The sequence below is a fragment of the Microtus pennsylvanicus genome, chromosome 1, assembly GCF_037038515.1.
Source record: "Microtus pennsylvanicus isolate mMicPen1 chromosome 1, mMicPen1.hap1, whole genome shotgun sequence".
NCBI lineage: Eukaryota > Metazoa > Chordata > Mammalia > Rodentia > Cricetidae > Microtus > Microtus pennsylvanicus.
The window spans coordinates 101,803,300-102,087,734 of record NC_134579.1 but is presented as its reverse complement, the minus strand read 5'-3'; the positions used below and the strand labels follow the sequence as shown (position 1 = coordinate 102,087,734).

At 48.4% G+C, this 284,435-nt stretch overlaps 7 protein-coding genes and 1 long non-coding RNA gene across 18 annotated transcripts in view; 3 read left to right on the top strand and 5 right to left on the bottom strand.

Moving 5' to 3' along the window:
• LOC142840672 (uncharacterized) overlaps positions 1-3,678 on the top strand; it is an 18,574-nt gene extending 14,896 nt beyond the window's left edge. Inside the window, exon 3 of the long non-coding RNA XR_012908948.1 lies at positions 3,258-3,678. This is a non-coding gene — a long non-coding RNA (uncharacterized LOC142840672). The remainder of the gene's footprint in view (positions 1-3,257) is intronic.
• A 34,362-nt stretch (positions 3,679-38,040) lies between these two features.
• Positions 38,041-52,052, bottom strand: Fkbp6 (FKBP prolyl isomerase family member 6 (inactive)). 3 transcript variants are annotated; one of them, XM_075957207.1, is made up of 8 exons: positions 51,996-52,052; positions 51,678-51,795; positions 49,264-49,353; positions 46,686-46,888; positions 45,462-45,581; positions 40,710-40,904; positions 40,208-40,317; positions 38,041-38,131 (listed from the first exon to the last, which is right to left on the bottom strand). In XM_075957207.1, the coding sequence occupies exons 1-8, from the start codon at positions 52,050-52,052 to the stop codon at positions 38,041-38,043; spliced, it is 984 nt and encodes a 327-aa protein (XP_075813322.1). The 3 variants fall into 3 exon arrangements, with proteins under 3 accessions (XP_075813322.1, XP_075813332.1, XP_075813340.1); XM_075957217.1 differs by lacking the exon at positions 51,996-52,052 and adding an exon at positions 51,880-51,936; XM_075957225.1 differs by lacking the exon at positions 45,462-45,581.
• Positions 52,053-55,725: 3,673 nt separating this feature from the next.
• Trim50 (tripartite motif containing 50) lies at positions 55,726-73,074 on the top strand. Of its 2 annotated transcripts, none has more exons than XM_075957197.1 (6): positions 55,726-56,124; positions 61,799-61,894; positions 68,132-68,362; positions 68,460-68,479; positions 71,068-71,192; positions 71,588-73,074. In XM_075957197.1, exons 1-6 carry the CDS (start codon positions 55,726-55,728, stop codon positions 72,166-72,168), a joined length of 1,452 nt encoding a protein of 483 aa, XP_075813312.1. In that variant the 3' UTR covers positions 72,169-73,074. The 2 variants fall into 2 exon arrangements, with proteins under 2 accessions (XP_075813312.1, XP_075813303.1); XM_075957188.1 differs by having other exon boundaries at positions 68,457-68,479.
• Positions 73,075-73,984: 910 nt separating this feature from the next.
• On the top strand, positions 73,985-79,373 carry Nsun5 (NOP2/Sun RNA methyltransferase 5). Of its 2 annotated transcripts, none has more exons than XM_075976924.1 (10): positions 73,985-74,121; positions 74,231-74,353; positions 75,203-75,377; positions 75,454-75,562; positions 76,971-77,109; positions 77,207-77,322; positions 78,152-78,330; positions 78,501-78,711; positions 78,785-78,920; positions 79,093-79,371. In XM_075976924.1, the coding sequence occupies exons 1-10, from the start codon at positions 74,029-74,031 to the stop codon at positions 79,261-79,263; spliced, it is 1,452 nt and encodes a 483-aa protein (XP_075833039.1). In that variant the 5' UTR covers positions 73,985-74,028; the 3' UTR covers positions 79,264-79,371. The 2 variants fall into 2 exon arrangements, with proteins under 2 accessions (XP_075833039.1, XP_075833032.1); XM_075976917.1 differs by having other exon boundaries at positions 73,986-74,121; positions 78,785-78,928; positions 79,093-79,373.
• On the bottom strand, positions 79,367-96,383 carry Pom121c (POM121 transmembrane nucleoporin C). Of its 2 annotated transcripts, XM_075976896.1 has the most exons (13): positions 95,781-96,383; positions 94,074-94,289; positions 93,405-93,563; positions 91,924-92,004; positions 90,019-90,190; positions 88,617-88,711; positions 87,879-87,952; positions 87,399-87,523; positions 87,193-87,295; positions 86,444-86,617; positions 84,156-85,772; positions 81,736-81,858; positions 79,367-81,357 (listed from the first exon to the last, which is right to left on the bottom strand). In XM_075976896.1, the coding sequence occupies exons 1-13, from the start codon at positions 96,347-96,349 to the stop codon at positions 81,260-81,262; spliced, it is 3,606 nt and encodes a 1,201-aa protein (XP_075833011.1). In that variant the 5' UTR covers positions 96,350-96,383; the 3' UTR covers positions 79,367-81,259. The 2 variants fall into 2 exon arrangements, with proteins under 2 accessions (XP_075833011.1, XP_075833020.1); XM_075976905.1 differs by lacking the exon at positions 81,736-81,858 and having other exon boundaries at positions 81,126-81,357.
• A 12,477-nt stretch (positions 96,384-108,860) lies between these two features.
• Positions 108,861-235,856, bottom strand: Hip1 (huntingtin interacting protein 1). 6 transcript variants are annotated; one of them, XM_075976856.1, is made up of 32 exons: positions 235,664-235,856; positions 158,822-158,885; positions 156,553-156,695; positions 155,327-155,383; positions 152,215-152,295; positions 149,635-149,711; positions 148,948-149,009; positions 145,224-145,364; positions 140,169-140,226; positions 137,275-137,350; positions 137,053-137,193; positions 136,005-136,102; positions 133,432-133,504; positions 132,625-132,808; positions 131,427-131,515; positions 130,377-130,493; positions 129,334-129,435; positions 128,969-129,112; positions 128,044-128,179; positions 126,791-126,877; positions 126,361-126,468; positions 126,144-126,280; positions 124,357-124,467; positions 122,687-122,745; positions 122,362-122,455; positions 120,673-120,773; positions 119,716-119,821; positions 117,565-117,688; positions 115,503-115,564; positions 114,218-114,326; positions 113,223-113,304; positions 108,861-112,894 (listed from the first exon to the last, which is right to left on the bottom strand). In XM_075976856.1, exons 1-31 carry the CDS (start codon positions 235,781-235,783, stop codon positions 113,252-113,254), a joined length of 3,114 nt encoding a protein of 1,037 aa, XP_075832971.1. In that variant the 5' UTR covers positions 235,784-235,856; the 3' UTR covers positions 108,861-112,894; positions 113,223-113,251. The 6 variants fall into 6 exon arrangements, with proteins under 6 accessions (XP_075832971.1, XP_075832999.1, XP_075832990.1 ...); XM_075976884.1 differs by lacking the exon at positions 235,664-235,856 and adding an exon at positions 182,500-182,851; XM_075976875.1 differs by lacking the exon at positions 235,664-235,856 and adding an exon at positions 162,801-162,951.
• A 14,909-nt stretch (positions 235,857-250,765) lies between these two features.
• On the bottom strand, positions 250,766-253,341 carry Ccl26 (C-C motif chemokine ligand 26). Its single transcript, XM_075957177.1, has 3 exons — positions 253,269-253,341; positions 253,065-253,179; positions 250,766-250,862 (listed from the first exon to the last, which is right to left on the bottom strand). The coding sequence occupies exons 1-3, from the start codon at positions 253,339-253,341 to the stop codon at positions 250,766-250,768; spliced, it is 285 nt and encodes a 94-aa protein (XP_075813292.1).
• A 10,632-nt stretch (positions 253,342-263,973) lies between these two features.
• On the bottom strand, positions 263,974-283,963 carry Ccl24 (C-C motif chemokine ligand 24). The gene is made up of 4 exons (XM_075957167.1): positions 283,869-283,963; positions 266,705-266,814; positions 266,387-266,504; positions 263,974-264,610 (listed from the first exon to the last, which is right to left on the bottom strand). Exons 2-4 carry the CDS (start codon positions 266,775-266,777, stop codon positions 264,442-264,444), a joined length of 360 nt encoding a protein of 119 aa, XP_075813282.1. The 5' UTR covers positions 266,778-266,814; positions 283,869-283,963; the 3' UTR covers positions 263,974-264,441.
• Between the last annotated feature and the right edge of the window lie 472 nt (positions 283,964-284,435).

The window sequence follows — 284,435 nt, the reverse complement described above, 5'->3', positions numbered from 1 at the left end:
TGTGCCCGGATGGGGTCAGGCCCCTCCAGGCGCCAGCCTTTCTCTCTAAATGCTTAGCTGGGTAGGGTAGACTCCTCTGAGTAGCAGGCCATGTGGGTTTGTGTGTATGTGAGGCCAGGATGGGAGTGCATAGCCCAGGAGACACAGAGAGTTAGTGGGTCCTTCTTCAAACCAGGCCATGGGAGTCTTGCCATCTGGGAGTGAGAACTTCCGTTGGCTGGGGCTGTAGAAGGGTCCACAATGCCTGTATTTCCAGCCAACCCCATACTTACTCTGCCTCCCCACAGCCCGCTCCCTGACAGTGTCTGGCAAGGTGCAGGCGGGACCTGAGAATGTCACCAGGTTTGATGTTCACAGCCAGAGGGGAGGGAGGTTCCCATGTGTTGTGGTCAAGAGTTATTGAACTGGGCTGCTCTCTGAGCACTTCCTGGATGGGGGCTGTGCTCAGGAATTACAGCTTACAGACCTGCCCAGGCTTCTGGTCCAGCTTCCTTCCTGTTGCTGAGATTAAACACTCTAGCCAAAAGCAACTGAGGGAGGAAAAGGCTTATTTGGGTCACACTTGCAGGTCGCAATCCATCATCGAGCGAAGTCAGGGCAGGAATGTAAGGCAGGAACCTGAAGGCTAGCTTACTATTCTAAGCAGCGTTACCTCCAACACACACAGCCAGCAGGAACTATGGATGGAGGCTGCTTGTTAGTAGTGCATGCAGGTTCGTGCTTAGCTGGCTTTCTCACAAAGCCAGCCCAGGACTACCTGTCTAGGGTATGGTGCTGTCCACAGTGGGCTGGGCCCTTCTACATCAATTAATAATCTTGACAATCCCCCCCCCATAGGCACACCCACGGGCCAATCAGATCTGGGTGATTCCTCAACTGAGACTCCCTTCTCAGGTGACTCTAGGCTGTGTCAAGTGGGCAGGTAGAGCTGACCAGGAAAAGGTTTATGGGAGGGGAGTGACTTTGCCAGAATCCAGAATTCACAAGACCTGGGTGGGATCCTGTCTCCGGTCCGTGCTGCCCTTCACTCTCCTCCCTGTACGAACCTCATCTCTCTCCTCCCTGTACAGACCTCATCTCTCTCCTCCCTGTACGGACCTCATCACTCTCCTCCCTTTATGGACCTCATCTCTCTCCTCCCTGTACGGACCTCATCTCTCTCCTCCCTGTGTGGACCTCATCTCTCTCCTCCCTGTACGGACCTCATCTCTCTCCTCCCTGTACGGACCTCATCTCTCTCCTCCCTGAAGGACCTCATCTCTCTCCTCCCTGTACGGACCTCATCACTCTCCTCCCTGTATGGACCTCATCTCTCTCCTCCCTGAAGGACCTCATCTCTCTCCTCCCTGAAGGACCTCATCTCTCTCCTCCCTGTACGGACCTCATCTCTCTCCTCCCTGAAGGACCTCATCACTCTCCTCCCTGTACGGACCTCATCTCTCTCCTCCCTGAAGGACCTCATCTCTCTCCTCCCTGTGTGGACCTCATCACTCTCCCGTATTAATGTCATTTGCCTTTTCAAGGGCTCGTCACTTAGGTTTCCTCAACAGGCCACACCAGTGCAGACCTCAGTCCAGGCCACCTGCTCTGTACTGTCACTCCATCTCGTCCATGTGGCAGATTATTATTAATATTATTAATATTCCTTTAATAATTATCACTGAAGGGGCTGGAGAGGTGTCTCAGCAGTGAGCAGCACCACCTGCTCTCCCAGGGGACCAAGGTTCAGTTCCCAGCACTCACATGAGATCTGTAATTCCCATTCCTGTAGATCCAGTACCCTCGTCAGCCCTCCGTGCTCACACACATGGGGCACACATAACGTAGACAAAACACTCATAGACATAAAACATTAAATCTTTTTTAAAAGTATCATCAAAGTCCCAGGTGGTGGTGGCGCACACCTTTAATCCCAGGATTCGGGAAGCAGGCAGATCTCTTTGAGTTCGAGGCCATCCTGGTCTAAAGAGTGAGTTCCAGTATAGCCAAGTTACACAGAGAAGCCCTGTCTTGAAAAACAACAACAACAACAACAAAAACCACTAAAAATAAAAAGAAAGAAAATATCATCGTAGCCAGATGCCTTTAATAGCAGCACTTGGGAGGCATAGGCAGATGGAGCTCTGACTTCAAGGCCAAGTTGGTCTACAGAGTGAGTTCCAGGCCAGCTGAGGCTACATAGGGAGACCTTGTCTCATTGTTATTGCTGCTTTGGTGGTACTGAAGATTGAGCCCAGGGCCTCCCACATGCTAGACTCTGCCACTGCGCATGCCCCCAGCTCTTCACGGGGAATCCCTGGATTCTGAGCCAGCACTCTGCCACCAAGCTGCGCATCCGTCACTTCTCTCTTTTCTCTGAGACAGGGTCTACATCCGTTACTCAGGCTAGCCTTGAGCTTGCTCTCATGCCCAGGCAGGTCTTGAACTTGAGGCCCTCCTGTTTTAGCCTCCCTAACAGCTATGCTTACAGGCCCACACCACCAGGCCCATCCCACAGAGGGTTCACAGTGGTCAGAAGCTTTTCTGAGACCCAGGCTGAGGGTGGAAATTCAAAGTCAAACCTCCAGGGGACCACGCTGAATCCAGCGAGGGATGAAAACGAGGAAGCTAGGTATCTGAGAGGACATTCATGTGGCTGTTCTGAGCTTGATTAGGATGTCTAAGCTCAATCACGCAGAGCTCTGGAATGACTGAAGACCGTGCAGCTGGGGTGAGACAGGCCTGCAGTAGGGAGGGAGGCGGGGTACAGCGATTGCATGGAGCAGCCAAGGCAGGGGATAGCCATATAGCTCTCCCAAGGCTATGGGTAGGGACGAGCATGGAGGACAAGGCTGAGCTCTATTCCCTCTTACCAGACACTTAGCTACTGCCTGTGCCAAAAAGCCAAGAGTGGTGGCATAGGCCTGTAATCCTAACTCTTGAGAGGTAGATGGAGGCAGGAAGATGAGGAGTTCAAGGCCAGCCTTAGCTACCAAGTGAGTTAGCAGCTAACATGTGCTACATAAGACCCGGTCTCAAAAAATAAGACGAGCAACTGCTTTTGCTGTGGATTGGAGAGATGGTTCCTTGGTTGAGAGTACTTGCTGCTCTTGCAGAAGGCCTAAGGGTGGCTCACAGTACCCAGAGGCTCAAGACCCAGTGCAGAGCTCTGGTTCCCTCATCTATGGGAAACTGCACATGACATACACAGATGCACACACGTAAGTAAAAACAAAACGCCAAACTTCTATTTCTTAAAGGACTGCTTCTGTTAAAAGGTACAGACTCCTCACCTAGGCCCGGAAGGTGACAAAGACTGAGGTCAGCCTGGCATCTCCATCCATCTCTACTTCGCCTGTTTCCTCGACTGTGAGGCAGCCGCCGGCTCTGCAGACAGGCGTGTCAATCACTCCAGTGTGTCCCTCTGAAGACTGCGGATACTGCCCTTCAAGGCTGAAGGTATGGGGTGAGGAGGCACCGAGGCTCCTTCTTGGTGGCTTTCACAATGCCATTCCAGAATCCCCAAAGACATCTCCAGTTACTGTCCAAGTCTGCCATCTCCTTGGATTCCAGAGACAGCAGAGCTTTAAAGATGAGCTCACCTTTGAAGCAGAGGCAGTCACCTGAACCAGTGTGTCCCTCAAACACTAAAGGTTTCTCTGGATCACTTCACCTTGCAGACCTGAGGCAGCCATCAGCCGGACTGTGCTTGGATCAGGTCTGTGTAATCACACATGTGTGTTACCCCCCCCATTCTTTCTCTGCTTAAACCTAAAGTTCATGTCAGTACCCTAAGGATGGTCTGGGGGTCATGAAGACACACAGAGAGGCCCTTTCTCTGTCTCTCTCAGACATAAACACTGGTTAAATCTCTGCTGTCCCCATCCTTCTTCCCTTCAATTGTGCTGGGAAGGAGGCCAAGGCTCGTTTGCTGGGACTTTTCAAGCCAGAGTTTTAACACAGGTCTTATGAGCGACAAGGGGCTTTTCCTAGAAAGAGGCTCAGTTTGCACAGTGCTTTTTGTCACACAATCGTGAGGACCTGAGTTTGAGTCCCAGAACCTATGCAAAAATGCTGGCCACAGTGGCTTGTTGTGCCTGTAGCCCCAGCACTGGGGAGGCAGAGAGAGGTCAATCCCAGGAGTGTACTGGCCAGCCAGTCTACCCAAAGCCATGAATTTTAGGCTCAGTGAGAGACTCTATCTCAAGAATAAAATAGGGCCAGGTGTGGTGGCAGACACCTTTAGTGCCGGAATTCTGCAGGCAGAGGCAGGTGGATCTCTGAGTTCGAGGCCAGCCTGGTCTACAGAGTGAGTTCTAGGACAGCCATGGGTTATGTCGTGAGACCCTGTATCAGAAATAGAATGCTGGAGGAATGAGCCCGTCTGGTTTTGGCTGGAGAAGGGGGATTCACTGTCTGTGGAGGGAGGGGTCCACTGGAGTCAGGTTACACTGTGCCTTGTGTCCCGCTAGCCTCTGTTGCCATCTTCAGATCCCCTGGATTACACCACTCCTCGGATCCCCTCCCTGCCCCTGTAGCTGTGTGCTGAGGACCTGTCCTGCTGACTGCAGGGCTCTAATGTCAGCAATTTACCTCCTGTGATGTAATATCCCAGTGGCCACTGGCTGGAGCAGATGGCATGAAGTGGGCTATGTCGCCCCCTATCGCTTGATGCGCTCAGCATGAGTCAATTAGGTCCAGGGAACTCAAGTCCTCCCCCCCCCCTCTCTCTCTGTGTGTGTGTGTGTGTGTGTGTGTGTGTGTGTGTGTGTGTGTGTGTGTGAGTGAGTGCCTGCATGGCCTTGTATTCCATGTTGGGGGGCAGAGAACAACTCACAGGAGCTGCTCCTTCCCCATGCTGATCCTGTGGCTGGAACTCGGGTGAGCAGGCTTGACCACATACAGGTGCTTTTACCCTCTTGCTAGCTCATAGCCCCTCAAATCCTGTTTTTGAAAGAGACGATTGAGACTGGGGTGGGAGGCAGAAAGTTTGAGGCTAATCTGGGCACGTGAGACTTACAAAAAGGGAAGAGGGCTGGACATGGAGCTTACCTGTAGGTGTTTCCTAACATGCAAAGGCCCTGGCTTCAGTGCCCAGCACTAAACAAAACCCAGCAACTGGCTTTATATGTGGAGTTTAGGATCCTTGTTCAATTAGAAGCTGGGATCTGATTCAGTATAAAATGTTGGGAGAGTGTGTTCAAAATTAACCCTTTGCACTTACCTCAGGCCCAGTGTCACCTGACACAAGTCCTTCCTTCACTGGGACTCACGGACTAATTTCGGTTGCGAGTCTAGCCCTTAATGTCTGAGCCATCTCTCCAGCATGCAGGGACTAATTTTGAAGAAACCCTGAGGATTCATTCCACTGTGGGTAGAGCAGGCTCCAAGAGGGGATCATGCTACTGTGTCTGACTAGGAAGATGGTTCTGGAAGTGTCTGGTTATCTCTAAGCCGGGCTTTTCCATCCTGTCAGTGGCCCCACAGTGGTGGCGGGCTGAGCTGAAGGAGCACAGCCGAGCCCAGGGCTCAGGCTGCTCATAGGTGGCAAGGGCCATCATTTGTTCCCACACTACCCATCAGGGAGTCCGGCTATGTGGCATTCACATGGGCATGATTTGTAAGAACACAAAGAACACGTGAGGCATGGGGCCAGCTGCCCACAGGAAGGGACAGGTGACCGGAGACAGCATGCTGAGACAGATGGGTGAAGTATCTCGGTCATCAGTGCTGGGAGTTAGAAAGGAGAGAGCAAAGCCCTGGAACCCACCTGAACCGAGGAGCACAGCAGGAGATGGTGGGTACACCTGTTAACCCTGCTCCGGGACGCCTGAGACAGGAGGCTCTTAAGTTAAGGCCTATCTTGGCTACAGAGTGAGTTCTAGGCCAGCCTGGGCAACTCAGTGAGACCCTGCCTAACAACATGAAGTATAAAGAGGGCTAAGATATAACTTAGTCATAGAAAAGTTGCCTAGAATCCCCCAGTGAGGGGCTGGGGTGTGGCTCAGTGGTAGAGCCCCTGCCTAGAATTCAGGAGTTCAAGGCCTATTGCATAGCAAGATCCTGTCTCAAATAATAAACAGCCAACAAAACAAGGAAATAAAAGAGAGAAAACACCATTAGTTCATGAACTGTAACAAAACTACCTTGATTGTGCTGGACAGCCTTGATGCTCAGCTATTCAGACATCAGAGGGGTAGCTCATGTCAGGGTAGCATGACACGCGGGGCCTCGCAGGGCTTATTGAAGTGCTTCTCTGGGGGCATCTGCTGTGGACCACCCTGCTGAATTCAGGAAGAAAATCACGAGGTCACCTATAGCAGGTGCTACACACGCTTCTTTAACAGCGGCAAAATGCTCTCGGGGGTGGCCCTGCTGTAATTTCTTTTCCCAGTTCCTCTGAAGGACTTCAGTTCTTTTCTGTTTTATCGCTCCATCAGTCATGGCTGAGCTGGCCTTTCATCACTGTGACAAAATGCCCGACAGAAACACAAAGACAAAAGGGTGACCTCTGCTCAGATCCCAGAGGTCTCTGCATGGTCAGGTGGGCCTGGGGGAGGCAAAATGTCATGACAGCTGGATGGCAGGATGCAACAAAGCTGCTATCACTGGTGACCAGAGAGAAGAGGAGGAAGAGGCAGGGCAAGATATTCCTGCAGTGACCTCTTCCTGGCCCCACCTCCTGCAGCTCACTATCTGAGGGCATCAGTGTGTTAGCATGGATGAATCGGTGCCCTCATGATCAATTCCCTCTCAGCGGTGCGTAAGCTGGGGACCAAGACCTCAACACAGAGGCCTTTTCATCAAAAAGACACATTCCAACAGTAACAACGGTATAGCATGAACACCCTTTTAGTCCGTGTCACTGTTTTAGGGAACCCTAGAAATGGCAATGCTGGGCTGCAGAGTGTGTATTCTTACTATTTTTAAACCTTACTTTATGTGTCTGTGTGCGCATGTGAGTGCAAGGTGCCTGCAGATGCCTCAAGAGGGTGGTGGATCCCTGGGAGCTAGATGGAGTCACAGGCGGCTGTGAGGTACTTGACATGGGTGATGGGAAGGGAACTTGGGGTCCTCTGCAAGAGCAGTACTCCCTCTTAACTGAGCCATTGCTCTGGCCCCAACTCCTTTGGAAACAGGGTCTCATGGTATAACCCTGGCTGGCCTGGAACTCCCTATGTAGACCAGGTTGGCCTCAAACCCAGAGACCTGCCTGCCTCTGCTTTGGAAGCACTAGGATTAAAGGTGTGTACTGCTATAGCTGCATCCCCCATTTTTAAACATTTATTTTGTGTGTACATGTAGGCTCCTAGGTGATTGTAAATGCAGGCAAATTGCCAATCAGGATAGGAAGACAGAGGTTTGGGGTGTTGGCCAGGTTCTCAGGGCCTCTTGTAGCTCTGTCCTGAGGCTGATGGCAGCATCAGGAATATCTAGGAATGAACTTCTGAGAAGCCCTCTTGTCCCAGTTCTCAGCATGTACCGTCTTCTCTAGGCAGAGGCCAGCCTGGTTCTAGAGAATGAGCTGCTGGCAGATGGGGGGGCATAGCCCCCATCTTTTGTTTGCATCAGGGAGGACACTAGCCCTCCAGTGGGTATGTGGCCTCCACGGGTCCTTACCTTGGAGTGTCTTCAGGACAGGAATGCCCTTGGGTGGCTTTTCAGTGGTAGGAGGTTAGGAGAAGGTGAAAGGGAGGCTCTTCCTGAGAACCCAGGGAGACCTAGCTAGGTGGCAGGTCACATAAATCTAGCTGAGGCATCAAAGTTTGCTTCCAAGCTGCAAAGTGGAGGCCGGTCACTCAGGTTAAGAGTGAGTGCAGTCTACATGCATGGCCTCTGAGAGGGAGGGGCACCTACGTTTCACCCCAGGAGGAAGCACAGGACATGGGGGAAGACTCTAGGGGTCCAGCAGAAGACTAAAACTGGCTTCCGGTTTCCAATGGACTTGTCCGCCCACACTCCCCACAGAGGTCCCAGGAGCTCCTCGGTAAGGTGACTGGAGAACCTGTGGCTCTAGTCAACAGATCTAATTCCTTCTCACTACTGCCTGCAAATGGCTTCCCTTTGCCTCATCACAGACTTAGGAGTTGAGTGCAATTCACACAATGAATCTGCACTTCATACTGCTAGGACAACAATGTGTTTTATTTACAACAAAAAACTGTAACATAATTTTCTTCAAAATAACCCCAACAGAATACACAAAGCCATTTCTATCTGTACTGACCCCCTGACATCAGCAGCTGGAAAGGAGACACACACTACAGAGCAGTCTGTGTTACTATGTATGAACCTGGACAGACAGTCTGGCAGGGCTGGCAGGGGTGCTACTGTCTTCCAGGGGGCAGCTGGAGCAGTGTGCACTAGGGAGCTCCGTCCATTCCGGCTGCAGTATGATGGAGGAGTCCACTGGCCCTGTTCTTGCAGTGGCTGACAAACCTAGGAACGGAACAGAGTATGAGGCACATGTCAGGACCTGCAGTCCCAGTAGAAAGCAGCTACCACAGGGCACCAGAGTTTGGTGTCACACACAAGGACAGAGGAAGTTAGTGAATCTGTGGTCCAGGAAACAGGCCTAGTTCCCTAGTGGGTGCAGAAGCTAATGCTGTTAAGTATGGCCTCCTTTATGGCTTCAGAAAATCAGAACCAATGAACATGGTTGCTCAAAAAAAAAAAAAAACCAACATACCACAACAACAAAATATAGAGGCCTCAACCTCACATTGTCAGGTCAAAAAAGGACCAAGCTTCATTTTCCAGATGAGGCTCTCAGAGGTTCAGTTTTTCTTCCTTTTTTTAAAAATTATTTTTATTTTAGGTATAAGGTGTTTCACATGCATGCAGTGCCTGCAGAATCTCTGGAATTGGAGTTACAGACAGTTGTAAGCTGCCATATGGGTGCTGGGAACTGAAACCAGGTCCTTTGGAAGAGCAGCCAGTGTTCTTAACAGCTGAGCCACTTTTCCAGGCCCCAACTATTTTTCCAAAGAGCACTTAATCTTTAAACCATCCCAAGATGGGATGATACCCCTTAAGCCACCCATGGGAACTGTTTCTCAGTGGATACTGCAACCCACTGGCATGGTCTGGGCACCTGACGATGTCAACATCCACACTAGAGGTACGGGACAACCTCTCTGTGTTCACTATCTTCCTCTACACAGTGTGGAGAGAATGGAGCTGGCGGACAGACACACATGGGAGCTGCTGCACACTGGGGCCTTTCATTAACAAGTGTCCCAGCAAGCAGTTGCTTAGGGAAAGCAGGACTGTACTCAGGGAGGCTGCTGCCAGCTTCAGAGGGACCACACATTTATTCCTGCCACACAAGAATCAACTACATAAACCATAATCAGTCAAGTGGGAAGGAGGGGAGAAATGGGTCTTTGTACAAGAAGGCATTTGGTAATCCTTTTGATAAATGTCCTTAGGAAAATCAATTATTTAAACTGATATTGAAAAAGAATGTGTAAACTCAAAGCCAGCACCATGGCCAATGGTGGAAGTGATCTCAGATCAGCATGCAAATGCTCAATGCATCCTACAAAGTTGCTGGCATAACACAGTTGGCTGACAACTCTCAGGTGGCTAAAGCAGAGAGAGGTGGATTAGTGGATAGTACTTGCCCCATAAACATAAGGCCCTGTGTTTGATCCTTAGACAAAAACAAAAAACCCAACTACTACAGTGCAGTGGTACACACACATCTGTAATCCCAGAGCTGGGAGGTGGAGATGGGTGAGTTCCCTGAGGCTCACTGGTCAGCCTACCCAAACTGGCAACTCTAGGGTCAGTGACTTGTCTCAAAAATAATAAGGTAGATGTGAGGTACAGTAGCACATACCTTTAAATCTAAGATTTGGGAGACAGAGATGGGTGGATCTCTGAGCTCTAAGCTAGTCTGGGCTAACTAATCAAACACTGTTTCAAAAATGAAACTGTGATGGTTTGAATGAGAATGTCCCCACTAGGCTCAGAGAATGGAATATTTGGTCCCTAGTTGGCAGCACTCTTTGGCAAGTTTAGGAGGTGTGGTGTTGCTGGAGAAAGTATGCTACTGGGGGTGAGCCTTGAGGTTTCAAAGCCATGTGCCATTCCAGCTCACTCTCTCTGTTTCTTGCTTGCAGTTCCAGAGGTGAGCTCTCAGCTGTTCCTGTCACCACTCACTGGCTAGCACATTCCCCGCTGCGATGGTGAAGGACTCTTACCCCTCAGGAGATGTAAGCCCAAATAAACCCTTCCTTCTGTAAGCTGCCTTGAGCATGGTTTTTATCACAGCAACAGAATACAAACTAATAAACAAGTGGCAAAGGTTGCAGGGGTAAACACTGCAGAAGACAGCCATAGAACAGACTCTCTTGACAGTGACAAAGAGACTAGGAAGGCCAAATGGGAAAGCAGGAGAGATGGCTCAGGGATTAGTGACATTCCATGCTGTGCAATCATGATGACAAGAGTATGGGTTCCAGTACAGATTAAAAAAAATCAAAACCCAAATACTTCCCATGTATCTATTCTCCAGTCAGTAAACATCCTATATGTAAGGCATACATCAGACATGGTGGGAGTCATGTCTCTTTCCGCAGCTGCTGCTTCTCACTCCTTTTATCGAGAAGTCAAAGCTCTATCAAACAATTCCAATTAGCACAGATACAAGCTCAACCACTGTCAACTCCTGTGGTCTTCATTCTGATGACCTCTGGCAAATGTATCTAACCCACATATATACCTTTGGTTGTTTTACATCTGTTCCTGTTTTGTGCCTCTTCAGACTTTATCTCTTCTATGGCTCAGACACACACATCTGCTTCAGCTGTTTGCAGACACTGCTTTCTCTGTAATGGATAGTCCCAAAATGGATGGAAATCGACAGTGGTCCTGCTTACATATCTAAAACTTTTATCTCCTTTTGCCAACTTTGGGAAATTCATGTCTCTCATGGCACTCGTATAGCCCTCAGCACAAGCCATAACTAGTGCCCCATTTATTACTCAAAAATCAAATACATAAACAAGGGAAAATAAGGGATCAACTGCTCAGGAGTAACTTGCTAAACCAACTTAAAATTTTTACACATTGGGGCTGGAGAGCTGGCTCAGAGGTTAAGAGCATTGCCTGCTCTACCAAAGGTCCTGAGTTCAATTCCCAGCAACCACATGGTGCCTCACAACCATCTGTAATGAGGTCTGGTGCCCTCCTCTGGTCTGCAAGCATACACACAGACAGAATATTGTATACATAATAAATAAATAAATATTAAAAAAAATTTTTTACACATTGTTCCTCCCAGTTTCCCTAACGTCTGCAGAAAAACATAATAAATAAAAAGCTTAACCAAAACCAATGATTTTATGTAAACTCCCTCAAGGGCCCAACCAATGGTTGGGCTCTGTTCTACCTATTAATCAGAGCTGAGGCCCTGCATCTGTGCTTTCTTCTTCAGGCCCTCTCTCGATCTCAGCACGACTGGTAATGGCATAGGAGCTGGTACCAGAAGACAAAAAGGAATCATCTTTCAGCTTGTGCATTAACATGATAGATGAGCAAGAGCCAGCAAATACTACCAACACCTTCAACCTCCAACCACCATCCAACCTGGGGAGACATCACACACCCAAGCAATGCAACTCAATGTATCCTTGGGAACACAGAGTCTGGAAAACAAAACAAAACAAACCTGAAAACCATTCCTACATCAACAAGCTGGGTGACCTGTGCATATCTAGGACCCCAGCTCTGAGTGGGGTGGAGATAGGAGGGTCCCTAGGGCTTGCTAGTTTCCAGGTTCACTGACAAAAATGAGAGCCCTGGGCTCAGGGAAAGACAATACCTTGAAACCAATGGGCAGAGAAAGATGGAGAAGGACTCTCCTTCTGCTTACTCATGTGCACACACCCACACAGAGACATATATATACATCTGTCTCTTTTTTGTTGTTTTCCTTTTTCAACAATAATTATTTAAAACCCCACAAAAGAATATTATAATACGGAAAGCATAAAATATGAGGTAGTTCTTCATGTGTTGAGTTAGAAATACCCAAAACACATTTTACAAATACTCTAGTATGTGATATATAACTCTACCTGTGGAAAAAATAAATGCAGAACATTCCTTTACACTGTGTGAATACATGTTGCTGTGATTGGGTTAACAAGGAAGCTGACTTGAAAATAGCTGGATGGGATAAGGCTAGGAAGGAAAACCACACTAAGGACACTGGGAAGAAGGGAGGAGTCTAGGAGTCACCAGGGGACATAGGGAGGATAGTAATACATAGATTAACAGAAATGGGTTAATTTAAGTTGTAAGAGCTAGTTAGTAATAAGCCTGAGCTATTGGCTGGATATCTAAATTAAGTCTCCCTGTTATTTGGGAACTTGGTGGGAAAGAAAACTCTACCTACAAATAGATACATACATAACATTAAAAAATTTTTTGTTTTTCAAGACAGGGTTTCTCTGTGTAGCTTTGGTGCCTGTCTTAGAACTCACTCTGTAGACCAGACGGGACTCAAACTCCCTCTGCCTCTGCCTCCCGAGTGCTGGGATTAAAGGTGTACACCGCCACTGCCTGGCATATTTAAAAATTTTAAACAAGGGGCCTAGAGAGATGGCTCAGTGGTTAAGAGCACTGACTCCTCTTCCAGAGGACCTGGGTTCAAATCCCAGCACCCACATGGTGGCTCACAATTGTCTGTACCCCAGTTTCAAGGATCTGACACCCTCACACAGACATACATGCAGGCAAATCACCAATGTACGTGCAATTAAAAAAAGAGAGACTATTAATTTTTTTCGACAAAAGTTTCAACAAAAGACACAGGGAATATCAGTGCTAGTTGCCTCTGCAGAGCAGTCTTAGGGTCTGGGGAGACTTACTGTCCCTTTTTAGATAGTTGGTTTAAAATATTAAGCACGGACTGTTTTCCCAGAAACCAGGCAGCCAGCCATTGTCAGACCCTCGTGGGTGCACTATGCAGCCATGCCAGCCCTTTACCTTTGGGTAGAAGGCATGGAGAAAGGTCTAGTGATCCCCGAGAGGAGGGAAACTGCTCTGTGTCAGATGCCAGAGATTCAGTGTGCTCTGAGTACGGAGGTGGCAAGGTCCCTGTAGACACCAGGCCTTTTGTGTGGCTCAATGAGTTGAATTTACAAATAGGAACAAATAAAAATGAACATCTTAGCCTGAGAAGGAGTCAGAAGAGAACTGCTCTCCTGTTTCACTGTGAAAACTCAGTGTGCACAGCACAGAGGTGAATGTGAGAGAAAAAACCAAGGACAGTGACACCAGAGACCCATAAAGACAATGGGAGTGACACAGCCTGGTCCAAGGGCAGACTCCAGCTGAAGCTATGAATACGAAGTAGGCTGTTTCCCACGGCCTCAGGAAAAGGCACACAGGCTAGCATGAAATAGAAACTTGGGGGTGATACCATCGGTGTCCACAGTTGTCACCCAACACAATGAGCAGTAATCAAAGAAGAGTGTGAACATGTAACAGAGACAGGATGGAGAAGCCATGTAATCCTGTCACCTCCAGCTGCAGGTTGCAGATCCAGGATGTTTTCAGCACATGGAATCTGAGGACAAAGAGCTGGGGATCAGGGCTGGGAAGTGGCATTTAGTTCCCACGGAGGTAGGGCCTCCAAGACTTCCCTGTGGTTCTGTAACAGCCACTCAGTCCTCAGCCAGGCAGATGTGAACATCACTAGTGAGAAGCCTCTGGAACTATTAGGGGTCACAGTCTTTTGAGAATGTGAGTGATGCTGGATGCAGGCTAAGGCAGGAGGATCTCAAGTTTATGGCCAACCTGGACTATATGGCAAGACACTGTTTCAAAAACCAAACTCCACAGATGAATCAATGGCTCCCACTCCAAAGCCCTCGTGGAGATACAGGGTGTGGGGTGGGAAAGCATCTGCCATTAAGCTTATGACATCTTAGTTTGACTCCCAAGCAACCACATAAAAATTTAGGCATGGATCTAATCTACATGGGAAGTAGAAGTAGAAAAAGACCAAATCTCCTGAGTAAATTGGGAGCATGGGGACCTTGGGGGAGGGTTGAAGGAGGAGGGGAGAGGCAGGGAGGAGAGCAGAGAAAAATGTAGAGCTCAATAAATATCAATAAAAAAATTTAAAAAATTTAGGCATGGTGAGAGACCTCAGTACTGGAGTCCAGAAATAGGCAGATCCCTGGGGCTCAAAGTCAGCCAGTTTAGTCAGTCAGGGAGCTCCAGCTTGAGAAACACTGTCTCAAAAAATAAGGTGAAGGGTCACTGAGAAAAATACTGCATCTCAATCTCTGACGGACAAATATGGATAGATGCATGTGTGGATGCATGCAGGTGTGCACATGCACACACACACACGGTGGAGATGGATAGATGCATGTGTGGATGCATGCAGGTGTGCACATGCGCGCGCGCACACACACACGGTGGAGATGGATAGATGCATGTGTGGATGCATGCAGGTGTGCACATGCGCACGCGCACACGCATGCACGCACACGCACACACACACACGGTGGAGATCCAGACCTTCCCCACTGAAGGAGATGGAACCCATCACTGATGCTGTGCTCTGGCCTCTCTGGGCAGCTGTGTCCCTGACCAGAAGGTCCTGAAGCTGACTCTCCTACCTTGCCAGGTCTCCTCTACTTGCTTCCTCAGCATGGTCTGGGGTTCTCTGGTGTCACTTCTGCACCTCATTTCCTGTTGAAGTTCCTAAAACCTTGCTGACCCTCTGGGTCAGCCCTCTCTCTTCCCTTGGTGCTATGACTCAGCAAGGGGTGCCAAGACCTCAGTCTCTTCCTTTCAGTTGGGTGGAACAGTTCAACCTCACAAGCAAGTACTTCCTAGTCCCTCTCATAGCACTGTCCTACAACACTTCCCCCAACAGCAGCAGCTTAGGGCCCAGCTACCATACATTTCATTTTTTTTAAATATTTATTTATTTATTTATTTATTATGTATACAATATTCTGTCTGTGTGTATGCCTGCAGGCCAGAAGAGGGCACCAGACCCCATTACAGATGGTTGTGAGGCACCATGTGGTTGCTGGAAATTGAACTCAGGACGTTTGGAAGAGCAGGCAATGCTCTTAACCTCTGAGCCATCTCTCCAGCCCCTACCATACATTTCAAAACAAGGGTCACGTCATCTAATTATGTTGCTAGCTACCATCTTGATGTTCTCATGGTTATATCTTGAGGAAGATAACGAATGCTGGGACCCAGCTGTAATCATAAGGTGACCTACCCTGGGGTCAGAAACAACAATCCCAAAGCCGTTAGATCTCTGGGTCAACATCTCTGGGAGGGGCATTGGACTGTGCTTTGCCACCAGGTTAAGGTCCCAGCAGTGCCAGCTCAAGCATCCTGCATTGTCTCTCCACGCCAGGCAGTCTGGCCTCTGTTCCCATCATGCTGCCATTATCACCTTGGTCCTTTGTAGTAAATTTGAATTCAATCCTCCCTCAAGGACGTCCAACCTCAGGTTACAGCATTTAATTGAAGATCGCTATGGATATGGCTTGTGAAGTTACCTATAACACTGAACTTTAAATATTGTCATTCAGTGCGGTTCTCATCATGAACTCTGCTGGCAATGCTGCATTATGATGCAGAAAGTCTGCCAGCCCCGCAGACGCTGCTCCCTGTTCCTAGTGAGAGCTCACTGGAGGCTGATGCCCACTGTGGAGATGGTGGTGCATCTAGACTTGTTTCTGAAGCCTTTGAATGTTCTGGGGCCCACTCTGCAAGAGCCCATGCAAGTCCAGCTCTCTTTTCCAGGTTTTCTGATAAAAGTTTCATTTCTACATTTACTTATTTTGTGTAGGTGTGTATTATGTGGGTGGGTATGTATGTGTCACAGTGTACATCTGGAGGTCAGAGGACAACTTTCAGGACTGGTTCTGTCTACTATGTGTATCCTGGTATTTTCCTGGTTTGGATAACAGCTCCTCCCTGTTCTCCCCAGTACTGCACCTGCATGAGCTCTGGCCCTCCTTTTCTCTCCAATCTGGCTTCCTCTCTGACTCTTCTCCAATTTTCTGCTGGTCACTTCTACCTTCATATCCTGCTGCGGTATCTCAAATTCTAAAGCTACAAACTAAACACAGTAGTCCTGAGCTGGGAGGGACCAGCTGCAAAGTTGGGGTCTGGGATCCTCCTCTGTTCCTTCCCTCAACTGGCTCTGCCCAACAGCAATGGTGAAATTCGGTGTCTGGCTATCCATCCCTTCTCACTATACCACTTTTTTCCTTTTTGTGAATGGCACGGATTCCTGGTTCCAGTCTATCTCTTCCCCATCCCTCCTTTCAGTCACCAGGAAGAGTCTATACATTAGAGCCGGGCGGTGGTGGCGCACGCCTTTAATCCCAGCACTTGGGAGGCAGAGGCAGGCGGATCTTTGTGAGTTCAAGACTAATCCGGTCTACAAGAGCTAGCTCCAGGACAGAAAAACCCTGACTCGAAAAACCAACAAAACAAAACAAAACAAAAACAAAAAACAGACAGTCCTCCAGGCACCTCTCTTTTTCTCTTATGCACAATAAAACTTCCTCCTTAACAACGGGGCAGCCATGTCAACAGCTCTTACTGTGCTCCCTCACGTGTGTCTGGCGCTAAAGCATGGGAAGTGCACAATGGGCCCTTCCCAAGGGGTCTGCCCTCTCTTAATGGAATCAAGCTGCTGATTTGACTCTTCTAAAACACAGACCATTTGTTTCTGCTGGCTTCTGCCACCCACCATATTTGACTTTAAATTCTAGAGTCTGCCTCTTCAAGTGCTTTCTTCCCCTATCTAGCCATTCATCTCTCCTCACCCACTCATAAGAGTCCTCTCCATTTCTCTGGCTCCTGGAGTCTGTCATGCTCTCCTGAGTGCCCATCCCATGGAAAGGCTCTATCTCTGCTGTAGGCTTCTGCTGTGACTCAGGGCACCTATCTGCTAAGACACTTACCCCTCCCCTCTACTGAACACTCCCTCTGCTGCACCCCTAAGCCTCTCATCTCTTTGTTCTGCTTCTCAAGGGTGACTTCTTTTCTGCTTGCTCTCTTTCTCAGCTCTCACCTGTCTCTAACTATCAGCTCTTCCCATTCAGAATTAGACCCCTCACCTGTCTTCTCTAATCTCTTTTCTTCCTCAGACTCGGGGATTTCATTAAACCTTTGCTGTCTTACTGCAAATGGCTTGACCAGAAAACGGCATACTCAATTTTCAAACTATCAAAGATTGTAACAACCTCTTCCACTGCACAAGTAAATGATCCCCTGAATCTCTTTGTCTCTATGCTATCTTTGCCTTCTGCTCTCAAAAAATGAAATTCCGTAAGACTGTGGTTTAAATAAATTCTCAGTCTCAAAATCTGTAAACTTATTGGGTATGGTTAAAAAATAATCTGTAAAATCTGTAACAAAAAGTTAGCTTAATGGATAGAAGGTAGAGAGAATGGGAGGAGAAGAGGGAGGGGAAACTGTGGTTGGTACGTAAAAATCTTGGAACAAGCTGGGTGTGGAGGCACAGCATTAATTCCAGCACTCGGGAGGCAGAGGCAGGTGAATCTCTGTGAGTTTGAGGCCAGCCCGGTCTATAGAGTGAGTTCCAAGACAGCCAGGGTTACACAGAAAACTGTTTCCAATAACAAAAATCATGTAATAAAAAGAGTTGATAGATTTGCTACAGAATACTGTAACTTGGATGTAACTTGAATCCAATTCTTGTTTATAAAACCTAGGGCTTACTAACAACGTATTCTTGATGATTAAGGTTTGTAAATTCCTACAGTGTAAAGGTCTCTTCAGGCTAGCAGAAACTGATGTGAAGATGCGTGTCTAGCCTCTTCTGTCTTTGCTAACTTTAAGTTTTAGCTATTCAGATAAACTGAGTTGTACAAGAAACTGTAAGATTCTGTAAAGTTACACTATGAAGGGATCCAAAAATTAAGGTTCCCAGACTCTCTATGGGGTGTATTTAGGGCTTAAAGTTTTATTTTGATGTTAAAACATCTTCAAATAAGGCCGGGCGGTGGTGGCGCACGCCTTTAATCCCAGCACTTGGGAGGCAGAGGCAGGTGGATCTCTGAGTTCGAGGCCAGCCTGGTCTACAAGAGCTAGTTCCAGGACAGGCTCCAAAACCACAGAGAAACCCTGTCTCGAAAAACAAAACAAAAAAAATCTTCAAATAAATCCTAAATTCAAATTTTTAAGGTTTAAACTTAATAGGGATAAAACTGTAAAATTCTATTCTTATAAAAGCTACTTCTTTTAAACTGTTACAGATAATTAAGGCATGAAAGTTAACGGTCAGTCAACTTATAAATGATAATATTTTTAATGTGCTCATAACTACGCTTATAGTCATACTAAGTACAAATGTAATTCATTTACAGGCACACACTTTAGCCTTTTGTATATGGTGTCAAGGTTAGGCCTAAAGCAAGAAACCAAAAAAAAAAAAAAAGTAAAGTATGTTTAAAATCAGGTATACTTAGGCAGTGGTGGTACACGCCTTTAATCCAAGCCACTCAGGAGGCAGAAGCAGGCGGATCTCTGAGTTCTACAGAGTGAGTTCCAGGACAGCTAGGGCTATACAGAGAAAACCTGTCTTACAAAACCAAACCAAACAAAAAACCCAAACAAAGCCAAAACCCAAAAAACCTAAAATGCTTACTGAAAGAGCTTTCCTCTGATTGATTGAAGTATCAACTTCTGGTACTAGCAGCTGAGGCTTTCTCTGAAGAAGATGGGCAGCAATGAACTGGCTTTGAGTGTAGTAATGCTGACCACTGGGCAAGGAACTGCCCCATGCCTCACCCACTGGCAGAATCCTGCCTAAACTGTAGATATTGTTGGGTTTGCTGCCCCACTCTGCCTCTGAAAGGTAGGTCAGTTCCCCAAAGTTCCTCCTCCACAGAAAACTTTCTCAGATCTTCTGGATCTGACAGTCGAAGGCTGAAGCTGTGCTGTGTGGCAGCCAGACATTTAACACTGCCTTGTGACAGATGAAGACTAATGACCTCTGCACACAACAAAGTCGCTGAGATCACCATGAAGGATCCTAGGATGGCTGTCCAGGGAAGTATCATTTTAACTGATACAGAGCCTACTCAAATCTTCACATCTCTGATATGGCACTGCTCTGGCTTTAGTTTTATACAGCTAAGCACCTGTTGGTGCTGACCTTAGGCTGCTGGGTCAATTCATTTCATATGTAAAAACCTTTCATACCTTGCTTCAAATTTAAAGACAAACTCACAGACAGGTTTCACTGAAAGACAAACACAAACTACCATACTGCTGTTACTAAAAAAATTTGATTTTAACCATTTCTTTATTTAAAAGAACTTACTAAAGACGTTTAAAAAATAAAACTTAATGATGATACACAGTGTTAAGATTTCAAAGTTCAAAGTTTAACACATTCATTAAAGGAGTTCTGGTGAGATGTTAATCTAACCTTGGTAAAGCAATGGCTACTACTGCCATAGTCACAGGCTCAAATTTTTAAATTTCCTTTGGTAGTTTTCTGAATAAGACTTGAATGCTTCTCACTGTTCTGAAAACATCTCTGTCCAATCTATTTATATTCAGGCCTCTGGACAGAGGAAAGTGTTCATGCTTTTATCTGAAAACCAACTTTAGGGTCCCTACTTCCCCTTGGTTATCTTTCCTGCCATGGCATTTCTGTCTTATTACAGATAACCTTTTAGGCTTTATTTTTGTTGCTTTATGTTTGCTATGGCTCAAAGGTATGGGTCTATTCCAGATGTGTACAGATACTTGTTAACTGTGATTTCTACAATGAGGTTTTCAGGGCACACTACAGACAGAGGTTGTGCTAAAACAAGAGGTTGTGCTAAAACTTTCATCACTGTAAATTAAAAAAATTCATGTAAGCTTCAGTGAGTTGAGACTTGGATCTATCTGTTACAGGTCACACAAGCACTTCTGTCAGTCAACGGTTTAAGCACCCCCTCCACACACACACACACATACATACACTGCCTATCCTGAGGGTGGGCTCCTTCCTTCCCCTTGGCTTTGGGACTCCTTTCTGCTACCAAGCACCAGTTCAAGTTCCAAGTGTACACTCACAATAAAGATTTCCCCTAGGCTCCGTAATTTTACCTTGTCCTGCTGTGGGACATTGGTCTTTTATCCTATCACTTGTATTACTTTTAACAAAACGTTCATTGGCCAGTAGCCAGGCAGGAAGTAGAGGCGGGGTGATGAGAACAGGAAAGACACAGTCTGCAGTCATCACCCAGTCACAGAGGAAGCAATGCTCGCTGATGCTTTCATGGCTAAAACAGACAAGAATTATGGGCTAATATAAGTTATAAGGAGCCTGAGCTAATAGGCCAACCAGTTTATAATTAATGTAGACCTCTGTGTGATTCTTTGGAGGCTAAACGGCTGTGGGACTGGGCAGGACAGAAATCTTGGTCAACATTTTCCCAGGAGATTTCCACTCCGCTGATAGACACCATCCAGGAACCAACTACAGCCCTTGTAAACTGCTCCAAAATAGCCTGCACTTGGAGAGCCACAGGCCAGCCCTGGACTTGCTGAAAGCTGAACCAGTCTGCCCAATGACTGCTCCCTGTCTCTTCAGGCTTCTTTGGAGAACCAGATGCTTCTGAAAAAATTTCCACTCCTCCCCATCCCTACTTTTAACTTGCATTCCAGCCTTTCTGGGTCCATGACAACCTTCCCGGCGTTGAAGCAGTCAGATTACATTATATTGCTCCTTATCAACAAAAGGCTGGGATGTTAGATCTCAGGCAGTCCAAGATGGACTGCCAAGCACTCCTTTGGGTCTGCCAAAAGGAGCCATTTCTCTTACCTCTGGCAGAAGTGACATATGGCTCTACTGACATATACCTGTAGTTGCACATCAAAGTCCATGCTGGCCTCCAGGTTCCCTTAGTCCCTACTCACACGTACTTGTTATACATTTCAAAGTCCATGCTAGCCTCCTCAGGCTTCCCTCCTCCCAGATACCCTTTTGTTCTTTTTATAATGGCAAGGTTTCTCCCCCTGCCCCTGATAGTCTCTCTTCTTTCAGATAGCCCTGGCCATGTCTAGTCTACTTCTTTTTCTCTCTGCTCTGGACTCCAGCTGCCTCTGGATATTTTCTTTCTCTTATGTACAATAAAAACCTTCCCCCTAATAGGGGAAAGTTTCTTTACAGTGCCATGTCTACACTTTCTATACTGCAATCCTTCTCATTGCAGAGGGAGATATATCAGAGAAAAAGAAAAGGCAGGTGTACAGGAGCATAGAGGAGCAGAAAGGAGCAGGGAGGGCGGGAGAGAGGCTGACTGCTCAGACAGAGATATCAAGAGGCTATCCTGTTTGTGTCTGAAGCTAGAGGAATACCAGGAGTTCAGAGTCGTGGTGGTGTGGAGGCCGGGGCTAGCAGGAGTGGCTGGAAGCCTACATGGAACTTCTTCCATTCACATAGTCACAGGAGTTCCTCCAAAGAGATGAGTTGCCAGTGTTAGGACACCAGCATCTCCTGTTCAGGCTGCAACACTGACCACAACTATTGAGTGCTGTCACCGCAGCAGGGCTGATACCTCCCTTCTACTCTGTGCACGCACAGCCACCTGCTGTATTGAGGACCCTTCTGCTCCCAGCTTTCTGCCACCTCTATCATCTATCTATCTATCTATCTATCTATCTATCTATCTATCTATCTATCCATCTATCTATCTATCTGGTCTGAAACCCTTAGGCTCACTTCCAGTTCACCTCATCTTCTTCCTGAGTCCATGGCAGCTCTGGGGTTAAGGAAAGCAACAAAGATCAAAATCAGGGGTTGGAGCTGAGGATGCACCCAGAAGGTAGAGGCAGGAGGATCTCTGAGCTCAAGGACAACCTGGTCTACAGAGTTCCAGCATATGCAGGACTACACAGAGAACCCCATCTCAAAGGACAAACAACAACAAAATCAGGGCTTGGATGTGCTCAGTAGGTAGAATACTGGTCTAGCATGCAGGTTCCAATCCCGGCACCACATAAACTGGTTTAGTGGTGTACTCCTGTAATGCTAGCACTCAGGAAGTAGAGACAGAAGTATCAGAAGCGCAATTGGAGCTCCTGGAAACTTGAGGTCATCCTCAGCTATACAGTAAGTTTAAGGTCAACCTAGGACTACACAGGACCATTTTTCTTTTTTTTTTAAATATTTATTTATTTATTCATTTATTTATTATGTATACAATATTCTGTCTGTGTGTATGTCTGCAGGCCAGAAGAGGGCACTAGACCTCATTCCAGATGGTTGTGAGCCACCATGTGGTTGCCGGGAATTGAACTCAGGACCTTTGGAAGAGCAGGCAATGCTCTTAACCTCTGAGCCATCTCTCCAGCCCCCCCATTTTTCAAAACAACAGCAAAATACCCAACACCCACATACACAAAGAAGTCAAACTCGGGGATATCATGTAGCTCAGTGGTAAAGTACTTGCTTAGCATATGGGAGGCCCTGAGTTCGATCTTCAGTACAGCCATTTTTTTTTAAAAAAAGGATTTATTCTATATGTGAATGTTTTTTCTGCACATATGTCTGCACACTGTACAGACAGACACCAGAAGAGGGTGTTAGATTCCTTTGAACTGGCATTACAGATAGTTGTGAGATACCATGTGGGTGCTGTGAATTGAACCCAGAACTTCTACAAGGGCAAGTGCTTTTAACCACCGAGTTATCATTCCAGCCCCTACTGCCAAATATTTTAAATGACTTTATCATATTTGTTTCTTTGTTGAATGTGTATGATATATACATACTACATGAGGTCAAAGAACCAGAGTTGGTTCTCTCCTTCCACCATGTAGGTTCCTCCTAGGGATCAAAGTCAGGTCATTAGGCTTGGTGGCAAGTGGCTTTACTGGCTAAGCTATCTCATTGCCACCTGCCCCCCTTTGAGAAAAATCAATATACTGTAACCTGAAGTCATATGGGCACTGCACATGGCCACAGAGTAGCAGGTAAACTCTGGGAATGGGGAGGGGCTTATCATCATCCCACTCAGATGGCAAGATAGTGATTCTCTTTGCTTGGGCCCAGTCTTTCATTTTCCTAGATGCTTTTTTTTTTAAAATCCAACCAGGTGTTCTGGATCACATGTGCTCAATGGCAGGGCATATGCAATTACAAACAAATCCAAGATATTAAAAACAGGCGAAGCTGAGGGTGTTGCTCAGTTGACTGTTTGCCTAGCATGCATAAAGCCCTGGGTTCCATCCTCAGCACCACAGGAGCCAGGCATACCTGTAATCTCAGAATTTGGGAGATGGGAGCAGGAGGATCAGGAGTTCAAGGTCATTCCTGGCTAAACAAGTATGAAGCCAACCTGAGCTAATAAAAGCAGGGTAAGCAAACATATGAAGACCTCAATGAAGTACAACCTAATGACACACATACAAGACAATCCCACTGAAGCCTAGAAGGGCTGAAATAACTTGGCTAACCTCACAGCCAGAGCACTACAATTGACAATCTGCTTTTCATTTCTTGACCCTGGAATGAACGGAGGGCATCTCTGCGCTTGCTCACTCTATAGATCAGAAAGGGAGCCTGACTAGCTCCCAAGATAATAATAGCCTAATTGATCCCTCATCCACAAAGAGCATGGAATCCACTAAAGCACATCTCAGCGGGAAGCAAGCTGCTGGCCCATGACCACTGCCAAGAGAGGATGTGGAGGAGGTGAAGGGCCAAAGACACCCTACAGGGGAAATGCCTTCCCAGGAAGGGGTTATCATGAAACAGGAGCTACCTGAGCAGAGGTATTTATAGTCAAACAACAAAGGGGTGACTTCAGTGGCACCTCCTGAGCAGGCAGAAAGGCATCTCACAGCGGTCCAGAAGATCAAGAGCTGTGTTTAACAGCCTAAGCTGAACAGCTCTCACCCAGCAACAGGAGGAGGACAGGATAGCTTGACACCCTGGGGAAATGAGACTCCACAGTCATCAAAAAAACACAATGTGGAGAGAGGAAGTTAGAAGAATGAATCTCATATTAAGTTTCAAAAGCACATTTAAACAAGGTATCTGTCTGGGATGCCAGTGTCTAATTGGATGCACAGATCATCTTCATAGACTGCAAGCTGGGTTTGAGGGCTTCCACTTTATCTCTTCAGGAAAGAGAGGAAGAGAGGATAGAGGATCAAACAGATTTCCAAGATAGATTTGATCACACACTATAAGCAACAAACAATGCTAATCACCTCAGGGTTTTCTTGGCAATGGGCCTGGAGCCTGGGCACTGGGACACTGTTCTGAAACAACACATTCCCAAGACTACTGGAGCCAGTTTCTACAGGTCCACTGCTCCTGTGCTACTTCAGCTAACTCTTGAACCAGGACCAAATTCCTCCATCTTAGCTTCTAATGCCTTCTCCACAGCCTGCGCATTTCCACAGAGGCCTCCTGGGACTTCCCAGGAAACGTGCTTTTCAAAAATCCCATTAAGATATTCTTTTCCCTGGAGTTGTAGAGATAACTCAAAGTACCCAGTCTTCACGTCAAAGCCAGGCACAGGACTGGGCATGGTGGTACACACCTTAATCCCAGCACTCAGAAGGATCTCTGTGAGTTCCAGGCTAGCCAGGGCTACACAGTAAGGCCTGTCTCGGAAAAAAACACAAACAAACAACAACAAAACAACACCCCCCCCCCGAAACAGAACAGCAAAATGTTAATCCATTCATAGAGGGCAAAGTGTGCTATGATCTCAGTGCTGGAGATGTGAAGCCAGAAAGATCCCTGAGGCTTGCTGAGTAGCCAGCCTAACTGAATTGGCAAATTTCAAGTTCAGGAAGATCTTACTCAAAGAAGGTGAAGGGACATGTTCGAGAACGACACTTGATAGTGACCCCTATCTCGTGTGTATATACAGACAAGATACTCTTTTTATCAGGACGAGCAGGTCACATAGCTCAATCCTTAAAAAAACTGTTTTTGTTTATATATGGAGTGTGTGTAGGCATGTGTGTCACTGTACATGTGTTAGTCAGAGGACAACCTATGGGTGTCAGTTCTCTCCTTCCACCATGTGCCATCTGGGGACTGAACTCAGGTCATTAGGATTGATGTGCAAGGGTCTTTACCCACTAAGTCACCTTATCAGCCCCTGACTCAATCCTCTTAATTCTATGGCCCAAAGGCTTTGGCTTCCTGTAAAAATGGAAAGAGGGCTGGAGAGATGGCTCAGTGGTTAGGAGCACTGGCTGCTCTTCCAGAAGTCCTGAGTTCAATTCCCAGCAACCACATGGTGGCTCACAAACATCTGTAATGAGATCTGGTACCCTCTTCTGGCCTGCAGGCATACAGACAGACAGAACACTGTATACATAATATAGCTTAAAAAAATGGAAAGCAGAGAAGGAAATTCCTTCACATTTAAGAGGGGCCACCATGGCCTGATTCCAACTTACGTTAAGCCCAACAAAAACAGTCACAGTGCTCACACCAAGACCCCCACAAGGGAAAGGTCTGGATCTGGGAGTTCCATCCTTACCCAGCCTGTGAAACAGAAATGTTCATCTCTTTCCTATACCAATGCTGGGTAAGTTATGTGGGTCTCCAGACACCATGGAGGTCTGCAGACATGGAATGATGCCTGGATCCAGGAAGAGCTGTGGCAGAGACCTTTATTCTTACTCCTGCCACAACCACAGACCTCTGCTCTCTCCTAACCATCAGCACAGCCTCAGTCCCTGGAACCACACTTAAAGTAGGAGAAATTATCTGACCTTTCTTAATTGGTATTTAGCTGAGGTAGTTCACACAGAAACTATTTCAGATATCAACAAACAAAACAACCCTAGGAGGGCAAAGGGCACTGGTAGGCAATTTGTATAAAGCAGATATAATAGGGCAGGTCACAACTGTGTATAACTCCAATCCCAGAGGATCCGACCCCCTCTTCTGGCTTCTGAGGATACTGTATGCACATGGTACAAACATACATTAAGGCAAAACATCTACACTGGGGGGGGCAATATGGTTCAGTGGGTAAAGGCACTTGCCACCAAGCCTTATGACCTGAGTTCTATCCCCCAAACCCACACAGTCAAAGAGAGAACTGACTTCCACACACATGCCATGACAGCCACATATCCTCACACACACAAATAAATATGAAAAAATAATATGTATGTATAGGCCAGAGAGATGGTTCAGTCAATAAAGCACATGCTGTGCAAGCATAAAGATAGGAAGTTGATCCCCAGCACCCAAAGTCATGGGAAAGCAGACATAGAGATCCACCAGCCTCTGCCTCCCGAGTGCTAGGATTAAGAGCGTGTGCCACCACCGCTTGGCTCAGAAATATTTCTTTACTTAAAATAATAGTTATATGTGAGCCATGCCATATGAAACTACAGAATTAAAGAAGAATAAGCCATGTGACTGGAGTGGTGTAACTCAGTAGTGGAGAGCATGCTAGGCAGGTGTGAGGACATCTCAGCATGAGAGAAAGGAAGGAAGGAAGGAAGGAAGGAAGGAAGGAAGGAAGGAAGGAAGGAAGGAAGGAAGGAAGGAAGGAAGGGGCCGATGCAGGGTCAGAGTGAAGATATGGCCTTGCTAAGTAACCCAAAGGAACTAGTCAGTCAGCTGGGGGAATTACTGTGTGAGTACACAGGAGGGGCATAGTGAGAGTAGATTGTCTGTTGGGTGTCTTGTTTTACATTTACTATTTGCAGAGGTCTGAAGTGTGTCGTTCCTTCAGTGACATCAGTGTCCAAGTGGTTCTCCCATATTCCTGTTTGCCTGTATTGCAAGGTGTGAGGAAACATGAGTGTGTTGGCTTCCTGGTATTGTCTCTGACCAACTGCACTTTTAAGCACCCAAAGCTTGTTTGTGAGGTGCTGCTGGGAAGTCATTTTCTTTGCCCTTTTTCTGATTTCATTAGTTGCACGGAAAAGTAGGTTAGAATGGAGGTACAGTTGAGCTAGCAAAAACTGGGTCAACAAAAAGGATTAGAAATCCTGGGAATGCGCAGAAGGGTACCATGTTACCACCTTTCCAGTTATTCTGCAGCCAGTGAGTAGGGTCTTCCTTTGGCTAATTATTCACTTCATGTCCTGTCCTAGTTGTGAGGCAGAATGAATATTGTATGAATGACCAACTGTGTCCACCATACAATAACCTCTTCCTTTACTCCACTTCATCCCCAAATTCCTATGTGCAGTTTGGATATACCCATCCCACCTCCAGGCCTTTGGACTGGAGGAAGTTATTGGCTTACACAGGGTCATGCTGACGAAGGATAACACAGAGTGAGTCACAGTGGAGTCTTTTCCCTTGGGACTGAATGAACTGCTCAGAAGGACTCCCGAGACAAAGGGTCATCTCTTGTAGGACCAATTACAGGAAGGTGAACAGATAACATCCTGTTTCAAGTTGCCCAAGGTACTAGACAAACAAACGAGAAAAGGGATTCAGGAAATAGTGGATTTGGCCCAGGGGATAAAAGACGCCGTGATGCCAGCTGGGCCTCAGTTTATAGAACCAACCATCTGTACAGACTGTTAGAAAATCTAAAGTTTCCAGGAAGGAAGTTATAGTGGTATATTATTTGTGTTTTCAAAAAAGCTTGCCTGAAGATTAGTGCAAAACAGCCACACTAGTCAGCCATAGAGGCCAGGCAGTGGTTTCACACACCTTTAATCCCAGGAGCCACACTAGTTAATCACAGAGTCAGGGTAGTGGTGGTGCACACCTCTAATCCTAGTACTAGAGAAGAATATAAGACAGGAGGAGACATGTCTCATTCTCAGTCTCAATCTGAGGATTTGTGGAGGCAGGATCACCCATTTTCAGTCTGAGGTTGAGGTAAGAGCCAGTGGCTGACTGTTTTGCTTTTCTGATCTTCAGATTGAACCCCAGTATCTGTCTCTGGGTTTTTATTATTTGTGCTACAATTGGTGCTCAACATTTGGGGTAATGCCAGGGACCCTTGTCCCAAAGATGATAGCAGGGACCATTGTCCTAAGGATGTTTGCAGAAAGCCCCACTACCTTGAGAGCTGTTTGCTAACGGAACCTGCCTCACATCCCAACTATCTTGATAGCAGGGACCATTGTCCTAAGAATGTTTGCAGGGAGCCCCCACATCCCAATCACCTTGAGAGCTGTTTGACCAGGTGTGCTGACTTTTGCTACCCTGGCAAAACCCCCACCCCAACCCAGATTCCTCATTCAAGGGCTATATAAGCCACTGCCATTATGCTAATAAACTGAGACCTTTACAAGAATTTTGCTTGGTCTCCATTTCTCTCTCGCGCCCATATTCTTTCAGATAGTGCCTCTTCAGGACTCTGGAATAACTGGACCTGCTTGGCGGGTGCAGGGTAAGAAAAAGCTGTTAGTCTATGGCTTTACAGGCACTGGCATAGGCCGGAACTATACATGATTGAGGTCACTGCCCTACCAGCTAGGTTTTCCTTCTCTCCTAGCAGGGCTCTCCCTGAGCCCCTTTCTTGGGTTACTGCCAAATTAAGTAGCTGTCTTGAAATTAAGCCAGGCCTTTACTGTATTACGCAGCAGCAAAAAGCCTCACATCTTCAGCAGTAGCAGATTTGGAAAGACAATTGGGAATTCTTAAAGGGAGGAATTATTTAAAAGAATTTTTCCCACATTAAAAAATGAGAAAACCATTACAATGGAGGGATTTGGGTCTTTGAATGAAAATATGCTTGAAAGTTTGAAATTAGAAGGATTAAATGAGAGGATAACCAATTTAGATGGGATTTATGTAATGTCAATTGTGTTATCAGATTATCATTTTTGTTTTATCACTAAAAATTGGTTAATCTGAGTGCTATTAGAAATTGTCTTGAAATTAAGCCAGGCCTTTACTGTATTACGCAGCAGCAAAAAGCTTCACATCTTCAGCAGTAGCAGATTTGGAAAGACAATTGGGAATTCTTATTAGAAAAATCTAATAAAACAGGTCACAGAGACACTCAAATCCAGACAGAGGAATTTAATGGAGAACAAATTTCAATGTTGCATTTTAAGAATAGAGAGGCCGGGCGGTGGTGGCTCACGCCTTTAATCCCAGCACTCGGGAGGCAGAGGCAGGCGGATCTCTGTGAGTTCGAGACCAGCCTGGTCTACAAGAGCTAGTTCCAGGACAGGCTCCAAAACCACAGAGAAACCCTGTCTCGAAAAACCAAAAAAAAAAAAAAACCACAAAAAAAGAATAGAGAGGAACAGCCCTATCCAGTAACCATACAGGAATTGTCAAATGATAGAGTAAGAGCTGATTGGACTCCTGTGCCAATGTTAGATTTAAGGAGATTCAGGAAAGCAATAGTCTCATATGGCTTGCACTCACCTTTTGTGAAGCAAATGTTAAAAACTCTGTCAGTTTGTGATAGAATTATCACTAACTTAGTAGAATTGGTTAAAGCTGTTTTAGAGCCTGGTCCACAATTACAATGGAGTATCTGGTTCAGAGAATAGGCTAAGACTATTGAATAATGGAGTAAAGCCAGAGGTAGGGAAATCTCCCAAGATCAAATTCTTGGAAAAGGAAATTGTGCTACTATAGGAAGGCAATCTTTATATGATGGCCACATCCTGGCTTTATGCTGAGCAGCTGCTTTGAATGCTTGGGACAGAACTGATGAAGTAGGGAAGAAGGTTGTATAATTTACTAAAGTCATACAGGGTCCAAAAGAAACATTCACTGATTTCTAATAAAGATTGACATCGGCAGTAAATAGAATGATAGATACCAAATTCAGATGCTAGACAAATAATAATTAAATATCTGGCTTTTGAAAATACAAATTCTCTATGCAAAAGGATAATTAGGCCTTTAAAGACAAGGTCAGCACCTTTGGGAAGGGGATTCAAGATACAATTAATAATGAATCTCATGACCATGATGGTGTATGAATAGGAGAGGTGATTTCCAGAGGTTTAAGGAAAAATTGAAATGTCAAGTGTTATAACTGTGGCAAACAAGGTCACCTTAAAAGGGATTGTCAACAAGACGTTCCAGACATAAGGTTTTTTCTAAAAATAATCCATTCATAATGCCCCTCCCTTCTAGATATGTAGAAGGTGTGGCAAAGCAGATATTGGACTAATGAATGTAGGTCAACAAGGGATATACAAGGTAGTCCTTTGCTGTTGGGAGAAACTCTGTGAGGGGCCTCTTACGATGCCAAATTTGGTTCAGCCATTTCCTGCCATTGTAGAGGAAACTCCTTCCCAGAGCAATTAAAGAAACTAATGCCTATTGTAAGAAACCATACTACTCTGGATAATAGAACAGTTATAAAAGAGAGAGCAAAAAATTCAGAAGAAACCATAAAGCAAGTATTTTGGCAAACTTCTATAAATAAACAAAGAACAAAATTAAAAATATGAATAAATGATGTCATTGAAGGTCTAGTAGATACAGGTGTGTATATAACAATAATTTCATCAGAATCTTGGCATCCAAATTGGCAAACGTTCAATTTTTAGGGACTGGAACTTTATCTCAGGTAAAGCAGAGCATGAGATGGATGGAATGTATAGGGACAGAAGGAGAGAGAGGAAAAAAAGAGAATAAAGAAAAAAAGAGAGAGAGAGAGGAATATAAAACCTTATTGGATAATACAGCAATGGATTTGTGGGGACATGATTGGAATGGAATTACAATCATTACAGTAATGGAATACTCAGACTAACATTCCCCCAATCTTAGAAACAAACCATAAATTAACATATGTTTCCAGGAAAAAAATTATAAAGTTTTATAAAGAACAGTCACTGACCATTCAGGTTGTACAAGAACAGGGCACAACAGCTGCTGATCTTCCAAAGGCACCAACAGCCCTACCTATAAAATGGTTGATAGACAGACCTGTGTGGGTTGCACAATAGCCTTTAACAACAGAGAAACTGCAGGATTTAGAACAGTTGGTACAGGAGCAACTAAATGCTCAGCATATTGAAGAATCAACCAGCCCTTGGAATTCTCCTATATTTGTTGTGAAAAAGAAATCTCGAAAATGAAGAATGGTAATAGCTCTAAGAGCTGTTAATAAGGTGATTCAGCCCATAGGCTCTCTACAGTTTGAAATGCCTTTGCCGTCCCTATTGCCTAAAGGAAAGTTTCTTATAGTTATTGATTTAAAAGACTGTTTCTTCATTATTCCTTTACAAGAAAAAGACAGAAAAATTTGCCTTGACAGTGCCTACTTATAATAATACTCAGCATGCTAAGAGATGTTAATGGAAGATTATCCCACAGGGAACATTAAATAGCCCCTCCCTGTGCCAATATTTTGTGAAGTCAGAGATTGGAAATGATATCTAAGCAATTTTCTGAATCTCTATTTCACAATTAAATAGATGGCATTTTACTTATTCAAATGTAGATACTTTAGGAAGAATGTTTGAAGAATTAAAGAAAATTTTGCCTTGTTGAGAATTACAAATTGCTCCCTAGAAAATTTTATTATTTAGATTATAAAATAGGTTTATAAAAAAATTAGACCCCAAAAGGTACAAATTAGGAAAGATTGATTGCAGACTCTTAATGACTTACAAAGATTGGTAGGAGACATTTCTTATCTACAGTGCACTATTGGGATAGGCCCTGCTGATCTGATTAATTTAAACAAAACCTTAGATAAGTGACAAGGACTTAAATAGTCTCAGGGAATTATCAGCTGAAGCTGAGAGAGAACTGACTTTAATTGAAGAGGAATTACAGAAGGCACAGATGGATGGATCATGTGGATCCAAATTTCAACTGCATTTTGGTCATATTATCCTCCAAATATTCCCCTACATGAATTTTAATGCAGAGGGAAGATATTATCTTAGAATGAATCTTTTTACCAGGTAAACCAGGTTAAAAAATTAAATATGTATGTGGAAAAGATCCCTAAGTTAATTCTAAAAGGAAAGTTGAGACTTTGTCAATTAGTAGGAATAGACCCAGCAGAAATTATAGTATCTTTTAATAATGATGAAATTGATTAAAAAATGGGAAAAAAGTGAACCCTGGCAAAGAGCTTGTAGTATTTTTGGGGGGAGAGATTAACAACAACTATCCCAAAAGTAACAGAATTCAACTTATAAAGAGAACTAAACTGGATCTTTCCTCACATTGTATGGGATACACCAATAACTGGAAACCCAACATTCTATCCTGATGCAAATAAGTTAGGAAAGGCAGGTTACAAACCAGAAAATTTAAGTGGAAAAAGCCTTTATAATTCTGCTCAAAAGTCAGAATTATATTCTATTCTCATGGTACTAACGGATTTTAAAGAACTTCTCAACATAGTTACTGATTTACAATATGCAGAGAGTTGTTTTGCATATTGAAACCACTGAATTTATACCAGAATTGGCTTAATTATTTATTCAGTTACAAGATCAATCAGGAAGAGTAATCATTCCATATACATAACACACATATGATCCCCTACAGGTCTGCCAGGTCCTCTAGCACAAGGTAATGCAGAAATCGATCAATTATTGATTGGAAATGTGCTGATGGCCTCAGAATTTTATAGAAAACATCATGTCAATGGCAAAGGTTAAAAAAAAGACTTATCACATGACAACAAGCTAAGGAAATTATAAGGAAATGTGCTACTTATTCTTTATACAACTAAACACCACTACCTGCAGGAAGTAACCCAAAGGGTACTCTAAGGAATGAAATCTGCCAGATGATGTATTCCATATCTGTTATAGAAAGATCAAATCAAACTCTAAAGGGTATTTTAAATAAACAGATATGGATGATAAATACCCCCAGAAATAGATTGCATAATGCTTTATTAGCTTTGACTTTTCTAAATGCTAAAGAGAAAGAAATAACAGTTGTAAAAAGACATTGGATAGTAGAAAACTATAGAATTAAATCAGCTGATATACTTTAAAGATATACTAACCTCAGAATGGAAACCAGGACATGTGTTACACTGGGGAAGGAGTTTTGCTTTCTTTGTTTTCACAGAAGAAAAGCTATGGATTCCATCAAAATTGACAAAGATTCGATTTGAACAAGAGACACCTTTTAATTAGAAGAGATGATGATAGTTCATCAAACAGCATGGCCATTTAATCTGAAATAACCTATAAAACTAACAAATGCTTTTCATTTGATCAGATGTAACTTGCCAAAAGAAAATCTCCCCAAAATTAGGGTTGAGGAAGGGTTTTGTTTCTGTCTTTTCAAGAGAATAAAGGTATCCATTCAGCTAAGGAATCTGAAGACCACCAAACAAATGAGACCATCTGAAGAAAAAGGACAAATCATCTAGAAAAAAGTCACAAGAGTAAAATGGCCTATTGGTGTATCACATTTACAATAGGATAAAATTTTATAAATCTTCCCAAATGTTTGTTTTTGCTACACTCTACAGACATATAATGCAAATGGTCTTTTGTAGTCCCAGTCCAGTTAAAGATTAAACTGGCTTTGAAGGTGGAGTGTGGCTCTCTCCTCCTCTCAACCCAAGCATGCTTATTTTAAAGAAAAATCCAAAATCTCTGTCTCATGTCAGAAGAGCCAACTGATATGACAGAAGAAAAACAAAAATTTAAGGACTATTTTATTGTTACTAATCTCACAATCCTTTGATTTTACATTAACTCTTTAAACAGCATTTCAAAGTTTAAGATTAATATATATATTTAAAACTTTTTGTCACAATATCAGTGGTCATATAGAGTACTATTTAATTCTAGAAAACGGTTTCCTCTACCTTTCTGCACATGATTTCTGGTTTGAGTCTCTACTAGTTTTCTGCAGTGAACCAGGAGCATGCCTAACAGCGACCTTTACAGTCTCCAAAAGGAGAATGGGCCCACAATGACTCCTCCAGGACTATGATAACACTGTTAAGCTGAAAAACACCACCTAAATATCAGCCTTTGAACTACAAACTGCTCAGAACAATTTAAAGGTGGCTAACTGAGAGGATCCATCCTAACATCCTACCCTAGCCAGGACCTGAGATGAGCCCTGCACTTTCCAATTACAGAGACTGGACAACAAATGGTACAGCTAGCTAGCTCTCCCAGGACTTGACAATTAATATAAAATTTTTCTTAGGGTTCCCTAAAGATACTGTTGCCCCCAGACAGCAGAAAGTAAATTTAAGAATACGATGCCCATATTCCCAAGAGGTGAGGTTGGATGGTTTTGGTTGTTCAATGGGTTATGGATATTTGTCATTGTTTAGAAGGTCTGGTTATAAGTTGTTATTGGTTATGGTCAGGAGAAAAGTTGAACAAGGGAGATTAGATTCAGATTTTTTGTTTTGAAAAGAAAAAAAGGGGGATATAGATGACAGGATAAAAGGGTAGATTATTGAATCTAATCTGAAAAAAAGGACACAGATATGACAGGATAAAAGGGTAGATTATTGATTCTACTCTGGAAAGAAAAAAGGAAGGTATAGATATAAGATAAAAAGGCAGATTATTGAATCTACTTTTAAAAATCAACTACTAGTTTTATATTGGATTGGATTTTTGTATACTGCAATGCAAATTTTGTATATTGATACAAATTTGAGATTAATTTTGTTAGAACATACTGTACATACATTTCTACTCTTGTTCAAGGTATTGTACCTATACAACTCATTTAACAATGTAATGCAAATTTCTAGTCATTGAAAATTATTATTACTAACATTGAGGATAAGAATACAGGTTAGCAGTTAATCACTTATTATAATCAAACTTGTAGTCACATTAGGGATGTTTTTAGGGTCAATCAAAGATATATTTTAGATAGACAGGTCATCTTCAAGCACTTCAGAGATCTACAGAATATGGCTTTTAAGATGTTTTAATAACATAGATTCTTGTTTTTTAAATGACAACGAGACATATGTGCTCCTAGCTGCACCAATCTACTTCAGAGAACATAATGGGCATAGAAGAAAACTCCACAATGGAGTTTACTTTGTGGCAAAAGTAAGCCATTGGGCAAGAAAATGTCCTTGCCTCAACTACTGACAGTATGATGTCCTAATTGGACAAACAGGAACAAAAGAAAGTGACTGACAGACATTGTCAAGACAAGAAGGGACAGCCCTTCAAGATATTCTGCTTTACAGAAAAGTCTGTCCGATATGCTAGGCCTGTAGGCTGAAGATGGATGTCCCAATGTTGCAGAAGACTATGGGTGACTGTTTCTGTCATTTCTCACATTTTTTGGAAGTCGCTTACTTACACTTACTACTTACTTAGTTAATATTATTTCCTTCTTGGGTCTCTGAGGGTGTTGAAGATTAGATAGTTATAGTTTTCCTTGTTTACCAGAAGCAGAAAGCAGGTTATGGTAGAAAGTAAATTAGGTACTAGACTTTGGACTCACCAAGAAAGGACAGATAATGGAATATTTTCTCTGAATTTGTCAAATGCAAATGGACTAGACATTAATGTATTTATTGTTTGTATTTATTGTATATAGTTACTGTACTTACTGTATAGTTTTTCTTATATTAGATATAGCCTTTTATTTTAGACAAAAAGGAGAAATATAGTAGTATATATTATTTGGGTTTTGAAGACCAGTGCAAAGTAGCCACATTAGTCAGTCATACAGGCCAGGCAGTGGTTGTATACACCTTTAATCTCAGCAGCCACACTCGTTAGCCAGGCTGTGGAAGGAGAGTTACAAGCCCCAAAACTTGTCCTTTAACCTCTGCACATGACTCTGTACTCTCTCACACATGAAAATAATCAATATGTGAGTAACTGGTCAGGCCACACTTATGGAAGAACAGGGCCAGAGGAACATGACAAGAACTAAGCAGGCTGTGATGCTAATAAGAGTGGGAATATGCCACTGTCATGTGAGATTCCAACACTGTCACTGATGACTAAAGGATGAACACTCAAGAGCTGGGGCTGTTCAGGGAACACAGCAGCCACAGAAAATGGAAGGCAATCCAATGGCCTAGCTGGGATTCCCAAGACTGGTTCCAAGCTGAGCATGTCAGATCAAAGTTCTACAGAGAGTCTAGGAAAGCACCCGGGAAACAGTCTAGAAGTAAAGTGCTACGTAAGACTCAAGTTTAATGCCCAGAACTCACATTAAAATCCGGGCATGGTGGTGCATACTTATAATCCCAGTCATGACAAGACAGGTGGAGGAAACAAGCAGACTTCTAGAAGCTTGGTGGCCTGCTAGCCTATCCTACTTGGCAAAGCTAGGTCAATGCACACAAAACACACACAGGGAGAAACAGAGAAGGAGGGAGGGAGAAAGGAAGGCAAAGAAAGAGAGGAAGGGATAGAGAGAACAGCGGTACATACACATGCAGCCACACAGATCCACATACCCACAGGTCTGGGAAAACAGATGTCTATGTCTCTACTGAATGTGACAAGAGCCAAAGAGGAGAGATCCCTGACTCTCAGCTTAGTTCCCAAGTTCTCTAAAGACCCAGAGGATGGGGTCAAAAAGTCATACCCACAAAGGAACTGACTGGTAGCATCTGCCAAGCAGACAGCAGTGCTTCAGAGATGGTATGAGCGCATGGATGAATGAGCCTTTCATGGCCCCTCCTCTGAAGCCACTTTTGTAGACAGAGGGGCATCAAAGGGCAGATTTTACTGCAGGAGCCCGCTCAGCAGCTGCTTCCTTCTTCTTCCTTGTTTAACTTCTCTCAGGAGAGCAGGGCTCTGAACCTGGCTGAACAGGTGTTTAAGGCAGGCAATTTTGTTCCCATTAATTGTCTTAAGTAATAGCAGAGCAGACTGGAAGGTTATCTTGTGTACTTGAGGGGACACTCTGTCCTGCACATACTCAATCACAAGCTGACACTGCCTGACAGCAATGTCAAGTTCTGCTTTTTTCAGGTTTCGGCATCTTCAAATTTTGAATTCTGGTAGCTAGTGAACTGAAAAACCTCAGCACCACAAATACAGCCTACAGCCAGGCATAATGGTGTACCCCTGTGATTCTAGTACTCCTTTATTTGTTTGTTTTGTTTTCTTGTTTTTGTTTTTGGAGACAAGGTTTCACACTATGTAACTCTGGCTGTCCTGGAACTCACTCTATAGACCAAGCTGGCCTTGATCTCAGAGATCTGCCTGCTTCTGCCTCCTGCATGCTAGGACTAAGGTTGTGTGTCCATGCCTAGTTTACCACTGCCCAAATTAATCCTACTACTCTTGAGGCTGAAACGGAAGAATTGTGAGTTCCAGGTCAACCTGGGTTACACAAGGAAATCCTATCTCCAAAAACAAAAAGGAGGACTGGATATCTGGCTCAGTCTGTAAAAGCACATATTGCTCATGCAGAGGACCAGAGTTCAGGTCCCTGCCCTACACCAGAAGGCTTACAACTGCCTACAACTCCAACTTTAGAGGATGTAACATCCTCTTCAGATTTCACAGGCATCTGCGTTCATGTGAATACACCAATAGATACATGAACACAAACATAATTCAAACATACAAACACATCTACAGCAGGCTGGGACTGTGGCTCAGTTGGTACAGTGCTCGTCTAGTTTGTATACACTAGCACACAAAAGGTCCAGGGTCCCATCCCCAGTACTACACTATTCAGACTGTGGTGGCACAGTCCTGTAATTTTAGCAGTTAGTAGAGGCAGGAGGATCAGGAGGAGTCCAAGGTCATTCTCAGCTATATAGTGAGTTTCAGACCAGTCTAGCCTATTTGAAATTATCTCTAAACACAGTAACAAAAAGAGAAACTCAGTTCTTCTCTTTTAAGTCCAGCTAAACTGTCACACTAATGACCTCATCCATTGTTTCAGTTCTAAGGAACTTTAAAGAGAGTTTAATTTTACAAACCATGAAAAAAGTCATTTGAACGGGAAGTTTCAGGACATGTCAAATATGACTGTAACCTCCACGTCTTCTTCCCTCAGTGACCCACTCTGTGGAAAGGCCCCAACAGTGTTATTTTGTGGCATGCTGTCCTCAGTGGAGATAACCACTGGTCACCAAGACTAGCTGAGGAGGACATCTTCCCCAATGGACAAAACCCTGAATTCCCTCATGCATGCTCAGTCCTGTACCTTCAGTTTCCTCCCACTGAGGAGCCGCCCCCACAGGGAGCAAACATGCGGTGACACATCTCTTTCTCTCTGTCCACGTAGTTCCTGTAGTGGCTGTGGAAAGAAAGACAAGCTTTGTAGGTTTGCAGGAGGTGACATCTGGTGGCTGGAATTCTCTGGTAACAGAGACACTTAAAGTCTGCATTGGAGGTCAGGTGGTAGTGGTGTATGCCTTTAATCCCAAAGCTACAGAGAAACCCTGTCTCAAAAAAATTTTTTTAAGAAAAGTCAACTTTGGACAGCAGCCAATGGGGATGACACTGTGGACAGGCAGGGACAGGCAAGGCTAAACTCACTAAGGATGGTCCTAGACATGAGGCCCTCATTTGGAAAGACAACAGCTGGGAAGGCAGAAGTCACTGTCAGTGGGCTCAAGCCAAGTCTTGCCAAATTATTTCTTGCACTAAGTGACTTCTGAGTCATTTTGAGATGTTCTTGCTAAGGAAAGGTCAGCTTCCCCCCATAATTCAGTATCTAACCTGAGAGGAGTCTTTTCCATACCAGACAGGAGCTCCTGGGAAACCCAAAGAGAACAGCAGCATAGTGGCTGCATTCAAATAAAAATGATACACACGGAGCTGGAGAGATAGCTCAGAGGTTATGAGCACTGATTGCTCTTCCAGAGGTCCTGAGTTCAATTCCCAGCAACCACATGGTGGCTCACAACCATCTGTAATGCGATCTGATGCCCTCTTCAGGCCTGCAGGAATACATGCAGGAAGAACACTATATACATAATAAATATATCTTAAGAAGAAAAAAAAATGATGCATAAACCTTAAAAACTTCAGCAATGCCGGGCGGTGGTGGCGCACGCCTTTAATCCCAGCACTCGGGAGGCAGAGGCAGGCGGATCTCTGTGAGTTCGAGACCAGCCTGGTCTACAGAGCTAGTTCCAGGACAGTCTCCAAAGCCACAGAGAAACCCTGTCTCGAAAAACCAAAAAAAAAAAAAAAAAAAAAAACAAAAACAAAAAAAAAAAAAAACTTCAGCAATGGTGATCAAATGTTTAAGGTTAAGGAGAGACCCTCAGCAAGGCAGAAAATACATGTTAAAAATGGTGGCTGTCTGCTGGGCAAGGTGGCGCATGCCTTTAACTGCAGCACATGGGAGGCCAGTCACACAGACTGGCCTTGAACTCGAAGAGATCCACCTGCCTCTGTCTCCCAAGTGCTGGGATTAAAGGCATGCACCACCACCATTTGGCCTTAAGTATAGTTTTTTAAAATATTAATTTTTTTGTGGCAAAGTTTGTAAAGCTCTAGCTGTCCTGGAACTCACTCTGTAGACAGGGTAGTCTTAAACTCAGAGACCCACCTGTCTGGTTCCTGAGTGCTGATTTCAAGACTTTATCGTGGGAGATCTTTTTGTACATTTATTTAGCGTGTACATGTACAAACCATGTATGGAGGTCAGAGGATAACTTGTAGTCAATTCTTTCCTTCTACTATGTAGGTCCTAGGATCAGAATGCCAAGAGCTCTTAACTGCTGAGTCTCCTCACCAGTCCTTTGGTTTTTGAGTGACTTATTTTATATTCTAGAAGGTCTGCATTTGAGATCTTCTTGCCTCAGGAACTCAAGTTCTAGGACTACTAGAGTGGACCACCATACTTGGTTTGTACAACACCCTTTTAAGGTCACATGGGGGACTACAGAAATAGCTCAGTTGGTAAAGTGCTCAGCACCATGTTAAGAAATCAGACCCAGTGAGTAGAGCGTGTCTGTAATTCCAGCATGGGGTGTCAGTGGGGGTGGGGGCAGGGTCAGACAGGAGGATCTTTGAGACTAGCCACCAGTCCAGTCTAACTGCTGGACCCCAGCACAACACTCAAGGTTGCTTTCTGGCCTATACATATAAATATACACAAAGGGGTTGTGAAGACTCACTTCTCTAGGAAGGGCTCATCTGCAGGGTGGTACAACAGGAAGGAGGGAAATGCTCAGAAGTGAAGCTTCTTCCCCGCTAAGGAACAGCCAGTACAGATCAATGAGCATGCAGGTGGGGTGGCTGCCTCTGAGCCAGTTTGGGACAACATTCTTAGCCTGTCCTCTATCCAGATGGTTGGACTAGAATTCTTACAGCTACCTCTCACTGTACCTCTGGTCACACTCCTGCCCCCGGCTCTCACCTGGACAGTTTCTTCAGCTCATTATTGATGTCATGGTTACAGGGCTGCTCCTTCTGAGCTCGCACTAGAAAATCCCGGGCCTGCTCGTACTCAGTTAGAAGGAGGCAAGCCTGTGAGGAAGGAACAGGGCATTAGATTAAGAGATTAGCATTTGTGGTAGTGGCCCAAGTGAGACTGACTGCTCTGTGTAGGAGTGCGTAAGTGCACATGTGGATGGAGACCACAGGTCAACCTGGCTTCTTTCTAGGGAGCAGCACATGTTATTTTCAAGATAAGGTCTTCCTCTGGGATCCAGGACTCCCAATTCATCTAGGCTGACTAGCCAGAAAACTCTAGGGACCTACCTGTCTCTGCCTCCCCAGTGAGGGGATCTAGCCCCCTGGGCTCTGGGGAATGAACTCAGGCTCCCAGGCTGGCATACCTGGCAAGTCCTTTATTGACTGAGTTATTACTCCAGCCCCTCTCCCCGCTTCCTTCTCTCGGGCACTTACTCTCAACTCACCTGTCCACACCGGAAGAGAGCCTTGGCGTTCCTTTGATCAATGAGCAGAGCCTGCTCCCCATAGCGCAGGGCCATGGCAGGTCGGTCTAGCTTCAGATACACAAAGGACAGGTTAAGGAGGACCAGAAGCTCAGCAGGCTCCACTAGGTGCTGCTCCTCACAGATTGCCAAGCGTCGGTGAAGCAGCCGCAAGGCCTGAGGAGAGGAGGGAAGACAAAGGGTAAGGAAGGACAGTCCTATGTCCTTACAAATCACACAGAACTATGACCTAAGGAAGAAATTCATCTAGCTGTCAGGAAACAAGGTTATTATATTAAAGTCAGGAGGCTTCTTTTTATATGTGTGGAATAGGATGTGTGCATGTGAATACAGTGCCTGTGGAGAAGAGGGTGTTAGATCTTCCTGGAGCTGGAGTTACATGTAATCCTGTGCTTCCTAATGTGGATGCTGGGAACTGAACTCAGGTCCTCTGCAAGAGCAATACATGCTCCTGACCACTGAACCAGCTCTCTAGTCCAGTTTGAAGGTTTCTAACAAAAGGCATGTAAACCTGAGTGAGGCAGACAACATGTGTCCTCTATTCTTTTGCCTCAAAAGTAATAAGGACAGTATATCCAACATGAGCCAAGGACTAGCTAGATTCCTGGCACCCACATCAGGTGGCTCACAACTGTGTGTAAGCCCAGCTCCGTTAGCCACAGCACTTTTACATGCACACATTCCCCACACAGAAACATAAACACAGTTAAAAAACAGACATAGTTTTGAGAAAGTATCTCTCTCTATAGCCCTGGCTGTCTTGGAACTCACTCTGTAGACTAGGCTGGCCTCAAACTCACAGAGATCTGCCTGATTCTGCCTTATGTCTACTGGGTTAAAGGTGTGCGTCACCACCCCTGGTTTCTTTTTTATGCAATTTTTTTATTTTATGTATGGATATTTTGCTGTATGTATGTGCGTTACATGTGTGCCTGGTACCCAGAGATCAGGAGAAGACATCATATTCCCTGGAGTTTTATTTATGAGTTACAGATGGTAGTGAGTCACTATATAGGTGCCATGACTTGGGTCCTCTGTAAGAGCAGAAGTGCTCTAATTTGCTGAACCATCCTTCAGCACCCCACCCCTGCTTTTTGAGACAGGTTTTTTTTTTTTAAGTCAGGGTTTCTCTGTGGCTTTGGAGCCTGTCTCTGGAACTAGCTCTTGTAGATCAGGCTGGCCTTGAACTCACAGAGATCTGCCTGTCTCTCCCTGCCTCTTGAGTGCTGGGATTAAAGGCATGTGCCACCACCGCCCAGCTTGAGACCGTTTTTTTTTTTTTTATATAGCCCTGGTAGTCATGGAACTCAACCTGTAGACCAGGCTTGCCTTGACCTCACAGAAATCTGCCTGTTTCTGTCTTCTAAATACTGGGACTAAGGTATGTACAACCATGCTAGCCCCCCCTTTTTTTAATTTTTGAGATAAAGGTCTCATATAGTCCACGCTGGGTCTCAAACGCACTACGTAGCAAAGGATGACCTTCAATTTCTTGTTTTTAATTACGTGTATGCATGTGTATCTGTGTGTTGTCTGTGGGTATATGCACATGGATGCAGGTGGTAGTGAAGACATTTAACATATCCTTTGGAGCTGCCAAATGGGAATGCTGGGAACAGAATCCAAGTCTTCTGCACTCTTAATTGCTGAGCCATGTCTCCAGACCTAGCTTCAACTTCTCATCCTCCTGTCTCCAACCAGGGATTATACATGGTTTATGCAATTCTGAAGTTGACACCCAGGGTTTCATGAATGTCGATTCACTAACTGAGCTGAATCCCCAGCCCAGGAGGTCTGTCGTCTGGAGAAATGGAACAACAAAGACTACTGACTCTGGAATGGGCAAATGGGAGTGCTGCTAATGGGTGTGTGGACTAGTACTGTTTCCACAGCAGAGAGCCAGGCCTCTGTCCCACTTCTGCTTATCACACAGCTCGCAAGGTAGCCTGAAACCTAAACAGCCACAGAGTGACACCAGTCTGTATGGTAAGAGGGACAGAAAATCCTGTAGATGGCAAACACGATGGAAAAAAATCAGCTACAACTGGTGGTGGTAGTGATGCTGGGATGAGGATTTTTTAAAATAAACTTTTTTTGGAGCAGTAATAGGGATTTTTTATACTTATATGTATGCATGTTTATGTGCACAAGTGCACACATACCTATGGGCGTATGTACATGCAAGTGCATGTGGAGACCGGAAGATAACCTCAGGTACACGCCTCAGGAGCCATTCACCTTGTTTTTTCAGACAGTCTCTCACTGGCCTGAACCTTGCCTAGTGGATCAGACTAGTTGGCCAGGGAGTCCCAGGAATTGCTGCCTCTGTCTTCCCCATTCTGGGATTACAAGTAGGCACTACCAAACCTGGCTTTTTTCTTTATTTTTAAGTATGGGTTCTCAGGACAAAGATTGTAATGCTTGCTTTCAGCACTTTACTGAGCTATTTTCCCACCTCCCCAGGAAGGTACTTCTTGAAATACCAAATTAAAATACATAAACACATGGGTAAGAAAAAAGTTCACAGCTTAATGAACTTTCATAATTCAAATATACCCAGGAAAACATCATGATCAACACACAGGCCAGACATGGAGTGCATACCTTTCATCCCAGCACTTGGAAGGCAGAGGCAGGTGTATCTCTGTGAGTTCAAGGACAACCTAGTCTACAAAACAAGTTCTGTCCAGCCAAGAGTGCACAGTGAGACTCTTTCTCAAACAGACATACAAACAAACAAAGAATCAACATACAGAGCCAAGTTTGTATCTTATACCTATAACTCCAGCACTTGGGAGGCTGAGTTAGGATTACCATAAATTTGAGATCAGTTTGGGCTAGACAGTGACCTTGTCTTGGAAAACAAAAGGAAAAAAGATCAACATAGAGAACATCACCTCACATCACCCAGTCCCTACTCCCCCTCAGTCATATTCTTCTAGCACAAGAATTTTCTCTGTGTATAATGTATATGGTGTATGTACATGTGTGGGTACGTTGGTGTGGCCATTAGGAGGCCACAGGACAATGTCAAGTGTCCTGCTATATCACTCTACCTCAACAGTTCTCAACCTGTGGGTTGAGACCCCTTTGGGGGTGGGGGTCGAAGGACCCTTTGACAGCAGTCAAAAGCACAGATATTTACATTATGATTCATAACAGTACAAAATTGCAGTTATGAAGTTGCAACAAAAATAATTTTATGGTTGGAGGGGTCACCACAACATAAATAACTGTATTAAGGGTCATAGCTTTAGGCATATGGAGAACCACTACTCTAGCTTATTCCTTTAGACAAGATCTCTCACTGAACTTGGAGCTAGGTTTCAGGTCTCAGTAATCTTCTTGTCTTTGCCTCCCTCAATACTGGGATTGCAGTACACATGTGGCCATACTTGGCTTTAAAAATATCCTTTATGTGTAAGTATGCAAACCCATGTAAACTTACATATATCATGTGGGTGAAGAAACCCACGGAGGTCAGAAGGGGGTATGGGATTCCCTGAACTAGAGTTACAAGCAGCTGTGAGCCATATGGATGCTGGAAACCAAACTCTGGTCTTCTGTAAGAGCAGTAAATACTCTTCTCTGTTACACCATCTTTCCAGCATCCATGCCGAGCATTTTATATAGCTACTGGGATTTCAACACAGATCTTCATGCTTATAAAGCAAACACTCTTACTCATTGAACTATCTCCCAAGCCCCTTTTTTAGTTTGTTGAGACAGGGTTTAGCTAATAAACCAGGTTTGCCTGGAATTTATAATCCTCTTGCCTTAGCTTCCTGGGTGCTGGGATTACAGGAATGAACAACCAGGCCCATCTTAATGTGATCTTTTTTTTTTTAAACTGAGACAAGAGTTTCTCTGTGTAGCCCTGGCTGTCCTGGAAATCACTCTGTAGACCAGGCTGGTCTCTGATGGAGGAGTTAATTTCATTGGTTAATAAAGAAACTGCCTTGGCCCATTTGATAGGTCAGCCCTTAGGTGGGTGGAGTAGACAGAACAGAATGCTGGGTAGAAGGAAGTGAGGTAAGACGCCTCAGACAGACGCAATGAAGCTCCAGCCCAAGATGGACCTACACTAGAATCTTTCCCGGTAAGACACCACCTTGTGGTGCTATACAGATTATTAGAAATGGGTTAGTCAAGATATGAGAGTTAGCCAAGAAGAGGCTAGATATAATGGGCCAGGCAGTGTTTAAATGAATACAGTTTGTGTGTTGTTATTTCAGGGCATAAGCTAGCCAGGCAGCTGGGAGCTGGGTGACAGGAACGCCAACCTGCTGCTCATACTACAGGTCTCATAATCAGGGATCCACCTGCCTCTGCCTCCTGAGTGCTGGGATTAAAGGCATGCACCAACACTGCCTGGCTTACTGTGATTTTATTAGCAGATGCCCATGAAGAATAGCAAAGAGATGAAGATTATGCTCTTAAGTTTCCTGGAGCTGGAGAGACGGCTCAGAGGTTAGGAATATTGGCTGCTCTTCCAGAAGATTTAGGTTAGATTCCCAGCACCACATGGTGGCTCAAACTGTCTGCAACTCCAGTTCCTAAAATCAATTCTTAGGGATCAGATGTCCTCTTCTGGCCCTGTAGTCAGCAGGCATGCATGTAGTGGACAGACAGACATGCAGATTGCACACCCATCCACGTAAAATTTTTAAAGATGAAAGTTTTCCGGATCATACACTTCCAGAGGATTCTTACCCGCTTGTATCTCACTTTGGCATCACAGAAGCGGTTCTGGCGGAAAAGATAGTTGCCAAACTCCCTCTCAGTTGCTGCTACCTTGAGGACCTTCTGAAGTGGAAACTGTTCTTGCTGCTCCTGAAGACCAAAGACAAGAGCAGTGACATGGAGCAAGAAGCCCCAGTGGCACAACGGCAGTCGTGCTACATTCATCAAAATTTCCCTCTGTTTAGTCCCCTGTGTGTGCAGAGGCCACACATGTGGATGCTGGAACAGGCCCACCTACAGAGCAGTGCGGGTGTCAGTGGCTGCTGTGATCCTCCTCAGATTCCCCTAGAAGCAGAAGCATCCATAGAACCTGAGGGAGTCTGCCAAGCTCAGAAAACTTTGGCACTTCCTGGTTGGTTCAGGTCCCTGTGGTTCTATATGCTCATGCTGCTATCCTGGATTCCTATCAGAACCTCCTGCAAAATCCTATCCAGAGTCCCAAATTAGGACCCAGGTTAAGTACAGGACCATTTACTCTGTGGAAAGATGTGGGCAAGGTGAGACACTCAAACTGAGGTACTGACAGCTTTAATGTAGTGTAGAAGACCCAATCATATGGAGAAGCAAAATCTGGAATGAATGCACAGATACCACCACACATGCAGTCGGTAGATGACAACATCATAGAGACACGCATGTGATTGTTGATGGGATTATACACTGTGCTTCTATGGGCTGGGAGTGAAGGACTGCATAGGCACCAAGACTTGGGTTGTAAGGATTGTGACTCTATACTCAGTATCCTGAGATTGTCTTAGTTTGCACCTCATGTCGTAATTATCTAGTAAAAGCCTCTTTCAGTTCTCAAGGAGGCACCAATTCTCTAGCTTGTTTTTATGGTCCTGGCAATGAAACCAAGGGTTTGTTAATGTTGTCACTCTAGGCAAGAACTCTATCACTGAATTATATCTCCAAGCCTCAATCACCTTCATTAAAGCTACCAGGACCTAACTTCCTGAAAGGCAGTTACCACCTTATAGTGAGAACTAAGCAAAGGGCCACTAAAATAGCAAACAGCTAATACAGAACCAATCTATACCTTACAGTCTATGTTTTACCTTGGACAGACTTCAGAAGATACTGTGTGGGAGGCATGGGGAGAACCTGGGACAGGCAATCTGACAGAAATATCCAAATACAATCTGATCCCTCCCCCTTTAGAAAGTACTGGAAAATCTGAGGTATTGAACTTACAGCTGAGAGTGCACAAAACTTGTCTGACTCAGCAGAATCAAGGAAGTCAATCAGCTCAATCTCAAACAGGACAGTGGCATTTGGAGGGATGAGGGGCGGGCACCCCAAGGTGCCATAAGCATAGGTTGGCTTGAACAGGAACCTGGCCAGCTCCCCTCTGCGCATGCTTAGAAGGCCCAGCTCCATGCCCCAGAGTGTAATATCTGGAAGAAAGGACAGAAAACTCAATGACGCTCACCCGGCATCCCATTCAAAGTCACCAGTTTCTCCCTACTCCAAGTGTATGTGCCAATCCAAGTCTTTTGCATAGGTACCCCAACTCAATGCCTGGTCTTGTTTCTGCTGTCCTGCTTTCTCCAAATGCCATCTTTCACAGGCTCCGTCTCTATCATATACTCTGTTCTTTCTTCGAAGCTCTCTTCCCTCAATGTCTGTGGTCTACTTTAACTGAAATTCTTCAAGATTTTTTCCTTTATATTTATGTATGTTTTGCCTATATGTACCACATTCATGTAATGCCCTCAGAGACCAGAAGAGGGCATCAGATCTCCAAGAACTGGAGTTACAGATGGTTGTAAGCCATCATGTGGGTGCTGTAAATTGAACCTAGTCGGCTGGAAAAGCAGTCAGTACTCTTAACTTTAGAGGCATCTATCTCTCCACTCCCCTAGTTGAGATCTTATTCAAACCTCAGGACTCTCATCTCAAGCCTTCTTTTCTATGTAGTGCATGTGGCCCTGCCAGAAGGAAAGTAATTATAATTTCATTAAGCAGACCCAGAACATTCTCCAAAGCTCCATATTTCATTCAATTCTATGAAGTTAGTTTCTGCATTAAAGGCCAACCTCCCCCACCCTAGTAACATGCACAAGGACAGGGTTCTCATCATCTGGGAATGGCCTGAGATCTGTGTTTGTTGTTGTGTATTACACGTGTGTGCATGTGGATGCTAGAGGACAATCCTAGGTCACACTCCTCAGGTAGCATCCACCTTGCCAGGATCTCTCATTGTCCTGGAGTCTAGTACATAGGCTAGGCTGATTGGCCAGAGAGCCCCAGGATCCATCTGTTTCTGCCTGCCTCTCTGCACTGAGATTATAAGCATACTCTATCACATTTGGTCTTTTTTTTTTTTTTTTTGGTTTCTCGAGACAGGGTTTCTCTGTAGCTTTGGTGCCTGTCCTGGAACTAGTTCTTGTAGACCAGGCTGGCCTTGAACTCCCAGAGATCCGCCTGCCTCTGCCTGCCGAGTGCTGGGATTAAAGGCACGCACCACCACCGCCCGGCTTGTTTTGTTTTTTTAAATGTGGGTTCTGTGGGATGGAAAACAGGTCCTCATGCTTGTACGGCAAGCACTTCACTGACTGAGCCATCTTCCCAGATCCTACAATTTCGCCACACATGCTGGGGAGTTAAGTATTCACTACATTTATTTGATAAAAGCACAAGGAAAAGTGCCCAGTGGATCCAGGTGCATGTTTATCATTTCCTCACTCAGCGCTGGGGCAAGAGGCTTCTGAATTCAAGGTCAGTGTGGGCTGTGCAGTGAGATTCTGTCTTAAAAGATGTCCTGTTGCCGGGCGGTGGTGGCACACGCCTTTAATCCCAGCACTCGGGAGGCAGAGGCAGGCGGATCTCTGTGAGTTCGAGACCAGCCTGGTCTACAAGAGCTAGTTCCAGGACAGGCTCCAAAACCACAGAGAAACCCTGTCTCAAAAAACCACACAAAAAAAAAGATGCCCTGTAGCTGGAGAGGTGCCTAAGCAGTTAGAGCACTTACTTATTGGTTCCAAGTAACTACATGGTGGCTCAAAACCACCTAACTCCAGTTCCAGTTCTAGCAGACTTGGCACCCTCTTCTGGCCTCTGCAGGCACTGGGTACATACACACATGTGGACAACATATGCATAAAATTTAAAAAATCAAGACTAGAAAAAAATTCCCAATGGGTAACTTAGATGCCAAGATAGATAACTTTGCCATGTAGGCTATCACTCAAAAATAAAGTCCCAAGAAGAAGTGACATATAACTTGGGTGCCTCCCTGAAAACTAACATCAGCTACCAACTGTAAGAACCTGTTCTTAAAGGAGTCAAGACCATGATGGGGAAACCCACACAATCAGCTGACCTGAGCTGAGCTAGTAGGAGCTCACTGACTCTGGACTGACAACTGGGGAACCTGCGTAGGACTGAACTAGGTTCTCTGAATGCAGGTGACAATGGTGTGGCCTGGGCAGTATGAAGAGCCACTGGCAGTGGGACCAGGATCTAACCATAATGTATGAACTAACTGTGGAGCCCATTCTCTATAGAGAGATACCTAACTCAGCCTAGGCATAGTGGATGAGGGGAGGGCCTTGATCCTGCCTCAGTGAGGTGATGGGACAAACTTAGTTGACTTCTCAGGGGAGACCTTACCCTCTGAGGAGCGGGTGGGGTGGGGGAAGATGGGAGGAGCAGAGTGGGAACAGAGGGGAACTGGATTGGTTTGTAAAAAAATAAAAACCCCTGAATATTGTGACAATCCTAAAACACGCCATGTCTTCGTTTGCCTAGAGGCCCCAGATGACCTTACCTTCCCCGAGTTTCATCAGTCGAGGTGCTTTCCTAAAGTAGTTAGAATCGAAAGGCTTGTCCATGTGCTCCAGGTACCCAGAATATTTCACTAGGGCAGAGGGGGAAAAGCACAAGTGCGAGGAAAACATTACAAAGACATCCCCAGAACCATCGCGTCAATACCACAGGGAAACACAGCAATTAGCAGGGTTATGTCTATAACCCCAGCACTTGGGAAGCAGAGATAGGAGCACCCGACACAGGAGTCCTTGTCTAGGATAAAAGAAGAATTAAATGAGTTTCAACTGCCCGGCGCCCAGATCCACAGGAAAGCTCTTGTGGTATTCTGAATCTCTCTCAGTCCTGAGGTTCAAGGGCTCTCCTGATGAATCTCAGCTCACTGTTCACAGTGGCATAAAGGGGAGATCAGGAACATGCTTTACTTTTTTTTTTTTTTGATTTTCGAGACAGGGTCTCTCCGTAGCTTTTTGGTTCCTGTCCTGGAACTAGCTCTTGTAGACCAGGCTGGCCTTGAACTCGCAGAGATCCGCCCGCCTCTGCCTCCTGAGTGCTGAGATTAAAGTGCACCACCACCGCCTGGCCTCATGCTTTACTTCTTAAAACCCTGAGACAGGTAAGGGTAGCAGCCATTTGTCATCCCAGATCTGCAGAAGCTAAGGCAGGCAGAGTGCCAGTTTAAGGCTGGCCTGGAATATAGATCCTATATTTGAAAAAAAAAAAGAAAGAAAGACTGGGCTTGGTGGCACATGCCTTTAACCCCAGCGATGAGGCAGAGACAGGTGGATTTCTGAGTTTAAACTTAGCCTGGTCTATATATGTCCTGGTCTACATATGGAGCTACAGGCCAGCCAGGGCTACAGAGTGAGACCCTGTCTCAAAAACAAACTAACAAAAAACAAAACAAAGGCTGGGTGATAGTGGCACAGGCCTAATAATCCAAGCACTCGGGAGGCAGAGGCAGGTGGATCTCTGTGAGTTCAAAGCCAGTCTGGTCTACAGAGTGAGTTCTAGTACAGGTTCCAAAGCTACTTAGAGAAACCCTGTCTCCACAAACCAAAAACAAACAAACAAACAATAAAACAAAGGCTGTGGGTGTAGCTCAGTTGGTAGAATGTTTGACTAGCATGTATAAGGCCCAGAGTTCCATCCCCAGCACCATATAGACCAGGCATGGTGGCATAAATGAACAATCTCAACAGTTGGGGGGTAGAGGCAGGAGGATCAGAAGTTCTAGTCATCTTTGGCTACATAGGATTTTGAGACTGTTTCTCAAAGAGCAAACCTTCTCCATTCAAGAGAAGCACATCCAGTCCTTTAAAATGCCGTATTTTGGAAAGATGCGACCAATTACCTGAAGACACCTAGGTTCTAGGTTCAGTCCCCAGCACCTTGAAACAAGGTGTCATGAAGTCCATTTGGAACCAACACAACTCACACACCAAGTCAATGCAGAAAACAGAAATGTATTGTAATCAAGCCACTGCTGAGCAGTCAGGACCGTAGAACAGACTGCAGCTGACCCGCGGCTCCCAGCCAGAATGTTAGAGCTTTTAAGCCTGAAGAACACAAACATCTGTGCCAAATTACAGCTGCGATTGTCTACCAATCAGGATCCATGGATAGGGGTCTGTCCTAGGAACATCTGTTCTGTGGCACACTGACCGTATTCTCATTGGCGGGTTTACTCAAGTGCAGCGGGGTGGCCTGCCCACCACTCATGTCTCACCTTGCCAACCAGGACGTCAGTTACCCAGCCAGGTCTGGAGAGATCTTGGCAACTTAAATTTTATTTAACCCTTACTCAAAACGGAAGTTCAATCCACAGTGGCTTCAGTTTGGTTCCTTGTTACAAGTGAATGCTCTAAACCAACCAGGAAGGCAGGTGTACACGGTTGTGATGCCAAAACCTGGGATGTAGGGGAAGGATCGGAACTTCAGGGTCATCCTCTGCTACACAGGAGGTTGGGATTCGGTCTGCGCTATTTTTGTGCCCTTGTTTCAGGAACAAAACAAAACAACATAGGTAAACAGCAGGGCTGGGGATGGAACTCAGCTGGTGGTGGTTTGCCTAGCATGCGCAAGGCCCTGGGCTCTGTCTCTGGCACCACATAAAATGAAGTCCTGCCCACCCATAATTTCAACACAGACAAGTGTCAGGAATGCCGGGCGGTGGTGGCGCAGGCCTTTAATCCCAGCACTCGGGAGGCAGAGGCAGGCGGATCTCTGTGAGTTTGAGGCCAGCCTGGTGACAGACTGAGTTCCAGGACAGGCTCCCCCCAAGATAAATGAATGAATGAAAGGTGTGAGGCGTTCAAGGTCATCCTCAGCCTACACAAGACCCTTAGGAGGCCAGTCGGGGTTGCATAAACCGTAGTTTCCCAGGGACGAAACGCGGCCTAGTGGTCTCTGTACCCAGCACGGAAGCATCGGGCGTCACGGGATCGCCGGCGCCCTCGCGGATGATGTCCTTCAGCACACCCCGGTCCCCAGAAATGTCCAGCATCCGCTGGCTCAGCCGCTCGTAGGGAGACTGGAAAAGAGAAAGCCACAGGCCTCAGGCGCGGCAGCCACGGGCTCGCCTCCCCGGCCGGCGGCGTCCCACTCCCGCCCTCACCTGGCCCGGGACTTCGCCTCCTTCCGGGGCTCCCGGGCCGCGGGTGCTGCCACCCATGGCCGCGCTCCGATTGCTCCCCAGCTCGTGCCCCCAGGTCCCTGACTCCTGCTCCGTACCCGGCAGTCGTCGCGCGACGGCGGGATTCCGTTCCTGAGGCGCGAGAAGACGCTCATCTTGCCGCTCAACGGTCACCAGACGCCTCGCCGGAAACAAGCCCGGAAGTGAGGCGCGGGCGCGTGCCGTGCACGAGAAACACACGTGATTGACGCCGCGGGCATGCGCCGAGGCGTCTCCCAGCATGCACCACACACGGAGCAGCGGGAGCAAAGCCTGATGGGGGCTCCAAGGCTAGGCTCAGAGCCTTTCTTTAGGTTTCTGTCTTGTCACAGGTAGAACAGATCGCCACATTAGTGACTTACAGCAACACCGGCCTTTTAGCCTCTGGGGCGAATAGTTAGCTGTTAATAACTTATTTTTGTGTGATACTGAGGATTGCATGTGGTCAGTAATAACAAGTGTCCCAATGCTGGACAGCATCCACGTAGATGCCCGTCTCTGAACAACGCGTCCAGCCCTTCACTGAGGAGTCTAGGCAGGCTCTCTGCTGCTGAGCTATGTCCTCGACCCAAACCTTCACCTTTTCTTTAAAAACTTATTTATTCATTTGGTTTTTCAAGACAGGGTTTCTCTGTGTAGCCCTGGCTGTCCTGGAACTCACTGTAGACCAGGCTGGCCTCTTCTGGCTGCCTCCGCCTCCGGAGTGCTAGGATTCAAGGTGTGTGCGCCACCACAATTGGCTCCAAGACTTCAGACTTTGAAAGTTCGTAATTTAGTGACATTTATGGAAAGGAGCTTTGAGTCAAAGAGTACAATGCCTCAAATTCCCAAACAGTGGACTGAGTTAGGGGTGTAATTTGGTGATAGAGAGCTTTTGCAGCATGCTCGCGACCCTAGTTCTAGCTCCCAACAAGACAAGAAACAAATGAGGCCAGGCAAGATGGCCAAGTGGGCAAGGTGCTTGCCACCAACCCTGATAACCAAGACCTGCAGGCAGAAGGAGAGAACAGACTATTGTGGGTTGTCTTTTGCCCTCCCCATGTATAAGGGGGCCCGTGCCTGCAAGCACACACAGCAGATGTTAAATAAATAAAGGCAGCTAGGCAGCTAATGTCCCATTCCCACGCTCACCCGGCCCAGGATTTCATCCCCTTCCAGAACAGTCACCATCTTGATTGGGAGCCTGGCCTGGCAGGGGACAAGGGACTGACACTGGAAATGCTCTACAATTTGATCCGTTTTGTTTTGCTTTTGAGTCAGTCTCATGAAGCCCAGGATGGCTTTGAACTTTTGTACCTGAGGATGAATTTGAACCTCTGGCCTACTGTCAGCACTTCCCAAGTTCCAGGATTACAGGTGTTCACTACCTGTTCAGTTTACACACTTGAGAGTGAACATACACAGGTAAGATATACATCACTACATCACACTGTGAGGTTAAATCTGTTTATGTCAGGGGCTGGGGAGATGGCTTGTAGCGAGCTACATGGAATCACACCTGATGGAGATGTATAATCAACTCCTGAGATGGCTAAAGTCTGACTTATGCCTAATCACGCAATGATCATCAGCTGCTTGCATATGCGTGGACCTATGGGCAGTGCCCACCTAGCAATCCGGGATTGGCAGTCCATGCCTACTTAAGGGCTGGGAGAGGTTTGCCCAGGGAGAGAGGGGAAGAGAGAGAGAAAGTGTATAAAGTCCTGGAATAAACTGCAGTGAGAAGAGCTCTGGTGTGTCGCGCGTCATCCTTGCGGGTCGAGGGTGGCCGTGACAATGGCTCAGAGGTTAAGAGCACTGGCTGCTCTTCCAAGGACCTGAGTTCAGTTCCCAGCAACCACATGGTGGCTCACCACCATCTACAATGAGATATGGTGCCCTCTTCTGGCATGCAGAACACTGTACTAATAAGCAAAACTGTTTATATTACACCTCAAATGAAAATAAAATCAGAATAAGCAGTGTGTTTTTTCATTGTTTTGCATACACACACACACACACACACCTCATCCTAACCTACAAAACGAGAAAATCTAATAAATAAAATACCTTTAAAATTCTCTGTGTGTGTGTGGAGGGGGGTAATTCAGAAACATGCCTGTCATAGCACATACCTGCTCTGATTTGGAGTTCTTAAGTACAGAAGGCATGCTTGCTTGCCCCTCCCCCATACTGGGCAAGGCCACTATCTGCCTGTCTAGGTTATCAGCAAGGACCCAGCAGAGGCTGCCGCCTCAGTCTCGTGGTGTGACCCACTTTCCACCTGATTCTGGATGACCTTGGGGACACAGGTATTGCTGGGAAAGGGGAGGGGAGAGGAGAAGGGGCGGACACCAGGCAGTGGAAGCTGTGTCCAGCTGGGCGCCCCGGGTCTGTGTGTCAGCTGTCCCATTCTGGGAGGAAGAAAAGGCTTGCGTGAGCAGACCGAGCTGCTGGTTGAGACCCCTGTGGGAGGCCTAGTGGACCACACGAGATCAGGTAATGCAATAGTGGCAGTGGGGACAGGGTTGCTATCGTGGTCAGTGGAGACTTCATTTCTGTTTCCATAGGGAGCAGATGGGAGATGAGTACCAAAGCCTCCCCATCCCAGACTCTCGGTGGATAACGTTCTGGGACAAGGGACTTGGCCCTTGGTGCTGGGGATGTAGCTAGTGACTAGGTACTGACTTGCCAAATATGCTTGAGGCCCAGGGTTTTATACCCAACACTGTATAAAGCAGGTGTAGTGGGGCATACCTATGTTCCCAGCATTCCCTGTGTTCTATACCCAGCACTGTATAAACCAGGTGTAGTGGGGCATACCTATGTTCCCAGCATTCCCTGTGTTCTATACCCAGCACTGTATAAACCAGGTGTAGTGGGGCATACCTATGTTCCCAGCATTCCTAGTCCTCCAATCCCAGGTGGAGGAGGCGGCTCAGGGGTTCAGTTTCATCCACGGCTACATACAACATTCAATTCTGTAACCACTTACATGAACCTTGTCTCTAAAGAAAAAAATCAACAATCTTGCTTTAAGATTGCCTGGGTGGGCTGGGCGGTGATGGCACACACCTTTAATCCCTGCACTTGGGAGGGATGGGCAGGTGGATTTCTATTAACTCAAGACCAGCTGGGTCTACAGTGAGTTCCAGAATAGTCAGGTCTACACAGAGATGCTGTCTTGAAAAATGAAAGAGAGAGAGAGAGAGAGAGAGAGAGAGAGAGAGAGAGAGAGAGAGGAGACTCCTTCTTAAAGTAGAATCTTGCTTAAAGTAAGACTCCTTCTTAAAGTAGAATCCTTGAAGCTGGGACTATGGAATCTCTATGACAGTTTAGTGAAACCCCGTCTCAAAATAAAAAGGGGAGGGGCACTAAAAAAGGAGAAGGTAAAGAGAAAGCTGAGTGAGGCTTTACTTTATCAGTAGAGTGCTTGCCTGGTGTGTGAAGGGCCCTGTGTTCAATCCCCGATGCTGGGAGAGGGTGGGGGTCATATCTCCATGTGACTTTTGTGGTGCTGGGGATGGAACCCAGGACCTCGTGTGTGCTGGGAAAATGGCTGTACCTCTCTGAGTTACCCTCCCAGTTGAGTGTATCCAGACCCATAGTGACCATTTTTTCCATTTAAGTCCTTTTTATTTTCTGGATGGGGAAACTGAGGCTGAAGGTCATAGTGGGTCGAGGTCGCAATCCAGGGCTGGCATCCTCCCTAAGCTTCCAGCATCTCTTGGATTGGGGGCAAAAAAGGACAAGGGGAGGGAGTGGCAGGATAGAAGTAGCCGCCACCTGTGTTGCAGCTGAACTGTGTGCATGGCGTGGCGAGTGACTGTGCCCGAGCTACAGGACCAGCTGCAGTGTCCCATTTGCCTGGAGGTCTTCAAGGAGCCCCTGATGCTACAATGCGGTCATTCCTACTGCAAAGACTGCCTGGACTCCTTGTCCCAACACCTGGACTCCGAGCTGCGCTGTCCCGTGTGTCGTCAGTGGGTAGACTGCAGCAGCTCCCCGCCTAATGTTTCCTTGGCGCGGGTGATCGATGCCCTGAGGCTCCCGGGAGACACGGAACCCACCGTCTGCGTGCACCACCGAAACCCTCTCAGCCTCTTCTGCGAGAAAGACCAGGAGTTCATCTGTGGTCTCTGCGGCTTGCTGGGCTCTCACCAACACCACCGAGTCACACCTGTCTCCACCGTCTACAGTCGCATGAAGGTGCGAGGGGAGGGCGGGCCGCTGGGCGGGGGAGGAGAGGAGCAAGGGGCAGCTCTCCTGAGCTCTCTTGCGCCGCCACTCGGTTATAGAAGTCTACTGTACCAAGGCTCCATCACACACACCCAACTCCTCCTTGGGAGCCTATGCCCAACAAATACAAGCATGAATTCATTCATTGGGTTTTAACGTTGATTTGTTTACTGACTGTGCGCACCGTGTACCATGGCATGCAGAATCAAAAGACAACTTGTGGGGGTCAGTTCTCTCCTTCCATGCGGGGCCTCATTCATTGATTTGGAGCAGCTGCTTATGCCAGGTGCTGGGGATCACGGCTGCAGGAATGAAGGGGAGTCCCTCCGCCAGACCTTTCACCCTCTTTTTCTTTGCATATCTGGCTTATTTTATTTTGTTTTGCTGGCTGTGCTAGAGACGGAACTCAAGGCTCAGTGTATAGCTTAAGCAGCACTCTACCCCAAAGCAACACCACCAGATCTCCTTCGGTTCAGTGGGATGTTTGTTTCGAGTGGTTCATCTGTGGCAGGGTTTTAGTATGGCAGCTCAGGCTGGCCTTGAACTCACTGTGCAGCCCAGATTGGCCTTTGGCTCTAAATCTTCTTGTCTCATTCTTCACAGAGCTGAGATCACAGGCATGCACCGGCATTGATTTTTTTTTCTTTTTACAGTTTTTATTCATTTCTGTGTGGACACACGTGTGCATGTGTGTGGAGGTCAGGGGACAACTTCCAGGAATCAGTTCTCTTCTTCCACCACGTAGGTCCCAGGCTGCATATGCTGAGCCCTATCATTGGCCTGGCTTCTTGAGAGCTCCTAAGTCTGTCTATTCACCAGCACGAGGGCGGGACCTTTGTTCCCTGCTGTGTTTCAGGGGCTACAGCAGTGGTTCTCTACCACTGTGGGTCATGATCCCTTAGGGTTAACCTGCCCTTTCACAGGGCTTGCCTATTAGATATCCTGCATAGCAGATATTTCTATTATGATTCTACGAGTAGCAAAATTACAGTTATGAAGTAGCAAAAAATGTCTTGTGGTTGGGAGTCACCACAGCATGAGGAACTGTATTAAAGGGCCACAGCATTAGGAAGGCTGAGAACCACTGATCTACAGCTATAGCTGGCAAGTGGTGAGTATTCAAAATAAATATGTTAAATTGAATCCCTCAGTTCGTGGACTTCAGGTGAACAGATCAACATCTATTCTTTAAAAAAAATTCAAATGTAATATACGTAACGCTTAAGAGTCACATGTATAAGGCTGGGAGCATGGCTCAGTGGTAGAGCCCCTGCCTAGAATCCTCCAGTGAGGGGCTGGGGTGTGGCTCAGTGGTAGAGCCCCTGCCTAGAATCCCCCAGTGAGGGGCTGGGGTGTGGCTCAGTGGTAAAGCCCCTGCCTAGAATCCCCCAGTGAGGGGCTGGGGTGTGGCTCAGTGGTAGAGCCCCTGCCTAGAATCCCCCAGTGAGGGGCTGGGGTGTGGCTCAGTGGTAGAGCCCCTGCCTAGAATCCCCCAGAGAGGGGCTGGGGTGTGACTCAGTGGTAGAGCCCCTGCCTAGAATCCCCCAGTGAGGGGCTGGGGTGTGGCTCAGTGGTAGAGCACCTGCCTAGAATCCCCCAGTGAGGGGCTGGGGTGTGACTTAGAGGCAGAGAGCTTGCCTAACAGGTGCAAGGCCCTGGATTTCCCCAGCACCAGAAGGAAAGACAGAATATTATATGTATAAATTTGTAAGTGGGACTGAAAGAGGTTAGTTTTATTGTTCTTTTTTGACCTGGAAAGACAGGTAGGACACCAGGGCTGGGCAGTGCCCGTGCCTTTGACCGACATGTACACACTGGGTGTCTGATATGTGCGGCCCTGTGCCTATGTCTGCTACAGCAAACAGTGGGGCAGAAGTCCCACAGGCCTGGAAGCTGCATCACTCGGGATCTGAGAGTCCTGGGTGTCAGATGCCCAGGTTAGATACTTACTTCTGACAAGAAGCAACTTAAGGAAGGAAGGGTTTATTGTGGCTCATGATTTGAGGGTGCAGCCCATCATGGTGGAGAAGGCGTGGTGGCAGGAGCAGGAGGCGCTGGCCACACCCACAGCAGGAAAGCAGAGAGAGACGGAAGCTGGTGCTCAGCTCACTTTCTCCTTTTCTCTCAGTCCTGGACCCATGGCCTGGTGCCTCCCACACTCAGGTTAGGTTTGTCTTCTGGACTAAACCACTGTAGATACACCTTCACAGCCATTCCAGAGATGCATACCCATGCTCTTTATTAATCTAGTCAATTTAGATTAACCACCACAGTGATCATGCACACTGCAAAGTCATAAGTAGTCAGGGAAGGCTTCCTGGAGGAAGTGGGCTTCCAACCTGAGATCCGAATCACAAGGACGATAAGGGGAAAAAAGAGAAGGAGAGGAGGAGGAAGAGGAAGCAGCACCTGCAAAGGAGCCGGAGGCATGTGGGAGCCATTCCAGCACTGGAGAGATGGCACAATGGTGAGGGCACTTGCTGCACGAGGGCCTGAATTTGAATCTCCAGCACCTGTGTAAAAAGCCAGTGGAGCCGGGCGGTGGTGGCGCATGCCTTTAATCCCAGCACTCGGGAGGCAGAGGCAGGCAGGATCTCTGTGAGTTCGAGACCAGCCTGGGTCTACAGAGCTAGTTCCAGGACAGGCTCCAAAACCACAGAGAAACCCTGTTTCGAAAAAACCAAAAAAAAAATAAAAAAATAAAAAATAAATAAAAGAGAAAGAGAGCGAAGGAGGAGAGGGAGAAGAGGGAGGATGGAGAGAGGGAGAGTGGGGGGTTAAGAAGGAAGAAAAGAAGGGCCAGGCATGGTGGCATATAGGAGGCAGAGGCAGGCAGATCTCTGTGAGTTCAGGGCCAACCTGGTCTACATAGTGAGTTCTAGGCCAGCCAAGGCTATATAGTGAGGCCTGTCTCTAACAGACAAACATAAAATAAAGGAGAAATGAAAAAAGAGAGGGATGGAGGGAGAGATTGGAACCAGATGGGATAGGCAAGTAAGCAGGACCCAAGTCATGGAAGCCTGGATGAGCCAGGAAGGGACCTAGAGTTGATTTAGAAACCATGGGCAGGTGGTGGTCTCTGGGGTTGTAGCCTGGCAGTGATGTGGTCAGATCTCCCTGGCTGGAGTGACTGGAGTGAGGCTGAAGGCTGCATTCGGGTTTGCAGAGATCGGGAACCAACAAGAGAAAGAGGTAAGGAAGTCTGGATAGGCTTGGGAGGAAGATGAGGGAAAACCTGAGGCCGGAAGGTGGGAAGGAGGCAGCATGCGAGGAGCCACAGCATCGCAGGCAGGGGGGCTGCCATGAGAGGGATGCAGTAGTCCACACCTGGGGGATGCCATTACTAGGGGCCAGGCAGAAAGAGATGGAAAACACAGACGAAGCCAGGAGCAGCAGAGCTTAGGATATGGAGCGAGGGCTGGAGAGCCGGCTCAGCAGCCTTATGAGCACACATTGCTCTTGCAGAGGATCCGTGTTTGGTTCCCAGCTCCTAGATCAGGTGACTCACAGCCGCTTGTGCCTCCAGCTGCAGGAGAATCCCATGCCTCGGGCCAGCCTTGGACACCAACACTTATGTACACACACACCCCCCACAGTTACACACACGAACACTCACATAATTAAATCTGTTTTAAAATTCTTGCATGGGGCAAGGGCTGTGGAGACAGCTTAGCCAGTACGATGTTTGCTGTGTAAGCATGAGGAATTGAGTTAGATTTCCTAGACCCACATCAAAAGTTGGGGTGCAGTAGTATATGCTGGCAAAGCAACACTTAAGAGGCTTGGGGCTTCCTGAGCAGCCATCCTGCCTAGATGAATTAGGGGAGCCCCAAGATAGTGACAGGCCCTGTCTCAAAACACAAGTTGTAGAGTACATGAGGAGTAACACCTTAGGTTGACCTTTGGCCTCCACACACGTGCATCTGCACATACATAGACATGCATGCACACAGGATATGGGGAGAGAGAGAACAGTAGTGGACTGTGGCATTCTGGGAATCGGAGAGCACAGCGCTTTAAGATCAGCTATCTGTGTCTATGAGGACTGGAAGGGAGCACTGAATGTAGGATGTGGCTGCCCATGCCTGTAATTCCAGCGCTCCGGAGTTCTGAGGCGGTAGGACCAAAAGTTAGAGGCTATCCTGGAGTACATACAGGGGAGTCTATGTCAAAACAAAAAAGGAGCTGGGTGGTGGTGGCACACGCGAATCCCAGCACTCGGGGAGCAGAAGCAGGTGGATCTATGTGAGTTCGAGGCCAGCCTAATCTATAGAGCGAGTTGCAAGATAGGCTCCAAAGCTACAGAGAAACCCTGTCTCAAAAAAACAAAAACCAACCAATCAAACAACGAAAGCCAATGACAGCAAAAAAGCAAACAACACTTGGGAAGAAGGAGGATCTGAGTTGGCAGCTGGGTCAGTGAGACAGCTCAGCACATAAAAGCATCTGCTGTGCAAGTGTAAGGACCTGAGTTCAATCCCTGCATATGGTAGAAGGAGAGAACCAACTCCTTAAAGCTGTCTCCTCCTGACCTTCACACATGCCTTGGCATGTACATGTATACACACACAATTTTTTTTTTTTTTTGGTTTTTCGAGACAGGGTTTCTCTGTGGCTTTGGAGCCTGTCCTGGAACTAGCTCTTGTAGACCAGGCTGGTCTCGAACTCACAGAGATCCACCTGCCTCTGCCTCCCGAGTGCTGGGATTAAAGGCGTGTGCCACCACCGCCCGGCTCAATTTTTTTATAAAGATATGCTGATTGATTTTTTTTTTAGACTAGATCTCAAAACATTATCCTTCTGGCCTGGAACTCATGATCTTCCTGCCTCAGTCTTCTGAGAGCTGGGAATGCAAGCGTGTGACTTGCCTGTTTATCTTCCTCTCCCTGTGGTCCAATTCACTGACCTGATCACAGTGTGCTCTGTTTAAGGGGTGACCATCAGGGATCCATCCTGAGGCTGCTGGAAATGCTCTGGGGTCTGCCTGACTAGGGAGAGAACATGGCATCAGTTGCTCCTGCATACCTGGGCTTGCTTGCTTCTTTTATTTTGATAATTTCTATATTTGTTTTATTATTTTATGTGCACGAGTATTTTGCCTGCATGTCTGTGTGTGTGTATCATGTATATACCTGGAAAGGAGGTCAGGAAAGGGTGCCAGATCCCCTGGGACTGGAGTTAGAGATGGTTGTGAGCTGCCACATGGGTGCTTCAAATCAAACCACCGAACAATTTCGCCAGCCCCTTGTTCTGCTCGTCTTCCTTGCCTGGCCCTTCACTTTCCCTGCTTTCCTTTCCTTCCCTCTGCCTCCCGTCTCCTTCTTCCTCCATCTCTCTCCCCTCTCCTTCTCCCTTTTCCACCCTCTCCCCTCCCTCGCCATTCCCTTTCTCTTTCCCTCCCGGACATAGTCTGGTTAAATACAGTGTAGGGTGGCCCTGAGCTGCCTCAGCCTCCCGCATACTGGCTGATAGGTGCGCACCATTACGCCCCTCTTCCTTAAGTACTCTTCACTGTGTGTGGAGGGCGCTGGGACGCTCTGCTTCCTGCTCTGGCCCCACTGTCACGGTCACCGACACTCCTGAGAAGGGAAATGGTCTGTGCTGTACGAGAGCTGCTCACAGGACCATGACATGTCACCTCCAGGAAGAACTTGCAGGCCGCTTATCTGAGCTGAAGGAGGAACGGAGGAAAGTGGAGGAGCACATTGGCAAATTGGTGAACAACCGGACCCGGATTATCGTAAGTCCCTTCCCTCCACCTGGGGCCCTAGATCCAGCCACCCCATTTCCTACAGATCTCAGGTTCCTACTCCCTTCTCCTCCCCAACCGCCATTCCCTCTTTTTGACAGGTTCTTGTGTAGCCCAGGCTGATCTTGAACTCTTGATGTAGCTGAGAATTACCTTGAACTTCTCACCCCTCTACCTCCTCTTGCAGAGTGCTGGGATCATAGATGTGTCCTACCATGCCTGGTTTATACAGTGCTGGGGATGGGACCTAGAGCTTCATGCATGCTAGGCAGGTGCCCTCCTACTGAACCACATCCCTGGGAGATTCTAGTTAAGAGCTCTAGCACTAAACTATACCCCAAGCCCCTCACTGGGGGATTCTAGGCAGGTGCTCTACCACTGATCCACACCCCAGCCCCTCACTGGGGGATTCTAGGCAGGGGCTCTACCACTGAGCCACACCCCAGCCCCTCACTGGGGGATTCTAGGCAGGGGCTCTACCACTGAGCCACACCCCAGCCCCTCACTGGGGGATTCTAGGCAGGGGCTCTACCACTGAGCCACACCCCAGCCCCTCACTGGGGGATTCTAGGCAGGGCTCTACCACTGAGCCACACCCCAGCCCCTCATTGGAGGATTTTAGACAATTGTTTTACTGTTAAACTCTGTCTCTGACCCAAATTTTCTGAGCATTTAGTTTGTTTTTATTTTTGTCATGGTGTAAATCAACCTGGACAATCGAGGTGAGGACAGGATCCTAAGCACTGAGCCACCCCCAGCTCCAACTGCCCATAGCCCTTTTCTAGTTTGTCCTTTACAGAAAAGGGCGCCTTCTGTACAAAGCCAAGTTCAAAGAATTCCCTGGTGGCTGTGGGGAAGTCTCATTCCTAATAAGGGAATTGAACCCAGTTGTCAGAACTGGTTCCAAGTTGACTTTCGTTCAGTGCCCTTTGAGGCTGTGATAAGGTAGGACTGGAGTCCCAGAGATAAAGTTCCAAAGCTTGGGCTCAGGTCTCTCCTACACTCCGGTGTTGCCCTTAGGACAAAGGTCTGGACAGAAAGCTGTCGGCGTTGGGGGCTAGGAGTGGCAGAGGAGAGACAGCAATGTTACGCACGCTCTCACTCAGCACTGAGCCTTAGGAGGAAGATAATGGAGATTTTGGTTTGGTTTGGTTTTCTGAGACAGGGTTTCTCTGTCTGTTCTGGATCTCACTATGTAGACCAGGCTGGCCTCTGTCTCCCACATGCTGGGATTAAAGGCACATGCCACCACCTCCCGGCTAGGAAAAGCATGAGGGTCCTTTAATCTGATTACAGCTGAGTGGCTGTTTTTGATCTACTTGTCATGTTTGTAAGCCACATTCAGGGTTTGGTGGGGAAGCATGTAATACCCGACTGTCCCTTTCTACAGTATAATCCCCCCCCCTGCTCTTTTTCTGTTTGGTTTTTTTGTTTGTTTAATTTGTGACATTGGATCTCACTATATATCCCTGGCTGGCTTTGAACTCATAGAGATCTGCCTGCCTCCTGACTGCTGGAACTAAAGGCATGTGCCACCACACCTGGCCCTAGTTCTTATTCTTCTGTATTATTACAAATCATTTTACTCTTCATCTATTCTGTTTTTTCAAAACTGAGTGTTTGGGCTGGAGAGATGGCTCAGCCATTAAAGGCTAGGCTCACAACCAAAAATAAAACTGAGTGTTTAAAACCATGTATGTGACCAAAAAGTTACCTATGTATTTTTACTCTCAAGGTCAATTGAAGATCACTTCTAGGGGCTGGGGAGGAGCCCTGGGTTCCTTTAATCTGTCCTCTGCCAGTCATGCTGTGGGATATATTCAGGGTCTTGATGACTAGCTGGCTTCCCTCAGAAGTGCTGAGGACATTTGACTCTGGGGCAACCCTACTTTCAGAATGTACACTCTTGAGAATGTAAACCCTGAACCTCCACAGCTCTCTCTGGTCAAGAGGATGAGGATGGGTGACTTGCCAGAGCTGCAGGACCCCTTGAGAAGCATCCTGGGGTTTCCTGGAGAGTAGCTGTCCTGAGGGCATGGACCAAAGTGTAGGCTGTTGTCTTAGACCCTGGATCGTTGTTGGTTTTGGCCTCCAACTATGGTTATTGAACATCCAGAAGGTCACTTACACCAGTATTTAAGGACGAACGGTGCTTTCAAACTTAGCTGTTGATAACACGTAGATAAAGTTTAACAGACATGTTTCTAAAAACACCTTACCTCTGTCAGGGCTCAGTTCGTAAGGGAAGGCTGACGCGCTCAGTGGAAACCTGAGTGTTATCTGACAAAACAGTAAACCCGTGTTCTCTAAGCACATTTTCCTAATAAAACAACTTTATATTTCAAGGAAAACTTAGGAAACTGTAGCTTAAACACAGAGAACATGTGCATTATATAAGAACATGTCTTAAATATGTAACATCTATGAATGCAAACAAAACAGACCTGGAGATAGCTTTTTTTTTTTTTTTTTTGGTTTTTCGAGACAGGGTTTCTCTGTGGTTTTGGAGCCTTTCCTGGAACCAGGCTGGTCTCGAACTCACAGAGATCCACCTGCCTCTGCCTCCCAAGTACTGGGATTAAAGGCGTGCACCACCACCGCCCGGCTTGGAGATAGCTTTTTAAAATAACATGTAGCCATGAGTGGTGGTCCTTTAATCCCAGCACTTGGGAGGCAGAGGCAGGCGGATCTCTATAAGTTCCTGGACAGTCTATATGAGTTAGTAGAGATCCTGTCTCAAAAGAGAGATAGATGATAGATAGATAGATAGATAGATAGATAGATAGATAGATAGATAGATAGATAGAGAGTGTGTGTGTGAGAGAGAGAGAGGAAAAACAAAAAAAGAAAATTAAATTAAAAAATAAAATAACAAGGCTAGAGAAATGGCTCAAAGGTTAAGAGCACTGACTACTCTTCCAGAGGTCCTGAGTTCATTTCCCATTTTTCCTCATTTGTGGTTCACAACCATCTGTAATGAAATCTGATGCCCTCTTCTGGCATACAGGTATGTATGCGGACAGACACTGTATACATACAAAAAATTTAAATAAGATAACATCTAAATTAACCAATTTGTTAAATATTAGTTAAATAATAAATAAATCTTAATACAACAAGCATTTAGAAACTAATTTTGGTTCAAAGTTTTTACTTTCCGCTGGGTGGTAGTGGCACTCAGGAGGCAGAGGCAGGTGGATCTCTGTGAGGGGGAGGCCAACCTGGTCTACAGAGTGAGTTCCAGGACAGGCTCCAGAGCTATAGAGAAATCCTGTCTCGAAAAACCAAACCAAAACAACAACAAAGTGTTTACTTTTCATTTTGAGTTCCTAAGGAAGCCAAAGCAGCATAAAGTCTCAGCATCTCTTTACACTTTGTGTCTGGGCTTTCGCTAGTCTTACTTTTCCTTGCTTACTTTTGCATGTAAGCATATTAGTTGCTTAATCTGAAAGCACAGAGACAAGTTCCAGGGATAGTAGAGTCTAGGAAGACCAACCCCCAAGTGAGGCTATTTCTCCATTCGCGTGAGGATGGAGGCTGGAGCAAAAGTCACCATGTCCTGAGGGGCAGCTTATTGTCCCCAAGCCATAGGGACTTCTGGGAACCAGACAATGACCCAGCGAACAACACTGTAGGAAGGCTTAATGACATGCACATTTTGTCTTCTGTTTTAGAGTTTCAGTTACACTGTGGACTAAAACGAATTTGGCCTAACTTGGCAGTTTGAATTTTTATATGACCTTGTGTTGGTTGCTGTTCTATTGCTGTGAGGAGACCTCATGACCAAGGCAACTCTTATAAAAGAAAGCATTTAACTGGAGCCTTGATCACAGTTTTAGAGGGTTAGTCCGTGATCATCATGGCAGGAAGCAGACAGGCATGGCTCTGGAGCCGTAGATGAGAGCTTTACATCCTGATTCACAAGTGGCAGAAGAGGGTGGGTGCAGAGGGAGAGAGACAGACACTGAGTCTGGCCTGGGCTTTTGAAATGCATGCTCTCTTATGCACACTCTCTGTGACACACCTCCCCGACAAGGCCACACCTCCTAATCCTTCCCAAACAGTCCCACCAACTGAGGACTAAGCATTCAAATACATGAACCTATGGGGGCCATTCTCATTCATAAACCAAACAGGTGCTGTAATGGTCTGTCCTGTCCCTTTAAGAGACAAGTCCTGCCCACTCCCCCTCTTCTGCTAAGGTAAGCAATCTTCCTTCAGCTTTCTGCCTCTTCTCTCTCTGCCCCTTCTCTCTTCGGAAGAGGTGGCTCCCCTGCCTCTCTCTCCCCTCCTTTCCCCCTTCCCTTTCCTTCCATAATCTACTGAATAAACTATACCCAAACCCTCTCTCTGCATGGCGTACCTATCCGTCTCCCACCTGCCATAGCTCCTTGTGGGACTGGCTGCCCTGCCGATGAGGTCTCTCACCTGCTACCTCCCATCTGCCTGGGACCCACAGAGGCCTCAGGTGGTGGGACCCGGCTTCCCCTTGTGGCCTGCTGCTGCCTCTCCGGGAACTATACCATTTTATCTAAACTATTACAGGCTGTTGATGGAGAGAGAAGGACCTCCTACACCAACAGGCGCTATATAAACAGTATTTTAAAATCATGAATAGAGGCTGGAGAAATGGTTCAACAGTGAAGAATGCTTCCTGCTCTTATAGAGGACTCAGGTTCAATTTTTATAACCAACACAGCACCTTGCAGTAATCAATAACTCCAATCCTAAGGGATCTGACACCCTCTTTCTGGCCTGCATGAGTACTAGACAGTCACGTGGTGTATATGCATGCATACAGGCAAAACACCCATAAAAATAATAAAATAGATCTAAAAAATAGATTATTTTGATATGTATGAGTGTTTTGCCTGTATGCATGTATGTGCATTGTGTGTGTTTCTCGTGCTCAGGGAGGCCAGGAGAGGGTGTCAGATCCCCTGGGACTAGAATTTCAGACAGTTGTGAGCTGCCAGTAGGAGATAGGAATTGAGTCCAGGTCCTCTGCAAGAGCAACAAATGCTTTTAACTTGTGATCCATCTTTTCAACTCCCATAAATGAATTTTTAAAAAGACCTAGAAACCAATGCCAAGGCCCATTTCTTTTTTCTTTTTTCCTTTTGGGACAGGGTCTCTTTATGTAGCCCTAGAACTCACTATGGCTAGCCTTGAACTCACAGAGATCCACCTGGCCCTGCCTCCCAAGTGCTGGGATTAAAGGCGCACACCACCACGCCCACCCTCAGTGCTTATTCTGACACAGTAATGTGCAATGATCCGGTGGATGATTCAGCAAAAATCCCACTGGTACTCAGTAAAATAGCAAACTATGACTAAGCACAAAGAAATAATAAATTGGGCATAGTGGCACACATCTTTAATCCTAGCACTTGGGAGGCAGAGGCAGGCAGATCTCTCCATTTTGAGGCCAGCCTGCTCTATAGAGCAAATTCTAGGTCAGCCAGAGCTACACAGAAAAAAACCTGTCTTGAAAAACCTAAATAAATAAATAAATACAGCCAAACATAACTCAGCCAAGGCAAACCATGACTCAACAAAAAGCATACCATGACTTGACCAAAAGATCAAGCCATAACTCAGCCAGAAATTCAAACTGTGACTCAGTAAAAGCAGTCAAACATAATTCAGTAACTCTCCAAACTGAGACTCGGCAAAATCATAAACAATGACTCAATCGAATAAGCAACCGTACTGCACCCTGGTTCCTTTAGGGTTATAGGGTTAGGATCAGGGTTAGGAATAGAGTAAGGAGTCGGGTGGTGGTGGCACACGCCTTTAATCTCAGCACTCTGGAGGCAGAGGCAGGTGGATCTCTGTGAGTTTGAGGCCAGCCTGGTCTACAAGAGCTAGTTATAGGACAGGCTCAAAAGCTACAGAGAAACCCTGTCTCAAAAAACAAACAAACAAACAAACAAACAAAGGAATAGGGTAAGGTACTTGCCTAGCATGCATGCAGCCCTAGGTTCAATCCCCAGTACTGCAAAAAGTAGAAAACAAAACAAAACAAAAAACCATAAAGTAGGAGCCGGTCATTTCTAGGGCTCCCAGTCACAACGTGAACTTGCAGCTGTCATCAACCCACTTGGCATTTAGGCTGAGCCCCCTTCAGAATGGGTCAGAAAAACAATGAGGCCACCCCCAGCCCAGCAGCCCAGCAGCCCAGCAGCCCAGCTGTGGCTGCCCAGTGACCAGCCCTCCTTGTCTTAGAACGAGTCCGATGTCTTCAGCTGGGTGATCCGCAGAGAGTTCCAGGAGTTGCATCACCTGGTGGATGAAGAGAAAGCCCGCTGCCTAGAGGGGGTAGAGGGTCACACACGTGGCCTGGTGGCTTCCCTGGACATGCAGCTGGAGCAGGCTCAGGGTGCCCAGGAGCGACTGACCCAGGCCGAGCAGGTGCTGGAGCAGTTTGGTAACGAGAGTCACCATGAGTTCATCCGGGTGAGTGGCTAAGAGTGTGGTTCCCAGCTCTCTCCTTAGCAATGCAGGTTCAACACAGCAGTAACCCCCACCCTGTTCTTCTCTTTTCTTCCAGAAGTTTCACTCCATGGCCTCCAGGTAACAACCTCAACTGAAGCTGCTGGGACAGAGGTCAGCCAGTGTCTGCGGGCACAGGCCTCTCGTTTCCATGGTTCCTCCCTGTGCTCTAACCCTAAGCTGCTCCCCACAGGGGCTCTGTCACTGAGTCCAAGGAAAACAGCAGAAGTCAAGTTCTTGCCATCAGGGTTCTCACAGACTAGTGGTATAGAGGAAAAATTGGTCCCATCCCTGTGGTAGCTATGGTAACAGATACGACCTCAAACTATAGACATGCTGTGGGGAGATGATGACCAGGGACTGGCAGAAGCATATAGGTGTGACAGCTGACAAGCCTGCAGTGTGCAGACAGGCAGAGTGGGATCCATGTTGAGAAACGGGGGTAAGCGGGTGTGCAGACCATGAAGTTCAGCGCTGCTTTGAAGTCAACTGTTATAATTGAGGAAGAGGAGAGGGGGGAGATGTACCAGGCAGGCAACAAGGGCCCTTGAGGTGTGCTCTTTGGACTTGGGAAGGGAGTTGAGTCCATGTGAGTGCTGGAAATCTCAAGTTTCTGAACCTTCCTCAGACCGTGCTGACGTACAGCTCCTTGTTTTCTCTTAAATTCTTACTATCTTAGGTGTGTGGGTGTTTCGCATGCATGTGTATCTGTATGAAGTGCCCACAACAGCCATAAGGGAGCATTAGAGCCCCTAGAACTGGAGGTACAGACGGTTGTGAGCTGCCATATGGGTGCTGGGTTCTTGCGAGGAGTACCCAGCGCTCTTCACTGCTGAGCCATCTCTCCAGCCCCTCCCAGTTTTCTTTATGTGTGTTGTGCATGCGCATTTATAGGTGTGGAGGCCAGAGGACAGCCTTGGCTGGTGTTTTCACACACCTTCTACCTTGTTTTTTGAGACAAGGTCTCTCACTGGCCTGGGCTCACCTAGTAGGCTAGGCTGGCCAGCTAGAGATTCCCAGGGATTTGTCTGTTTCTGCCTCCTTCCCAGCATTTACTGCACCATCACGCTCGGTTTTTCAGATTTATTCTTTTATTTAATGTGATGAATGCTTTGCCTGCATGCATGTCTGTGCACTGATTGTGTGTTTGGTGCCTGAAGAGGTCAGAAGAAGGAGTTGTATCACCTGGCACTGGAGTTGCAGACAGCTGTCATCTGCCGTGGGGAAACTGGGAACCAACCGGGTCTTTTGCAAGAGCAACAACCGCTCTTAAGCAGTGAGCCATCTCACCAGCAGCCATGACCGGCTCTTTTATGCGGATTCTGGGGATTGAACTCAGATCTTCATTCTTACTTGGCAGGCAATATACCCATTGAGTTATATCCCTGCCTGCCCTTGTCTTTTTTGTTTCCTTTAGTCTTTGGGGCCATATGCCTAGAAGGCATGTATGGAAAAGAATAGACGGATAATTTGCGTAGCTCAGATAGGGGCAGAATCTTCCCCAGCTATAGTGAACAACCGGGTCACTTGATGTCGACGAGAGTCTCAGGTGTCAGCACACATCAGCAACACCTGGAAGACTAGCTAAAACATTACACAATTTTCCCAGGGTGATCGGTTTCTGATTAGTGGATCAGCATCTCTAACAGGTCCTCAGCAAAGTTAGACTCCTCTTCCCAGACCATGCTCTGCCTTGTCTCACTGAGAACACATTCCCTGATGCAAATGACTTAGGGAGCAAAGAGTCATTTTGGTTTCAGAGGAATTTTAGTCCTTTGCGGCCAGGAAGGTGTGACAGTATTCATGGCAGTGGGAGCGTGGGCTTGTTCACGTGGTGGCAGATAGGGAGTTGAGAGATAAGGCTGAAGCCAGAGGTGGGTATGACCTTCAAAGCCCTGCTACAGTGACCTGTTCCACCAGCCAGGTTCCACCACTTTCTAATAGTACTACCGTCTGGGGAGCAAGCCTGGGAGCATGAGCCTGTGGAGGACCCTTCCAAGACCCTCCATAGCAGCAGCTATGTAGCATCTCATGCTGTGTCCAGCGTGGTGTGGTCCTGGAAACCTGCCTGGGCAGCGAGGGAATGAAGAAAGAGCAAGTACAAAGACACACAGAAAAGCTGGTATCAGCTGGGATGTGCACAGCCTGAGGCGGTTGCTCTGTAGCAACCTGGAGCCTCAGCATGTTTATATTACACAGCACGGGGTGGGGGTGGGTTGCATACTGTTGGCAGGCAGTGTCTGTGGGTCAGCAGTCTCAAACCATTACTCTATAGGAGGAGGAAGCTGCATTTTCCCACACTCTAGTCAATCTTGTGAACACTTGGACTATTACACACGGTCAGCATTTGTACTGGGACAAGAGGAAGGCTTTGCCATCCCGTGAGTCTGAGGCTTTGAGGTCCTTGACCTGGTCACACCCAATGATCGCAGTCACCCAAGACTTCATCGGTACTTTGCGCATTCGCTCAGGGCTTCCTCCGCTCCCCAGAATCCCAATTCTCGGAAGCAGGCATGTCCTCCAGGAAGGAGGTGTGAGGGGAGGGAACGGAGGTAGCATGAGTGTGTGGCCTGGGTGCTGAATTTGCCTCTGTGGGCTCCCACATTGGAAGGAGGGTGGGAGATGGCCATGACGTAGAGCTCCCCCATCACTGGAACTCCTGCACACAGGGTGGAAGTCCAGCAGGCCCGTCCTTTGGAAGGCGCCTTCAGCCCGATATCCTTCAAGCCAGGTCTCCACCAGGCCGACATCAAACTGACTGTGTGGAAGAGACTCTTCCGGAAAGTTCTGCCAGGTGAGGCTTCAACTTGTTATCCTTTCAATCGATTGATGGGACCCAGAGGCATACAGAGAACTTTAGGGGAGCCTGCGCGGGGTAGTGAAGAGCGTGTGGGAATGGGCGCATAGGCACATACACTTGCGAAAGTCAGGAGGTGCACAGACCTCCTCCTTAGTAAAACTCTTCCATGGTGGCCAGCATCCATCCACTCGCCCATCTCACCACTTACCCACCTATGCCATCCGGCCTTCATTCATCCATTCTGTCCATCAGCTCTGTGCCTGCCCCTTCCAGTCCTGGAGACACAGGCGGCACACTTGTCCCCTCCCCGAGGACTTAGGCTTGCCATCACCTCCTGGGCAGGGTCTGCAGATCTCTGTGTCCCAACCCCAGGCTTCTTTCTCTTCCAGCTCCAGAATCTCTCAAGCTTGACCCAGCTACTGCCCACCCTCTCCTGGAGCTCTCCAAGGGCAACACGGTGGTACACTGTGGCCTCCTTGCCCAGAGACGGGCTAGTCAGCCCGAGCGCTTTGACTACAGCACTTGTGTCCTGGCCAGCAAGGGCTTCTCGTGGGGTCGCCATTACTGGGAGGTGGTGGTGGGTAGCAAGAGCGACTGGCGCCTGGGAGTCATCAAGGGCACAGCCAGCCGCAAGGGCAAGCTGAGCAAGTCCCCGGAGCACGGTGTATGGCTGATTGGTTTGAAAGAGGGCCGGGTGTATGAGGCTTTTGGCTGCCCACGTCTGCCACTGCCTGTGGCCGGCCACCCCCATCGCATTGGCGTCTACCTACACTATGAACAGGGGGAACTCACGTTCTTTGATGCCGACCGCCCTGATGATCTGCGGACACTCTACACCTTTCAGGCTGACTTCCAGGGCAAGCTGTACCCTATCCTGGACACATGTTGGCACGAGAGGGGCAGCAATTCACTGCCCATGGTACTGCCCCCAGCCAGTGGGTCTGGCCACCTCACACCTGCACGGCGATAGACTGCCCTGGTGCTGTCTCCCCATTGGCCCATCCTGCTAGTTACAAGAATTTAAGGGGTTCCGCTTGTCTTAAAGTTTGGACTGCTTGAGAAGTTTCTTCATACATGCATGTCTCTGGGACATTTATGTCAGGGAATATAGCCCCTTCCCTACCACCTAAGGGTTTCCGTGTTACCGTCCACCTTTCCAGGTCTTGTATCCACTCAACCTGAGTAACCCTGTCCCTCCCAACTCTTTCCAGGAGAGGGCAGAAACATTCCCACACATACTTAATCCTTACCATTGGGACCATCAAACATCTATTAAAAACAACAAATTGGACATTTTCTCAATTATTATTACTATTTTTAATATTTTAGTTTTAGTTACATGTATGTTTGGGGGTGCTGTGCCCACAGAGGCCAGCAGTTGTGGGATCCCTTGGAGCTGGAGTTACAAAAGGTTGTGAGCTGTCTAACAGGTTCCAGGAACAGTGCTCTTGATGGTGCTCTCGATGGCTGAACCATCTTGCTTAGCCCAGCTACTGCTATTATTTTGAGACAGAGACTCATGTTGCCCAGACTGGCCTAAACTGGCTAGCCAAAGATTACCTCGAACTCTTGATCATTCTGCCTCCATTTTCCGAGTGTTGGGGTACAGGAAGGCACCATTATGCCTGGTTTATTCAGTGGAGGAACCGGAACCAAGTGCTTTCTGCCTGTTAGGCAAGCACTCTGTTGACTGAGTTACATCACTAGCCTCCTCCTCCTCAGTGTTGAGAACTGACCCCAGCCTCATCAATGTTGAGGACTGACCCCAGGGATCTCTACATACTAGGCAAGTGTTCCACTTCTAGCAACAATCTCTGCTCTATCAAACACATACTGTTTAATAGTCTTTATTTTGCAGTGCTGAGGTAGGCGCTCAACCACTGAAACATGTCTCCAGCACCCCATTAGTGGATTTAAGATCGGTAATCTACCACTGAGCCACGCCCCTCACTGGGGGATTCTAGGCAGGTGCTCTACCACTAAGCCACACCCCAGCCCCTCACTGGGGGATCCTAGGCAGGGGCTCTACCACTGAGTCACACCCCAGCCCCTCACTGGGGGATCCTAGGCAGGGGCTCTACCACTGAGTCACACCCCAGCCCCTCACTGGGGGATCCTAGGCAGGGGCTCTACCACTGAGTCACACCCCAGCCCCTCACTGGGGGGATCCTAGGCAGGGGCTCTACCACTAGGCATCTAGGCAGGGCTTTATCACGGAGCCTTTCATCTCATCACTGGAGGAGGCTGAGGCAGGGTACATTCTAAGTTCCAGAGTAAGTCACGGTCTTAAAAAAACTACAAAGTTGGCCAGACCGTGGTGGCGCACGCCTTTAATCCCAGCACTCAGGAGGCAGAGGCAGGTAAACCTCTGTGCGTTCGAGGCCAGCCTGATCTACAAGAGTTAGTTCCAGGAAAGGTTCCAAAGCTACAGAGAAACCCTATCTCGAAAAACCAAAAACCAAAACAAACAAACAAACAAACAAACAAAAACTACAAAGTAACTACACGGAGTTAAGTAAAATTACTCCCTCCACCCCTTGTTTTGGTCTTTTGAGACAGGGTATGTCTGTAGCTCTGGCTGTCCTGTAACTATGACTCCAACTCACAGAGATTCCCCCTGTCTCCCGAGCGCTGGGATTAAAGGAGTGCACCACCACACCCGGCTTTAGAATTAACTTTTGGATGCTGAAAACGCAAATCAGCTTCTTGGGAGTCTAAACAAGCGTTGTGCCTTTGGAGTACGGAAGCCCGGCTGTCCGGAAGGTTGCAGCGGCCGCAAAGCCGGACCGAGCTTTGCGACAGTGTCGTAAGACCTTGCCAAAGCGACAGCATGGGGCTGTACGCGGCGGCGGCGGCCGTGTTGGCGGGCGTGGAGAGTCGCCAGGGCTCCCTCAAGAGCCTGGTGTATTCCAGCAGCTTCCAGGTAGTGAGGCCGGGTGCGGGGAAGAGGGCTTGGGGAGCGGGGTCTGGCGGGGCGGGAGTGGGAGGCGAGGCCCGCCTTGGGTGCAGCATGTCGCCCCTGTCCCTCGCAGAACGTGAAGCAGTTGTACGCGCTGGTGTGCGAGACGCAGCGCTACTCGGCCGTCCTGGACGCCGTGATCGCCAGCGCCGGGCTCCTGCGCGCCGAGAAGAAGCTGCGGCCACACCTGGCCAAGGTGAGCAGCGGCCGGGGCCTGTCGCCCACGCCTGGCTTTGCAGCTCTTTCTGGGATCCGAACTGAGCTGGAACGGATGTGACTTCACCTGGAGCATTATGTGAAGAGTTAAATAGGCGGAGATACAAGCTCACGGTGGCAGATGCTACCTAGCGGGAAAGGGTGATGATGGCAAGGAAGGCTGGGGGTCCAGAGCTCTGCTGAACAGGTGGCTTCCTGGGGGAGAGGGACAGGCATGTGAGGCAAGCAGGACACCGGGATTCAATACTGAATCTGCCTTCTGCTGTCTGTCTGCCTATTTGTGACACTGGAGATTGAACCCAGAGTCTCTGGCATGCCAGGGAAGAGCCCTATCCCTGAGCCACACTCCCAGCCCCTCACTGGGGAATTCTAGGCAGGTACTTACTGCTGAACTGTACCCCTAATTCTTCTCTGGCTGATACTAGCTAAGCTGTCTACCCTACTGCTGAGCCGCGCTCCCAGTCTCTTTAGTGGGGAATGCCCAGCAGTCCTCGTTGAGCCACGCCCACAACCCTTCACCTAGAGATTCTAGGCAGGTTCTGCTGAACTGTGTTGTGTCCCCAGCCCTTGTATTTTTTTGAGACAGAGTCTTGCTAAGTTGCGCAGGCAAGTCTTAAATTGGTAACTCAGGTTGATTTCCAGGGTGGAGTCTTCTTGCTTAAGTGTATAAGGTTGCTGGGATTATAGGGGTTTGCTCCCATATCGGGCCATTATTTCTTAGGTGATCTTGGGCAAGAGAATCCCCTTGACGTGACCACCTGGACAGGGCGTAGTCCTCTCACTGAAGGTTTTCATGGTGTTTATAGTTTTTCTGTTTTCCTTTCTCCAGGTGCTAGTATATGACTTGTTGCTGGGGAAAGGCTTTCGAGGGGCTGGAGGCCGATGGAAGGCTCTGCTGGGACGGCACCAGGCAAGGCTCAAGGCTGAGTTGGCCCGGCTCAAGGTTCAACGGGGTGTGAGCCGAAATGAGGACCTGTTGCAAGAGAGATCCAGGCCTGGCCAAGGTGAATTAGGCTGAGGGGAGGGTAATGGCCCTCAGGAGGGGCTTGCCTTCTACCCACTCACTGCTGTGCCTTCTAGCCTTCCAGGTACCTCGGTTTGTGCGTGTGAACACGCTCAAGACCTGCCCCGAGGACGCGATTGATTATTTCAAGAGACAAGGTTTCTCCTACCAGGGTCGGGCTTCCAGGTGAGAACTTACCTGGGTACCTACATTTTCCTGGATGTCCAGATTCCTGGGGAAGCAGGACCCTGTGGGAAGAGAAACTGGGGCAGTACCTGCTTTCTCTAGATGTTTTTTTCCCCTACTTTCCCAACAAAAGTTTCTTTTCTTCTTTTGCTTTAAATGATATGTAAGTATGTATATCTATGTGTGGGTGTCTGCTTGTGCCTGAAGAGGGCATTGGACCCTCTGGAGACGGTGCTATAGGCTGGTGACCTGCTGGACACGGTGCTGGGAACCAAACTTAGGCCCTCTGCAAGAGCAGTATGTTCCTAACTACTGAGCTGTGTCTCCAGCCCCCCCCCCCAGTGTGCTCCTAACTGCTGAGCTGTGTCTCCAGCCCCCCCCCCCCAGTGTGTTCCTAACTGCTGAGCCGTGTCTCCAGCCCCCACAGTGTGTTCCTAACTGCTGAGCTGTGTCTCCAGCCCCCCCAGTGTGTTCCTAACTTCTGAGCCGTGTCTCCAGCCCCCCCCCCAGTGTGTTCCTAACTGCTGAGCTGTGTCTCCAGCCCCCCCCCCCAGTGTGTTCCTAACTGCTGAGCTGTGTCTCCAGCCCCTAGCTGCTGAGCCGTGTCTCCAGCGCCCCCCCCCCAGCAGTTTTTTCCTCATCATCTTCTGAGACCTATTTTTTTTTTTTTACCCTAAACTGCTACTCCTGCAATTCTTCGTCTACGTTCTGTCGACCTCTCCATTTGTTCTTCAGCCTAACTGCTCCCTGTCCCCCGTCTAGTCTTTTGTCTAGACGACAGTCTCTTCAGCTGTAGGTCAAGACCCCACAGGCTGCAAGAACAATCTACAGTTTGCACTATTTGGAAACAGTAGAAGGTTTCTGAAGACACCACGAGCACAGTCCATTCATAATCAAAGATCCATAAATCCAGGGTGCTTTTAGCAGCATGTGTCTGTGTGTCTGCCCTGGGCTCTAAACCCACAGCAATGCACTTTACACTGCACACTCCGGCCCAGCCCACAGACACTACACGGAGCATCTTGGCTCGTATTTGAGACTACTGTATATTAGGGACTACGGTGTTTTGCTGCACATATAGTTTCTGCTCCTTTAGAAACATAATGGTCTAAATACGGAAAACAAAGGCTTCAGTATTGCCCTATAGTCGTACTGCTATCCCTTAGCCTGGAAATATCAGACTAGTCTGTCTGGATTATATTGCATTAGAATGTCTCATCTTAAAAACTGGTGTTTGATTTGCTAATTTGAGTTTCACAAAAAGTCACAACCATCTGCACCTGCAATCCTAGGGACGCCGATGCCCTCTTTTGGTCTCCACAGGCATTGCCTGCACGCTGATGCAGACAAAACACCTAGACACATAAAAGCTAAAAACAAAACCTAACCAGTGGTTGTTCCCTGCCAGCCTAGAGGACTTGCGGACCCTCAAGGGGCAACATTTTCTTTTGGATCCTTTGTTGCCTGAGCTGCTTGTGTTCCCTGCACAGACGGATCTGCATGAGCATCCGCTCTACCGCGCTGGCCATCTCATCCTGCAGGATAAGGTTGGGGGGGGGGGGCAGATGGGGAAAGGGAGGATGTGGGAGGAGTGCCTTCGCGGCTCTGTGTTCACTCAGCTGTCCACATCTGCTGCCCTGCTAGGCCAGCTGCCTCCCAGCCATGCTGCTGTCTCCCCCGCCAGGCTCCCATGTCATTGATGCCTGTGCTGCCCCTGGCAACAAGACCAGTTACATTGCTGCTCTCCTGAAGAACCAGGGGTGAGTGCTGGCAATGAGCTTTGAGGCAGGGGGACAGTTGTGGTCAAATCATGTGCTTTGTGAGTAAAAAGTCTCACCGGATGATACAGATTGAGAGCGTGGCTCTGGACAGCTCATAGGCTTGGGATAAGGCTCCCTCAGCCCTTGGGGTTCTTCCTAGGCTTGTTGTCTGTAGTTGGAACCCCTATAAGCCATTTGTTTTATTTTGGGTGGTAGTGTATTGAGGATTGAATCCCCAAAGCCTTATATGTGCCAGGTAAGCACACTACCACTGAGCCACGCCCCCAGCCCCTCACTGGGGATTCTAAGTAAGCCCTCTATTACTGAGCCACAGCCCCAGACCTTATGTCCTGGCTTAGTATGTTACAGTTTGATGTTCTTTTGGGGCTCCATGCTCTATAAATTCTTAGTTCGGGGGCTGGCAAAATGACTCAGTGAGCACTTGCTGCTCTTCTAGAGGACCTGAGTTTGGTACCCAGCACTCATATCAGGTGGCACACAAGTTCTTTAACTCTAGCTCCCTGGGTTCCATCACTCTTTCTGACCTCCACAGGCATCTGCACACATGTGGCATACACATAGAAGTTAAAGATTTATTTTATGTATATGGGGCTCTATCTACATATATACCTTCTCGCCCAAAGAGGGCATCAGATCCCAGTATGGATGGCCATGAACCACCATGTGGTTGCTAGGAATTGAACTCAGGACCTCTGGAAGAGCTGACAGTGCTCTTAACCACAGAGCCCTCTCTAGCCCCTAAAAGTCCCCTAGAAGTCTTAGTTTAAAACAACTTGTTAGTTCATTCTGCCTCTGCTCTCTTCCCTAGGAAGATCTTTGCTTTCGACCAGGATGCTAAGCGGCTGGCAGCCATGGCTACATTGCTGGCTCGAGCTGGGGTCTCTTGCTGCGAGTTAGCAGAGAAGGACTTCCTGACAGTTTCTCCCACTGACCAGCGCTATGGCCAGGTCCAGTACATCTTGCTGGATCCTTCTTGTAGTGGCTCTGGTGAGATGGGGATAATGTAGCTGTGGTCTAGCCCCACAGCAACTTGGACACTAAAGGCTACTAGTTAATCTTGGTATTACTTCTGACTTGTACTATAGGCAAATGCTCTCATTTATAAAATGGGGATTTTGATGGGAAATGGCTTCATAATTGCAGCGCCTTTTCCATAGGTATGCTGAGCCGGCAGCTGGAGGAACATGGGGGAGGCACACCTAGCAAGGAGCGCTTGCAGGCCTTGGCAGGGTTCCAGCAGCGGGCTCTGTGCCATGCACTCGCCTTCCCCTCTCTGCAACGCCTAGTCTACTCCACATGTTCCCTTTGCCAAGAAGAGAATGAAGATGTGGTCCAAGAGGCTCTACAGCAGAACTCGGGGGTCTTCAGGTAATGGTGTCCCCAGGACCTGAGAGGTCATGGCTACTTCTCATCAGGGTCTGAGTCCTCTCCTTCTCCACAGACTAGCTCCTGTCCTACCCACGTGGCCTCACCGAGGTCTGAATACCTTCCCAGGGTCTGAACACTGTCTCCGGGCTTCCCCCGAGACTACACTCACTGGAGGCTTCTTCATTGCTGTGTTTGAACGGGCAGAAGTGGTGTCTAGGTGAGTGAAGAGGAGCCAAGTTTTTGTTTAAGGCAGGGTCTGTGTAACTGATTGGCTTACAACTCAGTATGTAGGTAGATGAAGAGTTTGAGCCTATGCCTCCTGAGTGTTAGAATTAAAGGTGTGGGCCATCATACCTGCTAACCTCTGGCCTGTTCTTCCAGCCCAGCCCCACAGGACAAAGCACTGGCTCCAGAACCTCTCAGCAAAGCTCCAAAGAGAAAGAAAAGACGCAAAGCAGCAGCTGGTGCCAGCATGCAGCCAAGCACATAGTGGCCACTGTGAGCCCTACAACCAGTAAAACCACCCTCACTGTGTGGGAACCCTACTCCTAGGAAGGGCAGATGATGTCCTGGCCCTCCCTGTAGGTCCCTCACTAGGCAGCTACAGTCCTACCAGTAAAGTCTTTGCTTTACAAATAAAGAGCAGATTCAGGTCTATGACAGATCACAGTTTTATTTTTAATGACATAAGCAAGAACAATCTCACATTCATACTAAAAATCTTAGCTACGCTCACAGGAACTCAGTCTGTGGTGGGAAGCCCCAGCCTCCCTGTCCAGCGTGAGCACGGACAAATGTGCTCACACACCGAGGCTATGCCAGGACGCCTCTTCAGGGGCCCTAGAAGCAGGCCTGCTGTGGAGCTGAGGTAATTAGCTCAGACTGAATTGCAGGGAGGCCCCTTCCTTACCTGAGGCACAGGTAGAGACTTCCTGTGCAGACCCCCCCACCTATTCCCATCCCCAAAGGCATTGGGACGAGGTCCAGCTCTTTCCCAGCTCCACACAACCCATCTTAAACCCTGCCAGTCACAAAGGGAAGGGACCAGTTACAGCTACATCACATTGTTTATAAAGTAAGAATTACACTTATACGACATGTCCAGAAGGAGCTCCGCCCCCTCAGGAGAGCTGCTGGGGACAGCCACGAGCTCCTCCTTCACACAGGCATACTATACAGCTAATTCCTACTATTCAATAGCATTTATATTTAACCACCTCAGTGAACCAAGCTTGAAGGAATTTAAAAGGCAATTTAGCTTAAATATAAAAATAAATTTTTATTTTGTTAAAAAATGTTTAAATATTTTTTCTTTTAATTTAGACACACGCATTCATACTTCTCCCAAAGAGGATGGGCATGGCAGCCAGGCTCTGGAGCCTAAGGGTGTGGTTTTTAAAAGGAAAGACAGGCAGGGAAGGACCCTTTTCGGGATACAACTATTAGGAACCTAAAAGTGTAGTTCATTAATCTACAACTCCAAACTCGGGCAGAAGATGCCCTTGCCTGGGGTGTGTTACGTGGGGGAGGACTAACAGGGAAGTCTGCTCCTACAGGCTCCATCCCCTGGGCTGCCAGCCCTTAATTCAAAACACTATTGAGAATTCAGGAGTCAGTACTGTGGCTGTCACGCGGTGCCACTTTCAGCATTCAATTAGCTAGGCCCAGGAGGGCCCAGGCGACATTGAGTCCGGCATTATCAACATGCCGCCACGCATACAATTCAATTCTTCCTCCAAACTCGATTCAAGGAGCAACACACATTAACATCAGACAAACACAATACAAGGCTTGGAAAATACAATCCCGAAGAGGCAAAGTGGCCCGTGGGGTGGCGGGCAAGTGAAGAGGCAGCTAGAAGCAGTGGTGGCAGTCTGCCTGCCCCAGAACTTTGTGGAGCAAACTTCTCCCCTGGCTCTGCCAGGCTAAGTCTTGAACTGCCAACCTTTTGGAGGCTGGACTGGCAGAGGGCTGGAGATGAAACAGACTTGGCAGAAGAGGCGAGCAGCGCCCACTGGGGTCTCCAAGGCAAAGCAAGATTCACTGCCATTTAAAAGGAATGAATCTTACAGGACAGGTGAGGGACAAAGCAGCAAGAAATGAGACCCTGAAGGAACCAGAGGAAGAAAACCACTTCTTATGGCCAAGCCAAGCAGGCAAAGCTCAGGGACATTGTCTCCCCCAATCCCACCTGATGTATATTAGGGACCCAGGTGGGTTCCACGCACCCTCTAGCAGAGACGGTGCTCAAGGAAAGGGGAGGCCGCCTAGGCTACACACTAAACAAGCGCTGGGGCAGCAAGAGGACAATATGTACAGATGTTTCTTCAGTTCTCCAGCCTCACCAGTGGGACTGTTCAAGTAAAGTATCGGGCTTCTGCCCTCCCTGGGGCACCCACTTTCTCTAGAACAGAAAGGGCCAGGCTGCCTCTTCTGCCCTGGTGATGGGCTGGGTTTGCTATGGAATTCGAAGGGTCAGAGGCTCTTCCTAGCAGGTGCTGAGGTCCATATCTGGGCAAGGGATGGGAGAGTGGAGCCAAGAGGCAGGTTACTTCTTGCGGGTATGCTGCCTTCGGGCCTGAAGTCGCTGTCGAGCCCCTGGGGTCTTGGATCCCGCGCCAATGGAAAACGAAGGGGCCGCTGATCCTGGAAAGAGTTGACAAGACCTCATCAGGGCAGCTGCTGCCACAGAAAATGTACCTGGTGCCTTGCTCTGGGAAGTTAGTTCAACAGCAGAAGCATAGGTGTTCCACCAGGGCTTCTGAACCTGTTGGCAGTCCTCCCAGGCCTTTGCAGGAACCCACCATAAACATGCAGGAACACTAAAGCAAGTAAAATAAACCTGTACAAAACAACACAAAACAAAAAAACCACCAGCACTTGCTTCCCAAATGCCTGAGTTTCCAAAGAAGGCTCCACTCTACTGTTCAACTACCCTAGACCCTGAGGGCCAGCAATCTGCTATCCTTATCACTCCTGGTCCAAGGGACGGGGTGTCATGCTGGCAACAGACTGTCTCCTTACCAAAAGTCCCGACTCCAACAAAGCCTTGGGCAGGTGCTGAGGAGGCCCCAAATGAGAGGCTGCTGCCAGCGGTGCCTATTCCAGGGGCAGGAGTACTCTGCCCAAAGGTGGGTGTGGATGTACCTAGCGGGAACAGACAGAAGAGCTGCAGAGACCGGGCAGGTGTCAGACCTATCCCCCTGTACCTAGTGCTGAGGAAGGTGGTCTCCGCCACCCCTCCATGTGCAGCAGGAGGTGTGGGGCTGACAGGTTAATCCTGATCTGCCTGGTTCCCTGCCCTCCCTCTCACACTCACCTTGTAGGGCCCCAATCCTCCCAGGATGCCCTCTGGAAACGGCTCCTGCTCAGCCTGCACGATTGTGCGAACATGTCAGGGCTGCTTTGTTCTGACATCGTTTCCAAGGCCACTTTTCACCCCTCCTACCTCAAACACCCAATTCTTTTGTTTTGCTAATTTTGAGACGGAGTCTGTTATGAAGCCCAGGTTGGCCTGGAACTCTCCAACCTCCTGCCCAAACCTAAGTGCTGGGATAACAGGGATGCACACAACCCCCAGCCCAACTCCTGGTTCAGATCATCAGTCCTGGTCACCTATAGTGTCACCTGTCAATCATTCCTTTCTTCCCCAAAAAGGACTCTGAACCGTCACCCTCCCCCCATCACCATTCTTAAGTGACTTGACCATTAGTGAGAAAGACTCCTGATCCTTTGGTGTCAACACCACTCACACACTCTCCCTATGTGTTATCTGTCTGGTGTGTGTATTTGCACCAGTGCAATACTCGTTCATGGAGTGTAGAGGTTGACAGTGGGTGTCTTCCAGAGTCTCTCACCAGTTTGGACCTGGCTATTTTGGCAAGACTGGCCAATAAGTCCACGGGATCTGCCTACCTCCACACACTCAGCACTGGGATTACAGATATACACTGCCTCACCTAGCTACTGAGTATTGGGGACTGAACCCAAATCCTCACACTAAAGTGGCAAGCACTTTGACTGTTGAGCCATCTCCCCAGTCTCATCCACCTGCTCAATCTAGAGGTTGCTTGAGCCTCTGAACACTGCGTATAAACTTATCATGTTTCCAAAACCTACAACCAACCACCTGGCAAACCATACACTTTCTCTGGCTATATCCCTTTTCTCACTGTCTTGGAAGACTCATTCACAGGCCCACCTCTCACCTCCCCACTTTCCTCAAGAGCTTCTTTCTCCCTTATTTACCAAAAAGGTCAGTAGCTTTTAGGGCCAAAATTCACCCTGCACACAGCAAACAAGATCTCTTTACCCTTCAACTTGAAATTCTGTGACTTCCCTAGATATTTAAAATCCCAACAAGAAACCCTGGCTATGACCAGCCTTCAACTATAACCAGCCAATCTTGCCTGTCTCTGCTAATGAACCCACCATCCCTGCTTCTGTTGCTGTGCCCTGACACTAACTACCTTCCCCGGGGGCCAACATGGATGCCCACTACCACAGCAGTTGGGAAGCTGGAGTATGAAGATCTTGAGTTTGAGGGCAGCCTGAGTTACACTTGGAAACACACACCCCCCCAACCCCCCCCACAAAACCAAACCAAGAAGTCAGTGAGATGGCTCAGTGAGTAAAGGCACTTGCAGCAAAAGCCCAGTGATCTGTGATATTCCTAGAATTTAAGAAAAGGGGAAGGGGAGAACCAACTCCATGAAGTTGTACTCTGATCTCTACCTGTACATGATGGCAATGCATACACATGAGAGAGTGAGAGCCTACACACACACACACAAACACGCGCGTGCGCGCAAGTTAAAAATGGGTTGGGGAGATGGCTTGGTGAGTTAAAAGTACTTGCTGTGTAAGCATGAGTAACTATAAAATAAAGTTGAATGTGGCTGTACACACATGTATATACCAAACACAAACCACAAACATTTTCCCTTCCATTCACTATTTCCTCAAAGGCATTATGATTTTTGTTTTTAAATGGGGCTGGAGAGAGAGCTTAATGGTTCCAGAGAACCCAGGTTCAATCCCAGCCCAAAAATGCCAGCTCAAGACCCAGAGGATCGATCTACCACCCTCTTCTGGCTGCTAGAGCACCAGCATGCATATGGTTCACAGACATACATGTATCAAAACACATATATCAAAATACATCTATCTTCCTAAGATTATTTTAAAAATTGTGTGTGCGTGTGTGCACAAATGCAGTGTCTGTGGAGGTCAGAGAGCAGCACCAGTTCCCTTGGAGCTACAGATATAAGCAGCTGAGAGTCACTGGATGTGGGTGCTCTCTAATAACAGGTCTTATCCCCTCCAGCCCTCCAGAAACCTTCCCGGCCTACACAGGGCCCCTCCATCATTAACTAGCTTGGACTGCCTACAACTTACTTGTAGGCTGTTATACACTAAGCCTTATTAACAGCTCCCAATCTTACCTCCAAACACAGGCTTGCTTTCAGGTGTACTGCCCACACTGAAGGCGAAAGGTGAGCTCTGACTGGTTGTGCCCAGGGTGTTCTGACTCAGGCTTCCCCCAAAGGAGGTGGTGGTGCCTGTGGTCCCGCTCTGTCCAGATCCAAAGCTGAAAGTTCCAGAGGTGGAGCCAGTGCCTGGAGTAGCACCAAGCCCAAAGCCTCCACTGCCAGAAGAAGCTGCTGAGCCACCAAATGTGAACGGGGATGGAGCAGAGCTGCCAAATAAAGAGCTGCTGCTTCCGCTGTTGGTGGTCTGTGTGGTGGCACCAAAGCCAGAAGTGGTGGCTGAACCAAAGGAAAATACAGATGTGGTGCTACCAAAAGCGGGCTGTGTGCTTGCAGGGGTGCCAAAGGTGGAGGCTGTGGCTTTCAACCCGCCAAAAGCCGGCTGTGTAGCACTACCAAAGGTGGCTGGTGCTGGTGCTGCAGATGGGGCTGAGGCCACAGAGTTGCCAAACGTGAAAGAGCTGCCAAAACTTGGGGCAAGTGCTGGCTTGGTGGCCCCCTCAGTGGCTCCAAATGTGGGCTGTGGGTTGGCTCCGGGGTAGGCTGGGAGTGCAGGCTTGGCAGCAGAGCTAAAGGGAATGTTGAAGGTAGGGGTGACAGTGTTGCTGAAGGTAAGTGTAGGCTGGCTGGTGGTGGCAGGGGCTGAGGTGGAGGTGGTGAGGGTGCTGCCAAAGCCACTGAAGCCACTAGTGCCACTGCTACTACTGGCCGCTGTCTGAGCAGAACTGCCAAGGGGCTGGCTAAAAGAGGTGCCTGCTGCTGATGCTGCTATGGCAGGGGACTTGCCAAACTGGAAGATGGAAGGCAGGGCTGGGGCAGAACTGGCAGCAGTGACAGAGGGACCTCCCCCGAACAGAAGTGGCTGGGAGGTGGAAGTCATGGTATTGCTGGCAGTGCTGGCCACAGAGGTCACTCCAAAGCCAAACACAAGCTTTGAGGCAGAAGTTGTGGTGCCAGAGGCCACTGTGGAGGTGGCAGTAGCAAGGCCAGCGAAGAGAGGGGCTGGTGTGGCTGTAGTGGTGGCTGTAGCAGTTGTCTGCTTCAGGGAGAAGGGGGCTGACAGGGGCATGGCTGTAAATGGCTCCACACTGTCAAAAATAGGCTTGAAAGTGTGAGTTGTAGTACTGGCTGTGGTGGAGAGGGTGGTGTTGGACGAGGCTGGAGTGGTGGCTGAGGAGCTAGATGGCAAGGGGCTATCGTTCTCACTTTTAGGTATGGCCATAAAAATGGGCTTAAACATGGGAGAAGCAGAAGCTGGGCCAGGCATGGCAAGGGAGGAAGAGTTGGCAGGTGGGCTCAGCATCCCGAACAGCATGCTGGGCTTTGGGGTCGGGGAGGGAGCCGTGGAGGCTGGGGTGCTGGCAGACTGCTCAGCCTGAGGGACCCCAGGGGACTTGGTGTCAGTGAGTGGTGTGGCAGATGAAGCAGGAGTCAGCCCCAGGAAGGTGGCTGTAGGTTTGGAGTCTGAGGAGGTGCTGGCCACTGGCTCTGTCAGTGGTGAGACAACAGGGGTCAGGAGGCTGGGTGTCTTCGGAGGTGAAGGGGCTGTAGTAGTTGCTGCTGCAGCAGGTTCTGTGAGGAAAAGGAAGTAAGATGAGTTCTGAGGTCCTCTGCAGGCGGCACTTGGCATGCTCAGCACCACAGGGACTCAAGAAGGCATTATTTCCACTCCCAGATTCCAGAAAAGACAGAAGGAAGAAAGCAGGGGAGCCCACCTGGGGCTGCATGTGGGGTCATGAAGGAAAATGCTCAACTCTGATGTCTACTTACCTACATGCGCCTATTCCTTTAACAAAGACCCATCCTGTTTACCAGCCCAGCAAGGCAGTGCCTGTGAGCCCCGAGAGTTGTATCACCACGCCTGCACTCCAGTGTGAGAAGCACAGCTACACTGCTGTGTCCATGTGCGATAGCATGGATGTACCAGCTGGCAAGGTTTACCAGCCTTGCCCAGACAGAAAGGGATTTTAGTTATTCTAGGCTTGGGATCCAGAAAGCTAGGACACCTTATGGGAAGGATCATGTCATATTGCAGATACTTCTCAGGGAAGACATAATATAATTCTCATAGACGACACAGACTCAGGGCAGCTAGGGCAGATGCCTTTGAATCAGGAACCCAGTATGACAGTCTGCCTTCCTGTATATTTCCAGACCAGGGCTTTCTGAAGCCCAGAACCAACAGGCTCTATACCTGCGTCATGTCAAAAGCCTGTCATTACAGGACAGAATGCTCTTCTTACCTGAGGATGGTGGGGCTGGAGAGTCCTGCATCTTCTTCAAGCTCTCCAACAGTGGGTTAGAGCTAGGAGCTGGGAGGGAGGCTGGTGAGGCGGCAGGCCCCACAGCAGGCAGGGTGAACGTGAAAGGAGGATTGGTGGCAGGTGGGGTTTCAGTGGCCGAGGTGGGGGCATCATCTGAGGAGGACAGACAATCTTCTAGCAAGTTCCAGAGCAAAGATACAGGAAGCTCAGAGCCCAAAATGCTTTTTCAGAAATGTTTCTCTATTCTCATGGATGGGACGCTACTGCAGGTCTCAATGAAGACCCAAGCAAGTTTCCCCGAGAAGAACAAACAAAGGAAGCTGGAGAGTGGAGTGGCACTTGGTCTGTGCTGGAGTGGAGGTGGAAGGACTATGAGGGCGATGCCAACCTGGGTTAGACAGTAACACCATTTTCACTAACAAAACAAAACTTTCAGGTTCCATGGAAAAGTGTTAGTAACAGCTACTGGAAATAAAACTGGTGAAATCAGGGGACAAAAAATTCAAGAGCTGGCTATGGTGGCATCCATCTGTAACCCAGCATTTGGAAGGCTGAAGCAGGGTTATGAATTTGAAGACAGCCTTGGACAGATGAATCTAGACTCAAAACTGGAGCAAAGGAGAATCAAGCGTTCTACTACTTCTCTTCCAAGGAGAGCTATGGAAACAAACCTCAAAGATAGCAAGGTGCTCAGGCCCTCTGGATCACACTGCACTCAGCACCCTTACCTGTCTTATCCTCCAAAACCTTGTTAAACCACTGCAGTGAAGCTTTCCTCTCCATGTCCAGGTCTTCGGCAGTGATGGAATAGCCAAGCTCAGGGGGTGGAGGCTACCCAAGAGAACAAAGACAGGTTAGGCTGACCCCCAGAAGCAGAAGAAACCTGTTCCCAGCCCGAGTCTAAAAAGAGCTGAGAGGGAGGGACAAGGCATACCAGGGTGAGCTGGTCCCCTCGCCGGGAGGGCAGCAACTGAACTTTGCGTTTGCGTTGCCCAGAGCCGCCAGATATGGGTGGGGAAGTCCAAGAGTTCTGCTGCTTCCCAGTGGCTGAATCTGCAACTACAGACAAACACAGGTTTGCTGGCCTCCCTGCTCCTCCAGGACAGAATGGTTTTGTTGGAAGACTTCATGTTTTCTGTGTGTTGAGTGGCCTGCAAGTATCTGCAATGTTATTCGAAAGGTGCACACAACTGCTTGGGAGATGGGAGTGACCCCGAGCCCCACATGAGCTCATCACCTACCAGTCCTTGCATTCAGAACTGGACTGTGTCTGCTTTTCTCTCTTCTCACACTAAGGATCTATTAAGGGCCAGATTATCTTCCACGCCCCAGATAGAGCAATGCTCTGTTAACTTCAATGGTGTTGACTTCCATTGCAGATGCCACCCTCAGCCCACATGGCTTCTCTACTTACCCTTTTCTCTTGGGGACTCCTTGTCTGTTACCAAGGGAGCTGAAGAACTGGAAGGGTGACACGGCTCCTCCTCTCTGTGGGGATGGTGAAAAGGCTAGATTTTGTTTGGGAAGACTACCAGGAGTGCACAGCACCTCACTGGCTCACATATGGCCAACATCTAGAAAGACCGTGGCTCCCAGTCTCAGCACGTCACCATGTCACACTTCTTGTAGAAGTAGAGGTGAGCAGTTGTCAGAGGCCACAAGCATCTGGTCTTTAAACACAGAACTGTGAAGCTTTACTCAGAGCCTGTCAAGTCTAGGGGCCCAGTCTGCATTTTCAGGCTCTAATAGCGGGTTAGTGATGGAGCTAGGAGTGAAGCTGATGAGAAAGCAGGCCCGTGACAGACAGGGTGAAAATAAAAAAGGCTAGGTGGCATGAAGGGTCAGACACGACAGACCTGATCCCCGAGGGGCCGAGCTCCAGTGAAGAGTGAGCTGGGGCCAGGGACCCAGGCTCCCTGCTGACCCGATCCACTCTGCACCACTCCCACTGGAGTACGAGACAGAGAAGGGACCCCAACCATCAGTGTGCTCTGACTGCAGGACAGGGGAACAACTGTAGCAGGCACTTGCTGCTCTTCTAGGGATTGACTCTGATTTGCTCAGTCAGAGTCAATAAAAGCCCAAAAGCCAATCCCTGTGAAGCCTCATTCCCCCCATCCATACAAAGTGATCAGAAGTGAATGGTGATTACCTTGTTTTCTTGGCTGGCCTCTCTGGTGTCTGGGAGCGAGAGGAAGCTGGGCTAGAAAAGGGGGACGAGCTGGGGCCACCACTCCTCTTCCACAGCTGCAAGTCAAGCAGAGCGGCACATCTAAGACTACCACCGAGAACAGGACTACAGAGACATTCTGAGTAGGCCAGGCATGGTCTATAGAGTGAGTTCCAGGACAGCCAAAACCAAACCAAAATAAAAAACTTTTTTGAGGGGCTGGAGATATGGCTCAGCAGTTAAGAAACACATGATGCACTTGTAGAGGGTCCAGGTTTGGTTCCCAGCACCCACATCAGGCTGCTCATAAGTACTGTAACTCTAGTGCCAGGAGATCGGATGCTTTCTGGCTTCTGCGGGTACCTGCATGCATGCATATGGTGCACCTAAATCCACACAGACTCAAATAAATAAGTTTTTTTTTCCTTTTTTGAGTCGAAGTCTCATTGAATAGTCCTGGTTGCAATTCTTTATGTAGACCAGGCTAGCTGAAAGCTTAGAGTATGCCACTGCAACCGACAAAATAATAAATCTTAAAAGAATGCTTGTACCCATTACATATTCCAACAATGATGATCTACGGGTATACCCTTTATTTTGCAGATTCTGAAATTCTATCAGAGTAAGCTTATGCATATTAAAAACTACAAACTGGGTGTGGTGGTGCAAGCCTGAAACCCCAGTACTTGGGAAGCAGAAGCAGGATAGCCACTGCAAGTTCAAGCCCAGACTGAGAGCATAGCAAACTTCAGGAGAGCCAGGGATCCATAACACCTTGTCTCAAAAAACAAAACCAAACAAAAAAGATAACTGATCTACCTGTGCAAGCCCATATAGCTATTAGTGTCAATGTCAATATTAATATCAAGTCTGCCTGGCTTCCCTACCCACAGATATTAACTAGCTCTAAACAAGAACGACAACTACTTCATTGTTTTAAAAACATGTACTAAATTCCAACTGCTTACAGATCTCATCTACACGTCAAACTGAACCTTTTTTTTTTACAGATTTATTTATTTATTTATACAGTATCCTGCCTATAGGCCAGAAGAGGGCACCAGATCTCATTATAGGTGGTTTTGAGCCACCATGTGGTTGCTGGGAATTGAACTCAGGATCTCTGGAAGAGCAAGCAGTCAGTGCTCTTAACTGCTGAGCTATCTCTCCAGCCCCTGAATGAACCTTTTCAACCACATCAGTACCACCTACTGCACTGTTGTTTTCCTGTGGTCCATCTGTAGCAACAGCTCCATTTATACCAGTCCCACAGATCGATGTTTTATTTTATTTGCTAGTTAAGGCTTTGTATTTGTTAGCCTAGAGACAGATCCAATGCCAGGCAACAGAGAGTGGTCTGCATCTTTGCGGCCCTGAGAGATACCTGAGAGATACCACGGGTGGAGCTGTAGGAGCTGGTGATGGCATTGCGGCTGGAGCTGGGGATGCCTCCTGTGCATGTACTAGTCAGAGAGCTCACAGAGGAGGTGCGAGACCGTTTGTTCAAGTGGTCATCTGAGCTCTGAGAAGCCAGACTTCTCTTCAGGGAGCCAGGCCTAACAGAAAGGAAGAAGACACGCTACTGAAGATATGTTCTTCTAATATTTCCTCCATGGCTGCAACACAGCTTTTTGAATAAACCTGAAGAAAGCCATAATATTCTCATGGCACTATCAGCAAATGACAAGGTGACCCAAATCTGACACAGCATGGACAACGCACACAGGAAGCAGAGAGCAGAGCACATGCGTGGGGTTGGAGGGAGGATGACATCTTGACTGCAGCTTCCTGGGGAACTTTAATGCCCTTCAATAAAGCTGTTCTGAGAAAAATCGGAGTGAGCCAACCACTCTCAGCCAGGCAGTGGGGGCACACACCTTTAATCCCAGCACTTGAGAGGCAGAGGCAGAGGCAGGCAATCTCAGTGAGTTCGAGGCCAGCCTGCTCTACAGAGTAAGTTCCAGGACAGTCAGGACTGTTACACAGAGAAACCCAGTCTCAAAAAAACAAACCAAACCAAACCAAACCAAACCAAACAACAACAACAACAAAAACCAACCACTCTCCTGAGCCTCCAACCCCAAAAGGAATCTCCCCCATAATCCTCTCTGTAGGCCTGTGTTTCTAGCTTTGCTACACTATGGTCCCAGGGCAACCCGCATCAACCACAAACCAGATGACTGACACTTCAGCAAGATGTGTTTCCATTTTCACCTGTGCAACCTGTCTGCAGCCACAGCCAGCGGTCCCATCCCTTCACACAATAGTGCTTTAGCTTTAGAGGACCATTATCTTAGCTGGCTCCCGGATCTCTGGGTTTCCCCTGAGGCTGTCCCCTAGGCTAGAGCCTCCAAAACCACCTGATCACCAATGTTTACCCATTTCAGGCCCTTTTACATCTCAGTGATCACAAGATGTGTGCATGTCTCCTGAAGTGCAGTACAGTGAGCTGAATACAAAGCTTCACAGACAGCCTTTTTACCATAGGGGAACCTATGTCCCTTGCGCCCAAACTTTTTGTAAAATTTTAAAATTCAAATGTAGATATTTAGTATTTATCTTAAATTCCATGTTACAACATTTCTTGAACTGCAGAAGCCTTGTGATCTTGTGACCTCCTGTGAAGGGTCAACTATATAACATGTTAGTGAAGTAAAGACAGAAGTAAAGAAGATAAAGACAGAAAAGACCAATTATTGGACGCGGACTTGTTCATTTATTTAGAAGTTTACTTAAAGCACTCTAAGATTTCACTTGCTACTTGGAATAGAATGACCTGGAGAAACACAAGGTTGTTGCCCTTAACAATCTGAACACAAACGCTTATGCCTGTCAACTGTAATATATGCCTTTAAAACCACCCGACTACCACATATGCTTCTGTAAAATCTCACCTGCTTTTTCACCCACCCCCCTTATGGCTTTAGAGTATAAAATAAGAACACAAACTGGACCTAGGAGCAAGGAAGGCCTTTCGGGAACTGTCCTGGCTTTGGTCCACTAGTGAATACATCTCCTCTCCTCCACTCCCACTGGTGTCAGAGTGCTTATTCCAGAAAGATTACCACAACATTAGCACAATAGATAGAATGTCATTAAACACAGACCCTCCCTATGCATCTCACTCAGGTTAGTGGAAAAACATGGCAAGAGACTGGAGAGAAAATACCTAAGCATGGCAAATTAGTCAAGAGTGTGAACTGGACAGGACGCAGAAAGCGAAGAGGAAAGCCGACAGCTACAGTTGTCAAAGCGCACTTTTCCAAGCATCACCAAGGGTTTAACTTACTTGGGCACAAATGCAGCAGGGACTCCGTTGGCAACAAGGGGCTCGAATGCTGAATGCCCGCTCCCACTGCTATCATGGCGCCTGTGATAAACCAAAAAGTCCCTCATTAAATACTGCGCCTGTCTTCCCAACCCTTGTAAGCATTTCCCAAACCAGCCATACAGCTCAGCAGGTAAAGGCACTTGCTGCAAGCCTGCTGACCTTCATTTGACTCTGGGAATCCTTGCACCCCACAGGTAGAAAAAGAGACCCTCATAAGCTATGCTCTGCCCTCCATTTATGAACCAACTCACACACAAATACAATAAACAGTGTAAAGAAATTGAAAGTATTTCTTCATATTCCTGGGGCCAGCACTACCACTATAGAGTATATATTTCATGCTAAACAAGAAAAGGTTTATTTCAAACCACTGGGTTCTGGAAGGTCCATTACTCTAAAACTATCCTGGTTAATTAAGGAGCAGAGCAAGAAGGACTCTGTAATATACCTCAGCGACTCAGGTACATCACAAGAAGGAAACACAGTCTGAATCAGGTTCTTGTTATTCTGTTTAAACTATACCAGAACTCATTATGTAGCCCCAGGCTATCTTTGGACTTCCAGTCCTCCTGGCACAGTGCTGGGGATTACAGGTGCCCGCTACCATTCCTGGCAGATTTATCAGTTTTTACTGGCTGATTTTGTATCAAAATATTACAAATTCAGCTGCAATATAGGTAACAGTCCACATACCCCCAGTGCTCCAGAGCTGTTAGGAAAGCTCTATACATTACACACAAGAGTATACTCATGGGGTTGGAGAAATGGCTCAGTGGTTAAGATGCCTCAGGTGTTAAGAAGGATCAGCAGTTGGACTTGGGTTCAATTCCCAGCACCCACATAGCAGTTCACAACTGTCTGTAACTCCAGTTCCACAGGATCTGGCATCCTCACATAGCGATACATACAGTCAAAACCGCAATGTACATTAAATCCTTGAAAAAAATGGAAGAGCCTGGTAGTGGTGGCGCATACCTTTAATCCCAGCACTCGGGAGGCAGAGGCAGGCAGGATCTCTGTGAGTTTGAGGCCAGCCTGGTCTACAAGAGCTAGTTCCAGGACAGGCTCCAAAACTACAGAGAAACCCTGTCTCGAAAAACCAAATAAAAGGGGGCTGGAGAGATGGCTCAGTGGTTAAGAGCATTGCCTGCTCTTCCAAAGGTCCTGAGTTTAATTCCCGGCAACCACATGGTGGCTCACAACCATCTGTAATGAGGTCTGGTGCCCTCTTCTGGCCTGCAGGCATACAGACAGAATATTGTATACATAATGAATAAATAGTTAAAAAAAAAAGTGAACTGTATTAAAGCCCTTACTACCAAGCTGTCCCAAGGCTCACACTGGAGCTGGCCTCTATATCTTCGTGGAAATCAACCATATTTCCACAAATTCTCTGGAGTTCACCTGGCAAGCCAGTTTAGTACTCTCCTGATCAGTACCTTCTCTTGTTTTCCTGGCCATCTAGGGGTAGCTGGTCTTCTTCCTCTACTGTCCTTTTCTTCTTTTCTCTGAGGGCATTCAGCACAGTCTCCTTCGCACAAGGGTCCGGGACATTACTTGATGGTGAAGACAATGTTGTGTTGAGTGTCTGCTCTGGCCTATAACAAAAGATAAAATTCTAGAAACAGAATATTTTTATCTATCATGGACAGAACAGAAACCAGAAGCTAACTGACAACTGAGACCTTAACTCATATATGTGTAGAAACTATCATGATTAGTAAATCAGGCCTGGTAGCTTAGCCTGCAATCCCAACAGTGAGAAGTCAGAAGCAGGAGATCATCCTGAGTTTGGGGCCAGCCTGAGAAACAGTCAATTTCAGGTCAACCTGTTCTATGAATAGAGTGTGACTGAGCGCACACACGTGTGTGCGTGTAGAAACGGCTCAGTGATGAAGAGCTGCACAATCACAAGGACTGGTGTTCAGATCCCAGCACCCACACAATTAAGGCAACTGGCATAACCCTGTAACCCCTTGCCAGGGAGACACCCTGGCCTCAAGGAAGTGAGAGCAATAAAGGAAATCTGAGGCTTCCTTCTGGTCTCCATAAAGGTGCAGGTGCTTAGGTGCTTACCTGTATACACACATTTGTACACACACACTTACATGGATGAACGAAGTAACTTGCTGTCCGGAGGGGCAATCCTCACCGTCACTGGGCTACACACCATTCTTGAGTTCCGTGCAGACAGCACAGCCTTCTTGTGACCACCATTCCAGCACACCGTTGGCAGTGCCCCAAGCAAGGAGTACTGGGCCTGCTGAATGGGATAGCGTCTTCGGGGTGTTATAACAAACCGACTGGATAAAGACCCACACTCTCTGTAGGGAATAGGAGACACATGCTGGAAACAGAGTCTTAAAGGAAGACCTAATTCAAATGACTGCAGAAACAGAGGCATTAACACTTCCTTTCCAGAGAATATCAACCTCTCTCTCTTTTTATTTTTAGCAGTGACAAAACTCAGGGGTGTATGCATGCTAGACAAAGCACTCTGCAACTGACAAGGCAGATCTCCAATTTTTCTAAGCAACGGGGAACACAGCTTTTGGACAGCAAACTTCTCCCATTCCATCCGAGGGCAGAGAAGATCAGCTGCTTAACGGCTGTCTCTACCATGGTCTTCAACAAACTAAGTACTTAACCAAAAAAAAAAAAAAAATTGAAGCCGGGCAGTGGTGGCGCACGCCTTTAATCCCAGCACTCGGGAGGCAGAGGCAGGCGGATCTCTGTGAGTTCGAGACCAGCCTGGTCTACAAGAGCTAGTTCCAGGGCAGGCTCCAAAACCACAGAGAAACCCTGTCTCGAAAAAAAAACCAAAAAAAAAAAAAAAAAAAAAACCAAAAAAACAAACAAACTAAGTACTTTAGAAGCCCACACAGGTATGTCAGAAGCACATGCAGATGGGCTGTGTAGGGATAATTCTGTCCAATTTGTCTGCACGACATAGCCGGAGCCAAACAGGAATAGGTATTCAACACCGCAACCGAACGCATGTATCAGGGCCAGTGACATGGCTGAGTGGGTAGAGGTGCTTGCTGCCAAAAGCCTGATGACGTGAGATCAATCTCAGGGGCCCACACGGTGAAAGGAGAAAAACAAACAAACACACAAAAAAAACCCAACAAGCCGGGCGATGGTGGCGCACGCCATTAATCCCAGCACTCGAGAGGCAGAGGCAGGCGGATCTCTGTGAGTTCGAGACGAGCCTGGTCTACAGAGATAGTTCCAGGACAGGCTCCAAAGCCACAGAGAAACCCTGTCTCGAAAAACCAAAACAAACAAACAAACAAAAAACTCCCCCAACAAACAAACACACAAGCTTCATCCAGAATCTAGGCTGACTGCGGTGCAGCACACCTGTAACCCCAGCACCTTGGAGGTGCAAGCCGGAGGGTCAGCAGGCCAAAGTCATCCTCACCTACAGATTGTGTTCATGGAACAACGTGAGCTACAAGAGATCGGTATCTCAGAAAAAACTAAAACCAAAGGCTGGGTAATGAATGGGCAGAGTGCTTGCTGCCATGAATGAAACTGAGGATCCGATCCCACCACAGCACTGTAATCCTGTCCTTGAACTCCTCACCCAGAAGGTGGAGGCGGGAGGATGAGGAGTTCAGGGACAGCCTCAACCAAAGAAAGGGTTCGAGATCAGCCGATTTGGACCACCAAGCACCCTACCTTAAAAAAAAAGAGTGATAGAAAGAAAAGGAAAGGTTACATCAAAGAAAAAAAGTAAGGGAAAGTCGGATTTCCAGGTGGAGCCCTAGGTTAAAGCCGCAGCGACCCTAAAAAAGATCGCCGTGACTTACCGGTGGGGTAGCCGCCGGGAGGGTCGTAAAAGCGGGGTGGGGAGCGCGGGATAGACATGGTGGACTCGCTGGGCCGCCGACGCGGGCGGCGGGGAACGTGAGGGTGGGCGGCGGCCCGGCCTCTCCCGAGGGTCCTGCGCCACGGCAGGCTGGGGAGGGCCGGGCTTGCCCAGGTAGCTGCCCATAAGTAAGAGCTCAGCGGGGTCGGGGCCTCCAAGCGGGCTGCGGGGCTCACAGAGGCTGCCGTTGACCGCCGACTTAGCCGGAGGCGGCGAAGCAGTGAGCGCGGGCCGCGGGTGGCGGCGCGAGTCGCGCACGAACGACGACAGGCCCCGTGGACCGCGGGGCTCCCGACTCAGGCCCCACCAGGCCGCGCTCGCCCCCACGGCCAGCCAGGCCAGCGCGGCCGCCGCTGGCACTAAGTAGAGCGCGAGGCCGAGCAGCGCTAGGCCGAGTGCCGCGGCGCCCGCCGGTCCTCCGCAGCCGCGGGCTCGGCCCCGACCCTCCCGTACACCCAATGGGGGCCGCGACCGCTCGACTTCGCCAGCCGCGGCTGCCGCCGGAGACATCGCGGCTCCGCGCCGCGGAGCGGACTTAAATATCCCAGGGTACACCGCGCTGCGCGCCGCCGCTTACGTCACTCTCCCCGACGCGGCGCGCCGGGTGAAAAGGGGAAACGCGGCGGCGTGGTGAACGAGGCGCGAGAGGTTTGTTTTGAAAAATTACGGTTTGGGTAGACGTTGTTGACCTTTAATCCCAGCACCCAGGAGGCAGAAGCAGGAGTATGTCTGTGAGCTCGAGGCCAGCCTGGTTCACAAAGAGAGTTCCAGGATAGCCAGGGATACGTAGAGACTTAAACCCTGGCTCAAAACGTAACGAAAAGCCAGGGCGGTGAGCAGTGCACTCCTTCAATCCCAGTATGTGGGAGACAGAGGCAGGAGAATTTCTGAATTTGAGGCCAGCCTGAACTACACGATGAGTTCCAGGACAGCCAGGCAAACACAGAGAAACCCTTTCTCAACAAAACAAAACAAACAAAAAAACCCAACCAAGAACAAAAGCATAACAAAAGAAACCAAAACAAAACCATCTGACATACTGTTCTGACACTTGAGGTTGAGGAAGAGCCTCATTAGAAACCAAGGCGGTGGCCGGGCATTGGTGGCGCATGCCTTTAACCTCAGCATTCGGGAGGCAGAGGCAGTCGGATCTCTGTGAGTTCAAAGCCAGCCTGGTCTCCAAGAGCTAGTTCCAGGACAAGCTCCAAAGCTACAGAGAAACCCTGTCTCGAAAAACAAAACAAAAAAGAAAAAAAGAGAAAAGAAAGAAAAAAGAAATCAAGGCAGTGAGCCTGCTGGCATTTGCCTGTAATCCTGGCATTTGGGAGGTGAAGGCAGAAGTTGGATTGTGAGTTCTAGGCCAATCTGGGCTAGTTAGACTCCTGTCTCAAACAAAACCAAACCCCATCAATCAAAGCTAGCCAGGGTGCATAGTGAAATCCTGTGTGGAAAAAGTCAATCAGATGGATGGGGCAGATTGGGCAGATGGATGCCCCAATGTTGCAGAGGAACTTTGGGTGACTGTCCAGGCAGCCAGCTGTTTCTGTCATTACATTATTTGGAAGTCGCTTGCTTGTAGTTCCTGCTTACTCCGTTAATGTTATTCCCTCCTTGGGTCTCTGAGGGAGTTGAAAACTAGATAGTTTTCCTTGTTTACCTGGTGTCGAAAGCAAGTTATGATGGAAAGTAAATTAGGTACAAGACTTTGGAGTCACCAAGATAGGATAGATATGAAGTATTTTCTCTGAATTTGTCAAATGCAAATGGACTAGACATTGTTGATGTATTTATTGCCTGTATATACTGTATATCCAGGCAGTGGTAACACACACTTTTAATCCCAGTAGCCACACGAGTTTGCCATAGAAACCGGGTGGTGCATGCCTTCAATTCCAGCCCTAGAGAGGATTATAAAACAGGAGGAGACAGTTCTCAGACTCAGTCTCATTCTGAGGTTTCCTGGAGGCAGGATCACCATTTTTGGACTAGGTCGAGGTATGAGCCGGTGGCTGGCTGCTTTGCTTTTTCTGGTCTTCAGGTTGAACCCCAGTATCTGTTTTTATTAATCATACTTCACCCAGAGCTTACCAATTTGGCTCCGAGTCAAAAATACTCAAGCTCTGTTTGTGTCTACTTCAGTGCTGGGATGATAGGGACTTGCTGCTGTGCCCAGGTTTGTTTGGGTTTTTTGTTTGTTTGTTTGTTTGTTTTTTGATTTCAAGATAGGTTTCTCCAGGATAGTCCTTGCTATTGTGGAACTTTATTTGTATTTGTAGGCCAGGCTGGCCTTGAACTCACAGAGACCCACCTGCCTTGGCCTCCTGAGTGCTGGGATTAAAGTGTGCTCCACCACACCGGGCTACTGTGCTCAGGTCTTTCTTTCTTTCTTTCTTTCTTTCTTTCTTTCTTTCTTTCTTTATTATGTATACAATATTCTGTCTGTGTGTATGTCTGCAAGCTAGAAGAGGGCACCAGACATCATTACAGATGGTTGTGAGCCACCACGTGGTTGCTTGGAATTGAACTCAGAACCTTTGGAAGAGCAGGCAATGCTCTTAACCACTGAGCCATCTCTCCAGCCCCTGTGCTCAGGTTTTATACTCACGTTGGAGATCTAAGATTAGGTCCTGTGCTTGCACAGAAAATGCTGTACCAGTGGAGCCATCTTCCCAGCCCACATTTTTCTTCTGGGGGTCGTGGGGGCGATTGAAAGCTGACTGTCCACAATCAAGAGCAAGGTAAAGCCAGGCATGGGTAGAGAAGACAAGATGGACAAGAGAGAAGGGGGTTGGGAGGGAGAGGCAGGAGCTGGAGTTCAGAGACAATGCACATTGTTTAGCTTTTAGTGAATACTAGCTGAACTGGTAAATGCCAGCGAGTAAAGTCAAGAGACAGGCTGGTCCTCCTCAACTGGAGTTTTCTTAGTTTCTCAGGTGGAATCCAGGGGAGCTTTATTGTGTAGCTGCCACTAGAGGGCAGCCCCGGGCTTTTCTGTAAAGGCACACCCAGCCTTACCTGTCAAGTTTTACCTAGGTCTTAGGGAGTGGCTAAAGTACTGTCTAAAGGACACAAGACCAACTACCTGAGGCTTATATTTGTCCTTTGAAAAATGTGGTTAACAAAATAGCAAAATGGTTCAAGTTTGTGCTTGGAACTTGCAACCTACTCCTTCAGTTGTTTCAGGGGGTGGGGTAAGCCGAACCCGCTGTACCTATTCAAGAGTTAGAGCCAGGAGGCTGAACAGTGCAAGGTCAAGGTCATCCTTACCTATTGAGTGTTCCCTTACAGCCTGGATTACAGGAGACCCTGTCCTACCCCCAAAAGGGGAGAGGTTGGGGAGATGGCTCAGTAGGTATGCTGGTTGGTTTGTGTCAATTTGACATAAATGAAATATCTAGGAAGAGAAACCTCAACTGAAAAAAATCCCTCCTTTTTTTTTTCTCCCCCGAGACCAGGTTTTCCTCTGTAGCTTTGGAGCCTGTTCTGAAACTTAACTCTGACGACCAGGCTGGCCTGCAAATGCACTGAGATCCTCCTGCCTCTGCCTCCAAAGTGCTGGGATTAAAGGCATGCACCACCACTGCCCAGCACCTGTAGGCAACTCTTAGAGCATTTTCTGGTTAATGATGGATGTGGGAGGGGACCAGACCCTGTGGGTGGTCCCACATCTAGGTAGGTGGTCCCACGTCTGGGTAGGTGGTCCCACATCTGGGTAGGTGGTCCCAAGCGTGTATGAATAGCTAAACAAGCTATTGAGGAGCAAGCCAACAAACAGCTTCCTTTGTCTTTCATGGTCTCTGCATCAGTTCCTGCCTCCAGGTTCTTGCCCTGCTTCCCTTCCTTGATGGCCTATTATGTAGAAGGGCAAGCCAAATCCATCCTTCTTCCCCAGGCTGCTTTTGGTCATGTTTTGCTTTTGTTTTTATCACTGCAGCAGAAACCCAGCCTAATAGGTAAATCGTTTGCTTCACTTAAATCTCTAGGACCGACATTAAAAGCCAGGGACAGCCAGCTGGTGGTGGCGCACGCCTTTAATCCCAGCAGAGGCAGGCATATCTCTGAGTTGGAGGCCAGCCAGGTCTACAAGAGCTAGTTCCAGGATAGGCTTCAAAGAAACCTGGTGCGGGAAAATTGTCTGTATTCTGTCAATCATATTTTAAATAAACACTGATTGGCTAGGCAGGAAGTATAGGCAGGTCAACCAGACAGGAAGTAGAGGTGGGGCAATGAGAACAGGCTAGGAAGGAGGAAGCCATTCCTGCCAGACCAACCCAGACGACTGAAGAAGCAACATGTGACCTGCCCCGCTGTGAAAGATACCGAGCCATGTGGCTAACATAGATAAGAATAATGGGTTAATATAAGCTACAAGAGCTAATAAGTAGCCTGAGCTAATGGGCCAATCAGTTTTATAACTTAAGGAGATCTCTGTGTGATTTTCTTTGGGACTTGCCGGCTGTGGGGTACCAGGAGAGACAGAAACCCCAACAAGCCAGCCCTCATGTTACAGAAACCCTCTGTGGGGCGGGGAGCCAGGGGCAGCTGGGCATGGTGGCGCACACCTTTGATCCTGGTACTCCAGAAGCAGAGGCAGGAGGACCTCTGAGTTCGAGGGCAGTCTGTTCTCCATAGTGAGCTCCAGGACAGCTGGAACTATGGCGACTCTGTCTCAAAATACAAACAAAAAATCCAATTGTGTGTCCTTGTAACCCCAATGATGGTGAGATGGGAGACAAAAAATTTGTTTTTCTGGTTTTTCGAGACAGGGTTTCTCTAACAGTCCTAGCTGTGCTGGAACTAACTCTTGTATACCAGTCTGGTCTTGAACTCACAGAGATCTGCCTGTCTTTGCCTCCCAAGTGCTGGGATTACAGGCGTGTGCAATCACTGCCCGACTGTATCTAATAATTGTTAATAAATGTTTGATGACAGTACTGGTTTTAAAGTAACCCTTTTTGGATGTGTGTGTGTAACTAATGCTAAATTGTGCCCAGTCCTGACTCCTACTCTTGACATGAAAACAGACTCCTGAATCCCAGGCAGCACGGAGAAGTGGTGCTGTCAGTCACTGTCTGAGTTGAAGGCAAGATTGCAGGGTAGGGGCCCAATAGATGGTTTAAGTGGTAACGGTATCTCCCATGCAAATCTGATGGACCTTGCTTGGATTTCCTAGGACCCACACAAAGGTAGAAGGAGAGAACCAACTCCACAAAGTTGTCCTCTGACCTAACTACACACACACCTTGGAACATATACCCCCATACCTATGTCACATGTACACGCATGTATACACACATACATACACACACAATGATAATGTTTGCATTTTTTGAGACAGGGTTTCTCTGTGTAACAATCTTCCCTATGTAGACCAGGCTGGCCTCGAATTTAGAGCTCCACCTGCCTCGGCCTCCCGAGTTAAAGGTGTGGACACCTGTGCCCAGCATACATCTTTTAAAAGGAAGGCAGTTGTGCGATGCCCTTTTGCTGTGGACTTGGCTCTCCCCACTTGCCTTGTGTGGTTGCTAGGCCTTGTCCAGCCTCCCTCCATGCAGGGTTTCCTGGGGCAGCTGAAGGGAGCAGGCAGAGGTGGGGGGGACCCATGGCACCGCGGTTCTCCCCAGGCTTCTCTTACTTTGGTGATGAGTGGGCAGGTTTGTTTTTGAATTTTTTTCAATTTTTTGAATGTTAGTTTTATTTATTGTGTGTATGCGGGTGCTTTGCCTGCCTGTATGTATTACACTGTGTGCCTGCCTGGTACCAGAGGAGGTCAGGAGAGGGCATTGGACTGCCTAGAGCCGAAGTTATGGGTGGCTGTGAATTGTCTGCCATGTAGATGCTGAGAATCATTCCCGGGCCCTCTGCAAGAACAAGTGCTCTTAACTACTGAGCCATCTCTTCAGCCCCATTTTTAGGGTGTTTGTTTGTTTTTTGCTTTTCAAGACAGGGTTTCTCTGTGTAACAGTTCCGGCTGTCATGAAAGTCACTCTGTAGACAAGGCTGGCTTCAAACTCACAGAGATCTGCCTACCTCTGCCTCCTGAGTGCTGGGATTAAAAGCATGCGCCACCACCGACCAGTGTTTTTAGTATTTTTGAGACAGGGTTTAGTGTAGCTCGGGCTAGCTTCAGTGTGTAGCTGAGGTTACCTTGACTTTCTGACCTTCTGCTGCTATCTCCCAAGTCACTGGTATGCAGGCCACCACACCCTGATTTCAATTTGATTTTAGCTTCTGGGGACAGGCACCAAATTCGCTTGCAACTTTGTCACAGAGAAAGGTTTGAAAGGTACAGGGACGGGCGATGGTGGCGCACGCCTTTAATCCCAGCACTTGGGAGGCAGAGGCAGGCGGACCTCTGTGAGTTCGAGACCAGCCTCGTCTACAGAGCTAGTTCCAGGACAGGCTCCAAAGCCACAGAGAAACCCTGTCTCGAAAAACCAAAAAAAAAAAAAAAAAAAAAAAAGAAAGGTACAGGGACGGCTGCTCCTGTGTCCCCAGCCTCCTGTTCTGAGCCATTGGCTACTCCAGCACAGGGGTGGCTGTGATGGCCTTCAATTGTGATGTCGCCTCTGGCTTCTTTAAAAGGTAAACTTGGTTGGCTGTGGGCTCACACACGGGTAGGTGAGTCCGATTCCTGTTGCCTGAAGTTTGAAGATGAAATTCCCATCCATTGGCCAACCTGCAGTGATCCACACTTAAAATCCCAACACTAGGGAGGTGGAGGCCAGGAAGGTCAGAAGTTCAAGATCATCCTCGGTTACCTAGTTGAGTTTGAGACCAGACTTGGATTCAGGAACAGAAGGACCCTGTCTGAAAACTCAAATGTGAAGAAGTAACTAAGATACTCTCAGATAAACAGGTCAAGGAAATGTTTTGATAGTGTAACAAGCCTTAGAAATTGCTTTTGCTACAAAGCATAGACTCCTCACAACTAAAAGTAGGCAAGGGCTGCTAGACAGATGGCTTAGCAGTGAAAGTGCTCAACAGGCCTGAGTTCAGTCGCCCATGAAGGAAGGCAACAACCAACTCCTGAAAGTTGTCTTCTGCCTCCCATGCTGGTGCTCTGACAGTCAGGTGACTTCACTCACAGGCATCTCTCCCACGTGCTCGTCTCTCCCTCCCCCCTTCCCCCCCTCCCTCCCCCCCTCCCTCCCTCCCTCCCTCCCTCCCTCCCTCCCTCCCTCCCTCCCTCCCTCCCTCCCTCCCTCCTCTCTCTCTCTCTCTCTCTCTCTCTCTCTCTCTCTCTCTCTCTCACACACACACACACACACACACACACATACAAAATATATTTTTAAAAAACAGAAGTGGGCAACAGATGTGGTGGCTCATGCCTTTAATCCCAGGCTTTGCAAGGCAGAGGCAGGAGGATCTCTGTGTTTGAGACCAGGACAGTCAGGGCTACATAGAGAAATCCTGCCTTGGAAAAAAAAAATCAAGCTGAAAACCAGATACCCCTGTATCCCTGCCCTCATTTTGCACCTGTTTCCCTTACTTGCTCTGCACATAGACATAGGTTGTCAATAATTCAAGGTGATGTTAGTACCACTTCCCTCAGAGGCTGAACTGGGGCATCCAAACGTCAAGTTTTTATAGTGTCCCAGACCGCTGAAAAACTTGGAACCACCTTGTACTCCACGTAGCTGAGCTTCCAAGGATCACCACCAGAGGGCACTGGTTGGCCATCGAGAAGGAGCTCAGAGCAGGCGCTGGACCCTTCTGAGAACCTGCTTGTCCCCTCAAGCAGTAAGGACTTTTTTTTATGTTTTGTTTTTTGTTTTTCAAGACAGGGTTTCTCTGTAACTTTGGAGCCTGTTCTGGAACTAGCTCTTGTAGACCAGGCTGGCCTTGAACTCACAGAGATCCGCCTCCCGAGTACTGGGATTCAAGGCATGCGCCACCACTGCCCAGCTAGGCAGTAAGGACTTTTTGGGGCCACTTTGCAGAAGCAGAACTCAGAGATCAACTGGACCCCCCCCTGCTTAATTACACATGGCTCTCTACCCCCGGCCCCTCCAAAACCTGCAGCTCAAGTCCCCAAACATGGACAAGAGGTCACTAGACTCATTTAACTGTACCCCCTTTTAACATATTTAAAAGTAAATAAATAGATTTGTTTATTATGCATGCACACATTCAAATGAGTGGTTTTTCAAGACAGGTTTTTTTTTTCTGTGCAGCCCTGGCTGTCCTGAGACTCACTCTGTAGACCAGGTTGTCATCAGAGATCTGAATGCTTCTGCCTCCTGAGTGCAGGGATAAAAGGCATGCGCCACCACTGACCGGTATATTGTTCATTTTTTTTAAAAGACAGGGTGTCACCCTATTGCCCTGGCTGACCTGGAGCTCACAGAGATCCTCCTGCTTCTGCCTCTCGAATGCTGGGATGGAAGGTGTGCACCACATGCCCACATGCCCAGGTTCAGATGTAAACACAAAAGAGGCATGCCTAACTGAGCGGCCAGATTCCAAGTGTGGTCCCAACCATCATTGTCTTCAGCTCCACGGCATTGTCACCTGACGAGCTGCCAGGACCGTGTGAATTCTGTTCCTGGGAGATCAGAGCTACTCTTCCGTGCAGTCTCCTAGACTAGGTTGGGATTCCTCAGAGCTCAGACTCCTTCCTGGCATGCCCGGCATTCTCCCCTCCTCCACAGTAACTTTAAGGTGCTGTGGCTGTGGGATGATCCTTCTGTATGTTGGGAATGTGTATTACTCCGATTGGTTAATAATAAAGAGCTATTTGGCCTATGGCAAGGCAGATAAGGTTAGGTGGAACAAGCAGACTGAGGTCTCTGATGAAGAGGGGCGGAATGGGGAACAGGCAAGTCAGTCACCCAAGAAGCAAAATTCCAGAGTACCAGTAAAGCCACGGCCATGTGGCAATATATAGATGAATAGAAATGGATTAATTTAAATGTAACAGCTGGTAATATAAGCCTGAGCTATTGGCAGAACATTCTGTATTAATATAAGCTTCTGTGTGTTTATTTGAGATGGGGCGGTCTGTACAAAAGAAAAGCTCCATCTCCGTTTGCAATGATTCAATGAGTCATTTAATATGTATTTATTTTAGATTTATTCTAGTGTTTTGTTTACATGCATGTACATGCCTGGTGCCCAAAGAGGTCAAAAGAGGACAGCCTACGGATGGTTGTGAGGCACCATGTGGGTGCTGGGAACTGAACCCAGGTCCTCTGAAAGGGCAGCAAGTGCTCATGAACACTGAGACATCTCTGCAGGCCCCTGGTTCGTCTTTTAGTGTTCAGCACTCCCTGCAACTACATGGAAACTCTATTAAGATATTTAGTTTTATTCCCAGCACTTTACAATGCCAGGAATAGCTGATGGTTAGTCTTTTTAAAGAAATTTTATACCTTTTCATTTTTCTCTCAGTATAGTACATTTTAAAGGTTTATTTTAATACTTTACATGTAAATGGCTTTTTTTGCCTGCATGTATGTATGCGTACACACACATGCCTGGTGCTCGTGAAGGTCAGGAGAGTGCCTCAGATCCCCTGGGACTGGTTACAGACACTGGTGGTGAGCTGTTACGTGGGTGCTGGGAATCAAATCTGCTGCAAGAGAATTCCATGCCCTAAATGGCTGAGCCAGTTCTTCACCTCTGAAGATCTTACCTTGAATTATTATTTTTTGAGACAAGGTCTTACTATATGTAATCTTGGCTGTCCTAGAACTTGCTGTGTAGACTAGTTTGACCTTGAACTCACAGAGATTCTCCTGCCTTTGCCCTCTGAGTGCCGGGAATAAAGGTGTGTGCCAACCATGCTCAGCCTGCTCACCATCTTAAAGAAAACAAAATCAAACAAAAAAAAAATTTTTTTTTTTGTTTGTTTGAGCCAGGGTTTCCCTGGTTAGCTTTGAAGCCTATCCTGGAACTTGCTCTGTAGACCAGGCTGGCCTTGAACTCACAGAAAACTGCTTTTGTCTCTGAGTGCTGGGATTAAAGGCGTTTGCCATCGTGACTCCTGCAATCCTTTTTTTTTTTTTTTGATTTTTCAAGGCAGGGTTTCTCTGTGGCTTTGGAGTCTGTCCTGGAACTAGCTCTGTAGACCAGGCTGGTCTCGAACTCACAGAGATCCGCCTGCCTCTGCCTCCCAAGTCCTTTTTTGTTTTGAAATTTTTTTCAGATTGCTTTACTGTTTAGCCCAGGTCTGCACTGAACTTCAGAACCTCTGCCTCAGCCTCCTCAGTGCTAAGATTATATGCCTTCTTTACCACCATGCCTACATGTTTTTGTTTGCTTTTGTTTTTGCTTGTCTTCTCTTAAAAAGATTTCTTTTAATTTTTAAATTTATTTATTAAGTATACCGTATTCTGACAGAAGAGGGCGTCCGATCTCATTACAGATGGTTGAGTCACCATATGGTTGCCTTTGGAAGACCTTTGGAAGAACAGCCAATACTCTTAACTGCTAGGCCATCTCTCCAGCCTTTACTTTTTTGGTGGTGGTGGTGGTGGTGTGTGTAGATATATGTGTTTGAGTAGAAGTGCCTGAAGACATCCAAAAGCAGATGTTCAATTCCCTGGATATGGAGGATGTGAGCGTCCTGACTTGGGTGCTGGGAACCAAATTTAGGTCCTCTGCAGCGGGAAATAGTCAAGCTATTTCATCAGCCCCCCCCCCCCCTTCTTTTTTTTGAGACAGGGTCTCATGTAGCTTAGGCAGGTCACAAACTGTCTATATAGCTGAAGCTGCCCTTGAATTCCTGATGCTGCCTCCTCTTCCAAGTGCTAGGGTCATAAGCATGTTTCACTTCCAGGCCAAATCTTGACAGGATTCTAGGTGTCCCTCGTGGCCCTGAACTTTTGGTTCAGTGTCTCTGTCTCCCCAGTGCTGGGATTAAAGGCAGACACCAGTACCCGGGCCTGGAATCTGCCTTTTTATTGTGATGTGTTCCTTACAAAAACGACGCTTGCTACCTACCCATCAAGACATCTATGTGGGCTGTTGCTGAACTTGACTGGCAGGGAAGCCTTAGATGGCCCGAGGGTTACAGCAGGGACTTACCGGACCACACCATGTCCAGGCAGGTTCACATGGACAGTAGACTTGTGCCAGCCGCCCTGGGCCAGCGCAGCCCGGAGCGCTAATCAACCAAAGGTCCAAGAAAGCAGAGGCCTCATGGCCCCAACACATACCGCGCTCCTCTTACGTCACTGCAGAGCAGCTCCTGCCGGAGAAGCGCCAAAGGCAATCGGTTGCCAGGCAACAAGGCAGCAGTCCCAGCTCCCAATCAACTGCCAGCTTTCGGTTGAGAGCGGGAAAAGGAGAGGCATGTGGTTTGAGTTTTCTAAGTATGGCTTGTTTTTTTTTACTCTTATTTATTTTCTTCTAGTTTCCTTCCTCTTCCTTTTCTTTCCCGTAAAGTCCCTTTCCTACCCTTCAGGCATGCTGATTGGCCAATGAAACGGAGTAAAGGTAGGAAGAAGCCAGCTAGCGTGCGCCCCTTCATCTACCCCAGCGAGTGTGTCTCTTGCTGCAGCTGAAGCCTTGGGCATTAGACCCTAACTTCTCCAGATTGACGGTGGCTGGGTCGTCCGTTCCTCTTAGGATTTTTTAAAAAAGATTTATTTATTAAGTATACAGTGTTCTATCTGCATGTATGTCTGCAGGCCAGAAGAGGGCACCAGATCTCATTACAGATGGTTGTGAGCCACCATGTGGTTGCTGGGAATTGAACTCAGGACTTCTGGAAGAGCAGCCAGTGCTCTTAACCACAGAACCATCTCTCCAACCCTCTTACGGTTTTTAATAAGTACAAAGCAATGTTTCTTTTCTTTTTTTAAAAAAAGTGTTTTTTGAAGTAGCTTCACTTAGCCCTGGCTGGCCTTGAACTCCTAAGGGCAGGGCTGAGGTTGCAGCCGTATGCCACCCGGCTAATTTTATGAAATGCCAAGAAGCCCATGGCTTTGAGCATGCTGGGCAAGCACTCTTCAACCATGCTGCAGCCTTTTTCTAGGGTATTGAAGCGGAGGTCTACAGAGTCCAAACTGGTCTCAAATGTGTCATCCTCCTGCCTGTTTCCCAAAGTCAGAATGACAGGTGCACACAATCTAGACCTGCTTCCTCACCACCCCCATCTTCTGCAATGCTGCAGAGAGAACCCACAACCCTGTTCTTGGTAGGCAAGCACTCAATCTTTGAACTACACCTCCTTACAAACTGTGGTGGTTTGACTATAAATGGCCCCTGATTGGCCCATAGGGAGTGTCAATATTAGGAGGTGTGACCTTGTTGGAGGAAGTGTGCCACTAGGGGTGGCCTTTGAGGTCTCAGAAGTTCAAGTTTTCTGCTGCCCACAGATCCAGATGTGGAACTCTCAGCCACCCCTCCAGTGCCCCTCTGCATGCATACCACTATACCTCCTGCCACAATCATGGACTAAACTTCTGAACTCTAAGCCAGCCCCAATAAAATGTCTTTCTTTATAAGAGTTGCTGTGGTTATGGTGTCTCTTCACCAATGTTTCTTTAATCGTAATTTTAACATTTGTGTGCATATGCTTTTCAGTGCATACAGGTAGCCACAGAAACTAAGAGTGTATGATCTCCTGGAGCTGGACCTACAGGGAGTTGTGAGCTACCTGGTGTAGGTGCTGGGAGCCTAACCAGGTCCTCTTAAGCACTATGCCATCTCTCCAGCCACTTTGTGTATTTAATTTTTTTTTTTTTTTAAGGAAGCAAGTCGGGTGTGGTGGTTCATGCCCTTAATCCTGACATTCAGAGGGCAGGAGGACGATCTCCAAATTCAAGGCCCGCCTGGTCTACATAACTAGTTCCAGGACAGCCAAGGCTACACAGAAAAACCCGGTCCTGAAAAACAAAACAAAAAAATGGTGTAGCTTATGGGTATGTGTGTGTGCTCGAGTATATGCATGCGTACTACATATGTGTAGGAGCCCGAGGTCAATGGCTGGTGTTTCGATACCCGGGAACTGGAGTTAAGGTGGTGGTGAGCTGTCGTGTGAAGACAAACAAGACAACAGAGCCCAATCCTCAGGGCCACTGTCGCCCCTTGCTCATCTCTGTTCTCCGTGGCCAGGCTGACATCTTTATTGGAAAAATTGAAAACACAGGTGCAATGTATTATACAAAGAAAGGTTTTCATTCCATAACAAAAGCTCTGTTGGGAGGAAACAGGAGCTGGTGGCCACCTGCCCTGGGAAGGTAGGCACGCAGTGAAAAGTGAAATTCACTGAAAGGAACTGTTCTAATGGAAAACTGTGGAAAAGGTTAAAAACAGAAGGGGGGCATAAATGAACAAAAAACAACCCCATCCCTGCAAGTTTGAGAGTCTGTTATAAGCTTGAGACATTTAGGTTATCACCAAGATTTAGTGGGATTCCTCGGTTTGTCCCTAGAATGCTAATCAGTTTAACTTAGGGTCTTCAAACCTGAGGTAGTTGAGGGTCACCTGAAAAATATGTCTGGAAGGTTCTATATGCTCGGAACTGGATCCAGCCCCATCTAACCAGCGGTTACTGACTTTGGCTACTGGGAGAGGAGGCTCTCCACCATTGTGGTGGCCAGTCCCGTGCTGGGCTAGACCTGCTGGACAAGGGTGGCCAACAGCTGTTCTGGATTGCTGTTGATGGCTTCCATCAGACAGTGTGGTCTCTGAGAACCCGAGAGGTGGAGGCAGGGCAAAGCCACTCTGTGTGGAAGGCCAATATCGAGGATCCAAGATGGTGGAGAGAGGGCAAAGCTGCTCTGGTGGCAGGATGATCCAAGATCATGCAGAGATGGCAAGGCCACTCTTATTGGCAGGCCAGTGTTGGGCCCAAAGGCTTTCTTTTATAGCAAGGTTCTCAGAGATCTGGAAAGGCAATAGTGTAGCTTGACTTTTGCCAGCTTTCAAAAATTAGGGTTATGCTGGGCGGTGGTGGCAAGGATCTCTGTAAGTTCGAGGCTAGTCTAGTCTACACAATGAGTTCCAGGACAGCCAGAGAAACCCTGTCTTGACCCCCACCCCTCAAATGAGAGTTAAATAGTGCAGGAGACCCTCCTACAACCAAGTTGCTGACAAAGAAATGAAAGCTTCCCTAGACACAAGATGAGAAGCAACTCCTAAGGTGAGAGGTCACAGCAGCCTAAGGTGACAAGTGTTTGTGACCTCAAGTTACCTGGTATAAAGCCTGATTCATCAGCCACACCCATTCTGAGACAGGACACCCTGGAGGTGTTTGGTTCTCCCAGATACTGGCTTAAGGGCACCTACATAGGCTGGATTCTAGAAACAGCATTGTGGGCAGGACAGTAAACAAGCCATTTAGGTTATAGTCTAATTTATTCTTCGGTCTTTTTTGAGATAAGGTCTCAGCATATAGCCCAGGCTAGACCTGAACTGATGATCCTCCTGCCTCAGATACCCAAGTGCTGGGATTGCAGGCATGTACTGACAAGCCTGGTATGGTCAGTTAAATTTCCTGCTCAGATATGAACTAACCCCACAAAGGCAGATCTTCCTTGCACAGACATATCCTTAATCTTGAGGCAGTAGAAAACTACAACACCAAGATAACCACGAGACACAGCTGGATTGCAGTTTATCAACCCATCTGAGCCATTTTGTCCAACTTCTATCTTGAAAAAAGATATGTGCACGCCACCAGGAGAGGGCATCGCATCCCTCGGAGCTGGAGCTAGAGGTGGTTCTGGAGCACATGATGTGGGGGCCTGGGCCAGAACTGGAGTCCCCTGGAAGGGAAGGAAGTGAACTGCCGAGCTATCCCTTCAGCCTTCCAGGTCCCTGCGCCGAGGATCTGCCCAGCAGTCTTTAGTCCACCGAGCCTCAGGAGGGCTTTAAAAAGCTGAGAAGTTCCTTCTGGGCTGCAAGAATTTTCAGTTTGGTATGTCCGGCCATTGGGTTAAAGACTCATGTTTAGGTAGCAGCAGAGCCAACAAATTATGTTCTAGGCTGAGTGAGATGGCTCACACCTTTCACCCCAACACTTGGGAGGCAGAGGAAAGGGCATCTCTCTGAGTTTAAGGACAATGAGATGTATGTAGATACTTTAAGGCCAGCCAGGGCTATTTAGTAAGACCCTGTCTTAAAAAAAAAAGGTATATATAGTTTATACACACAGATAAATAATCCAATTTTTATTAAATTCTTTTTTTTGAGACAAAGTCTCAGAATGTAGCCCAGGCTGTCCTTAAATTCAGGATCATCCTGCCTCAGTCTCCTGAATGCCAAGATTACAGGTCTGCACTACCAAGCCTGGCTAAAGAAAGGCAATTCCCGACTTGAATTACACTAAACAGTTCTGCTGCGACGCTGAGCAGGTAGGACCCTTGTGCTGTTGATTCACCTCGTGCTGGGGCGCTTGACTGTTTCGCTACTCAGGAAGAGATTAATTAGTAGGGTTTTAGAGATGAGCCCTGCTCTATTGCTGTTTGATTTCCTCTTGGCTGGGACACGTGTGTGCATGGTTCAATGCTAGCGGTCACCTTTGGAAAAGCTGACCTGCGGTGAGCACATGGATTGGCTTCATGGGCAGAAACGGGCCAACAATGCCACACATTGCTTGTTCTGGTCCTCGGATGCAGGAAATGCTAATCAGAGAAACATTCTTCTGGCACCAGACTGGGCCATTCCTACTGCAGGTCATGTGTCTCAGCAGCCGCCTGCGTTTCTGGGAGTTCCCGGAGTGCCAGCTTAGAAAATACTCGGGGACAGAGTGGGGGCGGGTGGAACAAGAAGAAGGAGGTTGATTCACAGTGATCAAACATCAGTCTCACAACCCAGTGCCCAGCAAAGCCGAGCCGTGTCCCACAGGGGACAGGTTTAAGGACGTGCTCGCTGGCTGCCACCTAAGCAGCACAGATCAAGGAAGACGCCACCTCCCTGCTCCACCCTACGGATCAGAAGGTCACTTCATTCAGCAGTTGCAGCTTGCGTCTAGGTGGGAGGCCTTCTGTCTCCACCCTGTCTTCAGGGGAGCAAGAGTGGGGGAGTGGCGGAGACGGTGTCATAGCCAGTGGTCCCCTTGCTCCCCTTCCCTGCTTCTCTATTCTTCAAGGAACCTGCCTGCTTTAGAATCCGAGACCAGAAATGACCAGAGATGGCTCTTTGCTCTGTGGTCTGTGAAGACTGGTCTGTGAAGAGGGCAAGCCTAGGCAGTCACCCTCGGGCCTGATTGCCCCAAGCATCTCTGGGCAGGTGTTGCACGAAGATCGTTAGTAATAAATATGAAGAGTCCTACCCTGAGCCGAGTTCCCTTCCTGACGGGAGCAAGTGGGTCTGTGGAAGAAGTAGCACACGGAACCATCTTTTATCTGGTTCAGTAGGATGCAGAAGCAGGCGGCTGGAAAAGGAACCACTTCTGGTTCCCTTTTGTCCCTCTTAGGGCCTTGCCTAGGTTTGATGGGAGGTGGTCCATGGCACAGGAAGTCGGCTCTGGGGGATGTAGTGTTGCTGCTCACACCAGCTCTATACTGGCATGTGATGGAGTGGTAAACCTGGTCACATGAGCTCCTAAGAAAATGTCCCCTGCACTGCTGGGCCCCTGGCACCTTTTTTTTCCTTTTTTTTTAACCTCTGGTGTTCCCTGGCTTGTGAAGGTGGACAGAGGCCCCGAGATGGCACCCGGGGTCAGACAATGAAGGCACTAGCTCTGCTTCAGACTTCAGAGGAGAGCTGTCACTCTGGAGAGTGGTCTTGACTGACAGAGAGCTGAGATGGCGCACCAAGGCGTAGCCTGAGCCGCACCATGGTGTGTGGGAGGGCTTCCTCTCAGAAGGCTCAGAGCTCAGGGTGGGAGTGGGGGCTGGAACCCTTTTTGGGAGAGTTGGCCGTGTGAAACTTTCAAAATATAAAACCAAAATAACCAAACGACCACCAAATAGGAAGCAGGAGGGGATCCGCCAACTGCTAAAAGTGTAGTGTGGAGGGGGGACCACGGCTCTGGCGCTCTCCGCCAGGACACTCGATCCTGTCCCTCTGCCTGTGGATTTGGGTGGCAGTCCGGTTTGCAATCCAGCGGAGTTCTGATGCTCACAAGTTTGTGCGAATGACAAAATGCAAAGACTGAGGAGGGGGGAGAAAAAGAAGAGGTGTCAGATGTCCCCTCTCCACGCTCCCAGCGACAAGAACCCTCTCTATGCAGGACATGACCGGTGAGGAAGTAGAGAGCAGGCGGGAGAGGTTGGCCGTGTCGCTGTTTTTCTGTGAACCTGAGCTTGCTCATGGCCAACACTGGCCTGCCTATACGTCAGGGCCATAGGGAAGGACTCATGCACCCAGAGAGGAGTCATGAGGGGACACGATGGGCTTCAGCTTTTGTCAGTAGAGGTCTGCGAGGACCTGGTGTGCCAGGGTGAGGACTGTCACAAACTGAAGGGGAACAGGGATTTACATTCTGACGTGTGGGGTGCTGGCGTGGCTCTACTCTTTTTCAGGTATTGCTTCTTGAACAGTAGCCGGCGATGCTTCTGTCCCTAAAAACAAAAACAGCAAAAACATTTCACAACGGAACCGTGTGCATACACCAACTCTTCATGACAGGCTGACCCCATGTGAGAGACCTTCAAGCTCATGACGGCCATACTTGTTTTTTAAAAAAGAAACCTTTAAAAAGTGTGTGTGTGTGTGCATGCGTGTGCATGCGTGTGATGTGTTGGTACACACATGCCAGGGTCGGAGTGTGGAGATCAGAGGACAAGTTTTCCGGGAATTGGTTTTATCCTCCTGTGGGTTCCAAGAAGTGGGCTCAGGTCATGATGCTTTGCGATTTTAGCTACTGAGCCATCTTCCTGGCTCCACACTGCGGTCCTTTGCAGGCTCTAGAGCCAGAACCTCAGAATCCCTGTGCCTTGTCTGCCAGCTCTCCACTGACCATTCTTCATCTACTGTAGGCTTGCTAGCAAGGCTGTGTGTGTGTGTGTGTGTACGGGTGTGGGTGCGTGTGTGTCCATCCCAGGGGAGCCAACTTCGAGCCCCAGGACCCACCTGACAGCTCACAACTGTGTGCAACAAGAACAGATCAAAGTGAGTAACCCAGAAGGCCCTGGCTGCAGCGATGAAGACACAAGTTCACCAGTCAATGTGGAAGCTTTTATAATATTCAGTTTGTTTGTTTTTGGCTTTGTAGCCTAGGGTGGCTTCACATTCCCAATCTTTCTGCCTCTGTCTCCTAAGTGTTAGGCTTACAGATGTGTGCCACCCAGGTTAAAGCTGAAGCTTTGAAGCTTCTTAATTCTCTATGACGTGCCCACCTTTAGGTTTAAGGATTACTTAGGAATGGAAAGGGGACAGGAAGACCAGGAAGTGACAGGCCAGAGGGTCCCATTCTACTAGGGGAAGGCCTGTCTCTTCTGCAGCACCAACAGGAAGTACCCAAAGTGTGCCCACCTTCTTCCCAGCCCTCAGCAACACCAGCCAGCTCGTAGTGTTTCTTCCGAAGCTCTCCTAGCTTTTGACGCTCCTTCTGCAGGTCATTTTCCAGCTCCAGAACCCTAACCTGTGGGAAAAGGGTGTGAGAGGGTCTGCCATTGGTTTAATTCAGTTTAAAAACCTTACCCTTCTGAATGTCCTATGGATGAGCTATGTTCCCACCACTGTATCTTTCCTTTGTATCTCTCAGTCTCTGTCTCTTTTGAAGTAGGAGAGATTGGGTCCAGGGACTCATGTATGATAGGAAGTACTGTACCACTGAGCCACACCCCAGCCCCTCACTGGGGGATTCTAGGCAGGGGCTCTAAGACCTAGTGACACCTAGCCCCTGTAAAGCTCCTTTGGTCACTCCTTGGGACTTGTCTTCCCTAGACTTAATCTGGTCTCTCTGTGGCTCAGATCCCTTCTTCCATCATATCCATCCCATCTCCACAGCTCACTCAAATCCACTTAATGGATGGAGCTATCTTCCTAGCCCGAGAGGAGCCTGCTAAGGTTATAGCGCAGCCCCCAGTATAATTCTTTTTTGAGACAGGATCACAGGTAGCATAGACTGGCCTTAAACCACACTGTTTCTTCACCTCCCTAGAGCCAGGATTACAGGTATACAACATAATACTTAGCCTTCTCTCCTCTTTGTTCCCATTTTTAATTATGTGCACATGTATGTGTGTGGGGTGCATATTCAAGTGAGTATATATAGGTGCCTACAGAGGCCAGAAGGTGTTGGATCCCCGAGAACTGGAGTTACAGGTCGTTGTGAGCAAATGCTCTTAACTGCTAAGCCAGCTCTGCTGGTTTTTGTTGTTGTTATTAAAGATTTATTTATTAATTATGTATACAGTGTTATGCCTGCATATATGCTGCAGGTCAGAAGAGGGCACCAGATCTCATTACAGATGTTTGTGTGAGCCACCATGTGGTTGCTGGGAATTGAACTCGGGACCTCTGGAAGAATAGTCAGCGCTCTTAACCTCTGAGCCATCTCTCCAGCCCCTTGTTTTTTGTTTTTGTTTTTAATAGATTCTTGCTCTATAGCACATATGGGCCTCAAACGCATGGCAGTCCTCCTGCCTCAGTCCTCCAAGTGCTGGGATTTTTACATGCATGCCCACCCCTGGCTTAATTTTCCCTAAAGTTACTTCTCTTTCTCTCTAGCTTCTCCCTGGGGAAATGATACTCGGGGGTTGAAGTGCAGGGAAAGGAGCCAGCCCGACTGTAGACATGGCCTCGGTTTTCTTACCTGAGAATCCATCTCCTGGCGCTTGATCTGGGTGAGTGTCATGCTTGAGAAGTCCATACTGTCTGCAAGGATGGACACAGGAAGATCCCATCAAAGGATGTCCCGAGCTGACAATTGCGAGGACCATGTCGAGTCCCCCACTGCAGAGCTTGGCCTACACTGTGCCACCACAACGGTTACAAGCTGAACTGTCCCCACAGGCTCAGTTTGGAATACTTATCCCCTAGCTGTCGGTGCTATTTTTGGGAGGCTGTGGAATGTTTAAAGGCTGGGCCTGGCTGGCAGAAGCATTTCTTTGTGTGTTTATTAGTGTGTATAGGGGCATGGCATGGATGTTCATGTGTGTGAGTGTGCACTGACCGCGTGGGTCCAGGAGATTGAACGTGGTTGTCAGCCTCAGTGACAAACTCTTTCCTAGTGAGGCATCTCACCAGTCCCTGGACAGATAGAGAATCACTATGGAAACGTGCCCGGGAGCATGTTTGTAGGGGATTTTCTAAACTAGGTTAAGTGGGAAAAGCCACTGTAGATGTGGGCAGTGATAATCCATGTGTTGGGTCCTGGTCTGAATTAAAGGGAGAAAGTGGAAACTAGGTGAGGTCTCCTGTAACCCCAGCACTATGGGGGCAGAGGCAGAAGGATCTCCAGGAGTTTGAGGACAGCTTGATCACATAGTGAGTTCCAGGTCAGCCAGGGGTACCCAGTGAGACCCAGTTTCAAAACAGCAGCAGACAGACAGACAGACAAAAGAGAGCAATTAAGCAAGGTGGGGGTGGAGATGGGGTGAGCACCAGCATTTGCCCGCCTCTGCTTCCTGACATAGCATGGATGCAATGCTACCAGCTGCCCCACGTTCCTGCCACCCACACTCACGCCTTCCCACCACCATGGACTGTACCCTCACACTGTGAGCTGAAATAAACCCTACCTTCTTAATTTTGTTTTTTTACACATTTATGTGAGATGTGTGTGTGTGCACCCCTCACGTGCCATGCCATGAGAGTGGAGGCCAAAGAGAGCCAGTTCTTCTCTCATGTGGGGCCTGGGCATTGAACTCAGGTCATCAGACTTGGCAGCAGTTACCTCTGAGCCCAAATCCTTCTTTTACCAAGGCCTTTGGTCTGCTCACAACAATGAGAAAATTAATTAATTCATGGTTAACAAGGGTCTGATTCTCTGGGAACAACTTCCCCTCGAGTGACTTTTCTCTGACCTCAGGAAAGTAGCAGACAGAAAACAATATATACTTTTTTCCCCTTTTTTCTTTCGTTCTTCTCTCTCTCCTCTCTCCCTCTCTCTCTCTTTTTCTTTTTGGTTTCTCTACATTTTGGAGCCTGTCCTGGAACTCGCTCCATAGACCAGATTGGCCTCGAACCCATAGAGATCTGCCTGCCTCTGCCTCCTGAGTGCTACAACCCAGCCATAAAAACCTACTTAATAGCCTGCCATTATAGCAAGATGGTGGTGGTTCACGCATTTAATCCTAGCACCAGGGAGGCAGAAGCTGCCAGATCTCTGTCGAGTTCAAAGCCAGCCTGGTCTACAGAGCAAGTTAGAGGACAGCCAGGGTGACATATTGAGCCCTGTCTCAAAAACCTAGAAAAAAAATCATGTTTATGTGAGGTCCTGCCTCAGGAGGTCAGCATGTCTATAAAAAGACCAAAAGAACAACCTGACTTCATACGTGCCAGGGAAGCACGGTGCTGACTGAGCTACATCCCTAGCCAAATACATCCTTCGTAAGAGTGTGTCTAGGAAGAGCTGGGTGAGGTGCCGCACACCTTTAATCCCTGCACTCAGAAGGCAGAGGCAGGTGGATCTCTGTGAGTTTAAGGCCAGGACTACTTAGTGAGGTCCCATGTCAGAGAGAGAGAGAGAGTGTGTGTGTTATGGGGAGAATCAATAATGGAAGAGACCCAACCTCTGGTCCCATACGTATTTGTATGCATACCTACAAGCACATCACACACAAAAAAGAAAGAAGGAAAAAGAATTTAAAAAAAAAAAAACAGAATTAAATTGAGATCATGGTGAAAGAGATTCAGAGTGGCTGAAAAGTTACCTGTCTCCTCAATTTGAGATTTGCCGGAAATGGTTGAGGCCACCACAGCGGCCGTGGCCTGGTTCACTCCCCGTGAGGCCTGCTGAAGCTGGGTCAGATTGACGCTGCCCTTGTTAGCTTTCACCTGCAGGGACAAAGGACATTAATGTTCAGCTCCATCAGAAGCAGCGAGGACGGTACCAAGCAGCTCGCCTGGTGGCACTCAGCCACCAGCAACTGTCATCACCAGGTCACCGGTCAACCTCTCAAGGTCACTGTTTCCTGTGGGACCAACCCCCATCAGAGCGGAAAGTGACCCTGGCAAATGGGTTGTGTTACCCTACACTCTAGCTTGCACAACTGTCTGCAGGAACTCTTCTGTGTGTGGGAAAACCTGTGATACTAAGAGATGCGGGAGGAACAAAGAACATTCATGGGGTGAAGTTCTGCTCCACTGGTGAGGAGACCTTGGTCAGCAGCTCTGTGTGAGGATGAAACGGGGCAGTGATTCAGAGACAACGGAGGGGCAGACATGGGTTACATGGGCTGTAAGGGATCAGTCAGGTGACCTGTAGTCTGTATCAAGTTTCATCACCCTTGGCTGACCTGGAGCTCATCATGTAGACCAGGCTGGCCTCGAATACAGAAGACTAGACTAACCTGCCTTTGTTTCCTGAGTACAGGGACCAAATGTGTGTGCCAGCACGCCGGGATAACAGATACCATGCTCCGTGAACAGATACTGTTTTGATTTTAAATACTAGAAATGGAACCCAGGGCCATGTGTTTGCTACACAGGTGCTGTATCACTGAGTCACACCCCAGCCCCTCACTGGGGGATTCTAGGCAGGGGCTCTACCACTGATCCACACCCCAGCCCCTCACTGGGGGATTCTAGGCAGGGGCTCTACCACTGATCCACACCCCAGCCCCTCACTGGGGGATTCTAGGCAGGGGCTCTACCACTGAGCTATACCCCAGCCCCTCACTGGGGGATTCTAGGCAGGGGCTCTACCACTGAGCTATACCCCAGCCCCTCACTGGGGGATTCTAGGCAGGTGCTCTACCACTGAGCCACACCCCAGCCCCTCACTGGGGGATTCTAGGCAGGTGCTCTACTATTGAGCAATGGCCCCTGCCTCTTACCAGGGCAAGTGCTTTGCCAGTAAACACTACCCTCAGCCCATTTGAAATAACCTTCGATTGTTTTATTTATGCAGTATTTATGTGTAGGTGTGCATGTGGAAGTCGGAGAACAACATGTATGAAAGACTAACTGTGGCATTCATTTTTCTCATCCTCCTATGTAGGTACCAGAGATCAAAGTCACATTATCAGGTTTGGCAGCAAACGCCATCTCCCTGGCTCCTGTTTAAATTTTTTTTTTAATATTTATTTATTTATGTATGTATGTATGTATGTATACAATATTCTGTCGGTATGCCTGAAGGCCAGAAGAGGGCGCCAGACCTCTTTACAGATGGTTGTGAGCCACCATGTGGTTGCTGGGAATTGAACTCAGGACCTTTGGAAGAGCAGGCAATGCTCTTAACCACTGAGCCATCTCTCCAGCCCCCTGTTTAAATTTTTTATTTTGAGCCAAAGTCTTGCTCAGGTTGTCACCAAATTCACTTTGAGCCCAGGCTAGTCTTTCATTTTTAATTTTCCTGCCTCATCTTCCCAAGTAGGCAGGATGACAGGCCTATGTCACCTGGTCCACCCAAATGCTCCTTGAAGGACGGCATTGCTACTTGGAGGCTGGCATGCCTGGGACCCTCAAAAGCTGCCTAATGATAAAGACGAGAACAGCAAGGCACGCAAGTGATGAGACGGGTGGAGGGGCTTCTTACTATTGTCATATATTAGGCTTTAAAAGAGGTTGCTATGGCATCACACAGTGATGGCACACGCCTTTAATTCCAGCATTCGGGAGGCAGAGGCAGGCAGATCTCTGTGAGTTCGAGGCCAGCCTGGTCTAAAGAGCAAGTTCCAGGACAACTGGGGCTACACAGGGAAACCTGTCTAAAGAAAAAAGGCTGAACTTTTACTCAGGACCCAACCAAGCAGGGCTATGGATTATCACCTGTCCTAGAGGTCGGTTTCATGGCTCAAGTCCTCTCTAACTCAGCCAGCCTCACCGTGTGCTGGAGCAGCCTGCACGATTGTGCCTACCTTGGATGCAGCCACAAGCTGAGCTGTGCTAGCAGCAATCTCGTGTGAACACACCATCAGTTCCTCGAACTTCCCTTTGCCTTGGACCACGAGATCAGCAGCATCCCTGAGAACCCAGAAGAGCCATGGGGGGTGAGGTTGCAGAGAGCAGAAGCCATCATGATCCCCCCTCGACAGGAAAGGCAGCCTGCTTGCCCTACCCCAGGTTGTCCTCTCTCTCAAACTTCCAGTGCTAGCCACTTCATTTTGTACTTTTGTATTTATTTGTGTATGTACGCAAAGGTGTGTGTGTGTGTGTGTGAGAGAGAGAGAGAGAGAGAGAGAGAGAGAGAGAGAGCATGTGGAAGCCAAAGGACCACCTCAGATATCTTTCCTCGGGTGTAGTTTTTTGGGATAGAGTCTCACTATACAGCCCTAGTTGCCTCAAACGCACAGAGTTCCATCTGCTTTGCCTCCCAAGTGCTAGGATTGAAGGCATATACACCCCATGTCTGTCTCCAGCTTATTCTTTAGATATGTTCTCTTTTTTGTTTTTAAATTTATTTGTATGGTGTTTTGCCTTCATGTATGTATGTGTGAAGGTATTGGATCCCCTGGAACAGGAGTTATAGATAGTTGTGAGCAGCCATGTGGGTGCTGGGAATTGAACCAGAGTCCTCTAGAAGAGCAGTCAGTGCTCTTAACCACTGAGCCATCTCTCCAGCCCCAGATTTTAACAACTTTTGGGGCCAGGTATGATGTTGCACGTCTTTGATCCCACCACTTGGGAGGCAAAGGCAGGTGGATCTCTATGAGTTCAAGGCCAGCCTGGTCTACATAGTGAGTTCTAGGCTAGCCAGGGTTACCTAGAGAGACTCTATGCTATGAAATGGATACTTTGTTCTCTCTTAGCAACTGTCCGGGGTGGATCAGTGGGATGGGGAAGGGGATATAGGAGCCTTGGAGGAAGACACTCACACCATGATGGTAGCTCCCCAACCAACGGCTTTGGAGGCAGATATAAGTCCTTCTGTCCACCGAGAGTTCTTGGCATAAAATTCTTTAGGGGATGCAGTACCCTACAGAAGCAAAAATAGAATAGTTTGGTTAGTTGTTTTTGTTTCATTTCATCCTTAAACAGATTTCACATATAAATGCCTAGCTTGCTTGCATGGACATGCACCACGTGAGTGTGCAGGTCAGAAAAGGGTTCAAATGCCTTGGATTTGGAGTTAGAGGGTAGTGGGCTGCCACGCTGGGTGCTGGGACTCAAGCCTTGGTCCTCTGCAAGAGCAGCAAGTGCTCTTAACTGTTGGGCCGTCTCTCCAGCCTGGGTTGTTTTTAGACAGGCTTTACTACATGGCCTAAGCTATCACCCAATTCTTGTTCTTCCTGCCTCAGCCAAGTGCTAACATTATAGGCATGTACCGCCATACCCAGGGGTTTTTCTTTCTTTTAAATTACATTTATTTGTATATTTTGTGTGTACATGTGGGTGGACTTGTTCATGCCACGGTACAGGTATGGAGATCAGAGGACAGCTTGTAGGAACTGGCTCTGTCTTTCTATCATGCATGACCTGGAGCTTGAACTCATATTGTTAGGTATGGCAGCAAGCCCCTTTACTTGCTGAGCCATCTTGCAGGCCCACTACCCAGCTATTAACAGCTAATTTTACAGAATGCCTCTCAAGTGCTAAGTGCCTTTATTCTTACGTTAGGTATAAGAAAACTAAGATGCAACGAGGCAAAATAACATTAAGTCTTGGAGGTAATGAATTAAAGTAAATCTCCAGCTTTTAAAAAGGATTTATTTTTAACTTTTAATTGTGTGTGTGTGTGTGTGTGTGTGTGTGTGTGTGTGTGTGTGTAACAAAATGTAGGTGCCCAGTGATGCCAGAGGCATCTGATGCTCCGGAGCTGGAGCTGCAGGCAGTTGTGAGCCACTGATGTGGATGCTGGGAGCTGAACCCAGATGGCTCAGACGACCAGGAAGTGCTCAGCCATCTTTCTAGCCCATAATGTGGTCTCTATGTATAGACCAGGCTGGCCTTGAACTCACAGAGATCTGCCTGCCTCTGCCTCCCAATACTGGAAATAAACCATGCATGGTTTTATGCAGAGTCTGGGACAGAATCCATGGTTTTTATAGATGACAGGCTAGGACTCTACCGATTGAGCTACATCCTCAACTCATGAAGGGAGTTATGAGAGAAAGTCCAGCTATGCAGCGCACACTGAGGTCAAACTTGAGATCCTCCTGCCTCAGCCTTATGAGCATTTGGACTGTTAAAAGGGTTAAGTATCTGCAGGTCTGGAAATCTAGAGGACCTGTCTCCTATGCCTGAGGATGGACAGACAGTACCAGGTCTATGGCTGGGATCTGCCCAGTTTCCCAGAGTCCTCAGCTGTCCCCCAAAGACTTAGATTTGCAGCATCAGTGGGGTTTCCACAGCAGGGCTGTATGGCCTCTGGGAGCTGGGGCTAGAAGTTACCGGCTGATTGCTCCCTAGAGGCAGCTACCAGGGAACCCTCAACTGCCCAGTGTCGGGGAAATATCCCCAGGGATGGCAGATCCGCCCGCGGTGGAGTACCTTTGGAGCCCACAGCGAAACCAGATTCTAACACACGCGGAGGGAGAGGGAGCTGACACCACAGCCCTGCCTACCCTGCCACTTTCCACGATCTCCTTCTGGAGGTCCTTGGAGGCCACGACGAGGACCTTGATGGCTTGCATCAGACTGGTACAGGAACCAAGGATCCTAGTCAAGAGAAAGGGTTGGTGACGGGACACTAAGAAGAAAAAGAACAACTTGATTTCTCATTCCTAAGCCAGGAAAACCTTGAGTAGCAATGAGGGGCAGGAAAGGTGTTGGGGTTGCCGGAGGACCCTGAGGCGTCGCCTTGGAGGCAAGCTGGTGAGTGACAGTTCCCTGTGGGCCTCGCTTTCAAGGACCTTGCTTACCTACTGCCACCACAGGGCTCTCACTGACCTCTCGTTCACCTCCAACTTGACTCCCGTGTCTCCTGCTCGAGATTTACTGAGTATTTCCTGTTAAAAAGAAGCATGTCTGGTTTCTTTTCTCTCTGTGTGTGTATTACTGGGAACTGAGCCCGGGCTTCCTTCATACTCTCTGAATAACAACGGCCTCAGGTCCTCACTGTTGGGGGATTCTAGGCCAGCTACATCTCCACCCCAAGGAGCATGGTTCCTAAATGTATCATGAACCCGACCCACCACCTCTGGATCCAACAAGGTGTGGTAGCCTAGAAGGCTGAATCTCCGTATCTTCATCTCTGTCTTTGTGAGTCAGAAAAACCCCAGACCCCTCTTGTCTATCGGGTGGCAGACAGCTGGAGCTGATGGCTCTAGCCCTGGCAAGTCTTGACCTTGGCCCTTGGGCTGATGTCCGTGAAACACACTAAGAGCTGCAGTACCTGTCCCCAGGGGCAGCTGCTACCAGATCCACCAGGCGGGTGCTCACACCACAGCAGGGAGTGAGTCTTCCACAAAAGGAGCCACGGGAGACCTTTCCAATGGGGGCCCATTCAGCTGCTCCTGAGGAGTTCTTGAACACCCACCCATCAGGCTTCCTCGGGCATTTTATTATTAATGACAGTGAAGGCTGGCTCTAGCTGTCAACCTGACAGCCGAGACTCACTTAGCAAGAGAGTTTCAATGAGAGACTTGGGGTTGGCTTGTGGGTACGTCTGCAGGAGGGATGTCTTAAGTTAACTGATGTGGGACGACCCAGCCCACCATGGGCAACACCATTCCCTAGACAGGGAGTACTGAACTGCGTAAGAGGGGAGAAATCAAGTTAACGCAAGCAAGCAAGTGAACACGTATGCACAAATGCTCTGCTCTTGACTGTGGATGGGATGTGATGTGCACTTCCAACTCCTGTCTTGGTGACTTCCTTGTTCCTGCCACCGTGACTTCCCTGCAGTGCCCTTAAACTGTAAGCAAAAATAAACTCTTCTCCCCTAAGTTACTTTTTTTTTTAATTATTTATTGTGTATACAGTGTTTTGCCTGCAGGTCAGAAGAAGGCACCAGATCTCATTAAAGATGGTTGTGAGCCGCCATGTGGGAATTGAACTCAAGACCTCTAGTAGAGCAGCCAGTGCTCTTAACCTCTGAGCCATCTCTCCAGCCCCTAAGTTGTTATTTGTTAAGATGTTTTATCACAGCAACAGAAATGAGGCTACATTAATGGCTGCCCTAAAGAAACAGGATTTAAAGCCCAGCCAGGTGGTGGAACTCACATAAGTCATGTGATTATCAGCCAGCCTGGAAATCAAACTCCAGGTGGCTGACAGCAAAATATTCTACCTGGGAGGAAACCGCTCCTCTTTCTTTGTAAGGGCCTCATTCATCCCCTCATTGGTGCAGTGACCTTGGCCTTTGATTTTCGTTTTCTCTTTCTTTTCTTCTTAATTATGAGACAATATCTCACATAGCCCAGGCTGGCTCCAAACTTACTATACAGCAGAGGACGACCCTGAATTCACCTGCTCTACCCCCAGGGCTGAGGTCACAGGTCTACACCACCACACTGGCTTCTCTGGCAGGAGCCTAAGACACTCCTGAGGCACAGTGCTGCCCGAGGGAACTGACGGGAGCGTTGCTGTGGGAAATCCTACAGAGTCCTCTCTCTCACCTCTATCCGGGTGGTGGCAGCCTCAATGGCAGCTGAAGTGGCGGCCATCTCCTTGTCTACGAGGTCACCCAGCTCTTCCTGTTTGATGTCCAGGCCCCTGGGCAGCAGTTCCTGTGAGCAGTACCACAGAGGTTAAAAGGACAGGAAGTCGACCCCTGCCTCTGATGGACATTGAGTGCTGGGATTAAGGGTGCGAGCTGCCACACCTGTTCCGACCCCCACCCCTTTATTTTCCCTAAGAAAGGGTTTCTCTGTGTACCCCAGGCTGTCCTGGAACTCACTTTGTAGACCAGCCTGACCTTGAACTCAGAGATCCCCCTGCTTCTGCCTCCCAAGTGCTGGGATCAAAGGTGTGGGTTACTGCGTCTGGTATTAATTTTTTTAAACAAGGTCTCATGAAGCCCAGGTTAGCCTTAAATTCTCCACATAGCCCCGACTGTCCTCGAACTCCTGATCCTCCTGCCTCAGCCTTCCAAGAGCTGGGATTACAGGCAGGTGCCACCAAAGCCAGTCATCTTACTATTCTGCCTCAGCTCTAGGGCACCGAACAGAAACAGCTGCGCATGCATTTCTGTACTTTCATAAATACCGAATGCAAACTTTTCGTGTGTGCATGGTCACGCATGTAGAGGGCCACACGTATGTACAGATGTGAACATCCATGTATGTATGGAGTCCAGAGGACAACTTGAGGTGTCATTCCTAAGGAACCATCCACCTTTTCTCCAAGGCACAGTCTCTTCCCTGGCTGGTGATTCACCAGGGAGGCCGTGCTGCCTGGCTGGAGAGCCCCGAGGAGTCTGCCCAGCCCTGTGGATTCAAGTCTGTACCACCATGCTCAGCCGTTTTTCTTTTCCCTTTTTAATACAAGTTCTGCAGACTGAACTCATGATCTCATGCATTTTAGGCGAGTACTTTGCCCAGTGAGCCACCTCTCCAGCCTCTCTGAAAGTCATTTTGTGGATACCCAACACATACACTCTAGCTTCATGGAATGAATGCGTGCCCTGTGGCAAGATGCCACCCTCTGAGCAACACTGCCACCACCTTCCCAAGATGGGCTGTGCCGACTTTTGAGAGCCCGTCACAGCTGGGCTTGTTGACTTCCGATATTAGCTCATAGGAGGGGGTGCAGAGGCCTATACCTAAGGGTCCAGCCATTGCTCCCAGTCACCTGTACGCAATTCTGCTTTAATGGCACAGGGTCCTCAGGGTTTCAGGGAAGGGCAGGAGACATGGGGATCCACCTATGTGACCATAGAGAAGCCGTCACCCGTGTTGGGGGTAAAGACTTTGCTGAGAAGCTGCTTTGGGGACCCCCACATCCCTGTCAGTCATCCCTCACCCTGTTCTGTAAGGAAGGCCAAACTCACTGGTACCCAGGATGAACTTCAGAGGAATAGGATTTTGGTTTGTCACTGGGACCTCAGTGGGAGGGAGCAGGCATTGTTTACATCTCCTCGGGGTGTGAATTCTCACGATACTTTTGGGTCTGTGCCCATGTTAGGTGTCACTTGCCAAGCCAACAACAATACTTAGAGATGGGTAACAATTTATCCTCTTCTCTGGCAGTGATGCACCATGGTGCCGCCAGCAGGCCAGTGAATTAAAACACATAAACGAGGTAAAGTGGTCTAGGCCTGTAATCCCTCGAGGTGGAGGCAAGAAGAGAGGCATTCAGGGTCATCCTTGGCTACATAGAGAGTTCAAGGCCAGCCTGGGCTACAAGAGACCTTGTCTCAGACAACCAAACAACAACAAAAACCAAATCACGTCATTAATGGTACCTCGCCAATGGCCTTGATCTTGCTGAGGAAATTCCTCATGGCTGTGCTGTCGGCCTTCTTCATGGCTTCTTCTTCCTCCAGGGAGGACAGAAAGGCCAGGGTTTCCCTGCCATATTGCCTACAGGCCTCTGTCAGAGCTGGAGACAGGAGACACAGGTGTTCAAACACCTCTTGTTTTCCTTGTTCTCAGGGGCCTCCCCTCCACCCTGATACTCACAGTCGGCTGGCTCAGACGGGGCCCGGAGGCTGGTGGCGCTTCCCTGAATGATGGTGTCGCTAGTCAAGTGGGCAAGCAGGGTCATCGAGTGCAGAAGCTCACTGATGTCTGCAGGGAGAAGGAAGTAAAGTCTCAGGCCCAGTGGTGGCGCTGCTGTCTTTCTATTCCGTTTAGATTTATTTTTACTTAATACATGTGTCTGTGCAGGGATATGTATTCCTGAATGCAGATACCCCCAGAGGCCAGCAGAGGGCGTCAAATCCCCAGGAACTGGGGTTTCAGGCAGCTGTGAGCAGCCTGAGGTGAGGTGGGTGGGGAGAATCCGAACCTGGGTCCTCGGCAAGGACGAGCACTCTTAACCCCTGGCCATCTCTCCAGCTCCCCTCTGGTTGCCCCTCGCAACAGAGCCCATGTCCTGTGTTCCACGTACCTTCTGGGCAGGCCAGATACTGGCTATGGTTCTTCTCCAGTTGCTCGAGGCAGCTAGACACAGCCTTGACTTTGGAGAGAAGGTGATCTGAGGGGAGACAGGCCATGTCAGAAAGGAGTTCTCACATTAGCTCTACAGAAGCAGCTAGGTGTGCGGGATGACCCGCTGGGAGTCCCTGCCCTATGGGCTTTCCCTTAGATGGGAGGAGGGAGGGAGGGCTGCTGGCTGCGCTCATTCTAATGTGCTGGACACATTCTTTTTGCTTCCTTCTTTCTTTTGAGGCAGGGTCTCCTGTAATCCAGGCTGGCCTTGAACTCACTAAGCAGCCAAGTTCTGATCTTGCCCCCTTCCCCAAAGTGTCAGGAAACCAGGCACGAACCTTCAGACCCAGTATCTACTGGTACTAGAACTAGAACCTAGGGCTTCGTGCATGCCAGGCAAGCACTCTACCAACTGAGCCACACCCCAGCCTCCAGAACTGCCTCTCATTTTACTATTATGGTACTGCTCACTACAGGGGCACTGCACGCTATAAGGTGTGAAGCTCAAGGGTCTCTTAAAAGCTCATAATATTTATATTATTATTATTATTTTATTTTGAGACAGGGTCTCACTACATAGCTCTGTCTGCTGTCTGCCCTGGAACTCACAAAGATCCTCCTGCCTCTGCCTCTGCCTCCCAAGTGTAAGTTCATGTCCCAATGCTTGGTTTCCCATTTTGGCGCTACTTTGGCAGGCTATGGAAAGGTAGGAGGTGGAGCCTATTGGGGCAGAGTAGGTCACAGGGGGCAGATCTCGTGAGTCGGTTCTTCCTGCCTATGTCCTGGCTTGTTCTTGGCTCAGTGCACCCTGACCGCGATCACATCACATGCTCTCACAGCCATGAAGACAGCTGCTCTTCCACGCCTGCCTCTTCACTGTGGACCAGAACCTTCTGAAACAGTGGCCCAAACGAATCTTTCCTCCCTTAAGTCACTTCTGTCATGCTAGGGTCAGCGCGACACAGCACAACTGGGCCAATGGCTGAGGCAGTGGGTGCCTCAGCTGCCAGGCTGACGAAGTCATAAGCGCTCAGGCAGTATGCCACAGAGTTTCCGATTTAACTGACCTAGGGTGAAGAGGGTGGGCACACCCCAGGGGCTCTGCGCGCAGCTAGGCTGAGGACCCTGAGCTGAGGACCCTGAGCTGGGTGGGCTTCCTGTGAGATCAAACCCCAGGCAGCTGGGCCCAGCAGGTGGGCATCAGAAAACTACCTGTGGACCCTGCACAGCTGATGAGGGCGGGCTCCTCAAGCTGGCTCAGCGCCTCCTGTATCTCACGCTCTGCAGCCTTCCTGGTCCCTGCCAAGAGTTTTTTCCTCTGGTCCTTCATCTGCTGGCACACGGATTCCTAGAAAAAGGCCAGGAAGGTGGGAGTTGGCCGGGCACAGCACAATGAACCCCGGGCACACCACAATGAACCCCGGGCACACCACAATGAACCCCGGGCAGCATCCACCTGGGACCACACTGGGATGCCTGGCCTCTCATGGTGGCGTTAGTGAGATCCAAGCTGGTCAGCTCCAGGCGGGGAAAACATTATCTGACCTTGGTCCACAGGTGTGCGCAAGGACCAGTGACCCACCTGGTGACCCACTCCCAGGGTGGCTGAGGACTGCTAACATCATTGTCATCTCGATTAAGATAAACCCGGATTAATAAAGCACACCTCTGGCTGTGTCCTAGAGGATTTCTCAAGATAACTAAAACCCAACATGGGTTCTCTGGAAGAGTACAAGCATCGAACCTCTGAGACATCTCTCCAGCCCGTATTATATTAAGGCAGGGACTCATGGATCTCAAGCTGGCCTCAAACTCAGAATTAGGGAGCTGCGGATAGCTGGAACTTCCGATCATCCTGTCTCTACCTCCTGAGTGCTGGGATTACAGGTCTGAGCCTGCATACTCTGTTGACGTGGTCTGCAGACCAAACTCAGGACCCAGTGCATGGGAGACAAGCGCTCTGCCCACTCAGGTATATCCCTGGCCCACACGGTTTTCTTCTTATACAAAAAGAGGCATTTGGCTTTAGGAACTGTGTCCACAGAAAGCCTTGGCCACCAGGCCCGATGGCCTTGAATCCATCACCGCCCATCTGTCTCTGGCATCCACAGGGTCCCAGTGGATGTCTGTCACTTGCCTGGGCACCGGCCAGTTTGATCTGGGTGCTTTCCAGCTGGTCTCGGAGGGCTGAGAACTCTTCCTCTCTCTGAGCTGCGGCCGTTGTCAAGCTGCCCTGTTCCTTCTCCAGTTCGGCGATCTGTGTCAGCCACTTTGCTTCTGACTGTGGAGGTCACCATGTGGAAACAGGGAGAAACTGAGGACATTAAATGGTCCCCTTCACTGGGACTCCAGACCCCACCACCTGGCTCCACACGGCAGGCGGCAATAGCTTGTCCACATGCCCATCACTGCCTTCAAGAGGAAGTGTGGATTACAACGGTGGCCAGAGGGCACACGGGAGGGACTGAGGCACCAGAGGGAAGGGGACGGGGAGTGGCTCACCTGGGCAGAGGTTTCCAGGCTGCTGTGGAGGACCTGGAGCTCTTGTCTGCTGGTGGCTAGTTCATGCTTCAGGTTTTCCAGAACATCCTGTTGCTCCTGAGTCTGAAACGGAGGTAAAACAGGAACACAGTAGTTGGGAGTCATGAGAAGGAATACACATAGGTATACACTTCCCAAGCTATTGACTGAGACCATGCACTCCGCTGGGTCTAAGTCAGAAACATGTGTGTCATGCAGCCTAGAAGGTGACCACCCAGACCCAATAGTAAGAACTCATGACTAAGATTATACACACACACACACACTCCCTTTTCCTTTCTTGAGACAGGATTTCAAGGCGGGCCTTGAACTTGCTACACATCTGAGGATGACCCTGCCCTATTGCCTCCACCTTCCAAGTGATGGGATTCTAGGCATGCACCACCATGCCTGGTGGTGCTGGAGATGGACCAAGGGCCTCCTAGGTGAGCATGCTTGATAAGCTCTACCAACTGAGTGACACGCCCAGTCCCCAGCATCTGCTCCTCAGAGTGGTCCAAAGGTCCTCTGGAAGCCACTCCTGGAACATGATAACTTCCTCTGACCAATGTCTGCCTCAAGGGCCGTTTGCAGAGGTCGAGGGGATGACTGAGTGTCTCGCAGGGGTCGAGGGGATGACTGAGTGGCTCACAGGAGTCGAGGGGATGACTGAGTGGCTCGTAGGGGTCGAGGGGATGACTGAGTGGCTCACAGGGGTCGAGGGGATGACTGAGTGGCTCACAGGGGTCGAGGGGATGACTGAGTGGCTCGCAGGGGTCGAGGGGATGACTCATTTGCTGCTGATCCAGATGATCTTAGTTGAGACCCCCAGACCCACACGGCGCAAGGAGAGAACTTAAACTCACAAGTTGCCCTAAGACGTCAACGTGCACGCTGTTATGTGTACAAGTACACGTGCACACACACACACTACACATACACACACATATGCAACCAGAACACTATTAAAAACCCACTTCCAGTAGACACCTCCCTCCTACATCCCAAGTGCCTCTCCTGCTCACCTTCCGCTGGGCCTGCTCACTTACACGGGCAAAGGAATCTTCTAGTTCTTTCTTTTCTCTTTCCAAATCCACTTGGGCTTGCCTTGCCACAGACACCTGTTTGGTAACCTCTGCATTCTGAAAGGGGAAAAGAGTGTCTTGAGCAGACATCTCTCGGGCCCAACTCCAACCTTCCTTCTAGTACCAGTGATTTCTATCAAACTGTGAGGATCAAGGAGGCAGACACAGAAGTTCTTTTCTACCCAGAGGAAAGCCAGAATGGAGTCATGACCTGCAGATGCTAGGCTTTTAGGTATTTGTAAAAATATACAGATGGGGTAAGGTGGGATTGTCTGGTGTAGTGTTTTTCCGGGTTGGCCTGGAATTCACTATGCAGCCCAGGCTAGTCCCTGGAACTCACTATGCAACCCAGGCTAGCCCCTGGAATTCACTATGCAGCCCAGGCTAGCCCCTGGAATTCACTATGCAGCCCAGGCCAGCCTCAGATTCACAGCAATCCTCTTGCCTCTGCTTTTTAAGTTTGGGGATTGCAAGAGACATTACACCTACTTAGTTATTTTTTGTGACTGCTATTTAGTCCTGGCTGCCCTGGAGTGCTGGGTTTAAAGTCATGTGTCACCACACACGGCTATTTTTTTTTGGATGATCTTGCCTCTGCTTTCTGATAGAATTACAGGTATGTTCTACTACACCCATCTCAAATGAGGGGTAATTCTAACTGTGCCTGGCAACAGGACAGAACTTAGGAAGACTTACCAAGCTGGGGTTAAGAAATGAGAGCGCTAAGCGGTTAAGAGCACACGCGGCTCTTCCAAAGGACCCAGGTTTGGTTCCCAGCACCCATGCTGGCTGGCTCACAATTCCTGTCATTTCAGCTTCAGAGGATCTAATGCCCTCTTCTGGCCTCCTCGAGCAACTACATACACATGCGCAGACACACGCAGAGGAAGAATAAACAAACAGAAGGGCATCGTGGAGAAACCCAAGGTTTGCACCTTTTCTCCTGTAATGTGGGGTATATAGGAGGAACAGAGGAGTCAGAGTTCCTACCTTCCGCAGCAGGTCAGCATGATTCTGAACCAGCTCGCTATACTTCTCCTTTAGCTTGCTATACCGCTGTTCATTGGCCTGGGCTTTTCCTGCATTGGGAAAGACCAAGGTGAGGCCACTGCCCTGGCTGGGATCCCCCATCCTCCCTCCAATAAGCCGGGGCCCTTAAAGATGTTTTTATCCTCATTTATTTATTTACTTTTTGAGACAGGGTTTCTCTGTGAGACCGCTCAGACTATCCTGGCACTCACTCTGAAGACCAAGCTGGCCTTGTACTTACAGAGATCCACCTGCCTCTGCCTCCTGAGTGCTGTTTTATTTTATTTTCTTTTTTTCTTTTTTTAAAGACATGGTCTCACATAGCCCAGACTGGCCTCAAACTGGCTACATAGCCAACATGACTTTGAACCTGAGCCTCCTGAACGCTGGGACTACAGGTGTCCACCACCACACTCAGCTGGAAGTTACCTAATTAATTAATTTCATTTCTTTCTTTTTTCTTTTTTTTTGGGGGGGGGGGCGGAGACAAGGTCTTGCTACACAGCCCAAGCTAGCATTATGGTCATCCTCCTGCCTTAGCCTCTAAAGTTCAGGAATCACAGGTAAACACACCTGTACTACACTGGACATAAATAAAGGATGTCTTCTTTAAATATACACTCCCCTGATTCAAATTCTTCTGCAGACCGAAGCTTACAAAAACACAGAGTGGTAATTTAAAAGAAAATGGCGCCCAAAGAGAATGGTACTATTAGGAGGTGTGGCCTTGTTGGAGGAGGTGTGTCACTGAGGGGGTGGGCTGAGGTCTTCTGTGCTCAAGTTACTGAGTGAGAGAAACAACTTCCATTTGCAAGCAAGATGTATTAATTCTCAGCTCCAGCACCGTGTCTGCCTGCATGATGCTACATCCCACCATGATGATAACGGGCTGAATCTCTGAACTGTAAAGCAAGGCACCCCAATTAAAAAATGCTTTCCTTGCTGGGTGTTGTTAGCTCAAGCCTTTAATTCCAGCACTTGGGAGGCAGAGACAGGATAGGAACTCCCATCGTCTGTGTGCCCTTGGTTGCTAAGGACTCGGCTGTGCCAAACCTGTCTCTGCATTTGAGGACAAGAGCCGGCACCTCCGGCTTTACTTCCGGGGAGCAGCCCCACCCCCTCTTGCTCCCGGCGCACACCCTCAGCCCCAGCCCCTCACTTTCTATCTCAGTCAGGCTGCGCTGGGCTTTCTCCGTGTCCTCACGCTGCCTCTTCAGCTCGTCCAGCTCGGTGCGCAGGAACTCGCAGTCATCTGTAGCCTGCCGCCCCAGGTGCTGCTGCTCTGCCAGCTCTGCCTCCAGCTCGCTCACGCGGCCCTTCAGCTGCAGCATGGCCCGCTGGCTCTGTGAGGGGCACCCGTGGTGAGGAGGAGCCTGCTATCCTAAGGCTGACCCAAGGGGGGCACCACGCAGGGCAGGAATGACTTATCTCCTGGCTGGCATTGATGGATTACGCTTGATTCTATATCTTCAAATTCCTGACCCACAGATCCAACCACCAAAGAACATTTTATTTTATTTTATATTTTTGCTTTTGCTTTGGTGCTCTGGACAGGGAGCCTAGGGTCTTATTCTTGTTAGGCAAGTACTGCTGAACCACACTGCAGCCCCTCACTGGGGGATTCTAGCTAGGCAATACTGCCCAGCCACCCACCCTCTCCACGTTCCTAGTCTTTGACTAAGGGAGTCTAGGCCAGCCCCCACCAATGAGCCATGCTTCCTGTCCCTTCCCGGGGCATTTTAGCCCCAGTTCTTTACAACTGAGCCACACTTCGAGGGCTATTACCCCCTTCCCCTTACTGAGGAATTCTAGGCAGGAGCTCCATCACACACCAAGCCCAGCACTTATCCTGAATCACGTCTATTAACTAGCCCGTCTTAGGACGGGATCCGAGCGCTATCACGAGACACGAGACGGCAAGTGCCCGTGCTGGTGCAGCCCAGTGCAGACGGAGCCCGGCATGTACCTCAGCCTTCATGCTGTCCAGCTGTCCTGTCAGCACACTGATCTCTCTGTACAGGCGTTCAATCAAGTGGTCCCTGGAAGAAAAGAGCAGGCCTGGTGTCACCTCCATGTAAGTTGACAGACTGGAAAAGGAGGGAAAAGCTGGTGCTAATTTGGAGTCATTCTCTTAAAACAAACAGACAGACAGCTTTTTGGTTTGTTGTTACCAGACAGCTACTGAAGGACGATTCGCTCTTCCTTTTCTCCTACTTTCCCCCAGCGTGCTAGAATTACAGACATGTGTGACTGTACTGGGGGTGTGTGTGTATGTGTCTCTGCAGGCTACGCAGGCACCCTGCAAGTGAAGCCACATCTCTAGCCCCGCGGAGAATATTAACTCTTTCCAGTATGAATCTTACAGTCAACTTTTCTCACCTGCGGTTCTATATCCATGCATTCAAGAGAGTAGGGATGGAAAATATTTGGGGAGGAAAAAAATGGCATCTATATTGACTATATATAGACTTTTGTTCTTCTCATTATTCCCTAAACAATATAGACAAACAGGCTGGAGAGACGGCTCAGAGGGAAAAGATGCTTGCTGCCAAGCCTGGCAATCTTCGTTAGGTCCCTGGGACCCAGATGGTGGAAAGGGGGAACTGATTCCCGCAAGCTGTCCTCTGATTTATACACTAACGCCACAGTGCACAGGCAAAGCCATTCCCTCCCAGGCCAAAACTTAACTGCGTAGCCAGGTGGTGGCAGCCGCATGCCTTTAATCCCAGCACTCAGGAAGCAGAGGCAGGAGGATCTCTGTGAATTCAAGGCCAGCCTGGGCTACTGAGCAAGTTCCAGGACAGCCAGGGCTGTAACACAGAGAAACCCTGTCTTGAAAACAAACAAACACCCAAAACTTAAAGGTATATAAAAAGAAAAGCTCACAGAAACAAACATTGTATCAGTGTTTATATCAGGAGCTATGAATCATGTAGAGATGATTTAAAGGGAACAGAAAGGGAGGAATGTGGGTTCTATGCAAATAGCATCCAGTCTCACAATGACGTCTTGCACAGTGGCTGAACTTTGTGTCTGTGCCTGTCTGTGGGGGTGATTTTGAAACCAATAACCCTTGGATACCCAGGGTGATCGGACCCTAAATGTGAGGTCTCTTACCCTGATACCTCAGATTCAGCTCCTGATCTGGGATACAGGGGTGCAAAGACTAAAACAATTTCTTAATCTTGCCGGGCAGTGATGGCGCACGCCTTTAATCCCAGCACTCGGGAGGCAGAGGCAGGCGGATCTCTGTGAGTTCGAGACCAGCCTGGTCTACAAGAGCTAGTTCCACGACAGGCTCCAAAACCATAGAGAAACCCTGTCTCAAAAAACCAAAAAAAAAAAAAAATTCTTAAGCTTGTATGTGTGTCTCTGCCTGTTGGTTTATACACATGTGTATGGGTGCTCTTGGACGCCGAAAGAGGGTGCTGGCTCTCCGGGAATTACCGATAGTTAATGTGACACTTAACCCGGGTACTGGGAAATGAACTATGTAGCAAGGGCTCTTGACCACTGACCATTTCTCCAGCCCCAGCCCCTTTCATTTTTTTTATTTACTTATTTATTATGTATACAATATTCTGTCTGCTTGTATGCCTGCAGGCCAGAAGAGGGCACCAGACCGCATTACAGATGGTTGTGAGCCACCATGTGGTTGCCAGGAATTGAACTCAGGACCTTTGGAAGAGCAGGCAATGCTCTTAACCACTGAGCCATCTCTCTAGTCCCACCCCCACCCCCCCCCCCCGGCCCCTTTCATAGAAAGACTGATCCCAGGCCTTCGGCATGCTCTGTGAGGGTCCTGAAAACCCAGGAAGTAAGGATTCTGAGTGTGGCTGAGGAGGCTCTTTAAGTGAAGACAAGTGCTCCCAAGCCCAACAGCCTGAGTTTGTTGGAGGACAGAAATGACTCCATAATGCTCTCGGACTTCCACAAGTACATCTTGACACATCCCCATTGACCCACAACACATATATAACCACATAAAACAAATACAACAACAATTTTTTTTTCTTAAAAAAGTGCTGTGCTCAGTAGTTAAAAGCACTTGTTCTTGCAGAGGACCCAAGTTCAGACCTGCCTATAAGTATAGCTCCGGGAGATCAAATGCCTATCTCAGGCCTCCATGGATACACAGACAGACAGACAGACAGACACACACACACAATGATGGTGACCAATAGGGAAGGTACCCAACATTGACCTCTAGCCAGCACACAGGCATGCATAGGCAAGTGCACTAGCACACACGTGTATATATATCTACCACGCCACACACATATAAACACACACATGTCTAACACATATACATAATCACACTCATATAAACACACACACACATACAATCAGACACCCAGCAAACAAAGGAGGTGGAGAACAACTATGGAACAGCATTAGAGGTTGACTTCTGGCAGAAACACACGTATGTCCGCACATACGCACACACAGAATTCCGTCTTTTTGGAGTAGCTGCCGCAAGGCAGACCACGGCTTAGCTCCATTTCTAGACCGTGTGCCTCCGCCCCCGCATAAACTCACTTCTCATCCTTGTTCACGCCATTTTGATTGTTGAAATTGAAGGGGTCGCTGCTCAACGAGCTGCCAAAGATGTCATCGAACTTGTTGTCGAACAAACTCTGCAGTGATTGGGAGGGTGGGGGAAGAGCAAAGTCAGAGACCTGGGAAATTGTCTGGGTGTGCGTGTGGCGGGTAGATTAGCATGAAACTTACTATTTTATTTTTCAACAGGGGCACACTGTGTCGCCCTGGCTGTCCTGGAACTCACTGCACAGACCACCCTGGTCTGAAACTCTTGGAAATATCCCCCTGCTTCTGCCCCCTGAGGACTGGAATTAAAGAGTATGCTACCATGTCTGGCTCCTTCCTTCCTTCTTGTCTGACTTTCTTTGTATTTAAACAAAACTTTTTAGCCTGCATGCATGTCTATGCATTGTGTGCGCCCTGGTGCTCACAGAGGTCAGAAGAGGGTGTGGGCTCCTTTAGGACCAGAGTTACAGAGGGATGTGAGCTACCTTGTGGGTGCTGGGAATCAAACTCTGGTCCTCTTTGAAAGCAACAAGCACTCTTATGGCTGAGCCAAACCTCCAGCCCCTTTGTATTTTGGGGACAGGGTCTCACAATGTGCTATAAGGCTGAAGTTGACCTTGAGTCCCTCCGTTCCTGCTTCTACCTCCCAAGTGTGTGATTAGAGACATGTACACTACGCATGGCTTCAAGAATCTCTATTTTCTTGATTTGGCTGAGACCTATCTAAGATCACTCCTGGAACCTGAGCGCAGAGAGCTCAGGCTAATATCCCACTTTCTGATGAGACGGGGGGGGGGGGGGGGGGGACACACCTAGGCACTCCGGCATACATGCATAGATACACCTATGTTAGAAGCAGAAGGATTTCAAGAGCCCAGGCATTTGAGACCAGCATGGGCAACATAGTGAGATGTCACATCCAAATATTAAAGTCAAACAGACCTCGTCTTCAGTAGATAGACCCAAGCTAAGAGCCTCTTCAATTGTCTGATCTGGGGGTAACGGGAAGGACCTAGTTCCTCTCCTAAGGACCCTATACCTGCTGGGAGGCATCCATGTCCATGAGGTCATCCTTCTCCAGGACCGGTTCGCTGTCTGGAGACGACACCTCGGCTGGGATCACCACCACAGGGCTGATGTGCTCTGACAGGGCTGAGGCGCGGAGGAAGTTGGGTGGATTCTGGAGGCGGAAGACACACCTTCGAAGGATGCTCACCTGCCAGCCCCAGAGGCACGCGGAGCCTCCCGTTCGAGCACTCACCTCAGGCAACTGGGGGATCTGAATGAGCCGCTTGAAATACTGCAGATTGCTGGAACGCTGGAACAGATCCTTCAACCTGGGAGTACATGGGCATCTCAGGGCTGCTGGATGTGGCCGCCAGTCCCAGGAAGACGCGGGACACCGCCCCAGCATTCCCACCCTCTGCCCACCTTACAGGCACAAGCCGCTGCTGTGCTGCCCTCTATGAGGCCAGGATTCAATTATGATACTACAGGACCCAGGGACGGCTCAGTGGGTGGAGGCACTTTGCCAACTGAAGAAGCAAGCTTGAGTTTGATTCCTGGAATCCACATAAAGGTGGATAGAGGAAACTAACTGCGTAAAGCTACCCCTGGTTTACACACACACACGGTGCACACACCCCCCTTCACACACACACACACACACACACACACACACACACACACACACCAACCCTCTGGGCTGAATCAGGAGAACATGGGCCCTTCCAGAAAGCTCAGTGCGCCAAGTCATTGGCTGCCAAACCCAATGGAGTTCAGTGTCTGGGGCCCACAGGGTAGAGCACAGAACTGATTCCCTCGAGCTGTGCTCTGATCTACACATGTGTACTGTGGCACAGGCCTACAGAGTAAATAAACGTGCGTGCGCGTGGGGAGAGAAACTGAAGCAAGCGGCAGCTTCCCAGGCTCCTGCCATCATGCCGTCCCGTCACGATGGACGGCACCATCAGACTGTGGGCCACAGCACTGTTCTTTCTTTAAGCTGCTGTTGTCGCAACAACGACAAAACTAGGAAACCCCCAGATCCCCAATCGTGTAGGAGATCCTTCGGTCTATGTGTTGCTTTAATTGGTTTAATAAAGAAACTGCCTTGGCCTTTTGATAGGGCAGAACTTAGATAGGTGGAGTAGACCGAACAGAATGCTGGGAAGAAGGGCAGTGTGGCAGATGCCATGAATCTCCTGCCTGAGGCAGACGTAGGTTAGAATCTTGCCGGTAAGCCACAGTCACGCGGTGATACACAGATTTAATAGAAGTGGATTAATCAAGATGTGAGAGTTAGCCAATAAGAGGTTAGAGCTAATGGGCCAGGCAGTGGTTTAATTAATACAATTTCTGTGTGATTATTTCGGGTGCAAGCTAGCCTGGCAGCCGGGATGAAAAGCAGGCCCTCTCTCCCTTCAACACCCCAAACTCATTTCCTCGCGGCTGCGGACTCCACGCTGCTGTTGGCAGATTTTTCCCGAGGATGAGTTAGCGTGGAGGAACATGAAAGGGAAGGGATTTTCTCCACCATTACTTTCACACCGTGCTGGACTGTACCCCCAAATTCCTTCAAGCTGCTTTTTGTCATGCATTTTGTTACAGCAACTGGAAAAGAAACATCCCATGATTCTACTCTAATCTATTCCCTTCCCTTCTTCTCTATTCAACTTTATCCCAGCCCACTCCACTCCATTTTTCCAGTCTATGCTGCAGTGCTTGGGGCTAGGAACCCATGTCTTCATGCACATTACACAAGCACTGTGCATTTGAACCAAACATCAAGCCTCAGAAAGCATTCCCCTCCTGGTCAGGCCTCTAACCGACATAAAGGAGGAGCTGAGGTTCCAGCAACCTTTGGTTGCAGCACAAAACGTCGGCTTACTCAGCCCCATCAACCAACCCCTCCCCAGGGTCTCAACATAGTCTATCAGACTCCGAGATTAAAGTGTCCTTGTGATACTGCTACGGCTTCGCTACAGCCTCCAAGAACATCCGCCTCTGTGCGGGAGAGAAAAATGAAGCAGCTACCGCAGGAGATGTTTTCACAAGCTAGGGAAAAAATGGAAGGAAATAAAATGAGCTGACCACACGTCCCCGTCTCTCTGGATGGGCGCCAACAGTAATAGACGCAAGTGCTTTTGCAAGCTACTGGAATTTCACATTCCAGGAAACCAGCCCCAGGGCCTGCCTCCTAGGATTTAGTAAGTCATTCATCATAGGATGTGTACCAGGCTTCCCTAGTGGAGCGAGGAAACCGGGAGTGGGCGGGGGGGGGGGGTAGGTCAACCCTGTGCTTGTCCTTTGACTGCTCCTGAGGGAACCTATAAGTAAAGTACCAGCTAGGGATTTGGAAGCCATGGTCAAGAATGAAGACGTTAACAGGGAAAACAAACTATGTCAAGATGGCTGCCTCACAAGTGAACAATTCACAAAACAAGAAATACAAAGGCCCAACCATGATGGTTAGCTTGGATTGCCAACCCGACGACCATGATGGTTAGCTAGTATTTTGTCAACCCAACCAGCCTGATGGTTAGTTTCTATTGCTAATCCTACGACTATGATAGCTAGCTTGTATTGTCAACCTGACGTAATCTAGAACCATCTGGAAAAAGTCTCAACAAGGGACTGTCTAGATCACGTTGGCCTGTGGGGGATTGTTAATTGATGTGGGATGACCCAGCCCACCGTGGCTTTGCGCCTTGGGTTGTATAAAAATAAAGAAAGCTAGCCGAGCAACAAGCATGCGTGCATACATTCTATGGATGTGATTCTATGGATTCTCTTGGATGTGACGTGGCTAGATGCCTTGACTTCCCTGAAACAAGAGACAAACCTGGAACTCCACAACAAATAAACCCTTTTACCCTTAGGTTGGTCTATATCAGGGCAATTGTATCACAACAGACACAAAACTGAGACACGAGTGTATGTGCACGCGCACACACACACACACACACACACACACACACGGGCGCACGCACGCACGCGCACACACACACACACGATGCTCTCTGCCCTGCCCGGTCTTTATACCCGAGCGCTGGGGATCCGAACTCAGGTCATGGCGCTTCTGCAGCAGACACTTTACTCTCGCCCCCTATCGTAGGTTCTGATCGGACTTCATTCTCTTTGAGAGCCACTTACTTTGTGAACTGCTCCATGAAGCGGTCTCGGTGACCCTGCAGGGTGTCAGCTGGAAGACCTGGAGGAAATCGCCAGGAGCACGTGAGTACAGGGACACCAGGGGACAGGCAGGCCACATCGAGACTGAGGGAGAGGCCAGCCTAGCCACGCTGGCACTCCCGGCTAAGATGCCCCGAGGTTTGGTAACTGAGAGAACCCCACAGGAGCAGCAGGCTGCGAGCCTCTGGTTCGGGTGGAATGGAGGCTGCAGCCCTGGAGAAGCTGTGGCTTCCTCAAACCGCAGGACTGTTGAGGGCAAGTGAGAGCGGGCTTCGCTCTCAGGTGAGGGACTCGTCCATTAGGGCGTGGTGAACGCTGTGACCCTGCACCAGCGCAGGCCACTCAGGGCCAGCTCCCTAGGGAGTTGCTTCTCTGAGGTCCCTTCATATCCCAGACCATAGGAAGCTGCATATTTCAACCATGAGTTAAAACTCGGTTTTTCAATTTATTTTAAGAGGAGGAGGTCTTGCTATATGGCCCAGGCTGGCCTTGAACTCATGAGCAGACTGCTTCGCGCTGGGATCACAGGCACACCTGGCTTGATTATAGCTGGTATCACTTTTTAAACTGCACTTTGTCTTCGCATGTGAATGCCCTTGTGCCACAAGGCGTGTGCAGGTCAGAGAACAGCCCTGGGGAGTTGGTTCTTTTTCCCTTGTGTCATGTGGAAGATCCACAGCAGCAGCTTTTTTTGTTTTTGTTTTTGTTTTGTTTTTCAAGACAGAGTCTTTGTGTAGCTTTGGAGCCTATCCTGGAACTAGCTCTGTAGACCATGCTGGCCTCGAACTCACAGAGATCCTCCTGCTTCTTCCTCCTGAGTACTGGAATTAAAGGGGTGTGCCACCACCACCTGGCTCATGGCAGCAGCTTTTATTTGAAGTCCCCCCACTCACTCAGCCCCCTTTCCTTCTTATTTCCCCTCCCCCTTTCTCGTTCTGCCGCAGAGTCTAGCTATGTTACCCAGGCTGGCCTTGAACTCCTGGACTCAAGCCATCTTCCAGCCTCAGACTCTCTTGTACCAGGAACAACAAACCATGTCACAGTGCTGTGCTCTTTTTTTCTTTATTTGAGACAACGTCTCACACTGTAGCCCTGACTGTTCTGGTACGTACTATGTAGCCCGGGCTGGCCATGAACTTGTAACAATCCTCCTGCCTCTGATTACAGATGTGTGCCAACAAGTCCTGTTTTTAACTGTTTTTGAACGAGTGATATAAACACAACGTTTGTGTATAAATTATGATTACTGAAAGCGATGAAAGTGGAGCCAGGCAGATGAAGAGCTGAAGGTCAGCCAGGACCACATATAGAGACCTTGTTTCAAAACACAAACCAAAAAAGATAAAATTAGGCAGAGGATAGAAATAGCATTTAATTTCTATTCCAAAACCCTGATCTCAGTTCTACTAGGAGAAAAAAACACAAAGAAAAAAGTCAAATTGAGGAAGATTCCACTTAAAAAAAAAATTGACCAGAACTCAAAGCTGTTAAGGTCATCAAAAAGGAAGTCTCACAAGCTGTCACAGCTACTGGGAGCCTGAGAAGAAGCAATGACTAAGTGTTACGGGATCCTGGGTGGGAGCTTAGAAGAGGAAATAGGGATCTGAGTGAAGGGCTGGCTTTAGCTGAAAGTTATAAAGGGCTGGGGTGTGGCTCAGTGGTAGAGCCCCTGCCTAGAATCCCCCAGTGAGGGGCTGGGGTGTGGCTCAGTGGTAGAGCCCCTGCCTAGAATCCCCCAGTGAGGGGCTGGGGTGTGGCTCAGTGGCAGAGCACCTGCCTAGAATCCCCCAGTGAGGAGCTGAGGTGTGGCTCAGTGGTAGAGCCCCTGCCTAGAATCCCCCAGTGAGGAACTGAGGTGTGGCTCAGTAGTAACGTGCTTGCCTAGTACACACAAGACCCTGAGTTTCTTTACAGCGCACACAAAGGGTATCAACACACTTCACTAAGAAACTTCTTGCTAATCCATTAACAATGAGGGTTGGGCTTGGAAGCACATGCCTGAAATCCCACTGTCTAGGAGAGGGGCAAGGTAGGAGGGTTAGAAACTCAAGGTTATCCTGGACCACATTTTGAGTTCATGGCCAACATGAAATTCTTTCAAATAAATAAAACAAAAGAAATACATAAATAAGATGGGCAGCGGTGACACACGCCTTTAATCCCAGCATTCAGGGGGCAGAGACAGGTGGATCTCTGTGAGTTCGAGGATAGCCTGGTTTCAGGGCAGGTTCCAAAGTTAAAGAGAAACCCTGAAGGAAAAACCAAAAACAAATTAAAAAAAAAAAGAAAAAAGAAAAATATAAATTTACTTGTATTTGTATTTGTTTACTTGTATTTGGAGTTTATTTTTATTTAAGTATTTGCGAAAAATATTTATTTTTGTGCATATGAGTGTTGGACCTGCATGTATATCTGTGTACCATGTGAGTGCAGTGCCTTCAGGAGTCCAGGGAAGATGCTGGATCTCCTGGAACTGGAGTTATAGACAGTGTGAGCCACCATGTGGGTGTTGAAAATCAAACCCACGCCTGGAAGAGCAGACAGTGCTCTTAACTGCTGAGCCATCTCTCCAGCCCCCAGCTCTATCTATTTATTTTTTGACAAAGTTTCATGTAGTCCAGAAACCTGATTCTCCTGCCTCTACCTCCCCAAGATGAAGCAGGCAGGTGTGGACCATATGCCCATGTATGTGGCACTGGGGAGGGAGTGCAGGATTTCACACATGCTAGGCAAGCCTGCTCTGCCAACAGAGCTACACTCCCTGCCTGTAATTGATGATGTTTCTAAGCAACAGACTCTCCTTCTCTAGGGATTTGGTCCACCCTCTCTGCTTCCTGTAGGCACGCCCTATGGCACCAAGCCTTTCCAACCCTGGAACAGCAAACTGCAGTCGCTATCGAGGGAAACGGCCCCAGCTGAATCAGAGGGATCAGGGCTATGAAACCTGAACAGTATCCATTCATAACTCCAAATCTTGCCTAGTTTCAGATAACCAGACTTGGCTTTGTGAGGCAGGTCCAGGTAGAAGCACTTGCTGCCAATCCTGAGGAGCTTAGTTTTGCCCCTAGGGCCATTGACAGAAGGAGAGAACCGATTCCTGCACATTGTCCTGTGACTTCATAAGTGTGTATGAGCACACACATGAAACACACAAACATATAAATAAATGGAATAAAGAAAAGGTTATTACTTGTAAGTCAACAGTTATAAAGTGTCCCTTATTTCATATGGGTGTGTACGCGTGCACACTTTAATTTTACTTTCCCCCCCTTGAGATAGGGATTTATTACGTCAAATGGGTGGACCTTGGATTCACCACATAGCCCAGTTCACAATAAATTTCTCATCTTCTTCTAGAACCTCCAAAGTCTGGGATTCTAGGCATGCACCCCACACTCAGCCACTGTTCTGTGCATCTAAAACAGACCCTGGTTCTTTCTGGGCTATGAAACCTGAACAGTATCCATTCATAACTCCAAATTTTTAGGTTTCCTGCCAAGTTATGGGCATTCTTCAGCGTGATCACCTTGGCATATGACAATGAGGGGCTGGGAAAATGGCTCAGTGGTAGAGGACTTGCCTAAACTTCTCCAGTGAGGATTTATACTAGCTTTATCTTGGGAATCTGCATTTAAAGACAGAGATTCTAAACTATACCAGAGACCCATCCAAGCTGGTCCAGAAGTAGCCTGCTTTAAATAAAAATACATAAAATTGATTGATTGATTGATTGATTGTGCATGCGTGCATGAGTACTCATGTGCACGTGTGAAGGTCAAAGGTCCACTTGTGCAGTAGGTTCTTTCCTTCCACCATGTGGGTTCTGGAACTAGAACTCAGGTCCCCAGACTTGAGAGCAAGTACCTTTCCCCTGACCATCTTGCTAGGCCTCCTCAACCTCCCCCACCACCTCTGCCAGCCTGCCCCCAGCCCCCCACCAGTCCGGCCAAGCACTCCACATTTTTAACCAGGGCATCAAGGATAAGAACTTCTGCGAATCAGCAGCCCTCAAGTAATGCTTTTGACTAATGGTGCAGCAGGGATCTGCTGCTGAGAAAATTATAGCCCTTGGATCAGCTGTGATTTGTTTATTGCTTTATTTAAGAAAGTGTCTCACTATGTAAGCAAGGCTTGCCTGGAACTTAGTATGTAGCTCAAGCTGGTCTCACACTGGCAGAGATCCTTCTGCTGTTGCCTCCAAACCGTGGGGCCTGCGGGCATGTGCCACCAGATCCAGCTCTATTTAAATTTTCTGCACTGAGGGGATGGAACGCAGGACATTATGCCTGCTAGTTAAGATCTCAACAATTAAGCCAAGCCCTCAGTCCCTCACTGGGGGACTCTAGGCAGGAGCTCTACCACTAAGCCACACCCCAGCCCCTCACTGGGGGATTCTAGGCAGGTGCTCTGCCACTGAGCCACACCCTAGCCCCTCACTGGGGGATTCTAGGCAGATGCTCTACCTCTGAGCCACACCCCTAGCTCCTCACTAGGGGATTCTAGGCAGGTGCTCTACTACTGGGCCACACCCCTAGCTCCTCAATGGGGATTCTAGCCAAATGCTACAAATATAACCTCAGCTATGGAGTTCCTGGCAAGTGTTCTATAACTGAGCTACACTAGCCCTGTAGCTGTTTTCTGTTCCATCTGTTACAGGGATTGTGTTTCTAGATGTTTGGAGGTCACTCTATTAGCTCATGCAGGTATGGGTCAGGTCAGTTGTCCTCTATGTAGACCTAAGAACACAAGATACTTTTGGTGAACGGTGACACAGGACTGGATGTGGACAGAGAGAACCCTCTTAAGACACAGGACTGGAAGGACAGGAGCTAGACTGGGGCAGTCTAAAGCTTGGGTTACTCCCTTCCATTCACGGATGACCAGGAGCCCCAGGCCCCTCAGACCAGAGCAAACGGTACTGACAGAGTAGCCTGCATCACTCGGGGAATTGGCCAGGGCTGTGACCCTGCTCCCAGCCTGAAGCTCACACGAGATGGTCGAGGTGGTCCTACTCACAGGAGTGGAGCTTGAAGAGCAGCTTGACAGTGTAGTCATAGAGGTGGCTGCAGTCCAGGATGACCTGGATCAGCGGTGCGAGGCGGCACTGCCCAGCTGTGGTCACGGACACCGAGCGGGACATGTCCAAGGAGTTGAACACTGTGGACGAAGATGGGGAGAGAAGCTGAAGTGAGGAAGAAATATCTGCAGTAGAGCAGATCCAGCCATCTGACATATACCAAGACTTATTCTGTGTTTCTGTCTTACTAAGAACGGAACCCAGGATTTTGTATTCTACTGTGGAATATTCCTTTACACTGTGTTTGAATATATGTCGCTGTGATTGGTTTAATAAAGAAGTTGACTGGCCAACAGCTGGACAGGTAGAGGTTAGGTGGGACTAGCAAACAAAAAGAGAACACCGGGAAGAAGAGGGGAGGAGTCTGAGGAGTCACAGAGAGAAGCAAGATGAACTTGCGGAGTTGAAAAAAGGTTCCGCCACATGGCAGAACATAGACAAGAAATAAGGGTGAATTTAAAATGTAAGAGCTAGTTTACTAACAAGCCTGAGCTATCGGCTGAGCGTTTATAATTAATAAATCTTTGTGTGGTTATTTGAGAACTGGCTGGCAGGAGAGAAAAGTCCAACTACATTCCACTGTTGAGCCACACCCCAGCCCCTCACTGAAGGACTCTAGGCAGGTGCTCTACCACTGACCCACAGCACCAGTTCCTTGCTGACATATTCTAAGGAAGTTCTCTCCTGTTAGATATGTCCACAGCCCCTCACTGGAGGATTTTAGCCCAGGGCTCTGCCCTTGAGCCCCCAATTCCTCATTGGAGGAGTCTAGGCAAATACTACGATCCTGAGCTGTACCCTAGCAATTTCTGTAATTTCACATCAAGCTAGGACCTTGCTATGTAGCACAGGCAGGACTTAACAGCTCTATCCGCTCATCTCAGCCTCCCATGGCCTGGGGGACAGGTGTGTGGCCTGTGATTGACAGGTGCATTAACTCATGTTAACCCTATGATACCCCGAGACAGGAAAGGGTATCCCCACCAGACAGGTAAGGACATGCATCCTAAGTCACTTGAAGGTGATCACAAAGCCAAACCCATATGGTCATCGATGGGTAGAACAGGCACCTTTGCTCTTGATGGCCAGAAAGCTTGGTGTATCATGACTGAGCGAGAGAGACGCTCTACTTTGTACTGAACCCCATGAGAAGCATGGGAAAGAAGATTTACTGGTGACCCCTGAGATCTGCTCCAAGTCTGAGCAGAAACACTCAGCACATTTTCTTCCTTTCTGGATTAAGGTCTCATGTAGCCCAGGGTGGACCTGAACTCAATAAACAGCCAATGGTGATCGTGTATTTCCGTTCTTCCTGCCTCCTTCTCCTGAGTGCTGGGAGAAGTGTGTACTACCATGCATGGTTTATACAGTGCCGGGGATTTGAACCCAGGACTTCATGCATGTCCGGCAAGCACTCTTCCAATTGTGCTACAGCTTTTCCCTAAATTTCTTATTCCAGGTATCTACCTACATTTTGTCATTCTATACCCAGCTATTGGATGCCTGGCTATAGGCCATCATCTCACTCCCTGGCCAGGGTTGACTGTCTTCCTTGTACTGGCGGCCCACTGTCCCTGGATATGTAACATGCAACACAAGAGTTCTCTAATGTCCCCACATGTGTGGACCTGCCCATGGGTAGGTCTGCAGAGACCTCCCCCCCCACACACACACACAGAGAAATAGAGACAGAAAAAGATCCACCCAAATTGAACCACCCTACTTAAAAGGTAGTTTTTCTTACATAAATTAAAAGCAACTGTCATTGCAAGGCAGCAGCCAGGGCCAACTGACTTCCACAGGCTGTCTGACAAGAAATCACAGCCGCCTCCATCTCCTTCGGGGAATGACACTTGACCCCCAGTAGCAGCTACAGCAGTGTGACTGTGGGCAAGTCTCTCAGCCTGACTGGGCCTCTCGACACTCTTCTGTGAAGCAATATGGTTGTGCGAACCCACGCACATGGCCTGATGAGAAAAATGAGGAGTCAAGAGTATTTGCACTATGCTTTTCAGCTTTGGCTTTGTGGGTAAGTGTGTGTGTGTGTGTGCGCGTGTGCGTGTGCCTGTGCACGTATGAAGGTCAGAGGTCAACCTTAGGTATCCTTAGCTGTGTTTCCACTCTATTTTATTGTTGTTTTTTTTTTGAGACACAGTTTCTCTGTGTAACAGCTCTGACTGTCCCCACTTGTAGATCAGGCTGTAGATCAAACTCATGGAGATCCACCAACCATGCCTGTTTGTTTGTTTGTTTGTTTTTTGTTTTAAAACAGGGTTATCAGGGCTGGAGAAATGGCTCAGTAGTTTAGAGTGCATACTGCTCTTTCAGAGGACCCAAGTTCAGTTCCCAGCACCCATATAAGGCAGGGTGGCTTACAACTGTCTGCAACTCTAGCTCCAGGTTATCTGATGCCCTCTTGGGCCCCTGCAAGCAACTGCACTCATATATACATGCTCCAACACAGACACATATGCATACATGATTTAAAAAAGAATCTGTGTGCATGCTAGCAAGGACTTTACCATAATGAGCCGTATCCCTAGTTCAAGACAGACTGCCCTACTGCAGAGTGTTTGTTTAATTAACTATGAAAAGATGTGCTGCACTTGTTTATATTATGAACTATTTGTTTACCTATGTAAAGATGTGTTACTGTTTTACCTTACCTGCCTAAGGCACCTGATTGGTCTAATAAAGAACTGAACAGCCCATTGGTATAGAGGAGACTTCTGGGCAGGGAGAATAAGTAGGATAGGAATTTAGGCTCAGGAGAAGATAGAAAGAGACACCAGGGCCGGGCGGTGGTGGCGCATGCCTTTAATCCCAGCACTCGGGAGGCAGAGGCAGGTGGATCTCTGTGAGTTCTAGGCCAGCCTGGTCTACAAGAGCTAGTTCCAGGACAGGAACCAAAAGCTATGGAGAAACCCTGTCTCGAAAAATCCAAAAAAAAGAAAAGAAAGAAAGAGACACCAGGGGCCACCCAGGCAGACACGGAGGAAGCAGGAAAGTAGGACATATGGAATGAATGTAAGGTAAAGAGACCCAAAGCAAACAGGTTAAATTAAGTTAAAAGACCTAGTGAGAAAAGCCTCAGTTAAGACCAAGCATTCATAATTAATAATAAGTCTCCACGTCTTTATTTAGGAGCTAGTTGGTGGCCCAAAGAAAAATGACTGCACTCCTCTTCTGAGCAGAAAGCATTGCCAGTGTAGCAGCTCAGCTCCATTCATGGACTGGCTGGAACCATGGCTGTCAGAATGGGTGAAATAGCCTCTGAGAGCTTGGTAGCCAGAGGAGAGGGAGGCTCCTTGGGATGAGCAGAGCAACCGGTCTCCCTGTCTCACATGAAATAACTGACTTCAAGGCTGCGAGGAGAGAAAAGATGACGAGACAGCTCTGCTTCAAGGCCCTCTGCTAACCATCGGTAACAAACGAGGGCTCGTTTCGCTGGACATGGCAGTGCAAGCCTGTAATTCCAATGCTCAGATGGTAGAGGCAGGATGGCTGCGAGTTTGAAGCCAACGTGTGCTACAAAGGTTTTGTCTTTAACGAAACGAAAAGACCAACAGAAGGGCTGGGCCAGCTGAACCACACAGATCAGGCTGGGAATTGGGAGAATGATTCTCACTACAGCTTGGGTCAGCTAAGAGGGAAGAGACTCACCAGTTTGGAAGAGGTTCAGTTCGCACTCCAGGTAATCAAACATCTCCACTGTAAGCTGAAAACTGACACAAGAAGAAACAGAAATCAAAGTCTATAGGCCCAAGCCCCCATCCATGCCCAATGAACGCTGAAGATGAAATCCATGATCTTGTATTTGCTAAGCAAGCTTGATAATGCTAAGCCTCATCCCCAGCACCTCATTGGGGCATTTTAGGCAAGTGTTTAGGTAAGAATTCTAACGCTGAACCACACCCTCAGTCACGAAAGCCAAGTTTTCATACACCTCAGTGCTGTCCTGCTTCCCCACCCTTAGGATTCCCATGTGAGCTCAGGGGCAATCTTGCCGGTACAGGCATATGTTCCAGCTTCCTTCCAAGCATCTATCATGAACGTTATTTAAAGACTAAGCCTCTCAAGCTTCCACCAGGGAAACGAGAGATGACAGGGCTTGGTCTGGGGTTAGTGGAGACTGGGACAGAGGAACCATGTTGAAATACACATGGGTAGGATTCCAGACAGAAACAGCACTAGTGGTAAGTGGCCTTGAGTCCAAGTCACCTGGGGAACTCATTCCTCACCCCAGCCCCTGTGTCGCACCTTCAGGCCCTCTTACCATTTCCAGGAACAAAAAAACCAAATCACAAAGGCTTACTTCCCTACTGGGTCTGGAGCCCGATAGCCACTTACAAGTTGTTGACATCACTTTCTCCGGCCTCATCCAGCTGCCGGTCACTCATCTGGAGGTTGCCCGGGAACCTGGGATTCTGGAAGGAAGTTTGGGTGAAGGGAGATGATAAAATGAAGCACAAGAGGGCGGAGGGTGCAGATAAGTGGGTGGAGTGTTGACAAAGTCACTCAGGACAGAGCACTTATGTGAGGGCACAACTTAGACATGGAGTGGTTTCCCTGCATGTACAAAGACCTGGGTTCGATCCTAGTACCGCGGGGGAAAAAGGCCCCTATACAGCCCAATGAGACCAGTGCAAACACAGGCTGCCTATATTAAATACATGTAGCAGGTCCTATGTCAACTACACACTTTTGAGGGAGGCAGGATCAGTCTGCATGACCTCACAAACACAGACCCCTTAATGGCTCCCAAGAAAGACCACCCACTGTCTACTACCCATCATTGGAGCTGAAGGTCCCGCTCTTGCAAGAGTCCTGGAACGTTCTAAGCATGTCCTCCCAAGGTGCAATGAGACTCAGTGTGCGAGCATGTTCCCCAGGCGATCCTCAGGGATCCCTGGGCAGTAGACGTTCACTTATCACTGGTCCTTTCTGATTCCCATTCAATCTCCTCAGCCTTGGCCTCTTACCAAAGCTACTACAGTGAGCTCATGGGAATCCAGGAGAGACAGGACCACGTTCTCAAGTGTTTTATTTGTTTTTTATTGTTTGTCTGCTTTGAGGCTTGGTTGCTGTGGAGCAAGCTTTGTACAATTGGTTAATAAAGAGCTGACTGGCCTATAGATGGGCAGGAAGAGATTAGGTGGGAGGTCAGACTAGGAGGATGCTGGGAAGAAGGGCAGAGTCTACGGAGTTGCCAGCCAGACACAGAGGAAGCAGGGAAGAGAACAAAATGAGCCAACAAGCCATGAGCCATGTGGTAGAACTTAGATAAGAAGAATGGGTTAAGCCGGGCGGTGGTGGCGCACGCCTTTAATCCCAGCACTCGGGAGTCAGAGGCAGGCGGATCTCTGTGAGTTCGAGACCAGCCTGGTCTACAAGAGCTAGTTCCAGGAGAGGCTCCAAAACCACAGAGAAACCCTGTCTCGAAAAACCAAAAAAAAAAAAAAAAAAAAAAAGAATGGGTTAATTTAAGTTGTAAGAGCTATTGGCGAGCATTTTTAATTAATATTGAGTCTCCACTGTGGTTATTCAGGAACTGGCAGGCGGGAAAGAAAAGTCCACGTACACAGGCTGACCTGAAACTTACTATGTAGCTAAGGACAACTTGAACTTCTGATCCTCCTGCCTCTACCTCCTGAGTGCTGGAATTAGACGTGCACACTATACTAGGTTTATGCAGTGCTGCCATGAAAACCAAGGCTTCGTGCGTGCTAGATGAGTGCCTGCCCATTTAGCTACATCTCCTTCTGGATTTAGGCGATTCTCCTGCCTCAGCTGCGGAGTTAGCCAAAACACCATAGGACATGGAAACAGATCATAGAAAGATAGGTGGCCATGCATCAAGAACTTCTAAATTCCAGACTGAAAACCTGGACAAGGAGCTAGAACAAGGTGAGAACTCATTTATTTTTGCCATATCACATGCTACTTATTTTATTATTTATTTTTGGCTTGTTTGGACCCTAATTTGATGCCTGGAACTACATGATAGAAAGGGAGAGTAAACTATTTTTCTCCCCTAATACTTTAATAAAGAGTACATTTTATTTATTATTTTTATCTTCCAAATGATTTTTTAAAAAAGATTTAATTTTATTTTATGCATATGAATGTTTTCCTGCAAGTATGTATATACACCATGTGTATGTGTGCTGCCCACAGAGTGTAGAAAAACAGCCTTGGAGCCCCTAGAACTGGTGTGACAGATGGCTGTGAACTGCAGTGTGGGGTGGGTGCTGGGAATTGAACCCTACTCCTGTTGAAAAGATAGCCTGCGCTCTAAACCTCTGAGCTGTCTTTCCAGCCCTGAAAGAACCGACTCTTCTAAGCTGTCCTCTCACACTACCTCCCCAAATAAATAAAACTATAATTCAAAACTAAAAGCCAAGACGGGCTGGATTGGTGGCTCAGCAGTTAACAGCACTTGCTGGTCTTTCTGGCACAGGAGGTGCATTAAGTTCCTAGCACCCCATGGAAGCTCACAGCTGTCTGTCTATAACCCTCCTTCTAGAGGATCTGCACCCTCTTCTGCATGCATATGGTGCACATACATATATGTAGACAATACATACAAACTACAAATAAATCTTAATTATATACATAAGTAAAGGTTCGCCATTTTCCTCAGGAAATACCACCCACTGGATGACTTGTTATCCTATTTGTGAAATGCAGAACAAATGACTCCGTGAAAGGTCACAGGTCAAAAGGTCACCCTGGGGTCCCTCATCACCACTGTTCTATCAGCTGACTTCCCCTTAGAGTTGGGCTACAGCACCCCCACTTCTTGAGGCTCCAGACTGTTCCCTAGAGTGATAATAAAGATCAAGTAGAGTCTGGAGGGAAGACTGGGGGAGGGCTTGGAGGAGGGATGGGGCGAGGGAGCAGGCGCCCTGGAGAACGGCAGGTGCTCACTTTGGTGTGGTACTCCATCCTTGTTCTCAGTAGTTTGAGGTAGATGCTGCACAGCTGTCCGTACCCCTCGCTCAGGTGGCCCTTGGGGGAAGAAGAAAGCTGCATCAACATTGAGGCAGTGTTTCGCCTTCAGCCTTTTTCTAGGGCTACTGGTTGCTCAGTGGGTGAGAGCTCTTGATGCCAGGCCAGACAACCTGAGTCATGGGTCAACCCCTGGGACCCACGTGGTGAAAGGAGAAGACTGACTGCCACAGGCGAGGTGTCGCCTGTATGAGTGTTACGTCACACATGTGCCCCACCCATCCCAACACACATAATCTGTATGATTGTTACGTCACACACGTGTCCCACCCATCCCAACACACGTAATCTGTATGAGCGTTACGTCACACACGTGTCCCACCCATCCCAACACACATAATCTGTATGAGTGTTACGTCACACATGTGCCCCACTCATCCCAACACACATAATCTGCATGAGTGTTACATCACACACGTGCCCCACCCATCCCAACACACATAATCTGTATGAGTGTTACATCACACACGTGCCCCACCCATCCCAACACACATAATCTGTATGAGTGTTACGTCACACATGTGCCCCACCCATCCCAACACACGTAATAAATATAATTGGGGTTAGAAAGATGTTCAGAGGATAAAGGAGTTTGCCACCACGCCTGACAACCCCAGGGTCCCACATGGTAGAAGAGAGACCCTGATTCCTGCAGCCATGCTTGGTGTCAGGTACCCCTCCACTACACACACACACACACACGCACGCACACAGACACACACACGCACGCACACAGACACACACACACAAACACACACGCACGCACACACACAAACACACACACACATACACACACACGCACACAGACACACACACACAAACACACACACACACACACTTAAAAATAAAAATGTAAAGGGTGCGCACCCCAGCACTCCCACAGATATTCAAGTTCAGTTTCCTCCACCCAGTCCTGTGTTAAACCAGCCCTGGGAGGGAGACCCAGCAGACTCCCCAGGGGCCTTCCCAGAATTCCTAACCTGCAGCTGAGAGCTTAATTGAGATCAATCTCTGCAGAGGCAAACACAGGTTCTCTCTGGAGAAACCTGTCTTTGTTACTGACTTCAAAGAATTGTGTTCCCAGGAAAACTGAGTAGCTCCCAAAGGGGGTGGGGGAGGAGCACAAAAAGAAAATGTGAAGAATAACTAAAATTCACTAGAAATACCAGATGGCCAAGCAGATCTTTAAGGACAGATGATAAGATTAGAAAAAGCGATATATGGCATGGCTCTCATTACTATAGCTAAACTATTTACCAGGCAGAAGACCTTGTAAAGACCTGGAGCAATGGCTCAGCTGTCCAGAGTGCACGGTGCTCGCTGCTCTAGCAGAGGACCTGAGTTTAGTTCCTCGCTCACAACTGCCTGTAACTCTAGCCCCAGCAAATGTGACACCCTCTTTTGGCCTACATCAGTGCCCTGTGCGCACACAGACGAATAAAAATAAAAATATATTTTTAAAAGCTATCGTGAAGGAAGTCAGGTGTGGCTGTACATCTGCAAGCCCAGCACCAAGGAGGCTGAGGCAGAAGGATCTGGAATTGAAGGCTAGCCTGGGTTACATAGTGAGACCCAATGAATCCATAAGAAGGCAAGGAATGAGATTAAAAAAAAAATAACAAGGGCTGGGGATGTGGCTCAGTCGGTAAGTAGTTGCTGAGCGGGCCCAGGGGTCAGCACTCACAGAGTGAATTTGCAGTGCTGCAGAGGCAGAGATGGAGAATCCCCAGGGCTCACCCGACAACCATCTCTACCTAATCGGTGAGCTACAAGTTCAGTGAGCTCCTGAATAAAAAAATGAGGTGTAAGGGCTGGAGAGATGGCTCAGTGGTTGAGAGCACTGGCTGCTCTTCCAGAGGTCCTGAGTTCAATTCCCAGCAACCACATGGTGGCTCACAGCCATCTGTAACATGCGGGCATACATGGAGGCAGAATGTTGTATACATAATAAATAAATAAATCTTTAAAATGAGGTGTAAGGCTTGGTGTAGGGTGATGTCAGAAGCCTTTAATCCCAGCATTAGGGATGCAGAGGTAAGAGGATCTCAGTGAGGCAAGGCCAGCCTGGTCTCCGCAGTGAGTTCTAGGACAGCCAGGGCTACACAGAGAGACCCTGCTTCAAAAACCTAAAGACCAAACAAAAACAAACCCAACAAGGTGAAGAGCTACTGCGGACCAATGCCCGGGGCTGACTGTGTGTGTGTTCACATACAAATGCATATCCTACCACCTCCACCCCTCCTGTGTTCCCACCCCACCTTCCCACTGCATGCCTATATAATCCCAACTCTCAGGAGGCTAAAGTTCTAGGCTAGCCTGGGCTATGTATGGAGACCTCAAACAAATGATAAAACTTTAATTTTTTTGATCTTATATTATTAGGTGTATAGGTGCATTGTGGGCATAGGGGTCTGTGTATGCATGTAAGCATGTCTGAGGAGGCCGGAAGAGGTCACTGGATCTCTGGAGTTATCACGTGGATGCTGGGAATTGAACTCTGGTCCTCAGGAAGAGCAGCCAGTGCTCTTAACTGCTGAGGCATCTCTCCAGCCCCGAAACAAAGAATTGAAAGTGCAATGTATTGTGACCACAAAGGGCACAAGCACAATGACAAGTCCCTGTGAGGGACCCTAATTTCATGACATGGAATTCATGTCCCCAGGACAAGCTCTTGGGACTTAGAATTTGCCTGTAGCTTCCGACATCTTCGGCTCGCCCCTCACAGAAGAAGCTAAACAATCAGAGATGGGCTGGCTGGTGATGTGGTTTAGTTGGCAGGGTGCCTGCTTCCCCCACCACTGTATAAACTGGACGTGGCCATGCATCCCTGCAATCCCAGCACACAGGAAGGGGAGACAGGAGGATCATGAGTTCTAGGTCAGCCTTAGCAACATAGTCAATTTGGGGCTAGCCTGGATTCCGTGAGACACTGTCTGAACCAAACCAAACCAAGAAGCTAACTTGTTACATCCCATGCTCTTGATGATATGGTATGAGGATTAGGGGGTCCCCTGTGCACCCCCACACTTACCCACATCCTGCTCATGTCACTCAATTCATTTTTGTATCTCAGAGAGTCTTTTAGCACCTAGAAAAGAAGAGAAGATCCATGAGAGGAGACACGGGTGGCCAGGACAATCTTCCTGGGCTGAGGTGGGGAAGAGACCCATCAGAAGGGATGACCCCACCTCCTATGGGAAATCAAAGACCAGGGCTATGGCAGCAGACAGCAGTCTCTTTTTCCATTGTGTGTGATTGTGTGTGTGTGTGTGTGTGTGTGTGTGTGTGAATGGGTAGCAGGAGCCACAGCATATAAAAGGAGATAAGAGGATGACTTTCAGAAATCAGTTCTCTCCTTCCACCTTGGGCTCCTGGGATTATCTTGTAGGCCTGTCGATTGCTCTTGATAGGGGACAGGAGAGATGAACGTGGTGCTTCCATATTCTATATTACAAAGAAACTTGTACTTCATGCTGTTTAGCATAATCAGTACATACACAATGTTGCTGGCTTCACACAGTTGGAGTGTAACACTGCGTCCTGGCCCAGAAGCCTCTGGCACAGGCTGACACCAGCAGACACTAACCTGACCAAGCCCATCAATAAATATTTGAGCCCAGACACCCACAGAATGAGAGAAGGGTGCAAGGGATGATAATGAGAGGCACAAATATCAGAAGTAAAGTGGGATTTCTTGATCAGAAATATGGGGGATCACCCCAGCAAATGGGCAAGGCTGAACCCTGAAATGATTGACAACCTTTGTCTCCACCCCCTTCTCCCTATATAATCTGCTGGCTTAAGATGAGCTAGGAGACACGGTCTTCTCTAATTCCTGGCTCTCTGGATAAAATAGTTTTAAAGATTCAGTTCCTGGAGCAGGAGAGATGACTCCGCAGTTAAGGGTGTTTCACAGCTCCTACAGAGAGTGCTTGTTTCCCAATACCCACACTGGAAGGCTCATAACATCTTGGAATTCCAGCTCCAGTGGATCTGGCGCCCCCTTTTGGCCTCGTCAGGCACCTGGACACATGTGACATACACTCACATAGTCACACACATTTAAATAAAAATATATCTTTAAAGCTTCCGTTCTGGTCTTTGCTTGCTGGCATCTGTCACGGGCCATGGGCGACAGGAGCGGAAATCAGTTTCCCGTCCCCCCCACCCCCCACCCCCGTCCCCGTCCCCGTCCCCGTCCCCGCCCCCCCCCCCTCGCATGCGCCACTGGCCTCCCCTGCTGCCCCAGGGACTCACGTTTGGATGTCCGTCGCGGAGGAGTTTGTGGAAGACGTGACAGAACTTCCAGCATAGCATGGCGTTGCTGGACAGAGGCAGTCGATTAACCACGGACCAAAATGTCTGCGCCCCTTTCTCATGGTGGGTGCCCAGGATGCACGGTGAGAGGGGAGTCAGGGAAAGCAAGGGCCTGGCACGTGGTACTGGCAAGGAGGGTGGGGCGCCACTCACCGCTGTGACCCCACAGTTCTTTTTTTTTTTTTTTTTTTTTGGTTTTTCGAGACAGGGTTTCTCTGTGGTTTTGGAGCCTGTCCTGGAACTAGCTCTTGTAGACCAAGCTGGTCTCGAACTCACAGAGATCCGCCTGCCTCTGCCTCCCGAGTGCTGGGATTAAAGGCGTGCGCCACCACCACCCGGCCACCCCACAGTTCTACACGTATGCTCCGGCAGTTTGGAGGCTGCGGGTATTAAAATATCTTGTTCTCTATTTTATAAGTTTCCCCGAAAAAGGAACTGTCTTTTTTAAAAAATTACATTTTCATTTATTTATGCATTATAATTATGTGTGTGTGCATGTGTATGTGTGGGAACTCAGATGCCCAGGTACATGTGTAGAAGATGGGGGGACAGCTTGTTGGAACCAGTTCCATGCGGGGGTCTCGAGACTGAACTCGGGTCCTCAGGCTTAACAGCAACCCCCTCCCCTGTCGTTTTGAGACTGGGTCAACACTGAAGTACCCTGGCTGTCCTGGAATTAGTTTGTTAATAGAGGATGACTGAACTTCTGATCCTCCTATCCCCACCTCCAGACTTCTGGGATTACAGCTACACAGGACACACCTGGTTTATGCCAGGCTGGGGCTGGCTGGGACCGAGGACCCTGGGCATGTTAGGCAAGCAGCCTCCCAGCTGAGCCACACTCCCAGTCCCCTGCCCCCACACTCGGCAGCCCAGGCTGGCCTCCAACTATGACAATCCCCCTGCTTCATCCTCCCAGTGGCCGAGATTAGGGTCACCACTGTCCCCAGGAATGGAAACGTGTTGAGAGACAGCCCCTCTAATCTGCACCTGTGACTTTGGGCTAGGGGTGGCCTTGGCTGGGTAGGGCTCTTGGGGCCATTGCTACCATTTAAAACAATAATAATTTATTTATTTGTATTTTATGTCCATCGGTGTTTTGCCTGCATTTATGTCTGTGTGATGGTGTCAGATCCCTGGAATAGGAGTTGCAGACAGTTGTGAGCTGCCGTGTATGTGCTGGGAATTGAACCTGGGTCCTTTGGAAGATCAGCCAGTGCTCCTAACCCCGGAGCCATCTCTCCAGCGCATGGCCACCACCTTAAACGGGGTTCCCTCTTTGACTTTTGTTGTGCCTGTGATCACTGTTCAGGTGGATGCCATGCGTGTGTGGGCGTGAGCGGCGCGTGCCACAGCACATGTGTGGATGTTGGAGGGCAGCCGTGAAGACAAGCTTCCTTGGCCCACTGTGCTTTCTGAGAACCAGACGAGGGATGTCCGTCGTGACCAGCTTCTGCCAGCTGAGCCAGCTTAGGAGGCTTTCTCAGACATTATTAAAGTGAGGGAGAGAAGCTGGGCATGGCGGCACACACCTGCAATCCCAGTGGGATCGAGAGCAGGAGTATCCCAATTCTGAGGCCAACTTGTAGGACACAATGAGGTCCTGTCTCACAACCACCACCATCAAAAACCATCAAAAAGTGGAGGCTGGAGAGAAGCTCAGCACGGAGAGCCATAGGCTGGGACATCGGGAGAGTGCAGAGTGGACATGACCAGACTGAGCTGGGCCGTGAGGGGAGAGGGAAGAATAGATGAGCTGAAAAGGCCAGGTCACCAAAACGGTGGGGTTGTATAGGGAAGGGCAGGCCAGCATCTGGGCTAGAGAAGTTTAGGGGTGGGGAGTGGGTTTGCCAGCCAGGACTATGTAACAGGCAGGGACTGGGGGATTCTGGGAGAACCTGGTGGCCAGGTTGCTTTAGTGTGTTAATGGACCCCTCAATTAGTCATCTATCCTGGGCTGAAGACTTAACTAAATACAGAGAAAAGGACGGCCTCCTGGGTCCCTGGGGCCTTGCCAGGCTTGGGTGTCTGAGACCGGTGCTCTCTGGGTCTGTAGTTAGACCGGAAGTGGCTTCCATCGGCAGCCCTCTGTCCCAGGCAAGAGTTACTCTTCCTGTTGGCAGGCGAGAAGCCTCCTCCTGACCTCAGTTCCCAATATTTGACCCCCCTTCCAGGGTCGGCCTCCCAAGGATCACATCCAAAAGGATATTCCTGGCATGTTTTTCCTTCACGGCCACTTCCTGCGTATTAATGGCTTTATTGACACTGACAGTCTGCAAAAACAAGATGGGGGAGGGGAAGGAGATGAAATAAATAAGCCTCTGAGAGTGGCTGAGACCCTCCCAACTTCCCACTCCTTCCTCTTCCTCCCTCCCCTCCAATGACCCTTGGGGTTTCTGATTGCCCTTAGACCATCCAGGGCCCTCTAGATCCTCTGCGGGTACCCAGCTTGGGGGTCGGAGGGGGGCAGAGGTGGGCAGTGCTCCCAGACCAGCTGTCCCAGGCTGTCCCAAGGGAACAGGCTTTGCTGCCTGGCATTGGCTGTGCCCAGCTGCTGCACCCGCCTGCTACTCGCTGGCTTGGCACAACAGCCTGGTAATTAGGGGGCCACACAAAGGAAGGCTTTTTCATCCCCGGGGAAACATTATTCCTCGGAATACAAGAGGAAGAGATGCTGGTGTCGGGGAGCCACTGTGGCCTGAGACCAGCCAGCCATCCTTTGGCCATTTCTAAACCTTCCCACTGAGGGCTGGCGAGAGGGATCGGTGGGTAAAGGTGCTTGCACGGCAAGCCAGGCAATCGGGGTGCTCCTCCCAGGACCTCCAGGAAGACGGAAGGGGAGATCCCAATCCACAAGTGTTCCCCGACCTTCACGCAAGAGCTGGAGCAAGTACTTTTCCCCCAAATAATAAACCAAACAAAACTCCCCTGGCCCTCCATCCACTCTTGGTCATCTTCCAGCTCGAGAGCAAATCCTTTTTCCTTCCTTAATTACATGGAAAAACATGAAATTATTCCTTTCCTGTTGTTTTCAAAATCAAGACCCTGGTGCTAATTTTAACAGCGTTCCCAGACCCGTGAATAACGTGCACAAATCGCATCATATCATGGAAGCTAGTTGGTAGCCGGGATTTTTTAAAAGGTTTATTATTTTGTAAGATTATGTCTTTGTGTGTGGCTGGCTGCAGGTATGTGTATGTGAGTGCAGACATAGGAGAGGCTGGGGCATTGGGGCTAGCGCTGTGAACCACCTGATGTGGATGCTGGGACCTGAACTCAGGCACTCTGCAAGAACAGTATGTGTGCTCTCAACCCCTGAGCCGCCATCCAAGCCTCTGTTGTTTGACTTCTCTAAAAAGGTTTTAATTATTTATTTATTTTGTGCATTGCGGGGGTGGGGGAGAGGTTGGGGAAGGATGCCTGCCAAAATGCACACACGTAGGTCAGAGGCCAACCCGTGGGAGTTGATTCTTTCCTTTCACCACGTGTGACCCAGGGATCAAACAGATCACAGGCTTGGTGCAGGCACCCCCAGTCACTGGGCCCAGTGCAGGCTCTGTTTAGCTGTCTGTCTGTTTATTTTGAGACACAGCTACCACCAACCACTGAGCCCTCATTCCCTGGATTATTCTGAAGCAAATCATTGCCACACTCTAAATCAAATCATTTTACCCGCCAATCACCTCTCTGAGCGCCTATGAGAAAGACTCACGGGTTAGAACGAGCTGAGGTTCCCACTGTGAGGGAGAGGATGGTAACGCCACTGACGCACTGATGCTGGGGGCCCACAGAAGGCTCTTGAGCAGTACAGGGGCTTGCTATAAATGAGGTGGGTTTTTTCAGTGTTGTATTTAAGGGGTCACTGCCTCCAAGCCTGGGGTCCAACACAACTGCGAAAGACCTGATCTAGCACTGGGGTTGGTGAAGAAGCCGGGTCTTTGTTGCTTTTCTCATTCCTAACAAAAGCCACAGGAGGGAGAAAAGGTAGCTTATGGCTCCTAGGCTGAGGGTCCCATCCATCATCGTGGGGAAGGCATGTCAGCTGGAGGTGGGTCAGCTGGTCACATTGTATCCACAGGCAGGAAGCAGAGAGAGATGGACGCTGGCGCTCATCTCTCTCCCCTCCTCAGCCCCAGACAGGGTTTCTCTGTGTAGCCCTGGCTATCCTGGAACTCACTCCGTATACCAGGCTGGCCTCCAATTCACAGGGATCACCTGCCTCTGCCTCCCAAGTGTTGGGATAAAAGGCGTGTGTTGCCACTGTGGCTACTACCACCCGGCAGCTCACTTTTTATTCAGGCCAATGGGACGGTGCCACCCACATTTAGAGTAGGTTTTCCCATCTAAATTAACTCCATCCTGAAACTCCCTCATAGACAGGTGCAATAGATACTAACTCCCGAGTCAGCAAGATGGCTCAGTGGGTTAAGCGTGCTTGCCACCAAGCCCCAGGCCTGCACTGTAGGACAGCAATAACTCCCATAAACTGTTCTCCGACCTTCACACGTGTGAGCACGCACCGCACTCCCACCACACATGCACAATAAATAAACGTAAAAGCCACTTGGGGCACTTATAGGTTCCCCCGACCTAGCTGTTACCTGACGTCCTCTCCTGGAGCTGGGGGTGCTCACAGGAGCGCATTCAGTGTTACCGGTGTACCCGGCGTACTTCCAGAAATAGTCACCGGTGCGGAGGCCCCACCGTGGCTCTCGGCTATAGCTCAGCTTCTGCTCACACGGCCTCTCAGGCCTCTGAGACACAAGGCAAGTCTGAGCTTTAACATTCTCCAGTTTTGGGTTTTGCTGAGACAGTGTCTCATTTATTCCAAGCTGGCCTTGAATTCACTATGTAGCAGAGAATGGCCTTGAACTTCTTATTTTCCTTTCTCTACCTCCTGAGCGCTAGGATTACCAGTGTGCCCCACTGTGCCCCATTTATTTGGTGCTTCGGATGAACGCATGGCCTCACACAGACTAGGCAAGTGAGCCAGCAACTGAGCTGTATCCCCAGCTCCCCTCCCCACAGTTTTGAGACAGAAGCTTACTAGTCCAGGCTGGCTTTGAACTCAAAATCCTCAAGTCTTCTCAGGATTACAGATATGTGCCACCATGTCTGGTTCATGCTAGGCTCTTTGAAGCAAGCTGGCTGTGGCCAGGCTGGGAGGTGCTAGCCTGTCATCCCAGCTAGCGGAGGAAGCTGAAGCGCAAGGCTCCTACGTTCTAGGTGCACCTGGGCTACAGAGTGATTTAAGGCCATGCCAGGCAATATTAACATCCTGTCTCAAAAGAAGGGAGTGGAGGCACCTCAGAGGCACCCAAACCCTTGATAATTCTGGGGTAGAGGTTCCTGTTAAGACCAGTTTGCCCAGATGACGCCCTCATACTCCATCCGACCTCACACAAACTTCTACATCTATCTATATTGCAAAGACTACATCTTGGGGCTGGTGGAAATGGCTCAGCAGGAAAAAATGCTTGTCGCTAAACCTGACGACCTGGGTTCAATCCCCAGAACCCAGACCAGACTCCTGCACATTGTCCTGTGAACCCCATATGCATGCCTTGGTAAGCTTCCACCTCTCATAAATAAGTAAATGTCACTTTAAAAGACCTTAAGGCTACGTTTTTACCATTTTCTTACACTTGTCAAGCTATAGCCACGCAAGCATGAACCCAGAATTCAACCCTCAGCGCCCACATAAAATAAAGGTGTGGTGCACATTCTCATAATTCCATCATCCCGTCTGGGGAGTGTGATACAGAGCAGAGATGGCGGATTCCTAAAGTTCACTGGTCAGATGACCTCCAGGTTCAAGGGCAGACGCTGTCTGGAAAAAAATAAGATGGGGAACCACCAAGCAAGGCACTTTAAGTTGACTTCTGGCTTCCACATGCACACACCATTACGAACACGTCTATATATTACACATACACATATGAACATGAACACACCACCCACACAACACAGATCCAAAGTAGAGACTCTGGCTTCTCCTTCTATATGCCCCCACACCTAAGGCAGGGCAGGATGGGGGTCCCCAAGCCTCGACGCTACCTGCTCCCCCATACCACTCAGTTGCTGCCCAGACTCGGAGAGAAATCATTTGGTCTGGACGGATCTGGTTCTGCAGGCGGGTGCCTGTGTGAGCGGAGGGAGGGGGGACTTGCAGGGGCTTTGCGTCTCACCTCTGGAGGGGGGTCTAGGTTCGAGAACATCCTCTAAGAACTCCCTGTTCCCTCTACTCCGCTGGAATCACACGGGACCTAAGGCCAGCAGCGGCTCTCCTGAAAGAAGAGCATTGTACAACACTTCCTGGCCCAGCTGGCCCTTGTGTCCCCAGCTGGTCCCCAAGAGCCAATTATCAGCAGGCATTGCGGAAAGGAGGCTTTCTCTCCACTTCTCTTCCTCCCTCTCTAGTCTCTCTGTTTACAGGCTCTCTCCGGGCACACCAGCCTGGATGTAGCCAATAGGGAGCTTTTGGGTGTTGCTACTAGAGGGGGCAGTGGAGCTTGGGCTGGCTTGCGGGACTGACAGGGCATTGTCCAGTCACGCACACAGCTCTGGGCAGCAGCCCAGCCTTTGGGCTACCAAGGCCAGGCTAGTGTGCAAAGGTTAGCAGGGGTCGGCAGAGAGGATGTGCCTTGGGTTGGGATGCAGCCTTCAGGCAGGGGGCCAGAGGAAGACCAACTGCTGAGGCCAGAAAGAACACCCAAGAAAAGGGCAGGGAAGAGCAAGAACAGAAAGCAAAATAGAAGAAACGCAAAAAGCAGGAGCTGGCATTGCAGCTCAGTGGTAGAGCCCCTGCCTAGAATCCCCCAGTGAGGGGCTGGGGTGTTGCTCAGTGGTAGAGCATGTGCCTAGAATCCCCCATGAGGGGTTGGGGGAGGTCATAGCCCAGTAATAGAGTATTTGCCTAGAATCACCTGGTAGAGGATTGGGGGCTGGCTCAGTGGTACAGTGCCTGTTTTGCATACCAGAGACCCTCAGTTTAATTCTTATTACACAAAAATAAAAAAGGGGGCTGGAGAGATGGCTTAGTGGTCAAGAGCCTGGCTGCTCTTCCAGAGGACCCAAGGTCTGACTCCCAGCACCTATATGGTGGCTCACAACTGTCCGGTTCCCTCTCCTCTGGTCTCTGCAGGCAGCAGGCGCACACATGGTGCACATGCAGGCAAAACACCCATATATGTAAAAAAAAAAAAAAAAAAAAAAAAGCAAAAACTCATTCGTGCTTCTTTTAATTTTTTATGTTTCCTTTCTACTTCTTCTATTTGCTTTCCCTCTTTCTTTCTTTCTTTCTTTCTTTCTTTCTTTCTTTCTTTCTTTCTTTCTTTCTTTCTTTCTTGTTTTTCAAGACAGGGTTTCTTTGTGTATCTTTGGAGCCTGTCCTGACACTCACTCTGCAGACCAGCCTGGCTCTTCCCCTTCCTGCTCTTCCATTTCCCATGCTTGCTCAGTAAACCCCAGGCAGGGCAAAACAGGAGCCAAGCTGGAGATGAAGAGGCAGTCAGTGTAAGCCATGGTAGTGGTGTGCAGTGAGACGCTCCAAAAGCAGGAGGCTTCCATACAATCCTGTGGGGTGGTACCACGTACATTCAGGCCGGCTCTTCCCCCATGCAATCAATCTAATCTAGACAGGCGGAGGCTCACTTCTAGGTGACAGAATTCGCCACTGTACCATCCACCTGGACGAGGTACCGCCATTTCTCCATCATCTTTACACTCACCGCCTCGCCAAAGCCCATCGTCTCCTGCTGTGCTATGAGAAATGTCCCCTACAGGGCTTACGTGTGTAAGCTCTTTTTCCCAGCTGGGGGCACTGTTTGGGAAGGTCACGGAACCCTTAGGAAGTGAAGTCTCTCTGGAGGAAGAGGGTCAGTGGGGGCAGGCTCTGGGCCTCTATTGCTCTGGCCCACTTCCTGGGTGAGCAGCCGGGATTCTGCTCCCAACATGCCTTCCCCGCCTGCTGCCCTGGTATTTCCATACGTGAGAATAAATCCTTTCTCCTTTAAGTTACTTTTGCTAAGAGTACTTGTTTGTTTTCAAGACAGGGTTTTTCTATGTAACAGTCCTGGCTGTCCTGGAACTCATTTTGTAGACCAGGCTGGCCTTGAACTTGCTGAGATCTACCCGCCTCTGCCTCCTAAGTGCTAGAGTACTTAAAAAAAAAAAAACCAAACCAGCAACAGAAAAAGACACCAATATGCCAAACAGCCCTCTTCCCCAGGCTAATCTGTCGGAACACTGGTCCCCAGCTGATGAGGCTCTACTGGGAGGTGTAGAAATACTGAAGAGGAAGTCTTCCTGGAGGAAGTGGGTCACTGGGTATCAGGGGTCAGACCTGCCTGAGGTAACGGCTGGCCCTGATTTCAGCCTGAACTCTCTGCTTCCCAGCATACAGCGAGAGGAGTCCTGACCACAAGTTCCTGCCACTGTCAACTCAGCCACGCCTTGGCCAACTGTGTCTTCTCCAACCCTAAACAAATCAGTCCAACCCTTAGGTTCCATGTCAGGGATTTGGTGACAGTGACAGACAACTAAGGCACAGCCCGTGATAAAGGTTTCCATACTGCTGGTGGTACACCATGCCAGGGCTTGGGGGGGGGCATTCCAGATGGACGGCGCTGGGCTGCGTCTGCCTCAAACCACTATGTTGCCCAACTGCTCTCCTCCCTCTTCCCTCTCCATGCCACGCCCACCCCATTTCCACAGCTGGTGGGAGCTCGGCTCCTCGCTCCCCTGGTAAGGACCCACAGCAGCTTCGCACCCACAATCTCACCACACAAAGTGGGGGAGAGGGCTGAGATGGGCGGCACAGGAAGCTCTTGGGATCCAGCTGTATCACCCATGGAGCTGATTCATCAGTGACCCGTCTGTCCCATGACTGAGGCAGGAAGTACTTGCTGCAAGCCCAGCAACGCCAAGGCCCCACTGCTTCTCCCTCCCAAACATCCTATGCCTTCCTAACTCTTATTCTAATTCCCTAAGAGGCACCCTTACCTCAGGACCGTATTACTGTAGGACCTGAACTCTACCTCTGCCCCATAGAGTCAGCTCTCAATATCCCCTGGAACTTAACTCTGCTCCCCTCCTCCCTCATCTGGTCCAAGGAGGGAACACTGTACACATCATACATTCTTTTACTTTTATCTTCTTGTCCTGACAAAGACTCTTGTTGTGTAGTCCAGGCTAGCCTATAATCACCAAGAAGGACCGTGAACTGTTTTTGATCCTCCAAATGTCTCCACCTCCCGAGTACTATTATAAATGTGCCACCATGCTTAATTCAATGCACTCTTCAGATCAAGCCAAGAGCTATGCATGCTGGGCAAGCGCTCTATCAACTGAACCACACCCCTAGCCCCACGATCTGGAACTCTCCTCCCACCCCTGCCAAAGTTTCTCTATATAACAGTCCTGACTGTCCTGGAACTTTCTCTGTAGATCAGGCTGGCCTCGAACTCAGAGAGATCCTCCTGCCTCTGCCTCCCGAGTGCTGGGATTAAAGGCATGCGCCACCACCACTACCGGACTATTCTGGAATTCTTGATTTTCCTGCCTCAGACCCCTAGACTAGTTGGGGTTACAGACATGTATCACCACACTGGATCCACAGGAGAACATTCCATACATGAGGAAAGAACTCGGCAAAAGAATGACAGGAAGCAAGAAGGAAGAGTTTGGGCAAAGAGAGAGAAACAAAGACAGTAGCCACATGGAGAACAGAGATTCCCCCGACACCGACGCACCGAAGAGCATATCTTGAATTTTTTTTTTAATCAGCGCAACTTTTCTTCATAGAAAACAGGAATTGACACTGAGCGCAAATTAAGAGATTAATTATGCACTTTACCAAAGAGACTGGCATCACAGGCCTTTAAATAGCAATCCCCGTTAGTACATTTAAAATAGGGTTGCATTTACAGAAGTGTGATTTACACAAAACCACATCTGTTACATAAAGCTCAGAAAAAGAGCTCCTCTCCCCTGGAGCCTCTAACTATAGAGCCGGGCCACTCTCTGTAGCCTCGGCTGGGTCTAGGCTAGGCTGGCCTTGAACTCAGAGACCCAACCTGCCTCTGTCACCCTACACAATTCTTTAGCATGTGCTGAGTTTTGCTTTTTTTGAGGTACGATCATGAAACATAGAACACTCTGGCTTGAACTTACTATGTAGCCCAGGCTAGCCCTAAAATAAGGATGGTTCCTTCTGCTTCAGTCTCCTGAGTATTGGAATGCCAGGCACGTGTTACCACGCCTGACTATTCAAAGGTTTTGAGCACAGGGATAACACAATTGGGACTTGCTTTCCTTTAAATTTGTTTTGTTTGAGATGTGACCTCACTTAGCCCAGGCTGGCGTTGAATTCAGGACGTAGTTCAGTAGTTCAAGATGACCTTGAATTCCTGAGCCTCCAGCTTCCACCTCCAGAGGACTGGTGTTACTGGCAGGCATCACTATACCTGGCTTCATGCAGTGCTTTGCCTATGCTGGGCAAACACTCTAGCCGAGCCACATCCCTGACCCTGGCGGCATTTTTTTTTTTTAAGACAGGTCTCACTATGTAGCTCTGGTCGTTTTAGAACTCACTCTGTAAATCAGGCTGGCCTCGAACTCAGAGATCCCCCTGCCTCTGCCTCCTGAGTGCTGGGATTAAAGGCAAAAGCTATGCTGAGACTAGATTACAGGGACAAGATAGGGTGGCAGCAGAAGTGACAAGCTTGCACTAGGGCTCACAGTTCATTTCTTCATTTACTTTTTCTTTTCAGTGCTAGAGGCTGAACCCAGGGGTTGTGCGAATGCCACTGGAATGTTTTGTGTGTGTGTGTGTGTGTGTGTGGTGTAGTGTGCATGTATGTGTGCGGCATAGCGATGCCCATCCTCAAAAACAAACACACGAGGTGGAATGATGGGAAAAGTTCGAGGCCACGGTAGCTTGTTTTCAGGTATGTTAAATCAAAGCAAGCTGTCAGAGAGCCACACAATACTATAAATGAGCAAACTAGGCAAGCATTCTACCGACTGACCTACATTCCTAGCCCGGGGTTCCTTTGTTACACCCGGGGAAATGACCAAGTGGGTGCCACATATAGAGTTAGAAGAGTCCCAGCAGGCTGGGGACCAGCAGGAGGGAAAGCACATTCCTAGAATCCCCCAGTTAGGGGTGAGGGGTGTGGCTCAGTGAGGGCACCTGACTAGTGTCCAGGCTGGATTTTGTTTGTTTGTTTGCTTTTGGTCAACTTGATACAAACTAAGAGTCATCTGAGAGGAAAGACCCACAGTTGAGAAAATGCCTCTATAAGATTGGCCTATGTAAGCCTATGAGACATTTTCTTTTCTTTTTTTTTTTTCTTATTTTGGTTTTTCGAGGCAGGGTTTCTCTGTAGTTTTGGAGCTTGTCCTGGAACTAGCTCTTGTAGATCAGGCTGGCCTCAAACTCACAGACATCTACCTGCCTCTGCCTCCCGAGTGCTGGGATTAAAGGCGTGCGCCACCACTGCCTGGCTGAGACATTTTCTTCATTAGTGATCATATGGGAGGGCCCAGCACATCTTGAGTGGTGCCATGCCCGAAACAGGTGGTCCTGAGGTTCTGAAGAGCCCAGGCTGATCAAGCCAGTGAGCAGTGTCCCTCCATGAATTCTGCTTCGGTTCCTGCAGCGACAGAGTGTGGCCTGAGAGATGTAAGAACTATTTCCCTCCCCAAGTAGCTTTTGTCAAGTCCAAATGGATCAAAGACCTCAACATAAAGCCAGCCACATTGAACCTTATAGAAGAGAAAGTGGGAAGTATACTTGAATACACTGGCACAGGAGACCACTTCCTAAATAGAACCCCAGCAGCACAGACACTGAGTGAAAAAATTAGTAAATAGGACCTCCTGAAACTGAAAAGCTTCTGTAAAGCAAAGGACATGATCAACAAGACAAAACAACAGCCTACAGAATGGGAAAAGATCTTCATTAACCCCACATCAGACAGAAATCTGATCTCCAAAATATACAAAGAACTCAAGAAACTAGACACCAAAAGGTCACATAATTCAATCAAAAAATGAAGTACAGACCTAAACGGAGAACTCTCAACAGAGGAATCTAAAATGGCTCAAAGGCACTTAAGGAAATGTTCAACATCCTTAGTCATCAGAGAAATGCAAATCAAAACAACTCTGAGATTGCATCTTATACCCATAAGAATGGCCAAGATCAAAAACACTGATGACAACTTATGCTGGAGAGGTTGTGGGGAAAAGGGAACACTTCTGCATTGCTGGTGCGAATGCAAGCTGGTACAACCCCTTTGGATATCAGTGTGGTGATTTCTCAGAAAATTAGGAAACAACCTTCCTCAAGACCCAGTAATACCACTTTTGGGTATATATCCAAAGGATGCTTAATTGTGCCACAAGGACATGTGCTCAACTATGTTCATAGCAGCTTTGTTTGTCATAGCCAGAACCTGGAAACAACCTAAATGCCCCTTGATCAAAGAATGGATAAGGAAAACGTGGTACATTTACACAATGGAGTATTACACAAGAGAAAAAATAACAGCAGCTTGAACTTTGCAGGAAAATGGATGGAGCTAGAAAACATTATTTTGAGTGAGGTAACCCAGACACAGAAAGACAATTATCATATGTACTCACTCATAAATGGTTTTTAGACATAAAGCAAAGAAAGCCAGCCTACAAACCACAATCCTAGAGAACTTAGACAACAATGCGGACACTAAGAGAGACTTACATAGATATAATCTACATGGGAAGTAGAAAGTAGAAAAAGACAAGATCTCCTGAGTAAATTGGGAGCATGGGGACCTTAGGGGAGGATTAAAGGGGGAGGGGAGAGGCAGGATGGGGAGTAGAGAAAAATGTAGAGCTCAAAAAAAAAAGCTGCTTTTGGTCCTAGCAGGAGAAGCCCAACTAAGGTATAATTTGGTACCAGGAATGGGGTATTGCTATGCCAGACCTGATTGTGTTTGGAAGGGTTGGAGGACTTTGGAACTTTGGCCTAGAAAAGCTGTTGACTGTTCAGAGCATAAAGAGCTGTCGTGGGAACTCAGAAGACAATACTGAGAGCAGCGCAAATGATAGAGGCCTAGCCTGGGAAGGTTCAGAGGGACCTTCCGGAGCCTCTTAAAGGCTCTACTGCAGCTGTCCGATATTCTGAATGAAGAATCGGAGGTTCTGGTCATCTGGGGCTGAGAAACTGACTGTGATTAACAAGAAACCATTAAAGTAAAATAGAGCTGACTGCCACTTGCTTCTGGGGAGACAGGCAGAGATGATCCCATAGTGGGGGGCTGGCCTGTGGTGGAGCTGACTTGCCTAGCATGTGTGACTTGTATGTGTGAGGTCCTGGGTTTAATTCCTGGCATGTATGTGTATGTGCGCGTGCACACATACACACACACACAAACACACCTCTCTTAACTCTTTCTAGCCTGTAATAAATCCTGGGTTCAAGATTCAAGCTTATACATTAGTTTGTTTCTCTTTTATAGCAACACTGGGTCTAACTCTGCTGGACAGATGGGGAAACTGAGGCTCAGAATGGTTCAGTAACCTATCTGGCTGGTCAACATGCCTGGCATGAGGATTGATTGTCACTGTCAACTTGACTGGATTTTCAGTCGCTAGGACACACACCTCTGGGCATGTCTGTGAGGGATATCTAGATTGGGTTAACTGAGGTGGGAAGGTGACTGGCTGCATCCCTTGGGCTGCTCCCAACTGCATAAAGGAGAAAGTGGACTGAGCACCAGCGTTCATCTCTCTCCACCTCCTGATCAAGGATGCAGTGTGACCAGCCAACTCATGATCACGCAATCATAACTTCCCCGCCATGATGGACTGGGAGGTCCAATAAATCACCCGTTTCTAAGTTCCTTTGTCAGGTCTTTTGTCACAGCAATGAGAAAGGGTAATCAATATACCTCCCTTGATGACCCAGCCTGTAAACAGAAGACTCAGAATTTGAACCCAGATCTCTATGGAGTGCCAGATCCATCCATTGTAGTTATGTTCTTCTTGGCCTGGTGGGCTACTTGGCTTTGTCAGTTTAACACAACCAGAATTATTCTGGAAAAAGGAACCTCAGTTAAGAAATTGCCTCCAGCAGACTGCCCTATGGGCATGTCTGTGGGCATTTTCTGGATGGATGATGGATGTGGGAGGGCCCAGCCCACTGCTGGTAGTGTCACCCCTAGGCGGGTGGGCCTGGGTTTATAAGGAAGCAAACTGGAGAGGAGATGGGGCTGGAGAGATGGCTCAGCGGGGAACAGCACTGGTTGATTTCTCCAGCGGACCCGAGTTCAAATTCCAGTACCCATATAATGATTTATAACTGTAACTCAGGTTCCCGGGGATCCAGTGCTCTTTTGGCCCCCTCTGGGCAGCAGGCGGACATGTGGGACAAATACATGAATGCAGGCAAAAGACCCACACAGATGACATTAAATTAGAAGAGAGAAGTAAGGAAGGAATCCGTGAGAACAAGGCAGTAAACACCCACACAGATGACATTAAATTAGAAGAAGGAAGGAAGGAAGGAAGGAAGGAAGGAAGGAAGGAAGGAAGGAAGGAAGGAAAAATCCATGAGAACAAGGCAGTAAGCATGGAAGGAAGGAAGAAGGAAGGAAGAAGGAAGGAAGGAATAAAGGAAGGAAGAAGGAAGGAAGGCAGAAGGAAGGAATAAAGGAAGGAAGGAAAAAAATCCATGAGAACAAGGCAGTAAGCAAGGAAGGAAGGAAGGAAGGAAGGAAGAAGGAAGAAGGAAGGAAGGAAGGAAGGAAAAAATCCATGAGAGCAAGGCAGTAAGCATGGAAGGAAGGAAGGAAGGAAAGAAGGAGGAAGGAAGAAGGAAGGAAGGAGGGAAGAAGGAAGGAAGAAGGAAGAAATAAAGGAAGGAAGAAGGAAGGAAGGAAAAAATCCATGAGAACAAGGCAGTAAGCATGGAAGGAAGGAAGGAAGGAAGGAAGGAAGGAAGGAAGGAAGGAAGGAAGGAAGGAAGGAAGGAAAAAATCCATGAGAACAAGGCAGTAAGCATGGAAGGAAGGGAGGAAGGAAGGAAGGAAGGAAGGAAGGAAGGAAGGAAGGAAGGAAAAAAATCCATGAGAACAAGGCAGTAAGCATGGAAGGAAGGGAGGAAGGAAGGAAGGAAGGAAGGAATGAAGGAAAAAATCCATGAGAACAAGGCAGTAAGCATGGAAGGAAGGGAGGAAGGAAGGAAGGAAGGAAGGAAGGAAGGAAGGAAGGAAGGAAGGAAGGAAAAAATCCATGAGAACAAGGCAGTAAGCATGGAAGGAAGGAAGGAAGGAAGGAAGGAAGGAAGGAAGGAAGGAAGGAAGGAAGGAAGGAAGGAGGGAGGAAAAAATCCATGAGAACAAGGCAGTAAGCATGGAAGGAAGGAAGGAAGGAAGGAAGGAAGGAAGGAAGGAAGGAAGGAAAAAATCCATGAGAACAAGGCAGTAAGCATGGAAGGAAGGGAGGAAGGAAGGAAGGAAGGAAGGAAGGAAGGAAGGAAGGAAGGAAAAAATCCATGAGAACAAGGCAGTAAGCATGGAAGGAAGGGAGGAAGGAAGGAAGGAAGGAAGGAAAGAAGGAAGGAAGGAAGGAAGGAAGGAAGGAAGGAAGAAGGAAAAAATCCATGAGAACAAGGCAGTAAGCATGGAAGGAAGGAAGGAAGGAAGGAAGGAAGGAAGGAAGGAAGGAAGGAAGGAAGGAAGGAAGGAAGGAAGGAAGGAAAAAATCCATGAGAACAAGGCAGTAAGCAGTGATCCTCCGTGGCCTCTGCTTCAGTTCCTGCCTCCAAGTTCCGGTCTTAGCTTCCCTCTATAATGGACTATAACCTAGAAGATACTAGTATACCTGGGAAGGACAGTGTAGTCATTTCCACAGATGAGAACACACTGCCTGATGCCAAGCCCCCAGTTTGGGGACCAGCATAACAAGGCAACAGAAATACAAGCCTCACTGAAACTAAAAGAATAACTGGGTGTACTAGCACACATGCCTGTCACCCCAGTCCTTGGGAAGTGGCTGCGGCAGAGGGGGCAGGGGGACCGGGAATTCAAGGCTACCCTCAGCTATCCAGTGAGTTCAAGGCCTATCTCAAGAGATGGGTGGTGGTGCATGCCTTTAATCCCAGCACTGGGAAGGCAGAGGCAGGTGGGATCTCTGTGAGTTCGAGGCCAGCCTGGTCTATAAGAGCTAGTTCCAGGACAGGCACCAAAGCTACAGAGAAACCCTGTCTCGAAAAACTGAGAGAGAAAGAGGGAGGGAAGGAGGGAGGGAGGAGGGAGGGAGGGAGGGAGGGATGAGTATAGGGGTAATAGAAAAATAGAAAAAAAAAGGCTGGGAAGATAGTTCAGTTGATGCAGCACGAGGATCCAAGTTTGATCCTCAGAAACCATTAAAAAGAAAGAGAGTGGTGTGAAACGGAGTGTGGCTGACATCTGTACATTTGTAATCCTAGCACCGAGGACACAGTGGAAGCGGATCCCTGGGGCTCCCTGGCCAGGTAGCGTAGACTAATTGGAGAGCTCAAACCTAGTGAAGTATCACGTCTCAAAGAAGCAGGGTAGACAGTGCCTGAGGAATGTCACCTGAGGCTGTACACACACACACACACACGCACACACGCACACACGCACGCACACACACACCATACATGCTTGTGTACACAGAAGAGAAAAAGTGAACCAGTAGAAAAGGGCATGGTTCCCCTCAGCAGCCATGAAATGTCACACCAAGTCATGGCTGTGGTGGAGGGGGGCTCCCTGTTCTGACCACAGAGTTAGTGCAAGCTGGGAAGGATGTTCTACAATTTTCTGGGGGGGGGTTTGCTAAATTTGGAGGTACATCTCATTATCAGCTGCAAGGTTGAGGCTTGACTTCCTCAGAAAGCAAAGCCACCAAGAACTCTCACTTCTGTGTCTCCGGGACCAAGGGGAACTCTTCCCTAGGGGAGGTGAGAGGAAGAGCCTGGGAAAGCGTAGGGGTGAGGCAGGCGGAAACTTTCCAAAGTGCCCCTGGACAGGGCAACCCCCACCTGGACCTCCAGGCCTGGGGGTCTGCTGGTTATCAGTTCAGGGTGCCAACACCATCAGACAGATCCCCCACCTCCATTTCTAACAGATGTTCTCACACCGCTCAGGCTGGCCTTGGACTCACCAAACACCTTCCAAGCGAGTGCCGGATACAGGTGTGCACCAGCACTGCCCAGTTGATGCTGTGCTGGAGACTGAGCCCACGGCTTCATGCGTGCTGACCAAGCAAGCCATCTACCGCCCGAGCTACACGTCCAGCTCAGAACCAGGGCTCAACGGGGAAGGGGCTTGCTGCCGAGTTTTGATGACGTGAGTTTGATCCCTGGGACCCACATGATGGAAGGAGAGAACCAACTTCTCCAAGCTGTCCTGCTCCGACCTCTGGGCACACCCACATACATGTGCACAGCATAAATAAAGGCATAATTTACAAAAGTGAAGCACTCTTCAACAGTGGCCCATGCTATGGCTTGGGTAAGAGTCCCTCACAGGCCCTCACTGACGGTTTGGTCCCCAGCCTGTGACACTATTTCTTTTTCAGTATTGACACTGTACCACTGAGCCGCGTATACCCAGCTCTCCTTAATTTTTTGCAAATCTTTACTTTCTTTACATCATCTCATGTAGCCCAGGCTAGCCTTGAGCTCACTACGTGGTGGGAATAAGAGTTAAGATCTTCCAGAAAGTAATGAAGTCATGCGAGCTCTGCCCTCATGAAAGAGGCTAAGAGGACAGCCTGGTCCTTCTATCCCTTCAGACACTTCTTTCCTTTCCAGTGTTGAGGACGCCATATATAGAACAGGCCCCTGCTAGATGCCCTCTACGCTGCCTCTGTGAAACTGGACTTAACTAGCCTCCGGAACCGTGGAAGATAAACTTTTTTCTGCGGAGGTAGGGGTGGGGTGGAGTTCGACATGGGGTTTCTCTGTGTAGCCCTGGCTATCCCAGAACTTACTCTGTAGACCAGGCGAGGCTCGAACTTAAGAGACCCACCTGCCTCTGCCTCCTGAGTACTGGGATTAAAGGTGTGCACCACCACCAGCTGGCTTGAGAGATAAAGTTCTATGACTTACAAAGCAATCCATCTTGAGCGTTTAGTCATGGCAGCGGGAACGGACTAACTACAAAACTGAAGTTATAGCCGGGCGATGGTGGCGCATGCCTTTAATTCCAGCACTCGGGAGGCAGAGGCAGGCGGATCTCTGTGAGTTCGAGACCAGCCTGGTCTACAGAGCTAGTTCCAGGACAGGCTCCAAAGCCACAGAGAAACCCTGTCTCGAAAAAGCAAAAAAAAAAAAAAAAAAAGCAAAAAAAAAAACTGAAGTTATCAGGTTACAGGGCAAAGCACCAGAGACTAATCCTGTGCCTTCGCTACCCAGCTCAAGAGAGATGAATAAAATAATTCTTCCTTTAGTTTGTATGTGTGCATATGCCAAAAATCGCTACCCAGCTCAAGAGAGATGAATAAAATAATTCTTCCTTTAGTTTGCATGTGTGCATATGCCAAAAATATACCTATGGAGGCCAGAGGACAACTTAAGGAAGTCAGTTCTCTCCTTCCACCATGTGGGCTCCCAGAATGAAACTCATGTGGTCAGGCTTGATGACAAATGTCTTGCCCGCTGAGCCATCTCCCTAGCCCAATGAAAAGATTTTTTTTTTCTTTTTGAGATAGGCTCTCACTACTATACCTGCCTCCCACTCCCTTTAAAAGATGTATTTATTTTACTTCCTATGTATGTATGTGTGTGTGCTAGCATATATATATATGTGAGGCCAGACAAGGACACTGAATCCCAGGGAACTGAAGTTACAGACGGTTGTGAGCTACCATGTGGGTGCTGGGAATCAAACCTGGGTCCTCTGAAAGAGCAAGAACAGCCGGTGCTAATTGCTGTTTGCTGTTGAGCCACCATCTCTCCAGCCCCCAGTTAAAAGAATTCTGAGAAGCTGAAACCAAGCACTGGGAAGACGGCTCAGTGGCTAAGACCGCCTGCTGTGTAAGCACAAGGACCCGAGTTCTCCGGCCCCTAAACAGCAAAAAAGAAAGGCGGGTGCAGCTGTGCGCCCATCTGCGACTCCAGGGCAGGGGTGGGGATGGGAAAAGAGGACAGGTTACAGAGGCAGGAAGATTGTTGGGGCTTGCTGGCTGGATCAGGTGAGCTCCAGATTCTGTGAGAGACCCTGTCTTAAGTAACACACCGGAAAGCAACAGAGCAATCGATGATATCTGAGGTCTCTCTCTGCTCCACAGTGGAATGCACACGCACAAAGACACACAAACACACACACATGCACACCATTATGGCCTGAATGCACAATCACAGTCACAAACACACACACATGCACACCATTGTGGTCTTAATGCACAATCACAGTCACACATACTATTATGGCCTGAGTCCTTAAAATATAAAGAAATGAATTTTAGCCATGCATGATGGCACAGACCCGTGATCCAGTATTCAGGCCAAGGCAGGAGGAGCTCCAGTTTGATGCTAGCCTGAGCTATCCAGTGAAACCGTGTCTTGAGAAGCAGTAAATGGATATGATGACTTTGATCTATGCGAAGATCTCACAGCAATGGCGGGACGCGTTCACAGACAACTCAGGGTAGAAAGATGTCGTCACATCAGCTTCGTTGGATATTCTACAGCATGCACTTACTTTTTTGTTTGTTTTGGTTTTTCGAGATAGGGTTTCTCTGTAGCTTTGGTGCCTGTCCTGGAACTAGCTTTTGTAGACCAGGCTGGCCTCGAACTCAGAGACCTGCCTGCCTCTGCCTCCCAAGTGCTGGGATTAAAGGTGTGAGCCACCACCATCTGGCAAGCATGCGCTGACTTCTGACCAAGTACCTGCTTTGTGCCAGGCAGTCCTCTCAATGTCTTTACAGACTCCAGTGGTGTAGGGATAAGTCCCGCCCCTTAGAGGGCGTGTTCGCCTCGGGCTAATGTTTACCTATAAATCTGGCTAGCATGCTCACAAGATTTGCTTCTGCTTTCCTGGTCTCCGCTGGAACGGTGGTTCTGTAAGTCTATTTCTCCATTAAAGCTATATATATATATATTTACAATCTGTCTGCATTCGTTTACACCGTTACATTTTGGCACCCAACATGGGGCTCGAACCCACGACCCTGAGATTAAGAGTCTCATGCTCTACCAACTGAGCTAGCCGGGCGGCCGGGGTGCCAGGGACACAGCCCCGCCGCTCATATTACTACACAGTGGTGCATTCATCAGCCCTGGTGGAAGGTTCTAGAACCACAGCAGGGAAGGCCCCAGCACTGGAGAAGTCCAGGTAGGAGATCAAGAGTTCACAGTCATCCTTGGCTACACAGTAAGCTGGAGGCCAGCCTGAGGTTGCCCAATAGACCCTTTCTCAAGAACAAATATTCAAACTAACAAATAAGGGCCAGCAAGATGGCTCTGCAGCCAGCTGACTTGAATTGATCCCTAGAACCTACGAGAAAGGTGGAAGGGGAGAGAGCCAACTCCACAGAGCTGCCCTCTGACCTACACATGCACACCTAGGCAAGAGCACCCTCCACACAAACATCACAATAAGGATAAATAAGGTTTATTTGTTGGGTTTTGTTTTGTTTTTAAAGTGTATGCCTGCTATGGTGGCGCACGTCTTTAATCCCTGCACTTAGGAGGCAGAGGTAGACGGATCTCTGTGAGTGAGACTCTGTCTAAAGAAGAGAGATGTGGGGGAGAGAAGCAGAGGTACAAGGAAAGAGGGGAAGGCAGGTATGAAAATGCTTCATGCCCTGTTGGGCACTGTGCAAACACAAACTGTTCTACACATCCATGTTCCTGCCAGAACGGATACTGTTGCCTGCTCCCCAAACGCCAGAAGCTTGCTCTGGGTGTGATCAAGACAGGCGGCACTATGCACCCCTGAACGGCATCTGTACTTCACCCCCAAGTTCCTTGGGCAGACACCGGATGCCATCAAATATTCACCAGTGGCATCAGCTGGTGAATCTACTGCCCCCAGTCATTTGTACCCTCGCTCAGAAATAACGAGAGCTGGGAAAATTGTTCCCAGAGCTGTCCGCTGAAACCCAGGTGAGGCTCTGCTCTGCAGGCCAATCAAGGAACTAAAAGGTTATGGGAAGAATCAGTCACCTTAACATCCAGGGAGGCTTTGGGTATCATATTGTCACAATAACCATTATGTAAAATGTTTCTCCTACAGGTGTAGCTGGGCATGGTGGCACCTGCGTGTAATCCCAGCACTTGGGAGGCCAAGGAAGGAAAACTGGGAGCTCCAAGTTAGTCTCAATTATAAGGTGATAATTGATCTGAATTAGAGAGAGAGAGAATATGAATGTAGCTCAGCAGTAGAGCACCCGAATCCCCCAGTGAGGTGCTAGGGACCTGACTCAGTGGCAGAACGCAAGCCTAGAATCCCCCAATGAGGGACTGAAGATGTGACTCTTGTCTAGACTGTCCCAATTAGGGCTAGGGACCTGACTCAGTAGAAGACAAGCCTAGAATCCCCCAGTGAGGGGCTGAGGACATTGTCAGTGGTAGAACTCTTGCCTTGAATCCCCCAGTGAGAGTTGTGGAACATGGCCCCATACTACATTTGTTTAACATTTGCAAGGTTCTGGGTTCCATCCCTAGCATTTCAAAAAGGAAATCAATAGATCAATTTCCAATGGCAGCTAGCTGTTTATTTTATTTTTGTTTTTCTTATTTGTTTTGTTTTGTTTGAGACAGGGTCTTGCTATGTAGCTCTGGATATCCTAGAACTCACTATATAGCGAGGTGGCTGGATTAATGCGGGCTTGGGGTCAACTCTGAAGCTCTAGGCTACCAGAGTGAGGCTTCAAACCAAACATGGCCGGAGAGGAAGGGTCAGAGCAGAAAGCAACCTGGACCTCCCGTGGGAATGGGAAACAGGCGTGGAGGGCCAGGGCTGGGAAGGTTCTCTCGGCAACACAGCCCAGGGTCTGTGTTTTTCACAAAGAACCGGGGACAATGGCTTCTGGGTTGGGCGCTGGGCTACTCAATGATTAATGAGAATCAAATATCACTTTTGTTTGGACTCCAAGCTAAAAGGGGAGAGAAGCCATCAATGTGCAGCCTCTGTGCTCACAGATCCCAAGAGCTTCGCCAGTCCCTACAGGCTAAGCGCTGGGGTTGGCATTTAAGGCCTTCCTGGACCAGCCACAACTACCCAGCCAGCTATTTCCTGATCTCCAATCTCTGTGCCCAGCCTCACCCAATGGGCTGTGCCCATTCCTCTGCCAACGAGCAATGCCCTTCGCTGTTCAAGCAGAACCAACTCCACCCAGCCCTCCAGAACCAGCCAGATCATATTATCTTACTACTGGGTACATGTGCACGTGTACTGTGTGTGTGTGTGTGTGTGTGTGCTGGTCCTCAGGAGCCATCCAGTCTGCTTGTGTATGGGTGTGTATGTTGTACACACGTGTGCACTTGTATATGTGGCTCACCCACATAGCCACCGCAGAGGTCAGAGATTGACATCAGGACATCCTCCTCAATCACTTTTCCACTTTTTGTTTCTTAAGCAAGCTCTCATGATGTAGCCCTGGTTGGTCTCGAACTCACCGAGCTCCACCTGCCTCTGCCTCCCCAGGGCTGGGATTAAAGGCGTGCGCCACCACACACAGCTCTACATTATATTTTGAAACATGATCTCTCATTGATTGAGTAGACTGGCTGCCAGCAAACTCCTAGAATCTATCCGCCTTGAGCACAAGGGTCATAGACATATACCCTTGCCTAGCTTTTACGTGAGTGCTGGGGATCGAAGCCTGAGTCCAGCTAGTCTAGTGCTTTACACACTGAACTGTTACCCAAGCTTCCAACTTTTTTTCTTTCCAAGACAGGGTTTCTCTCTGTAACAGCCCTGGCTGTCCTGGAACTAGCACTTGTAGACCAGGCTGGCCTCAAACTCACAGAGATCCGCCTGCCTCTGCCTTCTGAGTACTGGGACTTAAGGCGTGCACCACCACTGCCCAGCCTGACTCGTTCTTGAGACAGGATCTCTTGCTGGTCCGGAGCTCCCTGATTCAGCTAGGCTGGCCAGGAAGCCCCAGTGATCTGCTTGTCCCCACCTTCCCAGTGCTTGGATGACAACTGTTCACCACTCCACCCAACTTTCCCCCCACATCTGTTTCTCAGACAGCATCTGAACTCTACTTTTGAGTCCCTTCGCTCTTTAAACCTGCTCAGAGCCTGTACAGACAGCTGCCTGCTGTCTGGCCTGTTTGTCCCAGGGAGCAGGAGGCCTTGGGGATTTATTTCTTTGCGCCCTTCATTCAAGCACTTGGTACATCAATGATAGGAAATACCATGGAATTCAGGAGGGATAGAAAGAAGTAGAAGTATCAGAAAGTACCAGAAGTAATGTGCCTAAAGTCAGGGATAGGCCAGGTAGCAAGATGGCTCATTGGATACAGGTGCTTGCTGCCAAGCCTAAAGACCTGAGTTCTAGCCCTGGAACCTACATGATAGAAGGTGAGAACTAACTCCTATAAATTGTCCTCCAACTGCCCAACATGCTCTATAGTATATACATGCATGTACACACACACACACACACACACACACACACACACACACACACACACACACACAAACGGGAGGTTGTTTTCTTTTGTAGCCCTGGCTGTCCTGAACTAGCTGTGTAGGCTAGGCTAGCCTACACTAAGAAATCAACCTGCCTCTGCCTCCTGAGTACTGAGATTAAAGGTGTGCACCACCACCACCCAGCTAAAAAAAAATTTAAAGACTTTAAAGGTAGAAGTCCCTGACCCTGGCAAGTTGGAAGGAACTTGAACGAAAGCAGATGGAAGCTCAAGGGCCATCTGGAGTAGCAGCCATGGGACCCTAAACTATGGTTCAGACAGGTGAGCCTTTAATGTTGCTAGCTATGACAACTTCAGTAAAGACCAGCTGGTCATGTTTCCCCCCATGCTGTAGAGAGAACAACTTGATGAAGTTGGGTTTCCCCTTCCACCACGTAGGTTTCAGGGATCAAACTCAAGCCACCAGGCTCAGCAGCAAGTGCCTCTATCCACTGAGCCATCTTCATATAAGTTGCTATTATTATTACTATTATTAGTGTGTGATATGTGAATGGTGTGTAGAGGTCAGAGGACAACTTAATTGAGTTGGTTTTCTCTTCCACCTTCACAGGGGTCATGGGACTTGAACTCAGGTTATCAGATTTACATGGCAAGTGCTTTTTGAGCCATCTCATCAGCTCTCCCCCCCCCTTCTTTTTGTGCATGTATGTGTGCGTGCAGGTTCAAGTGAGCACATGTACATGGGGGGGGGCAGATATAAATCTCAGGTGTTCCTGCCTGCTCAGGTGCTACCCATAAGACTTAACTTGCAAATGAAGCTGGAATGGGTGGGCCAGCGAGCAAGGGAGATATCCTATCTCCACCTTCCCAGAGCGGGGATTGCAAGTGTGTGCACCTGGGTCTGTTTCCACAGGGCCCTGGGACTCAATTTCTGGTTCTCGTACTTGCTCTTTAGGGATGGTGTTATCTCTCCAACCCTCAGGAGGGCTTTTTTTTTTTTTTTTTGAGGATTTCAAGTTGTCTAGAGTACAAACACGGGATGGGGGGCAGGGTCTAGTCGTTGGGTCCATCCCACCACAGAAAGACAAGAGCTCAGGGGACCCCCTACCCCAGCCCTAACCACAGGTGCTGAGGCTTAGCCTCTTGGAAAAGGTTCCTGCCAGGGGAAGAAAATTCACACCTGTCTCAACTCTTTGGTTTTGCAGGGACCATGGACTTGCCTTCTCTAGGGTAGGTTTGCGCCCTGAAAACGCACCCTCCGCAGAAAATTGACCTCAAGCCTTCTCTATATGCCACAAGTCCCCGAGTAGCCTACAGCCACACACACAGTCAGACTCCGAGTCTATCTGCTTTCCCCTGCCTCCCTGGGACTCTCAAAGTCATAGCCCACCCTTTGGGGGAGCGCGCCTCTCCAATCTGAGGCAAAGATGGGGAACCCAGGTGTAAAGGCACCCAGAGTGGCACTGGTTTCCCTGGAAAAACCTGCAATGCCCTCCTGAGATACCACCTCCATCCCTCCAGGAGCCTCCAAATGACATCCTGATACCCGCTGAGAGTCACTGTGGTCTCAATGAGCAACAATTTTGGCCTCTCCTGCAGTATTTGGAATGGGGGCGGGGCTGCTCTGAGGCAGGGAACAGACCCCTCCATTCTAAAGGAACCAAAAGAGATTAGATATTTTAACGGGCCAAGAAAGGGGTCGCTGCTCCCAGGCTCACCGAAGCTGAGGCTTACAAGTGACCAGTCTATAACATAGCCCCTCCGAGGGCGCGCGCGCTCGCGGGGTGGGGGTGGGGGTCTCGTTCCCGCCCCCTCACTTTGACCAAAGCCAGGATTTCTCCTCATTCGCCCTCCCGGGGACACCTGTACCTCCCAGCCCACAAACCTTCCAAGTAGATCCCCAGCCCTGAGCGAGCAAGGGGCTCCGAAGGGATAGCAGAAGCCCCCTTCCTGCAGTGCTGCCCTCCCTCCTCCGCCTCGCAGGTTGACTAATTTAGGAAAGGGAGCCCGGCCCAGGGCAGCCCTGGCAGCTGGAGAGGCGGGAAACCGGGAGCCCCAGCCCTGCGGGCCAGCCGCCTCCAGATCCTTGGCCGGGTTCTCCCTTTCTCCCAGCGCTCTGCCGAGCGGGGCCAACAGGCAGGAGAATCAACAATCCAGAAAACTTTCAATGGATCACGCTGCAGACTAGGGGGAGGGGGAGATGGGATGCGAGGCGGGTGGGGGCGGGGAGCTCGGGGACAGAGACTCGGAGCTCTCACTTACCATCTTGTTCACATCCATGACCGAAGCGGTAGGGTGTCCTCCCCACACCCAGGGAGATCCCGGGTACCCCCCACTGAAGACTGGTGGCGGCTACTGCAGCCCCGGGGGTGCCATGCTGCTTGCTGGCAACGGCGGCCAGCGGGGGCCCTGGTGGTGGCCGGCGGCACCGCTGCTGGACCGAGGACGGCGGGGGCGGGGCGGGGAGGGTAGGGGATGGAAGGGGAGGGGACGGGAGGGGAAGGGCGCCAGCGGGGGAGGCGCGGTTCTTCGGTGTAGCTGGAGAACGTGCTCTTGAGGGGAGGGGCCCGGGGAACCCCAAGATCCGCCTCAAGAAGTGAGGACACCGCGCGATGGATTCCGGGACCCTGAGGTCCCTCGGAGCACAGAGAAGAGGGTGTGATTTGAATAACAAAAGGTCTCTTTTCGGCAGCTGCCCAGGCGGATGGGATCACTGACGAGCCAGGAGCTGGGGGCCACCAGGAAGTGTGTGTGTGTGTGTGTGTGTGTATGTGTGTGTTGTGCGCTCGCGCGCGCGCGCCCTTACATGCATGCAAGCATGTGTGAATGTATGTGTATGTACGCCGCGTGTGTTTCCGTGGAGGGCTCCGTGGGACTCAGGAAGTGCGCGGGGGAGGTGGCAGAAGGAGCGGGAGAGATACCCCCTCAACCACGAATGTGCACATTCCAGCGAGGGCAGGGGTCCAGCCCCTTGTCCCTTCTCCACTTGGCTTCCCCCCCCCCCCCCCCCCCGTGGACAAAGAGGTAATTGAGAGGCTGCAGTTGGCCTCCCGAGGCTAATCCCCGGGGGCCTCCCATGCGAGGCTGGGGGCTCCAAACAAATGGGCGAATGGAAATGACGGTGCTAGGTATCCTTCCTCTCCAGCCTTCAAGGGGCAGGCCCTCGCTCCCAAGTAGCAGCAAGCCTGTCCCTTTCTGGAGGAGAGACTGGCTGCCTGGCTTCTAAATTGAGTGTCTACGCCCTCTCAGAACCCCTACCTTCACAGCCCAACCCTGCTTCCCCGCCAACTTCCTATCCTTGGAGAATCCCTTGGCTGGCTCTCTGCTTTGGGAGACACAGCTGGTGTCTAGAGCAGGACTCCAAGTAAAGGCTCCTTTGGTGTAAGGTTTCCCAGGAGACAGAAGTCTTCCTCCTCCTAAATCAGAGGCAATCTGGTTCGTGGTGTAGTTAAGACGCCAGAGATCTGACAGTCCACTAGGCCAACTCTTCCTTACACAGGCAGGAAACTGAGGCCCAGAAGAGAGTGAATTGGCCCCTTGTAATAAACCTCAATGCAGACAGTAGCCCCCAAGCCGCAAAGGGCTCCCAGAGATGCCCTCCAGTTGGAGCACACAGCTTTACAAAGCTTTGCATTTTGTATGTGTGCAGTGCATAGGAGGAGGGAGACGGAATGGAGGCTGGAGGGCACAGGTCTTCAGCGATCCCTTTGTGCATAAGCACACTCAGGTGTCACACTGCGCGAGTGTGGCAGTCAGTGGGCAACTTTCAAGAGTCCGTTCTCTCCTTCCGTCTAGCAGGGTCCTGAATAACAACTGGGTGATGGGGCTCGGCAGCAAGCACCTTTGCCAGGCCTCCACCGCATCTTTTGAGGGTCTCTCACTGATTTGGCTGGGCTGGTGATTGGACAGTGAGGTCCAGGGATACACTAGTCTTCCCTTCGCCACACTGGGATGACAGACAGTGTGCCCAGCTTTTCACATAGGTTCTGGGGATCTAAATTCAAGGGCTCTTGCTTATGTGGCAAGCTCCTTACTAAGCCTGTGCCCCCTCCCTTTTAAGTTATTTGATGTGTGTGTGTTGCCAGCATGTATGTTTGTGTATCATGTGCATGACACTCAGGGCCTGTAAGGGGTCAGAGGAGGGCACTGGATTCCCTCGAATTGGAGCTGCAGATGGTTGTGAACCACAGTGTGGGTTCTGGGCACTGAACCTACGTTCTCTCCAAGAGTAGCCAATGCTCTTAGCCTCAGAGCCATCTCTCTGGACCCTGGTTTTGTTTAAGATGGTCTCACTGCATAGCCCTATAGCTGACTTGGAATTCTCTATATAAACCAGGCTGGCCCCACACCCACAGATATCTGCTTGCCTCTACCTCCCTAGTGGGACTCAAGGCTTGCAGTAGGCTTCACAGACTTTCTTTTTCGAGACAGGGTCTCACAAAGCTCAGGCTGAGGATGAGCTTGATAAAGACTTTCAAAGGAAGAAGGGATAGGCCCCACCCACTACCAGGAAGTAGACCCCGCGCCTCTCAGTACCTACAGGAAGAAGTCTGCTGGACGGGCTAGCAGCCCCCTCCCTTTGCAATTCGAGTTCTTCTCAATGAAAGTGGGACTTCATTGATAAGAACTGGAGAACTGTGTGCAGGAACTAGGCGTGGTGGCAATCCCAGCACTGAGGTGGGGGATGGGGTTTCCTGAGTAGCCTGGGCTACACAGCCAGGACCTACAATTAAAAAGATGCTGCCTCAAAAATAGTCAAAAAGTCTGTGAACCATCAAGCGTGGAACTGGTTGGCAGATCAAGGAGTCCCAACAGACGCTTTTTATCTGAGTGTGGGCTTCTGGTGTTACTGGATTCATTCATTCATTCATTCATTCATTCATTCATTTATTTTTGTTTTTGTCTTGAGATGGTTTCTCAGTGTAGCCCTGGCTGTTCTAGTACTCACTTTGTAAACCAGGTTGGCTTTGAACTCACAGAGATCCGTCTCCCTCTGCCTCCCGAGTGCTGGGATTAAATGCTACCACCGCCTGGTTGGAACATACACTCTTAATCCACTGAGGCATGACCTTAACCCTTGTCTTCACCTTAGATTGTGACCTAGTAACATTAAATTTTCCAGCTTCTGGACTCCATGGCTGTGAGAAGACAGGATTCTGTTTCTGTTTTTAAATTACATTTATTTGGTGTGTGTGTGTGTGTGTGTGTGTGTGTGTGTGTGTGTGTAGATCATAGGACAACTTGCAGGAATGAGTTCTCGTCCCACCATGTGAGTCCCGAGCAGCAAACTCAGGTCCTCGGGTTGTTGGGCTTGGTGACAAGCACCGGAACCATTGAGCCATGATGCTGGCCCCAGGATTCTGATGTTTTAATTACTGAGCTTGTGGTCAGCTTTGTTACAGCAGTTACAGGAGATGCACACAGGTCAAAGGTCAGCAAGTGCTGGTGCTCCGGCTTTGGCACTCAGCCGCCCAGAGGCTGTGATGCTTTTGGAAGGCTAACTCACCTTGAAGCTGTGACAAAAGAGGACAGGCTAACCAGGGGCAGGGCTATGACTTCCTCCCTTTACAGGGGTAGGCGAGACCAGTGCAAAAGTGCCTTAAAAAAAAAAAAACAAAAAAAAAAAACCAGCCTCCGGGGACTGGCAATCTGGTCCAGCAGGTAAAGATGCTTGCTGACAAACCTAAGGATCTGAGTTCAAACCCTGGGACCCACACGATGAAAGGAGTTAACTGACTCCTATAAATTGTCATCTGATCTCCACATAAGGACCATGGCAATGTGTGACCCTCTCATATGTAAATAAATGTAATAAAAATTTAAAGCAAAAACATCCTCTGAACTTATTCACATGCCTCCAGTCTCTTGTCTCTTTCTTCTTACAGTAAATTAGCTACAATTAATTAATAGTAATAATTAACAATAAATTATAGTATACCTTAAATAACAAGTAAATCTTATTTTGGTTTATTTTGTACCAAGATCCTAAACGCTATAGCCTCCTCTCCCTCCCTTACAGTCTTCCTTCTCCTAGCTTTCCACCCCTCCTTCTTCCTCAGGCTGCTCATCTGTAATAATTTAGTGAGACCCTGTTTCAAAATAAAAAGCCTAAAGAGGGCTGGCTCAGTGGTAGAGCCCCTGCCTAGAATCCCCCAGTGAGGGACTGGTGTGGGGCTCAGTGACAGAGTGCTGTCCTAGCAGGTATGGAATCCTCACCACTACAAAGAAAGTTTGAGGGAGAGCCGGGCGATGGTGGCGCACGCCTTTAATCCCAGCACTCGGGAGGCAGAGGAGGCGGATCTCTGTGAGTTCGAGACCAGCCTGGTCTACAAGAGCTAGTTCCCGGACAGGCACCAAAAGCTACAGAGAAACCCTGTCTCAAAAAAAAAAAAAAGAGAAAGTTTGAGGGAAAAGAGGTGAGAAGGCTGCCATTCCTTGACAAACCTAAACAGAGGCTGGTGGATGTGTCCTGGAGGAGGCTGACACCTACTGGTGACTAGATTTGTACAGCCTAGCCCTACCTACCACGCCATTCCTTGAGTGCCAGGCCAGGGCAGGACCTTGTTACAGGGTATTGTGCTGTAGGGGTGTTAAATTTCAGTAATCCCGAGTAATAAGGCTATTTATTAGTAATCAATCGTCCTTGTCAAAGGGCCTTTGAGGTCTCAGTTGTGCTATTGTAAAGCTCTCTGCAGGGCAGTGGTGTTTACAAAATGCCTTTTGGTTTATTACCTCATTCAGTCCCTGTGAGCCACCAGGTAGGCTGGGGCAGAATGTACTGTCATGACTGCATGGATACTTCCTGATGGAGCTATAGTTTTGGTTGTTAGCCTAGCCTTTAACTGCCGAGCCATCCCTCCAGGTCTCCTGATGGAGTTATAAGGAATGGTGACCATGGAACCTCTGGATAAGCAAAAATGGGCCGGAGGTTCTTGGTTTTATTTTGTTTTTTGTTAAAGATTTATTTATGTCAGGCGTTGGTGGCACACACCACCTTTAGTCCTAGCACTGGGGAGGCAGAGGCAGGCAGATCTCTGTGAGTTCAAGGCTAGCCTGGTCTATAAGAGCTAGTTCCAGGATAGGCTCCAAAGCTACAGAGAAACCCTATCTCAAAAATACAAAAAAAAAAGATTTATTTGTTTTATGTATATGGCGCTCTATCTGCATGTACATGCATGTACACCTACATGTCAAGAAAAGAACATCAGATCCCATTATAGATGGTTGTAAGTCACCACATGGTTGCTGGGAACTGAACTCAGGACCTTTGGAAGAGCTGTCAATGCTCTTAACCATTGAGCCATCTCTCTAGCCCCCTTGTATTTTTTGACAACTGTTTTATTTGTTATGTGCACATGGTGTGTGTGTGTGTGTGTGTGTGTGTGTGAGAGAGAGAGAGAGAGAGAGAGAGAGAGAGAGAGAGAGAGAGAGGACAACTTTCAAGACCATTTCTCCACTTCTGCCATGTGGGTTCTCAGGATCAGACTCAGGTCAGGTCTTCAGGCTTGCTGGCAAGTGTCTTTCCCTGCAGAACTTCCTCCCCAGCCCCTATTCTTCTTATTTAGAGACAGAGTCTCATGTACCCCAGTTGGACCTCAAATTCTCTTACACAGCCTTGCTGGCTTTGAACGTCGGGCATTCCTGCTTCTACCTCCCATGTGCTGGAATCACTGGCATGCGCCGCCATACTTGGCTGTTTTTATTATTTTTTGTTTGTTTTGTTACACAGTCTCTCTGTGTAATTAATACTGGCTGGGAATTATTTATCTATTTATTTTTATGTGTATGAGTGTGTTGTCTGCATGTCACATGTGTGCCTGGTGTCCATGGAGTCCAGAAGAGGACATGGATTCTCTGGAATTACAGTTAAAGATGGTGTGTGTGTGTGGGGGGGGGGGTGGTGGTAGGGGAACTGGAGCTATGGCTTAGCAGTTAAGAGCACAAGCTGTTTTTGCAGAGGACCCAAGTTTGATTCCTAGCACCCACACAATGGTTCACAGCCACCTGTAACTCCTGTCCCAGGCAATCCGATGCCTTCTTCTGACCTCCACAGGGACTAGGAACATATGTGGTAAACAGATATGCATACAAGACAAATCATTCACACAATAAAGATATGAATGTATGTATGCATATAGAAAGTTGTGTGTCTCCATGTGTATTGGGTACTGAGAAACATGAGGTCCTCTGAAAGAGCAGCCGGTACTCTTAAACCCTGAACCGCCTCCCCAGCTCCTGACGTCCCTCCAGAGTGCTGGGGTTTTAGGTGTGCACGACCATACCCATCGTAAGTTTCTGCAACCTTGTCTACTATGCTTTAACTTTTGGGTTGTGGCTCAGTGGGTGGAGGGCTTGCCTAGCATGTATGAAGCCCTGAGCTCCACTCCAGGGTCCTGTAAACCCAGCATGGTGCTACATACTTGCAATCCCAGCACTCGAGAGATAGAGGCAGGAAGATTAGAAATTCAAGGTTGTCTCTGGCTACAGAGTGAGTTTAAGGCCAGCCTGGGCAACATGAGACACTTATTCAAAACCTACAACATGGGCTAGAGAGATGGCCCATCACATACACCACACAATAATAATAATTAAATCGTTGTTCAGTTTCGTTTTGTTTTTTGTTTTTGAGACAAGATTTCTCTGTGTGTAGGCCTGGCTGTCTTTCCTTCAAATGCAGAGATAAGCCTGCCCCTCCCGAGTGCTGGGATTAAAGGTGTGAGACACTACACCTGCCTATAAAATATGAAATAAATCTTTTAAAGAAAAAGAGCTGGACAATGGTGACGCACAACTTTAATCCCAGCACTGGGGAGGTAGAGGGAGGCGGATCTCTGTAAATCTGAGGCCAGCCTGGTCTACAGAATGAGTTCTAAGACAGCCAGGGTTACACAGAGAAACTCTGTCTAGAAAAACCAAATTAAAAAGAAAAAGAGAGGGAAAAATGGAAAAAGAAAAAAAATAAAGAACCAGAATGATGGTTAAGCATGTGCCTGTGAGGGGCCTCCAGAGATGTATCCCGAGGGCTCTGGTCTAATCAATGGAGTAATTACTTAGTGCATTCATAATCATTCATAATATGCCATTATAGAGTGGTCAAAGGGAGGAGGTGGGGCCTGGTTGGAGGAAAGTCACTGGGTGAAACTTTTTTTTTTTTTGATACAGCATCTCTTGTAGCTTAGGCTAACCACAACCTTGGTATGTACTTGAGGATGACCTTTAACTCCTGATCCTGTTGCCTATCCCCAGGTGGCTGGGATTACAGGCTTGTCCCACCATGCTCAGTTTGTGTGCTACTAAGGATGGAACTCAGGTGTTTGTGCATCCCAGGTGTGGTAGTTTAAATGCAACTGGCCCCCATAAACTCATAGGGACTGGTACTATTGGGAGGGGTGGCCTTGTTGGAGGAAGTGTGTCATTGTGGGGGTGGGCTCTGAGGTCTCTCATGCTCAAGCCAAGCCCACTACTCAGTCCACTTCCTGTTGCCTACAAGTCAATATGTAGAACTCTCAGCTCCTTCTCCAGCACCATGTCTGCCTGCACACTGCCCTGTCCCACCACGACGATAATGGTCTAGACCTCTGAACTGTAAGCCACCCCGATTAAACATTTTCCTTTGTAAGAGCTGCCATGGCCATGGTGTCTCTTCACAGCAATAGAAACCCTGACTAAGACACCAGGCAAGTCTCCACTGAGTTACACCCACAGTCCATTTGCTTGTTTTGAATCAGTCTGAGACCCCAGCCCACCACAATCAGGGTGGGTCTTTCCTCCTTAGTTATATGTCTCTGGAAACACCTTCATGATTCTACTTATTACATTTTATTTGTTTATTTATCTGTTTGTTTATTTATTTATTTTTGGGGTAGGTTCTCACTGTGCAATTCTGGTTGACCTGAAACTCAATATGTAGTCCAGGTTGGCTTCAAATTCAAGAGATAAACCTGCCTCTACTTCCCAAATACTGGGACTAGCGGCAGGCTCTGCCACACATGATACATTCTGTGTGTGTCTGTGTGTGTGTGTGCGCGCACGCGCGCGTGTACAGTGTATGCCAGAGGAGAAGAGAGAGAACATATGGGGGGGGGGCATCAAAGGATGACTCGAGGGAGTTCGGATTCTCCTTTTCCAATCATGTGTCCCAAGGAGTGAACTCAGGTTGTCAGTCTTGAAGTCAAGCACCTTTGCGGGTCAAGCCATCTTGCTGACCCAGGACTCATCTAAAGTTTATCAGGTAGACAATCAAGATTAATCACTACACATAGGGGCAACAGGGCGGAGCTGAGCAACTCTCTTAGGCCAGCTGGTCCCCAGGAGGATGTCCTGGACGGCCCTGGATGTCTTAGACTCGTCCTCAGAGAGACAAGTCTAGCGTTCTGAATGCCCAGAGCTGTTCCCAGTCTTGTCACCCGCTGTGGTGCTAAAAAAGCTGAGTGTCAGTAGCTCTGAGTCCTGAGCTGACCCCACAGCAGGTGCCGGGGCCTCAGGTCCCCTGGTGACCTGCCATAGACAGTCATCTGTGGGAAGGATACCACCGTATGTGTTGTGTTTGCCTAATGGAGCAAACAGGAGAGTGGACTGCAAGCTCCCCAAATCTCCCTCAAGGGCACTGGAGCGACAGCATCCAGGCAAGGGCGACTGGATAAAGACCCAGTTACAGGGCTGAGGATGTGGCTCAGTTGGTAGAGGGCTTGCCTAGCGTGCATGAAGCTCTGGACCCATCCCTGGCACCACATACACAGGGCATGGTGGCATACACCTGCTGCCAGAACACTCAAGATTTAGAGGCAGGAAGATGAAAAATTCAAAGACATCCTTAGCTGGATGAATTAGAGAACAGACTCGGCTACGTGAGACCCTGTGTCAAACAGCACCAACGGGGTGAAGAGATGGCTCCCTCGGCAAAGTCCTTGCTTCATAAATGTGAGGACCCATTTAATCCTCAGCGGCCAATGGCCAGGCTAACTACTGCTGCACATGCTTGGAATCCCAGGAGCTGGGAAAGGAGGAGACAGGAGGATGCCTGGGGCTCGATGGGCTGTCAGTCCAGCCTACTCAGTAAGTTCCAGGTTCAATGAGAGACCTTGCCTTGAAAAGCAAGAGAAGGCTAAGTGAGTAAAGGCCAAGCCTGATGACCTGAATTTGATCCCCAGATCCCACATGGTGGAGGGAGAGAACCCACTCCCGAAAGTTGTCCTTTGACCTCCACATGGGCACTGGGGCATGCGAGTGTGCACACGCGCAGGTGCACACACACACACTAAATAAAATATTATTTAAAAAATATTTTTGCTCACTATGTAGCATTGGTTGTCCTGGAACTCAATATATACCCCAGACTGGCCTCGAATTCAGAGATGTGCTGCCCACCTCTGCCTCCTGAGTGCTGGGATTAACAGCCTGGCACCGACCTCTCACCATCTGTGTGTGTACACACAGAACAACAATAAAACAAAGAAGCCTAGTTACTGCTGCCTGGGCCTGCATTCGCCCTAATAAACGGTGTGTAGCTATGCTTTGCCACAGGATGGATGCTCGCTCATTGGTGGCACGCCAGGCTGTGTTTGCGCAGCCCTATCTATCACATAGCCTGGATGCTGAGCCACTTTGAAGATGGTACCCAGGCCCCCGTAAGTAGTAACGTCTGCTTCCTCCTATAGCCACTGTCCACTTTGACTTGGGTCAGCTCAGCTCAGCTCAGCAAAGGCTCCAATCACTTTCCGCTGGCAGTCTGTCTGTCCTTTAGAAGAGAGGCCGTCAGCAAAGACAGATCTGCCCCCGGCCACTCTGGGCACCAGCTGGGGATGCCAGAGCTGTCCCTGGGGGAAGGCTGAGAGCTTTGGCATCAATGAATAATGAGAAGAGGATGGAAGCGCCATTGAGAACCAGCAAAGGTCAAGTGCTCTGTGGTCATCCCAGCCAAGGTCAGTCTGGGGCACTGCCCCCACGAGCTTAGCAGCACAGTCACTGACAAAAGGTGTCTGGAAGTGTGGCCTCCTGGGCTGGCTAAGGACTGGCTGGCTCCTAGGGGGGACCGCTGAGGAGTTCCAAGTGTCTTATCTTCTGGTACCCACTCAAGTATATAAACCCAGAGGACTCAGCCTTGGTATTTTTTTTGTCTATATGTATGTTGGCGCGGGGGGGGGGGGCAGAAGTGAACCTTGGGTATTGTTCATCAAGCACTCTCATACTGGCTGGTTTTATGCCAACTTGACACAAGTTCTCAATTGAGAAAATGCCTCTATATGATCCGGCTGTAAGACATTTTCTTAATTAGTGATCAATGGGGGTGAGCCCCGCTGTTGTGGGTGGTGCCACCCCTGGACTGGTGGTCCTGGGTTCTATAAGAAAGTAGGTTCAAGCTAGGTGGTGGTGGCACACACTTTTAATCCTAGCACTCAGGAGGCAGGGGCAGGTGAATCTCTGTGAGTTCGAGGACAGCCTGGTCTACAGAGTGAGTTCCAGGACAGCCAGGGCTACACAGAGAAACCCTGTCTCAAAAAACAAAACAAGAAAGGAAGGAAGGAAGGAAGGAAGGAAGGAAGGAAGGAAGGAAGGAAGAAAGAAAGGGGGGAGGGAGGGAGGGAGGGAGGGAGGGAGGCCAAGCAAGCCATGAGCAAGCCAGTAGGCAGCAGTCACCCATGGCCGCTGCATCAGCTCCTGTCTCCAGGTTCCTGTCCTGACTTTCTTTGATGATGAACTATGATGTGTAAGTATAAGCCAAATAACCCTTTCTTCCCCAAGTTGCTTTCATGGTGTTTCATCACAGCAATAGAAACACTAAGGTTTATGTTGTATGTATTTATTTAGGGACCAGGTCTCACTACATATCCTTAACTGGCCTGAAACTCAGAGACCTGCCTGCTCTGCCTCCTGAGTGTGGGAACTAAGTGGGTGAGCTACCATGCCAGGCCCCTGCCTTAGTATTTTAGGTAGAGTTTTTCATTGGCTTGGGGCTCACTGGAGGCTAGTCTGCCTGGCCAACAATTTCCAGGCATCCATTTGTCTCCTGGTGCTTGGACCATAAAGCCTGTGTCACTGTGCCTAGTCTTCTTAAAATAAACATTTTAGGGGCTGGAGAGATGGCTCAATGGTTAAGAGCACTGACTGCTCTTCCTGAGGACCATGGGATCAATTCCCAGCACCCACATGGCAGCTCACAACTGTCTGTAATCTCAGTTACAGGGGGCCCCACACCCATGGCAAACACCAATGCACTTTTAAAAATATCAATAAAAGTGATAAACTTCTAAAAAATTTAAATAATAATAACTTTTAGGGGTGGTGGTATATAAGCTTCCAGGTCTCAGGCAATTCCAAAGCTCACAGGGACAGGACATGCAAGTTAACTCTCGATCCCAGGCCTGACAAGCACTGGCCTCTGCATTGCAATCATTTGAGACACTGGTCCTATTCTAGGGTGTCTGATGTCACTTATTTCCAGACAGGCTAGGCATCAATATTTTAAAGCTACCCCAGGACGTTGTGACATACAGTCAATGCTGGAAGGAAGCCTTCTGGGATTCTTTTTCTCCCAGTGCTAGGACTAAAGATCCAGCTCTACTCTAGGTTGATTCAAGTCAAGGGCTCTACGACTGAACCACACCCCAGCCCCTCACTGGGGGATTCTAGTCAGGGGCTCTACGACTGAACCACACCCCAGCCCCTCACTGGGGGATTCTAGGCAGGGGCTCTACCACTGAGCCACAGTCCAGTCCTTTTTTTTTTTTTTTTTTTTTTTTTGGTTTTTCGAGACAGGGTTTCTCTGTGGTTTTTGGAACCTGTCCTGGAACTAGCTCTGTAGACCAGGCTGGTCTCGAACTCATAGAGATCCGCCTGCCTCTGCCTCCCGAGTGCTGGGATTAAAGGCGTGCGCCACCACCGCCCGGCCACAGTCCAGTCCTTATAGCCAAGACTGGAAACATGCCTAACCAGAGTCAGGACTAAAGAACCCTACCCTGGTCTTGTCTGATGCCAACATAGGGTGCAGGGAGGAAGAACCGTGGGACTTCCCTTCTGGCCTATACAGGGAATTTCCAAGTTTCTACCTGGAACTTTCCATCCCTTAGCCACAGACTATCTATGTAAGCTATAAGCGGGGATCTCCAAGCCCTTCGTCCCTTGGAGACCTCGTTCTCCCTTTATAATGCTACTCAAACGTAGGTGACCCAGGCCTTTGCTCACAATTTCCAAACAGCTGATGTATTGGGAAAGGACCGTACCTTCCATCCCGGAAGAGCTCTGCAAGAGCGACCCAACAGGGAAGAACACTGAGGCCGGATCTTCAGATCCTAACACTGTTGGGTTCCGGGATGCCAAAAGTGGGGCATGGGTGGCCGGCAGTGGTGAGGGGCCATACTCAATTCCCAGAGAAGGCTGGGAGCCGCTCAACCAAACCCCTGAATCAGCACCAGCTTGTGCGCGCTCCTGGGCCGTGCCTGCTCATCAGCCTGGGCGGGGTTGTCCACACAGGCAGCAATTTTGAAGCTCCTTGGTTTCCCAGCCCAGAAACAATTAGCTTCATCCTCTAAGAGGCCAAGGAAATTTCCAGGGCTCTTCCCTAAGAGGCAAAGTCCAGAATTATACCTCTGTCCAGTTACCTCATCCGCTACGGGGTCTGAGTATTTAGCCCAGGCTGGCGGCGATCCTCCAGCCTAAGACTCACGCATGCTAGGCAAACAAGCGGTAGAGATGTGTGCGTACAAGTGTGGCCCCAGTGGACCACGCAGAGGACCAGGATGCTGGCTCAGAGATGCCTGCGGTGAGACTACCGGCTTCCTTGCCCTGGGGAGGCGAGCAGCCAAGTTAATTCCACATTATTAGAGCTTCACAAGAAGCCAGCCCAGCCCAGCTGCTGAACAGCAGCAGTTTACAGGCCCTGGGGGAGAGCAAACAGAGGGGAAGACAAGCCCCCTCCCTAAATCGATCCGGGGTTATTTTTAGCTTTCTGTTCATCCCTGGGCTTCCTTTTTTAAGAATCTCAATGCAGACTTCGCGCAAAAGCCACGTAGCAGGGTGCAGCTGTTCCTGCAGGTAGCCCTCGGAGGGAGCGCTTGCAAGCACAGGCCTGAATGAAAAGGAGGAAGGCAGCAGCGTGTAAAGATGCAGGATTTTAGCACTCAAGAGACTGAGGCAGGGGGATAGCTGAGTTTGAGCCCAGCCTGGGCTATACAGTAAGACCTTGCTGCAAAAAGAAAAGTCTGGCGTGGTGGTGTACACCACAGCTCTAGCCCCAGGAATCATTGAGGACTGAGCAGACGGCTTGCTTGGCAGAGTGCTTGTCTTGCACACATGAGGTCCCGGGTTCAAGCCCAAAAAAAGAAAGAAAGAAAATAGTGCATAGAGCCAGGCAGAGCTGGCACATCTTTCAGTCCCTGGTACTTGGGAAGCTGAAGCAGGAGGACCCTCAACAGAGGAATCTGGGTCAGCCTGGGCTACATAGCATGACTTCCATCTAAGTCAATAAAGAAGTGAATAAGTAAACAGCACGGTGGAGTTGGGTACAACATGAAAATAAAAACCGCATGAAATTAGCTAGAATCAGCAAGGATGAATCCGGGGGGCGGGGGGACTTCCTCTTAGGTCTGAATGTCCGATGTATCTTCTGCTCACTGAAAATGGCTAATCTTCAGCCTCTTTCTCTTAAGGTTTCTTTATTAGCATATATTACACACACACACACACACACATATGTATATATATATATATATAATAAGGAGTTTATTTTGTTTGCTATTTGCTATTCTCTCTTTCTCTCTCTCTGATTACCACTGCCCAGTCATGTTTATATATAGGAGTTTTTGCCTGCATGTCTGTATACCATCTTTGTGCCTCATGCCCTCAGAGGCCAGAAGAGGACGTCGGATCCCTTGAGATTAGGATGACAGGTGGTTGTGTGCCACCACATGGGTCCTGGGAACGGAACCCGGGTCCTCTAGAGGAGAAGTCAGTGTTCTTAACCACTGAGACATCTCTCCAGCTATGTTCGTTTGTATGAGACAGGGTTCACTTTGTAGCCTTGGCTAGCCTGGAACTCCCCATGTAGACCAGGCTGGCCTCAGACCCAGAGAGATCCACCTCCCAGGAAGCCACCATGTCCTGCAATAATAGTTTCCATTATATTTTCTTATATCTCTATGATGTATTTGGATCCCATTCATTCCCAGCACCCTCTCTGCCCCTCTCACGCTGATCCCTTCCTCTTCTCAGCTAGTCCCTCTTCCATCTCCTGCGAGACTTTAACTCAGGTATCTGCAGGAACACCGGCACCTTACCTGTGGCTACACCACAGGAGAAAATGTCTCTCCCTTCCTTAGGCTCAATTCATTGCCCCAAGATTTTTTATTGCATTTTATTTATTTAGGGTACTAGGAACAGAATCAAGAGCCTTTCCCAGGCTAGGCAAGATGGCAGCCCCACTGAGTCACATCCTGAGCCCCTCCTTGGAGGATTCTTTTCTATTTCCAACCCCACACAGGAGAGTTTTATGAATGGGATGCTGGATTCTTACAGGGGATCCTGTGGCACACAGGCTTGCAAATGACTTTTGCTCCTATATCCATTGGAAGAAGGGATAGGAGGATTATGGGGTGGGGTGGATATAGGGTGGGGCAGGGAGGGTAGGTAAGGTGTGGGGATGGAGGAGAGGATAAGGTAGATTGCAGAGGGAGGGGAAGGTTAGGTTTCTAGCTTTTGGTAGGGTGTGGGGGTCTCGGCAAATACCAGTGTCAATCTGCCTGGGGCAAGAAGGAAGTCCAGTTCGATACAACTCAGTAGCTAGCTGTTCTTGGTTCCAACTTCTAGAGTCTGACATAATTAAGGCATTTAAGGAACAGACAGCCCTACGGTAAGGAAGCGTTACTCATGCCCCGAAGGATGAGAAGTCAGGGAGGGAGGGCGGAAAAACACTGCTAGTTTTCTTCACCTCCCCTGGACAACTGACGGAGGAGATGGGTGGAGAACCACAGGAAGCTCCTTAGGAGCTGGAAAATTCCAGGAGAGAGGTGATGAGGAGCAGACGTCATGGAGCCATGCATTACAACAGGAGCTCAGGAGTTGCTCTTGCTTGGGACTGAAGAGGTGGCTCAGTCAGTCAAGTGTTTGTTTTGAAGGCAGGAGAACCTGCGGTCAGATCACCAGCACACATATAAAAGCTGCACAGGCCTGCACTCTGAGCAGGGTGGGTGGAGAAAGGCAGATCTCTGGAGCTTGCCGACCAGCAGCCCAGCAGCCCCTTCTAGCTACTCCTCATTCCCGAACACACGGACTATCTTCTCTCTTCTTTCATGTCTAATTCATATTTGGGGCAGCTGGCTGATGAGTCCTTGGAGACTCTAGGAACAGCAGGGATGCTTGCCCTAAAATTCCAGTTATGCGAATCAGAAGTGGAGAGGATGCCCACGGTCCATGGAGGGTCTCCTCTTTCTATTGTCTCCGGAGAGGCAGGAGATAGGGTGAAGAAAGGGAGACCTAAGAGAAAAGGGCACCCAGGAAGCTAAGGTGGGAGAGATTCCTTAAGATAGTGTCCTATTTCCTGTTCCTGCAGCTGTGCTAAAACACTGTGACAGACACAACGTGAGGGAGAAAGGGTCTCTTCTGATTACAGCGCACAGTCCACGGTGGGAACGGGGCAAAGGTGGCTGGGCTTGAAGCAGCTGCTCACACCCCACCCACACTCAGGAAGCAGAGAATGGTGAACGCAGGCCACTCCTCAGCCCCTTTTCTCTGTTCACACCATCAAGGACCCCTGGTAGGGAATGGCAACGCCCCAAGTGGGCCTATCTTCCTAGCTCAATCTGTGCTATCAGCAGGCATGCTCAGAGAGCCGCATAGCAGCTGAGATCAAGTCCTACCAATTCAGCAACACTAATCATCACCGACAGTCAGGAGTAAATGGAGGAAGGGAGGTAGGCTCCATTGCCACAGAGCAATAGTTCTTTTTTTTTAAATATTTATTTGTTTATTATGTATACAATATTCTGTCTGTGTGTATGCCTTCAGGCCAGAAGAGGGCACCAGACCCCATTATAGATGGTTGTGAGCCACCATGTGGTTGCCGGAACTCGAACTCAGGTCCTCTGGAAGAGCAGGCAATGCTCTTAACCTCTGAGCCATCTCTCCAGCCCCCAGAGCAATGGTTCTTAACCCTCCCAATACTGCGACCCTTTCATACAGTTCCTCATGCTGTGGTGACCCCCAACCAAAAAATTTTGTTGTGATTTCATAACTGTAGTTTCACTACTGTTACGAATCGTAATATAAACAAACATCTGTGTTTTCCAATGGTCTGAGGCAACCCCTGTGAAAGAGTCAGTCAATGCCACAAGTTGAGAACCCCTGCCATAGGGGGAAAAGGCTTGATGATTCCAGGCTGGGACAGTCATCATCTTTCGTTATGGTAGGACATCAATGTGGTAGGGCCTGAGTCCCACCCCTAGTACTGCAAAAACAAACAAACCACCCAAATTACTTCATGGTGGACCCATGTGGCAGAACACACACGCACACACGCATGCACACACCCACACACGCATATGCACACACACACATCCTGACATACGCATGCTCATAAATGTAATATGAAAAAAAAGGATAGCATCTTCACTTTTGCCTGGAAATGCAAGGGTTTTTTGACCCTGAGGTAGGGTCTTGCCACATAGTTTAAGTTGGCCTTGAACTCATAATCTTTTTTTTAAAAAAAGATTTATTTATTTTTTTATTATTTTGAGACAAGGTTTCTCTTTGTAGCCTTGGCTGTCCTGAAACTCACTATGGGTTTCACTCAGAGTGAAACTCACTGGCCTCAACCTGGAGCTCCATCTACCTCAGCTTCCCAAGTACTGGGATTAAAGGTGTGGCCACCCTCGTCTGGCTTATTTATTCTTTTTTTTAATATTTATTTATTATGTATACAATAGTCTGTCTGTGTGTATGCCTGCAGGCAGAAGACCTCATTACCAGACCCCATTACAGATGGTTGTGAGCCACCATGTGGTTACTGGGAATTGAACTCAGAACCTTTGGAATAGCAGGCAATGCTCTTAACCTCTGAGCCATCTCTCCAGCCCTGGCTTATTTATTCTTATTATATGTGTTTATGTGCCAGAGGACGGTTGTTCACATGAGTGCAAGTGCCTGTGGAGGCCAGAAGAGGGCGCCAGATATCCTGGTAAGTTGCCCCATGTGGGCAGAGGGAACTGAACTCTGGTCCTCTACAAAAGCAGTGTGTGTTCTTAAACACTGAGCCATGCCTCCAGGCCTGTTCTTGATTCTTTAAACCCTGACTTTCTTTCCTATAGATTAGAGAGGCTCTCAACCTTCCTAATGCTGCGACCCTTTAACATAGTTCCTTGTAGTGTAGTGACCTCCAACCATAAAATTATTTTAATTTCCACTTCAAAACTGCATTTTTGCTACTGTTTTAAACTGTAATGTAAATCTCTCTTAGTCGATACCTGAGAGAGAGGTCGAGATCCACAGGCTGAGAACCACTGCTGTAGCTGGTACTGAAACTCGCTGTGATAAAGCTGCAGACCCTGGCTGCACAGGAGAAACTATCTCAGACAGGACTCAGCCTGCATGGCCCACAGCCTGGAGTCACAGCTCCCACTGCCAGGTAGTGGTGGGGGGTGGGGGGAGGGATGAGCACAGGCTAGTCCAACAAGATCTCAAAAGAGAAGGACAGAGGGAGGGTCCCAAGGAAGAGGCAGGGTAGGAAAGAGCAGTCAAAGACTCAGGAGCAGATTAGAGGCACACTGTGTTGATAGGCTGGTCCGGAGCTCGGGGTTCAGTCTCCAGGACCGTGACACAAACAAGTGACAAACGTGGAGGAAATGGACCGAGGCATTTCCACGACTCCAGTGGAACCCTGAGGAAATGAAGACGATGAGACACACGTCCCTGTGTGCCTACTGGCATTCAATGACGTCTACCGTATAAAGACAAAAACGAGATGGACCTAAGCTACTGGTGTGGTTCATTCTTTATACCAAAGTTAGGAGTTTGAAGACAGAGTTTGCCTTACCCTTCACTGCTAGTTGGTTAGTTTTTTACAGACAGGGTTTCTCTGTGTAGCCCTGGCTGTCCTAGAAATTTCTGCGCTCTGTAGACCAGGCTGGCCTCGAACTCAGAGATCCGACTGCATCTGCTTCCCGAGTGCTAGGATTAAAGGTGTGTGCCACCACCACTCAGCTGTATGGTAGGTTTTTAAAAAGGTTTCTTATACTTATTTACTTATGGTGTGTGTGTATATGTGTGTGTGTGTATGTACACTTATGTGCCGCAGCACTCCAGTGAAGCTCAGAGGACCGATCTGTGGAGTTGGCCAGTGATTTTACCTGAGTCATCTTGATAGTCCCCCATATGATGGATCATCATCATCATCATTATTTGGAGATGGGGTCTATCATATGATTTCCAAGACAGGCAGGGCTATAGAGTGAGATTCTGTTGAAGAAGAAGGGGAGGTGTTGTGGGGACTCCTTCAGTCAATAGCCTTTAAGATGCCGGCCCACTTTGGGCGTGGTCTCATGTTCTATAAATGCAATCCTCTCCGTGCGCTGGGAACTGGAACCCAATCCAACAGCCAAGAGGCCCAGAACAGGGTAAGATGGTTTTTAAAATGTTCCTGCCTCTGAAAATGGTCTGTCAGTTACTCCAGGCCTTAGCCAAAGTTGGTTGCCCCAATGTTGCAAATGAGACTTTGGATGATTGCCCAGGTAGCTGGTTGTTGCTGTTCTTGTACCTTTTGGAAGTTGCTTGATTGCACTTCCTGTTACTAAGGTAATATTATTTCCCTTCTCAGGTCTGTGATGGGGTTGAAGACTAGATAGTCATAGTTACTTTCCTCTCATGACTTAGCCAAGCCATTTTTAATATAAGACTGAGATGCCTTAGGATAGGATAACTATTGAAACATTCAACATATGTTTCTTGTTTGATGTTGTTCATGCTGGTTGTAATTCTAATTTTTATGTATGTTTTTGCCTCTTCTTTTCCCTGGACAATACTTGATATTTGCCGGGCGGTGGTGGCGCACGCCTTTAATCCCAGCACTCGGGAGGCAGAGGCAGGCGGATCTCTGTGAGTTCGAGACCAGCCTGGTCTACAAGAGCTAGTTCCAGGACAGGCTCCAAAACCACAGAGAAACCCTGTCTCGAAAAACCAAAAAAAAAAAAAAAAAAACCACAAACTTGATATTTGTTCTTATTGTATATAATTTTATATTAAGACTTAGAACTCTCTTACTTAGATAAAAGGGAGGTGTTGTGGGTACTCCTTCAGCCAATAGCCTTTAAGATACCGGTCCACTTTGGGCGTGGTCTCAACTACTATAAAGAAGGAGGAGAAGAAAGAGAAGAAGGGAAGGAAAGACAGTTGGAAAACAAAGACCCATTGGCTGGAAGGAGAAAGAGGCACAGGGCCGGTGAGACGGCTCAGGGAGCAAGAGTGCTTGCCTGTCAGTCTGAGAACCCAAGTTGTGTACCTGGAACCAACAAATGGTGGAAGGCGGGAGACAGCAGTCCCTAAGACGTCCTCTGATTCTACACCCAAGTTGTGGTGCACATTTATCCCCCACCCCTGCTCCATGCACACACAGATGGGGGAAATAGGCAGGAGAAAGAAAAAAAAAAAGGACAGCAGAGATTGGCTAGGATCAGAAAAAAAAAATCCAGCCACAAAAGGGTTAAAAAATTCCTAAAGGCGCATGGGGAACAGGGTGTTGCACTGGGGCTCCAAGGCCCAATTAACCTTCACCATAAAGCTATTCTGAGCGGCACAATACCACAAGGGGTGAGAAAGCAGAATAGGAACCCATTTATAGAGCGTGAGGACAATCTCATAAAATGGTATAAATACATACGTTCGTGCATATGCATAAGTGCATACGTATTTATAGGCAGGGTATTTATAGGCAGACACTGGAAAGAAAGACTTTAAACTGGTAACTGTGGCAATTCCTGAAACTGTTTTTAAAATAGCTTTTCTAAAATTAATATGATTAATGGGGAAATGTTATTTAAATAGGCACAGGAATGGGCAAGTATCAAAGGCAGGCTATAAAATAGACGTTCTGGAAATAATGGTGCCTTGCCAACCTACTCTGAGGGCTGGGAGAAATCCAAAGTTATCCACTTAATTCACAGATAGCGATGGGAGGGACATGAGATCTCCAAGACCTGGGCTCCCTGCAGGTTAAACGCCTCCAGCTCCTTGCATCAACCCCAGTATGAAAATAATACAAACAATACAATTTGAGCCGTCCAGACAGCAGGCAATAAAAGTGCTTGCCACCAAGCCCAGGGACCTGGGTTCAATCCCCCACACCCACATGGTGGAAAAAGAGGTGAGTGACTCCTGCTAGTTGCCCTCTGTCTGACCTCCACATACGCATCGTGGCATAGAGATAGATACACACATAAAAAGTACACACACACACGCATATACTTTTTTTTTTTTTTTGGTTTTTCGAGTCAGGGTTTCTCTATGTAGCTTTGATGTTTGTCCTGAAACTCGCTCTGTAGACCAGGCTGGCCTTGAACTCGCAGAGATCTGCCTGCCTCTGGGGCGTGCACCACCACCGCCTGGCCACACACGTACACTTTTTTGTTGTTGTTGTTTTTGTTTTTGCTTTTCGAGACAGGGTTTCTCTATAGCTTTGGAGCCTGTCCTGGAACTAGCTCTTGTAGACAAGGCTGGCCTCCAACTCACAGAGATCCACCTGCCTCTTCCTCCTGAGTGCTGGGATTAAAGGCATGCGCCACCACCGCCCGACCTACACATATACTTTTTTAAAGAAAGGAAACAACAAAATTCACTTTACAAGATTGTCAGCGAGACCAAGTAAGATCACAAATGCAAAGACTCTCAAATTCATTTAGACCGCATCGAGTCTGTCTTACACATGGTAAATGCCTTGGCACTGACCCAAGTCACAGTTAAACTGGGGTCATAAAATACAATGCCAATTCTAGACTATTCAGTCATGATTTCATGAGATGCCAAATCCCTAATTAGCTATTTAAAATATCTAAAATCATCAATTTGGGATCAGATGTAGTGGCACACCCTTGACTTTTTTTTAGGTTTTTCGAGACAGGGATTCTCTGGGTGGCCCTGACTGTCCTGAAACTCACTCTGTAGACCATGTACCCCCTACTGCCCGGCGCTCTCGCCTTTTAACTCCAGTACTCAGGAAGTAGAGGAGAGCAGATTTCTACAAGTTCCAGGCTGCCAGTGCTATATACTGAGACCCTGTACAAACAAACAAACAAATGCCAACTTGGGGGCTGAGGACATAACTCAGTAGGTAGCGTGCTTGCTAGCATGTCTGATGCCCTGGACTCCGTCCCCGCACTGCAGAAACTGGGAATGGTACACACCTGAATTCCCAGCAGCGAGGTGAAGGAGCTCAAAGTCATCTTTAGCTACCCAGCGTGCTCAAGTCCAGCCTGGGCTATGTCCATCGTTTCAAAACCAATCAATCCATCAGTTAAACAGCTGATTTAAAGTATTTGTCTGGTAACTCTGACTTTTAGGCTTCAATGGGGACAGCGTCTTTTTAAAAAATTTCATGTATTTTCGTGCGCAATGGAGAGCGCTTGTGAACGCACGTGTGTGCCACGGTACACACGTGGAGGTCAGAGGACAACTTTCAGGACTCAGTTCTCACATCCACCTTTACATGGGTTCCTTGGATGGAATCATGCCACGAAGCAAACATTTGCTTTACCTGACGAGCCATCCCAACAATCTGACAGCTTCCATCCCTTTCCCTGTGGTTTCCTCTGCATGGTTCATAACTTTTTGTTGAAAACCAGGCATTTCAGCCGGGCGGTGGTGGCGCATGCTTTTAATCTCAGCACTCGGGAGGCAGAGGCAGGCTGATCTCTGTGAGTTCAAGTCCAGCCTGGTCTACAGATCAAGTCCCAAGACAGGCTCCAAAGCTATAGAGAAAGAGGGGGGAGGAGAGGGCAGGGGAGGGGAGGGGAGGAGAGGGAAGGAGGAGGGGAGGGGAGGGAATGGAAGTAAAGGGAAGGGAAGGGAGGGGGAGGGGAGGAGAGGGAAGGGGAGGAGAGAGGAGGGAATGGAAGTAAAGGGAAGGGAAGGGAGGGGGAGGGGAGGGGAAGGAATGCAAGGAAGGGGAGGGGAGGAAGGGGAAGGGAGGAGAAGAGAAGGGGAGGGGAGGGGAGGGAAGGGAAGGGGGCATGTTATTAGCACCCCCAGAATCCGAGCTCTGCCCTCTGGAACGTTCTTCACGTGTCAGTTGCTATTTTCTTAATGACTTCCCCAGTGATTAAGCAAAGCCTGGGTTCCAGGGCATCTGTAGCTACTGAAGGCTTTGCTCCATTAACCTAGCAGCCAGCTAATGATTAAAATGGGATTTCCTGAGTTTTCTAGAACTAGAAACACCCTGCTCTTTGCCGAGAAGCTCAGCAAGTGTGTTGGGCAGAACCCTTCAGCACACAGCTGGCAGGGTGCTGTTTGCCGACTCTGAGGGAATCAGCCGAGAGCTAAGACCTCCTCAAGACTTTCCCGGGCAAGTGCCTACACACCAGAAAGACACACTCCTGCGATTGTCTGATTGTGCACATGTGCACACATCTCCCTCTGAATTCCAAGAATATGTTTTTTTCTTTTTCGTCTTTTCTTTTTGATTTTTGTTTTGTTTTGTTTTGAGACTGGGTCTTACTGTGTAATTCTGGCTATCCTGCAACTTGCTAATGTGACCAGGATGGCCTCAAACTCAAAAAGATCCACCTGCCTCTGCACTATACCTGGCATGTGTCAGAGCACCCCCCCCACACACACACACCAGCCAGGGTTTCTCTGAGTAGATGTGGCTCTTCTGGAATTCATTTTGTAGACCAGGGTGGTCTTGAACTTGGAGATCCACCTGCCTCTGCCCCCCAAGTGCTGGGATCAAAGGTGTGTGCTGCCACTGCTTGGCCATGTACAGAGCTTTTTAAAAAAATGGATATAGGGCTGGAGACAAACATACATGGAAGGAATGTTGTATATATAATAAATAAATAAATCTATAAAAGAAAAAAAATAAAAAAATGGATATAGTGTTCTGCCTGCATGTATGCCTGTAGGCCAAAAGAGGGCACCAGATCTCACTGTAGATGGGTGTGAGCTACCATGTTGTTGCTGGGAATTGAACCTGGGTCCTCTGAAAGAACAGCCAGTGCTCTTGACCTCTGAGCTATGTCTCCAGTGCCCATGTGGCAGAGCTTTTAAAAACAATTTGCAGGGCTAGAGGGATGGTTCATTAGGTAAAGGTATTTGCTGCCAAGCTTGATGACCTGAGCTCAATCCCAGTACCCACATGGTGGGTGGGGACAGGGTGGGGACAAGGGGCATGTGTGAGCTCCCACATTCACAAACCCCACAAATTAAATAAAAATATGATAATGTTTTTAAAGATCCCAGACCCTGCAACTTCATCCTCCAGTTTTCCTGCATGCTGCTCCTCTACTCCAGCTACTCTGGTTCCTTCATTATTATTTTTTTCTTTTTTTTAAAGACAGTCTTAGGCCGGGCGGTGGTGGCACACGCCTTTAATCCCAGCACTCGGGAGGCAGAGGCAGGCGGATCTCTGTGAGTTCGAGACCAGCCTGGTCTACAAGAGCTAGTTCCAGGACAGGAACCAAAAGCTACGGAGAAACCCTGTCTCGAAAAATCCAAAAAAAAAAAAAAAAGACAGTCTTGGCCAGGTGGTCTTGGTGTGCACCTTTAATCATATGTGGTTATGTGGTGCTGGGGCAAAATCCTGGGCTTCGTGCATGCTAGGCAGATACTCTACCAGCAGAGCTAGTTATATCTCTAATCCAAGGTAGAACCATCAAATCTTAATATTCTAGAACTGGAGAGTTAACTCAGAGGTTTAGAGAGTTCGGGTCCCTACACCCTATCAGGTAGCTCACAACTGTCTGTAACCCCAGTTCCAGGGGATCCAGCTCCCTCTTCTGGTCTCCATGGGTACCTGCACTCTTGTGCGCATACACAGAGAAATACAGTCACATAATTTTTTTGTTTTGTTTTGTTTTTTCGAGACAGGGTTTCTCTGTGGCTTTTGGAGCCTGTCCTGGAACTAGCTCTTGTAGACCAGGCTGGCCTCGAACTCACAGAGATCGGCCTGCCTCTGCCTCCCGAGTACTGGGATTAAAGGCGTGCTGAGCTATCTGTGGGTCCCCTCTGATTCCTTGCTGTTACATCAACCCCCCCCCATGAAACATGAGATTTTCGTTGTTGTTTATGTTTGTGTTTTGTGATTTTTGTGTTCTGAAGCTCTAACTGGCCTAAACTCATGATCCTCCAACCGCAGGTACTGAATTCTGGAACTCTGGTGAAGCAGTACACGCTGAGCCATCTCTCCAGCCCTGTCTGCTTTCTGTGAATACTGAACATTCAGGGTTCTTCAGAACCGTCCACCTTGACAGAATCCAAACCACCATTTGATTTTTTTGCTATGCCAATTTATCAAGTCATTCTCACTCTGTAGACCAGGCTGGCCTCAGACTCACAGAGATCCACCTGTCTCTGGCTCCTGAGTGCTGGGACTAAAGGCGTGCACCACCACCACCTGGCAAGTCCCACACTTTTAATAACATCCAAATGGAGCTAGGTTTAGGCCAGTCTGGTCTACATGTAGAACTAGTTCTGGGATGGTCAGAACTACACAGAGAAACGCTGCCTTGTAAAACAATAATCAGACTAATAATATCCAAATGGACTTCTTTGAACTCTCTTGCCCACATTTCTTTATTGTGTAAAAACAGATCATATATTTATTTTTCTGTGTATGAGTATCTGTCTGCACCATGTAGTACTCTTGGAAGTCAGAAGAGGGCATAGGATCCTTCCAAACTGGAGTTACAGACAGTTGTGAGTTGCTATGTGGTACAGGAAAATCAAGCCAGGGTCCTCTGTAGGAGTAGCGAGTACTCTTAACCACTGAGCCATCTCTCTAGCTCCCTCTTCTTTATCCTGCTGGGGGTGGGGAAGCAGATCTAGTTTCCTAAATACAAAGCTGACATTTCCAGGCTCTCCACATACCATAAAATCTCTGGGCGTTAGGGTGCACACCATTAATCCCAGCTCTCAGCAAACAGAGGCAAGGGGATGTCTGACCTACATAGAGTTCCAGGGCAAGGCTACATAGTGAGACCCCATCAATCAACCAACCAACCAATCAACAATCTCTGTCTGGCCCTGCCACCCTCCTTCAGGGCCCAGTTTCCCATGGCTTCCTCTCTGCTCCACCTTGATTCCCTCGCTCTCACTGTGCTCTGAGCCTTTGCAGGAGCTGTTGGCCTCGCAGTCTTCTCTCTTCAGCACTGGGCTATGAAAATCCTTTGATACCAGGGCTTATTTTCCTCAATGAGGAGTCCTCATATCCTAGGGCCTGACCCACACACAAGACACACAAGCCGGGCGTTGGTGGCGCACGCCTTTAATCCCAGCACTCGGGAGGCAGAGGCAGGCGGATCTCTGTGAGTTCGAGACCAGCCTGGTCTACAAGAGCTAGTTCCAGGACAGGAACCAAAAGCTACGGAGAAACCCTGTCTCAAAAAATCAAAAAAAAAAAAAAAAAGACACACACACATATACACAATCTCTCTCTCTCTCTCTCTCTCTCTCTCTCTCACACACACACACACACACAATCTCTCTCTCTCACACACACACACATACACAATCTCTCTCTCTCTCTCTCTCTCTCTCTCTCTCTCACACACACACACATACAATCTCTCTCTCTCACACACACACATACACAATCTCTCTCTCTCTCTCTCTCTCTCTCTCTCTCTCTCTCTCACACACACACACACACACACACACACACACACACACACTGTTAAGGTCCCATAGTGTCCCCTCCACACTTCCACAGGGCCACTCTAATTGTTCCTGAATCTCTCCCTGCTAAACAGTGAGCAAAGACTGGGCTCGCTATCAGTTTTGGAACCCACATCACAGTGCCCCGTGGCATGTACAACTCAGAAACTGCCTTTCTGGGGCCATCGTTGGGCAAGGCAGTGGGAAGAGAGCTTGTACTGTACAGCCCAAAGCTCTTGGTCCCCAGAGTCTACCCACAACAAGCAGACTTCATTTGGGGTCCTCAGAGCTGCATCCACAGCCTAAGAACTGGAAGGGTGCCCTAGGTTCAGCTTCTGCAGGGTTGAGCCCCTGGAGGGTGGACAAAGGCAACCTGGACAACAGGAAGCCAAATTTAGGACAGATCCACTCGCAGATGCCACTCTGGAGGGGGGACCCAGAACACAAATCCCCACCTGTCAGGACCGCCACGCAAACAGACGTTAGCCCTGCTGTCGTGAGTCTGGCCTTGTGCCCCACCAACAGCTGCCTCCCTCAGAGGCCTCTGGTCCTCAGCCGGGGACAGCTGCGCCAAGTCCTCAAATGGGTAAGAATCCATCGCCACATACCCCGCCTCCAACTCCCATCTCAACAGCAAGCTCCAGATCACAGGTTTGTCCCGGGACCGGCAGGGCAGGGCAGGGCAGCCTCACGGTACCCGACTCGGATGGTAAGCAGAGGACAGGTGCTGCCTGCCAGTCAGCTGACTCCCCGGGGCTCTCCTCAAGACTCCTTTTGTTCTCCCTGAGGTCCCATGGCTTATTTTCCTATGGGTGCCATGCTGGGGAACCCCCACCTTTCTTGTGTGCAGCCTACAGATGACTTCCGTAGGACGATGGGGAAACAGACATGAAAGACAAACCCCTAAAGAGAGATGCGGACAGATTCACACTTTCACCTCACTGTAAAAGCAACATCAACACACACACACACACACACACACACACACACACACACACAATCACAAATGTATTTATGCACATGTAGAAATCACCATATACATTTATATATACATATATAGCACAAATGGAATTTTGGGGTGTCTTGGCCTTCTGGGGTAGCTGGTTTCCATGGAGCACGGTGAGTGACTACCTCCGTGATTCTACAAAGAAACCACGAGAATAGAGTTGATGGCTGCTACTGAAACACATGCCTGAAGCAGGTGCGTGTGACAGCTCCTACCTGCGACATTCCAGCACTTGGAAGGCTAAAAATACAAGAGTGGTTTTGAGTCTGAGGCCACCTTGGAGTACATGGTGACTTCCGAGCCAGACTGGGCTAGAGTACAGAAATGTCACCCTTGAAAAATAGTTCATGATCAACTTTTTTTGTTTGTTTGGTTTTGGTTTTTTTTTTTTCAAGACAGGGTTTCTCTGTGCGGTCCTGGGTGTCCTGAAACTTGCTCTTTAGACCAGGCTGGCCTCGAACTCAGAGATCTGCCTGCTTCTGCCTCCCAAGTGCCAGGATTAAAGGGGTGCACCACCACCTGACAATGATCAATTTTTATTTTACTTTTTAAATTTTTTTTAATTTTTTTTTTTTTTTTGGTTTTTCGAGACAGGGTTTCTTCCGTGGCTTTGGAGCCTTTCCTGGAGCTAGCTCTGTAGACCAGGCTGGTCTCGAACTCACAGAGATCCGCCTGCCTCTGCCTCCCAAGTGCTGGGATTAAAGGCATGCGCCACCATCACCAGGCCCAATGATCAACTTTTATATTTAAAAAAAAAAGGGGGGGGCTCAGTGGGTAAAATAGTGGCCACGCAAACAGAAGGATCTGAATTTGTATTCCTAGCACGGATAGAAACGTCCAGAAACGGCAGCACACCTGCAATCCCAGCACTGGGGAGGCAGAGACAGGAGGATGCCAGCCTAACTATATTGGTGAGCTCCAGGTTCAGTGAGAGACCCCGCTACAGAAAAGTTGGATGGAGGGCCACACATGGTGGCACACGCTTTTAAGGCCAGCACTTGGGATTAACATCTTTTTTTTATTTTTAATTTTTTTTAATATTTATTTATTTATTATGTATACAATATTCTGTCTGTATGCCTGAAGGCCAGAAGAGGGCGCCAGACCTCTTTACAGGTGCTTGTGAGCCACCATGTGGTTGCTGGGAATTGAACTCAGGACCTTTGGAAGAGCAGGCAATGCTCTTAACCACTGAGCCATCTCTCCAGCCCTAACATCTTTTTAAAAGGTAGGAGGATTTCTGTGAGTTTAAGGCCAGCCTGATTTACATAGTGATTTCTTGGACAGCCAGGGAGATACAGCGAGATTCTATCTCAAAAGGGGGTGGGGTGAGGATTGACAGAGGAAGGTATCTAAGGTTAACTCTCACTTCTAGGAAAGCGCCTTAGACTTATCAGGTGAAGAAGTACCTTCACCAGACTGGCCCAAGGGCATGTCTGTATGACTTGTCCTTGACTGCTGATTGACGTTAGAAGGCCCAGCCCACTGTGGGTGCAGTCATCCCTGTGCAGGTGAGCCTGGGCTATAGCTAAGCAGTCTGGAGAGATAGTTCAGTGGTTAAAACCACTTGATGCTCTTCCAGAGGACCTGGGTTTCATGCCCAGCACCCACAAGGTGGTTCACCACCATTCTTAACTCCAGCTCCAGGGATTCAAGGTCTCCAAGGCTACCAGCACTCATGTGCACATACCCACATGTAGACACACAAAACTACATATATAGCTAAAAATAATAAGAGTAAACCTTATTTTACTGTTAAGAAGGAGAAGAAGAGCGAGAGAAAGGTAGCTGAGAAAGCGGGGATGCAAATCAGTAAGCAGAATTCCTCCAAGGCCTCTGCCTCAGCTCCTGCCTCTAAGTTCTTGCCTTAAATTCCTGCCTTAGATTCCTCCAGTGATGGGCTGTAATCTGTAAGCCAAGAACAAACCAAAAACAAACCAAAAAAACAAAACCCAAAAAACCCTCCTTCCCCCAAGTTGTTTCTGGTCAATGCTTTATGACATCAAGAGAGATCAAATCAAGGTAGGAGCTGGCAGGGGAGAGGGGTGTTACTGGGAAGAACACCATGTTTTTTCCCCCAAAAGGAACAGGGAAGATTTTGGAAATCTGCAATAGAAAAGTGGTTGGATGCTGTCAGCAGAGCCCAATGGGCCATTCTAGAAGGAACCTGGAAGGCAGCAGGAATGAGAGCCACGTGGACTGTGGAGACGCAGCTGGAGAGGTTTTACAGGGGAGAAATACTGGCAACTGGGCTAGAGGCCATTCCTGTGACAGTCTGAGAAACACTCTGGCTGCTTTCTACCCGCGTCCTAAGAGCTTACCTGAGGCTAAACTTCAAAGTAATGAACTCATCAGGCCTGCAATTCTAATGCCAGTACTTGGAAAGCAGAAGCAGGTGGATCTCTCTGAGTTCAAGGCCAGTCAGAGCTACCCAGTAACAGGCTGCCTCAAAAAAAAAAAAAAAAAAAAAAAAAAGGAATGCACTAATTTCTTTGGCAGAGGAAATTTGAAGACACTGTGACACTTAGTACTGAGTAGCACTGATTCTTGTACACATCTACAATGGAGATGAGCAAGTGTGGAAAGAAGAAATATAGACTGTGCGATTTGGAGAAAACGGGAGCTAGGAAACTTAATGTCCCCGTTAAGGGATGTGCCATCATAACAGAGATGATGAAGTTTGCGAGGGCTGCTGTAACATGAGGTCCTGCTTGTTGGGGTTTCTGTCCTGCCCAGTTCCCAGAGCAGTTTAGCCCCAAAGAATCACACAGAGAGTCTACATTAGATATAATCTGATTGGCCCATTAGCTCAGGCTTCTTATTAGCTCTTATCACTTATATTAACCCATTATCCTTATCTATGTTAGCCACAGGGCTCCGTACCTTTCTCAGCAGGGTAGGTCACATCCTGCTTCTTTGGTGGTCTGGGCAGGACTGGGGAGGAATGGGCTTCCTCCTTCCCAGCATTCTCCTGTTCTCATTGCCCCACCTTTACTTCCTGTCTGGGTGTCCCACTTATACTTCCTGCCTAGCCAATCATAAACCCCAACAAGCCACCATGATGTTACAGAATGGCGCCCACGGGGACAACCGCATCCACATAAAACCTCCTTAGAGATGAATGCGCAGTGGTGGGACTTGCTTATGGATAAATTAGTTTTCAAGGAAGTGGGCAATGAGCTGGCCCTCTCTACCAAGGCTCCCTACTCGGTTTTCCCAGAAACATCTGCCTGGGAGACAGATGGCAGGCAGCTCACATTTGGTTCCTCTGGATGAAGAAAAAGTTCCAAACTTCCAGTTAATCCCTTGTTTTCAGCACCTGCTGTGTTCTGCCCTCTGCCTACACTGGTCAGTTACTCCCGCCAAGACCACAGCTGCAGAAGAAACGCCTGCCTGTTGACATTCAGCTTGGGCAGGCTACGCCAATGTGCCTGGGATTGGATGCCGTTGTTTTGTGTATAGGGGGTATGTGGGTATGTGTTTATGTGAGTTGTGTGTGTGTGTGTGTAGACCAGCCTTAGCTGTCATTCCTTAGGTGACATCCACCTTGCTTTTCGGAACAGGGCCTCTCACTGGGACCTGTGATTTGCTGACGCTCTTAGGCTGGCTGACCCCAGAGATCCACTTGGCTCTGCTCCCCAGTGCAGGGATTATGAGTATGCGCCTCTGTGCCTGTTTGCTTCTGTTTGTCTGCCTGATTTTTTTTTTTTGTTTTGATATGGGGCCTCACTGTGTAGCCCTAGCTGACATTGGAACACTCTATGAGAACCAAGGCTCAACCTCACACAGGCAACCTCTCTGTCTCCTAAATGCTAGGATTGAAGATGTGGGCCAGCATGCCCAATTGTTTGTTTCAATGTGGGCTCTGGGGATCAAACTCGGGTCTTCTAATTGAGCCATTTCCCTAGCCCACTATTCTGAGACAAAAGTTTCACCATGTTGCTTAGGCTGGCCTGGAACTTGCAATCCTCCTGTCTCAGCCTCCCCAGTGCAGGGATTAGATGTACGTGCTACCACCAGGGAGAGCACTAGTTTGTCCTCTCACGTGACTTCAGCCCTGTGTCCCTTCCAATAGGACAACTCCCAATACCTTCTCCCTGGACCCCAACTCTGTCTTCCCACAACCTGTTGATATCTTATTGGGCGAGGTCCCCTTTTTCCATTCTCATTGTCCTTGTAGGTCTTTATTATTCTCATTTATTTATTTATTTTAATTTACTTACTAACTTATGGAGGGGGTATGCATGCCATGGTCCTCGTGTGGAGGTCAGAGGACAACTCTGTGGAGTCAGTTCTTTCCTTCCACCATGTGGGTTCCAGGGATTGAACTCAGGTTGCCAGGCTTGTGCAGCAAGCTCCTTTTCCTATTGAGCCCTCTCAGCGGCCCCTTTCCCATGCCTTTGCTATCATGGGTAAAGTGCATTGTGGAAAAGGCATGTGTGTGGCCAGTGCGCTTCATCTTCCCGAAGTCCCGTCACACTTCAAAAGACAGAACATAGATGTCAGGGCTGGGGAGGTAGCTCAGTGGTAGAACACTTGCTCAGTGAGAAGCCCCAGGTTCAATCTCCAGCATCACCAAACAAAGAAAAAGAATGTTAAATGTTGAAATATAGTCCCTATATCACTCTGGAAAGTTGAAGCAGGCCAGCCTGGGCCACATAATAAGAGTCTGTCTCTCTCTGTGTCTGTCTGTCTGTCTCTCCCCCCCTTCTCTCTTACACACACACACACACACACACACACACACACAGAACTACAGGCAACTAAGGACTGCTGGGAGAAGAATTAGCCCCTCCCAGGCCTGAGCCCCTCATTTGTTGTCCAATACAGAATGGTCAGCCTTGAAACCATTTACACACAAACCACAAAAATGAACTCAATTCTTTGTATTTACATTGTGTGTGTGTGTGTGTGTGTGTGTGTGTCAGTGCCACCGAGGTCAGTTGGTTTGTTTATTTTTATGCCATGAATTAAGCCAATGCTTTCATCATTAAAATATGCTCGGGGGCGGGGTTGAAACAGGGAATCAGGAGGTCCAAGTTAGCTTCAGCTATATCATGAGTTCAAGGCTAACCTGAGTTACATGAGACCCTGTATCTTAAAAAGGGGGGCTTATAATTTTCACCAAATATACATATATACACATATGTATATGTGTGTATGTATACATATGCCAGGAATTGGTTCTTTCCATCCGCTCTGTGGAGCCTGGAGATTGAACACAGCCTGTCAGGGTCTTGCGTTCTGGGATCACAGTTGCATAGCATCACACCAAGCTCTGCCCTTTCTGTCCACATCTGCATCTGCATCTGTATTCTATGACCCTTATACACCTAGTTATCATCACTTGTATCCCTTACCTTATTTACTAAGTTTCAGACTTTTTCCTGTGTCTCCTGGGGTTTCACTGAACTCTGTGACTCCAGGGTCACATGGGAGGAGTAAGAACTAGGGTAAGGGACATAGTTGAGTTCTCCATATAAAGTCATTTAAGTCCTAGTTTAAAAACAAATTTAAAAAAAAAAACTCAAAAAACCAAAACACTGTGTGAGCCAAACAAAACAAACCCACAAAAGATTCCAGCCTCGGGGACGCCAGTCTGGGACTTCTGCAGTGGCATGGTCCCTGTTTCCCCTAGCTTCCCCTTGGCTCCAGCCTGGTCCTCCCAAACCTTCCTCCAATCCTACCTGGCCCTGCTGCTGGCTTCCTGTGGCCTCTCTAACCCAAAAGACACTCTACAGCCCAAAGCACTCTCACGAGTAGCTGGAGGTGATTAATCTTACCTCCCCAGACTCTTTCCACCATTTTTGGCATCCCTTGCTGCTGTGGTTACAGAAGGCTGAGCAGTGACCACTTAGCCACCCCCCCCTTCAGTTCTGGAAGCTACTTGAACTCCACAATCAAGTCTGATTCATCCTTGACTCCTAGCCCCTGGCTCTGCAGGCATATCTGGCTGAATGGTGAGCGCTAGGGAGGGCATGTTGACATTCCAAAGAACTCATTCATCCCAACCCCAGTGGACCTCAGTAGAACAAACAAAGAAGATGACAAGATGATAGGTCCCTGTGCTCAAGGGACCAGACAGAGCCTCCGGGAGAGGAGCCTCTCATTGCACACCTGGCACAGCAAACCCTGAAAAAACGCTATCTGCTGGTTGACTGACATGGAGATTAGCATCCGGGCACCAAGAACAACAGGAGAGACAACAGGAAAACCAGCAAGAAGGGCTCCTGGGACTCCAGGTATCCTGGGAAAGAGAGCCCTAGAAATCCCTCACTGGGGACATGAATGCTCCAGGCCTAAGGAACAATCGCTGCACCTGTCCCAGGGAATGAGAACACTGCTATTTCAGTTTGATTCCCAGTGCTGGGGATGAAACCAAAGACATCACATGTGTCCAGCAAGTGCTGCACTGTTGAGCCACACCCCAGCCCCTCACTGGGGGATTCTAGGCAGGTGCTCTACCACTGAGCCACACCCCAGCCCCTCACTGGGGGATTCGAGGCAGGGGCTCTACCACTGAGCCACACCCCAGTCCCTCACTGGGGGATTCTAGGCAGAGGCTCTACCACTGAGCCACACCCCAGCCCCTCACTGGGGGATTCTAGGCAGGAGCTCTACCACTGAGCCACACCCCAGCCCCTCACTGGGGGATTCTAGGCAGGAGCTCTACCACTGAGCCACACCCCAGCCCCTCACTGGGGGATTCTAGGCAGGGGCTCTACCACTGAGCCACACCCCAGCCCCTCACTGGGGGATTCTAGGCAGGGGCTCTACCACTGAGCCACACAGCCCCTCACTGGGGGATTCTAGGCAGGAGCTCTACCACTGATCCACACCCCAGCCCCTCACTGGGGGATTCTAGGCAGGGGCTCTACCACTGAGCCACACCCCAGCTTCTCACAGGGGGATTCTAGACAGGTGCTCTACCACTGAGCCACACCCCAGCCCCTCACTGGGGGATTCTAGGCAGAAGCTCTACCACTGAGCCGCATCCCAGCCCCTCACTAGGGGATTCTAGGCAGGGGCTCTACCACTGAGCCACACCCCAGTCCCTCACTGGGGGATTCTAGGCAGAAGCTCTACCACTGAGCCACACCCCAGCCCCTCACTGGGGGATTCTAGGCAGAAGCTCTACCACTGAGCCGCATCCCAGCCCCTCACTGGGGGATTCTAGGCAGGTGCTCTACCACTGAGCCACACCCCAGCCCCTCACTGGGGGATTCTAGGCAGGTGCTCTACCACTGAGCCACACCCCAGCCCCTCACTGGGGGATTCTAGGCAGGTGCTCTGCTGTGCCCATCTTGCTGCCCCCAGCATGGGTTTTTGTTGTTGTTATTGATACATCTGGGTTTTTTCTTTAATAGATTTTTAAAATACCAACTATCACCAAGCAGTTGTAGTGGTCACACCTTTAATCCCAGCACTGAGGAGACAGAGGCAGGAGGATCTCTGTGAGTTTGAGGCCAGCCTGGTCTACAGAGTAAGTTCCAGTATAGCCAAGGCTACACAGAAAAACCCTGTCTTGAAAAATTAAAACAACAGCAAACAAACAAATAAAAACTCATCATCATTAACTTATTTTGATTATTTTTGGAGCCAAGTATGGTGGTACATACTTATAATCCTAGTACTCAGGAGACTGAGGCAGGAGGATCACTGTGAATGCAAGGTCAGCCTGGGCTACAGCAGTGAGTTTCAGGCCAAGGTGTGTTAAGAGCGTGAGAACTTGTCTCGAAAAGGAAACAGAAAAGGAAAAACTGTTCCTGTCTGTGTGCTGTGATGGTTTATCTCATCAACTTGACAAGGTCCAGAACTACCTGAGGCAAACCTCGAAGCACATCTGTGAGGAAGTCTTTAGCTGTGTTAAGTGAGGTGAGAAGACACACCTAAATGTGGGCAGCACCATTCCGTTCCCTAGGCTGGGGTTCCAGACTGCATAAGAAAGGAGAAAGTAAGCTGAGCATCAGCGTCCATCTCTCTCTGCTTCCTGACCGTGGATGCCACGTGACCAGCTGCCTCCTGCTGCCCCACCATGATGAACTGTATACCCTCAAACTGTGAGCCACATAAACCCTCCCTCCCTCCCTCCCTCCCTCCCTCCCTCCCTGCCTCCCTTCCTCCCTCCCTCCTTCCCTCCCTCCCTCCCTTCCTTTCTGTCCTTTTTTTAAAACAGGGTCTCTCTATTATGTAACCCTGCAGTGCTAAAACTTACTCTGTAGACCAGGCTGGCCCTGAACTCACAGAGATCCTCCTGCCTCTGCCTCCCGAGTACTGGATTAAAGGCATGCGCCACCACATCCAGCAAACCCTTCCTTTCTTAAGGAAATGCTCTTGTCAGGCATTTCTGTCACAACAGTGGGAAGAGTAGCATCTGTCAGTCTTTTGATTACCACAGAGGGAAAATGGTGCAGTGTAAGCTACAAACACGAAAAGACTAGAATGTCCACTCTGCTAGCTAGCACTCAGTACAGGAAAAGGTACTTGTTTTTTAATTTTTTTCCCAAAAAGAGACATAAACTCAGCCCCCAAAGAAGTTTAACCCCACCCCCTCAATAGTCCTATTTTTGGCTTAGAAAACACTTGAGATACAAAAACATTAGCTCAAAAGGGTCGGACTTTCTTAAGGTCATTCTGTCCACCCAACAGCCCAAGATGGAGCCTGGAGGAGGAGGAGCAGGTGGGGGCCATGTGCTGGGAGGCAGCCCCGGATACCATGCATGAATGGAATTTCAGGGCTGACCTCTCTCTCTGAGGCATGAGCTGTTTGTTCCCTGCTTTCTGCAGTTGGTGGTTTGCTTTTGGCCCAGAAAGATTCCAGGGCCCCCGTCCCTCATCACTCGCTGCTGTCAACCAGTACTTGAGAGAGGGGAAGGAGGAGGGAAGAGGGAAGATAGATTGGCACCGGCCTTGTTCCAGGCAGGCTCCCTCCTGCCTGCGAGCCCTCCTAAGAGAGTGACAGGAAGGATGCCTGTGTCGCGTTCCAGGAAAGGAGGGAGTTTCTGCTCTGTTAGGGCTTAGCTTAGAGATGGAGTAACCTATATAGGCCAGATCGGCCTTGAACTTGTGATCCTCCTGCCTCAGTCAGCAGGCTCCAGAGTGCTGGAACGACAGGCATGCCTCCACACCTGGGGCCAGCTCTTGGGGTATTTTTAAACAGAGACAAGTAGGAGTAATCAAGAAATGACTGCCTGGAAACAGAAAGCTAAACTCCAAGCCCCGGGCTGGTGACAGGCCTCTGAGGAGCACCTGGGAGTGCTGTAATTAAAACTTTGACACCTGGCCCTGGCTCTGCTCCCAGGAAAACCTGGTACGACTCCACTCTCCATCACAGGGGCTGTAAAATTGTCTTTTCCCCTCTCTGTGCAGACATAACACTGCCGGCACCGCTCTTTAAATATCTGTGCAGGGAGGCTATATTTAGAGACTATTTGGCCCTCAAAATAAGCCCGATTTCCTGTGGCAAAAAGTTCTCGGCGACAGGAGAGAGGCCAGGACTCCGGGGCCCTGGCAGGCAGGAGTGGCGCACCAACAAGGGTAACTGACCCTTAGATAGGTGACTGCTGTCCAAGACCGCAGAGAAAAGGACTGCAGGGCTCCTGAGCACGTTCAGAGTCGCGCGGGAGAACAGCTTGCTGCAGGGGGGGGGCCACATGTGTGAGAAGCCGTGTGGCAGACATCCCTCTCGCAGGCGAGGAGGACGTGGACATACTCATTCATTCCCTCCGTCATTCATGCAACCATGCATTTCTTGACTATTCATTCACCTGATAGCTCATTCTCACAACCGCTCATCCGTGGGATCGCTCGCTCATTTACACACTAGTCATTCATCATGGATCCATTCATTCATTCATTCATCCTAGCACTCACTAATTCACTGGTCATTCACGCATTTATTTATGTGCTAACGTTTATTCATTATTTACTCATCCAGTCACTGCTCATTCATTAATTCATCCGCTCATTCACTCATTCACTTCAGTTTACTTGGTCAGCCACATATGCACTCACTCATTCTCGCTCACTTATTCGCCCACTTACTCCCCCCACCTCAGACAGGGTTTCTCTGTACAGCCCTGTCTGTCCTGGAACTCGCTCTGTAGACCAGGCTGGCCTCGAACTCCCAGAGATGCGCCTGCCTCACCCCACCTCTTCAGCCATTCAATCCTTCACGTACTCGTTCACCAACTCTAAGCTCTCACCATCCAATCACTGCGCCCTTGACAAGACACATCTCTTTGGCGGTCCTATGTGCACAACTCTGTTACCTAATGGAGCCCACAGCCCCTGGGAGAGGCAGGAGGTGAAGGGGCATGGGTTATGGGGGCACTTCTACTGGGGACATGCGGGAAGGCTGCAGCACCTGGGGACAGGGGACAACAGTCGGCACAGGCTATGCTGTGGCTACTCGTATTCAGTCCATTCAGTGAGCCTACATGTCAGCAAAACACTGTGGGGGCCGAGAGGAAACCTGTAAGCTGGGCATGGTAATGCTTGCTTGTCTTCTCCCGAGGCAGGAGACTCTCCGAGTTTGAGCCAACCTAGACTATATATAATGACACTCTGTCTCAAGAAGAAGAAAGAAAGAAGTTAAGAACTGCAAGGGCCTGGGGTTGTGGCTCCACCCCAGTAGAGCACAAAAAGTCCCCGGTTTGACGCTCAGCATCACGTGATATGGATGGAGTGGTACTCTATCGTAATCCCAGCATCTGGGAAGGAGAGGCAGAAGGGTCAGGAGTTCCAAGACATCGTGAACTAGTGCGGAACACTGCTGAAGGCAGGATCAGGGAAAAAGAGAAGAGGACAGAGATGATGCCACCCTGTCTGGCACCTCTCATCATGTGGGTCTCCACTGTCCACGGCGGAAAGGGACCACATGTCCACTCAGCCTGTGCTGAGGACTGGGTTAAGTATCATGCCATTCAGTTTATTCCGCTGAAAACTTGGGTTCGAGACCCCTGTAGATCTTCAGAAGAGTTGCTGAAGTAGCTCGGGGTCCCTGCACACCCTCTCCCCAGCTCGCCTACGGAACTGCTGATCGATCAGTTAGCCCAACCGCGCCTGCCCTTCAAGCTGCCCTTCGAGCTGTGAGCTGCACACTGACTGCTTTCGAGTCAGCCATCTGTCCATCACTGTGCTCTTTCTGTTCCAGGATGCTAACCGGGTAGTACCATGTATTAGTGTCCTCCCACCTGACAGTTCGTTAGCCTCAGCGCTTCTGAAGAGTCAGGAGTTTTCTACGGGCGCATGCACATGTGTTTGTGTGTTGTGTGTGTATGTCTGTATGTTTGTGTGTGTCTGTCTTTCTCTGTGTGTGTGGTATATGTGATGTATGTATTTGTGAATGTGTAGTGTGTGTGTGGCTGTATGTCTGTGTGTGGGTATTTGTATGTGTTTGTGTATGTGTGGTGTGTGTGTGTGCAGTGTGTATGATATGTTTGTGTGTGTGGTATGTGTGTGTATGTATGATGTGTGTATATATTTATGTATGTATTATGTAAGCCAGAGGACAACTTCCAGAGTGTGATACTCTCTTTTCTCCACATGGGTTCCGGGTGACCAGGTGGAGGTTTGGAGCTGAGTACCTGACCACACTAAGCCATCTCCCTGGCTCCGGCTTCCTGAGTCTTCACTTAGTACTCTGCAAGAGCCTGCTTCCCCTGTAGCTAAGCCCGGGAACACCAGAACATTCCAGATCTTCAAGGCAAGCCTGAGTAAGTGTAGGGGCACAACAGGACATGCCTGGGTCGGGGGGGTTCTCTCTCTCGGATGCCTCATCTGCTTCCTGTCGCCACGCCGGCTTTCTTCTCTGCAGACATTCCATCCCATTTCTATCATGACGCTGGGGTTTCCCGCCCGCTTTTTTAAAAATAGCACAGCTTCATTAAAAGATTTTTTTTCCCCCTTTAAATGCTAAGCAAATTAGATCTGCGAGCCTCCAACCTGGAATTGTATCAAAGAACTCGGTGGCCTAGCGGGAAGAACATGTCCTTTCGGGATAAACTTCTGGGGACGGGTGCCAGCACTGGAATTCCAGTGTCTGATCTATGGCCACAATAAGCACACATCAAACAGCATGGGTCCCCTGGGGTCCAGCAAGGTGGTTTGCCTGTGAAGTCCGGGTAGGGGTCACTGGGAGGCCTGCCTGAGAGCACGTGTGTACTTGGGTGGAGCCACATGTGGCGGTGAGAGGACAACATTCGGGAGTCAGTTCCCTCCTTCTACCATACGGACCCCAGGGACTGAACTCACACCATCTTGCTGGCCCAGCCTTGTTTATTTTCTATCACTAACAAGTGGTTACAAGCTCGACAGTATACAATACCATTATTTACTTACATTTCTTCCTTTCCTTTTTACAGTCCTTGTACTAATCTATGGCTGGGCAGTTGTAATCCCAGCCCTCAGGGCAAAGAGAGAGAGGCAAATCTCCAGCCTGCTCTACAGAGTGAGTTCCTGGACAGAGAGGGATACACAGAGTTTTTGTCTTGAAGAACCAAAATTTAGAAACAAACAAACAACAACAACAACAAAACAAGCTCAGGAAAGGTTCTTTGCCAGTAGATGAGTGGTTATACTGGGCTCACTGGCAAAAAAATAAGACACTGGCAGAATTTAGATAGGTGGAGTAGAGAGAACAGAATTCTGGGAAAAAGAAAGCAGAGTCAGACAGACACCATGCTTCTCCTACCTAGGACGGACGGTGGTTAGACTCATGCCGGTAAGCCACAGTCAAAAGGCGATACACATTAATAGAAATGGGTTAATCAAGATGTGAGAGTTAGCCAGTAAGAGGCTAGAGCTAATGGGCCAGGCAGTGTTTAAATGAATACAGTTTCCGTGTAATTATTCTGGGGCTAAGCTAGCCATGAGGGAGCCGGGCGGGACAAAAAGCTGCCTGCTCGCCTCATCACTACAAACCTCCACCACCGAGCCACACCCCAGCCCCTTAGTGGGGGATTCTAGGCAGGGGCTCTACACCAAGCTCCTTACCAGCTCTGCCACTAAGTCAGGACCTCAGTCCATCACTGGGAGATTCTGGGCAAGAGCTCTACAAGCCACACCCCCAGGGCTTTTTTTACTTTTGTTTTGAGAAAGTGAGAATGGCTCAGAGTAGAACACTTGGCTGGTATGAACACATCATTGGGTACCAGGTGAGGGACAAAAAGAATACGGCCCCAGGGCTGGCAAGGTGACTCAGAGGGTGAAAGTGCTCACCCTGAAAGCCTGACAAACTGAGTCAACCCTCAGGACCCACCATAGAAGGGGGAGAACCAGTTCCTAAAAACAGCCCCTCAGACTGCCACGTGTACCATGGCATGTACGTGATGATACCCTGCCCCCACATGCACAATAACAGATAAAGTCAGCAGAAAAAAAGAATATGGCCCCAGTTATGACACAGCCAGAGAATACGAGATGTATACGGCACACAAATTCAGCCAGACGTGACTGTGGAGATGGACCACGGCTCACACCCAAGCCAGCGCACTAAAAAATGTACACTGTGTGGGCTGGCAAGATGGCCCAGTGGGTAAAGGTGCTTGCTGCCAAGCCTGATGAGCTGAGCTTGGTCCATGGGGCCTGTAGGGTGAAAGGCGAGAGAGAGCTGACTCCTAAAGCTTGTCTCCTGAAGGCTACACAGGCACTGTAGCTCTCTTACCTCTAAGAAAGTGGTGGTGGCCACGCCTATAATCCCAGCACCTGGGAGGCAAAGGCAGGCTGAACTCTGAGTTCTAGGCCAGCCTGGTCTACAGAATGAGTTCCAGGACAGCCAGGGCTACACAGAGAGAACCTGTCTCGGAAAAACAGAGTGTGTACTGCTTTTACAGGGGTCCAGTTTGGTCTCCCACATCTAGTGACTCAGAGACTGCTTGTAACCCCAGCTCTAGCCAGGAAATCTGCCTTCTTCTGGCCTCCTTGGGCACCTGCAGTGATATGTACATGGATGCGTGCATGCATGTGCACGTACACACACCCACACACACTTCAAAACTAAACATAAAACTTAAAAATAGAGGCAGAGGCAGGCGGATCTCTGTGAGTTCGAGGCCAGCCTGGTCTACAAGAGCTAGTTCCAGGACAGGCTCCAAAACCACAGAGAAACCCTGTCTCAAAAAACCAAAAAAAAAAAAATGAGTAAGTAAATAAATGCAATAATGAAAAAGACAGAAAGATCCATGGTGGGCTTGTCTGGAAGGTGCCCAGCCAGAAACTGAAGCACCCTGTAGCAAGGTCATTCTGTGTGCACATTCCCAGGTGACATCTCCCAGGTGCTCCCAGCAGCTCATCCACGGCTCATTCACAGCTCTGTCCCTTGCCACCTGGACTCCTCTTTGGAACACGAGCCATGCCTGAGATCCGTGCTAATGAACCCATCCCCAGGCCTTGTATGGTCTTTAGACCAGCGGTGATCAATCTGGGGCTCGCAACCCCTGGGGTCCAATGACCCTTCAGCCTGCATCACTAAGACTATGAGAAGATACAGATACTCTCATTACAATTCGTAACAGTAGCAACATTACAGTTACGAAGTAGCAATGAAAATAGTTTTATGGTTGGGGGTGGGTACGACAACATGGGGAACTGTATTAAAGGGTCACGGCATGGGGAAGGCCGAGAACCACTGTTCTAGACACGTCTGGGTTCCCCTCGTCCTCTTTGGAAAACGCTGCCACCTGATAGATCCGCCTTTCCCCGAGGCTGTCGCTGAAGTGGTGAAAGCCCTCTGCTAAGAGCTCAGGGCCACCACACTGAAAAGATAAAGGAGAAACATCTAGTGTCTTGATGTCGACAGGAGGCAGACAGAAGATGCGAATGAACAGAAGCCCAGGACCTCGTGTAAGTGTGGGTTAATGAGGGGCTCCACTTCCTGGCTACCAGCTACTGCAGTACCGGGAAGCTGCAGACAGGTAGATGACTCATAGGTCACCAGCTCTGTTCCCGGACAGCCGTCTTTGAGAATTGCCTTTGGGGAGGCTGGGTTTGAGACAGAACGTCGAGCAGGTGTGGACAGACAAAAGGCAAGTCCCTGCACACAGCTGCCTGCTCCCTGAAGAACTGTCTTTTTTTTTTAATCTTTTGCACATTGAAAAATAACATAAACACAGCTGTGTGTGGTGGTACACACACCTTTAATTCCAGTACGTCAGAGTCAGCTGAAGAAGGACCTATGTTCAAGGGGACACAGCGTGTCTGAGGGTAGCCTGGGCTAACAGAGAATTCAAGGGCGGGGCTAGGAAGGTAGCTCATTGAGTCAAGTGCTTGTCTTGCAGGCATGAGGACTCAAATTCAGCCCTCTAGTCCATGTCACAGAGGGCCAAGAGTGGTGGCACACGCTTGTAATCCCAGCGCTGGGGAGGCGGAGACCGGCAGAGGGGCTCTCACAAGGGCTCACTGGCCTAGTCAGAGACCCTGTCTCCAAAAGCAAGGTGGGGAGGGGCAGGCAAAGTGGCTCAGTAGGCAAAGGTGCTTGCTGCCAAGCCTGATGATGCAAGGGTCAGTCCCTGGGACCTATCTGGCAAAAGAAGAGAACCAACTCCCATAAGATTTCCTCTGCCTCTTCATGCTTGCCATGACATATGGTACACACACACACACACACACACACACACACACACACACACACACACACACACACACGATGTAATCAACAAGGCAGACGGTGCCTGAGGAAGAACACCCAAGGCTGTCCAACTTTTATAAGCACCATGCCCATATACACAGGAGCAAGTGCATACATGGACAAAGAAGAGATGGGGCTGGAGAGATGGCTCAGTGGTTAAGAGCTTAAAATGCTCTTTCAGAGGACCTGAATCCAGTTCCCAGCGGCCACTTTGGTTGTCTCACAACTGCCTGCAACTGCAGCTCTGGGCGATCCAGTACCCTCTTCTGGACAATTTAGGCAACTGTACTTGCACACGTGCATGTACACACACACACACACACACACACATACACACACACACATAAGATAAAAGGTAAAAGGAGCTCTAGAACAGTCTGCATCTCAAAACAAAGAAAGAAATACAGAATGGTACAGAAGACTTCGTGGAACACTAAACTCCGGCCACCACAGGCCGCTGGCTGGAGTTCCCACTCCCTCACCTGCCCCACAGGGCGGCTATCCCTCAGCTGTGATCACTTCCTGAATTCCTGCGGGCTGACCGCCTGAGCAGTGGATTTTGTTTTGCCTGGAACCCCAGTCATTAGGAGGCAGAGGAAGGATTACAAGTTTGAGGCAACGCCTGTCTCAAAACAATAAAATAATAAAAATATATTAACTTGTGTCTGACTTTTTTTTTTTTTTAACTAATGTGGCAACCCTGCTGTGTTGCTCTCGCTGGCCTGTGACTCCTGGTCTCACGCTACCCTGTCTTAGCCTCCCTGACAATGGCATGTTCAGTGTCTCTCTGCCCCCTCTCCTCAGGACAATGTCCCTGTTGGCCTTGAGCACAGGGGTCTGAACAGTCACCTTCCTGCCTCCACTCTCCACTTCCGTCCGGAGTGGCTGGAACTCACGTGCACACCACGTGGATAAAACGCTCTGACCAAACGACCTGAGGGAAGAAGGCTCACTGTGGCCCTCAGCGCCATCGGGGAGGGATGGCACAGTGGAGAGAGAACTTAAACCCCGCTCGAGGGCAGAGGGCAGCGAGCTAACACACGAACGCTGGCGCTCAGTTCACCGTCTCCATTTTACACTGCCAGACTCCCCCACCGAGGGAACGGTTCTGCCCATAGTTACCACAGGCCTTCCCACATCCACTGATGCGATTAAATCCTTCTCAGAGGCTGCCCATAATCTGGATACTCTCTCTCCTCTCTCACAGGCACACCCGGAGGCCCTCTCCTAGGTGCGTCTAGAGGCTGTCAATTTGACAGTTAACGCCATGGTCTCTAGATGAACTTATATCCTAGGAGGGTGCATGTGTGCCTTCTTTTTTTTCCTGGAAGGAATTTAAGACATCCAAGTATGTCAGTTGGAAAATATTGGGAAAATCTAATCTGTGTATCTTTTTTTTTTTTTGGTTACTAGCCACAGACAAGACTTTAAAGGAGATTTTAAAAGGGGTTAGGAGTGGTGGCAGGGAGATGGCTCAGTGGAAGGCGATTGCTGGCACACCTAATGACCTGAGTTAGATCCTGAAACCTATGCTAGGAGGTAGGAACACACACATGTACATATTCAAATGTGTAAATTAATTATTTTGGAAAAAGTAAAGACAGGTATGGTGTTGATCATGTTAATATCCACCCCCCTCATCAACCTGGGCAGCGTAAGGTGTCAGACATCTGTGATCAGACCTGTGCCATGCTCGAAGCTTTCCTGTGCACTCTCAGGAAAATCACTTAACCTGAGTCTCAGTGTCTGTACATCACCATGGATGATGCGATGCAACTTTAGTGGGGGTGGGGGCGCAAAAGAGGGTCTACGTAAAAGCGGCCTGGGATGCAATGAGCCGTCGTTGGCTCACAGGCGGTGCTGGCAACCTGAACGGAGCACACTGGCTTCCTGAAGTGTCTCACCATCGCATTAACTGTGGTAGCGGTTGTGAGTTCATCCAAAAACTACAGGCTTCTTAACCGCGCAGCCTCTGTCTCCCGCCTCCCGGCACCAGTATCAGACTGTACTGCCCAGGGCTCGGAACAGGGTTCCTCCCTGCCTCCCGGGCGGGAAAACAGGAAGCAGCCTCCACCCTGTCGGGAGGTGGGACTGACAAATTCCCTTTGCTAGGTGGGCAACAGTCCAGGCCGCCAGAGCTTCTGGAAGCAGCGGCAGACGGACTGGCCATGGGCCCACTTCACCGGGCTGGCTTTGCCACACCCGCATCTCCTCCACACTGCACCTAAGGGAGTAGAATATGCAAGCCAATGACCCAGGTACACAATGCAGCCCTGATCACTCATTGCCTTGAAGATGGGCCAAGTAAGGAACCTTTGGGGGTGTCTAAAAGGACCAGGGAATCTGCAAAATTTATTCCCATTGTTTCCTAAAGTGCTATCCCAAGGTTCTGAGAGCCCCATGCCTCTAATCGCTGGTCCCTATTCTCCAGACAGAGAAGCATCCAACAGAGCAATTTAAAGATTGCTAGAAATATATCAGTGTGAAGGGCCAGCAAGACGACTCATAACGTACCTGACAACCCGAGTTCAGTCCTCAGGACCCCTGTGGTGGGAGGAAAGAACTGGTTCCCATAAGCTGTCTGTCCTCTGACCTCCATACAAACACACACACACACACACACTTACACACTCACACACTATATGAATAAGATCAGCACCATATATATATGCCTGTATCTCTTGAGTCCAAAACTCAAGTCTCCTGAGCAGCTGGGATTGTAAGTTTACGCTATGACACCGGATCTAACGGTGAATCTTTTTTTAAGATTTTGAATTTTAATATGTGTATGTTTGTGCGCATCTCTGTGTGCGAGACATGAGACTTTTAGTATACGTATGTTCATGCATCTCTGTGTGTGAGATGCAAGTACAATGTCCGAGGACATCGGGAGAGGTCATTAGAGCCCTGGAGCTGGAGTCACAGGAGGCTGTGTGCGCTAGTGACCAAACTGCGGTCCTGCGTAAGAGCATCAAGTGTAATCCTGTCACCTTGGTATTTATAACCATCTAGGCAAAGTGGCTCAGTCAGTAGAGCTTGAGGTTTTAGAACAAGCCAGGACATGCCTGTGGGAGTGCTTATGTGAGTGGGTTTTATGTATGTATGTATGTATTTATTTATTTATCTAATCTTATTTTATGTGCATGAAGGTATCAGATTCCCCTGGAACTGGAGTTACAGACAGCTGTGAGCTGCCATGTGGGTGCTGGGAATTACACCCTTGTCCTCTAGAAAAGCAACCAGTGCTCCTAACCACTGAGCCATCCCTCCAGCCCCTCTATGCTTCCAGAGAGTTTATCTGGACAGAAGAGAGAGACCCAGCCTGAATGTGGGCAACACTATTCCCTAGGCTGGGGTCCCGGACTGAATGAAAAATGAGAAAGTGAGCTGAGCACCGGCGTTCACGTCTCTCTGCTTCCTGACGGTGGGTACCGTGTGACCAGCCGCCCCATGCCTCTGCTGCCGCGACTTCCCACCATGATAAACTCTACCTCTGAACTGTGAGCCAAAACAAGCTCTTCCTCCCTTCAGTTGCTTTGGTCAAGTATTTGATTGCAGTAGTGAGAACATCATACTTGGTTTTGTTTTAGCATTTTTGTTTTTAGGTAGGGTCTCAAAATGTTGCCTATGTTGGCCCTCAACTCCTGGCTTCATTCAATCCTCCCACTTCAACTTCCTAAGTATCTGGGAGTACAGATACAGACCACCACTTCTAGCTTCTCTGGCTCTTTGTTTACATCTGGCCAACGGGCACCCAGCACCAAGGGTCGCCCGATGGACAATGAGACTCACAACCACATCCAAGAGGGAGCTATGGACACAGGAAGTCAGGATGTGGACTTGTATAAATGTGATAACTCACTACAGCATCCCAGATTCCCCGGTATACATGACCCGTGTACAACCAGACCACAAGAGAAGCCTGGTACGTGTTTGAGTTACACAAGGCCAAATACCCTGGTGGTATCATACCACACAGAATCTGGGATGACCTTGAAACTTTTAGTTTGTTTTTTGAGACCCAGTCTCACTATGTAGCCTCGGCTGGCCTGGAACTCCATATGTAGACCAGGCTGATGTCAGCTTCATAGAGATCCACCTGCCTTTGCCTCCTCAGTGATGGGATTAAAGGCGTGCATCACCACACCTGCCTTTTTAAATGTTTTATTTTATTTTTTATAATTTATTTATTTGTATTTTTTTTTTGCAGTGCTGTTTTGCCCACATGTATATCTGTATGAGGGTGTTGGATCCCCTGGAACTGGAGTTACAGACAGTTGTGAACTGCCAAACTGTGGGTGCTGGGAATTGAACCCTGGTCCTCTGGAAGAGCAGCCAGTCCCTGGCTTTTTTTTTCTTTTAAAGATTCATTTCTGAGCATATATATGTGCACCACCACGTGTGCGCAGGTGCCTTCAGAAGCCAGAGAGTGTGTTGGATTCCCTGAAACTGGGATTACAGGTGCCTGCAGCACAGAACGCGACAGCTGGGATGTGCACCTGGGCCCTCTTCGGTAGCTTCATGCACACTTCACCAACACTTCACCACTGAGCCATCCAGCCTGCTTTACTAATTTTGATTATGTGTGTGCATGTGTGTGCATGTGTGTGAAGGTGCCCATGGAAGACCTCAGAGGTTGTCCAGTCCTCTGGAGCTGGAGTTTGATGGGGGTGCCAGGAACTGAACTCGGAGCCTCTGCCAGAGCGGCATGCACTCTTAGCCACTCTCCAGCCCCCCCCCCCCGCCTTGAGCTCCTGATCCTTCTGCCTTCACTTCCCGAGTGCTAGGATTAAGACACACACTTACAAGCCTGGTTTATGCGACGCAGGGGATGGAATCCAGGGCTTTGCGCTAGGCAAGCAGTCTACCAACTAAGTTAAAGTCTCAGCCCCTAGCAAAGGTTCCTGAGAAAAATGATCAGTAAAGAAAGAAAAGGGAGAGAGGAGGGGAAGGGAGAAAAAGAAAGAAATGTAAAGGTATGGAGGGTGGGCACTCGAGGAACTGAAACATAACAGAGTAAAGACAACAGGACACACTTGGTGTAGGCAAGAGGGAGGAAAGAGGTTGGGCCAGGGGCACGAGGGACCAATGGCCGGGCCACAGGGCATGGAGAAGGGTATCGATGACTCGAGGGAGACGGTCCCGCAGAACAGGAAGTCAGGAAGGAGATGTAGGGAGGTGATATCGTGGTGAGGACAGAAACTGTCAGGTGGAGGTGAGAGATTCCAGAGAGGAAGTGCACAGTTATAAAAGAGAAGTGGGGTGAGGACAGCATCCCCCAAAGATTAGGGGGAGGAAGACAGCAAGCAGGCTGGGACAAGGACGGTTAACAGAGAGGGTCTACCATCACCTAGGAGACAAATCTGAGCACACCTACAAGGGAGTGTCTAGGTGGGAGTGGGCAGATCCACCCTAAATATGGGCATTACCATCCTATGGACTGGGGTCCTGAATAAAAAAGAAAAATCGAACTGAGTGCCAGCATCCATCTCCTGCTGCTTCCTGACTGTGGATGCCGCACGACCAGCTGCCTCCTGCTCCTGCTGTGCGCCTTCCTTGCCACGATGGACCACGTTCCTCCTGAGACCGTGAGCCACGCCCCAGCCCCTCACTGGGTTATTCTGAGCAAGCACTCTATGACTGAGCTACACCTTCAGCTTTCCTGCCTTTGGTTTTAACACCCTTGAAGGTCTGCCGCTTTGGTCCTCTGACCACAACAGAGCCCTGCCTCCCAGCTGACTCAGAGCTCCTCCGGGGCCCATCTAGATCTTACTTGTCTCTGTGTCCACGTCATGGTATGTGCTCTCCAAAGTAATGGTAAAAGAATAAACAACCCACAGAGAAAAGCCTGCTTGGGATCAGTAAATACAGGCAGGGGCCAAACAGGGTGGGTATGCTTTAATCCCTCCAGTGGCTGAGGCTGGAGGATCACGTATTCAGAGAGATCTATATAGGACGACCCTGTCTCATGAACTAGACCTGGGGGGCACCTGCTGATGAACTTGACAACCTGAGTTCGAACCCCAGGACCCACGGTGGGAGACCAGAAAGAATTCCTGCAAGCTGTCCTCTGACCTCCACGGGCAACGTCCCCCACACCTATACATACACAGACACACAGAATGAATAAATAAAGGCAAATAAAAATGCAGGTAAAGCTATTTCCTTCACTTGGTTGGTAACCCCCGACTCCTTCCAGAAACATCCACGTGGAGGGCATTGCGGTGTGCTGGGCCTGACCCAGGGAGCCTGAAATCCGGGCTCAGTCTTTCATTCACACATCAGCACTGGCTGAGCAAAACAAACTAACATGCTCTCTGAAGGCTGACGTCATTCATTATCACTCATTTATAAACTGTAAAGCGCTCCCCAAACTAGGTATCATCACTGCAGTTCGGCCCCCTTCTCAGTGCCACAGACCAAACCACATCCCTGCACTTGTAGCTTTCTAGGGAGCTGAGTCCTCCTCAGTTCCACGGTAGCTTTTGGGAAGGGAAGAACTGCTTTTCCGATCCTACGTAGAATAATTTCTTCTAAAAAGCACAGGTCTGGGGAGACAGTTCAGTGGGTAAGAACACTTCCTGCACAAGTAGAAGGACCTGAGTTCAAATCCCAAAGGTCCCATGTTTAAAACAACGTTGGGTATGGCCACATCCACTGTAAGCCTGGTGCTGGAGGTGGTTGACAGACAGGAGGCTAGAGCTTGCAGCATGGCTCTGGGGTCTGTGAGAGACTGCCTGATGTCCTCCTCCTCATGTGCACGCGCGGAGAGCGCGAGAGGATGGATGCCCGTGTGCATACACAAATAAATCATTTTAATTAAAAATTTTTAATTACATATTTCATGATAATTATACATAGTTTGCATTCTCGTTCACAAAAGTAACACTAAAGCCAAGTGGACCAGAGCACACCTAGAGGCTAGCACAGGAGGTGGAGGCAGGAGGATCAGGAGTCTAAGGTCATCCTTGGGCACAAGCGAGGCTGTCCCGGGCTATATAAGACCCTACCTCAAAAAAAAAAAAAGGAAGGAAGGAAGGAAGGAAGGAAGGAAGGAAGGAAGGAAGGAAGGAAGGAAAAACAATACTAGAGTATCAGGGTGTGAAGACCATTAACCCAGTTACTTGGGAGGCTGAGGTAGAAAAACTACAAACTCGAGGCCAGCCTGGCTGTACAACAAGTGTGTGTGTGTGTGTGTGTGTGTGTGTGTGCCGTGCTACACATGTGGAGGCCGTAAAAATGACCTCAGGTGCCAGTCCATTTCCAGCGTACTCGAGACACAATTTCTCGCTGTGTGTCACGACATACTCCAAGCTACTTGGCCTGTGAGTGTCCAGGGAGTCTCCTGTCCCCACCCCCATATTGCTGTAGAGTCACTGAGGCTACAGATGTGTGTTAGCATGCCCAGCTTTACATGGGTTCTGGGGATCCGAACTCGGGTCCTCACACTTGTGTAGATACCACGGAGCCATCTTCCCAGGCTTCCTCGCTCTTGCACACTGAGTCCTAGTAAATACAGAATTGACTCAGTAACTAAAAGTTACGTTAAAATTTAAAAGGTCAAAAAATAAACTACTATTCTTGTCCCTAACATCTGACCAACACTTGTGCTGAGCTGAATGGACAGTTGGTGACAACGGGGTACAGCACTGGCTGGGCCACTAGAAAGGACAGTGGCCGTGTGGCATTTTGAAACAGTGCTGACGGTTACGGAGGACAGACTTCTGGGAAGTGGCTGCTCCTGGGACAGTGCCCCATAATTTACAAAATACCTTCACGCTTGTTATTTAATGCATCCCACACCATAAACCTGCAAGGTTAAAGCTTATGTTTATTTTGTGTATGTGCATTGTATACTTATGTGCGCTGATGCATGTTCCTGTATGCGCACACATGTAGAGGTCAAAGGTCTATATTGGGTATTTTCGTCTTTTGCCTGCTACCTTTTTTTTTTTTTTGAGACAGTTCGCTGAACTTGAATCTCACTGATTTTGGCTAAAACGGGCACTGCCCTGTTTTGCTTTGTTTGGATGTGGGTTCTGAGGATTTGAACTCAGGTCCTCATGCTTGGACACCAAGCATCATACTCACTGAGCCCTCTCCCCAGCCCTGCATTATCTTTATTTTCCAGGTAGGGAATTACTTGCCTGAGGGCACACAGTTCCATATATCAAATCACCCTATGCTTGACCACAAAACTGAACCGTCTCCTAGGGGCAGGGATGTGGCCCAGTTGGTAGAAAGGGCTTGCCTAGCATGCCTGAAGCTCTAGGTTCCAGCCATGGTGGGGTAGTCCTGCAACCCCAGCACTCGGAGGTGGAGGCAGGAAGATCAGGAATTCTTCATCGCTAGTCTGAGATCAGCTGAACTACAAGAGACCCTGTCTCAAAACAAAAAGAAATGAACAGAACTCAGATGTCTTCCGGATCTGCCCAGGACTGAGAGAGTGCGCAAGGCAGTGGTTAAAGGTTGGGACCACTTCCACCTGTGGTACCCAGCAAGCTATTTAACCTCAGCAGGCTTCAATTTCCTCTGAGCAAATGGGGCTGCTAACCACGCCAGCAGCCCTTGTGAAGATTAAAGATAGCAAATAAAGTACTGTATTTAGAGGCCCTCCAAACATAATAATTAGCTACAATTATTATTATAATACCTTTGCCGATTCTCTTGGTCTTTGGTTTCTTAAGATACCAATCAATGTTTTTGGTTTTGCGTTATTGAAATTCTTTTTGAGATAGGGTCTCACTATATATAGCCACAGTTAGCTTGGAAGCTGCTATTTAGACCACACCGGTTCAGCCTTGCAAGGATCCTCTTGCTTCTGCCTCCTGAGTGTCTCGCCCTGTCTGCCAGCTCAGAAGAGTTTCAACAACTGAGTTGGATTGTGGGAGCTCACTTCTGTAACCCCAGCTCTAGGGAAACAAAGGCAGGGAGGCTGGCGAAAGTTCAAGGCCAGCCTGGTCTACCTAGCGCACAGTGAGTTCTAGGCCAGCCAGAGCTACATAGTAAGATCCTGATTCAAAAAAAGGGAAAAAAAAAGAAAAAAAAAGTTTCAACAATTCTTGCTGTAGTCTGCCTCAACACATACACGCTTGTGTGACCTGCCATGGGCACACACAAACACACATAAAATCTAGCTAACTACAAGTGTTCTACAGAGGGCAAAATGAGACACTGGCCCTACCACTCCCCAGGTTGGGTGTTCCCTGGAGAGCTAGGGAAAATGTTAGTCGTGGCTGGAAACATTCAAAGGCCCACGTTTCTATCACGTTAAGTTCAAACTTTTTAAAGAATTCGAATGAATATTTGGTGTGTGTGTGTGTGTGTGCGCAGGGGATGTTCATGGTACACCACGAGTGTGGAAGTCAGGTTGGTTCTCTTCCTGGGATGAAACTCAGGTGGCTAGACTAGCCGGCAGGAGCCTTTACCCCCCAAGCCAGCTCCCCAAGTCCTAAGCTCAAACCCTACATCTACTTATTGCTCCAGTTTTGAGTTATCTGAGGTTCTCAAAGGAATGGATGGTATAAAATAGCTCCAGTTTCTTTTCTTCTTTCATTAAAAAAAAGGAGGTGGGGGAGAAAACTTTTTTTTTTTGCAGGAACACCCAAGGCTAAAAGCAAATTTTCTTTTTCTTTCCTTTTCCTTTTTTTAAAAAAGGGGTCAGTCCAGAAGATCTGAGGGGAAAACTCCAAACCCCGTTGAACCCCGAGAGGCAAGTGAATGGCCGCTTCTCTTTCCCCTCAACTACCCTCCTTTCCTTCCCTCAGACACACGGAGTGGATCCAAGGGTCTCAGAAACAAGAGGTGGATTGAAGTCCCCTGGGCTCAACTGGCTTTCTTTCTTGCACAATCCATTTATAGCACACACAGGCCCTCCCTATCTCTTCGATCTTTCCTACTCGCAGAACACGACAGGGGACCAGCCTTTGGCAGAAGTCAACTGGACCTTTAAAGTAGAACTCCGAGAACCAGAGAAGAACAAGGGAATCTGTCTACCCGCACAACTTGGGCAGCGGGATCCTAAGGGTTGTATTCTCAGAAATGGATTTTACATACAGATGAACCGGCTACACCTCGCGCCTCCCAGCTTGATTCAGTCCAATCGATACAGCAAGCATAAAAGCTCGAGGTAAAAGCGTCTAGTGGTTTTGTTGATAACCACGGTGGAATTTTGGCCATCTGCCCTGGTCAAACCAGACAAATAAGGCGGTCTGCTTATTAGCAGTCAGGCATATTTTGGAGGGTGAAAACAAAACCTCAAATCAGGATTCTGGGTCTCACTGGACAGCTTATCCCCGACACGCCAGGGTCTGACAGTTCAAGCGCCTCAATTCCTGTCCCGGACTGCACGCCGCCCCATTCCTCCAGTCCCCCGGGTCATTTTCCAAGTTGAGCCACACTCCGCATTTCCTACATTCCTTCTCATCAGACCCCTTCGGCCCGGCCTCTGAGGCCAACAGCTGGGGCTGCTCAGAGCCAAGTTTGAGGCACCGTTGAACGGGATGCTGAGGAGTGGAGGGAGAAGTCCATAGGAACATAAAGCGACCAAGAGTACCTTTCACACCCCCAGACCGGCGTCCCCACAGTTGCAAATCCCAAGTGTCTGCCAAGTCCCTTACCCAGGGGCACTCCTTCCATCAGCCCCCTTTCCACGCGTCTCCCTTTGGCCTCCCTTGTGACCCCTAATGACGCTCACCGGGTCCCGCCCGCTCAGCCTCAGGGATCTGCAGATCCGCGGAGTGCACCCTGGTCCCCAGGCCAGTAGGGATGCCCCAGGTCCCTGACCTCCCTGGGACCCGCCTAGTTCTGCACCCCAAGAAGATTCTGACTGCGGCCACCTTACCTAATCCCCTCCCGGGCCTGCAAGACCCTCACTCCCTTCTAAGCTTCTCCAGCACTCTGCACCACTCCGGGTGCCCCAGGTATGCCCCAGGGTTCTCGAGCCTCACCTGAGTCCGCTCGAAGCTCTCGCGCTCTGCAGCCTCCATCCCAGCACCAATCCCACGCCGGCTCAATACTTTGGGCAGCGGGTTGGGTACCTGCTTCATGGAGCTGGCCATTCGGTCCATGTTCCCAGAGCGAACAGAGTCAGGGGCCCTCGGCAGCCCCGGGATCCCCGCGGCGCCTCCCGCCCCGCCCTACCCGCGGGGATCCGGCGCTAACGGGGACAGCTTTCATTTTTCATTGGTCGATAGAGCTGTCCATCTCCCTCAGGACCCACCCCATCTCTCCAAGAGGCTTTCCCCCCACACGCCTCCTCCCACTTGGGAGGCGCTCCGCTCACTTCTCCCTTCTGGCCCGCCTCAGGGCGGTTAGCACGTTATGATTGGTTTAAAAGTTTGTCTATTATCATTAGTGGGCGGGACCTGGTGGGCGGCTGTCCCAACCTGCCCTCCAAGGCTCCGCCCCCTACCTGGTGCATCACCTCCCGGGTCCCTGAAAGCTGTAGATACACTGTGATTGGTCAGCAGAATTGTCTGTCATCGCAGCGGGGCTGGACCTGGCAAACTCGAATTTCCCTCACTAGTTCCACCCTACATCCGTCGCTCCACCTTCTCATCCCCTTCAGTACCACAAAAGCATCATGACTGGTTTGAAGGCTTGTCCGTCATCTTTATGGGGCGGGACCTGGCTGTCCCGGACCAGCCCTCGCAGACTCCACCCTACTTTGAAGCACCGCCTCCCGGGCCCTCGACAGCTGAGTGAATTTGAGCTGTAAGAGCAGAGGTCCGGCCGGCGCCACCTCGCGTTCCTCAAATGAGTTTCCGAGGCATGGACCGGCAGATCTATTGTGGGAAGCTTGGCTGCACAGCTCTCACCGGGCACGTGGGGAAACTCCACGTTAGTGTGGTCCTCCTTCCGGCACAACCAATGTCTGCGGGAGGAATGCAGACCCGGGTCTCCAAGTACTGGACTGTGACCTCTCCAGAGCTTTCCAGACTTCATCCCCACTTTACCTGTTGGTAGAAAGCCCCACAGATCTACCCCTCTCATCCTGCGCTGATTTCAGCCAAGGGCACCCACGTGTGCTCCTCAGCGAAAAAAACAAAAACAAAAGTTGCACGTTCTCCACTAACAAAACGAATGTCACCTTTAAGCATTAAACAGTTTGGTGATGCTATCCATCTATCTCCACACTAGAACGGGTCTCACTCGTACTGACTGAGCAATGCTTTAATTAACTAAAGACAGCATCATACTCATTATGTAACCGAGTCCCTTGAATCCCTGCTCCTCTTGCCTCTTCTTCCCAAGAGTTAGGATTCTAGGCATGGGCCACTATGCTTGCCTTTTGTTTAATGCATGCATTTGGATGTACCCGTGTGCATGTGTGTGGGTGTGCCCATGCTGCACCTGTGGAGGTCAGAGAGCAAATAGGAATCTGTTCTAGCGCGCGGGACCCAGGGATCTGACTAGGGTGGTCAGGCTTAGTAGCAATCTACCCACGGAACTATCTCACCAGTGGGATTCTTTTTTTCTTTCTTTATTTTTGTTTTTGTTTTGTTTTTCGAGACAGGGTTTCACTGTAGTTTTAGAACCTGTCCTGGAACTAGCTCTTGTAAACCAGGCTGGCCTCGAGCTCACAGAGATCCGCCTGCCTCTGCCTCCTGAGTGCTGGGATTAAAGGCGCGTGCCACTACCTTCCAGCAACAGTGGGATTCTTAAACAAACAAACAAAAACAGAGTTTCACTAAGAAGTCTAGGCTAGCCCTGAACTCCCAGCGATCCTGACTCAGCCTATTAAATGCTAAGATTACGGGCATACACACCTGTATGCCCATGACCCACAGAACCCCAGCCTCCCACAGTGAAAAGAAGTCTGCTTGCAGGTATGTGGCTGTGCGTGTGACTGTGTGTGTATGACAGTGTGTGCGCATGTGTGTGTGTGCACGCACATGCACCCGTGCACGTGGAGATCTGAGGTCCATGACCCACAGATTCCCCAGCTTCCCAAGTGGCCATGTGTATGTTTGTGAGCATGAGTGCACCCATGCACATGGAGACCTGAAGCTGATGTCAGTAATCATTCTCTTATCAATCTTGCATCTTATCCATCAAGGTAGGGTCCCCTGAAACCCAGAGTTTATGGCTATGTGTGGTGGTCGCACTATTAGGAGGTGTGGTCTTGTTGGAGCAAGTGTGTCACTGTGGAAGGCACACGAGAGAGAGAGAAAGAGAGAGAGAGAGAGAGAGAGAGAGAGAGAGAGAGAGAGAGAGAGAGAAGTGCCTGAAGAAGCCAGAAGACATGTCAGATCCCCTGGAGCTAGAGATGGCTGTGAACCACCCCACATGGGAACCACCAAATTTGGGTCCTCTGGTAACTGCTGAGCCATCTCTTCAGTCCTCCGCCCCTACCTTACTGTTTTTTGAGACAGGGTCTCTCTTTGGTTCTGAGCTCATTACAAATGCCAGAAACCCCTAGGGATGCCCCCCCTCTTCTGCTGCATGGATCACAAGCAGGAACCACAACATCTGCTTTTGTCTTCTTGTTGTTGCTGTTGTTGTTGTTGTTGTTGGTGGTGGTGGTGGTGGTGGTGGTATTGGTGGTATGTGTGTGTTTCATGTGGATTCAAGGAATCAACTTAGATCCTTGTGCCTGTAACACAAGTACTTTGCCAACTGAGCTACCACCCCCAGTACTCAAGGGAATGGTTTCAGTGGAAAACACCAGGGGGACAGACAGCAAATGTTTCAAACACTGTGACCCTGCTGCCCTCATTCTGAGTTCCACACTTGTCTTATGCACTAGGCTCAGCTAAAAACAGATTTAGGATCCCTTAGGATTTTACAGCATCAATAAACACCGGCCTTTTAAACAGGGATTAAGAGATCAGCCTACTTCTTATTAGAGTAAACCAGAGTGGGAATGAGGAATTTGTGGTTTGGAGGCACCGGGTAGGGGGAAATTCAAGCGAGATAGTTTTCCTGTGAAACTCAGCAAGTTGAAAAGAAGGAACCAGGGCTGGGGGTGCGGCTCATTTCTCATGGTGCTCGTCTAAGCATGCAGGGAGCCCTGGCTTCCATCCCCAGTACCTCATAAACCTGGGGGGAACTCGACAGCATGTGCCCATAATCCCAGCACTCAGAAGGCAGAGGCAAGAGGCTCAAAAATTCAAGGTCATCCTTGGCCACATAGAAAGTCCCAGAACAGCCTCAGCTACATGAGACCAGTCAAAAGTAAGACAGGTAGTGAAATAGCCCAGGAGGGAAAGGCACCTGACCCCAGCTGGCAATGTGAGTTCAATCCCTGGGATCCACGTGGGAGACAACAAGAACTGACTCCTGCAAACTGTCGTCTGATCTCCACATAGGTACACACACACAATAAAAAAATTATACAAGTCTGGAGAGGGAGTTCAATTATTGCCCTTTCTGAAGCTCCGAGTTAGGTTCCCAGAATTCATGTCATGCAGCTTGCAACCATCATTAACGCTAGCTCCAGGCATCCTACGTCCTTTTCTGGCTGCCCAGGGCACTGGTGTACACACCTCATGGACAAAGTGTGTCCCAAATTAGTTTGGATCAATTTAGCATCTGGTTTGAGGATGCTCAAGTGTTTGCAGGTGTGGATTCGGGTCTGCAGAGCACTTGTTGGAATAGCCAGCCAGGTTCTTTGATGGCAGAACAAATAATTTAGCCAGGGTCACATGGAGAGCAGTAGAAAGAGAGACCATTTATTAAGAAAGAAAGACACACCCGGCAGTGGTGGTGCACACCTTTAATCCCAATATTCAGGAGGCAGAGACAGGTGGGTCTCTGAGTTCCAAGCCAGCTTGGTCTACAGAGAGAGTTCCTGGACAGGCTCCAAAGCTACAGAAAAACCCTGTCCTGAAACCCACCCACCCACCCCCCAAAATAAAGCAAGGCACTCATGAGAATGGTAGTGGGCCAGGACGCTGGGGAAGGGCAGTAGTCAAACGGCAGTAGATCATGAGAAGCCAACTCTTTTCTCTTTCTCTCTCTCTCTCTCTCTCTCTCTCTCTCTCTCTCTCTTTCTTTCTCCTTACCAATAAAAGTTGTATTTTCTTTTTTCTTGCAGTAGCTTTGTTAATTGCACGAAATCATGTTTTTTCATTTAAACATGATCACACAATCATATTCTGAAAAGTAAACGTTCATTAAAAACAAAGCGAAAATAAAAATTTGCAACCCTAATCACCTAGATTGGTCATTTAAAGGAAAAGGGAAAGAGGAGAGATGGGGTTTTCTTACATGCATTTTCACAATGTCACATTTTCCTCATAAAAGGGAAGAATTTCAAAACGAAAGGTGAAATCGCTTAAACAGAAATTATCACAAAAAGGAACTTTACCAGATTGTCAACAATATTAAAACAACATTGGCTAACCTAGAGCGTCTCTCCAGCCCCCAACTCCAGGACCAAGACAGACTGTGCCACACAGAAACAGGTCCAGCATCCCGGTGAATGAATATTTGTGTGGGCCCCACAAGCATTCGCTGCTCCACAGCGAGGCCAACTCTTTGTGGGTTGTTTATATAGCTCCCCCCTCCCCCCCCGCATCCCCCACCCCTGCCCGCTTCTGCACCTGCAGATCTCTGGCCATTTTTGAACATCCTCTGTCTTTAAACCAGTGGCTGGGGCTGGAGGTAGGTTTTCTCTATGTAGCCCTGGCTGTCCTGGAACTCGCTGTGTAGACCAGGCTAGCCTCCAATTCACAGAGATCCACCCGCCTCTGCCTCCCTAGTGCTGGGAGTAAAGATATGCACCCATATCTGGCCAATAAGTGTAATTTTAAAAAAGGAAAAAAAATCAGGAAATAGGTTTTAGTGGTCCAGGTACATCACGACAAGTACTCGTACAGCTGAGGTGGGGGAGTGCAGAGTCATAAAACTGGGCTAGAGAATATGTTCATAAAAGTGCCGGGTAATCGTCCTGCCTCTGCCTCGTTAACGCTGGGATTGCTCGCAAAAGCAACCGCACCACACACAGATCTTAACAAGTGTTCTTATAAAAACTGGCCAGTAGGTGGCAGTGGTTAGCTGCCTCTGGCCTTTTTCTCTGCGTCTACAGGGTTTCATTCTTAGTCCAAGTTGTCCTTGAACTCACAGCTCTGCCGCCTCAGCTTCGCAATTACTGGGATAGTGAATGTGCCCCACCATGCTTGACTGGTTTCGTCTTTTCTTAAAAGAGTTTCAGGCCTTGGTAGCAGGCGAGGAAGACGTCATGTCTGGAACCTTCCCAGAGCTGAGTGCCCACAGGGCAGCTGGCCATGTGTTCCTCAGATGAGTGACAACTGTCCAAGTGGTGACAGCACACTTTGGGCTAACCTGAGGCCCAGTCTTAAAGTCATGGCTGTGTACTTAGCATCTCTGACCCTCAACATTCTCACCTGTAAAATGGGTATGTAAACCCTCACCACCTCAGTCACCTAGCAGATTAAAAGGAATGATGTTGTGGGGCTGGAGAGGTGGCTCAGAGGTGAAGTGCACTGGCTGCTCTTCCAGAGGTTCTGAGTTCAATGCCCAGCAACCACATGGTGGCTCACAACCATCTGTGATGAGATCTGGTGCCCTCTTCTGACCTACGGGCGTACATGCAGGTAGAACACTGTGTACATAATCTAAAAAAAAAAAAAGAGACGATATGGTAATGGATCTATCTTAGTGGGTTTTCTGCTTATAGAACAGAATACCAGAGGCTCTGAAATGGAGAAAGCAAAGTTTGTTTCTCCCAGGTCCGGAGCCTGAGAAGCCCACTGTAAATAAAGGACCGGCTCTGATGAGGGTCTTCTTGATCCATTTCAAAATGGCACGTGGCACCACACTGAGGGTCAGCATGCTAACTCAAACCCAGCTCTTTTCTTGGAAAACCACTCATATCAGGACTTGAAGTCCAGCCCTATGACCTCATCTGCCCTCAATTGCTTCCTGAATTTGTAACTTTTTATCTTGCTGTAGCGGAAGACCTGACAAAGGCAGAAGGCAAATTAAAGAAGTGTATTAATCAGGGTTCTCTGGTAGAATGAATGTATACACATGTACATATAACATCATGTACATATGCACATACAAACATGCACACACACACACACGTTTTATTAGCGTGACTTGCAGGCTGTGGTCCAGCTAATCCAACAATGGCTGTCTCACGGCGGAAAGCCAAGGATCCAGTAGTTGCTCAGTTCACGAGGCTGGCTCTCAGCCCGTCTTCAGTGTCCACTGGAATTCTGAAGCAGTAGGTTCTGATGTCCATGAGTCAAGAGCCGAGGAGAAGCAGGCAAACAGCCAGGGATTCTTCCTTGTCCAGGTAGGCTGTCTTGAGGAGGTGTGCCCACCTTTAGGGCTAGTCTTCTGACCTCTAATGACCTGGACCTCAGGAGAGTCTTCCTACTTCTCTCACAGGTGTGCCCAGCGACGTGGGTTTTCAATTAATTCCAGATGTAGTCAAGTGGACAACCTAGAGTAGCCATCACAGGAAGGAAGAGGGTTTATTTGGCTCACAGTGAGAAGGGCTACAGGCTGTCATGGGCAGGGGTGGCTGCAGGAGCGTGAGGCAGTCAGTGGCATTAACCCTGAAGTCAGGGAGCAGAGAGAGATGAACGCCAGTGTTCACTTCGCTTTCTCTTCTCATGTATTTATTTATTTTATATTTGGAGGTAGGTCTCACGTAGCCTAGGCTGGCCTCAAATAGGCTAGCCAAGGATGATCTTGAGTTCCTGTCCTCTGCCTCCACTTCCCAAGTGCTGGGATTTTAGACACAAGATACCATATCCAGCCCCTCCCCCATCTGGAGACAGGCTCTCAATGTATGGCCCCTGGCTGGCCTGGAACTTGTGTAGATCTGCCTGCTTCTGCTGGGATTCAAGGTGCGCACCACCAGCTCTGCTCCTTCCTCCTTTTTATTCTTTCCTGAATCCCAGCCCATAGAATAGCGCTGCTCACTCAGGGTGGGTCTTGCCATCTTGTTTAAACCTCCCCCAGATTTTATCAGTAGCCAATATTTTAGCATGGAGGGATAGCCCCCCCCCCCCATAAGCTCTCCCCACCCATGACTATTGACAAGTCCAGTCTTGTGCAGACCTAGATTTTTGTTGTTGTTGTTGTTGTTGTTGTTGTTGTTGTGTGTGATAGAGAGAGAGACAGACAGACAGACAGACGGAGACAGAGTGGGGGGTTTACTATGTAGCTCTAGCTGGCCTAGAACTCACTCTGTAGCCTTAACTAACAGATCCACCAGCTTCTGCCTCCTAAGTGCTGAGATTAAAGGTGTGCACCACCATGCCTAGCTTTGTTTTTTATTTTTATATATTTATTTTATTTTATTATTTTGTTTTGTTTTCGAGATAGGGTTTCTCTGTAACTTTGGAGTCTGTCCTGAAACTAGCTCTTGTAGATCAGGCTGGCCTTGAACTTACAGAGATCCACCTGCCTCTGCCTCCTGAGTGCTGGGATTAAAGGTGTGCACCACCACTGCCCAGTGATTTTTGTTTTTAAAGAAAGTGTCTTACTATAGAGCCCAAGATGGCCTTGGACCCACTACCCTGCCTAGGCTTCTAGTACTGGGTTACAGGTGTGTAGTTCCATGCTGAGCTAATCACTATAGTCCAGGGACTATGCTAAGAGGGGTGTGTGTGTGTGTGTGTGTGTGTGTGTGTGTGTGTGTGTGTGTGCATGTAGGAACTTCTTCCTCAGTCGATCTCCACTTTACTTTTGTTTGAGACGGGATCTCCATGCAACACAGAGCTTGCTGAGTGGGCCAGACTATCTCACCAGGAAGTCTTAAGGACCCTGGGTTCCACCTCCTCGGGGTAATGATTACAGACATGCACTGTTGTCCCAGCTTCTTCATGTGTGTGCTGGGGACCCCTGTAATCCCAGCATTGTGGAAGATAAAGGCAGGAAGGTCACTAGGACTTGTTGGCTGCCAGCGGAGCTCCAAGGTCAATGAGAGACCCTGCCTCAAAAGAACAAGACGGAGAGTGAGGAGAGTCAGATGGAGCAGGACACCCAACATCCCACTGTGGCCTCTGCTTGTGTGTGCACGCATGAGCACACAGATACACGCCAAAAAGAAACAAAGGAAAACTGGCTGGAGGCATCAGTGATACAATGGTTGCTTAGCATCCTTAAAGGGTCCACCTCCGGGACCACATAAAATAGGTGTGGTGGTATACACCTGTCATCCCAGGACTGGGGAGGAAGAGGCAGGAGAATTTTACAAATTAGAGTCCAGCCTAGTCTATCTATTCTGTATAGTGGATTCTAAGCCAGCCAGAGCTAAAAAGTGAGAAGTTGCTTCAAAAAATAAAAATACCAAAACCCAAAGAGATTCATAGGAAACTGCTTATACACGAGAAAAAAGCAATTGTTTTGTAGTATATCGGCAGGAGAAAGGGGGCATGCGGATGTAGGGACTCCCCCATTCAAGCCTCCTGGCTTTGCTGGTTGAAATGAATGAAGCAGCAACACAGTGCATCCTGGGAAAACAGCTGCCAAGCCAGCCCAAAGGGCTTCCCCTCCAGCCCTGTCTCCACGCTAATGCACTGGATAAATGGCTGCCTACACCCAAGGGAGCCTTAATGGACTCCTCAGCCCGGCCGCCGCTGAACTAATGGATTCCTAATGGAGGAGACAATGTCGTTACCAAATGGAGCAAGGGGGGGGGGGCGGAAGGCAGAAAGAAAGATCTATGATTCTCTAGGGAACTAGCCACATTCAGCCCATTCTTGGGTTTGGGTCGGGGGCAGGATCTCAAGTTCACTAGGGAGCAGAGAATGACCTTGGGCTTCTGATCCTTCTGTCTCTACCACCCTAGTGCTGGGATAACAAGGGTGCCCCAGTATGTCTGGCACCAACCTTTGGCTCCTAAATCCCCAACTATTTCGTATTCCGGACATCGGCATGTCTACTGAGGCCTGAGCCCATCTGTCTGACTGGGTACCTCATTGCCTGGCTTTTGCTCGTTTCATTGAGAGGTTTCTTAGTTACTTGTCTTCTTGCTTTGACAAAACAGCTGAAAAAAGCCACTGAAGAGAAGGAGTGAGGAAGGGAGGGAGGAGGGAGAAGGGAGGAGGGAGAATTGGAGGGAGGGGGGAGGAATGGTTTGGGCTCATGACAAAGACAAACCAGCCACAACAGAGGCAAGACAGTCCATCAAGGCGAGGAAGGCATGAATGCAAGAGCGTGAGGCTGCTGGTCGCACAACCCACGGGCGGGGGGGGGGCGTTTCAGATTCATCCTAAATGTGGGTTGATGGGTGTGCCAGCAACATCAGCTTTGAGCTGTAATTCCACATGTGATACACTTACCAGTCCTGACTGATGGCTCCAAAGTATGATGGAGGAGGCAGTGTGAGGGAGAAAACAGCCAGAGGCATCTGGAAGAGTCCAGACTGAACATGGCCATGAGAGAAAGGGAGAGAGTAGAGGGGAAAACAGGAGAGGAGAGCTGGGGGAGGGGCAAGCAGACCAAGAGAGATCCAGGAGCAGAGCCAGACGGGACCAAGAGGCCAAGAGACTACATAGTCAAAGTGGCTGAGTTTATATGGGAAAGAGAAGCCCAGCCTGGGGGAGGGAGAGGTTTAGGTTTGGGGGAGAACATGGGAAGTGCTGGGAAGGAGATACAGGTACTGAGGGATACTTGTCCCAGGTTTCTTTGAGAACTAATACTGATTATGACCCAAAGTAGCCATCAACTGTTCATAGGTCCTCAGTTATGGGTTGGAGGTTTTGGACCTCTTCCAACTTCGTGATAAAATGGTCCTCCTAGTGTAGTAATAAGGGGGGCTGCGGCTGGGCTGCGTCCCCAAACACCCCAGCCACCTGCCCTGCCCGGCTAGCTTTACCCGAAATAATTACACAGACACTGTATTCATTTAAACACTGCTCTGGCCCATTCCTATCTAGCCTCTTCTAGGCTAATTCTCACATATTAATTTAGCCCACTTCTAATCATCTGTGTAGCGCCCCTAGGTGCGCTTACTGGGAAGATTCTAGCCTAAGTCCATCCTGGGTCGGAGCTTCATAGCGTGCGTCTTCCCTGGAGCAGGTAGCATGGCATCTCTCTCTGAGGTGTCTGCTCCCCAGCGGAGAGCTGTCGAGTCTGACCTCACTTCCTCTTCCTCCCGGCATTCTGTTCTGTTTACTCCACCCACCTAAGGGTGGGCCTATCCAATGGGCCTAGCAGTTTCTTTATTGCTTAGCCAATGAAATCAACAGATTGATATATGACACTCCCACATCATCCTAGGGTGCCGCCAACGGCAAGGTGACGTGAGCTCCTGTGTGCCTTGGTTCTGCCATTATCTAGAAGATGCTGTTTTCAATCCAGACCTTCCTATCTCTGGCTCTTAGAATCTTTCTGCTTCCTCTCCTACAATGGTCCCTGATCTTTGGGGAGGGGTTATGCTATAGAGGGTGTAATGGATTATTAAAAATGGCTGTGGATCCCCGAGTAGGTTGCTGCGGGATCCCCGGCGGTGGTGGCAGGCAGTGGGCAGGGGGTCCCGAGAGCAGCCAGTCCCAGGGATAGTGCACGAGACCACGCAGCAGGTCTCTGCAGGTGGCTGGTCCTCAGCATTGAGCCATGTGGTGGGCGGGTGAGAGACAGACAGATAGGCACACCATGCAGAGTGAGGCTGGATATTTATTCAGTGGTTATGGAAGGGAAGGGAGAAGAGGAGAAGAACAGAGAGGGAGGAAGGGAGAAAGGGAGGGAGGGAGAGAGAGATAAAGAGAGAGAGAGGAGAGAAGGGAAGGGAGAGATCGAAACTGCCTCTCCGAGAGGAAAACCGAAAAGAGAGAGAACTCAGGCTGAATGCTGAAGATCAGCCTGTCTCAGCAGACAGGGGAGGGAGTGGGCGTGGCTTGTCTCTTAAAGGAATAAGACAGACAATTACATTCCCATCTCTTTTTTATAATAAAAAGGCAGGAGGTTAGGCACCACAGGTTAAAGGAATTGGGGCGGCGGATTCTCAAGACTTCTTCCTGCTTATTTGTGGGCGTCATCTTTGGGAGGAACCTGAGAAAGCTGGGTGCTGGCCACATCCTGGCATAGCTGGTCTCTTTGCTCCTGTCCATTGTTTGTGGTATGAAAATGTCTGGTGTCTCTTACACCTGTTTAAGGTATTGGCAGAACAGAGGACAAAGTTATAATTAGGGAAAAAAAATTAGGACCACGGAACTGAGGGGGGTGTATCTGACCTGTTTAAGGTGGATCCTAAAATTCAGGTCCCTGGAACTCACAAGAATTCTTTGGGTTTGTGAAAACAGAAGTTTTAGACATATACATTGTATAAACAGTAGCATATTTATGTCAGAATGACTGTGACATATTTTTTGTACAATGAAAAGTATTTTTAAGACTATGAAAGGCAGCATGAGAGAGAAATTTGATAAATTGTATTTGTCCTCACACCTTTATAACTTGCAGGTCTTGTATTTGTATTTTACTGAAATTTGTTTGGTGAGGTTGCCTTTTAAACTGACAAAACCTCTCAGCTGTCAAACTACATTAGAGATCTTTGAGAAAGATAAAATTTTACTTGAGTTACTGATTTAAAAAATGACAGAGAACTTACTTGGTTGGCACCCAGAGCTATTCTTCAGGGTCCTCCATGGTCGCAGAGGGTCTTATTTGACTTTTACTGTTTAGCGCAGGGCATGCCAGGCTCCAGAAGATCCTGTGGGCTAAGAAATCTGTAGGAAGACAAGCCTACCTTGACCTGAGCAACTAGGCTGTCAATTCTAGTGATTCTGTCCACGTCTGGAGATCTTCAGTTTATATGAAAGGCGGTTTTTCCCAGTGGTCAGCACTTGGCAGTTGAAGCGAATTGCCGATGGACGTTGTTCTGTGCCCATTTGTCTTCTGTCTTCTTTGGAGGAAATAGAGTGCTGCTGCTAGGAGCTAACCTGTCTCTTTTTGTTATGAAGTTTTTTTAATATTTAAATATTTAAATGCCATATTCCCCAGATCTCTGAGCAGTTGAGAGCTGTTTATCAAGTAAAACTACAGTATAGAATCTGCCTGGAGAGCTGAGTCTGAGCTTCACTGTACTGGCTCTTAACAGGTAAGATTTACACTCGTAAAAAGAGAGAAAGAAGAAAAAAACTGCTTGCAATAGAAGGTTAATGACAGAACTGACAATAGTAGAGAACATCTTAATATATTTTAAATGAGGGTTGGGGAGTGGGTGTGGCTTGTCTCTTAAAGGGACAGAACAGACCATTACAGAGGGTGCATTCGTGACCTGTCACTTCACTGGTGTTTATTCTCTACACTCTGACCAGCCGTGAATTCCTGCACTCACCACCATCCACTGCTGGTGGGTTCTGGAATCTGAGCTCAGGTCCTCTGGAAGAGCAGGGCATGCTCTTAATTGATGAGCCACATCTCTGGGCCCTCTCAAGGTGTCATATTGTTCTGGATGGCCTCAGATTCTCTATGTAGCTGAGGATGACTTTGAACTTTTTGCCACTTAAGTTTGTTTTGATTATGTATATGATTGTTTTGCTTGTGTGTTCTATGCACATTCACCACATGCGTGCCTGGTGCCAGCAGAGGTCATCAGATCTGGAACTGGAGTTACAGATGATTGGGAGCCACCATGCGGGGACTGAGAGGGTCCTTTGCAAGAGCTGTTTGATTGAAAGTGAGACCCCAGCCCTCTAACACCCCTATATCCAAGGAGTCTGGAATGAATGATTGGAAGTGTCACTCCAGGCCCTGGCCTGGGAGTTGTGTTGGTCCAGACTCCAACTTCCAGCCTGCCAAGTGCTGACCCCTCCCCAGGAGGGTCAGGACCATCCCCATAGACTATTTAGGAACACATGGTCTCCAGGGTTTGTGTGGGCTCCCTATGCCATGCTGTCTTGTTACCTGAGAGTGCTGCATTTATTAAACATGGGCATTTTAATCTGGTTTAATTGGAGTTGTTGTTGTTGGTTTTTTTTTTCATTGGTGGAGTGGCTTTTCTTAAGATTAAACCAAACAAGAGCAAGCACTCATAATTGCTAAGCCACCTCTCCAGCCCCCATGACCTTGAACTCTTGATCCTCCTGCGCCTACCTCCCTAGGTGCACCAGTCGCCAAATCCATTGTATCCAATTTGGGAGACAGAACGGGGCTTCCTGCATGCTGGCCAAGCACTGTGCCAGTAAAGCCAATCCTCAGGCATAAATTTTGGTTTGATTTGGTTTTGGGTTTTTTTTTTGGATTTTATTTATTTATTTATTAAAGATTTCTGTCTCTTCCCCGCCACCTCCTCCCATTTCCCTCCCCCTCTCCCAATCAAGTCCCCCTCCCTCGTCAGCCCATAGAGCTATCAGGGTTCCCTGCCCAGTGGGAAGTCCAAGGACCACCCACCTCCATCCAGGTCTAGTAAGGTGAGCATCCAAACTGCCTAGGCTCCCATAAAGCTAGTACGTGCAGTAGGATCAAAAACCCACTGCCATTGTTCTTGAGTTCTCAGTAGTCCTCATTGTCCGCTGGGTTTGGGTTTTTGACACTGGGTCTAGTGTGGTCCAGACTGACTTTGAATTGTTAGTATAGCCTTAAACCCTTGATCCTTCATCCTCCACCTCCCATAACTTGCTTGTTCACACACATTTATTACTTTTCCTTTCTTGTCTTTACTCTTAATCCTGATTTCTTCTGAATCAATTCCAGAACATAGTATATGTAAATTATTATCTCAATACCTGTTTCCCTGAAGCTCAGATACATCAGATAAGAACTGGGATCTTGACCAGTAAGTACTCCTTTAAAGACCAGTGAGAATGGCCATTATTCACTGCTAGTAAAGGACCCTGTAATGTAGGAGGGTCTTTATTTATCTGTTGTTTCATTGGTTGATTAATAAAGAAAACTGCTTGGCCTGATAGGTCAGAACATAGGTAGGCGGGGAAGACAGAGCAGAATGCTGGGAGGAAAAAGGCAATGAGACACACACCATAGCTCTGCAAGATGGACGCAGGTTAAGATCCTTTCCGGTAAGCCACCACCTCATGGTGCTACACTCATTAATAGAAATGGGTTAATCAAGATGTGAGAGTTAGCCAGTTAGAGGCTAGAGCTAGTGGGCCAAGTAGTGTTTAAAAGAATACAATTTGTGTGTTGTTATTTCAGGTGTAAAGCTAACCATGCGGGGGCCAGTCAGGATGAAAAGCAGCCTGCAGCTCTTCCTCACTACAAACCCTGAACAAAACACAAGTGAATGGAAAGCTGTCCCATATTCCTGATCTAAGGAACTGAGAGTATTTTTTAAGTGTTTGCATTTTGTTTGCTGCTGGTTCATTTTTATTGCTGTTTTCGTTGTTGTGTTTCCATAATTCCAGGTGGGCACGGTGGCCTGCCTAGGATTCCAGGCATAGAAAGTGAATACAGGGGATCCCCAGAGCAAGCCCTATTGGTAAGCTCTAGGTTTGATTGAGAGACCCTATGTGTGTTGTATGCATCTATGTGTGCAGGTATTTGTGCCCTTGTGTGCACATCTGGAGGAGAAAAATTTATCTTCCTATTTCATTCTCTAAACCATCATCATCATCATCATCTTGAGACAGGGTCTTATTTTGTAGTCCTGGAAGGCCTGGAACTCATTATATAAACCAGATTGGTCTCAGATTCAAAGACATCTGCCTGTCTCTGTCTTCCGGGTGCCAGCATTAAAGGTGTATGCTACTATTCCTTGACAGTCAAATCTTTTTAAAATTATATTTATTCTCTCTCTCTCTCTCTCTCTCTCTCTCTCTCTCTCTCTCTCTCTCTCTCTCTCTCTCTCTCTCTCTCTCTGCATGTACCATGATGCACACACAGAGGTCAGAGGGCAATTTTCAACAGTTGGTTCCTTTTTTCCATCACATGCGTCCCAGTGATTGAATTCAGGTCATCAATCTTGGTGGTAAGTGTCTTTACTCACTGAACCACCTTGCCAGTCCTAGTAAAATCAAATCTTTATTTTAAAAACCTTCAATAAAAACCATGTCCTCCTTCCACCAGGACTACGAACACTATACATGAATTCACCAGGTTCCATGAAGGCAAAGGCGCCAAGAGCTGTGTTCAAGGGTCTTTCGGCTAAAAGTCCAGTAGAGTCACAGATGCTTCTGAGCTTTCAATAGAGAAATGTATCTCTGCACCCACTTGGCCTGTGGTTGGACACAGACTTTCTGACCTCGTTTTGTAGTGAATCTGTAGGAAAGAGATAAGAAGTGATTGTCAACGTCCCTGGCTTTCACGGAAGAGGAGGGTGAGTTAGTATAACTTAGCGGTCTCCCCATTCAACACAACTGTGACACTTCGTTCCTGTCCCATCTTCTGCTGATCCTGCTTCTCTTTCCATTTCCCATGGAATCTACACGCTCTCAGGCCTGCAGACCCCAGGAATCATGTTTCAGAAAGTCTAGTTGCCAGGCAGGAATCTATATTGTGACCCTAGCTTTCCTTTAAACGTAACAACTTTATTGAGACATAGTTCACACACTCTATGAAGCACACATTTGGTATGATTAGGTATGATGATAATATAGCTTAGCTGTAGAGCTCCTGCCTGGAATCCCCCAGTGAGGGGCTGGGGTGTGGCTCAGTGGTAGAGCCCCTGCCTAGAATCCCCCAGTGAGGGGCTTTGATGGAGGGTGGCTCAGTGGTAGTATGTTTGCCTACCATATAGAAAGCCCTAACTTCAATTCCCAGTAAGGTAAATAAACAAATAAACTTAAAACGTGAGTACTTGTTGGTTAATAGACTGCAGCATATTCCTAGACTAGAGAACTACAGCCCAAACAGTTTTAATCTTTCGTGTGTGTGTGTGTGTGTGTGTGTGTGTGTGTGTAGAAGTATGATCCAGAGCTTCATAATATTAAATAAATGCTCTACCACTGAGTTACACTACAGCCCGGCCTGATGAATTTTAGAGGGCAGAAAGGAACCCCATATGAGCATGCCACTTCATTCCTTTTTTATATGTACTTTTAAGTGAAATGCTATTTATTTGTTGTGGAAGGGGGAAGACATTTACTACAGTGCATATATGGACGTCAGAGGACTGTTTGCAGGGAGTTGGCTTTCTCTCTCCATCACAGAGAGCTAGGAGAGAAAACTCAAATGATTAGGTTTGGTTGCCACCAGTTCATAATTCCTTTTTTTTTTTTAAAAAAAGACAAGGTCTTACTATGTAGCCCCAAAAGGCCTCAAATTCATGATTCTTCCACCCCAGCTTCCTGACCGCTGGGATTAAAAGTTACACCACCGTGTTCTCCTGGTGCTTTTATACCCCGCTCTCAAAGCATGGCCTGTTCTATGGTCTGGAAGTCAGGATCTAACTCTCTCAGAGACACATGTGTTTCTGCAGAGAGAGGGCTCTAACCTATCTTGGTGGTTAGTTTTTATTTTAAACTTAAAATCTAAACTCATCTAGGAAGGAGTCTCAATGGAATATTATCTAGATTAAGTTGGCCTGTGGGCGTGTCTGGGTTGGGGCTATCTTGAGTATATCCATTGAAATGGGAAGACTTGTCCACTGTGGGAGGCACCATTCTTTAGACAGAGGACTCTGAACTGCGTAAGAGAGGGGAAATCAGCTGAGCTCTGTTGTGCAAGCATCAGTTCACTGTTCTTTGCTCTTGACTGTGAATATAATGATGACTAGCTGACTCGCTGCTGCAAGATTTCGCTACCTTGTCTTTCCAGCAGTGATGGACTGTTTCTTAGCCTGAGCTGTCAATCTGAAAAACCTCAACTAAAGAATTATCTCAATAAGATCGGTCTATGGCCACATCTGTAAACAATTGTTTTCATTAATGATTGATGTGGGAGAACCCAGCCAACTATTGGTGGTGTCATTCCCTAGGCAGCAGGTTCGTTAGGCAGGTGGGCCTGGACTATTATTAGAAAGCAGAGACCATGACCACGGAGCAAACCCAGCAAACAGTGTTCTTTCATATTCTGCCTCAAGATCTGACTTCCCTCCGTGATGGGGTGTGATTCGAAATAAACCCTCTCCTCCCCACGTTGCTTTTTTTTGTTGTTGTTGTTGAGACAGTATTTCTCTGTAGCTTTGGAGCCTGTCCTGGAACTAGCCCTTGTAGACCAGGCTGGCCTTGAACTCACAGAGATTCCCCCTGCCTCTGCCAAAGGCATGCACCACCACCGCCCGGTCCCAAGTTACTTTTGGTCATGGTATTTATCATAGCCACAGAAAGCCAGCTAGAACAGAGTGTTACCTGGAATTTCTCCCTTAAGTTGCTTTCATCCAGGTATTTTATCCCAGACATAAGAAACAAAACTGAGATACTTGTGTCCCAGGTTTCCAGCCTGGTGTCCAGTCTGTCACTGTGGATGTCCACCCAGTCCCTGCCCACTGATGTGGCTGATGCAGCAGCGCCTAACACTCACATCACGACCTTTTGGAGACAGCTGTCTTTGACGAGCTCGTACGAGTACACCCAGTTCCACGGGAGCATCTTGTGGTTGAAATCGAGGCAGCAGGGCACGGATGAGCCACTCCCACCTAAGAGACCCAAAGGAGAGATGACCTTGAGGCTGTCCTTCATAGGAGGAGCTTCCGGGGCGAAAGGGGGAGGGGTACCAGCTACGTACCACTGGCAGCTCCAAGGTGGACACTGAGGAAGAAGGCCAGGAGAACAATGGAACTCAAAGAGAAGGTCTTCATGGTCGATTGGCCTGGGCTCTTCATAGACGTCTCCTGAGTTCCTTTTGTCTTGTCTTCTATGAGGCTGTGTAGTACCTGAAGAACATTCCAGGGAATTTTATGGTTGGAAACAGAGAGAAAGGGAGGCCAGAAGAGGCATTGGATCCCCAGGACTTAGAATTACAGTTAGTTGTAAGCCACCAACATGGCTCCTAAAACACAAATTCGGATCCTCTGAGAGAGTAAATGCTCTTAACTGTTGACTCATCTTTCTAACCTCTTCACCTTAGTTTTTCGTTTTGTTTTTTGGTTGTTTTTTTTGTTATTGTTGTTGTTGTTTGGTTTTTTGAGACAGAGTTTCTGTGTGTAAACACCCTAGATGTTTTGGAATCCATTTGTAGACCAGGCTAGCCACAAACTCACAGAGATCCACCTGCCTCTGCCTCCCGAGTGCTGGGAATGAAGGTGTGTGCCATTGCCACCTAGTTTTTACTTTATTTTTAAAGATAAAGTCTATTTATGTAGCCCAAATTTGTGATCCTCCTGCCTTAGCGTCCTGAGGGGCTTCCAGTGTTCATTACCAAATATATTTTGGGAAAGGATATTATAAACCATTTAACTCTTTAAATAAATAGTTTATTTAAAATTTTTGTACATATTTGTGGAGAGGTGGTATGTGCTTAGGAGCACAGGCACCTGTGGAGACTAGAAGAAAGTCTGGGTCTCCTGAAGTCCTGAGCCACCCAAAGTGGGTACTGGGAACTGAACTTGGGTCCTCTGCAAGAGCAGTTCTTCCTATTAATCAGTGAGCCATCTTTCCATGCCCAGAGTCAACCCTTTTCAAACCACCTCCCTTCTAGTCATCTGGGTGATTTTGATGACTTCCAATAACAGGGAGCTCATTACCTGATCCATCCCAGCTCAGGATAGCTATACATGTAACCATATTCTTGTTTTTTTTTAATTAATTTATTTATTTGTTTATTTATTTATTTATTATGTATACATTCTCAGTATTCTGTCTGCATGTATGCCTGCAGGCCAGAAGAGGGCACTAGATCTCATTACAGATGGTTGTGAGCCACCATGTGGTTGACTGGGAATTGAACTCAGGACCTTTGGAAGAGCAGGCAGTGCTCTTAACTGCTGAGCCATCTCTCCAGCCCCCATAACCATATTCTTAAATTCTTCTAAAAACTCAGCTAGGTTCAGGCAAACCCCTCTAATCCCAGCACTCTGGAGGCAGAGGTAGGCAGATCTCAGAGTCTGAGCCCAGTCTGCTCTTTAAAAAATAATCTTCCAGGGGCTGGAGAGATGGCTCACTGGTTAAGAGCACTGGCTGCTCTTGCAGCAGACCCAGGTTCAATTCCCAGCAACCACGTGGCAGCTCACAACTGTCTGTAACTCCAGTTCCAGGGGATCCGACACCCTCAAACAGATATACACACAGCCAAAACAGCAATGCACATAAAAAATAAAACCTCTAAAAATCTGATTAATGTATAGGTTCTGTCTATGGCTGTCCTATGGTTAGTGATCATTGTGTTACTTTTATGAGTCAGAATCCCTCCAAGTAGTGGGCGAGTCCATCAAAGGGTTTCTGCAGGAATCTATCTTCTCAGCCCTGTGCACAATGCTATGACCAGGACTTTGAGGCTGTCCTTTTCTCTTTCATTATTCTTAGTTTTGGTCCAGATCCAACCCCAAGCCTGAGCATATCCATCGTGTTAGCTCCCTGGGTCCTGTTCCATTCCCAGTTGCCTCTCCCCTATGTTTAAATTCCCCGCTCCATACCCTCCAGGTTGCTGGCTGGGATCTGGCTACATTTGTATGGATGTCCCGGAGCCCTCCATCTGGGATGTTTCCCAAGGTCTGGTCAGCCATTTGAACTTCTGCTGCCATGGATACCCTTCTAAAATTCTTCTGTTGTCATGGTCACAGGGATGGAACAGACTGGCTCACTTGTCCAGGCTTCCTTCCTTATGTCCCTTGGATCATAGACTGGTGTGTTTCAATCCCTCAAATTCAAATATTGAAGCAATAACTCTTCAGTGTATCTATGTTTGGAAATAAGAACTTTAAAGACAGGGGCTCACTATATAGCCCTGGCTAGCCTAGAACTTACTACATAGACCAAGTTGGCATCAAACTCACAGAGATCTATCCACCGCCTCTGCCTCCCGAGTACTGGGATTAAAGGTGTGCCCCACCATGCCTGGCTACTTTTATTTTTATTATTTTAAATTATGTGTATGTGTACATCTTTGTGTGTGTGCATATGAGTGTAGTTGCCTATCGTGGCCAGAAGAGAGAGTCAGGTCCTCCGGAGCTGGAGTTATAGAAAGTTCTAAGATGGGTTCTGGGAGCTGAATTTGGGTCTTCTGGAAGAACAGTAGGTTCTTAACCATAACCTAGAATATCAAAAAGCAAAGACAGGAGAGGAAATGGATCCCCGCTGTGATCTGGAAGGCTCCACTCTCCATTAACCTTCTTCCTCCAGTTAGGCTTTCCCTCCCTCCCAAAGGCTTCTCAGATCTCCCCAAACCACCATCAGCCAGATATTCAAACACTTGTGCCTGGGTGGGGAGAGTGCGGGGAGTGGGGGCGGGGGAGAACATCTTACTTTCAAAGCACAGCAGAGGAAAAGGCAGGTCAGTTCACAGGCTGGCTTTCTGAGTAGGTTTCCCCCAGGCTGTGTCCACAATGGCACTGTGGCTGAGTGAGGACACCGGAGCAATGGACAAATCACAGCTGGGTAGATAAGGCGAGCCACAGTGGAAGACCAGAAAACCATGTCCAAGCCTTCAAGAGCCCAAAAGGGGAAACACAAGTCCAGAGATTACAACATCCACAGCATAAAAGCACACTGCCAGTTGCCTAGGAGACATGCAACTGTTTTCATTAGATCACTCCTGTTCTGAGACACAATTTCCCAGGCAAATATGGCAGCCTGGCAATTCCCATGGCTTCCTGAGTATGTGAGTGTGTTCCACTGGCCTTGAAATTACTTAGGAGTTAGGACTGAGGATGTGGTTTGGTTGGTAAAGTGTTTGCCTAGAGTCTTAGTAGGGTTTCTATTGCTGTGATGAAACACTGTAGCCAAAAGCAAGTTGGGGAGGAAAGTGTATTTGGCTTACACTTCCACATTCGTCATCAAAGGAAGAAAGGGCAGGAACCTGGAGGCAGGAGCTGATGCAGAGGTCACGGAGAGTGCTGCTTACTGGCTTGCTCACTGTGACTCGCTCAGACTGCTTTTTTCTTAAAAAAAAAAAAAAAGGATTATTAGCTGGGCATGGTTGCACATGCCTTTAACTCCAGAACTTGGGAAGCAGAGGCTGGTGGTTCTCTGTGAGTTCAAGGCCACCCTGGTCTACAAAGTGAATTTCAGGACAACCAGGACTATTACATAGAGAAACTTATCTCAGGGAAAAAATTACTTATTTTTTTTCTGTAAATTGTTTTGTCTGCACGTATGTCTGTGTAGGGTGTTGGGTCCCTAGAAACTGGAGTTATAGACAGTTGTGAGCTGCCATGTGGATTCTGGGAATTGAACCTGGGTCCTTTGCAAGAGTATAAGAGTGACCAGTGCTCTTACCTACTGAACCATCTCTCCACCCCTCTCAGCCTGCTTTCCTATAAAACCCAGGACTACCAGCCCAGGAGTGACCCCACCGACAGTGGAATATGACAACCTTAATTTTACTTATTTATTTTTTTTAGCATTTATTACTTATTTTGTTTGCCTGTATGTGTGTCTGCATATATGTGTGCACCCATTTGTGTGAGTACACACAGAGGCCAGCAGGAGGCAACTGATGCCCTGGAGCTGGAGGTGAAGACAGAGCCACCTGAGGTGGATGCTGGGAACTGAACTCAGGTCCTCTGCAAGGGTGCCATGAGCTCTTAATCACTGAGGCATCATCTCTCCAGTCCCACCTAATTTTATTTTATTTTATTTTTTCTTTTTTTTGGATTTTCGAGACAGGGTTTCTCCATAGCTTTTGGTTCCTGTCCTGGAACTAGCTCTTGTAGACCAGGCTGGCTAATTTTATTTTTTAATTAATTTTTAATATATATTTTATTGATATTTATTGAGCTCTACATTTTTCTCTGCTCCCCTCCCTGCCTCTCCCCTTCTGCCTTCAACCCTCCCCTAAGGTCCCCATGCTCCCAATTTATACAGGAGATCTTGTCTTTTTTCTACTTTCTACTTCCCATGAAGATTATATAAGTCTCTCTTAGTGTCCTCGTTTTTCTCTAAGTTCTCTGGAATTGTGGTTTGTAGGCTGGCTTTCTTTGCTTTTTTTTTTTTTTTTTTTGGTTTTTCGAGACAGGGTTTCTCTGTGGTTTTGGAGCCTGTCCTGGAACTAGCTCTTGCAGACCAGGCTGGTCTCAAACTCACAGAGATCTGCCTACCTCCCAAGTGCTGGGATTAAAGGCGTGCGCCACCACCACTCGGCGTGGCTTTCTTTGCTTTATGTCTAAAAACCACCTATAAGTGAGTACATGTGATAATTATCTTTCTGGGTCTGGGTTACCTCACTCAAAATAATGTTTTCTAGTTCCATTCATTTTCCTGACAAATTCAAGCTGTCGTTATTTTTTTTCTGCTGCGTAGTACTGTTGGACTCTAGCGTCCAAACACCGAGAAGGAGTCGCCCCCAGAGACCATCTCATACACCATAGCCGATGTAAAAGCATGAGGATTTTATTAATTCTGTCATGACAGGGTCCCCCAGCATTCGGGAAGCTGAGGGACCTCGAATAGCTGGTACAGTCTACTTTTAAAGGGGCCACAGAAGCAAGGGAGGTTGTTCTTTGACTATTCTGATTGGCTTATTTAAAAGGGCTATTACCAATAATTGACTGGAGAGCTGTTGCCAGATCAAATGAGGTAAGAGGTCATTTTGACCCCGTTTCCCAGGGGACCGAACCAAAACATACGTATATGGGTAATTGTTCAGGAACTGAGTACGTGCGAGTGTAGCTGTTAGGTCCTTGGTTCCCAGGGGAGGAGGGGAAGCACTATGGCACAGAGGCTGAGAGGATTCAGAATTGTCAAAAATGGCTTCAGGATTGTACAGTACTCTGTTGTGTAAATGTACCACATTTTCCTTATCCATTCTTCGATTGAGGGGCATTTAGGTTATTTCCAGGTTCTTGCTATGACAAACAAAGCTGCTATGAACATTGTTGAGTACATATCTTTGTGGCATGATTGAGCATCCTTTGGATATATACCCAAAAGTGATATTACTGGGTCTTGAGAAAGGTTGTTTACTAATTTTCTGAGAAATCGCCACACTGACATCCAAAGGGGTTGTACCAGCTTGCATTCCCACCAGCAATGCAGAAGTGTTCCCTTTTCCCCACAACCTCTCCAGCATAAGTTGTCATCAGTGTTTTTGATCTTGGCCATTCTTACAGGTGTAAGATGGAATCTTAGAGTTGTTTTGATTTGCATTTCTCTGATGACTAAAGATGTTGAACATTTTCTTAAGTGTCTTTCAGCCATTTTAGATTCCTCTATTGAGAGTTCTCTATTTAGGTCTGTACTCCATTTTTTTTGTTGGATTATGTGATCTTTTGGTGTCCAATTTCTTGAGTTCTTTGTATATTTTGGAGATCAGCCCTCTGTCTGATGTGGGGTTGATGAAGATCTTTTCCCACTCTGTAGGCTGTTGTTTTGTCTTGCTGATCGTGTCCTTTGCTTTACAGAAGCTTTTCAGTTTCAGGAGGTCCCATTTATTAATTGTTTTTCTCATTGTCTGTGCTGCTGGTGTTCTATTTAGGAAGTGGTTCCCTGTGCCAGTGCGTTCAAGTGTATTTCCCATTTTCTCTTCTATAAGGTTCAGTGTGGCTGGCTTTGTGTTGAGGTCTTTGATCTATTTGGACTTGAGTTTTGTGCATGGTGATAGATAATGGGTCTATTTTCATTCTACATGTTGATATTCAGTTATGCCAGCACCACTTGTTAAATATGCTTTCTTTTTTCTATTTGATATTTTTGTTTCTTTATCAAATATCAGGTATTTGAAGATGTGTGGATTGATATCTGGGTCTTTTATTTTGTTCCATTGGTCCTCCTGTCTGTTCTTATGCCAGTACCAGGCTGTTTTCAGTACTGTAGCTCTGTAGTAGAGTTTGAAGTCAGGGATTGTGATGCCTTCAGAAATTCTTTTATTGTACAAGATTGTTTTGGCTATCCTGGGTTTTTGCTTTTCCAAATGAAGTTGAGAACTGTTCTTTCTAGGTCTTCGAAGAATTTTGCTGGGGTTTTGATAGGCACTAATTTTATTTTTAATTGGTGTTCAAAATGCTGGGTTTCTTACGACATTTTCATACATGAATGTCAGAGACCTGACTCACATTCACTCTGTTACCCTTTCTTACCTCATCCTGATCCCCTTCCCCGCCTTAAATAGCCCTAAGTATTTCCATGACATACGTGTATATACACTGTACTTCCATGACATATGTGTGCTGGCTGGTGTTGTGTGTCAGCTTTACACAAGCTAGAGTCACCAGAGGAAGGAACCACATTGTGGAAATGCCTCCATGAAATCCAGTTGTAAGGCGTTTTCTCATTTAGTGATCAATGGGGGAGGGCCCAGGTGGGGCCATCCCTGGGCTGCTGGTTCTGGCTTCTGTAAGAAAGCAGGCTGAGTAAGCCATGGGAAAAAGCCAGTAAGCAGCACCCCTCCATGGCCTCTGCCTCTGGGATCCTGCCCTGTCTGAGTTCCTGTCCTGACTTCCTTCAGGGATGAATAGCAATGCTGAAGTGTGAGCCTAATAAGCCCTTTCTTCCCTCCCTTGCTTTTTGCTCACGGTGCTTTGTTGCAGCAATAGAAACCCCAAACATCCATACGCATATGGATGTTTAAAAATAGGTTTCTTTGGGGGCTGAAGAGATGGCTCAGTGGTTAAGAGCATTGCCTGCTCTTCCAAAGGTCCTGAGTTCAATTCCCAGCAACCACATGGTGGCTCACAACCATCTGTAATGAGATCTGGTGCCCTCTTCTGGCCTGCAGATGTACACACAGACAGAATATTGTATACATAATAAATAAATAAATAAATATTTAAAAAAAATAGGTTTCTTTGAATAAAAGAAAACACATAAACTTTTCATCTGAGTCCCGCTGGTTTTGTTTTTCATGATCTTCAATTCTATCCACGTACTGGCTAGTTTTATGTCAACTTGACAGAAGCTAAAATCATCAGACAGGAAGGAGCCTCAGCTGAGAAAATACCTCCATGCGGTACAGATATAGGACATTTCCTTCCTTCCTTCCTTCCTTCCTTCCTTCCTTCCTTCCTTCCTCCCTCCCTCCCTCCCTCCCTCTCTTCCTTACTTCCTTTTTTTCTTTCTTTTTAATTTTTTTTTTTAAAGACCGTGTCTCTTTGTGTAGTCCTAGCTGTCCTGGAATTCACTCTAGACGAGGTTGGCCTTGAATTTAGAGCTAACCCTGCCTCTGCCCCCCAAGTGTTGGGATTAAAGGCTTGCACAACCACTGCTGGCCTGTAAGGCATTTTCTTAATTAGTGATCAATGGGGAGGGCCCAGTCCATGATGGGTGGTGCCATCCCTGAGCTGGTGGTCTTGGGTTCTTCTATAAGTAAGAAGGCTAAGCAAGCCATAACGAGCAAGCCAGTAAATAGCACCCCTCCATGGCCTCTGCATCAGCTCCTGCCTCCAGGTTCCTGCCTTGAGTGCCTGTCCTGACTTCCTTTGATGATGAAGCTTAAGCCTAGCAGACCCTTTTCCTCCCCAATGGTCTTTGGTCATGGTGTTTCATCCCAGCAATAGCCACCCTAACTAAGATAATTCATTTTCCCCAAAATGGCATCATTTCGTTCTTTATAGTTGAGGGGCTAGCGAGATGGCTCAGAAAGTAAAGGGGCTGCTGCCAGGCCTGACAATCTGAGTTTGATCCCTGAGACCTACACATTAGGAGAGAACCAACTTCTGCGAGCTGTCCTCTGACCTCCACATGTCAGTCAAGCTGAATGAAACCCTCTCTATATGGATGGGTATTTAAGTGATTTTTAAAGTTTTATTTTACTACTTTATGTGCATGGGTGTTTGGCTGCATGTATGTCTGTGTACCACGTGTGTGCCTGTGGAAGCCAGAAAAGGACGTCAGATAGCCCGGAACTGGGAGGACAGAAGCCTGAGGGCTGCCAGGTGTGGACACTGGGAACAGAGCTCGGGTCCTCTGGAAGAGCAGGAAGAGCTACCGACCTCTGAGCCAGCTCTCCAGCCCTGTGTAGTTTGCCTAGTACGAGCCGTTCTGATAAGAGCAAGCTGGAAACCCGCGGCTCTGACTTTCAGTTCCCTGGTGGCTACTAAATAAGGATAATGAGAACATTTCGTGTGTTTTCTGGCCACGTATACTTCTCCTTTTTAGAGTTGCCTTTTCAATTTATTTGCTTGGAACTTCCGTTTTTCTTATGGACGATTGGAAAAATCACTTTTCCCGGTTACGCAGCTGATACAGATCAGGGGCAGGCATAGAAACTGTAGCTCACTTCAGGAAGGGGTGGGGGGTTCCGTCTCTTCCTAGGAAATTGAGCTCTGCCTTCAGCTGCATCGCCTTCTTTTGGTCTTTGCTTTTGCTTTTATGTTCATTTATTGTATATATGGGCGTGCACATGTGTGAGCATGTGTGTGCACAAGAGCACATTCGTGTGGAGGCTAGACAGCATTTGGTGTCTTTCTCCGTCACTCTCCACCTATGTGTGTGTGTGTGTGTGTGTTACACTCCACCCATGTGTATGTGAGTGTGTGTGAGTGTGCGTTGCATGCCGTGAGCATGTGGGTGCATACACATGGACATGAAGATGCAGAGACCGGAGGAAGACATCAATGAGTTCCTCTCTTTTCTTTATCTTATTCCTTTGAGAAAGGGTCTTTCACTGAACCAAAGCTCACCTTTCATCGGTCATAGCTAGCTGGTCCCGTCTTTTCCATGGTCAGCTTGCCTCGGCTCCACCAGAGGCTACAGGTGCTCCCAACCACACTTGGTTTTTATGTGGATGCTGGAATTTGTATGTGGGAATTTACTCTCAGGCCCCACCTTAGTCAGGGTTTCTATTGCCATCAAGAGACTCCATGACCAGGGCAACTCTTACGAAGAAAAACGTTTAATTAGGGCTGGCGTACAGCTCAGAGGTTTAGTCCATTTCAGCATGGCAGAAAGCAAGGCAGCACACAGGCAGACATGGTGCTGGAGAGGTGGCTGGGAGTTCTACCTCTGGATCTGCAGGCAGCATGGTCTGGCTTGAGCTTCTGAAACCTCAAAGCCCACCTCTAGGGACACATTTCTCCAGCAAGGCCACACCTCCTCGTAGTCCCACTCCCTGTGAACCTGTGGGGCCACTTTCATTCAAACCCCCACAGGTCCTCACGCTTTACAGCAAACGCTCTGACCACTGGGAGAGCCAGTGTTAACGGCAGAGCAATGTCTCGTCCCTCAGAGCAGCAAGGAGCAAGCCGTTCCACCAAGTGGAACATATTGAAATTGTGTGTTCACAAAGGAATTAAACTAGCTAGGCTGAACCTGCATCCTGGCCTTTGGATACCTTTTGTTATAGATTTTGTAGATACTTTTAAAAATTAAAACTCTATATCTATCATACACATATACAGAGGCAGGCAGATCTCCGAGTTTGAGGCCGGCCTGGTCTACAGAATGAGTTCCAGAACAGCCAGGGCTACACAGGGAAACCCTGTCTCAAAACAAACAAAAACCTGGTGGCATGGCTTGTTCCTTGCTGCTCTGAGGGACGAGAAGTTGCTGTGCCGTTAACACTGAACTCTCCCTACATTCTGGGGAGGGGAAGAGAGTTTGGGCACCAACGAAGGAGAGCGAGCGACCCCAAGGTTTTGTATGCGTGTATATATGTGTGTGTGTGTGTGTGTGTGTGTGTGTGTGTGTAACTCGTGATCCTCCTGCCTCAGCCTCCTGAGTGCTTGCCTTATAGATGCGTCCATTATGCTCAGCTGTATGCCTTCCCCTTTCCCTCCCCTCTCTTCCCTTCCATCTCCTTCCTTCCTTCCTCCTTCCTTCCTTCCTTCCTTCCTTCCTTCCTTCCTTCCTTCCTTCCTTCCTCCTTCCCTCCTTGCCCCTTCCTTCCTTCCTTCCTTCCTTCCTTCCTTCCTTCCTTCCTTCCTTCCTTCCTTCCCTCCCTGCCCCTTCCTCCTTCCTTCCTCTCTCCCTGACAAAGTTCCATGTAGCCCAGGCTGGCCTCAAATTCACTATGTAGCTAAGGATATTCTTGAACTTCTTTTTGGAGGGATGAGGTTTGGAGGAAGGTCTCTCTATATAGCCCTGGCTGTCCTGGAACTCACTACGTAGATCAGGTTGGCCTTGAATTCAGAGATCCTCCTGCCTCTGCCTCCCGAATTCAGGGATTAAAGATTTAAGCCACCGCGCCTGGCTAACCTTGAATTTCCGATCTTCTTGCCTGGGAGCTAAGATTACAGGCATTGCATCATCATGCCTAGGTTTGCAGTGCTGTGGTTGAAACCCAGTGTGCTTTGTATGCTAGGTGAGCAACCCACTAACTGAGCGACATTCCCAGCCCCCCTCCATCCCCTTTATAAAAGCTGACAGGTTTAAAAGTTTCAGTTGAGTTTTTATTTGTTCAAAATTCTGAAGGTGGGACCAGTCTGGATTATCCCCAAGCTGCTTGGGGGTTACTACTGTTGACAGAGCTTCACCCACAGGCGGACAGCCAGCCAGCCCCCAAGCCCCACCCCAAGCCCAGGACCCCATCGAAGCCAGCTGCAAACAAGGTACACCTGCAGGTACCCTGGTTTTATGCACCTGGGCTCTGATGAAGCCTTGGAGCCACGCGAGAGGAAAATGCAGAATGACTACAAACGCCGTTCTTCTGAAACCTTCTCGTTCAGCACAGGAAACACCAGAACTCTGGCATGCTCGGAACTCCCTCAGTTTCTCACAGAAAAAAAAAATAAAAATAAACACATTCCCCCAAAGAAACGCTGAGAGTGGGAGAATGAACTCAGGCCTCGTCCCAGCTGGTGTGCCAAGCCCAAAGCAGCTTGCCAAGGAGTCAGGACCGATGTCCAAGTTCAGGGCCAGAGGAGAAGCAGCTAAACCTCCGTGCTATTGCCACGGAGACTCTGGATGGAAAACCTGGTGCCCAGGGCTTTGACACGCGAAGAGGGTGGCTTTTTCTTGGCATCCAGGTTCTTTATGTGCTTCTGGACCCAGGGTAACTTGGGGTCAGCACAGAGCTTTTGCCCTTTCTTGGTGATGAAGCTGTGGGAAAGAAGAGCAAGGGATTAGTTGGAGGTCTGGCAAGGTCCCTTTGTGAGGAAGCGAGTGTGGGGGACCAGGGATCTCAGCTGCTCACCCTTGGGGCTAGGACGTCCATGGTGAGTTCTCTTTCTGTACATTCTGGGTTTTACCACTGGGGGACAGGACCACCATGGAGTATGGGGTGCCGTGCTCATCCTATGGCCTCCTTGTGAGACAGAGGAGGCATTGCTTTTGAATTATAATGCTGGGTGTGATAGAAGATACAGTATCTAGAGCAGAGAAACTGAGCTGAGAAGACAGCTCAGTTGGTCAAAAGTCTGCCTTGCAACTGTGAGGGTCCAAGTTCAAGCCTCGGAACCCACTTTTAGAAAAATCTAGGCATGGTGGTGAGTGCTTGTGATGCCGGCACATGTACATGCACACACATGTGGGTGACTACACATATACCTATTTCTGAAGGCGAATGTTACCAGTTCACACTATGCATGGAAACATGGCTACTGGGCATGCTATAACTGACAGGGGCGCCTGGGATGTCGCCTTCCATGCCTGCTCTCAGAACCAATCTGATGCCAGCTGGAGAATATATTAACATGTTATTTCCCACTGTGCACCATTGCTTGACATGAGTTCATGCTTATTAACCCAGGTGAAGAGGTGGCTCTGGCCTGGCAGTGGTGGCACACGCCTTTAATCCCAGAGGCAGGCAGATCTCTGTGAGTAGAGGCCATCCTGGTCTACAGTGAGAATTCCAGGACAGGATCCAAACTACAGAGAAACCCTGTCTCGAACCCCCCCCCAAAAAAGAGAGGTGGCTCTGAAGCTATTTGGAATCTAGAAGTCTCATTGGTCATGTGACCTTGAGCCTCAACTGCTTTCAGTAAAAGAAAAAAGTCTTATGTTTTCTATAAGACAGTTTTTGTTTTTACCATTCTGGGAATGGAAACCCAGGGCTTTGTGCATGCTAAGAAAGTACTCGACCATTGAGCCACGCCCCCAGCCCCTCACTGGGGGATTCTGGGCAGGTGCTCTACCACTGAGCCAAATCCCAGCCCCTCACTGGGGGATTCTAAGCAGGGGCTCTACCACTGAGCCACATCCCAGCCCCTCACTGGGGGATTCTAGGCAGGGGCTCTACCACTGAGCCATACCCCAGCCCTTCACTGGGGGATTCTAGGCAGGTGCTCTACCACTGAGCCACACCTCAGCCCCTCACTGGGGGATTCTTGGAAGGCTTTCTAGTAATGCCTCATGGAACTGTTAAGATTAGTTAGGATAGGGCTGGAGAGATGGCTCAGTGGTTAAGAGCATTGGCTGTTCTTCCAGAGGATGTGGGTTCAATCCCCAGCACCCACATACTGTCTGTAACTCCATTTCCAGGGCATCTTATATGACACCTTTGCACCAATGCACATAAAATAAAGTTAAATAAATTATTTTTAAAAGATTAGTTAGGATAATGCTGTATCATGTATTTCCCTCCATGCGCAATGCCTTGCCTGCCTTTTGGTACTTCATGGATGTTCCCAGCCTTCTGAGTGCTGGAATTACCGGCATCTAGAATCATGTCCTGGTTGTTATGTGAGGCTGGGGATTGAACACAGGGCTTCGTGGGTTCTAGACAGGCACTCTACCAACTAACCTACCCCACCCCTATTTTCCTCCCAGTTTTATGGGTGAGGAAGCTGAAATCCAGAGAGGTCTAGAGCCTTCTTCAAAGATGCCCAGTTCTGAACTCCCTCAGAGACCCTGGAGGTCCCTGGGTTAGATACTCACATCACCCCTGCCTTGGGGCAGACGCTGCCATTGGCCAACTCGTAGCTAACCACTCGGTGTTGTGGAATTTTCTTGGAAACAAAGGACATGCAGCAAGAAGAGGGGATGGTCGCAGAGTCTAAAAGGAGGGAGAGAGGTTTGTGTCAGCATGCAGTCTTCCATATGCTCTTTCTTAGCTGCAGACACAGAACAGGTTATACTCCAGGCCACTTAGTGCCTCCCCCAGTTCCAGGCTGCTCGGGTCCCTCACCCTCCTTTGTGCTAGCACCCTTAGGAGCTTTTGCTACCAGCAGCCCCACCTGGGCCCAGAAGTCTCACCTGTAGGGAAGATGTAGCCCATGCAAGCTACCAGGAGAAGAAGGCTGGCGATGACGGTGGTGGAGCCTGCCATGTCCTGGAGATCAGAGGCCTCAGCTCAGAGGTCAAAGCTGGGGTGCAGGAAAGAGGGCCTTCAAGATCTGAGGACACCCCAACTTCCCTCCCCTGGCCTTTATATGGAGATGCACACACTGGGGTCCCTCCCTCCCTCTCCCCCACGGGCTTCCTCGAAAATCATGAGCATTCTATGGTCTGAAAAAAAGGGGAAGTTTTGTCAGTTTCTTCTTTAGCTGAGTCAGGGATGTTTTGGGATTCTAGTAAGAAAGTGTTGGGGGAGGGCTGTCATCCTGCTTGGGGCAAGGCCGAGGGCAGATGTTTTAGATGGCTCAGTTCTGCTGCTTAGCATGTGAGATCCTGGGGAAGTTACTTGGTTCTCTGAGCCTCCGTTTTTTTGCAGATGCAGAGTGGGGAGAGTTACCCCTCTGTGCCTGCCTTCTGCCCAGCCATCCATCGATCTACCTGTCCATCCATCTGTCCATCTCAAGGAAGCTTAGAACGGCAGAATCAGGCTTCCTGAGATGGTGGTTTGTTTTCAGAAGGCACGGGGAGTAGAAGTGGTGGAAAACACAGGGGTGGGTATCTAAACAGGACCCACAGGGGCAAGAGGAGGACCCTGAGACCCTATAAAATTCCCAAGCCAGCATCCACTTAAGGATTTTGAACCTTAAGACCCCTGATATATGAAGGGATAAAGTGGTTACTTTTTTCCCCTCTGTGGTTTGGTGTTTCTGTCTTTTCCCAGAAGTTCAATCTTTGTCCATGTGGGTAAACAAAGTTGGCAATCTGCTAGATAACTACCAGTACCCTCATTACATAGCCATTGTCATCCATACATCCATTTATCCATCCATCCATCCACCCACTAACCCATCCATCCATTTACCCATCCACCCACCCACTAACCCATCCATCCATCCACCTACCCACTCACCCACCCATTAACCCATCAATCCATCCACCTATCCACCCACGCATTCATTCACCTATTCATTTATTCATCCATCAAACTTTATCTTTTTTTTTCAAGACAGGGTTTCTCTATCCATCACACTTTTATTAAACATGCCATGTGGTGAATGAGTCTCTAGAGATAGATGCTTCCTTTCTATGGGGGCGGTCCATGCAGGCAGCAAACAGGGAAGCAAAGTGAACAAGGAGATGAGAACGACCTCATCACCCTGGATCAGACTTTGGGGGCTCTAATGCCAGGCGATTCATTGTCAGCAAAGTTAAAGCCCAGTACAGTTCGGGGAAAGGTTTCCAGGCAACCATCATTACAATTCCAGGTGCACAAAGCATCTTCAGGTGTGACTACATGGAGACTCTTTTTACACAGTACGTGTGACCGTGAGGGCAGGTTCTGTAGCTAAAAGTCCTAGAACCTAGTGGGGTCTCTGACTGATAGCACAGAGGTCAGCAGGCCATAAAGTACATGTGACATCTCCCCTGAGGATGGGTAACAGTCTAGAGAGGGAAGTCTGGGATGATCGTTCTGGGGTGTTGGGTGAGGTCTGCCTTCACAGGCAGCAGAAAGGTCAGCAGCTCGTTAACAAAACCCAGTCCCGGCTTTCTGGATGGAATGCAGGTATTTGGTTTATAAAAACCAACTCCATTGAGGGGACACCCCTGCGTGGTGAACATTCCTGGTTCTCTTCGTGCTTTTCTGTGAGTATAAGGACCTCTGTGCCCCCAAATCTATGGCCATCAAGTCCCCAGCATTTTTAGAAACACCCATCACGCACTTGGGGTACATGTGTGTGTGGTATGTGGTGTGTGTGTGGGGGAACAGTGAGAATTCTCACCCAGCACCCCCATGAGAGAAGTCACAGAAACACCAGGCATGCATTCAGGGGTTGTGAGTGTATTGTATGTAGGTACCCAGGGATGCCACAAGGTGGCATCAGAACCCCTAGAGTTCTAACTGGCTGTGGAGTCGTCAAAGGCAGTGAAAACTAAACTCAGGTTCTCTGGAAGAACCCAAGCTCTCTTATCTGCTGAGCCATTTCTCCAGCATACGCTTTAAAAAGTTATTATTGCATTTAGTTAGTAATTTAGCGTGTGTGTGTGTGCACGCGTGGTCATTAAATGTTTATTTCCCTTCTTATTTTGGATAGGAGAAAAAGATTTCTTGAGTTCCCTACAAGAGATAAGTGGGCAGGGCAGCAAGTAGAGTGCCTACAATGTATTACGATACCTTCTGTCTATGTATGCCTTATGAGGTATGTGTGTACGGTGTATGTACTGTTGGGAACAGGCAATAGCACGCGGCTGCCCTAAGTGCTACCTACCTGTAGGGTGAAACACAGTTCCGGTTCCCAAGCCCTAGGGAAACTGGGAACTTTCCAATAGCTGACCCACCTCCTCCCTAAACCGTAGAAATAGACCTGTGCCTCTTTAGGTCCCTAGAAACACTATGGCTGTTCCTAACAACAGAAAGAACAAATAAATCGGGTTGGTTGGGCTGAAACGCCGACACCGGTTGTCGGACTGAAACGCTTGTACTGTGCGTCGGTTGACAATCACGGAACACTTAAAGAAAGCCCCTAATCTTTGATTTCTGATTGAGAGTAGTTGTAACTGTAACTTGACTGTTTGTGACTTTCGTGCTTAAATACCTTGCTTCAGCTGGCACTCAGGGTTGCGGTTCAGCTCCCGAGTCTGTTCTGCGGCCCTGATTGATCGGCCCCCTCCACTTTCCCCCTTCTTTTGTGCTGCCCTGGGGTTAAATCTTGCCTTGTGGTACCTTCGTGTGTCTGTTTGGGTTGATCTGGAGCCTCGCGCAATAACAGTACACGAACACGTGAGTGCAACCGGGTGCGCGCGCACAAGAGTGGAAGCCACAAGAGGTTTATGTCGGGAATCTTTCCCTTCTCTCCACATTTATCTATGTAGATTTTATTTTTATTTTAAATTGTGTGTGTGCGGCTATGCATGCAAGTGCAGAGGCCGCTAGAGACCAGAAGAGGTCGTCAGATCACCTGGAAGCGGGTTTATAGGCAGCTGAAAACAGCCAGGCTTGGAGGCTGGGAATTGAACTTCTGCAAGAGCAGAAGGCGCGCTTCCCCACGGAGCCAGCTCTGCGGCCTCAGTCCGCCTCAGCTTCCGAGACAGGATTTCTCACAGACCCTGGAGATCTCTGATTTGTCTAGACTGATTGGCCAGCGAACTTCAGGGATCCCTCTCTCCCTCTGCTCCAGCACTGGGGTTACAAGCTCCCATTGCTAAAACCCAACTTAAAAAAAAAATCGATCTACTGATTGATTTATGCGATTGTTGGGGGTAGGGAACCTGTGTGCTGTGACACACATGTGGAGGTCAGAGGATAATTTCGTGGGACCGGTTCTCTCTTTCTGCCTTTGCCTAGGTTCTGGGGATCTGAATTCAGGTCGTCAAGTTTGTACAGCAAATGCTTTAGCCACCGAGCCATCTTCCAGCCCCTCCCCCACATTGTTGTATTTTCTAGCGCCAACCCCAGCCTTTGCTGCTTAGCAATTCTGCGGGGCAAGCCCAAGCACGTGGCAGGAAGAGGAAGTGGAAATTCACGGCTCTCTGGGGAGAGAAGTGCATGGGCAGGGATGCTCAGGGCCCGGTGTTGTAACTCGAGTGAGTTGGCAAAGGTCATCAGTGGGAGGCTTTGAAGTGGTTGGTGCCCCCAGATTACTAACACCCCCTAGGGGGTTTTCCAAGGCCTTAAAATACCACCCACTCTGTCTTCGAGTCTGTCTAGGGGAGTGGGTGGGGTTCCCAAGCCTGGTTGTTGTTTTTGCGTATGTATGTGAGTATCTGTGGTGTATGCATACAAGCATGTGTTTGTCCCAGTGTGTGTACGTGTGTACAGGTACATGTAGCATGTGTGCCTATGGAGGCCGGAGGTTGACAGTAAGTGCTTTTATCCAGGGTTCCTTTTATCTAGGAACCTTTTATCTAGGGTTCCTCACTGTGCCCAGAACTCACTGACTCAGCATCTTGCCTCAGGGATCCCCTGTCTTCACTTCCTAAGTGCTGGCATAGATGGGCCAGTACCCCCACACAGCAAACATATGGGTGCTGGAGATTTGAACTCAGGCCTTCAGGCTTGCACATACATTCCTGGTTCCTACAACCATAGTTTCCTAGAGGAAAATGGAAACCTTATGAAGGGAGACAAATAAGACGCTATCACTGGGCCACTAATCCTGGCTTTCCAAAAGGGAACCCGTATCCTTTCTCTTGAAGGGCTGGCATTGACTGGCAGAGGAGGAAGGTTGAAAGCAAGACTTAGAAGTGGGACCTGGTGGGTGGCACGTGCCTGTCTTCCTAGCCTTGGGAAGCTGAAGTGGAGAGATGGAATGCTCAAGGCTAGCCTGGGCTATATGGATCGGTATGGTGGTCCAGCCTGGGCTGTTCAGTGAAAACTTGTCTCAAGAAATGTGAGAAGGTGGAATGGAGAGAAAGAAAGAGAAAGAGGGAAGGAGAGAGAGGAGAAGGAGAGGGAGAGGAAACAAAGGGAGGGGAAGAGAGCAGAGAGAGGGGAGGAAGGAGGGAGGGGGTAGGAGAAGAAATCTCCTGCGAGACGATTCCAGAACTTGAGGCAGGAGGACCTCAGAGTCCACCCTGCTTTAGGACAGGTAGAGGTGGAGGTTCTAGGAAGTGAAGGACAGATAGGAAGAGAAAGAAGCAACAGGCACGGGGAGAAGCCTCTAGAAAGGGAGTGGGCAAGAGGCAGATGACAAACAAAGGAACCAGAAGAAGCATCTCAGAGCTGTAGGGTCCCCTGCCCAGGGTCCATCCCCAGGTCCAGCTCAGACCCCCCCCCCACACTGCCTCTGCAGGCCTGGGTGTCCTCCCTTCAAGGTCCAGCCCCAAGTCCAGCTTAGAACTCCCCCCACACACACTGCCTCTGTAAGCCTGAGTGTCTGTCTGTCTGCCCGTGTGTATCCCCCCCCCCTCCGCTCTGCTCACTCCAGTCCCGGGTCCAGCTCAGAACCCCCACCCCGCCTCTGTAGGCCTGAGTGTCTCCATTTTAAAAGTGGGGTACTGGCCAGATCTGACTCAGTGTAAAACACTACACTACACAAGTAACCAGAGGGTGGATACTGCTTCATTGTACTTAAAATATGCCTTTTTTGTCAGCTAAAACTGAAGTTTACTTTTAATTTAATTCTTAAATGTATTTCATTTCTTTTGCTTTATGTTCATTTTTGTTTTGTTTTCTATACCCCCTCTAACATAATTCTTGAAATGTCAACTATATTTTTGGAATTTTAAAAAATGCATTTATCATTAGTCTGTGTGTGTGTGTTTGTGTGTGTGTGTGTGTGTTTGCATGTGCACGCTCCTGTACCATAAAGAATGTGTGGAGGTCAGAGAGCAATTTTGTGTTTACAAGTATGCCAGCAGATTCTGCTTAAGATGTTTACACAGGTGATGTTAGGTGCCCTCAGGTGAGCTGGGAGTTGAGCCTAGACCTGTCGTGCCAGCAACCTGAAAGTCTGAGGCAAGAGAATTACAAGTTCCAGGCCAATATACTGCTCCATATGATTCAAGGCCAGCCTGGGCAACTGAGTGTGACCCTGTCTCAAATAAAATGAGGAAAGAGGGCCGAGGTCTATGTCAACCATAGAGTCCCTGCCTAGAATCCCCCAGTGAGGGGCTGGAGTGTGGCTCAGTGGTAGAGCCCCTGCCTAGAATCCCCCAGTGAGGGACTGGGGTGTGGTTCAGTGGTAGAGCACCTGCCTAGAATCCCCAAGTGAGAGGCTGGGTGTGGCTCAGTGGTAGAGCCCCTGCCTAGAATCCCCCAGTAAGGGGCTGGGGTGTGGCTCAGTGGTAGAGCCCCTGCCTAGAATCCCCCAGTGAGGGGCTGGGGTGTGGCTCAGTGGTAGAGAACCTGCCTAGAATCCCCCAGTGAGGGGCTGAGGTGTGGCTCAGTGGTAGAGCCCCTGCCTAGAATCCCCCAGTGAGAGGCTGGGTGTGGCTCAGTGGTAGAGCACCTGCCTAGAATCCCCCGGTGAGAGATGGGCTTAGTGACAGACATGTACATGAACCTGTACTAAAGAAATTAAAAGAGAAATGAATTAGTTCAAAATATCTCAAGACATGATCCAGGAAGAGGGCTGTGATCACTTTTCTTGGCACTCAGACAAAATACCTAATCAAACAACTTGAGAAGAAAGGCTTTTGGTCATGACTTCCAGGAATTTAAGTCTGTTATGGCAAGGAAGGCACGGGGGCAGGAGAGGCCCAGTCTTTGTTGACAGGGTCACCACTAAAAAGCAAAGAGCCAGGCAGGAGCCTTCGGGATTCACCTTTAATGACCCATTGCCAGCAGCTGGGGGGAGGGGATACCCTGTGCCAGAGATTGCATAGCCTTTCAGATCAAAGCCACCAGCAAGGGAACAAAAGTTCAAATACATGAGTCTGCAGGGGGCCATTTCATATCACACCACAGCAGGGACACGGGCGCTGATGGCCATAATGCTGCAGAAGCAGAATATGATACAATATACAGAAGATTGGAACACTGTTGTGTGCTGTTAGAGCTCACTCCCCCATTACAGACCCAAGCATGTTTGTCTCAGTGTCCTCCAAGGTCCCATGTCTAGGGATCAGCTGCCCTCACCACTAACTCTGTGACAGGGAAGAAAGAGAACAGGAAAACGGCCCAAGAATGAAACTGCTGTGGCCTTGGGGACATCTGGAAGGTGACCCTTTTCCAATAGAGGTCACTAGTGTTCACCTCATGGTATAAAGGTCCCTGTAGTGGGAGAGAGAAGCTGGACGCTCAGCCCTGGAGAGAAAGCTTAATGGGGCATTCCAGCTGATGGCCTCTGCCTCCCCAGTCCGCTTCTGAGAGATGGCTCAGCGGTTAAGAGCACTCAGTGGCTGCTCTCCCAGAGGACCCATGTTCAATCTCCAGCACCCACATGGCAGCTCACAACTGTCCATAGCTCCAGCTCCAGGGGATCCGATGCCCTCTTCCAGATTCTGTGGGCACCAGGTATGAACACGTGGTGCAGAGACATATATGTAAGAAAACACCCATACACATATAATAAAAAGAAAGAAATCTCTTTTTCCCCCCTGGTTTTTCAAGACTGGGTTTTTCTCTTTTTTTTTTTTTTTTTTTTGGTTTTTTCGAGACAGGGTTTCTCTGTGGTTTTGGAGCCTGTCCTGGAACTAGCTCTTGTAGACCAGGCTGGTCTCGAACTCACAGAGATCCGCCTGCCTCTGCCTCCCAAGTGCTGGGATTAAAGGCGTGCGCCACCACCGCCCGGCGGTTTTTCTCTTTTTAATTCTAAATTATTAATTTTGTGTAAATGTCTGTGTGTTCCTGTGTGCGTATGAATCCAGAAGGGAGCATTAGATTCCTTGAAGCTAGAGTTACAGGAGGCTATGAGCCACTATGTAGGTGATTAGATACAAACTCCGGTCCTCTGCAAGAAGCACACACTCTTAATCGCTGAGCCATCTCTCCAGCTCCTGTTAATTGTTCTTTTATAGGAAGTCTTACTTGATGGGACACTCCCCTCTGCCCTGGCTCTTGCTCTGAAACTCCAGCCTGCTGCTCCAATGGACTCCCCGAGTTGGTTTCTGCTGGATGTTTCGAGTGCCTGCTTTGATAGTTTGTGTTCTCTCTTCCTCTTCCCTTATTCTTTTATTTCTGCTTGCTGTATATGGTCGGTAAACTCACTCATTCAAAGTCAAATGTATGGCCGTCGTAGATCATTCTCAGACCATTTGGGACATACAGGCAGAGGCTAGGGCTCTCAGTGTGGGGCGGGGCAGGGTTGGAGCAGAGCCCTGGTTGCCTAGGAAATGGACCAGTTCTTTAGAAGCTAATCTCCATTCATCACCATCATCGTCAATGGAAGGAAAGGGAGGCTTGCAACAGTCAGGAAGGATGGCGCTGGTGTTTGGAAAGATCTGTGAGTGTCTCTCACAAGTGGGACCCAGCCTTGATCCTGTGGCAACCACTCCCAGTTCTGAGTAGGTTAATGAGGTCAAGAACTGTGACCTGGTGACTTGGCAGGCTCCATGGGCGGGTGGGATGAGACGGTATTGGGGCCGGGGTAGTTGACTGAAGCAGCGGGAGGGAGGAGGTGTCTATTTGAGCCCACAGCTTCAGGAGCTAACAGTCCGTCATAGCAGGGACATCAGGTGGTAGGGAGATCCTGTTGCCAACCCTGCTGATGTCCAGGGGGCCTAGGCTTAGATGGGGACTAGACAAAGCCCAGCTGCATTCCCCAGAGGGGATACACCTTGAAGAACACACAGGAGAGGAAGGAACAAAATCTGAGTTGCCCTGCTTAGGACCCCATTCCCACTCGCTGTGGTCGGAATCCTTTCCTGGTGGTAATGGACTGCAACCTTTAAGCTCAAACACAGCCATGCTGAGAGGCAAGATCTCAGGCTGGGGGTGGCTTCAGGGATAAGAGTGCAGGCAGGAGCCTGTGAGTTCAGACCCCCAGTGTCCACACATAAAGTAGGGTACAGCTGGGTGGTGGTGGCAAACGCCTTTTATCCCAGCACTCGGGAGGCAGAGGCAGGAGGATCTCTGTGAGTTTGAGGCCAGCCTGGTCTACAGAGAGAGTGCCAGGACAGCTAGGGCTACACAGAGAAACCCTGTCTCGAAAGAACAAAACCAAAAGTAAAAGAAGGTGTGGCTATGCATGCTCACGGGAGCCCAGCTGGGGGTGGCGGGAAGGCAGGGCAACCACCCGCCCTTGTTGGTCAGCCAGCCTAGGTGAAGAACGGTGGGCTTCAGATCCGGTGAGAACACACACACACACACACACACACACACACACACTCAGACCCGCACACAAAGAGATGGGACATTCAGTAGTCGTGAGAGCTCTGTGCTCACTAGCAGATGAGCACTTTTGTGGGAAAGGGTTGGGACAAAGAACGAGGCTGTGACAGAGGAGACAGCTCAGTGGGTAAAATGTTTGCCTCGCAAGCGTGAAGGTCCGAGTTCAATCCCAGGAACCCACAGTTAAACAAACAAATGGAAAAACCAGCTTGCTGGGCTTGGTAGCGAATGCCTTTAGTCCCAGCACTCCAGAGGCAGAGGCAGGCAGATCTCTGAGTTCAAGACCAGCCTAGTCTACATAGCAAATTCCAGCCTAGAGTGAGACCGTGTCATTAAAAAAAAAAAGGCAGGTGTGATAGTCCACAACTGTGACCCCAGAAGCCCAGGAGCAGGGAGGCAGGAGGACCTGGGCCTTGCTGGACAGCTAGCAGAGTCTACAAGGTGAGCTCCAGGAAATGAGAGACCTTGTCTCAGAAATAAATGGAGAAAATGAAGGCACCTGAGACATGAAAGCTGAGGGAGTCCTCTGGCTTCCTCCAGCATGCGCACCTAAGTGTGCACAAGCATACACACATGTATACACAGGTCGAACTCACAAGCATACACACATGTATTCACAGGGTGAGCTCACAAGTATACACACATATGTACACAGGGGGAGTCTCTTTCTCCCTCGCCCCTCCCTCTTTCCCTCTGCCCCCACCATACGATGATACAGCCAGAGGCCCTTCTGAGATGCCTCTTGAACGGTTGGAAAATACTTTCCTTTTCTTTATCAAGCACGCTCTCTGAGCCAGGCGTGGTGACTCAGACTGTAACCCGGGCACTCAGGGCAAGAGAACTACTGTGAGTTGGAGGTCAGCCTGGCCTGTATCATGAACCCCAGACCAACCCAGGCTACGGTTTGAGAATCTCCAGAAGGGCTAGAGAGATGGCTCAGTGGTCAAAGCGTTCACTGCTCCTTCAGAGGACCTCAGTCCTCTTCCCAGTCCCTACATTGATTGGCCCACAACCATCTTTAACTCCAACTCCTGAGCTCCTGACTCTCTCTTATGACCTCTGTGGGCACTCGTGCGCAAACACAGACACGGACACACACAGACAGAGACAGACAGACAGACACACACACGTACCTAAAAATAAAAATTAAAAAAGATAATAAAAAACATTGCCTAGCCGGGTGGTGGTGGCGCACGCCTTCAATCCCAGCACTCGGGAGGCAGAGGCAGTGACATTTCACCCAGCTTTGAGCTTTCCTTGAAAGAGTTGTTAGTTAGTTATTGTGTGTTGGAGTTCATTGCACACATACCGTCTTGTGCGTGTGGAGGTCAGAGGATAACTTGCAAATGTCAATTCTTTCCTTCCGCCATGTCAGTCAGGTTTATCAGCAAACACCTTTACCTGCTGAGCCATCTTGCGGACCCCTGTACGCCACAACTGGTCCATTAATGGCTCTACTGCTGCGGGAGGACCTTCCGCTCCTTCAGCCATTGGCTGCTGAAATACCAGCCCACTGGGGCGTGGTCTATTTATCTTTAAAAAAAAGTGCTGCAAGCCTCGGCCTGCTCTCTTGGTTCCCGTGCTTGGTTCCCGCTCCTGCTCCGGGCGACTAGGCTCCTTTCCTGATGGTTGGTGCTTTGTGAGTTTTACCCCCCAAAATAAATACCCCTTTAAATCCTAACTGGTGTGGGATTGTTTCGCGCATTACTCTACAGATGAGCTACCTCCCCTGTCCTCCATTTACAGAAACACCCCCACCAGTAGAAGTCTGATCATTAGAGGCTGTGGGTAGGTAAGCAGTTGGATGGGTGCAGGGTTCATTTGCAACATGACGAAGTTCTAGAGAATTAGATGGTCTGTTATGCAACAGCGTGAGCGGGTTAATGCTACTGAGCTGGAGGCACACCTACGTGGATTTCGGTTTGGTTACTACAATGAAATGAAGACGGAAAATAACAAATTCTGTCAAGGAACCAGGAACTTCCGCTCATTGCCAGTTGGAATATAAATGTCATGACCACTATGGAAACGTTCAGCAGTTCCTCAAAGTTGAGAATAGCATTATGATATGACTCAACAATTTTACTCTACATGCCTTAGCAAATTAAAAAAAAAAAAAGGACGTCCGCACGAGAACTTGCCTGCTAATGTTTCTAGCTGCATTTCTCATAATTGCTAAAAATGGGATGGGGAAAACTGGGCAACATCTATGCAGTGGAATCTTAGGTGCTGATAGATGCCACAATGTGGGCGATGAGCCTTGAGGACATCACATGAAATGACCCCATTTGTAAGATATGATTTGGGTAATCACTTCTCAGGCTTTTTGCGAAGGGCAATTGAAGAAACAGAACAGAAGAATCCATAGGGATTAACCAAGACCCGAGAGGTAGGGGAAGTGGGGACAGGGTTTCTTTTTAGGGCTGATAAAGTGTTCTGGAATTAGACTGTGGTTATATGTTCACCATTTGTAACTGTTCTGCTCAATGTACCCTATTTTACCTTTCCAGATGCTTTCTTATATTTTATTTATGTAATTTGTGTGTGCAGAGGTGCAGGGAACATACATGCCATGTCACAGCTGTGAATGTCAGAGGAAAACTTGCAAAAGTGTCTGTTTTTTTCTATTTGTTTGTTTGTTTGAGACAAGGTCTAACTATGTAACCCTGGCTGTCCTGAGATTCACTCTGTAACCAGTCTGGCCTCGAACTCACAGAGACCCACCTGCCTCTGCCTCCTGAGTGCTGGGATTAAAGATGTGTAACACTACACCTCTTCTCATCTCTTTGAGTTACAGGAAAGAGGTCCAGGGCTTCCTTCCTGATAGGCAAAGGCTCTATTGATGATCCATACCTCGGCCCCTCACTGGGGAATTCTAGGCAGGGGCTCTACCACTGAGCCACACCCCAGCCCCTCACTGGAGGATTCTAGGCAGGGGCTCTGCCACTGAGCCACACCCCAGCCCCTCACTGGGCAATTCTAGGCAGGTGCTCCTCAATTCTTTCCTTCTACCTTGTGGGGCTGGAGGACTGAACTCAGGTTCATAGTCTTGCTGGCAAGTGCCTTTACCTGCTGAGCCGTCTTGCTAGCCTCAAACTACCCTTTTAGAAGATCTTTCTGTTGGTGGTAAGGGTGCTGGGGATTGAACCCAGGACACTTCTCCATCACCAAGCAATACCACACCCTTCAACTTACATTGTAAAAAGGATAAAATGATCTATTCTATATTTTTGGATTTGATTTCAATTAGAAAAAGAAATAGAAGCTGGGCAGTGGTAGCACACGCCTTTCATCTCAGCACTTGGGAGGCAGAGGCAGGTGGATCTCTGTGAGTTCGAGGTCAGCCTGGTCTACAGAGCGAGTTCCAGGATTGGTTCCAAAGCTGCAGAGAAAAGCTGTTTTGGAAAACAAAACAAAACATAATACAAAAAGAAAGATGAAAAAGATAGGATGCTGAGATGCTTTTCAAAACTATTTATGTAAATAGCTGGGCCTTAAAGGCTTGATTCAGACCACACCCAAAGCCAGAGAGATGGTCTGTCCCCTCAGGTGGCCCAGTTTTGGACCAGTGGTCTGGTTTATCGGTTGGAACCTGGCATAGCACAGGAAGGTGGGGAGCAAGGGGATTTCCCCTCAGGCTCCCCAAAGCACAAGCTGTGCCCCTGACCGAGGAGGAAGCTTCTAGCAGAAGACACCTGGCAGAGTCCTCAGGAAGCCAGCATCAGTCATCACCCCCTCTCTTGTCCCTCCCCTGTTTTATGAGATGGAGTTTCAATATACAGTCCAGCTTATGATCCTTCTGCCTCAGCCTCCCTATTGCTGGGACCAAGAGTGTATACAGGTCTCACCTGTCCCTCGATCTTTTGAGTCCCTTGTGGTCTTCCTTGTGCTGCAGGGCCCTCTTATTCTCTCTGGCAAATCTTATATCAAACACCACTCTATGAAAGAAAATGAAGGCTATGGATGTGGCTCAGTGGTAGAGCCCCTGCCTAGAATCCCCCAGTGAGGGGCTGGGGTGTGGCTCAGTGGTAGAGCATTTGCCTAGAATCCCCAGTGAGGGGCTGGGGTGTGGCTCAGTGGTAGAGCCCCTGCCTAGAATCCCCCAGTGAGAGGCTGGGGTGTGGCTCAGTGGTAGAGCCCCTGCCTAGAATCCCCCAGTGAGGGGCTGGGGTGTGGCTCAGTGGTAGAGCACCTGTCTAGAATCCCCCAGTGAGGGGCTGGGGGTGTGACTCAGTGGTAGAGCACCTGCCTAGAATCCTCATGAGATACAAAGAAGGTTGTGCATTCTAGACCCCAAAATAGGTTACACAGAGTTCCAAGCTATTCCAGATCTGGACTCAAAAAATAAAGCAAAAGAGAAAATGGCCAGTCTAGCCCTCAGGTGGGGAAAGCGGAGGCTGGGATAGCTTTATATGCTAGGCCGATAGAGGGACCACACAAGAGGAAAGAGCTAGCTCATTGGAGTACACGCTGGCCAAATCCAGAACAATGTGGACAGCAATAGGTCAGTGATGCCCTGAATAATCATAAGGATTCCTAGATGTGCGGATGGATGAAGGAATGGACAGATGGGTTGAGGATGGAATTCTGTGTTTTCTCTACCCATACATGAAATGTTGGACTGCTTTGGCATGTGACTTATTTAGAAGGCGCAATCTTTCTACAAAAGATCAAGTTAAAATACGTTCATTCGGATAAGCCCCAAGCAGTATGATTGGTGCTCTTCTCTTTTTCTTTTTAGTTTGTGGCCCTGGCTGTCCTAGAACTCCCTCTGTAGACCAGGCTGGCCTCGAACTCACAGAACCCATCTGCCTCTGCCTCCTGAGCGCTGGGATTAAAGGCCTGTGCCACTACCTCAATGATTAGTGTTGTTTTCTCCTTAGTTCATTTGAGATTCGTTTGTTTATTTGTTTGCTTGTTTGTTTGAGGCAGGATCTCAATAGATAACACAGAATGGTCTCAGGATTCTCTTGCCCTCAGACTCCCAAGTGCTGGGATCATAGGCATGGACCACTGTGCCCAGGAATGTTAGTCTTCCACTCACCTCTTCTCATCTCTTTGTAGTTACAGGAACAGGATCCAGGGCTTCCTTCCTGATAGGCAAATGCTCTATTGCTGATCCATACCACAGCCCCTTACTGGGGGACTCTAGGCAGGTGCTCTACCACTGAGCCACACTCCAGCCCTTCTCTGGGGGATTCTAGGCAAGTGCTCTACCACTGAGCCACACCCCAGCCCCTCACTGGGGGATTCTAGGCAGGGGCTCTGCCACTGAGCCACACCCTAGCCCCTCACTGGGGGATTCTAGGCAGGGGCTCTACCACTGAGCCACACCCCAGCCCCTCACTGGGGGATTCTAGGCAGGGGCTCTACCACTGAGCTACACTAGCCTGCTCAATCAATGGTTTTCTCATAGAAAAAGGAAACTTGAACACATAGACAGATTCAGACAGAGGAGAGAGATGTGAAGCCAGAGGAAAAAGCAAAGGCCATTCATGCAGGAGGAGACTGGCCTGGAATAGGGCTCTTGGTTCAGCCCTTGGAAGAAACCATCTCTTCCCATGCCTCAGTCTCACCCTAGCCCCCAAGACTAGGATGTGGGAAAAGCTGCTGCTGAAGCGGCTGAGTCAATAGTGCTATGTAGTGGCAGCAGTCTGGTAAATGGGGTCAGTGCCATCCACAGAATGTCTCCTGACACAGGAGGAACGAGCTAGGAGATCTTCAATAGCTGCTCAAATCAGCAAAGACAACATTTACGAGCATGACACAGTGAGTCTGCAGAGCAGGAGGAGACCTGCAATCCCAGCCCTTGGTAGGCTGAGGCAGGAGTGTTGTGGAGTCTAGATCAGGCTCCGCTGCAGAGGAAAACGTGGTTTCAAAGACAAACAAATTAAACAAGCCCATAGTCTCAGAACTTGGGGCAGGGCAGGGGCAAGGATGTTTGAGGATGGAGGATTACCATGAGTTTGACAATAACCTGGACTACAGAGTGACACCCCGTCTTGAAAAAGCCAACCCAGGGACCGGGAGTATAGCTGAGTTTGTAGAGCGCCGGGTTCTATCCCGAGCACTGTATAAACTGGCTGTGGCAGTCCCACACTGATAAGGGGGCATGTGTGTCCTCTCGTACCCCACTTCAGACCTATGTACCTATGCATGCATGTCTGAGGGTGGCTGTTCCTCTGATTCTGCGACAGGGAGTAAAGGGCAGTCAAACAGTCCAAGAGTGAAACACTATGTCCTCAAGACCAGCTAGAAGTTGCACCATTTCCAACAGACATTTCTACTGCCTAGCCTCTAATACAAAGCTTCCTGCAGTGGGACAGAGAACCTGGGCATTCATCTGTGGGAAGAAAGCTCAGTGGGGGGCACTCTGGCTGACTGCCTTGGCTTCCCCATTGTTTTCTGCTGGATGTTTTGAGTACTGGATTTGATGATAGATAGTTTTTATCCATCTGCCTGTCTACCTACCTCCTATCATATATCTGTCTCTCTGTTTGTCTGTCTATCTTCAATGTCTGTGATCTATCTATCATCATCTATCTTTTATCTATTTATTTAACTGTCTATCTTCTAGCTAGCTAGCTGTCTTCAATGTCTTCCATCTATCTATCTCTCTATCTATCATCTATATAGCTCTTGCTATTTTTTCACGTTAGCTTGCTATAAACTTAACAAGCTCACTCATTTAAAACCACCTATGATCACCTACTATAGATCATTCTCTAGATGGCACAAAACAGTCACCAACAAAGTTCATGCTTGAATATGACCAAAATGACCCGGGCAGCAGTGGTCCGCACCTTTAAATCCCAGCACTCTGCAGGCAGAGGCAGGTGAATTCATCTCTGTGAGTTTGAAGTCAGCCAGCCTAGTCTAGAGAGTGAGTTCAAGGACAGCCAGGGCTACACAGAGAAACCTTGTCTCAAAAGCCAGAAAAAAAAATAGCAGAAAGTTTTAATAATGTATAAAGTAAGTTTATCCTTTTGTGTTGGTCCTGATTCATAGCTCTCCTAGGAGATATGTGGCCCATGACCACAGGCTGGCTACACCTGTGATCAAACACAATGATAAAACTTAATCAAACTAATCATTCACTAACTAGCTGTGGCATCAACACTGTTGCCCTTCAGTGGGTGGGTGTTCCTCCAGGTCAAGGGTTCTCAACCTGTGGATCACAACCCCTTCAGGGTCACTGAACATTGGAAAACACAGATATTTACATTACAATTTGTAACAGTGACAAAATGACAGTTATAAAGTAGCAAGGAAGATAATTTTCTGGTCAGGTCCTATATCATGAGGGTGGCAACATTAGGGAAGTTGAGGACCACTGCTCTGGGTCCTGCCTGGCTCCTCTGAACTTTTCAATGGAATTTAGAGTCTTGAATATGCTAGGCAGACACTCTACCAGTGAGCTGTGCTTCTGGCCTCTTACTGGGGGATTCTAGGAAGACACTCTATCAGTGAGCTGTGCTTCCAGCCCCTTACTGGGGGATTCTAGGCAAACGCTCTATCAGTGATCTACAGGTATTTTCCTCTGAACTTCTTTTCTTGTATTATCCCTATTTCACCAGGGAGAAAACTAAGACGGAGATTTTGATGATGAGCCCAGAAGAGCCCTAAGGTGGGACAGAGCAGGCTGACCCCATGCCTTCCTGGGAGGATCCCTTGTCCTCATCGTGTGCTGGGCAAATGCCCTCTGTTGAGTGGTGCCCATTCCATATGATGCGTTCTTCTCCCATCTGTCCCTTCCTTTTCAAAATAAAGATATATTTATTTTCTATGTATGAGAGTTTTCCCTGTATTCTCTCCATGTACTATGTGCCTGTGGAGATCCCTTCTGGTCTACAGTCCCAAGCATCTGGAGTTACTGAGGACTGTGAGACACCATGTGGGAGCTGAGACTCGAACCTGGGGCCCCTGGAAGAGCAGCCAATGTTGTAACCTCTGAGCCATCACTCCAGGTTCTGGTCCTTCCTTTTGACCCTCACTGTTACCATCATCACACACCATCCTCAGGTCCCTTTTAGTTCCTATCATACCCTGTCTCCCAAAGTGAGCAGGACATCTGGGGTTTGAAGTAAGGGGAAGTCACTGGTGCTAGGAACTTGGACAAGATTGAGGTAGGAAGCGCAGAAGATTCAGGAGAACAGATTGGTGGTGTCACAACCGTTTGTGGTATCCTCTTCCTTGCTATCAATCGGTCAAGCAGTCAGTCAGACACACATGTGCACACACACACATGTGCACACACACACACACACACACTCCAAGGGTACTAGGCACAGGGGAATCCTGAGAAACACTTACCTGGAAGTGACCCTGTGACGGTTCAAACACCAAGTCGAGAAGCGGTCTTCCCTTTGACTTACTCAGATCCAGAGGTTCAGGAGAAGGGGAGGGACCTCTTCAGGAGGTTGTGGAGGAGAAGGCTGAGAATTTCACCTCACTTGGCTTTGCAAAATGGAGAATTCGCAAGGACTTTCAAGATGTTGACTAGCCCACTATAAACAGATGGAATGGACTGGTTGGGGTGAGAGCTACTCTCAGCAGGGGGTGCACATTGAGCCACTCTAGAGATGAACTTCTACCCCACATACCCGAGCCCAATCCAGGAAGGGGTGTGGCTCAAGACAGAGGCAGGGAGGGGGCACAGGCGGCCTCTATGGATTGTCTTGCCCTTTGGTTTATGGGAGGATTGTCAAAGACTTGCCTTGAACATGAACAAGAAACCCAGATTAGAAAACAAATTTAGTGATATCTCTAACCAGCTAGCCCAACTGGAGTGTTCAAAGAAACAGCTGCACCCACAAGGGACCCTTTTGTCCATTGCAATATCACGATTCCATCTCTCCTTGGAGATCCCAGCGGGCAGAA

Excerpts from the sequence above, each read along its gene's own strand:
- Fkbp6 (XM_075957207.1), bottom strand. The coding sequence starts at position 52,052 with ATGAGCGTCTTCTCGCGCCTCAGGAACGGAATCCCGCCGTCGCGCGAC. Across the intron at positions 46,889-49,263 it reads ACTGATGAAACTCGGGGAAG|ATATTACACTCTGGGGCATG; the intron begins GTAAGGTCATCT and ends CCTTTCTTCCAG. Across the intron at positions 40,318-40,709 it reads CTCTCTTCCGGTGTGGACAG|GCTTGCCTCCTTCTAACTGA; the intron begins GTGAGTTGAGAG and ends CCTTCCTCACAG.
- Trim50 (XM_075957188.1), top strand. The coding sequence starts at position 55,726 with ATGGCGTGGCGAGTGACTGTGCCCGAGCTACAGGACCAGCTGCAGTGT. Across the intron at positions 68,363-68,456 it reads GTCACCATGAGTTCATCCGG|AAGTTTCACTCCATGGCCTC; the intron begins GTGAGTGGCTAA and ends CTTTTCTTCCAG. Across the intron at positions 71,193-71,587 it reads CTTCCGGAAAGTTCTGCCAG|CTCCAGAATCTCTCAAGCTT; the intron begins GTGAGGCTTCAA and ends TTTCTCTTCCAG.
- Nsun5 (XM_075976924.1), top strand. The coding sequence starts at position 74,029 with ATGGGGCTGTACGCGGCGGCGGCGGCCGTGTTGGCGGGCGTGGAGAGT. Across the intron at positions 74,122-74,230 it reads TGTATTCCAGCAGCTTCCAG|AACGTGAAGCAGTTGTACGC; the intron begins GTAGTGAGGCCG and ends TGTCCCTCGCAG. Across the intron at positions 77,323-78,151 it reads GCTCTCCTGAAGAACCAGGG|GAAGATCTTTGCTTTCGACC; the intron begins GTGAGTGCTGGC and ends TCTCTTCCCTAG.
- Pom121c (XM_075976896.1), bottom strand. The coding sequence starts at position 96,349 with ATGTCTCCGGCGGCAGCCGCGGCTGGCGAAGTCGAGCGGTCGCGGCCC. Across the intron at positions 92,005-93,404 it reads GGCCAGGAAAACAAGAGAAG|GCGCCATGATAGCAGTGGGA; the intron begins GTACTGATCAGG and ends GGTTTATCACAG. Across the intron at positions 87,524-87,878 it reads GGAGTCCCCAAGAGAAAAGG|TTGCAGATTCAGCCACTGGG; the intron begins GTAAGTAGAGAA and ends GTTTGTCTGTAG.
- Hip1 (XM_075976845.1), bottom strand. The coding sequence starts at position 235,783 with ATGGACCGAATGGCCAGCTCCATGAAGCAGGTACCCAACCCGCTGCCC. Across the intron at positions 156,696-158,821 it reads GAAGGAAAAACATGCCAGGA|CGTGCATCCTGGGCACCCAC; the intron begins ATATCCTTTTGG and ends CTCCCCTCTCAC. Across the intron at positions 130,494-131,426 it reads ATGCTGACCTGCTGCGGAAG|AATGCAGAGGTTACCAAACA; the intron begins GTAGGAACTCTG and ends TTCCCCTTTCAG.
- Ccl26 (XM_075957177.1), bottom strand. The coding sequence starts at position 253,341 with ATGAAGACCTTCTCTTTGAGTTCCATTGTTCTCCTGGCCTTCTTCCTC. Across the intron at positions 253,180-253,268 it reads CCACCTTGGAGCTGCCAGTG|GTGGGAGTGGCTCATCCGTG; the intron begins GTACGTAGCTGG and ends TGGGTCTCTTAG. Across the intron at positions 250,863-253,064 it reads TGTCTCCAAAAGGTCGTGAT|ATTCACTACAAAACGAGGTC; the intron begins GTGAGTGTTAGG and ends TCTTTCCTACAG.
- Ccl24 (XM_075957167.1), bottom strand. The coding sequence starts at position 266,777 with ATGGCAGGCTCCACCACCGTCATCGCCAGCCTTCTTCTCCTGGTAGCT. Across the intron at positions 266,505-266,704 it reads GGGCTACATCTTCCCTACAG|ACTCTGCGACCATCCCCTCT; the intron begins GTGAGACTTCTG and ends CCCTCCTTTTAG. Across the intron at positions 264,611-266,386 it reads TGCCCCAAGGCAGGGGTGAT|CTTCATCACCAAGAAAGGGC; the intron begins GTGAGTATCTAA and ends TCTTTCCCACAG.